A 234,587-nucleotide genomic window follows, 5' to 3' on the forward strand; every position below is an offset into this window, starting at 1 on the left:
TAAAGTGTACTACTTTTTCACAAGGGTTATGATGCAATCATTTCTGCTTTGTCTGTACTGAAGACATTTTTCACTGTTGTTGTTGTTGTAGATGATCTGGCAGTCTGATGCATCACGTAGCACAGCTGCCTAGCTCCAGCTCCTCAGTCACTGGTGATTTTTTTCTTTTTGGAAACGAGGTAAGGAGGTAAATCTTAAAGTGATAGATAAGAGGAACAGGAAGATGCAATTGAAATGGCTTCTCTCACTACAATGATTACATTTGCAAAGTTGCATTGTTGAATGTCTAGTGTTTTAATATTTATACAAACTGAAACTGATCCTTTGGTCCACTGTAGCAAAGTCCTATAAGGCAAGTCCGTCATCTTGGGGGCCAAAATGATTTTTCAAAGTTGTAAATAAAAGTGAAACTGCATTGTTATTTTTCTCCACTGAAAGTTCTAAATGGGAATTGTATTCAAAACTAACAGTATGTTATTCTTATATTTGCTTTATTAAAATCAGTGAAGATTTCACACATGTATATACCATAATGAAACAATTGGCTCTTTTACTTGAAAGTCTTGACATCCATTCTTACAGCCGCTATAATGAGTGTTGTGATTTATCCCATTCATATTTCAACAAGTGGTCCATCTCCTACAGGAAACTGTCTCTCAGCACTGGAATGGATGTTGTGGCCAGTGTTGAGTACTCGAGACTCGGACTCGGTCTCGAGACCGTATTTTAATGGTCTCGGTCTTGTCATGGACTCGTGTGCATTTTGACTCGGTATTGACTCGGACTCGAACATATTAGGAATCGGACTTATGCCCGAGTCCACTCGAGTCCCAATCAAAATATTTCATGATTATTACTGTATGTTAATGTTTATTTAAATTGATGTATGATTGACACATCCAATGACTGGTGATTTTCTTTTGACGTGAGACGTTAGGCCAGCGACACACTGGATGTGTGGCGCAAGCGTCTCAGCTGCGTGGCGTGTCTGTTTTTAATTCGGCTCCCATGTTAACAGGTTAGATCTTGCAGACTGCCTGCGTGAGACACGCGGAAAACCTGTGCACCCTCAGATTCCAGATTTTCAAATAGTTCAAATAGTATCTTGGCCAAATATTGTCCGATCATAATAAACCTAATGTTATTCATATTTGTCAGTCATACACAAATGAAATGAAATACACACTATAACCAGGTTTATATACAATATATATATATATATATATATATGATAAACCCATACCATGTTCAAACTTTTTAGCTCAATAAATTTAATTGATTTCACAATGAACATTTATAGTGATTGTAAGTAATAAGTAGATTTATTGTGAAAATATGATTTTTTAAATAAGATGCAAAATATATGCAATATATTGTACCATGAGTGCAGAAACCATTTCTTGTCCATTTCATCCATGTCTGACTAGCAAACATAAAATGTTTTAACTAGTCTAGTCTTGTTTCTCTCTGCAGAGATGTGTTTATGTTTGCTGTTCTGTTTCACTGTTATTCATGTGATATACTCTGCTGTCACGTGTTAAAACTGAAACATAACGTAAGCAAACTAAGACAGCATTGGAGATTAAACGGGGTTCTGGTTAGCAGAATCTCCTGTTATTATTCTATAGCAGTAAAATACGCAGGCAGTAAAATTGAACGACGTTGTTGCTGAAAACACCACAACCCTGCTATTTAAACCTCATTAGGGAAAAGGGGATTTCCTCCCAAGTTCTCGTACAAAAACATTCTCTTTGTATATTTTTAAGACAATACAGGTTTTTTATAGCTCAATGTGAGAGAGCTATAAGTGTGAGCATGGTTTCCATTGTTTTTTCCTTAATGCATTGTTGGGGACATATGCCTATTCACACCAAGACCTTATGTTTATTGCAAATGCTTTCTGTTTGTTTTTACAGAGGGCAGCATTTTTTTTTTTCTTTCAGCTGATGAAAACTGACTGATTAATGAGCTTTCAGTCATGTTTTCTAAGCCACTTTTGCCACACAATCCAGCACACTAGAGGAAACAACCAGCAAAAAAAATGCTAATGGATGCAGACTGTTGTTATATTTGCACAGTCCTGAAAAATGACACCAGCTGCTTAAAATGTAACCATTTATGAGCCCTTTGTGGTACAGACTTAACCTCAGTCTGTTCCACAGCATTTTTAAGCAGTAAATCAGCATATAGTTTCTGCAGGATCATGACAATGAAGACTGAAGTAATGATGCTGAAAATTCAGTTTTACATGAAAGGAATAAATTACATTTGACATTATAGAAAAGTTATGTCAAATTTAAAGAATGTTTTACAATATTACTGTATTTTTTTATAAGTTGAATCCTTCCATCCAAGATGAATATATTCAGAACAGAACAAAAACAAAGCTTAGGCAATCCAAAGCATCTCTAAGCTGTGTTCTGACTATAAAGATGTACTGACCCAAGAAACCTGAGCCTAGTTTAATCCGGCAATCAATCATGCATGTATGCATTCAAATATAAAATGATTATTGCTGCAGTTCAGATATAATTGTGCATTACTTTATTGCATTCATATAAAAAATAAAAAAAATAAATAAATGATAAGAATCTGTACTGATATGGTCCAAAACCTTCTAAAGTAGTTTAATGTATGGCATTTCTTAACTTTGGAGTGCACTTGGTCCTGTTCCCTTCCCATTCCTCTCTCTCTCTCTCTCCTTGGTTTCTACTACTGTGTCTAATCAATACAATGTTGCAAAATGGCCCAAAAAACTAGAACTGTACACTTATGATGGTATTCCAGTCAACAGCTGTCACAAATTCTCATGCCACACAGTCAAAAGCACCCTCAGTTAAAACTGTAAATAATAGATCGTTTGCTGAACAGATTTGGTAAAGGATCCAATGCTATGTGCTACACTGTGCATTGCTATTCTTGTTGTGGTGAAAAGTTATTCATTTTGCAGCACTGCAACAGTTACGTCATTTTATGACAAAAACAGTACAAGTCATCATGACGTTAACTACAATGCATGTCCAGATGTTAGACAAAACTGATTTTTGTTTTTTATTATTTATAGCAAAACATGCTTATTAATAATAAGTTGTATGCCCTATTATGCCATGATCTCTTGCTCCCTTTTATGCACCAGCTGCAGTTGTTAAAAAAATATATAATTGATTAAAAAGCACTATACTGTCATAAACTTAAATACAAAGGTAGACACTTTTGGGTCTTCAAAAATGTACTATAAGTGCTGGGCAAGCTACAGAAAAAAATGTATTCACCAGTCAACAACAACAAGTGTGACAGCAATGGATGAAGCAACATACTATTCATATTTCTATATTACAAATAATTAGCTGTAAGTTGTCAATTAAATTAAAACTGGAAAATAAACCACCAATGCTGTGTGTGCACTAAATGATAATCATAAACAGTTGTATTTACAAGGTATAGGCCTACTTCAAAAATACTACAGTGTTGCACACACACACAGACACAGAAACATCTTTCTACTTTAAGTGCTTGTACTATTAATATTTTGTTATAATATGAGAGCTCAATACTAACTATTTAAACATATGTTTACTTAAAAACTGTATGGTATAAAATTAGGCAAAGCTATCTTTATCAGGGCTGCCAACTGTCATACTGTACATTCAGTATGCAATAGGATATCAATGCACATGTGATCCAGTGCATATTTTTGTATGCCCTCTGGAAAGCATTAAAAGTTTCTATTTACAATAATTTTTTTCCAGCATTGAGCTACGCTACAGTATATAGCCAATCACAGACATATCTGCTGATTTCTTGAACAACTTTTAACTGGCCATTGCATTTAAGTCTGTCAACATTCATGCATCTCTTCATATTTCTTTTGTAAATAAGAGCTTGAAAGAGCATGAAATTGTGATAAAGTGAAGTGAGTGAAAGCTTTTTCATGCTTTTTTGGAGTGCACTGAGGTCACCTATTCAAATGAGTTACATTAACAGAGTAATCACACGCCATGTGTATGTGCATCTGTGGATAAAGAAAAAGGTATTTCCTGGCAACAAATCTGTTGATCGTCTGGCTGACTTGGAGATACTGGAGAATATGAAATGAATGAACTTTTCACAAAAGCCATGTCACAGACACATCCACAGCTCAGTCTCCAGCTCACAAGTGACTTCAGCTGGTAATTCAATTCTGGAGCTGTAATGGAAATCTGTGAAGTGTGTCAGAGCTGTGATTGCTCACAAGACCCAATCTGCAGAGATAAGGGTAGAGCTGGCTTTGACTTTCACAACATTGAGCCAGGGAAAACCCACACCGGGTACATCTGATCCAACCTCAACCTGCTCCAACATGGAGAATATCTCTGGCTGATTTCTCCTGTTTGTGTTTGGTTGTTTCCTTTAAAGGTCTCCCTTGATGCTCTTTAAGTCTTACTGGCACAGCCCAGATTATTTTAATCGCACAGTTTAAAGAGTTTGCACAGAGCACAGAGTTTGCTTTTCATAACCCAAGAGACTTTGTTGAACTCAAGTGTCAACTTCCTCAAATTTATTAGGAGACTTTAAAGCTAGACAGAAATGTGAGTACAAAGCTATAAAATGGATGTGAACAGCAGCTAATGTCATTCAGTGAATTGAAATACCTGCAGATTTTGGTTACCTTGGCAATTCTTTTCAGAAAGATCTTTCCTTGTTTAGAAAACTTTTCTAAAACTCAAGAGGAAAAACATCAGATGAAGTTCAAGAGAAGCAGGATACTGTATCTATATCTAGGAGAAACAATACAGATATAAACAGAACAAGAAATTATGTTTTTTCCTGGAATGGGAGTCTCCTGGTTATGTAGATAATGACCAACAATCAAGAATGAATGAGTAGCTGATGTTTGCTTGGATGTATTAGGTTGATTTTAGGTGAACTGGCCTTATAGAAAGAGAACTGCTGTAACGGCTTGTCCTGACTCTCATGCAGCTCTCTTGAGTGAAAAACATAAATGCTCACTGCTTCTTACCAGAGTGTTTTTCGAAACCGTTCAGCTGGCAGAAATTTACGCTGTACATATTCCTGTTAAATGAAGTCATCTCAGAAATTTTTTTTGGATACTTCAATGCTCTCAAGTAGTTTTAGCTGTATAAGAAAATCCATTAACATAACAGGCTGAATAGGAAAAGTGATCATTTTGTAAATGCATAAACAGCAGCCGAAGCATGATCTCCAGCAGTGGTTCCCAAACTTTTTCAATTCGTGCCCCCACACAACCAAAAATATGTGTTTGTGCGGCCCACTGTAAAAAAATTAACTGCCCCCTTTATTGTTGGGTTAATAACTTAGTCCTCAGAAGCTAGATTGTTAACTGTCTTTATTGAATGATCTGGCAATTAACAGAAAATGACTCAGGCTGGCACCGCTTGGCACAACTGTTGTTGTTCCGCAGCATATGCAGCAAAAATATGATAAATTGACTGTTTATTCTTAAAACCAATCAGCGAGCTCGAATAGTGGAAGCATAGTTACAGTTAATATTTATTTGTAGTTATTTAATTATATATGAAATGATGTTATTATGTTATGACTTAGACATGGCGGCCCACCTGCAAAACCATCATGACCCATTGGGGGGCCGCAGCCCACAGGTTTAAAACCACTCATCTACAGTACCAGCCGGACACATGGAAAAAGGACTTGGCTAAATATTGTGCTAGTTTTAGGCGTATTACCACATGACACACGATTTTTTTCAAAATACCGTGATTTGATTCGACTCCTTTGACGTCAACAGCATCTCTTCCCTTTTAGAAGCTGATATTCCCTTAACCATCACAGAACTGAGCGTGACAAATTGTGGGAGTGGTTATTTTGTGATAATGTTTATCACTATTTCATTCATTGTAATTTCGGGAATGACGTTTCCAAACTTATCCTGTCTAATCAACCATACTACTTGTCCACTTGATCCGATCCCCACTTCTTCAGTCATACCTTCACTTACTCACATTATCAACTCCTCTCTTCACTCTGGAACATCTCCCTCAGCATTTTAGCAGGCTCGGTAAGCCCACTGCTTAAGAAACCATCTCTAAATCCAGGACTTCTAGAAAACTACAGACCGGTCTCCCTTCTTCCATTCATTGCAAAGACACTTGAGTGAGCAGTGTTCAACCAGCTCTCTATGTTCCTTGTACAGAACAACCTCCTGGACAGCAACCAATCTGACTTCAAAAGTGGCCACTCAACTGAGACTGCCCTGCTCTCGGTTACTGAAGCCCTGCGACTGGCAAGAGCAGCTTCCAAATCATCAGTACTCATCTTGCTGGATCTGTCTGCTGCTTTTGACACCGTTAATCACCAGATTCTACTGTCCACCCTTAGAAAGATGGGCATCTCTGGATCCGCAGTCCTGTGGGTTAAGTCCTTCCTCTCGTATAGATCCTTCAGGGTGTCTTGGAGGGGTGAGGTTCCTAAGTCACAACAACTTGCTACTGGCGTTCCTCAAGGCTCAGTACTTGGACCACTTCTCTTCTCCATCTACATGACGTCATTCGGATCTGTCATTCACAAGCATGGCTTTTCTTATCACTGCTACGCTGATGACACTCAACTCTACTTCTCATTCCAACCAGATCATTCCAACGTTACTCCTCTCCTCATCAGGTTAGCCACTCGCATCAAATTCAAGGTACTGATGCTTGCCTACAAGACAACCACTGGCACGGCACCTGCATACCTAAACTCACTACATTTACATTTACATTTAATCATTTAGCAGACGCTTTTATCCAAAGCGGCTTACAAATGAGAACAATAGAAGCAGTCAGGTCAACAAGAGAACAACAACAGAATACAAGTGCCATGACAAGTCTCAGTTAGTCTAGTATAGAACGCATAGCCAGGTGTATATAATTTTTTTTTTTTTTTTTTTTTTTTTTTTTTTTTATTAAATGAAAAAGGCAAGAAGAGGAAAAGTACTGGTGTTAGTAGGTTAAGTGCAGGCGAAAAAGATGAGTCTTTAGATGTTTCTTGAAAGTGAGTAAAGACTCCGCTGTACGAATTGAGATTGGGAGGTCATTCCACCAGCTGGGCACAGTCCAGGAAAAGGTCCGTGAGAGTGATTTTGAATTTCTTTGGGATGGCACCACAAGGCGTTGTTCACTTGCAGAGCGCAAGCTTCTGGAAGGCACATAGGATTTAACCAGTGAGTTTAGGTAAGCTGGTGCCGTGCCAGTGGTTGTCTTGTAGGCAAGCATCAGTACCTTGAATTTGATGCGAGCAGCTACTGGTAGCCAGTGTAACCTGATGAGGAGGGGAGTAACATGAGCTTTTTTTGGCTCATTGAAGACAACCCTCGCTGCTGCATTCTGGATCATTTGCAGAGGCTTGACAGTACATGCAGGAAGGCCCGCCAGGAGAGCATTACAATAGTCCAGTCTGGAGAGAACAAGAGCTTGGACAAGAAGTTGGGTTGCTTGCTCTGACAGGAAGGGTCTAATCTTCCTAATGTTGTATAAGGAGTTCAATCTTATGTGCCCTCCAGAAGTTTGAGCTCTGCAAGTGAACAACGCCTTGTGGTGCCATCCCAAAGAAGTTCAAAATCACTCTCACAGACCTTTTCCTGCACTGTGCCCAGCTGGAACAGTCTTAACTCATTTTCAAAAAACGTCATCTTTTTCGCCAGCACTTAACCAACTAATACTAGCACTTACCTCTTCTTTTCTTGTCTTTCATATTCTTATAAAAATAAAAAACCTGGCTATGTGTTCTGTACTAGACTAACTGAGACTTCTCATGGCACTTGTATACTGCTGTTGTTCTCTTGTTGATCTGATTGCTTCTATTGTTCTCATTTGTAAATCGCTTCTGATAAAACCGTCTGCTAAATGATTAAATGTAAATGTAAATGTACAAAGAGCGCTCCCCTTGTAATCGCTGAATAGCTATCACCCTATCACTCACCTTAGTTTATCACAATTTTATTCTGTCATAATTTATTAATTAAACTCTACACAGTTATTATTTTATTTACACTGTGTTTACTTTGTTATAAAGAGAGGATTTGTGAGCATGCAGAACCTTTGTGCAGTGAGTGGATTCTCACTAATTTAAACACCTCTGATTGGCCATTGTGTTCGAGAAATCAACAGACGTCTGTGATTGGCTATATTACTCAACGCTGCAAAAAAAAAATAGAAAAATAGAAACCTTTGACCAGATATGAAAAGCTCAGTTTGGGGGATTGATTAAATGTTTGTGAAATAGAAAACAGTATTACAGTTATGTAAATAACATTGAAAACATGATTTTTACCATGGGGGGCGGGGGTGGGGGGTTGGGACTTTAAAATTAATATGAAGTTTCCAAATTAATATGAACTATTTTCAATTATATGGTGCTTTTTTTGCAGCAATCTTGAAAGGCCTCTCCCAAACAAAGGCAGCATTGTTTCAGGACGGATTTCTTTTTTTCACTGAACTCTCCCAATAGCTCTTCATGTGGCGCAGTCTTCCGGTGGAACAGATTTCCACTTTCCTGGATAAAGCAGTAAAAACAACATGCACTAATGATATTAGTCATAGAGATATTTTTCTGTCGCCATGGGAGCAATTAACAGTCTGTAATGTTTCAGCCTTAATTTTTCAGCTTAATTGTAAATTAATTTTTGTATAGGTCTGTAGCGAATATGCAGGCGGGAGGCTGATATGCACTTTATACAGCATAAAAGGGCTTTGCATGCATAATTATAGAAAATTACAGTATTTGCCTCTGTGGTACAAATGTGATGCAGGTAACTGTGATAAGTGATTATAACCAATTAGCATTTTATGCCCAGCTGCACACATACTTTGCTCATTATGAGCAATCACAGGGGCAAAATATAATAGCTAATCTGTTAGGCATCAGTTAATACAGGCAATAGCTCTTCCTATCAGAGACTGACGGGGCATTAAGAGCAATATAATAACCAAAAGTATCCGATCGACAGTTCTCTGTCTTGTATCACAGGAAAAAAAGTCAATTTACTAAGGAATCACCAGTTTTATGGTCATGAAACAGGTTACTGTTTAATAGCATGGTTAAATATGTAATATTTGGTTTCCTGGATAGATGCTAGATTCACTAGAACATTGTAAATTACTAGCTATTATCAGGTGTAAGTGTATTTTAATGCATTTTACAACCTGTGAAACAATGGAAATAGTGAATGTAACACTCGTGCTTTGCTAGCTGTATTCTGGCCTCTTGTGGCCAGACCAAGGCATTAATTACATTGTTGTATTTATTTTTTCTCTCCATCTCTTTATTTTAAAGCGATAGTTCAAGGGCTGTTTTATTTTTTATAAATAAAAACCTTCAATTTAAAAAAAATGATAATTCTGCCCTCATTTACTAAAGAATGCTGACATTGTTCTTTCCCATACAGTATAAGCAAACAGTGACCAGGGAACGTCAAGCTCCAGAAAGAACGCAAAAAGCATTGAAGCATTGCAAGTAATATTCATTTTAGAGAGAATTAATCATTTAGATCCCAAGTCTTCAACCCTTTCCTGAAGAGTTCAGCTCCAGCCCTAATCAAACACACTTGAACCAGCTAATCAAGGTCTTCAGGGTCACTTGAAAAGCCAGAGGCTAGGAGCCCATTCTTCATCCATCGATAACTCAGCTGGATTCGATGGATGGATGGAAGGATAGATGGATGGATGGATGGATAGACAGAGAGACAGACAGATAGACAGACAGACAGACAGACAGACAGACAGACTAAAGATTCCTGAAAAATGCTTTACAAACACACCCACTCTACCAACATGTTTGTGCCTGTCACCTTCACGGCAGTCACTCTCTAGTCCACCTTAGCTTAGTCTTACCAGAGTCAGAGGATCATTAACCAGCAGCATTCAGCAGCTTATACTGCAGACCCGCATCATGAGAGACAACAGCTGTAAAGAACGCATAGACAAAATCATGCAAGAGGCTCCGACTGCAAGAAAAGCACTTCTAGACAACCACAGCAATCTGCACAAGGTGGCTGATTACTGCCAGAACAAAAACCTCAATGTGAGCCGTTTTTCTATTTTTACCCTATATATTGAATTTGCAGTAATACGGATTGATTCTAATAAAAAGAGTATTTTAGAGATCATGTTGAATATTATGTGATCTTTACTGTATGTCTAGATTAGGCCTGAACATATATAATATGTACTGATTAAAAATAAAACATTACAAAGTACTACATTTTAAGCAATCTAGTAGTGTAGTGATGAAATTCTTTTTAAAATAATTTTAACTGGCTTTAATAACTGTATTTTATCACATTTGCTAAACTTATATATGTATCTCATTAAAATTTGAATTCATTTTACAGCGCCATACATTATGTACTGTATGATTGCTGGAAACACCTTTCATTAGGCTGCACTCTTTTTTTTTGTCAGCTTTGTGCTGTCTGTACTGACATGCTTAGACTGTGGTATGTGTTCCAAAGACTCTATGAAAACCTTTCTTAACATGTTTATCTTGGAATCCACATCTGTATCCTGGAAGACTGTTATTCTAACTGAATGCAGCACATTTGTCACATGTTAGTTTCATATCCCTATAAATCTGTAGATCTTTATTATAATGATAATATTCAGTAGTATATTCAGCATTATATTTATATACTATCATTTAAAAGTTAGGGGTTAGTCTTTTTTTTACAGACATTAATACTTATACTTATGTGACAGCAAAATTCATCAAAGAATCCTAAAATGCATCACTGTATCCACAAAAATATTAAAGAGCACAACTGTTTTTAACAGTTGTGACATCTTAAAATATATTCAAATAGAAAATGGTTATAAAAATATTTCAGAGTTTGAATACTGAAAATCATGATTTTTTTTTTTTACTTTAGGTGCAGGATTCTGGAAGTGTCATTGAAGAGTCCAAAGCTCTCACCACGCAGGCTCTGGCCAGTGTCACATACCAGATAAACTCTCTGGCCACGTCTATGCTGAAGCTCTTAGATGCTCAAATGGTTCAGCTAAAGCAGGTGGAGTTCTCCGTCAACTTGCTGACTCTGGTGAGCTCCACTTATCAATTAGCGGAAAGCACTAGAATCTTTTGAAACACAATGCTGGACATTACTGATATAATAATGGTTGATGCTCTTGAATAAAGGAATAAATCACTCAAAAATGAACATTTACTCACCCTCGGGCGCCATCCAAGATGTAGATGAGTTTGTTTCTTCAAATATTTTTAGAAATGTAGCATTACATCGCTTGCTCACCAATGCAGTGAATGGGTGCCGTCAGAATGACAGTCCCAACAGCTGATATAAACTTCACAGTAATCCACACCACTGCAGTCCATCAATTAATATCTCAGAGTTTATAATAAACATACATCACCAAGACCTTTTTACTTTCAAACCTTTGCTTTCTGCTAAAATACGAGCCCTCTATCCATATTATTATTTATCTCTAGTAAAAAAAAAAGTATTGTCTGAGAAATATAAACGGATCAAGCACTATTTACAAGCAAGTCTAAAATCGTTTTAAACAAATATGTTAGTGATTTCGAAATGAGAGGAAGATTGTATTTTGGCCAGAAATAACAATTTATAGTTACATAAAACATCTATTGATGGATTTGTTTCTTTTAAACACAGCTTTTCCCTTCACTATATGTTAACTGATGGACTGGAGTGGTGTGGATTTCTTATAGATCCGTTTGTAATGGTACATTTGAAACATTTTCAGCACATTAGGTAAACTACTTCCTTAATAGACATATACTCTTGGCAAAGTTGTAAATGGGTGAAATAACCTCCTAATGTCACTATTCACATTCAGACAGTTGGCATGTACAAGGAGAAAATATCCCGGAAAGAGATTGGAGTGCTGACCAAACAGTCAAAAGTTGCCTGGACTGAAAAGATGGTTCTCCCAGCAAGTGGCCTGGAGCCGATTCGTGTGTATAGACGGGTTCCCATTTCCTACACCCGCTTAGACAAACTGGGCCACGGTCACTGGGAAGGCAGAAAAACTGTGAGCAAATATATCTAAAAAAATAATAATAACACATAAATAATATGTGATAATAGAAATTTATAGCATTATGTATTTTATATAATATTATATTGTTTATTATATATTATATACAACCGTTCAAAAGTTTTTTTATGCAGTTATTGAATGACTGAATGAAAGAAATTAGTATTTTTATTCAGCAAAGATGTATTCAACTGAACAAAAGAGAGTTTTACATGGTTACAAAAATGATGTAAAATAAATACTGTTCTTTTGGACTTTCTATTCATCAAAGAGTCCTGAAAAAAAATATAACATGGATTCTACAAAAAAATTAAGCAGCTGTTTTCAACATTGATAATAAGAAATGTTTCTTGAGCATCAAATCAGCATATTAGAAGGATTTCTGAAGGATCATGTGACACTGAAAATGATGCTGAAAATTCAGCTTTGATCACAGGAATAAATTGCATTTTAAAAGATATTACATATATTACATAGAATTGTTATAATATTACAATATTACTGTTTTTACAACATATCTTGATCAAATAAATCCAGCCTTGCTGAGCATAAGACTTATCTGATAAATATTACAGATGCTGGTCCCAAATATTATTTAATTTATTTAATAAATAGTATTAACTAATATAAAAAATATTTTAAATAATACATGTCATTTTAAATTATACGTATGCACTAATAAAAAGTGTTTTTTTTTTAATAAGAGACAACATTACTACAATAGGCTTCATCAGAGGTTCCCAATTCCAGTCCATGTTCTAAAATGAAGTAAACCCCTGCTCAGGGAGTAGGGAGCATTGAACACGGTGTAGGGATCATATCGATTGGAACACAGTTCATTCACGTAGCTCGAGTTGGTCATCTCAATCGGGTTTGTTAACTAAGCAAGGCATCTAAAATATGTGCGCGAGCACTAGAATTGGGAACCGTTTGGCTACATCACTGCGTCTACACAGCGTGCGTGAAAGCGCTAATGACGGATTCTGTTTGCGCGAACAGGGTGCGCAGAGGTATGCAGATACATGCGTTGACAGACAGGTAGGGAAGCTATTTCTAACGCTCGAACCGAGCATTTTGATTGGACGTGCATTTCGCGGTCATACGCCTTCCACAGAATATATAAATACAGATAAATACTTTGAAACCACTTAACTTAATGATTGCTATCAGGATGTGAGGAGACTTTCAACCAGTAAAACAAAAAAAAAATTCTGAAGACAATCACCTGTTGCACCTTTAACTAATTTAAATGATTTGCACAATATTTTCGACCAAAACCGAAAAGTTTAATTTTGTATATTTATTTCCATTTATTATGTTGTGACACTGAAGGAAGAGCCAAAAACAGACAATGAGGAGTCTGTGTCGGTACAACCTGGCACACAGGAGCCCAGCACCTTCAACTGGTTTGTAATAAAAAGGCTTTTGCTACTGTATATTCGAATAGCTTTAGGTAAAAAAAAAAAAAAAAAAAAAAAAAAAAATTTTTTTTAGATTAACTCATTTGTCGTTGCTGTGGTTTCAGGTCTTTTTTGGGTATAGCAGTTCCTCCTCCATCAGTGCCTGGTTGTGTGGGTTCTAGCGTCTCAGCTCCTCCTGATCTCTCTTCAGCTTCACCACCTCCTTCACTCACGTCTGACCGTTCCCCTTCTCTACCTGCCCATCCCGACCTGTCCATGCTGCCTCCTCCACCTTTCGCAGATGATGAGATGGGAGTTGCTCCTCCTCCACCAAGTTCTGTGTATGGAGGATCTTGGGTTCCCCCTCAACCTCCTCCACCTGGCCAAAATACCTCATTAACTTCAGCAAACCATCCTCCTCCTCCACCTTTCACAGATGATGAGATGGGAGATGCTCCACCTCCACCTTTTTCTCCTCCTCCACCGAGTTCTGTGTATGGAGGCTCTTGGGTTTCCCCTTCACAACCTCCACCAGGCCAAAATACTTCATTAACTTCAGCAAACCCTCCTCCTCCACCTTTCACAGATGATGAGATGGGAGATCCTCCACCTCCCTCTCCTCCTCCACCGAGTTCTGTGAATGGAGGTTCTTGGGTTCCCCCTCCACTTGGCCAAAATACCTCATTAACTTCAGCAAACCTTCCACCTCCTCCTCCACCTTTCACAGATGATGAGATGGGAGATGCTCCACCTCCACCTCCCTCTCCTCCTCCATGGAGTTCTGTGTATGGAGGTTCTTGGGTTCCCCCTTCACCACCTCCACCTGGCCAAAATATCTCATTAACTTCAGCAAAAAGCTCTGCCTACAGTAGGACTCCACAAAATGCCTCTATAGTGCCACCGCCGCCGCCTCCTATTACTGGAGGTAAATTTGTTCCACCACCTCCTCCTCCACCTCCCCCATTTTGAATGTTGATATTCATTGTTATTTTTATGGAAAAGACTATATGATTTTTGATGAAATTATATATATTTTTAATGCTTTTTCATTAAATAATGTTTTTTTTTTTTCTTATTAATGTTTATGGTATGAAACATTAATGAAAATAATGTTTTGTATAAAGCATAATAAAGTATGTAATATCAGACATGTTTTATATTTTTTATGATGTACTCATAATTGAAGGAATACATTTGCATGCTTTAGTGTGCGGTTAAAATTGAAATAGTTATTATTTAATGGATTGATACTTCATTTTTTAAAGCTGTAGTTGTCAGTTTTACAATTATGGAAGTAAAACAAAACAGGTACTGCACCGCAGATGGCAGCATCGAGTTCTTACTCACTTGAGTGTATTCGGTGTTCAGTAATATTTGCGTAGATCACATTCATTGTGATGGAAGTTATGACATCTGTTATAGTTTTTCCGTGTGCTATATTTGTCATAGCACTAAATGCGAGGAGTTCACTCATACATATAGTATAGTTTGTCTGACATTGCGTAACGTGAGATCTATGCTGTATCTCAAACCAAGTGAGCTGCCTTCCTAAATATTATTTTTGGGAATCATATTCACACGCTGATCTCCCTCTAGGGGACGCACGTGGGCTCAGACAAGCGAGTACCTTCTTTTACTGTCTATGGCGAGTACACAACACTGTATAAAATCTTTGTACGTTGTTTGTGTAACTACATATGTTTATGCACTTAAAAATAGATAGATATTTAAATCTAATTGTTTAAATGCATGAATGATTTGATGAAAAATGGACATGCGTTTTAGTAATCGTAATTAAAATATTTAATCAAACGTTACAGTCACAACTACAGTGATCGATCAGTCTTGACCAACGCTGAGAAAAGTAACACCTATCATGTGACAATGTCGTCTCGTCTCTTTGAAGCAGCATGGACAATCATTTTATATCTGAACAATAACGCTGAGAGCGGGCATTGATTAAATACGCTGTTGAGAGTGAAACAATATTGCAGAATATGTTGAAATATATACTTATTTATTTTTCAGTTATTATATATATAGATTTGTATATATATATATATATATATATATATATATATATATATATATATATATATATATATATATACAAATCTATATATATAATTACTGAAAAATAAATAAGTATATATTACAACATATTCTGCAATATTGTTTCGCTCTCAACAAAAGCCCCGCCCATTCCAGGACTTCGTGCATTAGAATCGACGTTCCATCCGTTTAATTGATTTCTGTGTTTTGAGACACAGCTGGACTGACATCTCTGTACAGTAACAGCCAGAGACACTCGAACTGAATCAGTACTACTCTTCAGCCGGAGATCTACGCCTCTTTCCGGCCTTCATGTCAAGCCTTTGGGATCGTGTGTGTCCCGCAGTTCCCTCTATCTGCCCGTAGCTTGTCCATGTCACTCCGGCGCTTCTCGGGGCTCATGGAGAGCTCCGGGTCCGCCTAGCCCAGGGAGGGAGCTGTTCGAGGCCTGCAGGAGCGGAGACCTGGAGCGGGTGGAGAGGCTCGTGTGCCCGGAGAATGTGAACAGGGGGGACACCGCAGGGAGGAAGTCCACCCCGCTGCACTTAGCTGTGGGTGAGTAGGGGAGAGCAGGGGTGAAAGTACCATTTTTCAGAAAAACATCATTTTAAAAGATAATTTTGTATACAGAGATATATTTCTGCTGTGGCCAGTAACTCAGAAGTGTGGTCTAACAATACCAGGTGGTATTTTGTAGAAATGTAAAGAATTCAGTATAATTTCACTTTGAACATAATTTGAACATTGTTACTTTAGACCCCATCGGTTGGGACGAAAGTAACACACAGGTGGGTCAAAAGTAACACAACAATATATATTTTTTCTGTTACTCTTATTTTTCTTAAGTATACCTTGTTAAGTGTGACCTTGTTAATAAGTAACTGCAAACATATTTTATCCTTTACCTTTGCAAAAAAATAATTAAATTACCTTTTCATATTTTCATTTTAAATTTAAGTTTAAGTTTCATCAGATGTCTTAAAACCTGACTGTATTTTTTTATTGTAAATTTCAATGTGTTTTTATATAATAAAAAAATTCTACAGAATGCACAATATAAACATTTAATCACATTAGCATAATAAAAACTCTAAACATAATGTAACAGTAGGCCTATTTATGTTTCCATCCAGTTGTTTTTATGCATGAATTAAAAATGTGCATTAAAACATCTGGAAACACTGCAAATTCACAGGTGGAGGTGTAAGGCTAAGATATGGCTAAAACCTAAATATAAATGTGACGTAGCAGCTGCCCAGAGAGAGATGTTCCTCTATGTCCTGAAACACCCTCTCAAAAACATCTGGATAAAACCAGACCTCTGTCTGTCTTTCTGACCCTCGCTAAGACATATTATTTTGGTATAATATAACATAAAAATTTGTAAGAAATGATGCAAGACACAGAAATTCACAATATAGCTTGCACTGGAACAAAATAAATACTTTTTGTGACTGTAGCGGAACAAAAGTAACAACTGTTACTTTCGTCCCGACAGGAACTCCTAACATTTAAACTCCATTTAATTTTATATTAAAAAAAAAAATGAAAATGCAAACTTTGGGATGTGTTAAAGCACTAAATAACATGTAAATTGATCATTACTGTGACACATAAAACAAGAAAAACAACACGACTAATAAAAAAAAAGACTGCTTCAACAATTTACTTTTTGTACTCGAAAACAGTTTTACGGACCTAACTTCCGGAAACGATGAGGAAATCACATGATATTTCTCAGCTCTGTCAAGGATTGCATGCTGAATATACTGTCATAGCTGGGAATGCAAATGCAGAAAGAGGCCCAGAAAAAATCACTTTGTTACTTTCGTCCCACATTACTTTCGACCCCGCTCTCCCCTAGTCTCTTCCTATTCCATTCTAGTCGTTTTGTTTTCTAAACCAAGATTCTAATTTATTCAAAAATGTCATTACATTCTATTTTTTTTCTAATAGTTTTTGTTCTATCCTTTGATCTATATCATCATCAGTATTCATGAATTACACTGTGTTTGCATAGCATTAATAATCAAATCAATTACAAATGACAAAAGCTTAGCTTAATTCTGAATATATATTGGGTCTCTTATATGAATTAATTGCACTTTTTGTTTGTTACATTAAGTATATAATTAAGTAAACTGCTGAGAATACCATGTGCTTTTATGTGTAATATGTTATAGCTTTCTGATACACTTGAAATCACATATTGACATTGTAATTAATATATTTGCAGCATAGACACATTGTTTTTTTATACTAACCTACAAATACTAATATGGTTTATATAGTCATATACAGTAACATATAACTTAACTTAAATAATCAACGTCTGCATTGGTAATGCCTCCTAGTAATAAAGTTTACAGAATTGATTTGCATTTTGAATGTATAATGCAGCAGTATAAATCATGTTTGTCATTTGTAGTTTGCTGCAACATGGTGCTGAGCCAACCATCCGAAACACTGATGGAAGGACAGCGCTTGACCTGGCTGAACCCTCCACCAAAGCTGTGCTGACCGGTGAGCTCTCGATCCTCATGCTTGCTTCTCTGGTAATGTTTGGAATCAAGATCTAGTTCTAATCCAGAGATGGTTGCAACATTCAGTTTTAAACCCTTCAAGCACATGAAGAGGTGCGCACACACTCCGAGAGCCACATTTCAGACATTCATGTAAATTCATGAATTGATTCCTCTTTTGCGTGTACTTGCACTTGAACGAACACATGCACAGAAAATGACCTCAAAAGAACAGTTTCGTCAAGTATTCTCGTAAACGCAGTGAGTTATGTCTTCAATGAACGTAAGAAATGGCAAAAGAAATTGCATGTGCATCATTATATTGGATCCATGTATTTGGTCTTAAAGGTCTTGAATGCCTTTAAATAGCTGCTGTTCCATAAGCGCCACCTGCTGTCAGAGAGTGACATTTACATCTCATCTAGCTGCACAAGTTTTATTTGTATTATTTATTTAGTTGTTGCCCTATTTATTTGCCACACATCCTTTTGAAACACTTGCTTGTGATTGCCATAATTCCCATTTCCCTTTTCTTAATTTGTTTATAAGCCTAGTAATTAATTGCCCATTTACTCCAGACTAACATGTTCTCCTGGTGAGGCTCAAATGAGATTTCCATTTATGTTAATATACTTAATTCTTTCTTAAATCTAGGTGACTATAGAAAGGATGAACTCCTCGAGAGCGCAAAGTAATAACAATTTAAGCTCAATAATGTTCAGGATACCTGAGGAGAGATGAAAATTGCTGAGCTAAATTGCTGTCGTGACTCGCATTGTTCCTTTAATTGACTTGCCGCTCAATGCGTTTAAACAAAAGTGGAAATGAAGAAAACCTGATGAGCCTCCTCACACCATTAAATGTCAACTGTCACGCTGGTGATGGAAGGAAGGTGATTTATTGAATTAAATATTCTAATGTTATCTCCATACCCGTATGACAGTGCTATTGTTAAAGTACAGGTCCTTCTGAAAAAATTAGCATATTGTGATAAAAGTTCATTATTTTCCATAATGTAATGATAAAAATTTAACTTTCATATATTTTAGATTCATTGCACACCAACTGAAATATTTCAGGTCTTTTATTGTTTTAATACTGATGATTTTGGCATACAGCTCATGAAAACCCAAAATTCCTATCTCAAAAAATTAGCATATCATGAAAAGGTTCTCTAAACGAGCTATTAACCTAATCATCTGAATCAACTAATTAACTCTAAACATCTGCAAAAGATTCCTGAGGCTTTTAAAAACTCCCAGCCTGGTTCATTACTCAAAACCGCAATCATGGGTAAGACTGCCGACCTGACTGCTGTCCAGAAGGCCATCATTGACACCCTCAAGCGAGAGGGTGAGACTCAGAAAGAAATTTCTGAACTAATAGGCTGTTCCCAGAGTGCTGTATCAAGGCACCTCAGTGAGAAGTCTGTGGAAAGGAAAAAGTGTGGCAAAAAACGCTGCACAACGAGAAGAGGTGACCGGACCCTGAGGAAGATTGTGGAGAAGGACCAATTCCAGACCTTGGGGGACCTGCGGAAGTCTGGAGTAGAAACATCCAGAGCCACCGTGCACAGGCGTGTGCAGGAAATGGGCTACAGAGAAGCAGCACTGGACTGTTGCTCAGTGGTCCGAAGTACTTTTTCCGGATGAAAGCAAATTTTGCATGTCATTCGGAAATCAAGGTGCCAGAGTCTGGAGGAAGACTGGGGAGAAGGAAATGCCCAAATGCCTCAAGTCCAGTGTCAAGTACCCACAGTCAGTGATGGTCTGGGGTGCCATGTCAGCTGCTGGTGTTGGTCAACTGTGTTTTATCAAGGGCAGGGTCAATGCAGCTAGCTATCAGGAGATTTTGGAGCACTTCATGCTTCCATCTGCTGAAAAGCTTTATGGAGATGAAGATTTCGTTTTTCAGCACGACCTGGCACCTGCTCACAGTACCAAAACCACTGGTAAATGGTTTACTGACCATGGTATTACTGTGCTCAATTGGCCTGCCAACTCTCCTGACCTGAACCCCATAGAGAATCTGTGGGATATTGTGAAGAGAAAGTTGAGAGACGCAAGACCCAACACTCTGGATGAGCTTAAGGTGGCTATCGAAGCATCCTGGGCCTCCATAACACCTCAGCAGTGCCACAGGCTGATTGCCTCCATGCCACGCCGCATTGAAGCAGTCATTTCTGCAAAAGGATTCCCGAGCAAGTATTGAGTGCATAACTGAACATAATTATTTGAAGGTTGACTTTTTTTGTATTAAAAACACTGGACGGATTAAATAAGCTAATTTTTTAAGATAGGAATTTTGGGTTTTCATGAGCTGTATGCCAAAATCATCAGTATTAAAACAATAAAAGACCTGAAATATTTCAGTTGGTATGCAATGAATCTAAAATATATGAAAGTTTAATTTTTATCATTACATTATGGAAAATAATGAACTTTTATCGCAATATGCTAATTTTTTGAGAAGGACCTGTATGTTGTGTTTGTTTGCCACGTTTGTTTTTCTGCATCTTTTAGTTTTACAAATTGGGATCGTTTTTGGTCATCACATTAAAAAGAATATTTAAAGTGGTATTGCGTCCTTCATATCTCCAAAGAGTCTTACTTTTATCAGATTTATAAAAGACAGATACAGCTGTACCTCTTCTCTCCAAAAACAACCGAGTTGCTTTCTGCCTTCGAGTCCTACTCGTGACCAGGATCTTCTATCTCTGGGACTGCTCCATCTTTCAGTATCAAACAATGTGCAAATCCAGTGTCGAACTGGGCCTTGTTTATAAAAAATGATGTCCTGAAGAAACATACTTTACAAACTTTCTTAAACTTATTTGAACCTGTAAGGAATGCATTTGTCATACGTCCAACACATTTTTTGAAACTTTGGCCACGTTTAACATGAGAAATCCAACTCTTTAACTGTGTAAATACGTCAGAATGCATGAAATAGAATAGAGTATACCTGTTCGGACTCGGGAGAGTGTGTGATGTTCTGTCATGTAGTGTGAACACAACAACAACTAGATACCCCAGACAGTCGTGTAGTGTGAGAAGAGCAGCGATCATGTGAACTCATTATAGATGTTGTTAGAGATCGCACTGGTGTGATCACCACATTTGGCCAACTGATAAAATCTGACATTTCTGTTGCATATAAGAAACCTCAAACAAAACGAAAGAGGAATGAAACTGTGCTATTCGTTTGAGCCAAGCTGCATGGACTATTTGTCAGCTTGGACAAACATGGTCTGCACGTCGAATTTCCACTAGAAATAGTAAACCATCCGGGAACCTTTTGGATACTCATTACTCAAATCATGATATGATCTGGGACACAATAATTCTAATTTTAAATACTACTTAGGATGGCTACTGTAGTATGTTATCTGTGCACTACTGTAGTATGTTTTCTGTGCACGCACACAACAGCCATAATTATGTTCAAAAACAATGTCAAAGTGAATTTTGCATAATAGGTCCCCTGTAAACGGACGGCAGCCTAATAAACTTCCTTCTGTCTACAACCCCCTTATGGACACCTTGCCAATTAAATCGCCATTGGCTAGTAATTTTTTCAGTTTACTTGCCAGACAGCATTATGTTAAGGTTAATGTACATCTAACCGGTTGTTCTCTCAGAAAAATTTAACCGACTTTCCAATGCTACATACTGTATATGAGAAAGATAACCATTTATCAACCAATTCACTAGAAAAAAGAAAAAAAAAGATTTTCCAGTGCCGCATATGTGAGAGAACCATTTAGGATAAACCAATTCAAAAGAATGAATCTGGCTTTCCAATAACACACGTGAGAATGATTGTGACAAACCAGTTCACTAGAAGGAAGCAGGCAATGCTACATACATTAGAGAGAACCATGTAGCATGAACCGGTTCACTAGAATAAGGCCCAATCCCAATTCTACCCCTTAGCCCTTCCCCTTTCCCCTACCCCTACCCGTGTCTCGGTTCTCTTTTGGTTGCAGGGGAAGGAGTAAGGGGAAGGGCCAGATAGCCCTTCAAACTAAGATCTTTCGCGACCACACTTCAAAAGAAGGGGTATGAATTATCTCGGAAACATAGCTGCTACAGTGAACAAAAAGACGCATAAATTGTAAGCCTTTTTTGGCATAAATAAAGATTTTAATGAAAAGGAATCATTTGTTTTATGTTACATTCAATTGTGAGTTCATATTAATGGTCATGTTACTCAAAGACATGTTTGCCAAAAATCGCTAATATTTGCTAACGTGATATCATTACAGACTGCATGATAGTGCCACAGCATATGTCTGATCAGGGCGATGTCTGATCTCCTGGATGTGTGAGCTGTGCAATTTCCAATCTATGTGTCATGTCATATGTGTCAGTAAGCAGCTCATTAATACAGAACGATAATTAAAGGCTCTAATGCACACCAACACACCAGTATATGTGTGTATTGTAAGAGCGAGACGACGAATGATGACGTGTGACGTCATGGTAGTGGTGTCCCAATCCTCCCTACCCCTTGACACTCTGTTTTAAGTGACAAGGGGAAGGGGAAGGGGTATAAAATAGAATTGGGATTGGGCCTAAATCAGACTGTCCTGTACAACCTGTAGCAGCTTAGAAACAAATATTTGTAATGTGCAAATCTTTGTTTAATTTCACACAAAAATGTTTGGAGGGCTGACTGAAGTGTTGAGATTTACTAGAGGAACACTTTGTAAAGTGATTACTGATCAGTGTGAGTAATACAGTAGTCATGTGCCCAGAGGTGTGAAATGAATACGAGTCTGCGTCATTAGATAACTCTGGACGTCCTGGTGGAAATGGGCCACACAGAGCTGAAGGAGACAAGGAGACACACACAAGATCATCAGAGGGGTGGAGAGACTTATTAGTGGACCTCAGAGTAAGAGCTGCTTCTCCTTTCATCCAGAAGAGTTCATTTGAGAGAATCCTTAATTAGAAACAGGGTTTAAGAATCACTTTGATCTCATTTCCTCTAATATCTCGGCTTAACATTGGAGGTTTTTCTCTGGACAAGGTCTACTTATTATGGAAGCCCGTTTCCGCCACTGAATAAAACATTTTAAAAAGTTAATTGTGACTTTTTTTCCTCTTAATTCTGACTTTTTTCTAAGAACTGTGTGATATAAACTCATAGTTCTGACTGCAGTTCTGTGAAAAAAGTAATGTGAGACTCGCAATTCTGACTTTTTTCTCTCGCAATTCTGACTTCTCTTCTCCGAATTGTGAGATATTAAAGAAGTCAAATTCTGAAGAGAAAAAATAATTATTTTCTTGCAATTGCATGTTTATATTTGGCAATATTTACTTTTTTTCTCAGAATTGCAAGTTTAAATGTCAATTTTGATTTTTTTTTTTTCTCATTTTTACATCTCAAAATAGTCATTGTGAGATATAAACTTGCTTTCCACAACTAAAAACTCTCAATTATCTTCTTTTTTTTCCAATTGCAGAAACGGGCTTCCATAACTTTTTTCATCAACATAAGTCATAAACTTCAAAAGTATTCTACCCTCTCTCCGAGATTTCAAGATAAATGTGCTGGTTTATTTTTATGCTGCACATTTAAAGCATCTTTCTCTGCATTCCCTTTTTTAGCTAATATCAGTGTATGTGATTTATTTGCAGCCAGTTTAATTAAGTAATCGGCATATCATGTTGATGAACAAATGACAAATGTAGATGACAAAACAAACTGTACAATAATTTAGTTTTTATTCTTTTATTCATAATATGTCCTCTTTAAGAATCAAGCTGAAGCTTTTGTTCTGCAGATTTGTTTGCACTTATTTCCCCATCACAGGTTTCCCTTATGAAACAAAAATATATTGCAGTATATTGGAAAATATCATGTAATATATTAGGCATATATTCTTATATATATTTATTTTTTCCAATATATTGCAATATATTGAAAGCGGCAATCATTTGTATATTTTGCAATATATTATATAATATATGTATCATCAATATATTATAAAATGCATTCAAATATATAAAATATTAGAAAATAAAAAGGGAAAATAATATATCACAATATATTTTAAGAAATATATTGGTAAATATATTTTCCTTTCGTAAGGGTTAAACCCTTACTTGACCCTGAACACAAGCAACAGTGGAACAATTCTGATAGATCTGTCTCCAGACGACAAGGAGTTTCAGTCGGTTGAGGAGGAGGTAGAGTTTCTTATTGAAATGATGTTGTGCTGATTTTTTTCATGTTTAGCATTTTTCTCCTCATGTGTCATCATCTGACTGAGCCCTGAGAGATTTTGTTAAAAATAATCACAATCTTGTTATCTAAAAGTGTACTAGGAGAATCCAGTAGTGGTTGAACATGTTCAGGTGGTTTTCAGAAGCCATACAGAGCAAGTAGCTAATTATTAAAACACCAGGGACGTGCTTTGTTTACTAGGGATCTCTTGTGTCTTCTGTTTCGTGTCTCTGAACAGATGCAAAGTACGATAAGGGAACACAGAGATGGCGGTCATGCAGGTGGGGTTTTCAACAGATACAGCATTATGAAGGTAAGTGATCTGAATGCCTTCATAAATTAACATTAATCTGCAGTAGATTAACCAATGCAGAATTTTGGTACAAAGTGGTAAAATCATTTATTTCGGGTCAGATCCAGAAGGTGTGCAACAAGAAGCTGTGGGAGAGATACAGCCATCGCAGGAAGGAAGTTTCTGAGAGGAACCACAACCATGCCAATGAACGCATGCTCTTCCACGGTGTGTGAACCAAAGCCTGGCTTCAAACCACTCCTTCTGATTAGGGCTGCAACAGCTAATAGATAAATTCAAGAAAATAATCAACAACTAATTTGATTATCCATTCATCACGTCTTTCAACTTTGCACAGAAAACTTCCACCAGTCATGTCACTCTACAGCAGCAAAAAGCTCATATATGTGCACAAAATGCATCTGGAAAACAAGGATGCAAAGTGAGCTGCTGCAGGAAAAGTGCATGACCCAAGTTATTCAGAATATGAGAATTTATCATATCAAGTGATTCAAACATAAGCCATGCATTTTATGGGTGTATCCTTTCATGCAAACATTTAAAAATCACAGAGTTGTTTCCATTTTTCATAAAGGCTCGTCCTGACAGCAAACGAGTATCTGATAGAATTCACTAATTATTTTTCTTCATTTTTTTTCTTTTTTATGGTGAGCAATCATTTTAATTTGTACACCTTTTTCCCCCACGTAATGTTTAATATTTTAATTGCTTTCAAATTGCACATGGTTTCGGGCTGGATGTGGCATTTAAAGTCGAATTGGATTTTTCATCCAATTAAGTGAAGAAATATTCATTGTTAGATTAATGGATTATTAAAATAATCACTAGTTGCAGCCCAATCCTGATCAACAGAACCTCAAGGAAATGCTTTATTTCTGCTTCCCCAGGCTCACCGTTCGTAAATGCCATCATTCACAAGGGCTTCGATGAAAGGCATGCGTACATAGGAGGTATGTTCGGGGCCAGGATCTACTTTGCGTAAAACTCTTCCAAAAGCAACCAGTATGTTTACGGAATAGGCAGAGGAACAGGGTGCTCTCTTCACAAGGACAGGTCGTGCTACATGTGTCAGAGGTGAGATCAGATCCCCTTACAGCACAATGTGTTTAGTCAGCAAAGTGTTCCCTTGTGGACCTATTTTCCAAAGGGAAATAGATTTCCTATTTCCTTTCTGAAGTGCTCATGCGTCTCTGTCTGCTCCTCCCAGACATCTTCTGTTCTGCCGTGTGACTTTGGGGAAGTCTTTCCTCCAGGACATCACTCAGTCACTGGCCGGCCCAGTGTCAACGGTCTCGCTCTGGCGGAGTAAGTCATCTACAGAGGAGAGCAGGTGCTCTGACCTTTACCTGAAATAAAATAGTGTCAAGGCAACATTTCTAATTTTTCATTTAGTTTAGTTTAGTTTATCCAATTTTCAGCATCATTACTCCAGTCTTCAGTGTCACATGATCCTTCAGAAATCATTCTAATATACTGATTTATGCTCAAAATTAATTATTGTACTTTTTGTTATTGATGTTGAAAACAAATGCTCTGCTTAATATTTTGAGGAACGTGATATTTTTTCAGGTTTCATTGATGAGTAAAAAGTTAAAAAGTAGAGCATTTATTTAAACATAAATAAAAGTTGAATAAACAGAATAAAAAAAAAGTGTACATTTCTTTAAAAAAAAAAAAATCCTTCAATGATATATTCTGTGAAGTGGCACTAATTTTTTTTTTTTTTTTTTTTGTCATTTTTCATCCCAAGGCTTTTCCTGAATATCTGATCACATACCAGATCATCAAACCGGACAGTTCTACAGATTAACACATGGCTCTTTCCATCTCAAGGGAGAGAAACTGCTTGATATTGCATGCATTTATTTATACAATGTATAATTCTTTTCTCTTCCTACAGCTGTCTGCTTTTATGTCATTTACAGCAACTTATTAATCAGATTTTAGACACAACAAGCCTCATCGGTCCAGTCAATTACACTGATTACAAAACTTCCATTTCCTATTAGTTTAATTTATTTTACAAAGACAATTGTATATTTTGTACTTATTTATTTATTGATGTTTGTATCATAGGGGTTGTAAATGTTGGCCACTGTCATGCAGTTTTCAGTGGGAACACCGGGTCTATTGGAGGTTATTTGTTGGCATGGTTTTTTTTTTTTTTGTCCAGGAGCACCTGTATCCTGTTGTTCACGAACATGTCGAGTTTTCCTCTTGCAGTGTCATGTTAAAGATGTATTTAGTTTGTCCTACAACAACAGCGTCGCTAACATTATTAACAATTAAAGAGACACTTTTTGTAAATCTTTGGTGTTGTTTCTGTCATTATCGCACAAAGTTACACTTCCAGCATCTCAATGGATGCATTTGTGAAACTAACAAATGTCCAACAGGGTGCACTATTGTGCTTGGCTGAAACTGAAAAGCCAAAACTTTCAACCTTAGCAAGAGTACTGTGATGTAATATTAACAAATCCATCAAGGCTTTTTAACTTTAAACAGTCCATGAGACGTAACACTTCCTCCAGTGAAAAGGATTATTGTCTCTTTTTTCTCTTACATTAAAGTCCAAAGACATTTGTTTTCGCTTATAAATTGTTCTCGAGACCTGACCTGTCATTTCTTAAGAAATTCAAATAACATTTTGTGGCTCTTTTAATGTGTCGTGACAAATCTTCATAAGCCACGCCCATTCCCAAGACAAGCCCGCCCACATCAAAGCCACGCCCCTGTCCGATAAATCGCTTTTGATTCCCCTCGGTGCGGGAAACCTGAAAGTATGTTGAAGCAATTTACGGCAGTTTCTGGAATTTAAATAGAATAATGTTACCTTTCGTTTTACTAATACATGTTTTCAGATTTTTGTAACGGATGTCTAGGCTAAAACGAGACAACTTAAATCTAATATATTAGATATGTCTAATATCCTGAGCTTTTGTCATCAAAACAGCCTATAAAACTCTTGCATTGGATGATTAAATTAGGCTAATTGTTACAAAAACCTATACACCTTATCTTATGTAATGAGATAAATTCACATTTATAACGATCAATTTTGACCTTCCTAAATGTATCAAATTTAAAGGGGTCATGAATTGAGATATCAACTTTTACTTGAGCTTTTGATATATAAGAGGTCATCGTACTAAAAGAATATCATGTAAGTTTTAGAACTGAAAACGTCCTAATTACTGAAATAAAAGCTTTTATTGAAACCAGGCCTAGCAAATGCCAAATCCTGGAATGTGCCTAATTTATCCGGTTAAACACCGCCTCCACAGAAGAACATCCACGTCTAATTGTGTAGCCCCGCCCACTGATTCCTACATGACATAGTGGGGAAATAACATGAGTGGTGCTAAACCGGATCGAGCAACCAAGCAAACATGCCAAGATGACAAAATATTGTGCAGTGCCTTGATGTGGAAGAACACAGTTGATGATATAATATGAATGATATGATTGACATTCTATATAAGTAGTCTATATTTAGGCTAAATAGAGAGATTGCTTGCTTTGATAGATTATACAATAACATTGCATTGACCTTCAGGCCTTGCTCATCAATATGAATTGTGTCCAGGTCCTCCACATAATGTCCACCCCCTGAAATTAATAAGAATTCGCAACCATTTCACCAAATTGTCTAAACTACTAAACTGTGTGCCTGTCAAAAATGCCTTGCTTTAAAAAGTATTGCTTATTCCACATTCATGGATTTTCAATGAGCTTTGGAAAACACATGATGATCCCTGTGAATATCCATAAAACATTTAAGAAGACCTCTCAAACTCTCTGTGATGCTTGTCTGACCTTCAAAATATACAATTCAAGGTGTTACCTTTGTTCTGCAGATATTTTTGTAAAAGTCGAATGCTTCTTGAAAGAAACAGCCTGTCATAGTAACCACAGAAACGTCAGAAGAAGCTTTGTCTGCACTTGAATCTCAAATCTCTCACAGGAGTGAACTAAAGCTATGCACAATGCAATGCTTTTCAGTAAATCTCCATTCCCTGCTCGCCCAAACTTCAGATCATATCTGCAACATTTCTGATAAACCCACAAATCAAGAGCCACCGGTGAACTTTATACCATCAAATAACAAAGTCTATTATCTAACAGAGCTCACAACACAAATCCTGTACTGTATAGAATGTACCACTTATTGCAATGCCATTTTTATTAAGCTGTCTGTCACATAATATCATGGACTGTAATAACTGGATTGTGTACAATGTGCATGTGTTAAAAAATATTCTGTTCAAAAGTTTTCAGAAGCTGACTATGTCCCAATTCAGCACGCTGAACTACCACTAAAAAACACATTCTTTATTGCTCCTAGAAAACTGATACAGACACAGACAAACACACACACACACACATGATGAACATGAAACTGAGAATCCAGCAAAACTATTCTTTTGCTGTCGTTTCCCATCATGCACGATTGAGAGCGATTCCACTGAACGGCAAAGCGTGAAGCAGAACGCTGTCATTTCATACGTGACCACCAGGTGTGTGTGTGTGTGTGCGTGTGTGTGTGTGTGTGTGTGTGTGTGTTTCTCTCTCTCTGTCTTTGTCATTCCAGTCGAACGCTTCTGACAACACACCAGATTCATACTGTCGATGGATGGATATGTCCCTACTGCTAATGGAATCTTTTATTCGGTTCACTGAAATAAACATCCAATATTGCAAGCTTGATTTATTTCTTTATAGGCATAATGAGTGTATGACTGCACATGCATATGCTAGTCAGACAGACAGCCCGTGTTTTTGATAGCTATTAGAGTGGAAGTTACACAGACAAATGACATCCTCTAGTGTCCACACCTCTTCAGATAGCATACAAAGAAGTCTATTGAAGTCACGTCTCTCTCTGTCTCTGTGTTTATCTTCTTCTCTCAGTCCAGCTTTCTCTTTTGTTTGGTGATCAAAAGACTGCAAGCTTCAGTCTCAGGTTAATTGTTCCTTGCAAATGACATTTTGTTTTCTTTATCATAGTATTTACTGCATCTGGTAGTCTGTGTGTGTTCTTTGGATTGGAAACACTTGGTAAAACAAATGAAACAGGTTTAGGAAATATTAGCGCTGAAACAAACAGAAGGTAAAATATACTCTAGGTATGCAACGAGTTCAGATCAATGAGTTTCAAGTCGAGGTTTGGCTTATTGCCGTTACTGAGATGCCACAGTGTGGGCATTCAGTTATGTAGACAATATGTCAATATGAGATGAACGCTGGCCAAAAAATCGTATTCCTTTCTTTTCTATTTTGTCTTTTCCAGTACAAATATCTAAAAGTTATTAAACATTTTAAAAAAGTAAAGTTTCTACTTAAAACAAGAAAAAAATTGCCAATAAGGTAAGAAAAGGTTGTAATTAAAAACTTAATTCAGAAGCAAAGCAAGATTATTTTACTTAGCCCATTAAGCGATGTTTCTTGTTTTAAGACTTCTATAAAATAATTATAATAAATGTATTACTTTTAATAAATAAAGAAATATATATATTGTTCTCAAGTAAATTAATCTTCATACTTAAAGGAATTGGTCACCAAAAAATTATTTCTCACCCTCATGCCATTCAAAATGTAGATATGGGGGGGATTAGCATTGAATCACTTACTCACCAATGGATCCTCTGCAGTTTCTCCTGCATCAGATGTGTTGATTACGAGAACTGATTGTCTGATTAACATTTAATCTTCCCGGACCTTAATACGTGGTCTTGTTAGGAGATGATTAACGCTATCGCTTCTCCTGTGACTGGTCATAATATTTTGACTCATCAGTGGCACATCAAATACGGTATACAGAAGCACAAACTTGTTTGCTTGACACTCACTACAAATGATTCAGTGAACCAAATGAATCAAACTGAATTTCAGTTTATTTCAGATCAGTTTGATGGATTAGATGAAAACAGTGATTCATTCCAAATCTGGCATCGCTAGTTCTGTAAACAGAAGATAAAAAAAACAGCATTTTTACCAGACTGTCCAGCTGTGACATTTTTCATTGGCATTTTCAGCTGTAAAATTTGATTTCAATTGTTCAATGCTCTCATATAATCAGAAATATTTCAGGAAATGTTGGGTAGAAGGATGTATCTAATTGGGATGTGGGTTGCCGCGTGGCCCACAAGGGATTGGCAAGCATCTGTGAGTGTGGTTTCATCACCGTTATCAGTCCTTCCCAACGGATCCCGAGTCCCCTTCCTGTGAACTGCTTCTGGGGAGTCCTGTTGACATGCAAATTTAAGAGGTATGAAATTCTGATTTACTGATGAGACGAGGGAATGCTGCTGCTGTCTTCTCGCTGTCCCTTTTATTATTTGTATTAATGTGCAAGTTTCTACCAGGCTAGGTTACAAAACACATCTCAAAAGTATAGGAATAGAAGATGTTAGAGTATCATAGACTATTATTCACTCACTGTCATGTTTTCTCATGCTCATCTTTTTTTTTTCTCTCCTGTGGAACACAAGGGAATTTTCAAGCAATCTTCATGCAAATGTTTTAATGATAGTTCATCGTGGCTGTCAAAACCCAAAAAAACACATTAAAAGTATGCAATATGACTATGTTCTTTATCTTCTGAGGCCTTGTTTATTTCCTTGAAAATCTCCTCGTGGTAATTTTATCCCGTGAAATAAATACTGTAAGGAACATTTAAAGAAATAGTTTTACCAGAAAATAAATAAATAAAAAATACTGAAAATGACCAAATGACCCTCAGACCAAACAAGATGTAGATGAGTTTATTTCTTCATCAGAACAGAGAATTTACCACATTTATGCATTTAGCAGACACTTTTATCCAAAGCAACTTACAGTGCATTCAGGCTAAACAATATATAAAAAAATTTTTTTTTACATTTTTTACCATTACATCACTTGGACACGAATGGATCTTCTGTAGTGAATGGGTGCCGTCAGAATGAGAGTCCAAACAGCTGATAAAAACATCATTATAATCTACATTTGTCCAAATCTGTTCTGATGAAGAAACTAACTCATCAATTTTCATACATTTTCATTTGTGGGTGTTCTATTCCTGTAAGATTCTAATTTATGAACTGGTATTAACTTCAGTAACAATAGCTTGCTCAAATGCACAAAGGTAATATGTTTCAGAAATAAAAATAATGCACCGCAGCTGTAAGATTAAAGTCTTTTAGAGTCATCATAAAAATGATGTGATGAAGTCATGCTGTGACATTCCCAGCTGCTTCAAGTCTGAAAGAAACCTTTGATATAAACTCCAATAATAATAGACTAGAATCAAACAATAATTTGAATTCAGGTAGCAACACCTGAGGTTCATTTGCATGAGAATAAATGCAGCGTGTTTGGGGAAAAGAAAGACAGACAGGGTAGAAGACAATCCTGACCAGAATGAAATAAAAATGCATCCCAGTGTGCATCAGATGTGCTCTGGTGTCCAGAAAGAAAGTGCTCAGCATCAGATTGGAGTGGGTGGGTGAATAACAATAAAACATGTGCAGGTCATATTTCACCATACTTAAATTTTTGCAATGTGGTAATTGCACATATATACAAACATAAATATATATATATATATATATATATATATATATATATATATATATATACACACACACACGCACACACACACACACACACACACAGTATCTTTCTTTGGCTTTATTTAATTATGTATTTGTCGTTTTTTATGACTTTGGACGTGATCTTGAGTGTCACCCTGGTTTTCATTGGGACAGTTGTGTGTTTTGCTCTGTGCATACAGCTCCAGCTCTTCTTGACCTTTGAGAGGAAGAAGTGACATGTTTTCTTTAACAAGAAGCCTTCTCTACAGTGTGGGAATGAATTCTAAGCGTATTTTCACTGCTCAGTTTGCTGCATTCATTTCCACTGACGGCTGTAAACATTTGTTCCTTTCTGCAGTGTTAAAATCTTTCATCTACAACACACATTGTCCATTGAACTGACCTTTGATTTACACTTTCATTTACATATCTTCTGACATTTAATCGAGGAGATATCATGTTTTGGGTAAATAAGTCACAAGGCTCAGAAAAAAAGCATGTAAAGGTTTTTTTTTTTTTTTCATTATATATTAGTTTAATAATATGTCAAGGATGGTCATAGCCTATTTTATTAAATGACATATGGAATAAGAGTTCAAGTCTGCTCTTATTAGGGCTCCAGCACAGAAGATTTGCACTGCTTATTTTGCATGTCTGTATTGGAATCTACAGTATTTAGGGAATATGGTTCACTAAGTTCACTTGTTGGTGAGTGTTTCCATAACTCTAGCTGCTAGCTCACGGTTTTATTTAGCATATATTCAGGGCCCAAGCCCCTAGGAGCCTATTGTGTTCCTAGTATTATTTTTATAAAAAATAAATTCAGCATGGTTTTCGGGGCTTTTGGGGCACTTAAAATGCAAAAAAATTGGCACACACCTTGGAATCCGCAGCCATTAGAGCCGTCAGAAACTGGTACACAGGGTGGCAATGCAGAGGGCCATATATCATACATACTTGCACATATACATAATGAAACTTGGTGCACATAAACACCATTTCAATAGCAACAACATGAACAATTGTTTCTGTGCATGCGCGTTTTGTGGCCCAAAATTAACTTCCAGTAAAAAAAAACTTCGGCAAAAAAATCAATAACAGAGTCCCTCCTATTTCTCATAACAGGCAAAATAAATAACAAGTAAATTACATTAACTAGCAAATTAATACTATAGGTGTGTTTGAATTAAAGTGGCACTGGGCAGACCAATCGGTGTGTGATATCAAAGTACAGTGAACTACAATAGTCAACATTTGAAATGGATCAAAAAAGTTTGGAACGGTTTTGATTTTAGGCCAACTTTGATGAAAGGTTTTGATCCACTTCAAATGTTGACTACTGTATAGAGAGCAGATGGCTCTATATTATTTTGAACCACTTTTGCTGTACTTTGTTACACACCGATCGGTTTGCACAGGACTGTTTCAGGTCAAACACACCTTATGTCCTGCCTGGCTGCGAGGCTCGCCATCTCCCCTCGTCTTTAGGAAACCAAAACATTTTTACTTTTGACAAGGTTTTTGTTCTAAAGGCCAGGTTGCATACCACAGCACAACAGCATTAGCCCAATTTCAGTCTACTCATTACCTTAACTTTAACTGAGTTTGTAGTCTGCATCATATTACTAGCCACTAGCCACATGATAAACAAACACAGACTGGGAGTTAACTTCAAGCCAGGCGTGTGGGTCCAATGAAACAGTCTATAGATTTCATCAAACCAACTTTCACAGTGCATGTCATTAGCTCCACCCAACAGGAAGACATCTATTCTGGGTTTTGTGAAAAATGCATGCTTTGTAATTTGATATACTCCTTTTATTGCTTTCATCCAATCACCACCAAATTCGGTCAACATCATCTCAAGACATTGGGGATGCTAAATTGTGAAGGGATTTTTGATATCTCGAATGTTTTGGCCGTGACAAGGTGACCAATTATGGCGAGAAATTAGAAACATGCGAGAAACAGGAAACATGCTTACTTTTGTACATTTATAAAGGTCAGTGTCCAACAGAAAATGTTAAAATATCAGACATTTCAGCTGAGAGATGCAGGCTGTAATACTAAGGTTGAATAAGAAATATGTTAGCTTTGTTTCCTTAGGTTAGAATGATAAATACCTACAATAAGTTAATATGTACTGTACTGATTGTTTAATGTAATTTTCACAAATGCATATAGATCATTTTTAAAAATGTTTATAGATCATTACAATTTTTGGTAACACTTTACAATAAGGTCTTAATGTTAATGTTCATAAAAATATTAATGTTCAAATTAGTTCACAGTTCATTAACTATCAGATAAAACTTAAAATTTTCATAGGATAATAAATATTTTAAGCCTAATCATAACCTACTCTGCTTCCATTAATTAGAATGGCAAATCAATAGATAGAATAAGTTAATATGGACTGTACTAGTAATATATTTTTATATAATTATTTCACAAATGCTTAAAGATCATTAAAATAATTTAAAACAAAATTATTGATCATTAGAAGTTTTGATAACACTTTGCCATTTGTAATGTATTAACATTAGTTAATGCAACTAACATGAACTAAATGAACAATATATTTCTACAGTTTTTTTTATCTTTGTTAATGTTCATAAAAATATTAATGTTCATGTTAGTTCACAGTACATTAACTAATGTTAACAGACAGAACTTTACATTTTTATTAATAATGTGTTAACTAAGATTATAAATATGTTAAATAGAGTTAATGTTAAAAAATGAAAGTTTGATTGTGTGTGTGTGTGTGTGTGTGTGTTTCATACTATAGATTTTGTAGTTTATCCCTTTCATTGCTGTAACCCTTAAAAGCACATTATGTAATTTTCCACCGCTATAGGACCAATGCAAACTCCAGCAGAAGTCATGTTCATGGATGCGCTAATGATTTATTAATGCAGTAGAATGTTTTATGAGTGACAAAGTGTGTCTGTTGGTTGACAAGCTTTGCTGGTGTTTTAATTTGAGTGACTTGATTTGAGACACCTGTGAAGTGTTTCGTAGTTTTAGTGCATTTTAGATGATACATTTATTTCTGCCAAGCTGAGAGTTGGTAAGGACAGTTATGTAAGGAGTTTTGAGAACATTTTTTGAGTCGTGTTTATTACAATGATATGGTGGTTTAAATTTCCACTCGACTTCCTACTTTGAATTCTATTGAAAACATCCTTTTTTTTAAACTCTTCCTCTAATTTTTGAACCAGTTTATATATTAAAAAAGTTATTAACCTTTTGAATACCAAATTGTTCTAATGTAATAACTACAAAATAGATTCCATAATTTGTCCACTCTTAGAATGTTTGCACAATATAATTGGCCCAGATCACTGACAGATCAAGCCACATAAAAGTTGCACAAGAGATTGTTGATGTGTGACATCTTGACAAATTTTAATTACTGAAGTAAAATGCTGTCTGTATCTTTGCCACATTGTCCTGAGAATGTCACATAAATACTGGTAAAAATACCTAAATAATTGTCTGAACTGACGTTCCCTTTCCTATGATTTGTGTCATGTGGTGTTTGTGTCAGGATATGAATGCCTTTGCTGCTGCTGAGATTTCCTGAGCACTTCTTCATTTGGCAAAGAGCTTCATGATATGAGAGTTTAATAACCTTTTATATTCTGATATATTGTGTTTACACCATTCATAAGAACAATAACTTTGAGGGTAAATATTAAGTGCCTGTTGACGGCAGATGCATCAGTTCTCACAAAGGCTTTCTCTTCCAATTTTACCCCTATATTGGGGATCGTGATGCACTTCCAAATCCATTACAGTGGAGAGCTGTCTGAAAGAGGCTTTCTTCACATTTAACTGTCTCAAATTCTGACACAGTGCACTACATTTAAATGTGGTTTATTTCTTAAAATAACCTGTTTGTGCAATTTAAAGGCATTCTTTACAAACATGATTGATTTGTTTTTTATCATTTGAATAACATAGTCATAACACGGGGCTAATTCATAAACATTGAGGTACAGTAGTTGATCTAACAAAATTGTAAGATTAGATTAGAATCTAAGATATCAATATAATATTAATGGTAACAATTTACAATGAGGTTTTTTTTTTGTGTGTGTGTGTGTGTGTGTGTGTGTGTGAGGTAAATCAATACTTCCATCATTGTTTTAATGTTTACCAGATGTTTAATTCAAAACAGGCTAGTTTTGTCTTTTTATATACAAATTGTGTTGGAAGACTGAAAAGTAAGTCTTTTTTTTTTCTCTCGATTACTTGTTTTGGTGTTCACACTGTTTCAACTCAGCAATTTCAGCCAACCACAGATGCTTTCAGGCACTTGCTCTTCCAGCCCCGAACAAGATAAATAATAGCTTTCAAAGCTGTGTGTGTTGACACAAAATATGTTTTGTGACAGATTTGCCTTACAGAACATCACTCAAGTTAGCGTGAAGTGCACATCAAAACAGATTATATATATATATATATATATATATATATATATATATATATATATATATATATATATATATATATATATAATGACACACCTTCTCATTCAAAGAGTTTTCTTTATTTTCATGACTATGAAAATTGTAGAGTCACACTGAAGGCATCAAGGGCTATTTGATCAAGAAGGAGAGTGATGGGGTTCTGCGCCAGATGACCTGGTCTCCACAGTCACCGGACCTGAACCCAATCCAGATGGTTTAGGGGTGAGCTGGACCTCAGACTGAAGGCAAAAGGGCCAACAAGTGCTAAGCATCTCTCGGGGAACTCCTTCAAGACTGTGTGAAGACCATTTCAGGTGACTAGCTCTTGAAGCTCATCAAGAGAATGCCAAGAGTGTGCAAAGCAGTAATCAAAGCAAAAGGTGGCTACTTTGAAGAACCTAGAATATGACATGTTTTCAGTTGTTTCACACTTTTTTGTTATGTATATAATTCCATATGAGTTAATTCATTGTTTTGATAGTCATGGTCATGAAAATAAAGAAAACTCTTTGGATGAGAAGGTGTGTCCAAACTTTTGGTCTGCACTGTATATATATATAATAAATATATAAATAAATATATACACAAATATATAAATATATAAATATATATTGGGGGGCATTAAACTGCATACATGTTTAAGAAAATATTTAACAACATAGTATCTGGATGTGCCATAAATAATGTGGCTTGAAAGAATTCTTCAACCAATGATAAACATTTGCCGAAAATGCGCTCACCCTCAGACCATCAGTTGTAGATGAGTTTTTTTTTTTGTCTGTATGTACTTTTGAACAGATTAGGAGAGATGTAGCTTGCCGTTACTTGCTCACAAATGGATCCTCTGCAGTGAATGGGTGCCATCAGAATGACATCACAATAATCCACGCCCCTCCAGTCCATCATTTAATGTCTTCTGAAGTGAAAAGCTGCATTTTTGTAAGAAACAAATCCATCATTAAAGGTCCCCTTCTTCGTGATCCCATGTTTTAAACTTTAGTTAGTGTGTAATGTTGTTGTTAGAGTATAACTAATATATCTGTACAATTCTAAAGCTCAAAGTTCAATGCCAAGCGAGATATTTTATTTAACAGAATCCGCCTACAACGAATGACCCGTTTGGACTACATCCCTCTAGTTCCTGCAGTAATGTTGTCGCTAAAACCGTTTTTTGACTAACCTCCGCCCACATGAATACACAAAAAGGGGGGCGTGGTCTTGTTGCACTCCGACGGAGAAGAAGGAAGAGTTGCGTTTGTGTTTTTCGCCGTGTCTTCGAAACGCTGTTATTTTCATCTCGGAGACCAATCATCTTTGTTTGGCTTTCCCAGGGACGCCCAGGGCCTTCCGTTTTCATGCGCATCTCATCAGTAAAAACGCTCCTGTGATTATAAGTACATCTCCAGCACATGCGTTCTTTTACTGTCTATGGTTCAGATCAGGATTGCCAGGTTTTCAAAACAAATCCTTCCCACTTGCTAGTCCAATCACGTTTCCAGGAGGGCCACGTGCTCAGCTGCTGTCGAATCACAACACAGGAACCGCTGGCCCAATCAGAACTCGTTACTTATTTATGACAGTAAAAAAACAGCGGTATACAGATAGGTGAATTGTGTGAAAAATACTGTGTTTTTTTACACGCCAAACATGAACACGTTATATTGCACACTGTAAACACAATCAAAGCTTAAAAAAAACAACACAAAAAACGGGACCTTTAAGGTGTTTTAACTGGAGTGGTGTTTGTATTCATTTTGACGGCACCCATTCACTGCAGAGGATCCATTGGTCAGCAAGTGATATTATGCTAAATTTATCCTAACTCATTTATTGCTTAGAGAGTAAATGTTCAGTAAATTTGAATTTTTAGAAGAAATACTCCTTCCATTTGGAGTGATTGCTCAAAGTGTGTTTACTTGTATTTTGAAGGATTACTGTAATCTGAAACACACTCTCAGCAAATAGCCATTTCTACTGTGTGAAGGTAAATTTAGCATCCAATTACTTTTGTTCCAGCTTCTTTTCTCCATGTGCTTGCTCCTAAACCTTTCCTCGTCACAAGCAGCCATTACCTTGAAAAAAAATGGAACTGCAACATGAATAATTTGTCGAACTAATAGCTTTCTGTCTAAGTTCAAGAGTTTACACGGAGCACTGTGCCCTCAAAGTTTCCACGAATATTACTCAGAGTGTGTGTGTGTGTGTGTACGCAGGTTTCATTGATTAGAAGCTTGAAATTTCCTTTATCTTCTTTTTTGCTCCCAAGTGGCACCTATTACAGCATACTTCATCTCTTAATAACTGTGGTAATTAAATGAGCAATTATCTCTAACAAGCCTCTTCAGTTTTGCATCTAAACACAACAAAGACCCACTCAAAGCTTTTTTCCCCGTTTTGTTTTATCAAATCTTTTAATATGGCAGAAATGTATTTTCTGATAAGGGTTTTATAGTAGTATTTATAGCAGTACACAGCATTGTGATGATACAGTACTGGATGTGATCTGTTTGAAAAACATGAATGACCGAATAATGTGGTCAGTTAATTTCAGACAATGTTGCGAAATGACTTCATCATGTGTTGTTTAGTCTCAAAGAGACACAGATTATTAGACATTTTTATTAATTGTTGTTTTTGTAATGATACGGCTCTTGTGAGTATTTGGGGAAGAGCATTTCTTATTTTACTTCTAAAGCATATTCATAATACATTGTGATACACTATGTGTGTTCCCTGGAAATTGAACCCACAACCTTTCACGCTGCAGTGCTCTACCACTGAGCCACAGGTACACACATATGATTTCAATAATTAACTGAATGTATTTTAGATACACAGCCAGGTTTATGTATAATAAATCATTTCTTGCAATTTCATAGATTTTGACTAACTCTGTATTTTCCACATTTTAAACATGCTCATGTATTTTATTTTAATGTTTAAATTAAACTGATTAATTAAACTGATACTGAAGCGATTTCAACACATATATTAAAATATGAATATTTAAATAAAGTCAAATGGAAGCAAATAGTTAATAATAAGATTTGGACTGAAATAAGTCTTAGACCACACGTTTCATTAATTACATTAGTTACATTTATTAGTTTGTTTCAAGTTCAAACTGCGTAATCCAAATGGAAGGGATTTTATATGCAATTTAAATGCTTATTTCTTCAATTTAGGCTTAAATATTTTTGAGTGGTATATGAAAATAAAATGAGGTCAACTCCTGTGCATATTAATTCTGAAGCTATAAACAAGTGAGAATGAAATTAAATGAGGTCAACACTCTTCAATTTGACCTGGGATCCCACAGCAGTCGCTCAGTGTTGTGGAGGTGAAGGGCATCATGTCCAGGGAGATCTCCATCTCTCCCTCCTGCTGCTGTAAGGCCGGAAGCAGCGCGCTCCGCTGGATACGAGACGAATCAGACACGACCGAGACCTTGTCAAAGGGTAAGTCCACGTGCTCCCCGTGACCGGGGACCAGAACCAGGCACTGGGTGTCGGAAGCGCCCTGCGCGTCCTTGTGGAGCAGAGTGGTGTCGTGATGGTAGGACACCAGCTCGTTGGAAAAGTTCACCGTCTCCACCGCAGAAGATGCGCAGAGTCGGTTGCAACCCAGAATAGTGGTGAAGGCTTTGCGGAAATCAGCGTTGAATGCGTAGATGACCGGGTTGAGCGATGAATTGGCCCATCCGAACCAGACGAAGATGTCAAAAGTGCTGCTGCTCACGCACAAAGAGTCTCCAAGAGTGTCCAGGTCACAGAACGGCACGATGCAGTTGAGGACGAAAAATGGCAGCCAGCAGAACACGAACACCCCCATGATGATAGAAAGCGTTTTTAACACCTTGGTTTCTTTCTTAAACGTGGTTTTCAGCGACTGCTCGCTCGAGCATGTTTCGTGCATGTGGCCAGCCGCCCTCTCCAAAGTGGAGATCCTCCGGATCTGCGTTTGCGCGATCCGGTAGATCCGCGTATATGTTCCTATCATGATTATAACAGGGATGTAAAAGCTTATAAGTGAAGATGCAATAGCATACGTCCTGTTTAAAGTCGCAGTGCAGTCCTCCGAGCTCACGGTGAGGTTCAAGGGCGCGCTGTGATCCTCAGCCCTGTGCCAGTTCAGTCTGACCGGAATGAAAGAGATCAGCACGGAAAGTGTCCACGCCATCCCGATCATTATAAACGCCATCCTCTGGGTCATTTTACGCTCGTAACGGAACGGGCTTGAGATGGCCCAGTATCTGTCCAAACTGATGATGCACAGGTTGAGGATAGACGCCGTTGAGCACATGATATCAAAAGCTATCCAAGTGTCACAAAAGCTCCCGAAGAGCCAGCAGCCGGCCACCTCAGAGACGGCTTTCCACGGCATGACCAGAACAGCCACGAAGAGATCCGAGACTGCTAGGGATATGACGAAGAAATTGGTGACTTTGGATCGGAGGTGTCTGAATTTGATGACGGCGGCGCACACGAGCGTGTTCCCCAGCAGCGTGGAGAGGATGAGCGCGCAGAGAGCGCAGCCCGTCAGCGCGCGGACACCCACACCGGAGCTGTCCCTTTCAGCACCATCGTTCTCCATGGGGCTTCCTCTCCACCCAGATCTGAGAGATCATATTCAAATTGCTCCTCACGTCACACTTTCTCCGCTTTCCAGTGAAGCTCTTTTCCGAAAGGTCTCGAGAGTGCCACCGTGCTCCTGCTGAACAGCAGCGCGTCAGAGAGAATAAAGGGGCAGCGCTCTCTCTGCTGAAAACATTGAGTCTGCCACAGAGAGAGAGAAGCTTAACTGATAGTGAGTGCGCTCACTGAAAGAAAATTACAAAATAAATAGAAAGCATCTCTACCTCAATTACAACATCTATTCTTCCTCCATCCATCCATCCATCTATCCCAGTTAAATATAAATGGCTTGTTTTAGCTAAGTCGCTCTGGATAAAAGCATCTGCCAAATTAATAAAATCTATCTATAAATCAATCTAAAATTATGTTCTCCAAACTTAAATTGATCATTGCATGTTTGTAGTTGTAGTGTGAACAAATGAACACATTGAGATCACATTAGGAGACATCCAGTGAAAGTAGATTGTATAAATATCAAGCAAACGTTTTATATTGTCAATAATAGTTATAATTGTTAATTTGTGTATTTTAGCTTTTACAAGTTTAGCTTTTACAAGTTTGCATAAACAATGTACAGTAAGTTTTTCCTATTTATAATTTTATAATAAATACATTTTTATGCATTAACTTTTTTTGTGGTAAATGAAAAATTACTAGTTTCGGTCAGATGCATTTATATGTGAATTTAAAGTTGTGCAGCAAAATTTATTTAATAATTTAGCAGTTGTGCAATGTGCAATCATTTTATGTGTCTTTACTCTACAGTACGTACATTATTTATATGTGCGGCCTGCGTCATCTAAATGCATGTTGTTGAATATGTCCAGCAGGGGGCGCGTGGACTCTCCTGTTATTAAAGCGTTGAATGACGTCACTGGAATTTCAAGATGGCTTCGGATCACGGTCAGGATATGATGATCATCCGCCGGTATGAGACGGGAAAGCTTTGATGTTTTAAAGGGCATGTCTGTTTAAACTAAAGATATTCGCGTACCATTAATATTTACCCTGTTAATATGTTAGAGGACGGTCTGAATGTGTGTCAGGGTGAAAGACGAGCCGAGTGACGTTACAACAGTGAACCACAGCAGCTCCTCGGCTGTCAAACCACAAGAGGATTTTGAATGAGATGGAAAAGACTCAGGATATCCCTGAACATATATTTTCCTTCATATGAGAGATAGAATCATTCTTCACTGGATAGTTTAAAAGAGGAATACAGTAGAGGTCATTTGTGCTGCTCTCGGGAATTGGGCTGCGGCCGATGGGTATGTTACAGGTACTTGTTGTTATATTATAATGCGTTTTGACAGTGCTAGTGCATAATATGTGTCTTAAACTTTGAGCTGTCTACTAAGACAGAATTTATATGGTTCTTACACCCGTTGAATGTTCTGAATTGTATTTTCATCCAGACGCGCCTGTCATGTCATGCCTTAAAATGCTGAATCGTTCTGAACTTGATGCTCATTTCATCTAAACTGAATCGAACGTTCGATTCAAACCCTACAAACGTGAATATGACGCCCAGAAATAAGTAATCGATTGTTTGATAATGTTCCCAAAGCGATTATGATGCCAAAAAAGTAATAGAATATTCTAAAAGTTATGATAAAAAAAACAAACAAAAAAAAACAACCCTCAGTGAACATTCAGGTCCAGTGATGCCCTAAAATACACGCACACCTTAAATTACTAAACAGGGCCCTCTAAACAAATATCATAATGTTTAACAAAGCTGAATTCAATGTCCTAATAATAAAAAAAATGCTGATATGGTGTTCCATAAAATCTGAATTGGACATTCCAATTCAATGTTTGAATAAATGCAACAAAATGTTGAATTATATGTTCCAAATGTAATTAATTATTGATGCTCAGCTAGACTGCATGATGCGTGATTATGATGCGTTCGAGTACAATAATGGCCAAAGTACTGAATGGAATACTCGCATATTGAACTCTTTATCATCCCAAAGTACTGAAGTGAACTTTCTGAAAGTATGCATGTTGTTCAAAAAAGCTGAATCAGAGGTTCCAAATTCAGTGTTCCAGATAGAATTATGATGTAACGGAGTACCTAGTTGAACATTTCATGCTTAATTCTGATGCTCAGCTAAACTGAATCGAACGTTTGAATCAGAGTACTGAATACTGAATAGTATGATGTAAAAAAAAAACTCAATTGAATATTAGAGTTATATATATACAGTATTGTTCAAAATAATAGCAGTACAATGTGACTAACCAGAATAATCAAGGTTTTTCGTATATTTTTTTATTGCTACGTGGCAAACAAGTTACCAGTAGGTTCAGTAGATTCTCAGAAAACAAATGAGACCCAGCATTCATGATATGCACGCTCTTAAGGCTGTGCAATTGGGCAATTAGTTGAATTAGTTGAAAGGGGTGTGTTCAAAAAAATAGCAGTGTGGCATTCAATCACTGAGGTCATCAATTTTGTGAAGAAACAGGTGTGAATCAGGTGGCCCCTATTTAAGGATGAAGCCAACACTTGTTGAACATGCATTTGAAAGCTGAGGAAAATGGGTCGTTCAAGACATTGTTCAGAAGAACAGCGTACTTTGATTAAAAAGTTGATTAGAGAGGGGAAAACCTATAAAGAGGTGCAAAAAATGATAGGCTGTTCAGCTAAAATGATCTCCAATGCCTTAAAATGGAGAGCAAAACCAGAGAGACGTGGAAGAAAACGGAAGACAACCATCAAAATGGATAGAAGAATAACCAGAATGGCAAAGGCTCAGCCAATGATCACCTCCAGGATGATCAAAGACAGTCTGGAGTTACCTGTAAGTACTGTGACAGTTAGAAGACGTCTGTGTGAAGCTAATCTATTTTCAAGAATCCCCCGCAAAGTCCCTCTGTTAAAAAAAAGGCATGTGCAGAAGAGGTTACAATTTGCCAATATCGCATACCAGGGATCATGGATCAGTTTGCATATGTTAAAATACTTGAAGAGGTCATGTTGCCCTATGCTGAAGAGGACATGCCCTTGAAATGGTTGTTTCAACAAGACAATGACCCAAAACACACTAGTAAACGGGCAAAGTCTTGGTTCCAAACCAACAAAATTAATGTTATGGAGTGGCCAGCCCAATCTCCAGACCTTAATCCAATTGAGAACTTGTGGGGTGATATCAAAAATGCTGTTTCTGAAGCAAAACCAAGAAATGTGAATGAATTATGGAATGTTGTTAAAGAATCATGGAGTGGAATAACAGCTGAGAGGTGCCACAAGTTGGTTGACTCCATGCCACACAGATGTCAAGCAGTTTTAAAAAACTGTGGTCATACAACTAAATATTAGTTTAGTGATTCACAGGATTGCTAAATCCCAGAAAAAAAAATGTTTGTACAAAATAGTTTTGAGTTTGTACAGTCAAAGGTAGACACTGCTATTTTTTTGAACACACCCCTTTCAACTAATTGCCCAATTGCACAGCCTTAAGAGCGTGCATATCATGAATGCTGGGTCTTGTTTGTTTTCTGACAATCTACTGAACCTACTGGTAACTTGTTTGCCACGTAGCAATAAAAAATATACTAAAAACCTTGATTATTCTGGTTAGTCACATTGTACTGCTATTATTTTGAACAATACTGTATATACTGAATCAATGCCTGAATGGAATGTTCTGTCATGCCCCAAAATCCTGACTCAAATGTATATGACCATAACATCTATGACCTTTATGCCTAAAACAATGAATCAAACTTCCAAACGATGATCCAAAACACTGAATCGAATGTTTTAAACATGTTTGTCCTGCCCTAAAGTGTTGTCTTCTACACTAGGTACTGTAGCAATATATTTCACTGTGATTTATTTTTAGGTTATCCTCTCAGCGGGGTCCAGAAGAGCAGTGTCATCTCCGAGCATCACCTGTGAAGCTGATGGTGGAGTCATCTTCCTCTGGAGGCAGGGGTGCTGAGGCAGGCATACCACCTCCACGCATCGCAGATGTTATAGACAGGCAGGAGAACATAATGCAAGGCATGTTCTCCAGTACTGGAACATCACAGGGAGAGAAAAGCCAACTGCAGAGCAGCCAGGATCACGAGGTGCCAGAGTCATGTGATAAGACAAGTACCCAGCCATGTGGCACTAAGCTCCCAAACGGACATGGAGGCCACAGTGCACATAAAGTGACTGAGTGGGACGATTCTAACTCCTCTCATCCTGCAGGAAGCTACTTGAATCCAGAGGGTGATCATGTGATTGCAAATGGAGAGCTCTCCAGAGGTGGAGCTTTAGATGCTATTTCGTCTGTGCAAGCACCTCGAGATGTAAACACCAGCTCGGACGACTGTTTAAATGTCCAAAATTCAGTGTTTAATGACACCAGACGTTGTTCTGAAGGCGACCCGTCTTTGGATAGGAACTCTTCAGCCAGACCATCAGCTCCGAAACACTCTCTCAGGACGTTTTCCTCTAGCACTTTCCTCAACACTGACTCCACTCCTCTCAGTCTGGATAATGACGAGACCTTGTCCACATCAGATAGACCCGAGGACTCAACCTTCACGGACGTGAGTCTGAAACCCAGGAACACTTATGAGATCAGTCGACGTCAGAGCGCTCCAGACAACATCCCTGGTGTGTTGAGTGTTGCTGTCGCAGATCTGACTCTCAGTCAGAGGAAACACGGCATCTCTGACACCCTGAACAGGTATTATCATGCTATACAATTTTGCGTTATATAGTGTAAAATATTGCTTTAGCTAAACATGACATCCACAGTTCACAGGTACATATTATATTGTGCCTATCAGAAGATTAGAATTAGATGATGTAGGAGTTAATAACAAGTTTATGATAAAGAAACAAACCTTAAAAAATGTGCATACCTGTGTATTAATGTCATTGTAAATGGTTTATAAAACTTGATATCAAGAAAAGTTAAAAAGTGTTAAAAAAAATTGTTACACCATGAATACACAGCAAAATAGTTATGCAATTTTTAAGGCTTCTAGTTTATGAGTCTCCTACACAAGGTTTACATGCATGCAAGCTCAAAAAACGCTTTCATTTGACCAAAATAAAATTTTTATAACAGCTAATTTTCAAATGATTCGTTCAAAGCAGTACTAAGATTCAGTCTCTCTAAAATCTTCCTTTCCTTGAGCATGCTCTGCTGTGATTGGTCTACTGTGTACAACATTACACACATTGCCATAGTTCCATATTTTGAACGCATAGAAAACACAAACATCTGTAAACATCATTCATCATCCTTTTCGTTCAGTGGAGCTAGCTGATCCAAAGAAACTTGGTACTGAGCTCATCTTTCAAGCGTTTTGTGAATCCCGATTATTCTGTTATTATAACAGAATCAATTATCATAAGTTAATAATAACTATAATTTAAGCTAATATTTATTTAATTAATGTTTGTACTGTTCATTTAAAGGGATATTGCTCAAAAATGTACATTTTGTGAGATACTATTTGTAATATTATTCTAATTATTTTCTTTTATTAATTTCTTTTTTCCACATGAAATGGAAAAAGAGATTGTAATAACATTTTTAATAAGCAAAATGTTTGATAATTTATATTTCCAAACTGTAAAAGGACACAAAACTGCCAGACTTTTGGAATGAATCAACATCCACTTTCACATTCTGCTAAGTATTTTCTTTCAAAATTATATTACATGGGGTATGTAAATGAGGATGATAATATTTCATTATTTTTATTTGGGTAATGCCTTTAAATTGTCAGTATATTATGGTTCAACAAAGACATTTCTCTAAAGATATATCATCTCGTTTGTCAACACGTAAACAGGTTTTGACAGAGATTCTGTCTCCTTCCGGTAAATGAGCTGACTGGAATTTCCTCATATTTGACAATGCTTGTTAGTTACAGCTCAGTCGCAAATCTGATCTCATTCTTAACAGCTGTGTTTCTAGCAACACCTGCAAAAGGAACATTTCTTCAAATTTCATGCTTCACGGTTTTCATAATTCTTTAGGAGTCCGTTTGTGCTTTATCTCAGTTCACAGGCTGTATTAGCGTTCTTCAAGTCAGTGACTTATACTATCAGGTAGGGCTGCACGGTATATATCGACTGATGATTAATGTGCATTTCATCAGTAAAGACATTATCTAATCAGTGGTAAATTCCATCAGGTGCGTGATTTCACATAGAGCAGCTGTTGCTACACGGAGCCGTTGTTAACTGACATTATCAGCTTGGATTTGCGCATTATTATGCTTTTAAGTCAAAAGAACTGGCTTGTGCACTTGCAGTTATTTTTGTGCATTGTCAGTGCTGTGTTTCAAGGCTTTGACAGATGCTCTGTGATGATATCTTTGGCAGAAGTCTGTTCCCCAGAAAGCAGAGGGAGGCCCAGAGTGCACCAGGATGGAAACTGTTTGGGAAGGTCCCACTGAGAGAGAGTCCCCCCAAAGACTCCAAAACCATTCAGCAGGTCTGTTCACACCTGATTCAGATTGAGAATGTCTATAAATTGGTTTTATCAGTGTTTTAAATAGCTGTTTGTTTTAATCTTTCCTCTTTTTCGCTTCTGTGAGCATGAAATCAAAATTTACCCTCTTGATAATTTTGCAATTACATGAAAATATCTTAAATTTATATTAAATTAATTTAGCTGATCTTTACAGTGCTTTTTTTAGGACTTAAGTGCATCTTTTTATATCATTTCATAATTCTATTTTTATTTAAAAAAAATAGTGAATAACGTATACTGCTGGAAATGCCATTATTTGTAATTACCGTGATGATAAAGTTGCAATTTAGTTCATTTATTAAAATAACTTTTAAACGTAATATTAAATAACACACTACAGTTAAATGTATAGCATGTTAGTCAACACATCAAGAGAAAAGACTATTAACACAATGACTTACAATGTACTTCAAAGTATACTAGTATACTTAAGTGTGTTCAGAACAATCTAAATTGGAAAGTGTATTGTCTTTAATTACGCTTAAGTGCCCTTTTATTTAAATAATACAATTAAACACACTAGTTTTTCATAAGGGCTGTCATATATTAATATGAACAATATTTAACTGGAAATAATGTATCAAATGGAATTTGATGATCCAAAAGGAACGATTCAAATCAAACCACATCCTGAAGAAAACACATCTTCACCTCAGTGGAGAATTTACCATCGAAAGATTATCTTGCTTATTATTAGAAGTGTATAGAATTTAGGCTTTTTTTTTGACTCCACAAACTCCACTGGGTGGAGAATCTGGTAAATGATTGAATTTTCATTGAGAAACATATATTTTATTTATTTATAAAACATTTTTTTTTGTGTAATAAATGTGTTTTTAAGAGTAAAATAAGAAAAAAATAGTTTCCATGGTAAGAAATAGCAATAATAATAATGTTTTATTTGCTCAAGGTCACTGTGCAAAATAGTAGTAGTAGCCCTTTATTGTCACTAGTCACAAGTACCAACGAAATTAGCCATCACCCTGTCCATACATACTCATACACAACATACATACAATATGACAGGGGTAGACAGGACAGGAAGAATACAGCATAACAAGAGGAAGGGAGGAGAAAAAAAACAACTCCCAGACTATGCTCTTTTGGGAGTACAGCGTCAGAACAGGAAAAACACCAAAAATAGTATGAAGACATAAGTTAAAAATGTTCATACATATACATCTACAACATAATACAAATAACAAACTAAATAAAAAACACTAGATATGTTGGTGAGCTGAGAAATCTGTGAGAATAGATTTTCTAAATTCATCCCCCTTTGAATTTTTTTGGGGGGGAAGTTAGTTACCAGTTAAACAGTTCTGCTTTTGGTTCTGTCTAACCAGAAACAATTCAGTTCATCTCCTCAGACCCCTTTATACAAGTTTCACTTCTGTGGTTTAGTCAAACTACAACACAGTATCTTCAAGTTCTCTGAGAGACTGTGGGTCCGTGTGCTGAGGCCTAGTCTTCTGTTTGGGAGGGAGCTAGAGTAGGACCCGGGCTGGATGGAGCTCAGCTGGCTTCACTTTCATTCAGGATATCAGTCCGTCTGTGTTTTTAGGAGAAAGCCAGAGAAGGTCATTGACAGGTTAGCACGTGCTTTAGGGAGTACAAACGCACATATCCAATGTGTGTATTTTGTCTGTTTCTTTAATGCACGGCCTCACTTTATCTCAGCCCTGCTTATCTTCTGTCACGCACACACGGTTCTCTACATGTTTTCATAGATCATTACATCAATAACAGCCAAACTCCTCATTTCCTTCTGTAAGAAGAAAAAAAAACAGATCCAGTTAGAATAAACCCCATGCAGTAAACAGCTAATCTTGCTGTGACGACTTATCCACCACTAAATCACGTCAGCATAAACTCTTCAAGCACTTTTACCAATGAAACCAGTCAGCGTCAGCACAGTTTTGAAGGCCAGGCCATTATTTCTTATCCCCTTATGTACTTTATTTCTCTCATTTTGCTCTCTCTGTCTTCAGGAAAGTAACCCAGGCAATCTCACCTCTGTATCTACACCCAATCTCTTAAGTTCGGGGGTATGATGTTTGGTTTCTAAATGAGCTCTCTCTCCTTCATGTCTGCTCTGTGCTCCGAGCCGTACGCCTTCACTTCCCATCGGTCATTTCAACCACTCTCACGTCACGTGACATGCCTGCTTGACTAGCGCTGTAACATTTGCTCTGTTGAAAGGATAGGGAAATGATTTACTCATCCTTATGAAGGGGTGTGCGATATTGACAAAAAATAATATCACAATATTTTCTTTTGTGTCGATTGCGATAAAGCTGAGTGTGTTGCGCTGGTACATTAAGGACTGCGGTGGACTCCTAAAGTTTTTGATATTCTTCATATTCTGTGTGGTGATCAGTTCACAGCAGTGAGAGAAATTAATCTTGTCCAATACATTTAAATTGATCTGTACCCTTTATGGGCATTTTTACCTTTATAAAGCCTTTTTTCTCTAAAAGTGTGCATTAACTTTTGGGTCAGATCCTTACATTTAAACAATGAAGTAAAATACAATAATACGACATTTTGGTTGTTACAGTGTCAACAAAATTAATTTTTGCAATGCAGAGGAAACATAGAAGTTAATGCAGCTTACAGGGACATGAATGCATTTAACTTGCAGTTACAAATGCATAAATAATGTTTTGATACTTTAAACATAAAACACTGAATACTGACATTTGATATCGGTGAAGGTGAGCATGCACGCGCGGCCGGGGCTCTCTCTCTCTGCTTGTTCTTATATGCGCCCAGTTAAACTTACAAGACTTAAAAACACATGCAAATGATAAACTTTCACTCTATGATGGTTAAGCTGTGCAATTAATCTGCGAATCATATTCATGAAGGGCCGGGGAGCAGCTGGCCCATACGGTTAATGAATAACGGATCAACTACGACAGCCTACATCGCACATCCTGCGATGTGACTATCGTGGATTCATACATCGCGATATCGATGCTTAAAAGACACATCGTGCAGCCCTGGTAGCAAGTCACTGTTAATAAGTGAGTCATTGCGATTGAAACGATTCATTCAAATGAGGAAAGAAACACTGTAATGTTGTTTAGAGATGCAAAACAGTGCTGTGGCTTTGACTGAATCACACAGTGAAGAATGCACTGCAATGCACACGTGCGCCAGTCTTACCTATCAGACTACAACATGTATAGTTTATGCGTTCCTCTGTAGGTGTTTTGTCTTTGGTTTTTGCTATTATACTTGATCGTACATTGTTAAAACATCAATTACGATATCATCGAAGACGACACATATCGCACACCCCTAACCTTATGCTGTTTCTAACCTGTATGTTCTTCCTGTCAAAGGCAATATAAGATATTCTGAAGAATGTTCATGCTGCACTTTTCCATATAATTAAATCATATATCATCCTGTCAGTGAATTCCATATGACTTGTGTGCTCTAATATGTGTCTTATGAAGTGGTAAAATAGTTTTGTGTAGGGAAAAGACTTAAATTTAAGTACATCTTTCATGTAGCTCTTAAATTGAATTTGCACTTCTGCAAAGTTGAAGTTTTGTAATTCGTAGCAAGTTTCATTGAACTAACAAGGAACAGTATATTTACAGAATTTATTCATATAAATGAACAGTTTCTACATATACCCAAACATTTGTAAAATTTTAAGTTCTGTTAGATAATGTATTATGGAGAAACATGAATTAACAATTAACAACATTTAGATATTGTATGCATTTAATATATAAAAAATATATAAAAGTATAAAGTGACGGCATTCACTGAATATGTTATTTATAAATTAATATATTGTTTATAATATGGAAATACGTAAATCATTATTTAAAAAATGTTTTTTATAATTAGAAATAAGTAAAATTATTGAACCAGATTGTAAAGTCTCTTTAACCTACTGTAAGACATTGTAGATTCTGCTGTTTTTCTTCTGTTAAGACTTTGGAGAGAATGCAAGTTATGATAGCAGCATTAAGAATTTGTCAAATTATATAAATGCTTTTTTTTTTCTTTTTTTAAGGAAAATGTAAAAAAAAAATACAAAAAATAAATAGTGAATAGTTTTTTTTTTGGTCACACTTTATTTTAGGGTCCTATTCTCACTATTAACTAACCATTAACTATGACTTTTGCCTCAATTAACTCCTTATTTGCTCTTTATTAATAGTTTATAAGGTAGTTGTTAAGTTTACGGTATTGGGTAAGATTATGGATGTCATGCAATATATGTACTTTATAAGCACTAATAAACAGCTAATATGTTAATAATAGACATGCTAATAAGCAACTAGTTATTAGTGTGAATTGGACCCTATACTAAAGTGTTACCTTAATGAAAATATTATTGTTTTGGGGTGGGGAAAAAATGATCTTTTTGTAAAGAAATTAATATAAAGAAATATTTTGGGGGGGGGGGGGGGGGGTCTTGATATATTATGAAAACATTTTAATCAATATATTTTGCTTAAAATAATCATCAAAATTGTATTTATCCCTAAATCTGGATATGCAAATATGCAGCTTACTATGAATCCTCAATGGCCAATCTTCTAATATCAATCCGCTAAACTGCATGATAAACACCAGTTGATCTTTTGCTCTCTCCTCTCTGTCTAGTTGATCCTCAAATCTGGCTCGCGAGATCCACTTTCCTGCGAAGTTTAGCTCTAACCCTAATCAAACACGCATGAGTTTGCTAATCAGTGTCTTCAGGATCATAAGAAAATCACAGGCAAGTGTGTTTAATTAGAGTCGGAGCTAAACTCTGCAGGAAACTGGATCTCGCGAGCCAGATTTGAGGATCACTGGTCTAGTTCTTTTCTTCGCCTACATTTCTTAGAACAGGGTTCCCATTCACAATATGCCCATTGACATCTGTAGAAGCTTCTGCAACAGATGAAGAAGAGTCTTTGTGCTCCTGTTCAGTCTGTAATAATAAATGTGGTTGAGCTTGTGCTGTAGATGGCACATTAAGAGGAACCGTACCAGCCAAACTGACGGTTCACGGGGAAAACCGCTCTGCAGCTAGATGTGGTTTTTACACAACTCCTGAGAACAGCACGAGGGTTTGAAACGTTCAGGTGTCCTCACACTTCCTCACATGAACAAACATGCTGTAAACATCACACGCAGTGCACCATGCGCTTCACACCAGCCTCAGCATGCCCTGATCTTCACACGTCTGCCAGCTGCCTCCATACTCTCATGTTCAACTCTGCTCACAGCACATTCAGACCAGTCAACAGTGGACGCACACATCTGAACCTGACCTGTTGGTCTTCTCACAGGAGTACGAGGCCAGGGTGTCTAGACCGGACCAGGTCGCTCAGGGCCGACGGAAGAACCTGGAATTCGAGCCCCTCTCCACCACGGCGCTCATATTAGAGGACCGTCCCGCGTGAGTATCTCCATCGAACTCTTAACTAACCAGGGACAGCACAAGATAAAACACAGCTGCAGTTTGAGAATCAAATATAAAATGCGGAAATATTTTTTAGCCGTACATATACAGTATTGTTCAAAATAATAGCAGTACAATGTGACTAACCAGAATAATCAAGGTTTTTAGAATATTTTTTATTGCTACGTGGCAAACAAGTTACCAGTAGGTTCAGTAGATTGTCAGAAAACAAACAAGACCCAGCATTCATGATATGCACGCTCTTAAGGCTGTGCAATTGGGCAATTAGTTGAAAGGGGTGTGTTCAAAAAAATAGCAGTGTCTACCTTTGACTGTACAAACTCAAAACTATTTTGTACAAACATTTTTTTTTCTGGGATTTAGCAATCCTGTGAATCACTAAACTAATATTTAGTTGTATGACCACAGTTTTTTAAAACTGCTTGACATCTGTGTGGCATGGAGTCAACCAACTTGTGGCACCTCTCAGCTGTTATTCCACTCCATGATTCTTTAACAACATTCCACAATTCATTCACATTTCTTGGTTTTGCTTCAGAAACAGCATTTTTGATATCACCCCACAAGTTCTCAATTGGATTAAGGTCTGGAGATTGGGCTGGCCACTCCATAACATTAATTTTGTTGGTTTGGAACCAAGACTTTGCCCGTTTACTAGTGTGTTTTGGCTCATTGTCTTGTTGAAACAACCATTTCAAGGGCATGTCCTCTTCAGCATAGGGCAACATGACCTCTTCAAGTATTTTAACATATGCAAACTGATCCATGATCCCTGGTATGCGATAAATAGGCCCAACACCATAGTAGGAGAAACATGCCCATATCATGATGCTTGCACCTCCATGCTTCACTGTCTTCACTGTGTACTGTGGCTTGAATTCAGAGTTTGGGGGTCGTCTCACAAACTGCCTGTGGCCCTTGGACCCAAAAAGAACAATTTTACTCTCATCAGTCCACAAAATGTTCCTCCATTTCTCTTTAGGCCAGTTGATGTGTTCTTTGGCAAATTGTAACCTCTTCTGCACATGCCTTTTTTTTAACAGAGGGACTTTGCGGGGGATTCTTGAAAATAGATTAGCTTCACACAGACGTCTTCTAACTGTCACAGTACTTACAGGTAACTCCAGACTGTCTTTGATCATCCTGGAGGTGATCATTGGCTGAGCCTTTGCCATTCTGGTTATTCTTCTATCCATTTTGATGGTTGTCTTCCGTTTTCTTCCACGTCTCTCTGGTTTTGCTCTCCATTTTAAGGCATTGGAGATCATTTTAGCTGAACAGCCTATCATTTTTTGCACCTCTTTATAGGTTTTCCCCTCTCTAATCAACTTTTTAATCAAAGTATGCTGTTCTTCTGAACAATGTCTTGAACGACCCATTTTCCTCAGCTTTCAAATGCATGTTCAACAAGTGTTGGCTTCATCCTTAAATAGGGGCCACCTGATTCACACCTGTTTCTTCACAAAATTGATGACCTCAGTGATTGAATGCCACACTGCTATTTTTTTGAACACACCCCTTTCAACTAATTCAACTAATTGCCCAATTGCACAGCCTTAAGAGCGTGCATATCATGAATGCTGGGTCTCATTTGTTTTCTGAGAATCTACTGAACCTACTGGTAACTTGTTTGCCACGTAGCAATAAAAAAATATACTAAAAACCTTGATTATTCTGGTTAGTCACATTGTACTGCTATTATTTTGAACAATACTGTATATATTTTTTTAAATCTACACATTATTCATGTTTCAAAGCAGCTTTACAGAAAAACATGATGTCAGTGTTTTTAAATATATATTTGTGCCTTTATAGTTGTGTTATGCAGATAAGAGATGGATGATAATATAGTTTATAAAACTATATAATCACATAACTGAGATTTGCTATATAGTATGTTTACTTGATTACACGGCATATATGCAGATAAAGATAGACGTGCTATATGTCAAATTTACATCTTTGAGTCATAATATAGTTTGCATTTTGTGATGATATAAACAGTCAAGCAGTGAGTATGGACTGAAAACCAGGTACAGTACAATATAAAGCTATTTCTTTGATGTTAAGAGATTTTGTTTGTCCTAATCAGCTGTAGTTTGTAAAACTATTTATTTATTTTTTCACATTGATCTTAAAAGTCTTCAAATACATATCTATTAATGTTTGGATAATTGTTTTTTTTGTTTTGTTTTTTTTTTGTGCGGAGATCTAACATTGGTCGAAAAAAATATCATAGACTTGCGGAATAGAAAATGCTCAGTATAGTTTAGTTTGCAGTCTGTAGCACAACCAATACATTGTCAAGTACATTTTAGTTGTATAGCACTTTTCACAATTTGTTTCATATAAGCTTTACAAAAAATCATGAAGTTACTGTATTTTTTTCGGACTATAAGTCGCACCTGAGTATAAGTTGCATCAGTCCAAAAATACGTCATGGTGAGGAAAAAAAACGCACTGGACTATAAGTCGCATTTATTTAGAACCAAGAACCAAGAGAAAACATTACCGTCTACAGCCACGAGAGGGCGCTCTATGTTTTTAGTGTAGACTACAGGAGCATTGAGCAGCACAGAGCGCCCTCTGGCGGCTGTAGACGGTAATGTCTTCTCTTGCTTCATTTATCTTAGTTCATTTTCTCTTGGTTCATGTTAAATTAATTTTGATAAATAAGTCGCACCTGACTATAAGTCGCAGGACCAGCCAAACTATGAAAAAAAGTGCGACTTATAGTCTGGAAAATACGGTATATGTCTTTATATATTCAAATCTTATATTACTTATGCAACGACATAATCAATCAACCAGTGGAATTTTGCTGGATATTATATATTACTTTATGTGAGTATACTTTGTGAGATTATCTAAATAAAGTTGGATATAGAGCTGTTTCCATTTATCATTTAAACAATCACGCAACTGAGATGTGCTATGTTTATATCACTTAACAAGAGTCTATAAATAGGGTAAAGTTGGATATTAATTTGTTCTGCATCAGATTCTGAGGATTATGAAGCCTGTAAGGTTGATTACCATTTAGTGATTAGCTGTCACAGGTTAATGCTGCTTAGAAATGACAGGGCTAATACTGCGATCACATCGTCCATCACAAAGCAGTTTAGATGAGTTAACTGAAAGTCATGGCATAATACTTACATATACAGTAACGTAATGTAATATGGTGCATTTTATATTTAGTCCCCTTGTGTGCAACCCAAAGGCAAGTGTGCCAATAAATTAAAAACGCAGATTGATGTTGGATAACGAAGACTCTCCTCTGGCAATTCAATCCAAATGTCATATCACCTCAGCATACATTCTTGGGAGCATGCTCCAGAAAGTGTAGAAACAATTTACATAAAGACATACAGACTTATACGGTTGACAATGTGCAATATACACATACATATACACTCAGTACACACAGTGTACTATTAGACATATTTACAGTTAGCAATTCACATTATACACAGTATGGACACATTCTGCATTATGTAGACATAGATTTGTATAATATATGTGAAGGTGCAACAGATGAAGAAGAACTGTTTTTTTTACATTGATTCAGCTGTAAGATGAAGTTGTGGCGGTTCTTCCAGGAGAGTGCAGGTATAGATGCATTGACCTGCGATACATATATCCTCACAATCCTTGAGAGGCTCATCTTTCCCAAACAAAGGCCTATAGATAAGACTTAGCACAGACTGGGTTGTATTTCGCCACGCAAGTCTCTTTAGTGCCCGAGTCCTTATTAAGAATAAATGAGCAGTGAAATGTGAGATAAACCAGCGATGGGGTCTTTTCCAGAAACTTCTCTGTGTATCCGTCAGGTGTTTCTGAAACATGTCAGTGCTAACAGGTTGTGCTACAAGGCTGTGCATTTGAGACGTTTAATTATCTGTTTGTTGTGATAACTGAAATCATTGGCTTCCTTCCCCAGGAACCTCCCTGCTAAATCAGAGGAGGAAGCACAGCGCCACCGCCAGGAGTATGATGAAATGGTGGCAGAGGCCAAGAAAAGAGGTGCTTTAAAAAAGGTTTTTGTAAATAAAATGGAATTGAAGTTTACAAAAAATATTATTTCAGTCTTTCCACTTCAGAAATTCATGTTTAATTTAATGTTACACACAAAATAAAATACCAAATAAATCTGAATTTCATGTACAAATAGCTACATTTTAAGTAATTAAAAAGATTTACACATGAGATGAGAGAGCTTGTGTAAATAACCTTGTTGAACTGCATTCATATTCAATGTTGAAAATTGTAAAAAAAAAAAAAAAAAAAAAAAAAAAATTATTCTAGTAAATTCTACACCGGTTTTTTTTTTTTTTTTTTTTTTTAAGTGTACCAGGTTTTTTTATTGTGTTTATTTGGCTTATATATGGCTCATTAAACATGTCAAGAACACGCCTGGGTCATATTTTGTTCCAAAATCACATGTCTTTATGTACTGTCAATAAGGAGTATCACGGGTGATTTCTAACAGAAAACATAACAGATTTTGCAGTACAACAGTGCCAAGTTTCAGAAGGAAGATTGAAAAGTTCTTCTCATTACCATAATGCCAAAAAGAAGAAGAAAATATATTGCTTACTTATTCAAATTTGAATTACATTTGAATTATTTGAATTAGAACTTTATTTACCTAAATACAGTAGAAATTTAAAGAAATTAGTGTTCACCACTGACAATAATGGGAATTAAAGCCTTAAAAAAAAAAAAAAAAAATATATATATATATATATATATATATATATATATATATAAAATGAAAAAAAGAAAAAAAATAGAATGTCTGGAATCAATATTGTAATGACAGTTTTGAGGAAATATGATTAATTATCATAAAAAATATGCACAATAGCCTTTATTTATTTATAGCATCCCAGATGTGTTTTTGAGAGATTCACTCAAACAAAAGTGACGTCTTTCCCTTTTTAACACCAGAGGTCATTAAATGAATGATGTTCCTGGCACACTCTGCCTTGTTACACTTGAATATGTGCCTGTTGTTCTCAGAGCTGAAGGAGGCTCAGAAGAAGAAAAGGCAGATGAAGGAAAGATTTAAACAGGAGGAAAGCATCGCTAACGCCATGGTGGTTTGGAACAACGAAATCCTTCCCAACTGGGAGAGCATGTGAGACCTCATCACACGTTATTTCTGATGCTAAAACTACAGCTGCTATTGTTATTAACTATGCTATTAACGTTTGACGTGATGTACGGTTTCTTACACTGCTGTCTGTCGTGCGTGTCTCTTCAGGCGAGGGACGCGGCGTGTGAGGGATCTGTGGTGGCAGGGTCTTCCGCCCAACGTGAGGGGTAAAGTCTGGAGTCTGGCCATTGGGAACGAGCTGAACATAACCTCAGGTTTCTTTCTGTTTTACTCTCTCGTCTCTTTCATGTGTCAGTGAAGAGCCAACTTTGAAGATGCGCTTAAGCCTAGGATTAACTAAACCTTTTGGGCAAACATTCTGTCTGAAGCGTGTCATTATGACCGTGCCGGTTCGCCTGAGGCCATTTTTAAACCTCCTTTGTAATGAAATTCGGATGAGATTATTTCTGACACTCCCAAAAGAGAATGATTTATGCATTTAGGACCTTCAGAAGTCAAAGTCAAAGCTAAATCCAACATGCAGACCAGTCTTTTTTTAAGGTTTTATGATTAAAGCTGTGATCTGCTGTCTGAGAGTCGTAACCCTTTTTTTGGCCCGTTCCTCTCAGATTTGTACGAGATCTTTCTGTCGCGGGCCAAGGAGCGCTGGAAGAGCTTCAGAGACACAGGAAGTGAGATGGAGTCAGATGGTATGTCTGTCATCATTTGGACTTGCCAGTCATTTGATTCAGTCCACAATTCAATCTGAATGATTTGTTAGCAAAACGGTCTGAATTCCTCCTCTCCAATACTTGTTAAAACACAGTACACATGATTATTCTGTGCATTTTAACTCTTTTTGTGTGAAATCATATTTATTTGGTCCATCAAAAGTGTGCTGTGACTTTAAGCGAGCGTGAGCAGCGCAGCAAAAACAGACCAAAACCATCGCTCGTTTAGCATGTGCAGAGTTTAACATGCACTTTCAGCTTTGCTTCAGTCACATCCAGCAACATTACACACAATATTCAGAATGGCATAGTAGGGGCATTTTATTCTGAAAGTACATGATATTTTCCAGTAATGCTGAAATCAGAGAAATGTGACGTAAGCTTATGAGCAGATCCTCATGTCTGAATTGTGCGTGTCATAGCGGACAGTGCCGACCGTGAGTCCAGTCTGGATCTGATCAAACTGGACATCTCACGCACGTTTCCGCCGCTCTTCATCTTCCAGAAGGTGCTTCAAACTCTTCCTCTCGCTGTTACAGTATCATTATAACTGTAGATCTGATTCATGACTAACGCTGGTCTCTCTCGTGTTAGGGTGGGCCGTACCACGATCTCCTGCACAGCGTTCTGGGCGCTTACACCTGCTACAGACCTGACGTGGGATATGTAAGAGAATATGATTATTATTTCATCTCTTTAGCTCAATTGTGTGTGTTAGCAATAACTGTAAAAATGGACAGGATAGCTGGATTTAATCATGATTATCTTACAAGCATTTGGGGTTGGTAAGATTTTAGTTTTTGTGTTTTTGAAAGAAGTCACTTATGTTCATCAAGGCTGTTTTTTTTTTTTTTTGCGAAATTGTGAAATATTTTTACAATACCAGAACTGTTTTCTATTGTGATATGTTTTCAAATGTGATTTATTCCTGTGTTCAAAGCTGAATCTTCAGCATCATTCCTCCAGTCAGATGAACAGCGTTTATTTGAAACAGAAATTATTTGTAGCATTATAATTGTCTTTACTGTCAATTTAATGCCTCCTTGCTAAATAAAAGTATTAAAATGACTTCAAGCTAGAGTAAAAAAGCAACACTGTGAATGTGAGTTAAACATAGCATCGATGTTTTTACACTTGTGTAATGAAGATCTTGGAGTATGATCCAGCCGCTCTGAATGTCTTTATTTCGGCGGCAGGTTCAGGGAATGTCCTTCATAGCTGCGGTGCTGATTCTCAACCTGGAGGAGGCCGACGCTTTCATCGCCTTCGCCAATCTCCTCAACAGACCCTGTCAGATGGCTTTCTTCAGAGTGGACCACGAGCTGGTACACACAACCGTTTATAGCAATCCGATTATTTACATCATTTTACAGGAGTGATTCATGTTCAAAGCGTCAAACTCTGTCCTCTGTGTCTTTTTTTTGCTTACAGTTATTTCTTTACAGACTTTAAACTGAGGGACAAGACATAACTCTGTCATGCATCATATTTGCTGAATGAAACCCACCGCTTGTTTCTCACTAATATGCTGCTTACTGCTTTTATTTGTGTAGCGCTTGATACAATACTGATTGTGTAAAAGCAGCTTTCCAGTGTTAAACAGTTTGTCAGTAGTGCAAGAGGACAATAACAAAGAGGCTTTTCAGCTGAAGTCAGTTCACTGATGATTCAGTGTCATCATACTTTTTCACAAAATATGATGCATTTCATAGAAAACTGCATCATATATACATATATATCAAATTCAAATATCAAATCAAAATAAATAAATGTAATACATTTTAATTAATATTTAATAAATGTAATTTTAATAAAAAATTTTATACTGTGTATATATATATATATATATATATATATATATATATATATATATATATATATATACACACATATACATATATATATATATATATATATATATATATATATATATATATATATATATATACACACATATACATATATATATATATATATATATATATATATTAAATTAAAATAAATACATTTAATACATTTTAATTAATACATTTAAATTAATATTTAATAAATTTAATTTTAATTTAATTTTTTATACTGTATATATATATATATATATATATATATATATATATATATATATATATATAAATTCTTATTTTGTGAAAAACTGTACGCAATGGAAAGTTTTTATAGATTTTTGAAGACTTCATCAAATTAGCTAATATTAGGGCTTTGTAAATGCCAGACTTTGTAAATGATTTCACTTCAGTTATAGTTTAGTTCTCTGAGATTTTATTGATGGGATTGTTAACACATGGCGCGTTTCCACGAATTCGAAAGCTGTTTTGACTGTGTGTCTCTTTCTCATTAGATGCTGAAGTACTTTGCGGCGTTTGAGGTGTTTTTTGAGGAAAACCTCCCCAGACTGTGGAATCACTTCAGGAGTTCTAACCTCACGCCTGACCTGTATCTGATCGACTGGTGAGTCTGATGAAGGAAAACACTTAGTTTTCATTTGAAATCTGATCAGATGAGGCCGAAAACTGAGCTTGATGTGTAAATGCACGTGTTTAAGTAAGCGTATGACATTTAAATCTAGATTTCCAAGCTGCTTTCCATTCCAAATCAGATTTCTGACCATGAAGACTAAACAGAACACCCTGATGCACTGCTGTCGTTTCAGGATCTTCACCCTCTACACGAAGTCGCTGCCGCTGGATGTGGCGTGTCGGGTGTGGGACGTGTTCTGCAGAGACGGGGAGGAGTTCCTGTTCCGCACGGGGCTCGGGATCCTGCGGCTCTATGAGGACGTGCTCCTGCAGATGGACTTCATCCACATCGCTCAGTTCCTGACCAGACTCCCGGAGGACACGCCGTCTGAACGCCTCTTCAGCTGCATCGCCAACACTCAGATGATCAGCGGCAACAGGAAGTGGACCCAGGTCAGTTCCTGTCGCAGCGTTTACAGTGATCAGCCTGTGGAGTTTGTTTGTGAGGCAGGAAATGCAGACAGGAAATCAAATGCAAATAAACTTCCTGCTACATTCTGTTCCTTTGCATAACTTCTATTAATAGATACCTAGTAAACTGAATCTGAGTTGTGGAAATGGCAGCATTTTCATATTTTCGGCAAACTAAGCCTCTATTATGAGTATAGCAAACTACAGGGAGCTTTATTCTTCTACAGTGCCTTGTGGTTTGCATGGCGTTCCTTAAAGGAGCGGTTCACCAAAAAAATGGCCATCCAAAATCTTCATCAGATTCAACAGATTTGGAGAAATGCAGCATTTCATCACATGCTCTCCAGTGGATCCTCTGCAGTGAATGGGTGCCGTCAGAATGAGAGTCCAAACAGCTGATAAAAACATCACAATGTTTGACAAGTAATCCACTCCAGTCCATCAGTTAATGTCCTGTGAAGTGAAAAGCTGCATGTTTTTAGGAAACAAATCCATACGAGTCAATAATAACGCTTCCTCCAGTGGAAAAGGCTTCACAAGTGGAGTGGTGTGGATTATTGTGACGTTTTTAACACCTGTTTGGTCTCTCATTCTAACGGCACCCATTCATTACAGAGCATCCATCGAAGAACTCTTCCTTTAATATATCTTTTAATGATTTCTTTTGTCTCTTTCTCCCTGTCAGGTGTTCAATGCCCTCATAAAGGATAAAGAAATGGAAAAAGCAGCAGCCCTACAGTAAATAACTCTTGAACTCTCGGCAGTTTTATATTTCCAGTTGACTTCAACTCTCGATTGAAGAGGGGATTGTATAAAACAGGCTTAGAGAAATGAAATGAAGAAAAAGCTCAACTCGATACCTTTGTAACCATGTCAGTGTTACTGAAGTTACACATTTGTATGAATTCAAAAATATAAGCGTTTTATGAGATAATATTCCAGCAGCTAAGTCATGTACTGTAGCAGATACCAGCATCTCAATCTTCCTCCTCATGGAGAGGACTGGTGCATGTGAAGAAACACAGTACGTACCACAGACTTCATTCAGAGCCTGTTTAATGCACTTGAGCCTTTATTCATAGAATATCCCGGTTCTGTGATTTTAAATGTGATGTTTTAAGTGGTTTTGTTTTGTAGAACAAGACCTTAATGAAGTGCAATAGAAATTGTCAAAATAAGTCTGATGCAGTTAATAATGCAGGAATAATGCATAAGGTGTGTTGAGGTGTTTGAAAGCTCTCTGACGCTTCTTGCCTTAGAATTATTGCATTTTTTGCAGTCCTATTGTGCTGCTTTATTCAGTTCTTTTAAAACACTAATATATAGCTTGATTTTTCAACTGAGTCTTATTACTGTCAGTAAGACAGTGAAGAATGCATTTAGAGATTTTTGCATTTTGCAAACTGACCGTTAAAGAATAAGAATGTGTGGCGTAATATTAACATTTGTGTGGTTTGTCTGTCTGAATTTTGCTCAGTTATTTGACCAAATACATTGTTTGTCATGCATTTTAACCTAATAACCTGGATCTCAAAACAATTTTCGATTTGGTAATGTTGCATTTTGATGAAAAATGTAAATTGTAATCCTTGGTTTGTTTTCTACATATTCCTGGTTTTATTGTACAGTTTTCATACTCCAGTGAAGATAAATTGTAAATAGGTGAAATGTTTTGACACCAAAAAATGTGGAAATAAATCTAAAACTACCATCATAGCTGTTGTTGTCGTTTCTTATAGTTTAATTAATTATGAATTAAAAATATATCTTGTTATTTTTAGAAATACCTCATAGAACTGATAATAGTTGTCATTTTTAACAATTTAAAGTATTGCACCCTATCAAATAGCAATTTGTAATTGATAGAGATTTAAGGCATCCATTATTTCAGCTGATTTAGAAATGTAAATAAATGACTTGGAGCAACTATCTGATGGAAAACAGTCATGAAAACCCCATTTCGGCAGCCAGTCAGCCTCTGGATTTTTATTTTGCTTCATCTGTCATATGCATAAACACATTATGTCTTAAACATACTTTAGCATGCTTTATTTCGCTGTGCTTTTATGCGTCTTTCACACAAGGCTTCCAAAAGGTAAAAAAAAAATAAAAAAAACCTAGCTTCAGAAAATGAATGAAAACCAGCAATCTGAAGATAGAAAACAAACTGAAGAATGGTCAGCTAAGAGTTCAGCTAAGAAGCAAAGAAAGCAGAGGAGAAGCTGCAGAAAGAACTTCTAGAAGCTGAGGCTTCAGAGAGCTAGGAGAAGAAAATGAAACTGGTGCGTCTTCCTGCAGTAGACGAAGAGTCTGTTGTTATTTCAGGAGCAGTAGTGAATATAGACCATCGTTTGATTCCAGCATCATGTTCCTCATCTACTTCAGAATACTGAAGAAAGCTCAGAAGTCCATCTCATTCCCCTCCGTTTTAGAAGGGCTTGCGAAGAACCACTTGAATCAGTGAATAACTGCTTTAATATAGTGTTATTACACCGTAATAAAGCTCTGTGTTCTTGATTAACATGGTTGAAACTGTTTCCTGAAGATTTGCTCGTTTGATGAACTTGGGAGTTCTTCAATGATTTGTACGGTCTCATCACTTGTGGTGTATTTCAACCAGAGCACCTGCTTCATGTCACGTTTCATTCATTAACATGTAAGCGTTTCCTTCTCTCAGGATCTGACGTATCGCGAGAGCCTTTACTACATCCTCTCAGGACAAGGTCAGAGCTCCGCCACAGCTCTGGTTTCACAGACATCTCATCCTCGCTGAGGATGAAATCAGAGAAGAGTCTTCAATTCATGAAAGTGACGTGTGGCCAAGTAGAGTGTCCCGTACCTGGAATTTGTGCTCTGTATTTAATCCATCCATGTACACACACACACACACACATGGAGCATAATCATGGCATTGCAAAAAGTATCTATTTTTAATTTCTACTTTAAGATATATTCACTTGAGATGCAAAGTGAAGATATGAAGTCTAGTTTTCTGAGAAACTGAACAAACTGAAGTGAGTCTGTGTTTAAAACAAGTGGGCGATGAAAACTTGTATTCCTTTTGTATCTGTTCTTCTAACCATAAACTCACTTCATTTTGATGCATTTTTCTTAAAACATGGCTTCTTACGTCATTTTGCTTCTCAAGTAAATGATTTAAGGCTCTGTCGCTCTCGTCTGCATGAGGAACGAAAGAGGAAACAGTGATCGTGCTGCAGTGTCTGGACGTCATGCTGACCAAACGCAGGAAGCAGGTGTCTCTGCAGAGGACACAGGGCTTCCTGAAGAGCACGTCTGCTGCCCGACTCCTGTGTGGGGCATCCCGGTGGCATTCCTCCTTTCATTCAGCTAACGGAGGACTTCATGGTTTCTGAGCTGAATGTACGAGTTCTCTGTGTTAGTGTAGATGTTCCCTAAGCGTGACATCCTGCTGGACGATGAAATGCAGGGCAGACTACAGTGAGAAAGACATGAGCTTCAATCCTCCTGTCGCAGGGCCTCCCTCAAAGAAAAAGCTCTCTTAACAATGCTTTAAGCAGTTCTGTGTTAGTTTTATTTTCTAAATATTTTGTCCTCTTGTGTTGCAGGAACATTTCACAATCGGTGATATATTTTTAGACTTTTTCAGACTTTAGACTGCTCTTCAAAACGCGAGCGAGTAGACGAGTCTAGACTTCACATCACAGCAGGAAATGAACCAATGAACCAATCAGTGAACTCATGTAATTTTAAGAGATGAAATGCTGTTTTGTGTCCGTTTGTGTATAATAAATGCTCCGAGATACCAGCAGTGTCTTTACTGACAATTTAACTCGGCCAGTGATCTATTAAATCTGTTTCACCAAACAAGGATTTCTCAACCGTTTATTGATGAATTTGGTTGAATCGATGGTTTCAAGTTAACAACCCAAGATTGATGATACATTCCTAGAGTTTTCCGTGTGCTGAAAACCATCACTAATAGAGAGTTAGACAGAACATTTTCTTGTTCAAAACAAGGCAATGGTGAATCCACTGTGAAAAGATATTAAAGGACATAATGCTGTAGTGAACCACACAAATAAAATACACTTCACTGGTGCCTACATTCACTTCAATGTCAAAATATTTAATCTCTCTCAATACAAACATCATACATTAATACAGTACAAACAGGCTGGAGGAAGATTCATGCCCTCACAAATAAATTAATGCAGATTTCAGAATTATGTACACATCTGGAAATGTACAGCCAACCTGGGCTATAATGTTCAATAAATTAGGAAATATTTCACTTCAAGATAATAAACGGACCACTTAAAGTTAAAAACAAAAGAAATGCAGGTTTGCTTTAGGTGAGTTAGAAATCGCGTGTGTGTGTGTCTATATATGTATATATATATATATATATATATATATATATATATATATATATATAAAATAATTAACATTTAACCTAGCACAACAAGAACTGGCATTCAATTACAAAGGTCAAATGGGATATAAACCTCAAAATTGTATTGATTTTAAATAAAAAATATTCCAAAACTAGCAGTACAGTGGCAGTGAAGATCTTCAGATCTTCATAAATGCAAGCAACAAAATTGAAATAAATATTTCAACTGCAGCTGCAAAGGGAAGGAAGTCAAAAACAAATTCTAGCTGTAATAAAATAAAGATATAAATCAGTAACAAATACATTAAAAAAAACATTTAAAGTGAGGTTTCTTCAAATGCTTATTTCTGTAATACTGTAACTAGATTTGTGGCAGTTTATAGAAAGGTAGCCCTCAACATCTAGCATTTTGTGCTGTTGGTCATTAAAACGCAGTGCAGGACGTGTGCAACGAAAGCAATCAAATACAATTAGCTGCTAAAATATGCAGAACAAATCTGTCTTGCATCTTCTCAACATCTTGTGCACATTCCCCCTGAACTCTAAATATATCACGCCATATTTACATTCAGAAAAGAAGATCTTGTTACACTAATGTGCTGGGAGCATTTTAATGCTTGATTTAACTTCAGCAATCCAAAAACATGATGGAAATAAAGTATTAAAAAAGCTTTCAAAATACCTGGAATAATGTGCAAAACCACAAACCAGAAATGAAACGCATATAAATGCATTCATCACTTACAGTACTCTTTAGAAAGGAGAAGTATAGAAGTGAGGAGAAACGTCCTTCTTCTGACCTTCAGTAACATGCTGGACTGACTGAACCCATCCTGAACACTGTTCTGCACGGGACGAGCTCAAACGCCGTCCGCTCTCCATCAGGCTGGACTGTATCTCTCAGGTCAGAGTAGTGAACTCTGGCGGTGCTGCTCTGGGTCTGGACGAGGGTCACACACAGTCTCTGAGAACCCAAGCCATCCAGGCCTTCAGCCCCTTCGACACAGACCCTGAAAGAGAGCCACAGGAACATTCATTCTTCATAATGAGCCTGAATATTCAGCTTTTTCAATGAAAAGCATAATGCATTATCAGAATATTTCCAACACAGAGTGAAGGTCTCTGTAGAGATGTTTTGTTCCATATACAGTTGATAAAAAAAAAAAAAAAAAGTCTTCAATATACAGTATTTATTACATGGTAACTACCATATTTTTCGGACTATAAGTCGCACCTGGGTATAAGTCACATCAGTCCAAAAATACATCATGATGAGGAAAAAAACATATAGAAGTCGCACTGGACTATAAGTCACATTTATTTAGAACCAACAACCAAGAGAAAACATTACCATCTATAGCTGCGAGAGGGCGCTCTATGCTGCTTAGTGTAGACTACAGGAGACTCTGGCGGCTGTAGGCGGTAATGTTTTCTCTTAGTTCATTTCTCTTGGTTCATGTCAAATTAATTTTGATAAATAAGTCGCACCTGACTATAAGTCTCAGGACCAGCCAAACTATGAAAGAAAGTGTGACTTATAGTCCGGAAAATAGAGTATTTATTTTTACACTACTGTTTAAAGGGGGGGGGGTGAAATGCTATTTCGTGCATACTGAGTTTTTTACACTGTTAAAGAGTTGGATTCCCATGCTAAACATGGACAAAGTTTCAAAAATTAAGTTGTAGGTTTGAAGGAGTATTTTTGTTCCCAAAATACTCCTTCTGGTTTGTCACAAGTTTCGGAAAGTTTTTTTCGAGTATGGCTCTGTGTGATGTTAGATGGAGCGGAATTTCCTTATATGGGTCCTTAGGGCACTTCTGCCGGAAGAGCGCGCGCTCCCGTATAGCAGAGCACTGAGAGCACAACAGACTTCACTGATCAGAGCGAGAGCACCGCGAAATGTCACAAAAGGAGTGTGTTTTTGGTTGCCAGGGCAAGACAACCCTGCACAGATTACCAAAAAAAACAGCATTAAGGGACCATGCGATGGAGTTTATTTTTACAGAGCATCAACGGAGTTGTGCAAGTGTTTGTGTTTGTTCCCTGCATTTCGAAGATGCTTGTTCACAAGGCCCAGTTTGACGACGGATTTGCACATCGTTTATTTTTTAAGGATGATGCAATCCCAAGGAAAAAGGGTCACGATTGTGTGTTGGAACCACAGGCGGTGAGTAAAACTGCTTCAAATATCTCTGCCTCCTTGTTAGTGCGTCCCCTCCCCTCCCAGAGACCCGGGTTCGAGCCCCGCTCGGAGCGAGTCGTTGCTGCTGCTGCTCTCGTTCAGTTTCAGCCTCTGGATCTGATTCTGGATCATAAATAAACGGCTGAATCTGGCTGTAAGCCATGGTTTGTTTTGGATGATGGGTTTTCCCTCACGATAATGTCACTGCTTCCACATGCTCTCAACGCAAAAGCCTACTGGGGCTCGTGATTCTTTAGCTCCGCCCACACATCACGCCTCCAGTCGCTCGTGTTTTTCCGGGAAAAATCGGTACAGATTATCTTTCTCTTATGAATATAATAAAACTAAAGACTTTTTGGATTTATGAAGGATGCAGTACTACTCTATATGTACTCAAGATTAACAGGATATTGAGTGAAAACGAGCATTTCACCCCCCCTTTAAAGGTTTGAGGTTTGGAAGATTTTGAAATGACTTTGAAAAGTCTCTCATGCTCAGCAAGGCGGCACTTATTTGCTCAAAAACAGTAATATTGTAAAATAGTATTACAATTTAAATGAACTGTTTTCTATTTTAATACATTTTGAAATGTAATTTATTCCTGTGATGTGAAGCTGTATTTTTGGATCATTCCTCCAGTCTTCAGTGACAGCTGACATGAATGAAAGCGAGGCTGTGAGGAACACGCACGCATGTCTTTTTTGCAGGTTATCTCTAATATTCATAAGCCATAAGTTTGCAAAACAAAACAAGAAACACCTTTTTTTCTTTCTGACTGAATGACAAACACCATAGTCCTTAACAGGTTCATATTCATTTGCAACAAATTGTGTTTGGTGTGGACTCTGATAGAGGTCTATTAACTATTACATGCCATTAATCATGTTTTCATTGCTAGTAAACACAGGACACTCAGTTCAATAATAGCATTAGTTAATAACACTGTCAAAGAACAGAAAACTCTTTACATTAAACATCAGGTAGCTCTGCTCAACTAGCATTTGGGATACTATACAAAAATCTAACCTATCCTTCATCCTAACAGATTTTTGCATCACTTGTTCCCCAATGGATCCTCTGCACTGAATGGGTGCCGTCAGAATGAGAGTCTAAACAGCTGATAAAAACATCACAGTAATCCACACCACTCCAGTCCATCAGTTAACATCTTGTGAAGCCACAAGCGTCATGTTTGTAAAAAAAACAAGTCCATCATTATTTTAGCTTTAAACAATCACTTCTGGACAAAATACAAGGCCATGCCCTTATCAAAATCCAGAGGCATATTTTCTTAATGATGGATTTGTTTCTTACAAACATGCATCTTTGTGGATTATTGTGATGTTTTTATCAGCTGTTTGGACTCTAATTCTGACGGCACCCATTCACTGCAGAGGGTCCTTTGGTGAACAAGTGATGCGATGCTACATTTCTCCAAATCTGTTCTGATTAATAAAATCACATTGTATGGATAAGCACAGTTTGATCAAATGTTGGAGTTCAGTCTGACTGTGTAATATTGAAGTGTGCTGTGTGTTAGTGTCTAGTACCTTGTGGGAGCTCTATGCACTGCACACACACACTGCAGAGCGTCCCTTCACTGCGAGGCCTCCACGCTGGGACATGCAGCCTTGTCTTCCTTACTGTGTGTCTGCTCCTGAGCCGCCGGACCGTTCGTGTTCACAGTCAAGCTCCGGCTCCGACCCGTCAGCTTCCACAGCTCACTGGCAAAAGAAACGCCCTTCCGCTTGTCCTCACGAGCGATCTGAGGGACAGAAACAAATATATTAACATACTTAAACATCTATAATGTTAAAAAAGAATTACACTTAAAGAAATTCATTAAAGAATTATGAAAAATCGCTCGTTTCAACAAATGTTTATCAACACAACATTAGTAATAAATGTTTCCAGAGCAGCATATGAGAATGATTTCTGAAGGATCATGTGACACTGAAGACTGGAGTCAGCTTTGCATCACAGGAATAAATGACATTTTAAACTATATTCAAAGAGAAAACGGTTCTAATAGGTTGCAACCATTTTTCACTATATTCCTGTATTTTTGATCAAATTAATGTAGCCTCTGTAGTGTATACTTTAGGTTTAAGATGATGCATTAATAAAAATGCAACAGAATGAATCTTTTTTTGTGTGTATGTTTTGTTGTGTGCCGGCCTTCAGTCTCACATGAACAAGTGTTTACCTGCTCCTTGAGTTTGAGTGTGAACTTCCCAGCTCCCTTCCAGCGGCTCTGAGCCTGGAACACACACTCGTGGTCCTGCAGCACACGCTGGCACGGTTTAGCCGAGGACGATCTCTTTCCAGCCGCGTCTTTAGTGAGCTCCTCCATCAGGACGTAGTCACATGGGTTAGGGTTGCTCAGGATGCTCAGAGAGTACTTTGCTTTGCTCAGAGTCTACGACAGACAACAGCAGCTTCGATATTTTGATATTAACACGACAGAGAAGAAATCTTTGAGTGGGGTTGCGGTGATCTTCTGACCTGCTGGATGATGTCCTGGGCAGTGCTGTAACGCAGGGCTTTGATGACAGTGTGAGGCTGCTCAGGAGAAACATCATGAACCTGCACCAGGAACGTGTGGTCCTCTCCGCTGCTCACCTCCTCCACCCCCTCCATCACTGTATTCTTCTCACTGATGTTCTGCTATCAGCCAGCAGGGGGAGCAACACATCAAGAATCAAATGATGCACGAATAAATAAATAAAAGCAATGGGTGTGGATATCTGATGAAATCTGTATGGGTCATTGCTGTTGTGGGGTACGTTTATGTTGCCAAAATATATTGGAAATCCTTCAGGGTTATTTTTTTGGTTTTGTTTTAATCCCAAAATCTTATACATCATGTCGCTGAAGAAACTAATAGATTCTTAAAATTTTCTTTAATCTAAATATTTCCAACAACAAAGACATTTTTTATTTGGTAACCAGTTAAGAGTTTTTAGTTTTTAGTTTAGTTGGCAGTCTTTATATCCTATTGAAATCGCCAACATTTAATAATAATAATAATAATAATAATAATAATAATATCAATACATGAGTCTTGAGCATATTAGTATGATTTCTGAAGGATCATGTGACACTAAAGTAATGTGGAGTAATGGCTGTTGTTAAGCTTTGCATCACAGGGATACATTTGACTTTAAAACATTTTCAAATAGACACTTTATTTAAATTGTTAAAAACATTTCACAATATGGCTGTTCATGCTGCGTTTTTATTATCAAATAAATGCAGCCTTGGTGTGCTTAAGAGACAAAAAAAAATGTAATTAAACTTTTTGACGATAGTTTATTCCTTTTTCAAAAGTTATGACGTTGAAAAGGTACTGCGTAACAGGAATGACCCTTAGCAATGTAACTGAATGAAAGCAAGCACAATCTTGCGCAAGGGTTATACCTCCTCCTTGGTTTTGAGGTATATTCTGCCCACATATCCGTCCTGCGGCTGCCAGCTGTGAATAACTCTCAGGAGCCGCTCGTCGTTCGCCAGGGGGCGCTGCTGAGGGGCTCTCTTTGACTCACACTTCTCCTTGGACAGAGGCATTTTCTCCTCCATCAGGAAGTAGTTGAAGGAGGTCGTCGGAAATAACTGGCAAGAAAGACACTACTTAAACGTGTTTATGTGCTGAGGAATGAAGCAAATGTGAAGCAGTCCAGTAAACACTGGAGTGAACACTACTTCAAGTAGTAACTTGTTCCTAATGACAGAATGGATGACAATCATCCTCCACGAGGAGGATGCACGCTTTGGCAACTGGATGAACTTCCAGAGAATCTTCCCTGATGGCACCACACACTACTTCATCTACATTTGCACCCTCTGAACCGTGTTCTGGTGTGTGCTAACCGGTCTAAACTGGCTGGGTTCTGTTGCGCTGACACTTACAGAGTCCAGGAGCTTCTTGGCCGTGGTGTATTCATCAACACACATTACGGTGAAGGGTTCAGGGCCTGGAACTCCATGCACTGTCACTTTGTGCTGTTGGGAGGCGCGTCTTTCCTCCGTGCTGAACAGCTGAGAGAAAAAACGACAGCAGAGCTCATATTTTTTACACATTCCAAAACAGGTTATTAATATTGTTTCAGAGCTATTAAACAACTCCTGACAGTTTAACTAAATAGTATGATTCAATCACAATGTGTTTACAGTCTGGGTCATGAATCTACTGTATTTTTGCGCTGAAAACATGCAAGACAAGAAAAAAAAAACCCTCTACCCAAGTTTGAGTTAGTAATTTACACACTTGTTTACCTACGATCCTTAAAATACTTTTGTAACACGCAAATACAATAAATATGTTTTTTAAGTATATTTGACAAGAAAACTATATTTCAGTCTTTCTGCTTCAAAATGTCATGTTTAATTCAATGTTACTGGCTGGGTTTATTTTTTTATTATTATTTGTACAATTTCTGAGAGAGACCCTTCCTTTATTCAGTATGTTACCAGTGGCATGGCACTTCTGTATATAGTAGCATATCTATGTCTTTATGATTTCCTGTTTTTAGTGAAACCAGGCTGCACTGGGATGACAGGGACCGAGGGAGAGGAACGCAGCACAATCCAGAGTTTTTAAAACCTCAGAAATATTTGCACAATGTTTTCTCAAGCACGCTGTCCACTTCACTGTGGGACTGTAAGGCACATATAGAGGAATCGTGAATGTAAACGGTGTTCTTCCTGCTGTCTAGATCCACTATATTAACACAAATATCCTGACAGCCGTGTGGTTTATCTCACCACAGACACAGACAGAGGTCCTCCGGTGGAACTCTCCTCCGTCCTACGGCTGAAGATGAACAGACCAGAGATCTCCAGAGACTCGTTGTGCAGGTTCTTCAACTGCAGGTGTCTGTAGCCTGGAATAATCAACAGAAAGACAATGTTTGACGCATCAGTAAGTGCCATGGTCAAATGGAGTAATCGCAAGCTAAATTAATTACATAATGTATATTTTCTGTACAATATACAACCTATTTATATATAAAATGGTTTTAATTAAGTCACTTCTGCTCTCCAAGAGTGCAGTTATGAGCTCGAAAAAAAAAAAAAAACACTGGTACAACCTGAAATATTGTGAAATAGCATTAGAGTTTAAAATAACTTTTCTATTTTAATATATTTTAAAATGTAATTTATTCCTGTGATCCAAGCTGTATTTTCAGCATCATTCCTCCAGTCTTCAGTGTCACGTGATCTTCAGAAATCAGAATAATATGATGATTTGCTGCTCAAGAAACATTTCTGATTATCAATGTTGAAAACGGTTGTGCCACTTAATATCAATGCAGAAACATTCTAAAATATATTCAAATAAAAAAACAATTATTTTCAATTATAATTCTTTTCAAAATACTGTTTTTATTGCTCAAATAAATGCAGCCTTCATGAGTATTAGAGGCTTCTTTCAAACATTTTTTTTTTTGTGACTACAGTGTGTAAAATGCATATTTTGACCACCGTCTATAAAGCAGGCTGCAGTCATGAATCAATAATCAGCACTGCAGTAATTACACTATGCTCCTGTTAGGAGTTCTTTACCTGGTTTGAGGTTTTTGAGGGGCAGTATCCGCTGAGCGGTGACCTGCGAGCTGTTGTTCTCCACGACAGTGATGCGCAGAAACGCCATATCCTCGAAGTGCACATGAAACTGGAAGTGCTCGTTCCACATGGGATTGAGTGTGTTACGGTGTATAGGCTTGGTGCGGAAATGGCAGCTGTCTGCCGGCATGCCCAACACCTCCACTTCCACACAGGGACTGCCGCTTGAGTTCCCCGGACACACGTTCTGGCCCGACACAATCTGTGTGCACATGAATTAATGAAGGTCTGTTAGATTAGCTAAGAGTAGTTTTGATACTAAATAATGTGGCTAAAATACAGTAGCATACACTTACAGTGAGAGTGTACAGCGTGGGGGTCATGTTGTCAAGGTCTCGATCCAGAGGGTAAAACTGCTGATAGAGAGGGCAGCTTCGCTCCCACAGGACCGGGGGCTTCAGCACATAACCACAGTGACCATTAGCCTCGAACAGAGCTGCGTTCAGCTGCATGGGCAGATCTACAGCAAAATATACCAGCCACAAACTAATTATTTTCTCCAGAAAGACCGGCTCAATTCTGGAAATAATCTTTAGAATAATGCTTTTCACCATATCTGAATATTTATTTTTAGTCCTATTTAGTGAAATGGTACATGAAATCAATTCAAAATAAAAAACTGCTGTTTTCCTGGAACACTACAAAACAAATGATTGTATTTAATAACTGATGTATTATTTATTGGTTTAAATTTAAATAAAATAGTACATTTAATTAATAATATCTTAAGGCAAGACACTCCAGGTGAATAAGGTAAAAAAGTAACCGATATTGCCATACTTCCTCAGTTGATTAAGAATTGTAATTGTTTTTTGTATAAGTTCTCTTAAATGTTGTTTAAATGTGAAAATAAGGCATTATCTAATTACAGTATATATGTACACTTTTAAAAATCAGATAAAGTCGGGGACAAAGTTCATGTTTCATTTTGTTGACATATAAGTGTCAAATGTTTTTACCAAGGGTATTTCAGGTGTCTTTTTTTATTTTTTAATCGCACCATAAATTAGAATGGATACAGTTAGTAGCCAGAAAAAAATAATAAAAAAATAATAAAATAAAAAACCTTTACCATGTACGTAGGAATAAATGCTATATAAATTAGTCAAATGATATATGCACAAACCCCTCTTCAGAATATAGATAGGAATAAAATGGTAAAGTTAAATAATTTTGAGAAAACAGCTTTTAAAAATACAAACCCGATTCCAAAAAAGTTGGTACACTATACAAATTGTGAGTAAAAAATGAATGGAATAATTTACAAATCTCATAAACTTATATGTTATTCACAATAGAATATAGATAATATATCAAATGTTGAAAGTGAGACATTTTGAAATGTCATGCCAAATATTGGCTCATTTTGGATTTCAAGAGAGCTACACATTCCAAAAAAGTTGGGACAGGTAGCAATAAGAGACCGGAAAGAGGAGCAGCTGGAGGACTAATTTGCAACTTATTAGCTCAATTGGCAACCTGACTGGGTATAAAAAGAGCCTCTCAGATTGGCAGTGTCTCTCAGAAGTAAAGATGGGGAGAGGATCACCAATTCCCCCAATGCTGCGGCAAAAAATAGTGGAGCAATATCAGAAAGGAGTTTCTCAGAGAAAAATTGCAAAGAGTTTGAAGTTATCATCATCTACAGTGCATAATATCATCCAAAGATTCAGATAATTTGGAACAATCTCTGTACGTAAGGGTCAAGGCTGGAAAACCACACTGGATGCCCGTGATCATTGAGCCCTTAGACGGCACTGCATCACATACAGGAATGATACTGTAATGGAAATCACAACATGGGCTCAGGAATACTTCCAAAAAACATTGTCACTCAACACAATCCACAATGCCATTCGATGTTGCCGGCTAAAAATCTATAGGTCAAAAAAGAAGCCATATCTAAACATGATCCAGAAGCGCAGGCGTTGAAGACCTTGCATTTTCCAACCTGACAATGCCTGACCACATACTGCATCAATTACACCATCATGGCTGTGTAGAAGAAGGATCCGGGTACTGAAATGGCCAGCCTGCAGTCCAGATCTTTCACCCACAGAAAACATTTGGCACATCGTAAAGAAGAAGATGCGACAAAGAAGACCTAAGACAGTTGAGCAACTAGAAGCCTGTATTAGATAAGAATGAAACAACATTACTATTCCTAAACTTGAGCAACTCGTCTCCTCAGCCCCCAGACGTTTGCAGACTGTTATAAAAAGAAGAGGAGATGCCACACAGTAGTAAACATGGCCCTGTCCCAGCTTTTTTCAGATGTGTTGATGCCATGAAATTTAAAATCAACTTATTTTTCCCTTAAAATTATACATTTTCTCAGTTTAAACATTTTATATTTGATAACTTTTTTGGAATCGAGTTTATACAGTATAAATCATCAGTGATGGATGATTGGATGTTTTCTTTCCACTAATCTGACAACTTCCGGAAAACTCACTATAAAAATAACCTGACTGATCTATAAGCATGGTCAATATATAAGTCTATCATTATCATTTCCACTGATTTCTTTAATTCCTGTCCTGATGAATCTCAGCTGATCAGATGATCTCACTCTTTACCATCAGTCTGATAGTTGAGGGCGACCAGCTGGATCCCGTGCAGCCAGAAGATGAGAGGATTGGGGTTGGCGGAGTCGATGCGTGTGGCTGCAGGGTACGTGCGGAGCAGCTGGCAGCTGGTGTGCTGGATGAGTTTCTGGGAGTAGCGGCGACACAGGCGCTTTGCAGCGTTCTCATTGACAGAGGAGATGTGGTAGCATCTGGGTGTGCGGATGATGGAGCTGAGAGAGGTGCTCGGGCTCAGAGTTAGTGATGTTTGTTCCTCCCAGTTCATACGAATGCCCTCCAGACTGGCTGCAGAACCAAAAACACTAATTTGACTCGAAAGAACCTATTAATTTCTTTCACAAAAACTGTTTAAAAGTCAAACTAAGCACTATGAGATAAATATCCTAGGTGTGACATCTACGATTTGACAAAGAAACAAAAGCAGAATCAGAGGGGAAAGCCTGCAACTACAAACATGTCCAGCAGGCTTTGGGTTTTGCATATGGTTGTTTAAAGAACAGTTAATAAAAACTTGAATGACTGACCTTGCTGAAAATGAAAAAAAAAAAAAAATATATATATATATATATATATATATATATATATATATGTTTTCTAATTTTACAGTTGAACCGTCTGAATGAATCAAACTGAACTGTAAACAATTCAGATCTTTTTGACTGAATTGTTGAATCGAGTGATTCATTCATTAATCTGACATCACTAGTTCTTATTCTAAATAGCTGATGGAAAAAACAACAGATGATTGCTAAAATATTATCAGGGAAAATGGTTCTCAGGTTGGTATATTGTATTCTCTATTATGTGTAATTATCTGTAATATTTTCCCACACAGCAGTATTCTGTGCCACAGTAAAAAGAGTCTATTGATGGCCCTGTGACTGAGGCTTTCAAGCTGCATAAAGCAATATAAAAGAATCATAAAGCTGACCTATAGCATTCAAGATAGTTTTCTATCTTTCATTGCAAATACATGAAAGAGCAAAGTTCTTCAAAATTTCAAGATTTGGAATGTTATGAGTACGAGTAAATGCTGACAGGATTTTCAATTTAGAGTGAACTATCCCTTTGATAAAAATAAACTGCTGAAAAAAATAGATGAACTTCTCTTAAGATGGTAGGAAGTTATTAGTTTAAGATTCAATTCAAAGAACCACTTGCCTTCTAAAAGTGCTTCTACTCAAAAAGCATGTGCTTGTTTTCTCATACAGTCAGTCACTGGAAATATTCTGCAGAAAGGCATTTTTATGTGCTTTTGAGGGACTTCAGTATAATGGAAAACTTGCCCTTTTCCCATGGGTGCTTTAAGTGGGTGTTCTATTTCCTGCGTGCCCTGTGCACAGTTCCGTGCAAAACCGAGGCGGCCGTACCTTTCCCTGGAGCTCGGACCAACGTCACGGGCTCCCCGGGGCTTCCGCGAACAGGAGCGCTGCCAAAGATGGATTTCCGGCTTTTTCTGTCTTTTCCCCTTCCAGGGCCTGATGGGGAGAGGGTGGAGAGACCTAGTTCCCATGCACACAAACAAACACATATGTAAGGTCACGGCTGCAGGGTATGTGCTCCTCCAAAACTCAAGAGCTCGATGCTGTTTGTTTGTTCAAGGCTCGCCTCTGGGACCATTACAGTTTCCAGTAAAGCCAAACACCTGAATCTAATTTACCCACCCCTTCTGACCAATTCAGCAAAATCTGCAGCAGTTTACATTAGCCTTGTAGCACAAATAAGCAAAGGATGAAGTATTGCTTATTGTAAATTTAAACTGCTACTTAGAATTGAGCTTGATAGACTACATTTGTGAAGAAGTAGCTTCCCCAACACATTAGGTCTTTGTCAGTCAGTTGTGGACTGCATGTACAAATCACTTTATAAGGGAACCACAGTAATCATATGAAATGGCACACCAAAATTATTTTCTCTCAAAAATTGGAAATGTATGTTATTTAAAAATTAACTAATCAATTATATTCAACAATGAACACTCAAAATAATAACTGACTTGTATATAAACATTTACATTGAACGTGAGGTAATTTTTATATTAACTTTTTAATGAATATGATTATGATTCTACTGCAATTCAGAATCAGAATCATGTTTATTTCCAAGTACTGTATGTAAATTGGTAAATTGGTGCATGACAAATACAAAAGAAAAAAAACAAGAATAAATAACAATGAGACAAGCAATTTTAAAGGAGTCATATGATGTTGCTAAAAAGAACATTATTTTATGTATTTGGTGTAATGAAATGTGTTTATGCAGTTTAAGAAAAAAAAAAAATTTCCATGAAAAGAATTTGCAAATCTTCCCACATAGTGATGTAGAGATGTGGAGACATGTTTGAATGAGCCATTTTAGGGGGTGTGGATGAGTCTTAACTTTTATAAAGAATCTCTCTTTGGATTTGAGACTTTAGTTTATGCAAATTTACAGATCTTCTTTATGCACCAGAGCTTGTAACACTCCAAAGAAAAAGTAATAATTTTAATCGCATCTTATGACCCTTTTAAAATAAGACAAGTAAAAGATATACAATAAGAGCATAGAGAGAAATAAAAATCAGGAAGATAAAATATATAATACAAAATAAATATGAACATTAACTCTACATTTGTGCAGAAGTGGGAAAGTGCAAATGTTCACAGTTAAACTTAAATTCTATATTCCTGAACATTGTGCAAAATTTGTTGCTGAAATATAAACATTTAATTTATTAACAGATTGCTATGGACATTGAATGGCTTTCCAGTAGTGCTGTCATACAATTAATCACAATTAATCCAAAATAAAAAAGTTTGTTTCCATAATAAAAGTATGTACTGTGTTTATTTATTATGTGTATATATGTGTATATATATATATATATATATATATATATATATATATATATATATATATATATATATATATATATATATATATATATATATATATATACATACATATATATATATATATATATATATATATATATGTATATATATATATATATATATGTATAGATATATATATATATATATATATATATATATATATATATATATATATATATATATATATATATATATATATATGTATAGATATATATATATATATATATATATATATATATATATATATATATATATATATATATATATATATATATATTTAATATATATATACACACACACACACACACACACACACACACACACATAAAAAACTTTTTACTTTGGATGTGATCAATCATGATTAGTCGTTTGACAGCACTACTTTCCAGATAAATGAAATGTTATGTGACACTGTTTTGAAGCTCTTTTACTGACATCTTTATGTTTATTAATGACATTATAGATTTCAGCACGTTGCATTTTCTTTCTTTCAAGAAGCTGTACCTTCTGATATTCATGTATGTTTTCTGCAATAACTAAGAGTAGGTTATTGTGATTATTGGATGGGAAGCATGCTATAATAAATACTGTTTAGTGAAGTTTTGGTCATGTGTCAACTGAAAACAGTATATTGTTTGCACTAGACACTGATAAAGTTAAAATGCACCAAACATTTGGCCAAAACTGAAATAATTTCAGGCAAACCCAAAAAAATAATTTTGCCCAGGTATCTCAGGGTGTCTCAGAGGCAAACAGAACGTCATTTCTCACTGTGCTCGTGTAATAACAAGATGAGATGTAAACCTGGGAATTTGATAGCCTGACAGTAGATGACCAGATCAGAGAGCTCTTGAGCGATCTGTCTGCTCTCCTTCTCATTCTGGGGCAGGTAAAACTCCTCTCCTAGTTCCATGTCAAACATCTGCAAGGACACAGAAGAACATCCATCACAGAAGTATTCAGGTAGAAAGAAACTCAAATGTTCATCGCTACAGTTCTTTACAGACCTTTCCTTTGCTTCCTGCTTTCTTAAACCGCTTGGGCATCTCATCATTGGACTCATACTGAAGTTTCTCAGTGGATGACTTGCCTTCAGATTTGTCGTCCAGAATATTGTCTGCAGAAAAGAAAAAGATTAAGAAACATCTCTAGATAAACCCAAAGAGAAATTTCTTCAGCCAAAACATGTGATTTACAAAAAAAGAGAGAACAATTCCATCTAAATATAAAAATGAACAAAAACGTTGCAAAGCACATAAAGGTGAAGCAGTCACACATAAAAGTCAGTCACACTGACTGAGTTTGCTGTTTAGGGTGAATTATCCCTTTCAAATCTGTTTTATAGTTTTTTTTCTCTGTTGTGATGTATATCCAAATAACATGTAAAGTGGTACTTGATTTTGTCCATGGGGAATTTATTTGACTCACTTGATCATGTGAAGTGAGAAGAGATGTCATTGTGAAGGGTAGAGGATGTTAATGTTTTTGATTAAATATTATGTGGACACATGAATTGAAAAAAAAAAGTGCATGGATAAAAAAATTCTAACTACTACAATATGCCATAAAAATTGAAATGATAACTTTTAATTATGATTTCATGGTAGATGCCCAGTCAGTTTTTTCAATAATGAGCAATATTCTGACTTCCTCACATCTCATAATCCCATCTAGTGGGCCTTTATTTGATTGACATCACAGGAGCATTCATTCTGTAGGTGTGCAACCCACAGACAGTCAGGACGCCATTGGAGTCCAAGGTTTATCACAAAGCTGAAGATCTGTATTTTACCTTATGATGAAACAAATCTCATTTGATTTTTGAAATCCGTCTCCGATGGTAAAATCATGGCAAACGCATACTTAAGGAAACAGGTTGACTGAATGCCCAGCATTCCCCTGACTACACAAACTCATAGCTGAGTCTCTGGGGAAAGCCGTATGGGAAAGAACAAAGTCTCTTTTAACAGAGAGCAGCCCAGGGCCTGAGAAACCAGATGGCTTTGTTTTTCCCCCACCGTTGAGCCAGTGCCGCAAGCAAGGTCGAGCCATTTTCAAAACACCAAGGACATGGAAGCAAACGTTGAAGCAAGCTTGGGTGGTTTTGTTTATACACTGTACCACCCACCTTTGTACTCAGAAAACACTGATTTATTCATGGCAGAAGCAAACAGCACAGACCTGATGGATCTCAGACATAGGCACAATTCTTCTGCTTTGAGTTTCTCAGCTGTGCATCCAAGCAATAACATCAGAGTCAACACACCAGCAGAAAATAGCAGTAAGAGCGACACACAGCATCTCAGCACACATTTACATAGGCAGTTGACATGACATGTACATCTACTGTCCTAAATTTGTATAGTTTGGCTGGACAGAAGAGAATACAAATTTTGTCCACAAACATACAGTCATCTACCAAAATTTTACTTTTCCGCCACATTTTAAGCAAGTAAAATGTAAAAATGTCACTGTGGTGACCAATGCACTGGTATATACGCATTATCTAATTGGAGTCTCCCAATTGTCACAAATGACTGGTTTAATTTTCTTACAAATTTGAGTTTTAAACCATATTTTAAACCATGTCCATTTGTCAACTACCCATGTACAATCACACACGATACATTTACCTTCCTGGCCATAAGAAGCAGTGGAAGCATTGAGGACATCGGCTAAAAAAAAGAGGGATAGAATGAAAGAAAGGAGGGGGAAAGGAAAAGGTCAGCATGCTACAAAGTGAAGGTGACATCGTGAGAACGGTAAAAGATCATGAGGGTTAGTGAACAGAACAAAAAATTCCACACAGTGTTCCAATAATTGCTGTCCATTCGAGTTGAAATAAAGGACACAAACTGTCTTGAGTAATGCAAAGCATGCTTACCATCAGACAACGACTCATAATCATAGTCATACTCGTCTTCCTCCTCTTCTTCTTCATCATTGTTTCCCAGGGATGTTCCAATGACTGTGCCATTGTTTGCCTGGGCCTGCATGTGAGCCAGCTGATGTGCCTTTAGAAAAAGAAACAATTTACAAAAAAAACTTTTCAACTATACATTCTTGATTTGTTAGATGGAAGCTTCATGGACTCAATAAAATGTGTTGATACTGAAAATGTTTAACAGATAGTCAAGACCACAATAAAGCTGTGCAGATTTCCATAGAATTGGAAAGTCTGTCATTCACACAATTCCACACATTCCCTACCCCTTTGCATGTTGGTTTATTAAATATTTTGGGTTAATTTTTGTTCTTTCCAATATGAGTGTAGTACTTCCAGCTCAGTTAAGGACATTTTAAAATATTTAAACTCATTCATATAGAGAAAAAAACAATGGATTATATAATAATGGAATTAGAATTAGTTATATTATATTTACTTTGTATAGCAGATATATCAGTGTCTCTGGCACACAGGCCTTTTTATAAACATCTCTCATCTACCTTTTGTTTGAGAATGTCCACTGGAGCCTGGTGAGCTTTCAGCTTCTTATTTTTCAGTAGGATCTTCCCTCGGAGCTGCAGGGGAGACGGAAGCAAAGGCTCATCCGCAAAATCGCTCTCAAACAGGAACTTGGTCACCAGCTTCTCACCAAACACCATCTGAAGAGCAAAACAAACAATGTTCACTTTCCACAAGAACTGGGATCCATTGGATTCATCTGATGGATTCAAAGTATTAGTGTAAAAATTCAAGTACCTTAAAAATCTCAGCCATTTTGCGCTGCTGTGGTAAAGAGCAGTGGTTTTCTATAGACAGAATCACGGGCATCTCTGAGTTCACAAACGCTGAACGATTGATGGCCTCGACAACATCCTACAGGCCACAAGAACATTCCCGTCAATGGAAAACACACATACTGTAAAATCAACAGAAGTCTCTCATGTGCTGATTTATAACAGACCTTGAAGGGAATCTTAGTAGTAAGAGTATGTCCATGGTAAATAACAGGCATGCCGTCGTCCCCATCCCAGCAGTCCAACTCAACACTACGACAGCCCTGCAGCAACACCTGCAGCAGAACCAATAAATCAAACATCAACTAAAGACACACTTGCTATGGTTTCAGCTACATTCACTTGCAGGTGACTTCTACAGGACCCATATTTATGGAGTGCATTGTGAAATGTGTTTTGCCTGGATCAGGTTCAGGATGAACAGAGAAGCTCTGCTGAAGATGTACCTGGCTGTAGAGCTCCACTGAAGACTCTCCTTTCAGCTGATGGCCCGTGAGATACGTGTTATGAGAGGATTCGATGTAATAGTAGGAGAGCGGATACTGGAGCTCATCCAGATTCACTTGAGATTCCTCGTTTTTAGAGGCAAAGCTGTCCTTGTCCATTAGAAACCTGCGAGAGGTAGATTCACTTTTGGTCATGTAGCAGAGATTATATGAGTAATGCAGATTATCCAAATATTCCAAAGTATTGTGTTTCCGAAACTGCTGGTCCACATTATTTTGTCAAAAAAGTTGAATAAAACCAAACCTGGCAAATCCTTCAAAGGACATCCACCCCATCTGACGCATGTTTGAAGAAGGCTCAAATTTCTAAAGAAACAAAAAAACTAATTAAATATTATTACATTGGCATTCGTATCATTAGATGTCTCAAAGTGATTTATGAGCTGGTTAGACATTAATATTGAGCTGTCAGTCAACAACTCTTATTCTTAATAAAGGAAGAATCAATTGAACATGTTGTTAACGGTAAATGATGGCCCACCGTTGAGATTTTTCAGACCATGCCAAAGCCTTGACAGCACTCTGACAGAAATTTGAAGCAACTTTTTATTCTGACAATAAGACTTCACATGTTGGTCAAGACAAAGTTTGAAGTTTGAATGTTGGCTTGAAAATGTATTTTCAAGGTTTAAAACCACTTCAACAAGTTTGAAGATCAGACGATAGATTGATGGTGCCAAGTTTAGTGGATATATTAAGAAAGGACAGAAAAATTATTTAATATGTTTTTCCTGTAGTCTTCTGCAATACAATACACATATTATAGTCCCTCCAGAAAAACGCGATTATGCGATCGCCTGATTTAATGCATAATCAGCTAAAGGCCGCATATTTATGCGGGGTCGCAGTTTTTCAAATACGCCGCTCTTTTGCCGCATAAATTGCCGATTTCAGAAAGCAAAATATGTGGGGCTAGCATGATTTCATAATCCCTGTATTTTTGTTGCAAAAAACTCACATATATATTAGCAGAAAGTTGAAAAATGTTGCGTTTACTTCACAAATGTAAAGCGCCATTTTCCCCCTATTGCCATGGGAACCTTATGAAGTGACGTAATTATGTGACGTGAACATCATCTGCAAACGCGGTGAAACCAGGGTGAAACTTGAAGCGCGCAAATCATTCTTATTTGCCAACAAAAATAAGCGCTAAAGAACGTGCAAAGCAGTTTCCTGATTTATTACATGACAGTGGAGCCAAATTATAATGCGAGAACTTGCGAAAACTGCGGTTTGATGAAATAGAGAAAAAGGTGATTCCCCCAACACCCCCTTCTCACTAGGCTACTAACACTGTTGTAGTTTCATTTAGAAGTTGATGCAACTTTACAGTTGTAAGATTACACTTTTTTTTGTTACAGAACAGTACCAAAAACTTACAGTTGTAATTATATTAGTAGTATGTAAAATAATTTACGTTGCAGTAAGAGATTGCAACTTAAATATTCTGTGATTTATTATGCTCGCTTATCATAGGAAGTAATAAGAAATTACTCTTTACATTAAGGTAGTAGCCTAGTGAGAAAAAGGTGTTGGGGGAATCACCTTTTTTTATTTTTCATCAAACCACAGTTTTTGTAAGTTCACGCAATTTCATCACATAAAACTGCAAAAATATCCCGCATATTACATCGCATTTTTTAAGAAAACATGCCGCAAAATCAAGGATTTTCAATCACCAAAAAAAACAGTGTTTTTCCGGAGGGACTGATATTAATGTGCTTTATAACAGGAATAACCTTTGTCATATTCAAATCCAAAACATTTATAGGTCTGATCAGTAAAGTCTAGATCAGCTTTCAGAGAGTTCTTCCACACACCTGTATGATGCTGAGGATCTCATCATAGCTCAGATGTTCTCCCTGACAGTTGACCAGGAAGTCATTGAGTTGAGAGATGGCCAATCCCAGCACACCCAGCGATGAATTCTCCACTCCAGTGCCATTGCTCACGATGCTAGCAGCTGCGATGGCGTCTGAAATCTGCTTCTGGTTGTCAGACATTTGCTGACGTGTGCGGATAAAAAGGCCCAGGTCAGAGCCGTTGCGAGTCAACAGATCTGAGGAGAAAAAACTTCTTCTCATCTACACTGAAAAAAATAAAAATAAAATACAAATAAATAAATCACACTTATTATTCACACATGCCCACCGAGATCTGGTTGCAGTCCTGTAAGTTTGTCATCAATCCTCAGTGTGGTGTAGAGTGGGACAGAGTCAGGACCTGAGCGACTACAAGGCACGGCGTATGTGTCGAACAGTTCCTTCAGATCCTTACGACTGCGAATGCTAGACACATAGCAGACAAACGGGAAACTTTCAACAATCATACAAATTCAAAACACATGCAGAGTATTTTTTGGAGGGAAAGGTGTGCTCCACCTAAAAGACTTGAAGAGTTCTACAAATTCAACAAAGCTCATGATGCTGTCGGAGATCATGAGGTCCTGGAAGCCCCTGAAGCAGCCTTTCCCTCGACCATGCCAGCTCCTACTGCTCCAAGCCCTAAAAACACCAAACATAGTCAGCTCTGAAGCAAAACTGCTTTTTCTACATGCTTCAAGACAAGTTATACAATTTATTCTACACTTTGCAAGAAACTGCTGAGATTAGTTTTTTCACCTCACACATGCATTTTGAGCTTAAAATCTTAAAAAGTGCATAATGGGGCACTTTAAAAATATCTTATTTCATGACAAAAACAAACAAAAAGCTTCATGGGTTTGGAACAACACAGTGATTATAAATTATGAAAAATTTCTTTATAGAGTGAACTCGGGCTGCACGATATTGGGAAAAAATGACATCGCAATATTTTATTTTTCTGCGTTATATATTGCGATATGAAATCTAATCTATTTTTTTCTTACAAACAAAAATGAGGTGAGCACACTTACATTCTCATTTTAAATGAGTTAAACATCGAAACCATCATGTCAATTGATTAATATGCGCGAGGGAGAGAGAGCAAGACAGCGCTCGTGTTATTTGAAGACGGTGAGTGTGCGGCCAGGGTGCTCTCTCGCTCTTTCTCTCTCTCTCCCACTGTTTCTCTCTCTCTCGCGTGTGCTCTCTCTCTCTCTCTCTCTCTCTCTCGCGCGCTTTCTCTCGCGCTCTCTCTCTCTCTGTGTGTCTCTCTCCCGCGCTCTCTCTCTCTCTGCCCTATTAAACTGACAGGACCTAAAAACATGCAAATTATAAACTTTCAATCTATGATGGTTAAAGGTGCCATCTGTAATGTTTGGCAAAAAAAAAATCAAGTCATACTCCACATTCCATAACAGATGGGGGCAGTATGCCTCAATAAAGTGAATTGGTCTACTCTAGAGTAACAAACGAGAAACGGCATAGTCTCTATGCTCCGCCCCTACTTTCACAACAACACTACAGCCATAGCCAAAGCCTAACTGTGCGTTCACACCGCCGGCGTATAGAGCGTCAAAAATCGCTCTTACCTCTCTGCTCACAACACTGCAGAAAGATTTGTGAGCGCTCAGACGCTCTAACGTAGATCGAATGCTTATTTTGTATTTAAAGCGCCCGCAAACAAACAAGCTTGTTGATCTCGTGCAGACTAACCACAAGGAATTATAACCTCATTAAATATTGTTGTGGATGAAATATTATGATCCTTTACTTAAAATGAACAATCTCAGACACCTTGGTCCACGTATCACTTTTAATTTATTTTTTTATGTCCCTGTAGGCAAACAGGGACACATCATAGATTAATACAAACGCTAAATGACAATAATCAACCTGTCCTTTATTCTGCTTGAGAACTAATGTGCCAACTCTCAAGCATTCACCGTGAGACACACGCAATTGACTCTTCTCACACGCTTTCACGCCACACATCAATTTTTTTCACGCACAGAAAAACCACAAAGCAAAGAGGACACGGAGACCAACAGACTAGACAGAGCAGGTTAGTTATGATTCATAGGACTGTGCAAAAAAATCGAATGCGATTTTCATGCACCTCTCATCAGTAAAGACGCTCCTGTAATTAGAAGTATATCTCCAGCCTGTGCATTCAGATCAGGGTTGCCAGGTTTTCACAACAAATCCTGCCCAGTTGCTTCTTAAAACTAGTCCAAAACTAGCCCAATCGCATTTCCGGGAGGTTCCCCGATAAAAATTGCTTCCCGGGGTTAAAATATAAATTTTTGGGAAGGGTTTGTTTTGCCAAGTCTGTGGTGGTTGTTTTTTATGTCCGCTGGTCACAGCAACCCCAATACAAATAACGTGATATTTAGCCCCTAAAATGCGAATTATACCAAGGCAACCCTGCTAAAAAAACTATATTTTAACCCCGGGAAGCAATGTTTTATCGGGGAACCTTCTGGAAGCGAGATTGGGCTAGTTTTGAGAAGCAACTGGGCAGGATTTGTTGTGAAAACCTGGCAATCCTGATCTGAACACACGTGCTGGAGATATACTTCTAATTACAGGAGCGTCTTTACTGATGAGATGTACATGAGTAAAGACATGCACAACCCTATATAATAAAATGGGTAACGTTAAGCTATAGCTAGCTAATTATCAAACGCAGCTACGGTTAGCCATCGCTAACATTAGCACGTTTACCGAACAGCCTTCGATACATTTCTATGTTATAACTTCCCAAAAACAAATACACAAACATATAAAACAAACTTCTAGCAAAATACTAACAGCATCTAACTTGCAAGTTCGGAGTCAAACCTCATTTCTTTCAGGTCCATCAGTTGTCTCCAGCGATTAAAAGCAGTGCCGATGTTTACTCTGGTATTCTTATCGGATTTGATTTGTGATTCCGAGCGCGGTTGTTTCCCTGTAGTGGGTGTTGGTCTTTTGCCAAGGGCTTCAGCTATCCTTCCGCTCTCTTCTCTGAACTGAAAGGAGTGGGCTGTACTTTCCACACGATTGACATCAGGTCCAGGTACGCCCTGCGAGTTATTTGTGTATTCGTTGCAGGTTGGCTGGTGGTTATGTTGCCCGCATACCGCCTCTCACGGCCGAAACTGGTATTACAACACCTGTCGGGCCGGAGCTATTAATGCTAATGCTAATTAAGGTTGATATCTCTGCAGCACTATAACTTGACATTTTTTTAATGACATCATCGCCTTTATTTCTTCTCATTCTTTTCATTGCGTGTAGGTCATGTTATGGATATTTTTACTTCAATTTCTGCATATGGCACCTTTAAGCTGTGCAATTAATCCGAGAATCACATTCGTAAAGCCTGTACAGTTAATGAATAATGGATCAACTACAAGCCTACATCGCACATCCTGCAATGTGACTATCGTGGATTCGTACATCACAAAATATTGATGCTTAAACGACATATCGTGCAGCCCTAGAGTGAACCATCTCTTAAAATCCTTGGAAGCATTTGGAATCATCTTTCAAGATTTTTTTTTTTTTTTACAAAAAGTGAAAAAAATTATAATAATAGTAATTTTCACTTGTTTATCCTATTTTACTAAAAATGTTCATATTATGGAAGTAACATACATTGTGAACAAGGTTTAATGTTGCTTTATTTACATATTTTTTATGTTGCATCCATCTTGTATCGAAATGTCTGAAAATATCTTTAAAAGAACAGAATCCTGTGTGTTCTGGATTTCTATTTCTAAAGAGGGAGGGGCCTTACCCTGGCTGACTTTTGGAGATGCCGGGGAGAATGGGGGAGGAATGTGGACGTGTAGGGGTGGAGGTGTTTGTGTTAAAGGAAACAGAGGAAGATGAGGAGGAGGATAAGGAAGATCCAGGAGACTGGCCTTTGCTGTTGGGTAAGGAAACGGGTCCAGGGTGGCCAAAGGTACTGCAGTCCTCTATGGAAACATTCAAATATGCCACAATGTATCTGATCTGTTAGCATCACAAAACTAGCATCTTCAGTGTATAAATTAAAAAAGTATTGGTAAACCAGCTGAAATGAATACCATCCCTCAACATTCTTCAACAATTATGTCTAACCAAAGTCAGAGTAGCTGTCAACACAACGTTCAGTAACTCTCACCAGCGTTTTCCTGCTCAACACTTTCCAAAGACTCTCTCCTCCCTAAAGTCTCTTTACAGCTCCTGGTCTTGCGTGAGATCATTTCATCATCTGTTCCATCACCACTGTCCCCCTGTGAACAGAATAGTGCATTATTTAATCATATAGCTAAGCTAGGACAGCCATTGTTGGCTCAAGTTTTTCACTCCTTACCCTGACTAAGGCTTTCTTCTTCTTCTTGACGTTGGCATTAACGCCCAGGGGGCTGTTTTTCTGGGCTGAGTTCTTCTCTGCACTCTTGTTGGCCGATCCAGGGCCGCTAGTACCCATATTCCAGCGTCTTCCACCAAACAGCTCGATAGCATGGGCCAGTGTGGGCCCCTCAAATCTGCCGTCCTCCTAGAAAAGGGAGTTTTACAGCAATATGAAACCCACCGATAATAAAACTGGAAAACAATCAATGGAATTTAGAAAAAAAAGAAAGCTGTGTCTTAGCTGACCTAAAGTTAGCAGAGTTATGCCAAAAATAAATTTACAAGAGTCAAAACTGGAATGTGTTTGGAGGTATGAAAACTTCAATACCGCCAAAGTACTCCATTGTGAACTTCTATAATTCAGAAGTTCATTGAGAACACAAAATGTGTGCAAAAATCTTTATTTAAATGCAGACTAAATTGGTTTGCCAGGTCTACCAGCTGGTTGGCCAGTTGACCTGCCAGCTAACAAGTGCCGTAAACCCTTCTAAAACTATCAAACTGAACCAGCATGACCAATGGAAATAAGCTTGGTGGCTAGCTACTGTAAGACCAGCAGACCTTTTTATAGAAGGGTGGTTGTTGTAATTGTTGCAGTCTTTACCATGTTTAAGGGATGCTGTAATGTTTTACATCAAATTCAAATATTTGAAAAACATTAGTAAAATCCTCACATTAAAAACAACAAAATCTGGTATTGAAGGTCTACTTGTACTGTGTTCTCACTTGTATTTGATAAATGCACTTGAATAAATGAAAGTGTACCTGGTACAAACTAACATACTGCTTTCGCAGCCATTGTAGTCTCTGGTCAGGAAACTTCCTGATCTTCCTGATGGCACTGAGCAGCTCCTGGAGGCCCTCATGCAGCATTTGTGCCGTGTGCTTGGGGGCCACAAAGTGCAGGAGCCTGTTGTCTGTAGTGTGATGTCCATATAACAGCGTGACACCATTTTCACCAGGGTTCATGTTACATAGTTTGTGCTGCAGGCACACATAGTTAACATCCACTCCAGGGTGACCCATAAACACAGCTTTCACCATGTTAAGGTCTAGGAGTCCATCGGTCAGTCCACAGTGCACAGCTTGGCCCAGAGGTAAGTGGTCTGGAGATGATGGATGTCCCATGAAACCCCGGGCTTTTCCACCTGTGCCACAGCTACTGTGGGGCTTGGACCAGGTAAGGAAGCAGTTATCGGGCTGTAGACGGAGGCAGCAGCGGGAGGTGAGATGGGTCTCAGGGTCATAGTGGATAACAGTTGCTCCCTGGAGCAGGAACTGGTGGATATCCGGCTGAAGAGATAGCACGTACCAAGGGATGAGCTCTGTACCGTGGCTAAATGGCCCACGTACCTCTTCTGTGGCCTGGAGGTCTACGTCCTTAATCAGCTCAAGTGGATCCCCTTCAGAATCTAAGAGTTCCCCTACTAAAAACCTACAAAAATAACATGAAGCAGGTGAAGTAGAAATAAAGAATCAAGTGATTGAATAAACAGAACTCTGCCTGGAAAACTGCTCACTGTCTTGGAAGATGTAATGCCATATTAGTCAAGTAAAAGGAGTTGACAGGAGTTTAGATTATTGAAGAGCACAATCTACCATTAAGACACAAATTTAGGGGCCGTTATGGAACATAATACAATGCTCCGTGTTAAATTACTTCAAATCGTGCACTGTGGCAGAGCTTGCATCTTAAGCTTAAATGTGGTTGTGGTTGTGGTCTGCATCTCATTTACTCTGTGTCTTGGTCTGGATATGAGTCTAGGTTTGTGGTCTCAGACAAGACTACAGTCTGTTTCCAGAGAGTAATGAGGATGATAATTACCTCAACCACAGGTTTGCACTGTATGGCTCTTAACGACTACTAGTTTCTGAAATGAATGGTGAAATAAATTCTGCATTATCCCTATTTAATTAAAATGTACTACTGTCTGGTTCTTGGACCAGCAGTTTTTGACTGGGTTCTGGGATAAGGTCTTGGTCTGGATCTGGACTTAAAGCATTGATCTAGGTTATAGGGGATGCGGTATTGGTCTGGTCCTTGGAATTCCAGTACTGGTCTGGGTTTTGTGGATTTGTTTGGGTATTGGTCTTATGCTGGTTATTGAGGGGTCTAGTCTTGGTTTGGTGTTGTAGATTTTGGCACTGGTCCGTCTCTGTCTCAAAGGATTGGGCTTTGGAGAATCTGGTCTTGACTTAAACTCTGCACTGTGGATTCAAAGGAAGGAATTCCATGCACTTCTAAGTGATAACACACCAAACCCATACAGCCGAAACACTGCATGTCACGTAGAAACCAATGCAGTTAGTGCAACCATTGAAGCACAATCTGCAACTTACAGTACACGCTCTGACCCAGGTTCTTTTCTTGCAAGTGGACAGTAAGGGAGAGTTGAATTGAAGGAAGGTTGATTTGAATGGAAGAAAAGGACAGAAGGTAGGTGTTTGAGAAATGAGAATAGGTTGGATCTGTACCCAAAAACAGCAAGCTCAACTTTGATACATTTGTGGTATGAAGTCAGTCCTGCAACTGGAAGAGTTACTGGGAGAGAAGTTAAGATAAATAAAGTAGTACATCAAAGCAAAGCTGCTCAAGGTTCAGTCTCTGGAAAGATGAAAATGCTTGGGATGGAGTCTACAATGAGATTCTCCAGAGCCAAAGTATTAACAACCGATATGAGCACCTTCCTGCATACAACAAAACTGCGTCAGTGTTGAGGACAAACAGAACTACAAACTCACAGCTTTCAGTCCGGGAAAACATGGGATTTGCAGTGCTGCTCTGTAGATAGGTTAACATGCATAAACTCATGAGAACAATATGTTCATGTTCCACTGAGAAACATTTAAGTCAAAATGAAGGTCTTTGAAAATCTTTTCATAACTTGATAAGATGTTTAAAGGGTCATAATATACTGAGCACTCACATGCTACAGTAGTTCTTTCAGTTCTTTCAAGTGATCTAAAGGTTGTCAAGAAAGAAAAAATAGTAGTAAACCATATACTCTGAGTGAGTTGTTTATGATGAATAGAATTTCACAGCAACCCAGCCATAATCTTCATAAAAAAACATATAAAGACTCATTTGAGTACCACATCCAGTAAGGGAGAGACTTTTTGTCAGATATTATTTAGTTAAGATAAAGTGGGGAGTTAAAAAAAAATATTGATTTAGATTTTTATAGATGCTTTTGGGTTTAGAATTTTGTGCGTTCTTGTGGTGACATTAACTTGAGGTTTTTTATTTAAAAGTTTAAGTGATTTACTCAAATAAACCTTTAAACTTAAACATGTCCATGAGCAACCGTGGCAGATGTCACATAACACACATCTAGTGGTTCCTCCACCAGTCAAGAAACTCCCATTGAGATTAATGTGAATGCTAGGTATTATATATCTCCTTGGTTAACACAGGTAAGTGCAAAAAATAACCCAAACCTCTGTGTAGAGAGCCTATTAAAGGTATTAAAACAAACAGAAAATGCCTAAGCATATATGGATAAGACTAAACACATCATCTATTTGCAAACGGGCTCCAAAGTTAACTCACTGGCTTCTGCTCTTGTCTTTGAAATAGTTTTTGGGGCAAACTGGGATCTCTTGTGCCTTCTCCTCTGGCTCCTCAGCCTCCAGGCTTCGGTTGCAGCTGCGAATCGTCTGCAGAATGTTACTGACAGTCGCCTCCTTGTCCGAGCTGTGGAGCCCATCGCTCCCAAGCCTCTGCAGGAAGTGCTGCTGGCCACTGTAGTCGGTGACAAACTGTGTAAGGTAAAGAGCACTTCACCACAGAGATTCCACATTAAAATAAAAAAACACAATTATGTACAATACGAGCAGATTTGTGGGCTTTAAAAGCTTTCATGGGTGATTTAATAGTAACCAAAGTGACAAAATGTATTTTTCCTGGTTGAACCACTCTAATGTGTTTCTTGTAAAGCCAGGAAGCAATTCAGCAGGCATATTAAATGTTGGATGAAAAGGTAATTGCTCCAGCTAGCCAAAATGGTCTCAAGATTATTATTGTAACTGTAAAAGGCGATTAAATTCAACCGTGGTGATACAATTTCCTGTGTTAGTCACCATCTCTCTTTGGAAGCACCTAATCCTCACCTCAACAGGATCTTCTTGAGAATCAAATGACGGATGGAGTCCAATAATGCTGGCCGCACCATCAAGAGCCTCACTAAGTTCCTTAAGGAACACGCCACAGAAGGGCACCACTTTGCATCCTGGGATGTTGAGAGCACGGTTTACCACTTTCTTGTACTCAGATGATGATTCATGCTGGGCCATGGCGTCCTTCAGACCACGCATGGTCTCAATATCTGCCTGGTCCATGAACTGCCACATCTTCAGCACTTTGCGAGACCTGGGGAATAATAAGCAGTGAGCAAGGCTGTAGGGACGTAATTCTGGGCGCCCTGTTTTGTTGCTCAAGGCCTCTGAACATTTCTGTTTTCAAGTGTGATTTTAAAGTTAATTCAGGGATGCAGTCTTGTGGATAGCGTACATGCTTTGAACTCAAAGATGATTATGTGCCTCCAGAGTTAGATTTTGGTTTATGTAATATTTTTGCATAATAACTATATAGTAAACTGTATTTTTGTCTCTCTTTTCATACCAAGTGGGAAAAAAGCTATCTGACTTCACTGCAAACTCCAAGAGGTTGTTACATTTTCTGAATGTAGTGAAAATGGCCTTGGGAGACTTAAGTATTAATTTTTAATCTGTATGGTATAAAGCATAAAACCTTTGATAGATGACTAAAATCTTCAGCAAGAAAACAAAAATTCCCTTTGGAAGTGGTAAAAGACATCAAGAGCAAGATGTAAGTGAACATTGTAGATGTAGTGAACTGTAGATAACTAGTCCAATAAGAAAGTTACTTGAGTTGCAGAATAGCAGTAATTCTAGCAGAGAGACTCGTCTTTCCACATGTTACAAATGTGCTGTTAAAAACAAATCAATGACCCAAGAATGTTCCTCACTTTGCTGGATTACACAATACAAACAGAGAGGACCATTTATTCTCAAAGGATTATTTCTTTTCTAACCAAGCAATTCAAGGCATCATGCCATACCTGAGACCGGCCAAGAATTCCATGACCGCATTGTAGTTGCCCATGTTCCAGGAGCACTTTGCCACATGGACGAGGTATGAGAAGACTTCTCTCTTCTCCTCCATGGACCCAGCAGTCAGGATAAGCCAGGTCACCCATGAGCTCACCTAAATACACAACACTCACTTTAGTTTGAGGCTAAATCTTAAGAAAATACTGATCTCCACACCTTTCTCCTTTACTCCCTCTCTCACTTTATTGGTGTATATTCACATATATTTGGAAGAAACACTGCATACTGTGTAACATAAATCTCTAGCTAGTAGTTCAAACATGATTTCATTTACATTTCGAAAGAAAAATGAAGATTTGAGACGAGTGCACAAATGTAGATTTGAGCTCATTGGAGCCTATAACACTAACACAGATAACAAGACCATATAACTGCTGTGTTACTGTATATTCCAAGTTTTCTGAAGTCATACAATGGGTTTGTGTAAGACACATTCGGAATTTAACACATTACTTATTCACAGTGGACAAGACAGCTGGGTCACAATCTGTGTTAAAATTTTGTGTAATCTTGGTAAAACCTTTTGTAAAGGCTTGGAACAACATGAGGGCGAGTAAATAATGAACTTTTACTTTACAACAAAACAACTACAAAAGAAATCCCATCTCCAGTGTTACTTTCTCATATGTGAGCGTATTATGCAGAGAATTAAGTCTTGTGTGTGTTGTTTCACTTTGAAAACTGTTTTACTGTGTGGTGATACCAAAGCATTGCTCTATTAGAACATCCCGATCAACTGCATCCTAGCAATTGCATTGTAACATGCTAAAACCACTCAGCAACTGGACAGCAATGCAGTGTCAACCTCCCAGGACATCCTAGTAACTGCATAGAAGCATTCTAAATGTCATTTGGAATTTAGAAGACCTTAGCAATTGCATAGCAGCATGCTGAAGACAGTAAATGCATAGCCACACACTGGCAGCCATCCAGGACATCTTATAAACCACAAACCACTCAAATCACTGTACACTCAAAGAAAAAAAAAAAAAGGATTTTATTATAATTATTATTTATTATTTTGCGTATTGATTTTTTAAAGGTGTTTTACACATATTTTGAAATTTGCACTGCATTGCATTGCGTTTTAGAGTTAACAGAAATGTATGGATAATATCCTAACAGAAAATCACCAGAACATTATTACTATTATTATTATTATTATTATTATTATTATATTTTTTTATCAGTGTGAAAACTGCATAGCAACGCCCTGGCAACCACCCAGAACACCCCAGTCTCATGGTTCCGAGTCTTTTTACGGTCAATCAACACTCACATCTTCTTTAAACACCAAGTCACAGAATCCAACCATCTCTAGTCCTGAGTGCTTATAACAGCAATCAGTTTAAACACAAATATTTATGCGATGGTGTGTTGCAGCTAAAAACACCTCACAGAAAGTCTGAGGGGACGGGAGCTCATGCCATTTTGCCAGGATTCCACCGGACAGACTGCTGCTCTTGAGGTACTGCACAGGCTGGCCAGCTAGCAGTGAACAGACTGCAGATTTGACACATTAAAAACTTACGTAAGAGTTGCCAGAAACACTGCACCCTGGTAGGGGCTTCAAAGGCGACTGCCGGTCAAGTGTCTGAATAAGACCTTAAACAACTGACCCCCCACAACAAAGACAACAGACTACAAACTCTAGGTTGTGCATGGACACCCAGTGGCAACACTTCAGGGACGTATTATGTGGGCTACAGCATAACTAAAATAACAATACATTTTTGATGCACTGGAAGGTTAAGCAGGAACTTTCAAGGAACTGCATTCAACAATTAAAGATGACTCCTTAGAGCATTACGCTACTTGACAAGATATAAAATTGATTTCAAAGACTGTCAAAATATGAAAGCCATGTGAAGGTCACGTTCATGTTATGAGTCTTACATTACAAAAACTGACTGTCAAGGCTGTAAGCATCTGCAAATCTTTTCCCAAGTTATTCCCAATCATAACCTGTCTAGATACTGTACCTACTATTACATAAAACATAACCAGCTTTGATGATTCAATATTTGAAGTTTTCATGTTTAAAGTCTAACATCTGTTAGAATATGTAAGTACATAAAAGATCCAAGTAAAACAGACACTTGTGATGGCAACAAACAAATCAACCATGACAAATATCCTCCAGTGTCCAACCCAATTTTTCCTTCAAAGCCAAAACCACCCTTACATTCCCTTTGGAATGAATCTGCACCATTAATGAATGCTCACCTCATTGAATCTTGTGACGAGGTCTTCTACTGTATTGTGGTGGTCATTCTGAGTGGGCATGATGGGGGTGGACAGGGAGGCTTTCAGGTGCGGGTGTCGTTTGTGGCACCCAGGGCTTCCCAGGTCTCGGGTGAAAAAGTTGAGGTAGTCAAGGGGAAATACGCGGCGGTAGAGCTGCTGCTCCTGTTCTGTCAGGATAGTGGCGATTTCCTCAGGGAACTGGATGAGGTGCCTCAGATCGGCTAGTTCCTTACTGATGCCCGTCACAGCTGACGGGAGGATGCTGGAGTTGGCCATAGAGCTGCACAGCTGCCGTTCTGAGAAAGACAAGCACAGTGGAGTATACTGAATAACATATGTATGGACAGGTAGCCGTTTATTCCCTTCTCCCAATGTCCTTCTCCGACCACACTATGTCCCAATTTTCTGCTATTTTCTTAACATGATCTTCCTCCTTTATGGCATCATAGAAGCTGGCCGGCACAAAGCTTGTTCCAAATGGTGAGAGGGAAAAAGATGCCATCCATCTATCTTATTAATACGATTTTTGGCTATATTGTAAGGTAGCTTTACATGCACCCTTCATGGAGAATTTCAGAATGCATGGCAACATCCTCTAAAAAAAATGGTGGTGGATGACAATGGAGAGTAATCAACCAAATTTAGTTTAAATGTAATTTAAAATAAAATTTAAACAAATAACTTTGAGCACACAAAATTTCCTATGAAGATGATAGTCACATATGAAGGTCCATTCCATTTAGGAAGCAAGGAAGTTGCCTATAAAGCCAGCATCTAGGTTATGGAACAGAGCCATTATATAGGCTAATTATTACATGCCCCTAAAATGGTATTTACAAATTCAAGAAACCATTTTCACATCGACATATGAATCAATATTCTTTATTGCCTCACGAAAAACAGACATAGATAAACCAATCGTAATACAATAAAGCACAGTATTTACATGGTAATTAAAGAGAAGCAGAGCGTACCGCAAGAGACAAAACAAATAACTTTGATAATGTATACTGTGTGACACTGCGGTCTCATCAGTGCAGTCTAGTAAAAGTGAAAGACGCCATCGCAGGACAGAGTTGTAAAAATTCCCAATAGCCCATACACTGTGGCAATGATGAATCATTTCTTCAGAATCACCGGACATAGTATTTTTTCATTAAGTCTCGGTACATTTACATATCTCCACTGTTTCCTCCACTCTCGCCTGAGATTGCGATTGGAACACAGTTATGCTGGTATGACGGTCAAGCTAAAATAATATAAATACTGTGAATCATGCTTGTCTGGATAGCATCAGCTGTCAAAAACAGTGTTTGCAGACTCCTTCAGCCGGAACAGGAGGAGCGGAGTGAGAGTGCCGTTTGATTGGTGGATTCAGTCTAGTCTTCTGATAGAACATGTGGGTGTGTTTCTTAGCACACACTAAGACTCTAAGTATCATATCAAAACCTCAGTTCAAAAGTTAAAACCTCAAAACCTAAGTTAATGACAATACTTCAATAAAAAGGCACAAATAATATATTAAATATTATGAATAAGGAATATAGGTATCAAGCCATTTAGTTGAGCAGCTCACTTGCATATGAACAAATTCTTTGCAGTATAGCTCGGAAATGCAGCTACATTTAGAAGATTACAAGGAATCAAACTTAAAAAATATCAAAACTTTAATATGTTTTAATACACCCAATCTGTGCTCTCTTTGTATTGCTTCAAACTAAACCTTTCATGCTTCTGAGGTGAGTTTTAGGCACATCATCTCTGCAATATGCGGTCTCGTATCCATTTGCATTTCATTAGCAATCACGTGTGTTCTTTTCTCTTTGCACATAGAATCTTTGAAGCAAAATGCAGGGAAATGAATGCACCACATTAGGCTGTGAATGAGCTGCCCTGATCTTTATTCAGGGGCCACTCATGGTGCAGGTCTAAACAGACAGTGCTTTTGGGACACGCAGAGCAGAGGAGGTGCACCTCCTGCACATGTGTATATACTAGAGCACAACAACTTGGAAAAAATTATTGTGATCCCACTTACAACTGCTGCAATAAACAAATAGTGAAAAGTGTTGATTAAATCACTGCTTTTGGGAGCAATCCCATTTTTGTCCTAATCAAGCAGCCTTAGTATGCGCTTATGTTCACACTCTGTAATGTGCTTTAACAGGGATAGCAAATATCTAAGGATTTATTTAGAACAAAATCATTACTCTGATGGTCTTGAACATGTAAGGGAGACTGGGGCAACTGTCACACAAAAAAAGTGATGTCACACACCTAAATGAACACAGTGAAGTTTCCTCTCAGGTGATTTAGTCTGTTAATGGACATTATAGTGTAAATGCTTCATGTACCAAACATTAGCAGATAGATTTGAAGTATTCAATGAGTTATGTAGGTAAATGACAAAAGACTCTTATACAACCTCCAGAAAAAAAAAAATGAAATGAAGCTACAAGAAAAAACTAGAAATAGACTGTCTTTCAAAATAACCTTGAGCAGCATTTTTCATTTTGTGTAACAAAAGAGTGAAAGCCTGCAGAACATCTTTTTCAAAATCACTAGTGGATGTACCATTAAACTACATACACATTTGAATTAATCAGTTGTGAAGTTTAGTATTAAGCTTGATTTATTATTTCGCTTTAGGTTCAAGTCAGTTTAAAAGGACCCAATCTACCTAGCCGAATTTATTACTGAAGAAAGGGCTATACTGCGAAGAAAGTATACAATAAAATAAAATACAAAATTAGATCATTTCCTTTTTCTTCCATTTGTTGTTTACAGTTTTTTTTCTTCAACTGCTGTTTATACAAACAGTGAATTTGTTCCATCCTTTAAAGGGACAATCCCTAATTCCTGTTGTCATACCAAACCTGTCCGACTTTCTGACAACGGCTGCCAGCTCTCAACACAAACAAATGATGCAACCTGAATCAAACATTAAGGCGTATTCCCTGTTGATTATTACATACCTCGAATAAACTATTAAAATTGATATCATAACATTGTTTTTAGAGACTAGTGTTATACTAGTTTTTTCTAGTCTGATATACCAGAAATCTTAAGCTGTCAAGTACCATACATGTCTAACTCTCTATACAGCAAAACATTTAAATTAAAACACAACACTTTAGTCCTTGACACCAAGCACTGGCCACAGGAACAGAAGCGTGACTTACGGAGCAGCCTGTAGTCCATCCTCTGTGAGTGGGAGTGTTTCATGGTTGTGGCCGTTGTGACAGGCTCGCTGACTCCCTGCTTCACGCCGCAGCGACGAGAGGCGCTCAGCCACATTTAAACTCAGCCTGACTGCAGCCGCCAGCTCTTTACTGCCACAAATCTGACTCGCTGCATATCTCACTCGTTCACACACACACACACACAACTGTTTGGTCACTCGTGCTCCCCTCCCTCTCTCTTGCTCTCTCTCTCACACACACTTACTCTCTTCACTTACTCTCTCCGTTGGCTGCTCCTTCCCGTCAGGTCAAGTTACTCATAGATGAAAGCAACAGTGTTAAGTGCAGGGCGAGGAAATCAAGCACCCAAACATGCTCTGATCACCAGTAAAGAGCTCACCAGTTGACTTGGGTAAGAGTCCAAGGAGAACCTGATAGGCAAACAATGACTTTATAGCCTAAGACTTTGGGGATGTACTTTAGCATGCTTGTTTCCGTCATTAACTTTCCCAGTACATCCTGAGAGAGACTGATCGAAGAAAAGAACTGATCCAACAGCTTTATGGTCCATATGCATCGCATGCAAGCTCCATTAAGCACAGAGAAAGATACAGGAATTTAATTTATTAAAGGGGGGGTGAAATGCTATTTCATGCATACGGAGTTTTTTACACTGTTAAAGAGTTGGATTCCCATGCTAAACATGGACAAAGTTTCAAAGTTTCAAGTTGTACGTTTGAATCCGGTTTGTCACATGTTTCGGAAAGTTTTTTTTGAGTATGGCTCTGTGTGATGTTAGATGGAGCAGAATTTCCTTATATGGGTCCTGAGGCACGTCTGCCGGAAGAGCGCGCTCCCGTATAGCAGAGCACTGAGAGCACAACAGACTTCACTGATCAGAGCGAGAGCGTCGCGAAATGTCACAAAAGGAGTGTGTTTTTGGTTGCCAGGGCAAGACAACTGCACAGATTACCAAAAAAAAAAACAGCATTAAGGGACCAGTGGATGGAGTTTATTTTTACAGAGCATCAACGGAGTTGTGCAAGTGTTTTTCTTTGTTCCCTACATTTCGAAGATGCTTGTTTTACAAACAAGGCCCAGTTTGACGCCGGATTTGCACATCGTTTATTTCTTAAGGATAATGCAGTCCCAACGAAAAAGGGTCACGATTGTGTGTTGGAACCGCAGGCGGTGAGTAAAACTGCTTCAAATATCTCTGTGTTATTAACTTAGCTATCGCGTGTAAGCACATGAAGTAAACAACATGCAATGTTGTCATCAAACTGCACTTTCCACATGTACAGCTTAAAAAATAAATAAATAAATAAATAAATAAGAAAAAAAAAAAGACGACATAAAGTGGAACTTAGTCATTTTCCAAAACCGCTAAGCAAATATATACAGTTTCAGTACATACCACATAGAGACGTCGTTGCTGATGCTGCTCTTGTTAAATTTCAGCCTCTGGATCTGATTCTGGATCATAAATATACGCTGAATCTGACTGTTAGCCATGGTTTGTTTTGGATGGTTTTGTCCTCACGGTAATGTCACAGCTTCCAAACGCTCTACTACTCTATAGGTACTCAAGATTAACAGGATATTGAGTGAAAATGAGCATTTCACCCCCCCCTCCCCCCTTTAAGCCATTAGAGACATCTCAAAGTCATTGTTTCTGAATATGTTAACTTCAGTAACTGTTGTGAATATCAACACAGTCAATCTGGCCCAGGGCTGGGTGATATGGTTGAATTACTACTATACAGTAGGACAATATCTCAGTATTTTCTAAATTTTTCTATTTGGATAAAAAAAAAATAAACGAAAATAATCTGTCTTTATTTAAAAAATACATATTTCACATCCTGCCAAATGTTGTTCAACGAAAAAATACATATTACAGGCTATGAAAACAAATAAAGTGAATGTAATCATGTAGGCTATCCTATATATAATGTGCAAAAATTTTTTTAAATCACATTACATTGTAAAATGATAATTTTCAAACTGAAATAATAATTTTAAACCATATGTTTAAATCACTAAACAAAAAATGAAAAAAAAAGTAATAATAATAATAATTGGGGCTGTGGCTAAAGAGTCAGACTTGTAACCCAAAGGCTGTGAGTTCGAGTCTCTGTACCAGCAGGGATTGTACAGGGATTGTGTGATTGAACTCTCTTTGAGGTGAGACCCTTTAACAAGTCACCGAACCCTCACTGCTCTGGGTGTGTGAGTGTCTGTGTGTGTGTGTGCGCGCACTTAGATGGATTAAATGCAGAGTGCAAATTCCAAGTATGGGAAACCATACTTGGCTACAAGTCACTCATTTAGTAAAAATAAAAGCACAGAATAATTGTGTTAGAATATTGTGATTATCCCACTTTACAGTTAGTGCTATCATAAAAGTGCACTTTATGGTTGGTTTAAAAATATACATTTGTCACATTTATTGTCCAACTACATATATTTCAGCAAAATGTAAGCTATACTTTAGTTAGAATTATTGCACTCCTATTTCATCGCATGCCGTCTGTTTGGTGCGCATGCATGCGGCGGCGCTTGTTCAGTAAAGTCTGTGAAGTTTAGCACAGAATTGCAATGCAGAAGGCTCATGCACCTGTGAAATGTAAGTTCACACTGAGAAAAACACATTAAAAAGTGTGAGTAGTGTATCTGTCAGCAGCACGGGTCAGTCAGAGCATCTGACGGGGCGAGCAGCTTTAAACTATACTTGTTAACTATTTTTAACAAGTTCTAAACCTCATTCTAAACGTGTATAACTTCCCTACTTATGACACAAATGGAGAAATTCTGAAGAATGTTCAGGCTGCACATTTCTATACAACAAAAGCAAACAGTGAAAGGGGATGAAAAACTCCAAAGGGGACAAAAAGTTTCATTAAAGTACCATTAAATTAGCCCATACATATCATGCAAGCTTTAGATATTGCAAAAATCAAAGATTTTTAAAATTGGGCTGTCGAGAGGCACTATGCCAGGTTGACACCAAATGTGTTTTTTTGTTTTTTTTTTCATTACCAAAGTTTAAATATGCATTGTGGATGAGTTATCTATACCAAATGTGAAAATTTCCTACGAACATCAACTTAAATTTTGGTAGTTTTCACCAAAACGTATTGTACTGTTTAGAAGACTTGGAATTAAGGGCACAAGTCAAAAATGGACACATTTTATGGCAGTTTTCCCAAGTTTAAAAGCCTCTGGACACTTCATAATTATTCATTATTTAAGCAGCGTGAACTTTCTGTAAAATATATTTTAATACTAATCTCAGTTCCAGAAAGTTCAACAGACAAAATAAATTCATAGTTTTGAAACAACATGAATTAGAAAATGATGACAATATTCGGTAACACGTTATTTTAAAGTGTCCTACATGTACTATAGTACTAACAGTAAATTATGTATAATTACAAGCAACTTATCCTAAACCAAAGTTTCTCATAATATTTTCACATCTCAATATACAAAAGTTTCATTTGATTTAGAAAAAGGTTTGCAATTTCCTGCACATGCACTCATAACACAAAACACTAAAGCACTAGAGTTCAAATAGAACAAACTTAATGAGCACAGTCATTCCACTGCTGGAGCATCATTATGTTGGAAAAGGGGTGTATGCAGGGTCGCAATCACCACAGTTTTTTTTTTTTTTTTTTTTATGTGCTAGTAATATGCGTTCTAAAATTTGGGGTCAGTATTATTTTCAAGAAAGCAATACTTTATTATTATTATTATTATTATTATTTTATCTTTGCTAAAGAAAATATGCAAGCAAGCTGTAAATTATACAGCTATAGTGTAAATAATGTAAAAGTAAATTTTTCTATTTCAACGTAACCTAAAATCTATGTTAGCCAGTTAAATAATAATATATTAGTGGCAAATCGGCAGAATTTACAACAATGTTGACTACATCACAAAAAGCCAACTGGGTCATTCTGTGTCAACTCAACCAGAGGTCCCCAGCTCACATTTTTTATTTTGTCAAACATGTTTGGTGATACAAGAAAATATTAAATCTCATGGATGTATATCTACAGAGTAGAGGAGGGTCAAAAGATCCATAAAAGATACATTTATAGTTTCAACGAGATTTATTCTTCAGACATTCCTCTTTAAAAGAAAATAAGTATTATCTGTATGTAAGATGACCCACATTAGGTTTTTGACTACTACAAATTTATACAATTTAACAATTTACTCTTGACGCCATGCTTAAACTCCAATATTGCTGGAATGGAACCACATAAAGCATTAAAAATGAAGATGGCAAAAAGGGAAAGTTTCTTAGGACCCAAAATCTAAAAGGGCATTAAGATATCTTTAATACTTCTTGTGTTACAGGCATGAAAACTTTGAAGAAGAAACATGAAAAGTGTTTTTTTACATTTTTAATAATGCATACATAATGCAACAAAGATGGCTAAAAAGATTTTACTAATAGACCTACCAATCTCTGTGTAAAAATAACAATGATGATGCCATCTTTCTGAACTCATTTTTACCCCCCCAATTTGGATGAGAATCTCAAGGGGAAAATTGTCATTTTAACCACCTTCTATAAAACAGTGGACTACTCAGTAATTATACATCTGTGACATTTAATATTTTGGCTTTCATCACCATACATGTTAATCTTTCTTTAGAAAAAAATATTGACAAAATCAAAAATTAGAGCCAGGGAAGTTTCTGAAATTTGGTTGATTTGACACGGAATGACACAATTGTGCAAAGCAAACAATGGATGTCCAAGATCAATAAATGTAAAATTATCACCTTGAAAATCGAAGTGACTGTTCTGGCTGGCCTGAAATACCCCTGTTTGGCAGGCCATCCGTATTGTTCAGCCATGATGCTAATTTGTTTCATTCATACCTGAATCATGTGGAAATTCTTCAGTCAGATAAACTGAAATGTAGACTGTTTTTAAAGGGAGTTACTTGAATTTAAGTGGAAAAGCTCCTCTTTAGGCAGGATTTAAATATATTTTTCATCATCAAGTTCAGTCTTTACTAGCTGTTTGCATTTGAATGGTGACAAACAAATAATCATTTTAAAAGGAAAATGGGACGCAACATTTAAAACAGATTTCAGGTGCACAATACTGCCATGTGCTCAAATAAACATGAGACTTCTGTATGGGGTAAAAAATTAACCGTAGGTTAATTTCACAAAACCAAAAACAATTCACTGATGACCCAACAAAACATTCTAAAACTACAGATTATAACTAACTTTGCTGCAATAAAGCTCAGCACACAATGAGATTTTTGGTGTCACTTAATTTGCAGAAAATCTTTAATTCTCGCTATGTTTGAAAAGCCCAAAATGGTGTCCATTGAGAGGGGCCAGACTGCATTTTGGCCCAGATGCCTGAACTACCCACAGCTTGCAAGAGAAAAATAATTCTTGTGTATTTAATTATGATCCCGCGAATACCAGGATCACTGACTCATGGTCCCACACAGACGTCATGTCACCTGGAATTAGTCCAGAGCGCCGTGTGTTCCAATCAATGAGGATCGTTTTACACCGACATGTCTCACGGAGGGCTTGAAGGTTACACACCAAATGGATGAGCGCCAGGTGATAAGCTAATGCGGCCAGAATCAAATTAAAGGGAGAGCACTTTCTGACTTTGTGTGAATCAAAGCAGGCATTTGAAGTGCACTGCTCGAATCGTTAGACGAGCCAGAGTGAGAGAACCAAGGGTCGCTTTTCCCCCGCATCGGTCACGTTACACAGCCCTCGACGGAGGAGAAGAGATGATTTTCATTAGTTCATAACCTGCTTCTGCGGCGCCTGTAAGAGGCCTCTTCATAAATCATCTTTCAGCCAGAAGAACTGCTATTTTCTCTTCAGAATGAAAGAAAACAAACACACAATAAAAGTCATTATTATGCACAAAAGAAGACTGTGTTAAAAAAAGAAGCAATTATTCTTATGCAGAAAATATTATCTCACTATTTTTGGCTTATCTATTACTCTACTCTGTAATTGTGGTGCTTTGCGACAAAGACTAGCTTCTGAAATCAATGTGGAAAATCATTCCAGAACACTTAGAAGTATGAATGCATTACTTGGACGCAGAATACTTCTTTAAAAATATGAAGTAGTATCTGAATGATAAGAAAATAAATGCTCTAAATATTCCATTATTTTGAACCTTTCTTTAAAAATGCTGATGAAAAATCTCATCTTCTTCCAGTGTCCCAAGTCAACACTAATGGGCTTGATGTGGAAAATTCTGTCCAGAGGATCCACAAAGACACTGAAGATACAGCCATAAAGCTTGTATCCCAACGTGAAGACAAAGACCCTTTAAGTTTTATTTTTTTTTATCTGTTCAACCTGAATAGAAAGTATTGTTCCATGTTTGCTGTGGTTGTGTAGCATGCAGCAATCAGTGACGCCACAATGAGCACTTCTGAAGAAGATCTGGCTGCTGAAACTGTCAGGTTTCTTCTGAAAGTTACTGAAATACATCTTATCACACTGAGGAAATTTGAGGGACTCAAACACAACTATTTAAAAAGATTCAAACATTCACTGATGCTCCAGAAGGAAACAAGATGCATTAAGAGCTGGGGGGTGAAAACTTTTGAACACAATGAAGATGGCCAAATTTGTTTTATTTTGTTGAAATATAATTTTTTCCCATTTAGTTCTGCCCTTCGTAAGCAACAGAAGATACTTGTATGTTTCCCGGTACACAAATTAAGTACAATTTACCTTGATCTTCAAATTCCAAAAGTTTTCACCCCCCAGCTCTTAATGCATCTTGTTTCCTTCCGGAGCATCTGTGAATGTTTGAATCTTTTTAAATAGTTGTGTTTGAGTCCCTCAAATGTCCTCAGTGTGATAAGATGTATCTCAAAATCATACAGTCACTGCTGGAAAGAGTTCAAATATGCAAAGATGCTGGAAAACCGAAGAATCTGCAGGACCTTAAAGATTTCTCTGAAGAACGCTGCTCAGTTTAACTGTTCAGAACAAACAAGGGACTCATGCACAACCATCACAAAACAGAAAGACAGTCGAGGATCATCAGGTAACAGAACACAGTATTAAGAACCAAGGGTTCCCAAACTTTTGAGTGGGGTTATTTTAATAATTTCAGCATTTTTTTTGTCTTGTGGAATAAATGTTAAAATATTTTATGTACAATATCTTACTCAGGACAGTACTAAATAAAATATAACATGCATTTAGTATGATCTCTCTTATTTTTTGAAAATTACTCATATTTTCACAGATTCTGCAAGTGGTGCCCAAACTTTCGATCCCCACTGTATATATATATATATATATATATATATATATATATATATATATATAAAATAACAATGATACATCGTTTCCTTGTTTACCACAATAAACACTGCTTTAATATCCATTATGCAGAGATTAGATGAAAAGAAAATACCATCTACACTTTTCTGAAGAATGCTGTTTACAGACTTCATAATCTTTCCACAATAATGAGATTCTGACATTTTGGAAAACTATTGTTCAAGAAAGAGAGAGAAAATAAGAGATAGAGATGGTTCAACTCCTTTGGTCATCCTACACACAGGTGACTGACTGCTTGCCCCAGCAGGAGGGGAAGGGGTCGTACACTTTCAGTCTTTGACGAGACATAAAAAACTGTGCATACCCCAGGAACGGTATGACAGCTCATTTTAGTGGTTTTGAAACCATGACATTTTCAAACCAACAGTATACCTTCAGCCCATGCAAAGTTCCATCTGTAGTTTTAACAAAAGCACTGTAGCTATCAAAAGACAAAACTTTTGTCAAAACAGATTGAACTTCCACATTTTTATATTCCTGCCCACAGACAAGAGTGGTGGCGGCCAAATCAAAAATGCTTAATCGGTGTTGAAATTAAAAATAACTTCATTTTCTGTAGTTATGTAGCCAAGAAGAAAAAAAAAACATTGTTTTTAACAGCATAGACAACTAAGTTTTATTAAAAGCCCATCGTGTCAGTTGTGAATTTCCCCTTTAATCTTAAAAACTTCAGCATGAAGCATCAACAGAACTTTACCTTTCAGCATCGCTCGACCTGTGGAGTCAACAGTGAAGCTGGGGAGAGAACTTCGGGCCCCGAGAGCAGCTGTGGCTTCCAGCAGGGCCCCGCTCAGATGAGCTGCAATGTTGGTTCTAGGAAGACAGACCCTGAACCTAATTTGCAACAGGGAGACCTGCAGCCATGACACAGCCTGGGCAAGCAGCTTTCTGGACGGGTGCAGGAGACAGACCTCGGGACTCAGGGTAGCATCAACATGGTCCAGCTGTAGAGAAGAGAGACAATGGCAATGCATGTTTGATGATGTTTTTGTATTGTTAAACCAAGAACATGTTGTCTGAGGTTGTCAAAATCAGGGGTATCTCCACAAGACACATATGAATGCTTTCCTATTAACTTGTAACAACATCCATATTACCGATTACACTGCACATTTGACAAGATATTTGTCAGGGTCTAAATTTCTTATTTTGATCTTTAACATTAGATCTTTACAATGTAAATTTTCTTTGAAAAAAAAAATGCTTGAAAATGGTAAATTCATTATTCAATAATCTACTATAATTGCACACCCACTTATATTAAACCTGTAGAACTTTTCAGGAGCACAAGCATGTCTGTTAGGTAGAAGTCAAGAATTCCCTTCAAATTCCAAGAAGCCCATCTTCTTCAAATATTATTAAACTGTGCTCTTAAATGTATACTTCTATCCTGGATAATATAATCAATTCTCTCAATTTCTTAGTGGAAAATAACAGCTAAAGTTATTATTCTCTATGAACCTACTGCATAAAATGACAAGGCTTTTAAGTTTTACAAGATATGAGACCCTTTCTCACTGGAACAAACACATTTATTAACCTTGGGAATACAGTATTGAAAGATTGCCCCATTGTGATGCACCATTACTTCATTTTTATACTGATTTTTCATCAGTCTTCTTTCTCCTTTGTTTTTTTTTTGTTTGTTTTTTTTTTGCTTAATCTTTTTATTAGGGCTGTCAAAAATATCGCGTTAATGGCGTTAATTAGTTGTTTGATGTTAATTACGTCAAATTTTTTAACGCATTTCACGCATGCGCAGTGTGACAAATTATTCAGGTCAGGAAAGTGTCTTTGCTCTCTGAATTCTCAAGATAGTAAAAAACTGCGGCGAGCGCCACGACGTAAACACCGAAGAAGCTTAAGGTTTTACCCCAGTTACTCTCAAATACATTCATGCCAAGCTCGATAAACAGAGACGACTTTGGTAGTTGATACGCTGGAGCTTCTTCCTGTTATAGCGTCCTGTGTTTCACACACGCCTACATGCAATGCAGCGAAAATTACAGCTGTTTGGGAAAGCATATGCATTTTTACTTGGTTTTACTGGCACTTGAAGCCTTCAGAACATGAAAATATCGATCCTAAAGTATTGTGGCAGAGCAAATGAACACCTCCCAAAAACAAGAGTGCCCAGAGTGCTGCTTATGTGATGGTGCATGTTTGTGTTTCTGAGTTCATTCTTTCGAGTTTCTCTATGCATAATTTCATAGATATGTGGCTATATTTAACCACTGGTTCACCTAAAACTCTTACACTATGTGTAGTTAAATGGCATGGTTTGATATAGTGCTCAGGTAAATTTGATCTAAGCAAATGTTGAACTTTTGAAAAAAAGAACCACATATTGATGAATCAATACATGAAAATTATGTATCTGTGTCCTGTTATTTATCTTTTGGTATGCATTTCAGAAAAAAAAATGGTTAGGATTCAGGTGTAATTGCAAATAGTGATTAATCCTGATTAATCCACTGAATATTCTGATTAATTTGATTAAAAATTGTAATCATTTGACAGTCCTACTTATATATATATATGCATGTGTTTATATGTATACATACTGTGTATTTTTTATATTCATATTATTTATTAATCCTGCTGAAAAACTATTATTTGTATTTATGTTTTTGATGTTGTGTAACCCATACTATAAAAGTAGAATTATAGTACAGTTGTTTAAGTAAGTGTTGTATTTGAAGCCCTGTACATGACATGCAGACAAAAATATATTAAATTTGGCCACGAAGCATGAATTATTTCCTATGACTTAATTCCATTGTTTTATTAATCACAGCAATGTTGTACTAATTCATTCCCTAATTTTGATTTAATTAGAATCAATTAGAACAAATTACTACAATGTGGCCAATTTTTTCATTTTATATCTTAATTCATTTTTACATCATGATTTTTAGTGATTTACTTAAATATTTGTTTTAAGATTTTTTTAAATCATTTTAATTAAGACTATGCTGATATAACTAAGTTTAAATAATTAATGATATATTGGGACCCCTGGAAGTTTGCAGGGGTCATTTGATTGAGAACCACTGGTCTAACTAAATAAGCCCAACTAGTGGCAGTACTAATCAACTGGCTGACTAGTCGATGCAACCCTTAATAGACATCTACGCTTCTTTAATAATCCCTGAATAGGTGATTTAATCCCTGCCAATGTGAATAGCCCAAGGAACCAACATCTGGCTCCCTAATAATGATAACAACAGGAAGCTATAAGAGTAAAAAAAAAGACCTCTCTTCTGAACTAGTAACTGCTGAATGATCAGCCCAATAAGAGCAGAAATGGAGAACACCAATCCCAGGTTTGTTATTGAGAAAGAGCACCGATTTGGTGGTTTTACTCCTATCTTTGACGTAATGCCAATCTCCTCACTCTGCAGTGAGCAGCCATTATTTCACCATTAGTGATCCCAGACAGCATTTCTGCCAGCTGCTTCCAGGAAAGTCATTACAGCTGTTGTCTGTGCCCTTCCTCTGAAACAATTGACCCAGCTTTTTTGCCACCTCTCTCCCCAAACGGCACAGTCTCTGATGAGACTTAAACCACTCTCATTGGAAAAATTGATTCAGCGTCGATGCAACGTGACAAAGAAAAATAGCAGGTGCTCTGAGCTATATCATTTTTTTTTTTTTTTTAAACAAGCAAAGCACAGGACCTTGAAGACTTTTCACTTTGATTGTTTATATTTAAGAGCAAAAACAGAAAGCATGTGTAAATTACAGTAAGGTGTACTGTAACATTTTGACTATATATTCCCTAGAAAAACAATCAACAGATGCAGTATTTCAAGGGCGAGGTGAGTAACGTCTTTAATTGGACACACAGAGTGTATTACCATAGCAACCAGGATGAAAGATTCTTGATAGTGCTTAGCAAGTCAATTGCTCCGTTTCTCATTTTTCTCACTTCAAACAGAGAAACAAAAAAGAAATTCAATCAAGATGAGGGATTACGAAATGAGGCAACACTCCTTTGAAACTGTGTTTATGAGGTTTTAATCTAGAAGAGAAAACCTTCTTTAGTGTACTTTAGTAAAAACATGTCATCACTGTATGCTTGAAAGGCAAATGCAAACACACATTTGAGTAGCTGCCAACAAAGTATGGCATTTGATCTCTAAATATTTCATGTTACTTTGATAAGTCAATACATGAGTCAACATTAAGACCCCAGATAATCATTGGACTTACATGGTCATAACACATTATCATAAATTATATTTTATACTTGATAACGTGTACAAACTTATATACTGGTGCATCTCTATAGACGCATGGTCGACATTCATTTCCAATACTGCATTGATCCGCCATCACTTATTCTTAACATATTATTTGCATTAGAAACTGGATAATACACCTATAATGTGCATGAAAGAATACTGTACTAAGGCTGTTATCCATTACTGATTGATGTAGAAACTGTGCAAACATGCAGTACTTCAAGTACTGCAGCTGTAAAATGGGCCTCACGGTTTCCAAATGTTAAACTACTGCACTAAGCAAACCGTCTCCTTATCTGAAAAATTATTTTGTGTATTGGCAGTCATCAGAAGCCCCTCCCTGAGCCGTGGCCATGGTCCTTTATAATTACTCTTTAATGGGATGGGTTTCCTGCTCTGCTCATGATAAAAGCAAAGTCTGCTTTTGTCAGATCTTAAACTGGACATTAGGGACTAAAATCTGCACGTTCACCAGCCGCCTGAAGTCTGACACTCATTCTTTTTGGTTTCAAAATCAACAGCACAGATGCAAACTAGATGTGGTTCTCAACACATCATGGTTCTTAAAGGGATCATATGATGTTGCTAAAAAAAAAAAACATTATTTTGTGTATTTGGTGTAATGAAATTTTCCAAATAATGTACATATTTGTTTCTCCTCTATGCCCTGCCTTCTGAAACATGTCTATTTTTACAAGGCTCGTCGGTCTGAAAGGCAAGGTGTGCTTTGATTGTCCAGCAATCCAGTGCGTTGTGATTGGCCGAATGTTTCAAGCGTCTGACGGAAATGTTACGCACCTCAATATATACTGTTATGGCGTGTCCCGGTCAGAACACCGGCATGACAGGACAAAACCAATAAAACCCATTACAAACAAAGCAGTTGTTGCATCCAGTGGAAGCATAATTACTGATGATAATGACTTATACTGTCTTTTTACGCTTTGTGTTGCATATCACAGAAAAAAAAACACCTGATGGAGAATTAATAGCTCTAATCCCACTAGGGTTGGGTATCGTTTGAATTTGAACTATTCGGTTTCCGATTTCGATTCCTTGTTTCGATTCCGGTTCCTAAAGATTCTCGATTCCGATTCTTTTAAGAGGCAGGGTCAAAAATAAGTTTAGGATATTTTAAATGATCTAGCTAACCAACGGTCTTTCTGAAGGAAATAGTCTGACCTTTTTCATCAATTTTAAATCTATAAACTTTTTACTTTTTTTTTTTTTTTTACTTATTTAGAGTGACGACAGACTCTGAAACTTCCGTGTGTGTGATGAATGAAGACACGCTTCTGCGCCATTCATTAATACAGACACGCAGAACATGCAGGATTCATATTTAAATACACTTTTCCGGCGTAATATTTACAGATACTAGTCCATATCGCTATTTGATGTAAGTGCAATGACCAACTTTTGATTAATTCATTCAAAATTTGGCCAATTCTGTGACATTCCGCGTTAAACTGTAAAATCAGTTTTTATGACTGGATTCCACAATTCTGTCCGCGTTTTCTACATCGCGGAAATCATAGGGTCCTACAATAAGAAACAACTTGTAAAACCCAGTATAGATTAGCAGCAGGTACAGTATAAAATCAGAAACAGTTCTTGTTTAGGAAAATGATCATATCGGCCTTCTCAGGCAGGATGCGTGAGCGTTCTGGACAGATAACTTTATTATCTTCTGCTGTGGAGAAAACACATTCGCTGGGTGTAGAAGAAGCTTAAACGCATAAATAGGAGAAAAAAGAGGCAGCGGAGGACGTAAGTCTTGTTTTCTGAGAAACATATCAAAATGAAATGAGTTTATGATAAAAATGGGAACAAATATTAACTTAATTAAAAAGGCAAAACAAGTTTTCATAGCCCGTATATTTGTTATTGTTTTAAGCATAATCTCAGTTTTATTCTGTTAAATTCAGGTACAAACTTCATATCTTCATTTTGCCCCTCAAGTAAATGTTTCCTGACTTAAGGATGTTTAGATATTTGAATTGGAAAACAAGACAAAAATACTGAGGGAGATATGTATTTTTTTTAAGTGCATGCAACAATTATGCCAAGACTTTATGAATTTAATACTTTCTGTATCCATTTAAAACCCTGTTCTTTTTTTTCACCAGAAAGACCCTTTTGTCCAATGAAAACGTTCTTCATGGAACTACAGACACAAATAAAGAACCAATCTTTTGAAGTACACAGGTTGTAAGTTTACTATTTTGCTATATTTTCAGGGGGTGACAAGTCATGCTTCAGTGATACAGAACGTGTCTGTTTCTAGAAACCCTCACAGCGTATGACATGTTTCCCAATCCTTTCATTGACATAAATGCTCAAGCATTGACTCTCTCTCTCACTGGCATGTCCCCATCTGACCAAAGCGCTAGCAGGTGTGTGAATGTGAAAATGGAGGTGGTGATAGTCTCTGGGCAGAACTTAGCTTTCGTTTTTTGTAACATTTTTGTAACGTAATATAACACCGGTTTCAAACAAACCATCAATGTGTCAAATTAAAGTGTATTATTACCATGTTACATGGGACCTAAATGAAATCACTTCAGTGTCTGATGTCATTGTGTCATGATTATCCAAATCAGATTTCATTGAAGAAACATGAAACATTCATCATGGAAGGCATGAGCATCCTGCTGGCTCAGTTTGGGCCCCTTGTTTCTCAGTCTGTCAAAGCTTCATCGTTGACCCTGTCTTGGTGTTCTGGCTCTCTATAGCCACTATTCTATCAGGTGCTTTGTAGAGAGAGTTAATGCAGCACAAGGGCTGAAACTGTAGCTGGCACGGTCAGAATGTCTCAGTCTTGCTCTGAGGCTGCAGAAACACAGGAATGGTTAGGATACCTTGAGAATGACTGACACACAGTAGCGGAGTCCAATACTCAACACGTCCAGTCCCTGCTGCCTTCAAACACATGCCAAACTGAAGGGTGCACAACAACTATGCAAAATATTATTGCACAATATTTTCATTTTATCAGATTAGTATGAAAGCCAGTTTTAAAAGAAATAATATATCTCTCCTTTTTTTCCCAACAGGATAACTCTCAATTGTGACTTACAGATTACAGTATGACTGTTTACCTCTCATTATCAGCAGTATATCTCACAAAGTGACTATTTCTTATGGAAGCCTGTTTGTGAATAAAAAAAAAATGTTATGGCCAGAAATCATAAAGTAAAAATCAAGGAAAACTCCCACTATACAACAACAGCTTGATAATACATACAAGGAACAGTAATAACCATAAACTGTCCTTTAATGAAAAAGCTGCATTTAGATTCCTTAAAATGTCTCAAAAAAAGAACAAAAACACACAAACAAAAAAAGACACAACAAAACAACAATCACAAAGTAAAACATATAAAAACAACAACACAATAACAACAAAACATTAAACAAAACAAAGACAACACAATAAAACAGCACATTGAAAACACAAAAGTAAAACAAAGCACCACAATAACACGAGAATAAAAAAAAAAATCCAAAATACAACAAACAAGCGAAAAAGGCTACAAAACAAAACAGCAGGACGCCAAAACAAAGTAAAACAAAACACCATACACCACTATAACCTAACATAAGGCATAAAAACTAAACTTGTTTGGAGCTACATGCGAGTAAATAACGACAGAATTTTAATTTGTGGATGAACTAGCAATGTATTGAACAAAGAACTACAAACAATTAAGCACAATGTGGTCTCCTTTCAGCCCATCTAACAATTCAGCAAATGTAAAATTTCATTTGCATGATTAAGCTGAATTTGCACATTAATCGAGCCCTCTTTTTATTTGTTCTGTACCCACTCTGGAAAAAGCCCCTGACAAGTGTGACACAGCCCACCTGGCACACATCTGAAGAGTGTATTTACTTCACAGCCCGTCATATACCAATCTTGCCTGCAATGTTGTGCATTAATATACAACTAATGCAGCACAAACTGTCAGTACTGCTATTAACTAGAAGTGGGCTTGATTTATTCACCAAGAGCGCTTGCTGTCAGAGCTGCTCTTGGACATAATGACTCAGCACGGATCCTCTGGGTTGTTATGGGGTGACCTGAGGATCCTTCTAGCACACTGAGAGCAAGGTCTCATGTGACCCAATAGCTGCAGCTGTCACAGACAGGCTAGGTGAAAAGGTTTAGCTAGAGTGAGTTTGTATCTTTTTGAAGCAGCACCAGTAGGGTAGTCTAGGGTTAGAGTGAAGAGGGGCCTAATCGGGACCAATGTGTATGTGAGATATGCATGTATTTGTTGGGAGATATGAATCGCACAAATGTTTTTATTTTTTATTTTATGCAGATGCTTATACTGTTATTTAATTTTTAAATGTTATTCAGTTTTGTGTATCTCTCAATTGGGTTGGCCTATGTAGGATTTTCCATTTATAATTAATATTTTAATTAAAACCTAACTGTGTCCAAAAAAATAAATAAAAACAAACTAATTTTATGCCAGAGAAAACAATAGCTGACTATAATAGCCAAAAGAAGGTACAAGTAGGGAAAAAAATGTTTACTGATAAGTTGAAGAAAATTCTTTCTAGCAAAGAAAGAAAGGAAGGAAGAACATAGAGAGAGAAAATAAGGCAAAACTTAAAAAAATAAATAAATAAAAAAAATAATCTTACACAAAGTTGATACTCTTATATATTATATTAAGAGCACTAAAGGGTCATGAACTGAGATGTTAAAATTCCCTTGATCTTTTGACATGTAAGAGGTTATTGTACTTTAAAAACATCCTGTAAGTTTCAGAACTCAAAACCTTCTCGTTAGTCTAAGTTTACACTATTGAGTTTTCATTTTAAAACAGCATTTTAAAATGAAAACAAACATCATTTATACTGGTGCTTTCAACGCGTTTCAAACTAAAATGGGGTCTTGCAGTTTTATTGAGGGTAAAAAAAAAGTAGTGTAAAACGATAGCAAAATGCATTTTAAAATGAAAACACAGCAGTGTGAGCATAGCCTAAAAATAGCTTATATTGAATACAATCTGCTTAAATGACAGGTTGTGGAATGTGACACTTTTTGAAGTAATAGTGTGACTAAACCCAGCCTCCATAGAAGATGATCAATTCATGCTTCTACATCACTGCCAGTTTAGCCCCGCCCACCGATTTGTGCATGTATTGAGAGACAGTGTCCTTTGTTCACTTCATTTTACCACTGATTCATTTACAAACAAAGCACAATTTGAAGTAGGATTTTCAGAAAGAATTAAATTAAAGACGATGCTGTGCTGACTTTATTGGATCCAACCGTTTTTATTACGTGGTCACTATTGCTTTCTCAGTTATTATAGATCGTTTGATATGTACTTTACTTTTATGCGTTTTTAACTGTAATCACAGCAGCGTTCATCTGTGAAGGCTGTACCAGGGTTTCTGCAGGATTTTTAAGATCAAATTTAAGACTTAAGACCTTTAAGACCTGAACACATAAAATTAATACCATATGAGCGGGGTAGGGCAATGTCTATAGTACCATACAAAGTATCATAAAATACCATAAAATTACTGTAAAAAGCATAATTTACAGTTCGGATACAAGTTTTCACAAAAGTTTCACAAGTTTTTTAAAGTAATTCTTTTTCTAAAAGTGTGCATCGTCTTTTAAGTCAGATTCTTCCATTTGGGTTGTTACCAAGCAAATTAAATCAGCATCAACAGAATTGATCTTTGCAATGCAGAGGAAACACAGAAGCTGCATAAGAAGTGTCATTTACATACATTTAAACACTGTTTAATGCAGCTCAGAGGGACATGGTATACCTTAACCTGCAGTAACAAATGCATGAATAATGTTTTGATATTTGAAACATAAATATTGAAAACTGATGCTTGAAATTATTTAAAATATGAAAAAGATACCTTAAATGTAAAATTAAAACAGTAAGTCACTGTTAATAAGTGAGTCATTATGATTGAACCGAATCATTGAAACAGTTGATTAATTCGGGAACAAAACAGCGTCCTGGTGTTCAGAGATGCAAAACATCTGTGGCTGTGTTTGAAATTATTTAAGTGCTCCCACACAGCTGAGGTCTTCTGCATTTTTGTATTCTCTTCCAGATGAACTGAATCATGTTGTTTACTCATGGGCGATTCATAAGCCACTTTTCCAGTATAAGGCCGAATGGTCCTCTTTGCTTAACCGTTCCATTCCATGCCGATCCGAGCCAGGAGCCAGTCAGCACAGATACAGTTTCATTTTCCACTGTGGTGCTTATAACAGAGCTCTTTGGAATGCAATACAAATGTGTCAGCTGCTGCCTTGGTTTTGTAATATTAACAGCAATATTGATGATGGTCAGATATTTCTGTTTTTGGTACTCCTTTTTTATCTGATATTTACTTCATTCAATAACAGAAAAAAAGGCTCAGCTCTTGACGTGAGAAATAAAATAAACAGAAGGCTACGACGGTATAATAAGCACAAATGTTTCCTCCAGAGGCCAAACTATCTCAGACATTTTTTCTTTTTTATATTGAATGTAGCATACTGTAGCTGTTTAGTTGGCTGTTTGATCAAACTATGGTAAAAAATGCTACCAACCAGCTATGGAGAAACTGGTAGCAAGGCAACAGAGTGGTGACATCACACACGCACTCTTACTGCCGCACCGTACCAGGCTCACGTGCAAATACAACTGTAACCATACCTGACAGTCCTGTGGCTATAGTCAAGCGTGAATGAAGACATTCGCAGGGGACAGTTTCGCAGGGGATGCCAGGTGTTCCAAAAAAAAACGATTATTCGAATCTCTAAATTTTAAATCGAATGCCTACCCGTCAAATATTCAAATATTCTGGTCCAGCCATACTGTATAAACAAACAAACCAGAAGCTATACAAACAATGAATGATTAGAATAGAATAGAATAGAATAGAATAGAATAGAATAGAAATATCAAATATTGATATGTTACAAGAGCATTAAGGTTCCAATGTACTTCAAGCAAAATTGAAGAATGAACTGGTATGATGTTATTTCAAACTAAATTGGGCCAAAACAACATTCATTTGGAGTAATTCTAACTTAAAGACAACTGACAAACTAACAGTTTGTTTTTATTTTTAATACTGTAAAGATGCTTGCTTTAAAGGGACAGTAAGTAGGAATTACTCCCATCTAGTGGTGAAGTTGTATTTTGCATTCAAACAAATTTTGCTCTCCAGCGCCTCGCTTTTCAAATGCGCGTTGCATCTACGGTAGGCGATATGTACCAAAAAGCTTTGACAGGATGTCTTCTAATAGCACTTCGTCGAGTTTTCCTTCAGGTGAACAGGTGTGTTATTTCAAACAAACTGCAAAATGACAACTAACAAACGAATGTTACAGTATGAATTACTGACTGTGGAAAACATGAAATATTGTAATTAGTAGTTATGTCTTCTTTATTCGTTATATTTTCTGAATTATATGCATTGTTAGATATAAAAAAAAATATTATAATATAGATTGTAACACTGACTTATCTGTCGAGAAGAAAACTGGCCACTTCAGCGTCTCTTTTGAAATCTTTATCAAGCATTAGCTCTTTCCACCTAGAAAAAGCTTCCCCGACATTAACTCTTGTTTTCTGTAATCTACGGTCACGTTTCCTTTTACGTTCTATTTTTGACTGTTTTGGTGACTATGTTTTCTTCTCCTGTGGCGCGGCATATGTATGTTTCATAATAAGAATGCAATCCAGACTTTTAAACTTGCCGGTGCAGTTTCAAGCGCCTCTCACTGCTCTGCACCTGCGTTTCTGGCTCTGACCGAAAACGCGCTGTGGAAACGCGTTGGCTTAGTACTTTTTGTCCCTCTCTGCTATTATAGTTTTGCAAGATGGCGGAACTACATGGAAGCCTCCGTCGACCTACCCGTCCCATGTATATAAAGATAATAAATTCTTCATTTACAAGGATTAGTTTAAACATTGGCATAGGTATTTGTACACCATTGAGGGCATATTTATGAATAAAAATATTGATTTTAGATAATAAAATACCTAAAAAGTTACTTATTGTCCCTTTAAAGCAATCTATTGCACAAAGCACTATATAAATAAAATTTGAATTGACTGGAGTGCCAAATTGCAGAGTTGGGGCAAACATACCCACATTGCTAAAAACGGATTCTATCTTAACCCCTCTTTCATTTTTGTTGCGTTTATTTTATTATTGATAAAACACACAACGCATATTTACATATTAATCTAAATGTTGCTCTCAGCATTATGGATGGCGTTGGGATGTTCATTAACAGTTTTTCTAACTTCTTTTTACCCCTGGGTGAAAAACGAGTGTATCAGGGCCTTTGCTTTGCCTAATAACTTCCTCAAAGCATTAATAAAACGTGACACACATTCTGCCAAGAACAATCATGTGTTGAGGTTAGAGTTATGCCAGCAACTCTTTGATAAAGTTTCCACAAGAACAAGCCAAAATATGAAGAACTGCACAGGACTTTCTGAAATAATAAAAACGAAAGAATAAGCAAACCTGACAAATTCCTTCAGGACTGTTGCACAGGTAATGTTGATCCTTTTTATTGTCTGGAAAACTGAAAGAGTTTTTAAAACAGATTTTAATTTCTTCATCATGACATGCCTTTCATCCAGGCAAAACCTTGTCCTGATATGAAGTCTAATATGACCCCAGAGAGGATATAGGGTGGATTGTCTCAAACAATTTGTTTGATGAGGGTCATAAAAGCCATCTATTTTGGACACCTGTTTGTACACCCCATCCCCTCCCTGTACACCCCAGTGACCTAAATATGAACTTATGAACCTAAGAAGGAATTTCGGTGGGAGGGAAAATGTGTTGGGATCTGTGTGCTTTTTTTAAACTCTGAAAAGGGTGAAATCATGAAAATGGTATAAGGGAAGATTTTATTAAGGTTTTAAGTACACAGTGCATATCAAGAAAAAGGTTATAAACACATACGAAATGGAAACAATGTAATGATCATTTTTGTCCTACTTGGAAAAGTGTAAAAACGTTACAAATGAAATAAAAAGAAAACTAGGTTGTTGGTTATTTATCTAAAACAACTAAACAAGTCAAAAAACTATCAGATACGTTTCGTTAAGCAACACATGAAAAAGATGTGAGAGCTTGTAGCATTACAATTTAAAAAGGTGTAAAAACGTTGTTAAAGTTGTTACAAATTAAATGAAAAGAAAACTAGGTTACTGGTTATTTATCTAAAACAACTAAACAAGTCAAAAACTATCAGAAAAAGGTTATAAACATAGACGAAACAGAAACAATGTAATGATCTTTTTTTTCCTACTTGGAAAAGTGTAAAAATGGAGTTAAAGTTGTTTCAAATTAAATAAAAAGAAAACTATACTATCAGAAAAAGGTTCTAAACAGACGAAACAGAAAAATGTAATGATCTATTTTTTCTTACTTGGAAAAGTGTAAAAATGGAGTTAAAGTTGTTACAAATTAAATAAAAAGAAAACTTGGTTACTGGATATTTATCTCAAACAACAAACAAGCCAAAAACTAACAGATACGTATCGTTAAGAAACACGTGAAAAAGATGTGAGAGCTTGTAAAAATTTAAAAAGCTGTTTTTTTACCAGTTAAAAACTAGATAACAGAGTTTTAGCATTTGTACCTTACCTCATACAAAAAAAAGAAGCAAATGTAAAGCAGCGATACAAACAAACCAGAAAAGTTGGCATTTGTCACGTCGGGATGAAAAATGTAAACAACAGAAAAAAAGATGGTAGGCATTTACGCGGATATAAAATAAAATACATCAGACAAGATACTTGTCAAATCTATGCAGTACTTTACCACTAACTACAATTTTAAAAATCGAGACTGTTACTGACAGAGAGTTAAACAAAAGAAAAAAAGATCTCACAGCAAAGTGTTACGACATCTCCTGTAACATTAAATCGACTCAAACTAAAATAAGAAAAGAAGCGAATGTAAAGAAACGATACAAACCAGAAAAGTTGGTGTTTGTCACGATGTTAGAAAAAAAGTTAAAACAAAAGAAAAAAGATGGTAGGCATTTACGCTGATCTCAAAGAAAATACATCAGACCTCATCTTTAAAACACCAGCACAAGATACTTGTCAAAACTATGTTGTACTCTACCACTAACTACAACTTTAAAAATCTAGACTATTACTGACAGAGAGTTAGACGAAAGAGAAAAAGATCCTCCGGCAGAGTTTGCAGAGCCTTCGGTAAAACAACCTCACAGCACAGCCGACACACTCAGAATGCTTACGTCCGGTCCCACTCAAACCACTTCTTCTTCGTTTTGACGCAAAGCTTTAGGTGCATTTACCGCCACCTACAGGGCAGGAGTGGTGAGCATTGACCTTAATGAAAACAAACTCAAACATAAGAGATAAAAAAAAAAAAAAAAAAAATGATTGATAATAATAAACTTAGTAGTGATTCTTTAAATCCTGTTTATCAACTCTTTGAGATAGTTAATCATTGAAACATTTCTATAGTCACATCTTTATTTAGCATTTTCTAAAATGATATCTGGTTTATTTCTATATTAAGTGTAAGGTAGTTGTATTCTTTCGTTGTCATATCTTTTACATTTTATTAAAATAGGTTCAACTGTTTCAGGAAGATCACATTTAACACAAAGTCCAGACACGTTTTTTCCTCTTATAAATAATGACTGTGAATGAATGTGGCCAATTCTATGGCGAGATCTTCTTTTCTATCACCAAAATTCTCCTTTCATTTTCAACTGTTCTTTGAATATTATATTTATTCTCACCACCCCATTTAATTTACCACATATCTTTTTATGTTTTTTTATTATTTTTTTATTACCCCTTTTAGTAATTTATCTAATTTACTCATTGGAGTATTAAATTTGATGTCTGACATTTTAATGTTTTTATCTGATCCACTACTTTCATTACCTATATGTGCGGGTATCCATACAAAATAAATATTTGTTTTTGCTTGTATTCTGAACAAACTCTGTAAAATGACTGACAAATTGTCTTGTCTAGTTGAAGATTCACCACACTTTAAACTTGAAAGTGCTGAAAATGAGTCTGAACATATAACTACTATAGGTATATTAACGTGTTCACCCCACTGAAAAGCCAAAAATATGGCAATCTGATGGATGATTAGATGTTCTTTTTGCTATTCTATACCTAACCCCTTGGAACATATGTGTCCTGTTTCAGGGGCTTTAGATCCAACTGTGTATATGAGTTACTTTAAAACTAGGTTAGCCTATATGATCTTTATTTTTCATCTAAACAGTCCTTGTTGTTGTTTTTTTATTTATTTTAATAAGCCACTCACACTTACTTTAGTAGGCTAAACTAAATCCTTTGTCTTTTATTTTGTCAATATCAACTTCTGGCACAAAATTCTACATTCATAAATGTATGTTTTTCAAAACTCCCCACGCTTAGTGGCATTTAAAGACGAATTTGTGATGTATTTGTAGACGTTAAAAGGATTGAAAAGTCCCAAAGCAAGATTTTTGTATTCTTCATTAGTGGACTTTGGTTGGTTAATTTAACTTAATTTCGTTTTTGTTAATTTTCTATTTTTAATTTTTCAAGGCTATTCCTGAATTCAGTATTATTCTGGGGGGCTGGATTTGACGGGCCGGATTTGGCCCGCGGGTCGCAAGTTGACGTAGCATGCTTTATCTGTATGCATGAGACTGTCTGAATACCGGCAGAATTCACATTTCTGTTGTAAAAAGAGAAACAGTGTGCAGAAGTATTATTTGCTTTTATGCGCTTTTGTCCGAAGCTGCAGTTGCTGTGTGACGCCTGTAAAAAAAAAAAAAAAGAAAAAAACCTGGACGCGCTCCGAGAGAAGGTCGTTAAAATCAATTTCTTATTTTCGTTTTCTAAACTTGTGTTGGTTGATTCGTGCTTGATTCGTGCAATAGATTTTTGAACATGAAGTGACAGTCGACACGGTCACGGTTTTAGACTAGAGAGGAGAAGGGATGGGAAAAGATCTGGGCACAGTTTTTCCAGAACTTCGTGCCAAGTTAAAGCGGTGTCGAGCTGTTTTAATGAATTTTTTTAGATGTATTATGGTGCCCGAACCCATATGACTTTGAACAGTGACCGCGAACATTTTGTTTACTGCAGCCGCACCCATCATTACCAAGAGCGAACCGTTGACTCATGCAGACTGAGAGTATGAAATGAAGCGAACGCACAGGCCACAGTGTGACATCCATGTAAACACAGATGACGTCAAGGGTTTTTTTTTAATTAAAGAAGATTGCCTTCATTTGTATGTAGGCCAAGGCAATTTATATATTTACAATACTTAAATATAATTAATAGTATTTTATTGCGTTTGTATTAGTTGTTTGTAGTTAAAAAAAATTGGTCAGTCTTAACGCAAATTTACAATCGGCAAGTCGGTCGGACTAAAAGCAAAAAAAATAAATAAAATGAGTCGGTGGTAAATTGACAGGGTCGGTCGGGTTACGTCAAACAAGAATATTTTTAAGGATGGCCTAACTGATAACATTTTATTACATGTTTTAAGACTTGCAATGTTTTCAACCGTTAATCTTCTGAAACTGTGGTTCAGTTGAACAAATAAATAATCATCCGCCAAATAAGAAATAAGCATACGTCCTTAACTCTTGAAACATCTGACTCATATTTTAGAGTAGTTAAGGTGGCTTATGAAATATATCAATTAAATCTGTACGTGTGTGCGCAATTATTTTTTCTCAGTGACTGTAACTGATTACATTTATTTTTGTAAACAAATGATATAATTTAGCTATATGTAACTAGTTGATCCCTAACACTGATTATGCATTCTAACAATAATAGATGGTGAAAGAATTCATTAACCTCTTTAACTTAAAAAATGCATACAATGTCCGCAAACAAGGGTTTGTTCATAAAACAACCCAGTCCCCTGACTTGAAAGCACCGTAACAAGTATAGCCATTGCAGAAATTTATTATAGAGATGCATTAAGATAAACTTTGGATGTACGATTGACCGACTTATCACATGTTTACCATATTATTACAATGCCCTGCTTACCTAGTTTTATGATGAAATATGTCTGTAAAATAAACAAACATAAACACAATCTCCAGAATGGGGGACTGATGATGGGCTCATCATTTCATGATGAAGACAGACTGGATATTCAGACCACAGCAGTAGGACACGATTGTCTTTTTCTAAAGATAAAGACAATTATTTGGTTTCAGGACACACAAATCCTAACGGTTCACAAGATAACATAACAACGGTTGCTCCATTACAGCATAGCCAAACCTATTTTAGACTGTTTTAGCACATGTATATTGTATTATTGTTGAATATAGTCGTTTAGTCTAAATATGTGTTAACAGTTATTTTATTGTTGTCATATGTATTATATGTTTTTGTTTTACAAAGGGGTTAAATTTAATACATTTAACTAATACCTCATTCAAGCTATATAGATCTTTATGTCAGGGAACTACAATACCCATCACACACCTCAGCCTTCAAACATGGCCGTCGTGGATACGTACTCATATTGTATGTGGCAACGCTCTAAATCATTGGACATCTGATTAAACGCATACGCAGATAACCTAAATAAAAAGAGGCACATTTCTACGCTGTATGTGAAGTATATGCTCCTTCCATGTTGTGATGTTACAAACCCTCTTTTCTGTGATCTGTTTTAGTGATGCATAGTTCGATTCACTTCTGAAAAATTATTTATTTGGACAGTTTGGTTCAATGAACCGATTCATAGGGACCTTTAGTCATTTTCGCAGTTACGTCAGTACACGTTTTTTTTTTTTTTTCTTCTAACAACTGAAGAGTCATTTTTATTTCCGTTAATCATCTATAATGTTAGCTACTCAAACGAAGATAAATTGTGTAAGTGTTCATTAAGATGCCGAAATGAAAATAAGCGTACAAATATTCATAATGACAATAAGTACAATATACCCTAAAAACACAATACCCCCCTGCTCAGTACAGCTAAAATTTGCTAGAGTGGTGAGATATTTATTGATTTAACAGACGCTTTTATCCGAAGCGAGTTACAGATGAGGACGGTGGAAGCAATCAAAAACAACAAAAAGAGCAATGATATATAAGTGTTATAACATGTCTCAGTTAGGTTAACACCGTACACGTAGCATGGGATTTTAAATAAAATAATAAAAAGAAAACAGATTGAATAAAAAAAGAATAGAGCAAGCTTGTGTTAGAGGTCTTTACACACACACATATAAATATATATAAACCGCAATGTTTTTCATAGCCTTACACTTTGAAACCAGAACGAAAAGTTTCCATGATTTTGTTAGCTCTTTCTGTTTGAATCTGTTTACCGCAGTTTTCACCATCCTAATTGCAATTCTTTGGTCTTACGCTTAGGGCCTAGTTTTTGCTCTCGTGTTAGTGGGTCTCTTTGTTCATAAAAAGCAATATTTCTGTGAATTTGGGTATTAAAATATTGCTTTAATCATTGTCTTCATTCGAGACGTTTATAAGATATGTTGATTATTAATTATTATCCAACCTATAAACCAAAATATCATGACTGACTTGAGTGATCATTTTGGGTGATTATCTTGATCATCTTGGGCGGAGCCATCTTGGGCGTGACCAATGTTTATGACTTCCTGATGACAATCCCCCATCGTGTATACCATATACAAGGGTTGAGGGTGGGTCCGATCACTAAAACCAACAAAGACCGGTTGATAAACGCTAAAGTTGCCTGCTGTGAACAATAAACAATACAATTAATCAATAAACTGGAAATTCATCGTGACTTAAAACAGTACATCCGCATTCGGCACCAAAGTTCTATATCGATTAGGGGCAAAGTTTATGCCTTGGAAAGAATCGAATTCTGAAAAAGTCGTCTGACGCTGCGCAAACGACCCATGGAGAGTAAATGGAGCGGCGCTGATGAGGCCGAAAAATTGTTTTGTAAAAGACATTATCGACCCTGTTTTTACACTACACTACAGAGGACAGATGATCGGTCTGATGCAAAAGATCATCACGGCGGAATGCGACCCAAATCACAACTGTACGGGCAATAGCAAGCAGGAAAAAAATATCAGTAACCTAATGAAACTTGTAAAAAGTCTGAAATATACATGACCTGATTTGACGAGCATATTTTTAACTGGGAGAGACCCGGTGCATGTAAAATTCTGGAAGTGATGTCTGAATGTGAAGATGAGATGGACGTTAATGATGTTCTCTATCTGTGTACATCTGTAACAGATCAATGTGTGCTGTTGGCTTCCAAAAATATGATTCTATGACCTGTGAAATGATTGTATCGTTGGTTGATTTTATGTTGGAGCAAAACATGTAAATCTGCAAAGATTTTCTATTCTGGTTAGATTGCCTGTAATGTCAGTACTATTTGTTTTTTGATGACAATTTGAGCATTTTTTTCACTACATCGATGTATATTCAACAATATAGTGTTGAAATAAAAGATTGATCCACATCACTCACTATTCTGTTCTCGGAGTTCAGAAACTTTTTTTTGGTTTGTTAACAATTCAATAATAATTAATAAGCAACGATCTTGTATCTTATATCTGATATAAACTAGGATAATTGGGTAGCTAACGTTACTCGACGGTCACATTTAAGTTTTCACCGCTTACACTCACCAAAAACAACCGAAACCTGTAACTCTGTCGTAATTAGGCTAGTTAAAAATACAAAAACTTAATGCCTGACACTTTTGTAACTGACTAAAAACTGATGTTTAAGCTAATCAAACGACATAGGCAATGTGCATAAAACTGCGAACACAAACATCACTAACTTAAATGAACAAAAGATAATAACCACCAATATGTGTTCACACAATTAAATTTATTTAGATGATTCACTGAAATAAAACTTGATGATTCACTGAAATAAAGACTCTTGAGTTGTTAGAAGAAAAAAAAATGTGTACTGACGTAACTGCGAAAATGACTTAAGGTCCCTATGAATCAGTTCATTGAACAAAACTGTCCAAATGAATAAATTTTCAGAAGTGAATCAAACTTTGCATCACTAAAACAGATCATAGAAAAGAGGGTTTGTAACATCACAACAGTTCCCTGACCTAAAGATCTATATAGCTTGAATGAAGTATTATTTAAATGTATTAAATTTAACCCCTTTGTAAAACAAAAACATATAATACATATAACAACAATAAAATAACTGTTAACACATATTTAGACTAAACGACTATATTCAACAATAATACGATATACATGTGCTAAAACAGTCTAAAATAGGTTTGGCTATACTGTTACGGAGCAACCGTTGTTATGTTATCTTGTGAACCGTTAGGATTTGTGTGTCCTGAAACCAAATAATTGTCTTTATCTTTAGAAAAAGACAATCGTGTCCTGCTGCTGTGGTCTAAATATCCAGTCTGTCTTCATCATGAAATGATAAGCCCATCATCAGTCCCCCATTCTGGAGATTGTGTTTATGTTTGTTTATTTTTACAGACATATTTCATCATAAAACTAGGTAAGCAGGGCATTGTAATAATATGGTAAACATGTGATAAGTCGGTCAATCGTACATCAAAAGTTTATCTTACTGCATCTCTATAATAAATTTCTGCAATGGTTATACTTGTTACGGTGCTTTCCAGTCGGGTGACTGGGTTGTTTTATGAACAAACGCTTGTTTGCGGACATTGTACGCATTTTTTAAGTTAAAGAGGTTAATGAACTCTTTCACCATCTATTATTGTTAGAATGCATAATCAGTTTTTTCACACACGTACAGATTTAATTGATATATTTCATAAGCCACCTTAACTACTCTAAAATATGAGTCAGATGTTTCAGGAGTTAAGGACGTATGCTTACTTCTTATTTGGCGGATGTATATTTATTTGTTCAACTGAACCACAGTTTCAAAAGATTAACGGTTGAAAACAATACAAGTCTTAAAACATGTAATAAAATTATCAGTTACATTATTTTTTTTTGAGAAATTGACATAGTTGCACAACCTTAGTATGACATAGTTGCCCCCCCCCCCCTCAGTATGGCTCTGTGTGACGTTAGATGGAGAGGAATTTCGTTATATGGGTCCTAAGGGCACTTCTTCCGGAAGAGCAGAGCAGAGCACTGAGAGCACAGACATTCACTGATCAGAGTGAGAGCGTCGCGAAATGTCACAAAAGAAGTGTGTTTTTGGTTGCCAGGGCAAGACAACCCTGCAGAGATTACCAAAAAAAAAAAACTGCATTAAGGGACCAGTGGATGGAGTTTATTTTTACAGAGCATCAACGGAGTTGTGCAAGTGTTTTTGTTTGTTCCCTGCATTTCGAAGATGCTTGTTTTACAAACAAGGCCCAGTTTGACGCCGGATTTGCCTCCAGCCGGTCGTGTTTTTCCGGGAAAAATCGGTACAGACTATCTTTCTCTTATGAATATAATAAAACTAAAGACTTTTTGGAGTTATGAAGGATGCAGTACTACTCTATAGGTACTCAAGATTAACAGGATATTGAGTGAAAACGAGCATTTCACCCCCTCTTTAACAACCTCTTACATTTTTTATTCTTCACGCATCTATTTTCATCTGTCTCTGGACTAAATGCTAAAAACATTTGAGTGCTGACATGAATCCTGCATGAAAGCTAAAAAATAATACTTTTTTAAAACTATTTTAAACATCATGGTTAACAACACCATTTGGAAAGTGAGAAAGGACGTCTAATCTATTGTATAAAGTTCTGTGAGACATTTGTAGCAACAAACACTTTTGGTTTCAAAGAAAACTTATGACAACTCATTTTCAATCTAATATAGGTATTTTCGTGTTTGTGACCTATTTTGTTTGTTTGTGTATTTATGTACTTGTTTGAGTGTATATTTATATTTGTCTGGTTATGTGTTCATGTTTTCTGTATGTTTACATTAGTGTGTGTGTGTGTGTGTGTGTGTGTGTGTGTTTATGATTGTATGGTTGTGTTTGTGTACTTGTTTGCATCCTCAGTACGTCTATGTTGATGTTAACAATATTTTGTTAAAACATTTTTCTATGGTCTGACTTGTTAAAAGATTTCACATCCTTTTGACCAGTAAATGAACTTTCAGCTAAACTCGCGATCACAGGCCTAAGCCATAAAGTTGAAATTGTCACCCTTTGATCACGGAATACACAAAACATTTTTTTTTCTTTTTTTTTTTTTTTTTTTTTCTTTAGCTGACCTGCAGCACACCATTTACAACACCAGAACCCCCGGAAAACTAATTAGATTACAGTTGAGTTGCAACCCCAAAAACCTTTAGATGTTTTACAATCTTCGATGACATGGCCGTAACAGTAAACACAAAGACATCAGATGCGAGACACCAGACGTGTTTCTACACACTACTTGAGATGAAATATTTAGCCTTTCCTGTAATGTTGTTAAAGTTTCTTTTGCAAGAAAAGCCCATCTTGAATTCATTCCTATTTAATATCTGTATGTGTCTTCAGGGTTTAAACTGATATAGCAACAATATAGCAATTCCAGAAAATAAAACAAGAACTTTTGTTGAGATGGAAATAAAATCGTATAGGTTAACCTATATTTTTAAAGTAAAAACATCGGTCTAATATTAAAACCAGGAAGAATGTTTTCATCAAATAAGAACTGATGTGTTTTTATTAAAAACTTTACTTTGTTTAATTATTTTAACATACATTTAAACCTTTGCGACCAACGTTATTAGGGAGGTTTTAGGAGGAGGTGTTAGTGGGCGTTTTTTTTTTTTTTATTCAATGCTTTAAACATTAAAAACATAAAGGCGTACATTACTGGTAGATTTACAAATATGGTCTGAGATTACACTCAATTTTCATTCATACTCTGTACATCATAAAACAAAATAAATGTAAAATAAATAAAACATTTAATAAAAATAAAGATAAAGATAAAGTAGGGGTGTAAGAGATTTTCACATTAAGAAACCAAAGTCCACTAATGAAGAATACAAAAATCTTGCTTTGGGACAAATACATCACAAATTCCTCTTTAAATGCCACTAAACGTGGGGAGTTTTGAAAAACATACATTTAGGAATGTACAATTTCTTGCCAGAAGTTGATATTGACAAAATAAAAGACAAAGGATTTAGTTTAGCCTACTAAAGTAAGTGTGAGTGGCTTATTAAAATAAAAAAATAAAAAACAACAAGGACTGTTTAGATGAAAAATAAAGATCATATAGGCTAACCTAGTTTTAAAGTAACTCATATACACAGTTGGATCTAACGCCCCTGAAACAGGACACATATGTTCCAATGGGTTAGGTATAGAATAGCAAAAAGAACATCTAATCATTCATCAGATTGCCATATTTTTGGCTCTTCAGTGGGGTGAACACGTTAATATACCTATAGTAGTTATATGTTCAGACTCATTTTCAGCACTTCCAAGTTTAAAGTGTGGCAAATTTGTCAGTCATTTTACAGAGTTTGTTCGGAATACAAGCAAAACAAATATTTTGTATGGATACCCGCACATATAGGTTATGAAAGTAGTGGATCAGATAAAAACATTAAAATGTCAGACATCAAATTTAATACTCCAATGAGTAAATTAGAACTAAAAGGGGTAATAAAAAAATAATAAAAAAACATAAAAAGATATGTGGTAAATTAAATGGGGTGGTGAGTTGGAAATGAAAGGAGAATTTGGGTGATAGAAAAAAAGATCTCGCCATAGAATTGGCCACATTGCACTTAATCAGTCATTATTTATAAGAGGAAAAAACGTGTCTGGACTTTGTGTTAAATATGATCTTCCTGAAACAGTTGAACCTATTTTAATAAAATGTAAAAGATATGACAACGAAAGAATACAACTACCTTACACTTAATTGAAAATCAATTGACTGGAGAGGTTTGAGAGCTTGTTTTAGTGATATCTGCTGCTGTAAATGTGACTGTTTACGGTTTGGTTTCATTCACAAGATTCCAGCTGTCAAACATCAATGATTCTGTCCGAGCATTACGCACCTGACAGGAGCAACTAGGTGCAACATGTGACCCTAAGCACTTCACATGAAAAGGTTAAACTGTTACTTTAAATGTTTTTTCAACAAATGATTGACATATGCATCACACGTTAGCGGTGTAATCCATTTGGATGGAATTTGTATTTGTATAGCCTTTTTACCTAATTAACAGGATTGAATGCTTGAGCATGATGAAAGTAGTGAATTAAGGCTGGGACAACGCGTCGAGGTCATCGATGACGTCGACGCAAAAAATACGTTAATGCAAAATATGCGCATCGATTTGTTGACCTGTTTTTATTTCTCTAAAAAACGTTTTCAAAATGTTTACTTTTGGTGCACTGAATATACGCGATGGTCGGATCAACATTCTGTCCAACGTTATATAACCAATTTTTTCTGCATTGATCTTTTCTTTTGGCGGCTGTCAAAGCCTTATTTGATCATTGTGAGTGATGTAGAATAAAATGACTGCTGCGCCTGACAGGGCGCATACGAGAGAGAGCCCCGGCTGCGTGCGCAAACTCACAGTCTTCAAACAACACAAGCGCTTTCTCGCTCGCTCTCTCTCTCTCTCTCTCTCTCTCCCTTGTGCATATTAACCAAAATCATTAGACACGATAGAAAACGGGGGAGAACGCCAAAGTTTAACGTGGAGCATCGGGGATTTTTTTTTTCTCCATGACAGGCTGCTGGCTCCCACTGTTCATTTTTATTATTATTTTTTTTTTGGAAAATCACTCTCTGTATTAACTTAAAGCCCTCAAGTTTACATTGGTTACTGTATTCTTTCAATTGCTCTAAACCAGTATTTTGGGTGACCTTTTTTATTGATGCTAGACATCAAGTTGTTGTTATTTTCATCTGAAAGTAGAACTTCTTTTCAGTAAGCTTGTTTCAGTAAGCTATGTGTTTTCAAGGTTTTATTGAATGCTATCTCTATACAAGTGCAAAGTAATGCATTCCTAGTCAGTCTTTTATTTTGTAATTTTAAGAGCAATAAACATATATTGCAATGTTAAGGAATTCATGTTTTTTTTCATTCAGCTATGTAAATCAACATGTATAAATTGTTAGTAGTCAATTAATGGGGAGATAATCGAAATCGAATCGGTCTGAAAAAATTAATCGTTAGATTAATCGATGCATCGAAAAAATAATCGCTAGATTAATCGTTTAAAAAATAATCGTTTATCCCAGCCCTATAGTGAACAAATATAGAAAAAATGCAATGTGATTGCTTGTCTTTTAAAGAAAGTTTACAAATTATTTTACTTTACAATTTCAAGTTATGTAGTAATGGACTCTGACAAAATATGCTACAAATATTTTAGTTTTGTTTAGTTGAAACTATAATTAATTTGAATGAGTGTATCTGCCAAATTAATAAATGTAAATGTACCAATTATGCCACAATTTTCTGATGGCTGAAATGATTTTATCTGCTACAGACAAGAAGGTTGAGACATAAACATTTCATTTAAACTAATGACTTTCATGCTACTGTAATTTTATGTTAGACAATAGTTTAATCAAACACTTCTAATATCACAACACAAAGTTTTTGGAATGTTAAAGTTAGATTTGTTACACCCATCTGTAAGCAATGAAAAATGGGATCTTCAGTTCTTAACCTCTGATAAGGAATGCTTATAAGACCACCCTTGACTTCACCGCTGTTGCTGAATTGAGAAACAATGCCCACCATACTAGAGCAGCTTACATCTGACACACAGAAGACCCCCAAAAATACTTCGATATTGTCAGACACACACAGACAGTAAATGGCTCTGAGCAGCACCACTGTGTGACAATAGAGACGCCAGTTTCCCGGGGACCTTAAATGTGCTCAGGAAACTGCACACTTAACAATGATTGCTGATAGTCTTCCTCTTATAATACCTATACCATTCTGATGTATAGTTGACATTTGAGGCTAATATTATAGAAAAGCACTAAAAGTTTTTCAGTTAGTGTGTTTTCAGCTAGTTTATTTTCATATAGAAACACGGCAGGCGGGTGCATTAAACAATGGTATAAACATCACTGAATGTAAATTATGATACTCATAATTAATAATCGCAATTACAATATCAAGGGAATAATTAACAATTATGATTTTTGTCATAGTCGTGCAGCCCTAGCTTGAGTCTAATCATATCTCAAGACTCACATTATTGAAAAATGATGACATAAATCTCAGAGATATGTTAACTGATTCACATTTGACACATTTCATTATTGAATCACATTTCAATAGTGAACCTTCAACAATACATGTCACATTCATAATCAGCCAATGGTTAATAATAAACTCTGACTGAAAGAATTAAGCACAGTAGAGATTTGAACAAAATATGCAAAATGTAACACTTAATATCAAACAGAAAATGAAAATACCTTACTCACTAAACTCCTTGCAAATCCATCTCAGAGCCTTCGATTGATCCCTGGGCCCCTAAAAGCTAAGTCCACAGCAGCTTTTCTTGTGTAAGAGTCACATGCGAGATTTAGCGAGCGTGGATGTGGCCACTGGAGGCAGGTTCAGGCCATTAAGGAGCGCTCAGTGACCCTGATGTCTTAGGAGGACTTGAGGCTGTTCTGGCACACAGCAGAGAGAGGAGGGGCCTGAGCGCTTCATAATCTCCTGTTGAATTTCACATGGGGATGTCTCAACAGACCCCAGCCAGGACGCACTCTACGATCACTCATTGCAGTTCCCTGGCATGTGCATCTGTGTGTTTGGCTGTGCTTGCAGCACGTGTACACAAAGGCTGTGCATGAGGCGAACACTAGAAGAGAGAGCCAGAGATCACACACTGTTTGTACAGTATGTTTATACTCCAGCTGAAAAGACCCGTCTTAACCATCATGTTCTGTTGAGACTGACTTTTAAAGAGAAAGTTAACCCTAAAATGACAATTCTGTTATCATTTACGATCCCTATGCCATTCCTAAGCCGTATGACTTACTTTCTTCTGCAGAACATAAAAATGTCTGCCTCGTAACATACTGTGTTTTGTACTCCCTGTTTTTGCACTCAAATGCCTTATTGCTATAGTGTCTCCACAATCTAAGCAGCTGACCAGGTTTAAATTTCTTTGCAAATTGTATCCTGTAAATCACTCTGTATGTATCAAAAAAAAAAAAAAAAAACACTGGGAACCAAAAGTAAAAATTTTAATTGGAGCTCAATGATTGGTAAATGGTGCAGTACTTAGATTTTTGGCTGTACTATCCATTTTAAGTTTAATAATGATAGCAGTTTTGAAATTAACCTCTAATTTGCTCTTTCAGTTATTTTACCTCTGAACCATTTAAAACCTTTTAGACATATCTTTACAGTTTCATGCCTCTAGTTTATCACAAATTAGTCAAGCACATTTACACAGACTGATACTGTATACATTACATAAATCAAATGTAATATCTATCATGAGTGAATTGGCTACAGAACCCAAAAATATTTTGTAAAAAAAATTATATAATTATATTATATTATATTATATTATAGCATGGGTCTCTAGGACTCCAAGTACAATATAACATGTTCTGCAGATGTGTGATTAATGTTATCAACTTGACATTTTGCTATGAGCCGTTCTTGTAAGATTAGGGAATGTCATACAGCATCATCCTGATGCTTCAAATGTTAAGTATGCTTTTTGAGATATTAAAAGGGCCTCTATAAAGCTGCAAGGGCACAGTGACAGAGTAAAGCTGGATCTTATTAAGGAGAAATGAGGTTCTCCGTGGGATACTGTTATCTCATCCTGTTTCTCATGATGTCACACGTTCAATCCAAACCCTGTTCTACAGCCTCAGATCATGTTACTAACATTGCAGCAAAGCACAAGCAGAAGTGTGATGCTTAACTCTAAACTAGACATTTAAAACAAAGCACTAGTGTGATCAGAGAAAAATCCATACTATTCGTCTGAAAGGTGCTCAAAACATATTCAGTATGTCAAGAGTACTTGTCAAAAGTTTGGAAATAATATGATTTTTAAATAGTTTTAATGAAGTATCTTATGCTCACCAAGGCTGCATTTATGTGCTCAAAAATAAATACATTATATTTTTAGTATAATACTGTAAAAACACTATAATATTTTGAAACAGTATTGCAATATAAAATAACTGTTTTCTATTGTAATTTTTTTTTTAATGTTATTCCTGTGATCTAAGCTGAATTTTTAGCATCATTTCTCCAGTCTTCAGTGTCACATGATCCTTCAGAAATCATTCTGATATGCTGATTTGTTGCTCAAGAAACATTTCTTTTTATTGTCAATGTTGAAAACAGTTATTTTATATTTATGCAGAAACCATGACATACTACAACATGATATACTACAAATGTTCAAAACTGACAGTAAAAACATTTCTGTTACAAAAGATAACATTTCAAATAAATGCATCAAAGAATTCTGAAACAAATGTTTCCACAAAATATTAAGCAGCAAAAATATTTTTAACATTGATAATATTAGATTGACTTTTAAAGGATCATGTAAAATGGTCATGACTGATGCTGAAAATTCAGATTTGATCACAGGAATAAAGTTCATCTTAAAATCTGTTCCAACAGAAAATAGTGATTTCAAATTGTAAGAATATTTCACAAGATTACAATTTCCACTTTATATCTGATCAATTAAATGCAGCCTCAATGAGAAGAGCCTTCACTAAAAACATTTAAAAATCAAATTGTTTCCAAGCTTTTGACTAGTACTGTATATTTAAGAAAAAATATCATTGACCAACTTACTGAAAAAAACTTCCCATTCGAGCCAGATGATGCATCATCAACCATGTCCCAAATAATGTGTCTTTACATTCTTCCTGAATACAGAAGCCAAAGAGCAAGAGAGAGAGAGAGAGAGAGAGAGAGAGAGGAACAGAGGGCGATCTAGTAGCAGCTTAAGGAAGACTTAGGGGATAATGTCTTGGATCGGGTTCGAGTCACCTTATTTGGGTATGAGGCAAATGGGCCATGGTAATGGAGGTAATGAAGCAGATACAATCTTATATGTCTTCAAACGGACTGTCCCGATGACAAATGACAACTACACTGACTTCATATTTACATTCCTGTTTATTTGCTTGGCAGGCATCTCTTGCTGAAGTGAACTCTATTCCCGTTGTCATTCTTAAGGCATTTGTAGCATGTAATCAGATCGTGTGTGTAAATGCATGAATGCAGCAGCCAAACGAGAACTCATGAAACATAACAATGCACTTACGTTTCGAGTAAGAGCAATCAAAAGCAGCCAAGTGTCATGGGCCAATACGAAATGATCAAATATACTCAAAAGCCATGCAAATTAGCAGCTGCCCACATAAATTCACTAGTGCTATACAACTAAAGATGTTGAAGGTACTTAGATGTTGAAGTCGACTGAAAAATAAAGAAAAGCAGTGTTTCAAGCTGTAATGACTAAGTGTTTAAGCCAGCTGTAACAAAAGCATGGGTTGAAATGAAAATTACAATGTGTGTGTGTGTGTGTGTGTGTGTGTGTGTATATATATATATACACACATACATACATACACACACACACATATATTTGGACAAGCTAATCTAAAGACAAAAAACATTATTTGCTTTATCCCACATGGTTTTATTGGCAGCATAAAACCAATTAGAGTTTGAGCAATGACAGTACTGGAAACATTAATAATTTTATTACACACACACACACATATATTTACACATCTTATTTTAATTAAAAATTATACTTAAATATATTAAAAATTTCATTAGATTTTATATTTTCATTATAAAAAAATTCAACTAGTCATATAATATTTAAGTTACATTTACCTTTTTCAATAAATGATGGGTGCACTAGCATCATGACAACATTATTTTTATCTTACCTATTATCTGCCTGAAAAGATTGGCTGACTCCAATTCTTGTTAGTTTAAATATCAACGGCAGAACCTGTGCATTTCATCCAGGGATTGTCATTAACAAACGCTGCCTGCCGTTGCCATATCAACCTCAGAGCAGAGACCTCAAGTGAATTTCCCCGCCAGACAGCAGGTTACAAACATAATATAGAATAAAAGAGTAAAGCGAGACAGAAATGACATACTGTAACCTTACAGTTCTGCTAAACACATGTCATTAATGCTGCTGTTCCTGTTGGATCCTAATAGGAGAAGGGACCTACACGGCCTCTGAGAACATGGCATTAATACATGTTGATTAGGTAACATGGTAACTCATCAGCAGAAGGATGTCAAGTAGCACACTGAACTCCTTCAGGGGAACTAGAATTAAAATGAATGGCAAACCAGCAATCATGATTTCCTGTGCGTTTGGTGAGTAAGTGTTCATTTCACAAGTGGTAGCTGTCTCACAATAAATGAATAAAGCAGAAAGACCTGGAATATTCTCTGTAGGTTCAGAGTAATGCCAGTTACTGAAGCTGTGTAACACTGCCTCCAAGTGGCACAACTACAGGACAAATGCATGAAGATCAGTCATCTATACAACCCAGAGTTTAGTTAGCATATTAGCATTTCCAGTTCTATCATCCAGTCAGTTGGGTTTTTGAATGTTTAAATGTCTAAACTAGGGTCTTTGTGTTTTAGGTATTTAAAATAATGTAGACATTCATTATTAGACATTTTAAGTTATTTTAAAAGTCATCACACTAAACAGGTAAACTCATCTACTCACTAGTTGCTTTCACAGCCTCAAATGTTCATAATTATGCTCTTGCAAACTCAAATGTTAATAGGACAGAGTTGTCCTGCAACTGTGGTGTGGTTCATTTACAGCCTACAGCCTTCTAATTCTGTCGATTGTATTTAGGCTTCAAAACTCATAAAAGTGGTGTTCATTTGTGAAGATCATCAAGATGTACAAAACATGAAAGAATCATTAACTTTTGTCGGACACAGTTTATTTTCTGCAATTGTTTTTTGCAGAGGGAACCAGAAAATACGTGAAAAATGTCATCGTTACAGCACTTCATTACTGTAAAATGCATAAGTAATTAAAAATGAGTGGATGTGTCCAGACTGTTTACTGGTAGTAAATGAATGGTATGGAAAACATGCGAAGTGCAAACTTTCATGTGCGTCAGAATGTTGTGTTGACTTTGGAAGAGTTGTGTAACTGTTCTGTGTCAATGAACATGACAGGAATGCTGAGAGAAAACACTGGTGAGACACTCCGTCGGATACATCCAAGTACAGAAATAACATGTTGCAAAATATCTTTTTTAATATATATATATATATTTTTTTTACCAAATACCACACATAAATGTGTTTTTCAGGAATCATGTTACCACAGGTGCACACTAGGGGGCGGAAATCAACAACCACAACTGAAAGATTCAGTCTGATGAATGTGCTAAGGTCAGAAGTTGACAGTAATGAATTAAGTCAGTAATGAACACAAAGATAAACTCAATTTACATACAAACAAAACAATTCCTGGTCCTAAATCAGTGCTCAGATTTACGCAAAAAAAAAAATAATAATAATAATACATTGCATAAACCATTGTTTTCATGTCAATTATCACTCATCTTTTCATTTTGGAGTTTAGATTCTCAATACCCAAAAATGTTAACTACATTACACTGGATATATTACGAATTTAAATTTTACATAAAAAATGTTTTTAGTTTAAATCAAATTAATGAAAATATATATTATATAATATACATAATTCTATTTTCAAATTCATTTAAATTATATTTCATTACATTATACTTTTTTCACTGAACAGATCTGATGACTTTGTTTTTATAAATGGCAGAAACTCTCCTAATCTTAAATGGAACATTAAATTATTTTATAAAATATTTTATCACTGTGGCAATATACATACTCTTTCACATTCCAGAGACAGAATGAGATAAAAACTCCTCACATACACTCAGGTCTGCTGAAAGGGAATGTACTCTCCCTGCTGTGGAAAGCATGCACCTTTAGCCTTTCTGGGTGTTTGTTTTTCATGACACACAGAGAGTTCACCGCTGGGATCGCTTACCCTCCAGAGAACATGACAACAACATGTTAAACTTGATTTCCATCTATTTTCCCACCCTGCTTGAGGATTTCATGAATCCTAGGTTTCAACTATTACACACAATAAATTGGTTCTTCAATAATGTATTGGTACTATCATTTGACAGTGTTTGACACATTCATCTGCCTCTGAGTAAATACACATGAAAAACAGATTGGACAGCACAAAGCATGACGGAAGCTTGAAAAGACACACTACTATCTTTCAGTGGAGCAACAGTCTGTGTTTTAGCAGCCTAAAATCAGGGCTGTTGGTCCTATTTGAGTAAAAGCAGCCTGCCATGTATATTTCTGGCAGCTCTGAATCACAGAGACAACAGCAAACCTCACCTTCCCAGAGTTACACCCTCAACTGCCAGCAAACCCCTGAGGACATTACAAATAACAGGTTAAGACAAGACACTTAGGAGGGAAAGATCGGACAACCTGAATCAATCAAGATTAGAGTTGTTCAGTCTGAACACCATCAATAGAGAAACTTGTTTACTTGTAGTTTAGAGTGAACTAGCTGTGTCATAAGATGAGTGACTAGCTTGCCTTCAGGTATTTCATTGAAATCCAAATGACCTGATTTAATAACTATAGCACGAATTATGGAGAAGCAAAACTGGATGTCATTTTAATTTTATCTGCCATCATCTCCTTTTTGTTGCTGGCTTACCGATATAACAGCCAGGCCACTATAAAGATTTCACTAAATAAGCTGCCTTGCATTTTGACCTAAAAGCTAGGTATGTGTGTGTGTGTGTTTATATATATATATATATATATATATAAAGGGCCACTATCTGCTAACAAAAAGAATGTAATGTTATATTAATAATGGAATAGATTCAATGAGATATCAGAAACATTAAGTAATTAAGTTATGTCAACTTCTGCAGCTATTCAGCTACACATTTGTATCACGCATAGTATAATTCAGTCCATGTCGAGGTGTACTGTACAGTATGTTATGCCCAGAATCCCTTCCTCTTCCACTAGAGCTAATCAAACATTGAGTTTGACCACAGTCCACCAAAGAGTATTCCTGAGAGCTCTTCTCAAGAGCACCTGCTTCCCTGATGACTGTTCTGTCCATTTCTGTTTCAATAGACTAGATTTATCACAAAAGTTATTTGATTTAAGAAATTCAGACTGTTAAAAACATAACCACTTTGAACTCCCGGCTTCTTCGCTAAAACACAGTTCAAGGTCCAAAATAGCAATACATCAAAACATCTGCCTGACAGATAATCCATTATTGCCTGATAACAGTTCTACAAATGAGCGATTAGACAAGGTTTTAAGAATTTTGAGTAAATATTGACCCGTATCAAACAGTGCACCTGATCTGAACTTGTGGCTTTGCTATGGTTGCTGTGCGTGAAGTCCACAAGACAGTATAGTGTCTAATTTCTCATTTTAGGTTTCAGAGTTGAGATTTAATGCTAGAGGTCGACCGATTTATCGTCACCGATAGTTGATCGCTGGAACAATCGGTTATCAGCAAAAATCCACCCCGATAGTGGACTTAATGGACTTAATTTAAAAAGGTTAACTTAAAATGATTGTGTTTTCTAGTTACCAGCATGCTTTGCATCAGAAAACAAGGAAAATAAATGTGGCAATGAAGTGTTATTTTGTGTGTTTTTACACAAGATTAACATAGAGGGACATAAGTTAGTACTTAAATGTTGTGTTATATTAGAATCTACAAAGGTTTCCGTTATGTTGGTTTTGTAATGTTACCATTGTGGTAAAGAGTACAGCCTGTGGTTAGGCTGAAGATGGTAAATTAATGGTAAATTAAGTAATTAAAAGTAGGGATGCACCGGTTGACTGGCCATAAATCGGAACAGAGCAATTAAATTACTACTACTATTACTAGTATGGTTCAGTACTGTTTTTTTGTTTGTTTGTTTTTTTGTATCCATTTTAAAAACTATCAGTTAATTAATCGGTATAGGCAAGTGTGGTCCAAACTTGCTACCGGTATCGGCAAAATCCAATATCAGTCGATCTTTAACGCACCCTTGGTTTTATGATGGTTTTTATAAATGGCTGATTCGCTGCATTTCCACTGTCGGGCCAAAAGCGATCGTGGTATTGATCGTGCCTCGTCGGTGCTTCCTCAAATAAAGAAATCAGAAGACAGTTTATTCTCTCTGACAATCATGTATTCATTAACGTTTTATCTGTCATACAGGGTTCCCACACCTTGGTTAACTTCAAATTCATGGACCTTTCAAGGACTTTCCAGGTCCAATACCCTCAAATTCAAGGACTTAAAGGCCATGTTGCAGGTTAAACACCACTTTCGATTAATGGGTACATAAATCACTCAAGATATGTATATCATTTTTAAAATGTCTCAAAAATGGGCTTAAAGACCTATTTTTTAAGTTTTTGGTATAAACGTTTTTTTTACGCAACTCGGTGATGACGTCATGTTGGGGAGAAGTCGAGGAAAGGTAGCCTCAGTCTAGTATGATGCAGCGTTCCAGGCAACCCGTAACCCGTGTTTTTCCAACCTTAAACCAGTGAAAGTGCGCTGGAACGGCAATCAAACCCGTGACTTCCCACCTGTGAACTCGTGTCTCATACTAGATCGATGCACTCCGAGTTCCGAGGTCACACAGCACGCGAAACAACGGTGACAGCCCATACGAATAATACTGCCTGCGGATGCAGTGTTTATGCAAGTAGTACACGTTGAAAAAACGATTTTAGGTCAATGCAACATTGCAATAAAATAAATAATCTAGTTACAATTCCTTGCGCTCAGAAAGTTTGGCGTAACTTGCCTGGAACGGTACAAAGTCATTAGTAGTGGTATGAAATAGTGATTACGAGCTCAAAAACCTGCCTGGAACGCAGCATCAGAACTATAGCGACTGACTGGGATGAGGAAGAGGTGGCGAGAGCAAACATGTATGATGATCCGCAGCTGTGTAATTTCGATCGAGCCAGCCGTGAGAGGGCAAATGAGGAATTGCCAAGAACTGATGTCCGTCAAAGCCTATGCATGGTCCGAGGAGAATGAGTGGAGAGTTGGTGAAGTGTCCTGGTGAGTTGCTATCATTTAGCATCGCAGCAATGACCGCTGGAGCTAGTTTACGAGCAGCAGTGCACAATAACGACACACACACACACACACACACACACACATTATTTATCTCGTCCTCCGGTGAAAATGTTGTTGCAAACGTAGCTGCGTGTGTGTCGCTGTGTTTGACAGGTGCTTGTGTGGGTGCTGTCCCATGGAAACTGCGCTGAAAAGCTTGTAGGGAAGTGAGTGCGTTTGGGTCGCTATCTCTCTATCTATCTGTCTGTCTATCTATCTATATACTGTATCTAGTCTATTTATCTATCTATCTATCTATCTATCTATCTATATATATATATATATATATATATATATATATATATATATATATATTTACTTATCTATTTATCTATAATCTGCGTCCTGCGTCACTCTCAATGCTCTCAAGGTGGCTTTGGTAAATTCTCTCCCCAACGTGACGTGATGCAATGCATTGTGGGGGAAAGGAGACCGCTGTAAGATAGTACCTACTTTTTTCGTATTATATTCCGTTTTGTGATACCCAACAACATAAAATACAATGGATAACAGTTTAAATGTTTATTACCAACAAGCAAATTACACATATTCATTAAAAAATTAACCTTGCAACACGGCCTTTAATGTGGGGACACATTTCAAGTGAAAGCGAGGTTCCATTGTGTTATATTGTAAGATACATTGTTACAGTGTTCATGTGTCAAACACAACTTTGCAAAAAATATTTTTTTTGTATTAATTTTTGGCAATATGACAGAGATCTGATATTCTACTCCTTGTATTTCTGTTTTGCATAAAACTGAAGAATATTCGGTACATCCTATACTGTATTCTAAAATGATCTGATATGAACTTTTGCATTGATTTTATTGAAAAGAGCTTAGGCTCATATAACCAGAAGTTTTAAGATACAAGAATATGCTTTTCAGTTTTTAGAGTTTACCATCCTAGTAGTTCTTGCATGCATGCATGAACGCCATGTAGGGTGACAATATTTTAGTTTTCCAAAAAGAGGACTGTGGGGGTGGGGGATGTTGCGATGTGGTTGGTTGGTGGTTAAAGTAGTGCCCAAAGTAGTGCAATGACCAAATCCAAAATATCAAAACTTAAAATGTCATTTCCATACCTAAAATAGATATTTTAAAGTAACTGTTATGCATATTGATCATAAACACAGCTAAAAAGCTTCCTATCGGTTGCCCTCCTTCACAAAACTTAACATGCAAAATATTTAAATCCAAGCATTTTAGTCAAATGTAATTAAGCAACATTTCAAACCTTTAACCCACGGGGAAAATCAAACCATTCACAGTTTAAAAGTAGCCATAGGAGAAAAAAAATTAATGCGGACTTGGCAACCCTGCATTCAACACAAGCTACAGGAGTCAGATTTAACTGATCAGGGGTTGAGGAGAGAGAGATGGCTGATTCAAAAGAGATTTAAATAATCTGCATATTGATAGCAGCTCTATGACAGGTGAGATTTATGCAATATTAGAATGTTTGCAGGGAGTGGGCAGGATTGGACACAAGCGGGCAATAATGGTCAGAAATTCAGCGGGAGCGGGATTAAGACAACAATCCCTCGCAGCGCTCGAATACAAAAACGCAATGGTGACTGTAGAGAGCAAAAGCGTATTCTCATCATTTTGGGCGATTCAGAAATCCCGGCCAGACGCATTTTTTAAGTCCAAAAACAGGACATGTCTGGGGAAAAAGAGAAAAATGTGATCACTCTAATATCATGGTAAAATACAACACAAAGTACCTCACGCACGAAACATTTAACGTAACGCATAAATGTGCCTAACTAATGTAAATCAAGCAAGCTTCTATGCATAGGCCACGAATTGTTGGCGAAATAACACATTAGCAGACCAGAGGGAATATTATGGATTTTTTACAGAAAATAAATAATACATTTAAATAAACCTGCATCAATGTATGTTTATTTTCAAAAACTTTTCAGGGCCTTGAAAGAAAATGTTGAAAAAAAGGGTGGGTTTTAGAGAAGCACAGCGGAGCTTCTGGCACAATGGTGGAAACGCAGAGTTATTTTGGCCTCTGTGCTGCAGATCCAAGGCTATTAGCCCCGCCTGGCCTGTTTAAAGCACTGGCTCGCACTGGCCCAACAGTGGAAAAGCGGCTATTGTGCATCCTGAGTTCTTAGAAACACAAGGCATACTTTGTGTGCAGTATCATGGTCCCCGTGTCCCTTCCCCCAGCCTCGTCCAGTGTTTTGTTTGGCATGTAGATGGGTGCTCTGCTCACTGACACAGTGTGTTAGTGAGAGTCAGACAGGTCTTATCTGTACCTGCCAGTCTCTCCAAGGTCTCAGTCAGGATATGATGTGGCTTGGGCTGTTGATGGCGAGACACTCTAGGTGGTCTCGGTCCATGAGGGAAATAATTATGGGGCTGATTTGCTTTACAAGAATGAGAGGAATGAGTTGAAGTGTATTGTTTTGTCATTTCAGTGGTTGTTAACCATATCAATGTCTTTCTTATGGGTTTATTGAAATCTGGGGGAAATGTAGCGATGCTTACTACATGATGGAAGCTCCATTGCTTTAATAGAGTCATTTTTCCAGCAATATGCCATTTCTTTTTTTTCCAATGAGTAGTGGTGTAACGTGGCCAAATGCTGTTTTTTTTTTCTTTTGTGACATCGTAATGCAAACGCATCTTTACAGCTAATTAAGCTGAGTGAGGCAATAAGGAAATGTGCTCTCATCAATTGTGATCTCAAAGCCAAGCAGCACTGGAAAGTTTGATTTTATTGTTCTTTCAGACAATTAAAAACGAACTGGTAAAAAATTATCAACAGTATGGGTGGGCGATATAGCCTTAAAATTATATAACGATATTTCAAGAATATTTGCGATAGCGTTATGACGATATATAAAAAAAAAACATGGAACAATGTTTTATGAGTGATTGCAGCTGGCAAGAAGCAGCATTTATTAGTGCAAACAAAATAAAGGGCATTTTCCAATGAGCTACTGTCATTGATGACAGACTACCTAATTTGAAGTGTAAATCTATTGTCATAAGGTGGCAGCAGCAGCAGCTGTGTGCTCGACTAGAAGCAGACCGATCGGTTTACAGGGCCGTAGTTGGGCTTTGCAGGGCTCCAGTGAAGAATGTACTACTGGGCCCTGTTTGAAATTGTCTAAATTGCACAAATAAACAAATATACTAATTAAACAATGTTTAAGTTTTTTTTTCAAGTTTGTAGGTGTCCAGGTTCAAATGTAAAAAATCATTGCTTAAATCTTCACTGAATAAATTAAATAGAGATTAATTCTTGTTAAAACTACTAAGTAATTCAGTAAAGAGCAGTGAGTGATTTTCTCCTATTTAATTTATTGTATTAACATTAAGGACACTGACAGCAGATAGTAAATATATATTAGGTGCGATCATTTTAAGAGATTATACATACAAAATATAATGATACACATTCCATTTATTTCCCAACTGATTACTTTCACTTAAGACATAACCAACCATTTTTTTCAAGGATACTTGCAAAGACAGATATTGTGACAATTTTGTATGCATTTGTCAATTCAAGAGCAAGAAGAGACCAAACCAGTGGTGTATAAAGTACCTGAAAGTCATACTCCAGTAAAAGTACAGACTTCTTACCAGAAAATGTTACTTGAGTAAAAGTTTTAAAGTACTTGATATTTATTGTAATCAAGTACAAAAAGTACTTGTCACCCAAAATACTTGTTTAGAGCAATTGAAAGAATACAGTAACCAATGTAAACTTGAGGGCTTTAAGCTAATACAGAGAGTGCTTAAAAAAAATAAAAAAAAATTAACAGTGGGAGCCAGCAGCCTGTCATGGATTAAAAAAAAAAATCTCAGAATGCTCCACGTGAAACTTTGGCGTTCTGCCCTTTTTCTATCGTGTCTAATGATTTTGGTTAATATGAGAGAGAGAGAGAGAGAGAGAGAGAGAGAGAGAGAGAGAGAGAGAGAGAGAGAGAGCTCGTGTAGTTTGAAGACTGAGTGCGCGCGTGAAACTTTGGTGTTTCGCCCTTTTTATATCGTGTTTAATGATTTTGATTAATATGCACAAGGGAGAGAGAGAGCAAGAAGCACTCGTGTTGTTTGAAGACTGTGAGTGTGCGCGCGCAGCCGGGGCTCTCTCTCGTATGCATCCTGTCAGGCACAGCGATCAAATAAGGCTTTGACAGCCGCCAAAAAAAAAAAGATAAATGCAGAAAAAACCCTGGGTTGGTTATATAACGTTGTACAGAATGTTGATGCGGCCATCGCGTATATTCAGCGCGCATAAGGTAAACGTTTTGCAAACGTTTTTTAGAGAAAAAAAACAGGTCGACGAATCGATGCTCATATTTTGCGTCGACATATTTTTTCATCGATGACCTCAACGCGTTGTCCCAGCCCTAGTTTGAATGCTTAAAATTTTAAGGCTTTAAATGTGCAATTAATAAACTTTCATAACGATGCTCTGGCCGTCTATTTATTCTGGCCTCATGCAGTCAGTTGAAATCGCCGGAGGCACCCCCTCTCTTTCCCTGTCGCAATGCTAGCACCTCACCTATTTTTGAAGGTAAGAGTGTACGCTAGAACATTGGTTATCGGGAGCGCTTATGCTTTGAGGTGAATAAAGATGCATAAAATGTTCTACTAATAATTTTATATAAAAATATTTTTTCAAAATTTGTAAAAAATCATATGCTAACAATGCCAATTTCAATTACAATTTCGTTATTTCAAATGTAGGCGCAACGCGTGGCAAGCGCGCTCATAATGTAAGAGACGCCGACGCAACCACAACAGTGCCCAACATCAAATGGCAAACATAATGCAAGCGGAACGAAACTACTCGTTATTGTGTGGTTGACGGACCGTTTATCAGTTTGGACCAGTGCAGCGCGAGCCGACCGTGATCATGCGACGCTGTTACTACACAGCGCTAATAAGAGATCCAGTAATCTTTAATACCAAATAATACCAAAGATGGCTGTAGTAAATTACATTTTCATCATATTCTCTCTTTTCACACCAAACCAAATACAATATTTAATTAATAGTTCATGCAAGGTGAAAATATGTCATTATTCAAAGGTCATTCCAATCCCTTGCGACTTTCTTTCTTTTGTGGGAACTATTAAGTTCCATTTAAACATTCATCTGAAATTGGAGCATAAGCCATGTATAATCTCTTGGCTGCTGTATAAACCACAGACAACACTGTGGTTACAGTCCCCTACTTGCAATCTCATAAGCTCCTTTGAATCCTCTGTGGTGTCCACTGAGACAACAAACCCAGGGGTCAAGGCCGGGGGAGGTCAGAGTTTCAACTCTGCACTTCCTCCCTACTGCTGCTAGAATCACAAATGGAGACGATTAGCAGATGCCTCTTGAATGCCATATAAAGAGCTGCCTTAAAAACACTCCTGAGTGGGTAGCTCTTTGCTCTGAGTGTCAACATCTGAGTCCATGCACAAACACCAGTAAAAGCTTAAGAACACATTAAAAGAACAAGCTCAGCTTAATCAGAATGAGCAGTCTGTCATTTCATTTAAAGTCCAGATGGAAAGGCAAATATGCCATGGGAAACTTTCTGATTTACACACTCACCAGTTGACCCCAGCAGACTCAAGAGTTACATGTTTTTCAAAACTTTTGAGTCCTGCCTTTCTTAGTTTGGTAAGTGGTCATAATCACATGCTCATTGTGGCGGTACATTTTATTTCTATGCATTTTGTGTACTGTTGATAAAGAAGAGCTATAAACACTGCTCCTTTAACCTGTTTATGAGGCGACAGGCTTGTACAACAAAATTATATTTCCCGACATTCTTTGTGGAAGTCATTTAAAAGGAAAATCCACAGATAAATCTTCATTACAAACTAAAGAAATTAATATAACAAGCAAAAGCATGTATATAAAAACGGTGTGGTAGTTCTAGTTAACGGTCCTATCATTATCACTTCTAAATATTCTGCAACATCACTTACAGCCGCTAATGCATTGCTATATTAGATTAGCCACAAAGCTAATACCATGTTTATCAGTGGAAGAGCGCGAACGTTAATAAGAGGTCAAACTATAACGTTAGCATTTAACTTATTCTTATACTATTGTGGTGTGTTTCCCACATAATGACCGCGTAATGGTCCTTTCACACAGGACGCGGTATTCACGGCGCTTGCCCGCTGGGTTTAGCGTTGCCCTTCAGATACAACGCGATTTGCGCTGCGCTATGGCGTTGGCAGAGTTTTAAAAACTTTTAGCGGGAGCTCTTTCATAGTCTGTTGTTCCTCCTTTCGGTCAGCAGCAAACATGTATCTGTCCCGTTGTAAGAAGCGAGCGATAGCGCTAGTCCTGCTGATGAGAATTAAGAGAGAAGCAAGGAAGAAGAGGCTACCCTCAGGTCCAGAGAACAATTTGGTGAATTCAGGCTGGTTACTTTCGGAATCAACTTCGAATTGATTCCGTAATCTTCCGGTAACAGTAGGCTAACTTTACGTTGGGCAGCGCATGACGATGTTTTGATTCAGACTGCACAGAGAGAAGAGAAGAGAAGAATATATACGGGTCCATTGTGAATGTGTCTGTGAGAGCAAATATAGTGTAGTTACAGTAGGTGCGTCAGAAATGATTAAACCAGAGGGGACATGTAAATAAATGTGAGCTGAACTCGCGCTTTTTTCTTTTTTTTTTACATATTGTTTCAAAGCAGCTTTAAAGACATAACAGGAAAATGTTGAAATAATATAGTTAAATATAAGTAGGTAATACCTATTGCTTGACAAATAAAAATATATATATATATATTTCTCATTTTTGCCTATGTAGGAGATCCCTGTTTATTATTATTATAATTCTAATGATGACATGAGTAATGATACATGGTGATATTATTAATGCACATACTTATTCTTTCTCTGTCTCTCTTTCTGCCTACAGATGGCTGAAAAAGGTGAATGCTGTAGCAGCAAAGTGTGGGACTACTTCTGTAAATACTTAAACTTTAGTATTATAATTTATGTACAGTACACACACAGACTGTTAAAACCAGCTTCAACTGGAAGAAAGTAAAAGTGTTAAATGTTTAAAATCAGTTTTTTGATCATTAAAAAATATATACTTTTGATGTGCAATTGTTTAGTCATTGAGACCGTAATCTAAGGCTTTTTTTTTTTTTACATAAATCCCTTCTGGAAAATGGTTTATACAGCCCACATACATAGAACAGGCAGATATTTTGCTATTGAATGTTGTGTAAGTGCAGTTTATAGGAAATGGGTCTAATATCCAGTTTATTTTCAAAATCAAAGTATTGGCTTATAAATCGGCTCTTTTCGAGTTAATATCGGCATCGGCCCCCAAAAATCCATATCGGTCGGGCTCTAATACATATATATATAATATATATATATATATATATATATATATATATATTACACGGACACGCACACACACACAATATATAATACTTTTTAGGTCAAATAAAAAAATTACTTCCGTCAAATAACTTCCAGAGAAGGTTTCAAAGAACTTTAAAAATGTAAATTTCTATCCAAATTTGGACAATAAAGTAACCTCACTAACACTAAAGACTAAAGTGTTATGAAAAGAGTGGAGTAATAAAGCAATCCTTAAATTATGGCTGAATGAAACCACAGTACATGCTTCATGTCACCACCAGCATAAGCTCTCATATATTAGACTACAGTTCTCCAGAGAATCCTGATGTAATATAATGGAACCACTAAAAGGGATACGGGCTGTTTTTCTCTATCCACTTTAACCTCGTTTTAACCCTTTCCTATTTCCATATATGAGACAATACTTGGCCGCTCTCCAAAATGAATCAGTTCAAATCCATTTTACCATTGAAACCAGAACAGAACCCCAATAACAAATCAGTGGAACACCAAACTTAATGTGAATACAAAATGGTTTATGGAGTAGCAATGGCTTCAGCACACTTATTTGTACATGCTTAGACACAGTGAACTAATTTTTTACCTATAAGGGATGAATAAAAAGGAGGCAGAGGTTTAGTGCCTCAAAGGGGCAATAAAGTCTTCATCCAGTGTAGCGAGAACCACTGTACGCTCTGAAACAGAGGGTTCCACTGTCTCACTGAGAAACCAGACAGCACTGGAGCAACCCTTAACACAACAAGCAGTGCTTTTTACAACTCTGCTAGTAAAATGTATGCCTAAGCTCAGACATAGTATGCTACATAACAGATCTGAAGTTCTGCTGAAACAGACAGCAGTCGCCCACTAAATCACTTAATCAGTCAAAAAAACCTCAAGATGGATGCGTCATATCTGTATCTTGCACCAGCTTGAGTTTTGTGAGCTCCAGGATAAGGAATTTAATTAAAAAGAAAGATATCTTTCTACTTTGCCCATACTTCATCAATTTATGGGCACAATTAAGTGCTGGCCAGTGTCCATCTATAAAACAGACTCAAACCATTACCACAATAACCAGATGACTAAAAACTGCTAAACTGCTTTGGTTTACTCTTACAATTTGGTATTGTAGCATTGCTAATATCATTAACCCTGTACAATAAATCGCTATTTCTCATTTGTAAGTTACTGTGGATAAAACCATCTATTAATACAAAAAAGAAATGACATGTTGTTGAAATATTTCATGGTCTAGTTTAAAATGCAGATCCTGTTGTAAATAATAGTGAAAAATAACTACTTTTAAAATGGTTGTTCAGTAATTCTAATAGGCTCATATAGGAAATGACAGATGTAGCTAATTTATTAAACAATGAAAGGGTTTGTAATACAGTTTTGAAGGTGTTTTAATGGCAGCTGTAATGTTTTTTGAAAGAATTGCAGCAAAACCCTAAAACCACCAATATCACATAATTGGTGTTCTGGGTAATTTCTACTATGGAATTGTCTGAGTGTTCAAGTTGTTTGCTAGATGGTTGCATAGATATTAGGGGTGTGACGAGACGCTTATCCCACGAGACGAGACTGGGTTCAAGAGAAAGAGAAGTTTTTTTTTTAGTTTTTTTTTTCTCAAATCCTCATTGATGAATTATATACATTATATACATTATATATATATATTATCAGCTGAAAAACACAAAATGTAAAAAAAAAATGTAGGTGCACCTTGAAATCAACTTGTACTTTATGAAATTTTATGCAGTAATAAACAATATGTAAACACTGCAGAAGGTTTTTTTCACAAACTAAACTGACAGGCAATTAATTGCACAAAAATTATAAATAGTATAAATAAAAATAAACTACACAAATATCCCTTTAAAGTGAAAGTGAAGTCAGAAAAAAAAATTAAACTCCTTTTTAATAGTTAAATTACATTTTATCAATTAAAAAGCATGCCTAATTAATTAAAATCATGAAGTGTATACATCAATTTATGAAAGGTTTAACAAAAATGTTGTTTAGGACCCTATGAAATGTTTTATTTTTTCTCATTATATTATTTATATTTTTTATTGTTACCAAGTTCTGTGTTTAAGCATGTCTAATTATTTGAATGTATAAACAACTTAATTTATTAATTACATTTGTTCTTAAAGTAGCATTATTATTATTATTATTCCCTCGGAAATTCTATATTGTGTATTTAAATTTCTCTGGTTATCAAAGGCATAAAACATTAATTTAATGTATCTTTTAATTATTGAAAATTAAGAAAACTTTTTTTGGCAAACAAAGGGTATTTACTATTAAAATTAAAACATGGAAGAAATGTTGTGTGATTAATCTTAATAAATTCATTTTAGTAGTATAGGACATGTGTTCAAGTCCTCATTTGGTAAAACGGCAGCTGCTGAAATCACACTTCAGTATACATGTAGTAAATGTAACCGAGCATCTGTGCCATTCATTAACAGAGACATGCAGAACATGCAGGATTCATATTTTAAATTGACTTTTGTAGCTTTATATTAACAGATAACGTACATATCGTGATTTTATTTAAGTTTAATGACCTACTTTTGATTGATTAATTCAAAGTCTGACAAATTCCATGTAATTCCCCGTTAAACTGAATTCTCTTTTTATGACTAGATAAAGACTACACTGCATAATTTTCCCACTTATGCGTCTTGTCTGATGTGAATATAAAATATCTTACACCACCACTGGTGAAAGGGCCAGTGTCATGGAAATATATTTGAAAGGTCTGGGTGAGGATATGGTCACGTTCTCGCGAGACATATCAGATCCCTGATAGAAGTGCACAGATACGGTCACGACTAGATATGCACCTAGCAAACAACCCTTAACACTTTAGAAGAACTGTCCCTTCTTGAGTCTAGGGTACCTTTCAGCCGGTTTAGACAACCAGGAAAAAAAACACAAGCCTGATCACCTAGTAAATAATATCATAACTCTCCTCAACAAGCCACATGATTTGAGGTATCATTCATGACTGTATCACAAATGGTTTAAAAGTTATGAGTTTTGAAAATGCAGAAAGATTGCAGAACTATACATACAAGCAACTGAAATAGCAAGATCCACTAATTATGCACCCAATAATCAAGCTTAGAATGTAGGGTTCAATTGTAATAATTTGTTCATTTATTTTAAAAAAAGCAAATTCTCCAGAAACGATTTTTCTTACTGAAAATACCTATGTACTACCATTGGTCCGTGATGACTGCATCATAGAAGGTGTGTGCTGCTGACTTTCACATTGAACTCTTCTCTGGATTTATTTTGTCTGTCCTTGGAGATGAGATCAAGTCACCTTAATTTATTTAGCACTTTAAACAATAAAGATTGCGTCATTGTGTCAATAATGCAAAATGACAGTTAAAGGCAGTTCATCATTGAATTCAGTGATGTCATCATCTCAGTTCAGTTTAAAACTGAGATGTCCACAAGTTAAAACAAGAACGCAGTGGAGAAGCACTTTATAGTACCAAATTAAGTTTTGCTTTTGATGAACTGAGACACTGGCACTGTTTTTCATATTTAATACTGCTCCATAGGAATATATTGAATAAAGTGCCATGTAAATACACGTGACGTGACTTCACGAGAGTGCTAATTTGCAGAGCTCATGCAGACATACCCATGTTGCTATGAACATATGCTTTTTAGAGCAAATCTCACAGCACATATTTTCATATTCATATAAACGTTGCCCTCAGCAGTGTGGGTGGCATCGGGGATGTTTAATAACAGTATACCTGTACTCACAGTATACCTCTAAATGTAAACTCCATTTACCTCTAAAAGGAGAATGAAAAAGAACTTAATTTTGAGTATATCGGGGCTTTAACGTAACACCTGAACAACCACCAGTTCATAAAGGAAGCATTCATACTATGTAGAGCTTTAGTGAGAAAAGAAATTGACCTTACCTCTGCAAACCTGACCCCTGGGTATGTGAGAAGGGCCCTGGAAACCTGCAGCTGGATGGCCTGAAGCACTCTGCTGTATCCTTTCGCCTTAACACCAAGGTGGCACGTTTTCCCACAAACAGACTCCCAGACTCTGTCAGAGATGCAGCCGGTGGGTAGAGTCCTCACTATAGCTCTGGTGCCGGTGCACACTGTCTTTCTGATTTTCTGATTGTTCTTGAGGTACCTCCTGACAAGGACAGTAGAGCGCTCTTTCTTGTTTCGCACAAACTCGCTGTCAGACACAGTGCCCTCGCTGTCACTACAGACAGGTACAGACAACCTGAGGGGTGTGGACCTCTTGAGGCATCTGCCCTGAGAACAAATGGGTTTGGTTTTCCTGTTAATCCTTTCAAAACTAGAGAATACATTTTTATGGCACACTGCGCATACAAAGTCTGTTCTGTCATGCAATTTGTTATACATGGCAGTACCGCAGCCATTGGTGCATTTAGGCCCTTGTGGTGAGGATATTGGCACACTGTTTCGCCTCAAATCCAACCCACAGAATGGCTGGATCTCCATGTTTTGGCCGATTACGAGTTCCATCTGGCACAGTTCACCATCCGAGCCACTCAACATTGGCTGTTCTCCAGCAAGGCAAGTAACATCAGAAGAGAGCCCTTCTGCTTTCCTCAGCTGGGGCACCATTCCCCAGTTTCTAGGAGGAAAGATATTCTCCGGGCAGCCTTCTTTGCTTTCCACTGGATCACAAAACCCACACATCTGGCAAACGTACAACCCTTCTTCCCCGTGCCTTGCAGCCCCACAGCTGCAGTTTTTGGACATGTAGGTCTCATCTAAGCAATCCAGACTCTTAGACCTAGTGTCCAAAGACTTCAGTATTCTGCCCTCTGTACCCAGTAAGTCCCCTTCCAAAGTCTCGTATGAATAATGGACCAGAGCCTGAGGGGATACACTCACAGGCAAGCCGTAGTTCATGGATATGAGAGCATCACCGTTACTAGCCGAAGTCTCCTTTCCGAGACTCTTCACTCCCAGCACAGCGGATGTCTTCTCGGAGGCCATTGAGCTCATGAGGCCAATATACGCTTGTCTCTCCACACAAACCCTCATATCACTTGGCACCTGATGTCAGATCCTCCTTACACCAAAGACAAAGTTCTGGCAAACGACCCCTGGAGAAGATGGCCTTGGGATGAGAGAGTATCTCAGCGGGTCTGTCTGAAGCGGAAGCTGTAAAATGACTGCTGCAGAAAGTGACGGCTGCGTCTTCTCAGTTTTTCCGCCTTTTCTCCCAAGACCTCAGGGGTTCAGAACACTAGACGAAAGGGGAAGCAAAACAAATTCAATAAACAACATCTCTTGCCACACAGTATTGAAAATGAACTGAAAATGTTCCCTGAATAAAATGAAGAAATATGACAATGCAAGAGCAAGAATATAAACATACTGTAACAAACTGGATTTACGCGGCGTGGGCAAGGCCAGAAAATTTCTCAATCCTTATCAGAGCCAAGCTGTTTTGTGTCTTGTTAGGTGATATCTGGATAAGTTCACCCACAAACACTGTTTAAAACACTGAAGATATATTTCAAGGACAGGATGTAGATTTTGACAGCATGAAATGAAAATTCACATCCACTCATTAATATCTCCCTCTCAGGATATTACATAACTGTCCAAAATCATACTACAGGCTGCAGCCCCACCCAACCCCCCAACAAAGTCCCATACAAACCCACAGGTCTCTGGAATGTAAAGCCTTGCTTGGAGGGGGCAGGATGAATGAGATTAAAGGGGGGCATTCGCTGCATTGATTCAGGGTTAATTCAGCTAGTCAGAGTCTTCAAACATGGCTCGGTTCCCACACACACACAGTCAACAATAAATCACTGCGCTAACACAGTGAGGAGATCTTCTTTCATAACTCAGCACTTGAGTGCTTGTAATCAGACATGGACTTGGTGAAAGGGAAGAGTGTCAAAGACACTACAACACTGCTAAAATTGTAATCTATTTATCAGTCTGAATAAAACAATTAATGCCAACAAGAGTCAACAAACTACATTTTAAAATTTGGGAACAGTTCACTATAATGGAAAATTCTGTCATTATTTACTCAGGAGCCATGCAATTGCCAATCACAGACATCATCAAAACACTTTCAAACCTGAAGGCAGATTTTTCAGAGCTTCAGTCAAGAGAATTTGTATCTGTGAATAATTTCCCATTCTTCTGTTCTCCACTCAAAACTCTTGCATGATTTGGAATAAGGTATACAATACCAGTGAAGCCTCTTGAGTTTTGTCCTTATGTGAACCCAGAATTCATTCTCCAACATTACTAAAAAACATTAAATAAGCATTCGTGCTGTAGAATGAGATCACAGGACAAATAAACCTGACACGCCTTTGTCTTTAGAACAAATTGTCCTTAAGACTTCGTGTGGTAGTCTGACTATGAAGCAATGGCAAAATATAGGTTTTTCATTTCACTTTCATTCTGGCCAGTTATTAGCTTATTGTTTAGTGCCTGCTGTTCTGGAGGGTTATATACTGGTTAAAAAACCCAGCCCCCAAGTCTGTATGAACTGCTAGTTTCTGAGCTCAGGTCCCATTGTCAATGTATAATATAGGGCTGTTCTAATAGTGCATCTGACATTTGGGGTTTAAAGAGCAACAATAATCGCTTGCCTTAGCAAACACAACTAATTACAGTTCTTTCAACAGCTGTGAAAGCTTAGAAGTACTGCAAGCCTTTATTTGTATATATTACATTATGTGAGATTGTATCCAATCTGTCACGGTCATTTCCTGTGGTCATTTGCCAGCGACTGACTTGTCTGATTATGTCAGCCTGCCTGCAGTGGGTGTAATGTGCATTTGTGCCCTAAAAACCTGAACTTGTCAAAGACACCTTTACTTATCTAAACTATGAACTGCAGCCATAAAGAGGCTGCATAACGTGACTCCAGTGAGGAGGGTGGGGATGAGTGTCTGTTGAGGCAAGAGGCCATCGTAACGCTTGGAAATTACGGGAATTCCCACCTCCCCAAATCCACCTCCGCACCCCCTCCTTCTCTCCGTCTTTTCTAAAGCCAGCACAAACTAATTATCTGTGCGCGCTTGATTCTGTTCTCATGCAACAGGCGGCTACTGGAGCAAAGCCTCATCCAGACTTGAAACAGTTCATCTTAATAAAACAAAGTTTATATGTGGGTAAACAACATACATGCAGGTTTAATTAAGATAAAGGTAATCATAAATGATAACAGTCCATCATAAATTAAACTAGGTCAGCTGTTGTTGATCTCAGTGTTACTGCAGTTAAGGCTGGAATAGACTACAACTTTAACAAACTCAGCAAGTATGACACGACACCTGATGTTTTAAAATCTGTTCATACGCTAAAATATTAGGCATCTTACATTTGCTGACTTTGTAAATGATTGCAGAGAAAATAAGGAAGAAAAATAATGACTAATGTCTTTGAAACAAAAAAAATCATGCTATTGCATTAAAGAATTAGTTCACTTATAAATTAAAATGTCCTGATAATTTACACAACCCAATGAAAACATTCCAGGATTATTCTCCTTATAGTGGACTTCAACAGCTACCAAATGGTTGAAGGTCAAAATTACAGTTTCAGTGCAGCTTCAAATGGATCTACATGATGCCAGAGGAGGAGTAAGAGTCTTATCTAGTGAAACGATCAGTTATTTTCTAAAAAAAAAAAAAATAAATGTATATGCTTTATAAAAAGAAATGCTCGCCTTGTACTGCCCTGCAATGCATAGTGAGCAAAAGACGGGCAATTTTGTCTCTAAAATTATTTGACTGTAAACTGCTTTCATTTGGAGCAAGAGATACAAGCTAGTGGCATTATAGCATCAGATATATGTCATTTAGATCACGGCTGACTGGTCCAGTTTGGGTTTGTGATCTCTAACTCAGAATAAAACCTGCTCCAGAGCAGGGTAGCCATGTAGCGCAAATTATCATGGCAATAAAACCCAGAGCATGTGGCTCGAGGTTAGGAAATTAACCAGATTTCTGTTAATCTGGTTTAAAGGGACATTTTAGTCTAGGACTAGGCTTAATCTCTGTCCGGGAAACCGCCCCATAAACTGTGAAATGAAAATTATAAATGCTGACTGGCAAACACCTGGAATAAATATAGGTTAATGTACTAAAAAATAAATTATATGTAAAAAATAAAGTAAATAAAAATAAATGAAAGCCAAGTAGAAATATAGAAAATAAATACTAAAAAGGGCAAAAGCACATTAAAAAATTACAAAAACTTTTACAAAACACGAAACATTACAAATATAAGCTATTTAAAAAATATTAAAATAATATAATAGTAAATAATGTAAATAATGCTAAAATAACAGTCTCAGTCTGACTGTACTTTTCTTGAGGCCTCACAATTGAAATATATATCAGATATCATGCAAAAAAGATAAAAGAAAATATGAGCTCCAAACATCCAGTGGCAAAATATTATATTCTACAGATACAAGCTGATCCAGACACAGACACCGATTCAAGCTGACCATTTGTAAAAATCAAAGAAAAGATCACTGCAGGTATGTCCAAACACTTCTTGACACTAAATCAGTATTTGATATAGCATAAATCTACAGTTACAATTTGTGGGGGTGTCATGTTTTCTGACACAGAGATTCTTGTTTAGCTACACAAAGCTCAGGTGTGTCAACCCAGATTCAGTTTCACAACACATGAAAACAGTCTGTTCTGCTTACTCGCAATGACACCATTTTACACAAAAGTGTCCAAATTCTGAGTATGAGTATTGGCATAACTGATCAAAGGTCTATGATAGGCTTGTTTACAGCAAAGCAAAAGTTCCCAGCTGATCTCAGAACAGTAACCAAGTACTACTCGCCTCAAACTCTTTCTCCATCGAGTTTTAATAAAATTGATGTGGCATGTGAACTGAATCAGACAAGTTTTCCATCTATTCACATTTTCCAGGCTGGTAAATGAAAATGGATTGTATGAGTTTGAGCCTAAAGAGCCCAAACCCCAGGATCACTGGTGAAAGATCAGATTACAGAGCTGGTCAGCTCAGTCACAGCACAGAGACTTTACTAGAACAACATGAGATTTCCATTAGAAACCGATTTCACCAACCTAGACTAAGGGGAGCCTGTGGAGGCAGAAAGGGGGGACAGAGAAGTCTCAGTGTGCTTTTTGAAGAAAGTACCTTTTACTAAGATATGTCCTCATATGCATGCAATTTTGATCATCGTGATGTCACACACGATTTAAAAACATCACCACATGTCTTTTATAGAAACATCCGCTCTGTCACAGTAAAACATTTAACACCTGCCTGATGACAGACTGAGAATAATTTAACGTTACTAGGAAAAATTATATTATTGTAAAAAAAAAAAAAAAAAAATACAAGTTCTATAGCAACAATGTTTTTGATAATGTCCAAACCTTCTGTCATGCTAGTTCCATGGTATCACTGGACGTAAATATTATGACAAAGTATACATATAGGCTACACGAAATGAAACAACTGATGTGAATGAATATGTGGGAGAAGTAAAAAGACTCCATTATTTTCCGACTGTAGTAAACAGAGACAACACAACTGATCAACTGAAGACGCTACATCAAACGTCATTTTGACGCACAGCTGTAGTATATTCGCATAAACACAAGATTTATCACTACAAACAGATCATAACACGTGCCAAGGACAGGAGAAACAACTCACCGTTGCAGAGTCACACCAGAAAAACCCGTCTCACGTGAAACTTCATCATGGTTTCATGAAATGACGGTTAGGTTTGCAGAGCCCCGCAACAACCGTAGTGAAACAAAGTTGCGTTTGAGTTTGAAGAGGCGGGAAACTTAGTCATTCAAGTCAGCAGCAGCGGAGCCGCTCTCGAGCACAATAGCTGAACTGACTGCATAGGAATGTGTGAGGACTTGAACACAGTCAAGAGACAGACACACATCTTTACTGTAGCAGACACATGCTTGCATGTCTTCATAAATACCGAAAATGTTATATTTTGTATAACTTCTGTATTTATTCATCCTGCTTAGAGTTTTGGGACCATTTTTATTGGGGCAAAACACACTATGGTACTAATATGATAAAATAAAATATGAATATTTCGACAGCACTTGGGGCACAATGCCCTAATTACTACTAAACTACTTCAAAACTACTATTTTGTTCAGATATGGGCAACTAGTTTCAACTGTTTTCATTGATGATTGATCAACCAGTGATCCTGTTTCAGCTTTTCATTGGTGTAGCAAAAGATTGACAAATTACATGATGTGGTAGTCAAGTGTATTAGATATCACATAAAATTATTAATAGTTTTACTGCACTTAATTTCGTCCTCAAATTCAATTAGCCGAAGAGTTTTCCAAGAGTTCTGATATGAAGAGGGAATTTTCATCGATTCTTTCTGCCGGTTACAACGTTATGCCAGTAGGTGGCGACAAGTGACTGTATTTCTGAATGAGTCACTGAATCATTTATTCAACTGATCTATGTAAAACACAGATTTATACAGTAATGCTGCTACTATTTTGTTCAGAGACGTAATGGTTGATCCCGTTTAGACTTCACTGTTTTCATTGTTGTAGCAAAAACAGACAAAATACACCAGCAGGTGGCGACAAGTGACTGTATTTATGAGTGAGTATTCATTCAAAACACTTCTTGCAATAACTCCACTATAGTGTATTGTTCTAGAGACATGCAAAGATGATTTTACTTTGACGTCTGGCATTATTTTAATTGGTGGAGAGAAAACCGACAAAGCAACAGGCAATGTTTTGTCTAATTTCTAAGTTACTCAATACTAAGCCATATGCGACACAATATTGTGTTAATACCAAATTGTTTGACATTACATTACATTATATATATATATATATATATATATATATATATATATATATATATATATATATATATATATATACATACATACATTTATTTATTTATTTAATTTTTTACAAGTGTACATTCTTTAAAGCACTGTAGACTACAATTAGTCAAGTCCCATGCCACTAGTGGGAATGCTGCATGGGCATTATCTGGTTTTGACTACATCTGAAGGTTACTTCCTTTGGCTGGATTGATAACGTTGTTTGATTTCCTGTTGTGCCAAACTAAAGTAATTATACAATTGTTTTATTGGATGAAACTTAGATCACAAAGTGGTGCCAGATGTTTCATGTAGTGAACACATGTTCAAGTTTTTGTATTGTGATAGTTTATTCTTTTTTCTGATTGTTTGTTACGCTTTGTTTATGCATGCAGTGGTAATCCACACCTATACAGCCCAAACAGAGGGGTTTGTATCCTCCCAGCATTCATTACTCGATCTAAATAAAAATGACTCCAGAGAATATAAAATGGTCTATTAGGCACAAGATCATATATAAATATGCCAATATATATTCACTCTAGCTATGTGTTTGTATTCTTGGCAGAATAGCAATGATTTTTCCGATTCTCAGTCCACAAGGAGGGAACTCTTATGCCATCTAAAAAGAATGTGCAGTTCTTCTACTCCCAGTCAGTCTGTCACATGTAATCCTGAAGCCCATGGAACTGTTGCTTTCCAGTTGCAATTCATTTACAAAAGCACACAAGAAAGCCTTTGTTTGTTGCAGTTCACTATGACAGTTTATGTGCTTTTATGATCCGTTTTTTTATTCCATGCAATGATTGCACGACTAAAGCTTGTGGCACAACATTGCAGACATGATTTTGTGTTTTTAGCTCAGGTTTTTGATCATTGTTTTTTGGTTATTGTACAATAAGATTATTAAACCATGCATCATGCAATTGTAAATATTCAAATAAGGCTGTCCCGTGTTTGAACCAAAGTGTTTGCTATTCTGGTGGAACTAGTAACTTTATAATCTGTCGCTCTGTGGGCTTTTTGTTTTGTCTTTCCATCAAACACCGGGAAGTGAATGTTTTCATGAACTGAAGTCTCAACAATTAAAATTGGTGTTGATCTAATCTTGTTTTTGTCCCGTCCTGATATGTGTTACACTGCCTCCCTCTACTGGATAGTAACGTCGATGGATGACTTGAAAATTAATGCATGCTGACGAAACAGTATTGAAGATCCTCACTCAGAGTGACTAAGCACTTTTATGCAATCACATCTAAGCGATTAGCTTGTTTGTTTATTCACATTGAAATCATTTGCTTATATCTGTAACATCAGTTATGTTCTTTTGCACAAATGTTTTGACAATGTTTTCAATGGTAGTTTAGACTACTTTTTGCTTGAGGTGGCAAAATACAAACAAAAGATAAATAATTTGACCAAAGAAAATTAGACAAAATATTCTGAAACATTATGTTATATTCTCTCAAATAATTCCAGATTAAGATTTTAAAAAGTAATAACTATACAGCTATGAAAAAATATTTTATATAAAAATATCACATTTAAATCTGTATTTAATATACTGAGCTATAACAGCACAAATGTACTTATAATAAGCTTCAGAAAATGTCAAATTTATTCAAAAAACAATAAAATAATATTTAAAAAATATATATATTTTATGAGTACATTTAACATTTTTGTAATTTCACTTTTAATGCAATGTGTTCCTTGTCGTTTCTTTTAAATTATTTGTGAAATTTACAAGCAATTTCTGAGTAAAAATTGTTTGTCTTTTTTTTCAATGCACAGATGAGATACTATAACGATTATGAAAATAACAAAATTAAAATGTACAATATACATTACAATGAACGACATTTTGTGAGGACACTATATGCTTTTAACATTGGCATGAAGATATCTCTTTTTTTTCTCATTTAAATGCTGATGTCTTTCGTGTATTGCATTCTAATCCTGCATCATTGATATGTAATTCAAATTAATTTAAATTTTAAATGCATGCACAATTCAATTCTGAACATTTTGTCCAAACCCTATAAAATTCCATCTGGTGTACATCTAAAAGTACACATCTGGTGTACATCTGTTTGCTTTTACATGCAAAATTTGTATTCATTTATAGCAGACACTTTTATCCAAAGCAATCTACAGATCCAGGACTATTACAACAATATGAAATTATTTGAATAAACTTAGTATGTTTTTTGGAAATAGATTTACATTAATCCAAAGTAAATCATAAGTAAGGACAAATGCAATAAATGTTTGAATGAGTAGTATAACTGTATTTTAGATTGAAGGGTGATAGATTAAAGGTTGAAATAGCCAAAGCCTTAAGGGGATGTTCCATGTGTGTTTATTGAATCTGTGTCTATCTATCATTGAAGCCTGCTGCTGTTATCTGTTGACAATGTAAATGTACTGCATTGGAACAGGTTGTTCATATCTAGAGTTACTTAACAGTCTGCGACCATTTGTTTGAGAATAGAGGACGAAACAGCTTGTTCTTTTTAGAGGGCAGAAGGCAAACAGCCCTGGAAGATGGACAGAAAACTGCTAAAATTTAATCTTAAAGGAATAGTTCACCCAAAAAGGATAATTTGCTTAACATTTACTCACCCTCAGGCCATCCAAGAAGCACATTTGTAAGTGCCTTTCCTAATCAGAACAGATTTGGAGAAATTAAGCATGAAATCACTTCCTCACCGATGGATCCTCTCCAGTGAATGGGTGCCGTCAGAATGAGAGTCCAAACAGCTGATAAAATTACAGCGGAATAAAGTTAAAATGCCTTGTTGGATTTGTTTCTAAAAAAACACACAATACACTGGGGTGCGGATTGTGTTGGTGTTTGTCATTCTGACGGCACCCATTCACTGCAGAGCATCCATCGTTGAGCAAGTGATGTAATTCTACACTTTTCCAAATCGGTTGTTAAGAAAAACAAACTGATCTACATCTTGGACGGCCTGAATGCGCAGCAGATTTCCATTTTTAGCTGAAATAAGCTATGATGTCTGCTGTGTATTGCATTTAACAGTGCATCCTTAAATATATACACAAAACATTATGTGATTATAATGAAAGAACAGAAAATCCACAAGAATGCAGCAATAATCCTTCTTTACCTCTTGGCAAAGATGAGAATCACATGATTACCACGTTGTAGTCTACAAGTTTAAATTCTCGGTTAGAATTTTCTAGAAAAAAAGACACTGTACTCAGCGAGGTATAAGAATCTTTCATTTATTTCAACTACTAAAGTTCAGATGTCATATAAATATGCCAGATGAAATCTACAGCAGGTCTCAATAAATAATATAGAGGCATCTATTCTTACATAAATGGGTTAAGAAAAATATCATCAGATAAAAGAAAAAATCTTAAGGCAGCATGTCCATAAATTGCTGGTGAAGCATCAGTAAACCGGTAATAGTGCTTTCAATTAGGATAAACTGACAAAAGTCAGTGTAAAGTGCTTTTAGGTCAGTTTAAACAAACAGATTTAAATTAAATGATCAAATTAAATAAATGTAAAGTTAAAGCAAACTGAAGAGCTCACAATAACTCAATAAATCTTTGTGCCAAGGCACATGTCCGATAAATAAACAGGTCTGACTCATTCTATATCAGGCCAATATTTGTACAGCAAACCTGTGCATTAATCTAGTTTAAGTGTTTCATCAAGGTTCAGAACTTATTACTTATTGCATATTCAGCTTTAAGCACATATAATTCAGAACTTAACAGAACAAACCTACATTTGAGCATGCAAAAATATTCAGACAAACTGTTGACCCTGAGTCTTCCTTTCAAAAGTAATGCCAGTTAACAGTACGTCGTCAAGGACAAAGTGCAAAGGGTTTTTTAAAGGGACAGTTTGATAGATATTTCAAAAGACAATAAATCATGGAATACACAGGGGACGTATGGAATAGTGACTTTGAGGATCAAAAAAATCTCCTTTTAAAGGGTGAGAAAATGATGGAACGGACATTTTTGGTGTTTTTTTACACATCAAGCTCATCTCCTGACCAGCAGTCTATTATTACGTTGTCTACTATACTCTCTATATGATAAAGCAATACTGTCTCAACAGTAGTATCTTGATTAAAAAAAATATTTTGCCTTCATGAAAGAATAAGAAAGTACAAAACCACTAAAAACACTGTCATATACTGTACTGTACATACTGCATACAGTAAGCTTCTAAAATCAAAGATTTTCGATGTACATTATTACAGTAAAACAGCTTCTTTGGTATCTAATGCAGCAGTTATTTGTAGCAAACATATAAAATCTCTTTTCATCTCACTATAATATGCAATCAGCTCTTATTTTTTGTGCTGTTATACCACTTCCTTAGGGCCACCCCACTAGTGCTGCTAATCACACACAGAGCTCCTCCCAGACTCCACCATGTCGGTTTGCGACTGAGGAATAGGAACTGCAGAATGAACGCCAGGACCACATCCATAGTCCTCATCAGTGCAACAGGTCCTGCTTTCTCAATCTGTAGTGCTTTGGTAAGGAACGTCTGGCCGGCTATCCCGAGCACCCCGATGGCCATGAGCATCCACCTGTCCCAGCCGCAGGACGGAATGGTCCATTCATCCAAGATGAACAAAACAACGACACACTCGATGAGTCCCATAACTGCATAGTACCACACAGAGAGGTAGTAATGAACACTTTTCCCTATTTTTCTCAGGATGACCATAGTGCAAGCCGCTCCGATCGCCCCCATGAAGGCAGCCACCGTGCCTTTGATGTGATTGGTGTAGTCTCCTTCGATCCCAGACAGCTTGCCACCAAAGAGGAAAGGAGGTCTGGCTATCAGTATGACGCCGGTGAGTGTAAACACTGTAAAAATTAAGTCCCATATGGTGCACCTCTCCTTGAGAAAAATCCAAGCCAGCAAGGCTGTGAAGACTGGATTACTGAACATTATGACTGTGGCATCAGCTAGAGGCATCTGTAGAACAGCATAATACAACAAGATCATGGCATTGGAGCCCAGGAACCCTCTGAGGAACAGGTAGATTCGCATATTTCTTGGTCCCAAAAAGCCAGTACTGACAAAATAAAAGGATATAGGTTATTGCCACATTGTGGATTCAAATGAATATTGAATCCAATTACAGGGTCAAGAGATTGATAGTTTAGTACAGGCATTCTCAAAGAGTGGGCCTTAGAGCGCTGTCTGGTGGGCCATGTAAACATTGGTAAATTACCCCCAAATAGTCAAATTTAAATTGACATATCTTGTTATTTTCTAATTCTCTAATTGTTCTTTTGAATTTATATGATAAAAAAACACTAAAGTCAAGATGCATTATCTACAAGCTAATTTATGTTTAAATATCACACAAAGTCAGATTGAACATTTGTTCACTCAGATACAGTGATTACATTACTGTAATATGGATCGTACTGAGAATAAGTCAAAGGCGCAGTGTGTTGAATTTTTGAGAAATTTTGTCAAATGAGGTGCTAAAACATTTGAACTCAAGCAGTATTTTAGTGTGATACTTGGAAATGTATATGATTCATACTTGTTTTATGGATTCTTTTAATATATCAGATTCATACTTGTATTATAAAGGTCTTATGATATCAGATTCATACTTGTATTATAAAGACTTACTTATATCATATCAGATAGATATAGATTATTGTATTACATCATATTTATATCTCAATTATAGATTCAAACTGTAACATCAGATTCATACTTGTATTATAGTATCTTACTTGTAATATTTCAGATTCATACTTGTATTATACATTCATAATTTTATTATAGATTCTTACTTGTAATTATACTTTCATACTATAGATTCTTACTTGTAATATATCAGATTCATACTTGTATTATACATTCTTACTTTTATTATAGATTCTTGTAATATATCAGATTCATACTTGTATTATACTTTCATACTATAGATTCTTACTTGTAATATATCAGATTCATACTTGTATTATCCTTTCATACTTTTATTATATATTCTTGTAGTTTATCCGATTCATTCTTGTATTATACATTAAAACTTGTAATGTATCAGATTCATACTTGCGTTATACATTCATACTTGTATTATATATTCTTACTTGTAATATATCCAATTTGTATTCGTATTATACATTCATACTTTTATTATATATTCTTGTAGTTTATCAGATTCATACTTGTATTATACTTTCATACTTTTATTATATATTCTTGTAGTTTATCAGATTCATACTTGTATTATACTTTCATACTTTTATTATATATTCTTGTAGTTTATCAGATTCATACTTGTATTATACTTTCATACTTTTATTATATATTCTTGTAGTTTATCAGATTCATACTTGTATTATACTTTCATACTTTTATAATATATTCTTGTAGTTTATCCGATTCATTCTTGTATTATACATTAAAACTTGTAATGTATCAGATTCATACTTGCGTTATACATTCATACTTGTATTATATATTCTTACTTGTAATATATCCAATTTGTATTCGTATTATACATTCATACTTTTAATATATATATATATATATATATATATATATATATATATATATATATATTCTTGTAATTTATCAGATGCATACTTGCATTATAGATTCTTACTTTTTATATATCATATTTATACTTGTGTTATAGATTCATACTCGTATGATAGATTCATACTTATAATATATCATGGCTGGCATGACGAACAGCATCTGGAAGAAGCATCGAATCGCACTGATTTCGATAGCATGCATCCCCTCAATTTTCTTCACAAGAAGAGCCGCAGCGGAGAAGAAGACAGATGCTAACAAGGTGTACAGGAGGCCCAGCCCTGGACACGCTGGTTTTTTTTCTGTGGATGAACATAACAAAACAGCTTATTAACATCACACCTGTTAAGTCAATTACACATAAATCGGATGGTATGCTGATTAATTAATAGTTTTGACTGCCCTTTTTTTTTTTTTTTTTTTTGCTAAATGCAGATAATTAAAATACATTATCCTTGTGACCCAGGTTGAGGAAAACTCGGATTTACAGAACTTGTTCCTTTTCAATTCCTATGTGTGAATTTAAATTTGGCCACCAACCACAGTAAGTAAAATCAGAATGACAGAAATTGATATGATTTGTGAAATTACAGATTTGCTGAATTGCAAAACTGGAGTTTGAATTTCTGTAAGTAAATTTAAACCTTTGTCTTTTTACTGACAGCAGAATTCACAACAATATTATTTGCATTTAGGTACTTCAAGCTTAAATTGCTCCAATGGGAAAATTCTTTAACACAAATTTAAATCAAGTTCAAGAGATATTTTTGCATTGTTTTTTAAATGATTTTTATATATAAAAGTACTAAATTACCATGTTAAATGGACTTTTTAGTCACAGGAGCACAATATGAAAGCACTTTAGCACCATAGTTTTTTGCACAAATGATGGAAATGATACATGAGAAGTCCACAGCATGAATTGGCTTTGTGGGGAGTGATCTGAATTTTGATCTTGGTGTGGAATGAGATGGAGGGAGCAAAACAGCATGAATCTCAACACACTGTTGGCGATTCTGTTTAACTTAGTCACTGAAGTGATATGAAATGTGGCAGAAATGATTACGCAACCAAACGCAACTTTACTACCTGCTGGTGAGCTGAGCACGTGCTCAGTCAGGTTGTGTGGTTGCCAACATTGGATTAAATGCCAAATTGTATCAAATGTCCCTTGAGGACCTGGCCTCACACAAAGATCATGAGCCCTGAAACAAAACACATACTCAAAAATACAGGTTTGAGTTAAAACAAAGAACTTCACCTGACTGTTTAGAGAGAACACAATGGAAAGAAAAAAGATACTGTTTCCTTTTGTGATTCACAAGTGGTAATCCCACAAAGCCAGTACTTTTCATAATGGCAAGGATTTCTGGTTAACCTCTCCCTGTGAAAATATGTAATCTGCTATTTTCTTTTTGTCAGATGACAAAATGACAACTTAAAATTACAAAGGCACTTTAAGAAATACAATGGAAATACCATGTACATGACACTTGAATATGGTAATCATTTAGTACCATGGTGTACAATACTGTATATCAAAGTATCATGGCAATACAACGGGTTTAAACACTGTAGCAAGCTTCTATAGTGGTTTGTAAGGATGTACTTGCCTGGTGGTCATACAGTATGAAAAGCAGCCAAGTCTGATACAGTGTAACATGTTCCCCCTTCAAAAGTTACCATGGTCTCCAATAACAGAGTGTTACAGTTGGGTTCCGGAAGTAGAAATCCCATTCATTTCTCCATTGGGGAACCAATTTTGAACGACTCTACTTGTAAACCACTAAAGACTGATTTCTTAAACTTCTGAAATCCAGACTACTGAAAAGTGGACGGGACATGTTGTACTTTATTTTACTACAGTACACACAACTGTGGTTAATTAGCCACCAGTCATCAAAAATACATAAATAAATTCCATAATAACTTTTTAGAATTGAACAGTAGAAATAATAACTGAATTAACATTATTTTTGGTTGACAGGCGGCTATAAGTAACCACAGTTTTTTTTAAGGTGGAAACTATGGTTAATGTGGTAACTGTGTGTAAGGGGCTTGACACAATGTAACTGTTCTGTCAGCTTTTATAAAAAGTAGTTACCAAGTTAACTCATCTAAGTTACTACATTAAATTGATAAGCGATTACATTCAAACAGATTAAGAAATAATCAGAAATATGTTGTGTTGGTAAAATCTGATTTACTGAGGTTTCATTTTAAGGGAATATTACTAATACAAAGTGTCCGCAGATTTACTGTAGTATCTAAAGTATTCTTAAAAAGATACAAAGGGTACCAGGTTAAATGTGTGTTAGGGGTTTGTGGAATTTTAAAGAAGAAACTATGGTATGTAAAGGGTTTGATACAACTTAACTGTTCTAGTCAGATTTACAGAATAAACTCTTGAAAGATACCATGGCCACCTGCCATCACTTAAATGGTTTTATCTAACTTACATAACCACGGTTTTACTTCAAATACATGGTTTTTATAGTTAAACGATGGTAACCACAAATTAATCATGGTTTTGCTACAGTAACCACAGTTTAACCATAGATTTTTTTTAGGAAAACTGTGGTTATACAAACGATAATCAATATGCCAAAAAATAAATAAACAAATACAAAAAAAAAATCGTTTAATTTGCCATGGTTCATAGCTACTACAGCTTTTATTAAAACTGTCAAGTCATTGTGGTTTCCTTGTTTAAGAAAAGTTTGAGGAAAATATCAAAATTAATTTAATTATTTATTTATGGCAGGTATATTTATTATAGTAGTATCAAGTAATTATTAATCAAGTTTTTTAAAATTCGTGAACCGCGATTACTGTGGTTATTGTAACACTGTAAGACTAAAAGTGTCATAGAGGTCAAACACAGCTGCAGAAACAGAAACAGAGAAGAAATAGATGGATCGGAGGTCTTTAATGAATGACACCGGGTAAGAGTTAAGCTCAGTTTACCTTTTTGAACCGTGTTTGCCCCCGTGTCCTCCTCACCATCATCATCCTCCTCCTCATCGCGGTCAGGGTCGTTTCTCTTACAGCAAACCGGGACACAAACCCGGTAAAACCCCGTGACATTGACCCACCGACGATCTTCTGCGTCAGCATCCGCGTCCACTGGCACTTCTGATCGAGTTTGCAAATCAATTTCCTCCCCAACGTCCCCATCGTCAACTTTATGATAAAGCACCCTGATGTTATCCGCTCTATAAGGGACGACAGATAAATCTGTGTCATTATTACTCAAAGAGCCATTGCGCTGTCTAATATCACCCATGACAGAGGACAACAGCTGCTTGGCATACCTTGACCACGCGTCTTGACACACGGTTGCCTTGGGGTAGAAATGGTACCGAGCAACAAGTTAAATAATTAACCTGAATCAAAGAAAGAGTGGGTTGCGTTCCTCTGCCGCTAGAGGAAGACAAAACGCGTTTGAAGAGCTGTTGGACGACAATGACGTTTCACAGAGAATAAAGAAACACACACGTGGGCTACTTCAGTGTCGATGGCATGAGAACACGGTCACATATTCTCTTGAGTCGCCAAATAATATTTAGCTTAATGAAAACAAAGCGTTTAGGAACGTTTTTGACAGGTTGCATACCTGAGATTCACACTTTAACGCAATTCATGCATCACGACAAAGCAGGCTCGTATTTCTTAAGGTTTTATTGGTTCTAGCCAAACAAACAAAAACAAAACAAGTACCATTAAACGACTAAGCTTCCTTCCCACATTTACTTTACCTCAATATCTGAGCTAAATCTAAGTTTATTGCATTCTGATTATTGAAAAAAAAAAAAATGCTGAGTCAAAACTTGTCACACACAATGTGGAACAACAGGACGGTTTTGTTTAAAAAAGTTAAAAAATGGCTATTTACATCACTGTAAAAATGTAAACAGTTTATTTGGCAGGTTGTTATTAAGTCAACAGTTAACTGATTTGACCTTTTTTGTTTCCTTATTATACCTCTTTAGTGACTGCATGGCAAGAAAGAGAATATGTTAACAATAGCTTTTGTTAAAAGGGACAAAAAAAAACAGGAAAAATGAAAAGTGCGGAACACATGGTGACAACAGAGAAAGACACAAAGGGCGTTTCTAGAGAGGCATTCATCTGGAATTATTATTTTTAGCACTAGGCTAGATCATGCATGTAGTTTCACAATAGGCTCATCTGTGTCAGGGTCTGGTTCTCTGTGCTTTCAACCGGCATCCTAACTGCTTAGGTCGATCATCAAGTGCTCGTAGATCTGCGTCTTCCCTTTAAAGCTGGACGCCAGCAGGAACTCTCGGTTGTCAATGGACATCAGTGAGAATGCTCTTGGCGCCTGGACGTTGAGCTCCTGGAGGTGCACGAACTGGCCCTTCTTGGTGTCCCACTGATAGACCTGCGTTAGCGAGTAGTCGCTGCCTAGGATGGCATACTGCCAGTTGCTGATGGAGATGGGCTGGAAGACCATGGATCCCCTCGAAGGCATTGTCTGTATCTCTGTGAACATAGAGCCGTCCCACTTCATCACCTTGGAGTCGCCAATGAAGCGCGTCAGACAGATGAACAGCTCCCCCTTCACCTTGAAGTGCTTTATGGCGTAGACGTCCTCCATCTCTGGAATGTCTGTCCGTCTGTCGAACTGCTTCTTGGCTCTGCTCCACTGGTAGATAACGGGCCGCTGCGAGCTGCTAGACAAAATAAGGTGGGGCTTGCCTGCGATATCCAGATACTCGACGTCTGTGTCACGGTACCAGGGATGGAGAGATTGGTGAGAGTAGAAGCCATTGCCATTCCACTTGTACACTGTGGTGGAGCCGGCCTTCGAGCTGTCCGCTATCACAAAGAAGAACTCACCATCCACACGGAAAGTCTCGATGTCGTTGGGTTTTCTGATTTTCAAGATGTCGATGTCCTGGATTTTGATGAATTTATTGGCAGAGCTGTCCATTTTGTAAATATGAGAGCCGCCGAAAAGTTGGGCGACTACGATGAAGAGGTGGTTATCGATGACCATTGGCTTGCACACCACTGTAGAAGTGCCTGTAATGAAATTTAAGGAAATCTAATTAATCAAACAATCTCTGCATTAAAATTGACCTTTTTAATTCATTTTGTGGCTGTGCAATTTTTGGGGGATTCAGTCCAGAGTGGAATTGCACTCTGGTAGGAGGTGTGATGGGTGATGCTCACTCTCTATGGTGTCATAAGCTCTGAACTCCATGTTGACGTGGTCCCATTCCATAAAGCTGCATCTTCCAGAGAACGGCTGGGCATATACAACATACTGATCATCCCCAAACGTAAAGGCCTCCACAGATATGGACTCAAATACAAGGGTTTTCTTCAAAGCAAACTCTGCAGCAAACAAAGATTCGGTTATTAGAGCCTTTCTCACAGATTACCATATCACCAAAAATATAAAACTTGCCTCTACTATAAATATATCAGTGCTATCCACATACAAGCAGTGCACTCACATAGGCAATCTCAACAGTTTGATTGCTTATATTGTTGCCACACAGAGTTATGTTTCCCAGTTCTAAACCACTAAATGTGGACAGTTAGGAATTGAGATATTATAAAAAATTAACAACATCGAGTTTTTTGTAAATTGGCTTTGAAACAATCTGTATTGTAAAATGCTATACCAATACAATTGACTTTACTTGACATGTTTTTTTAGATTTGAGGCTGATGGAAAATATATTAGCCAATTTATCATTTCTTTTTAAAAATTTTGGATTATTGCCTATAACTGTGTCAAATGGCATATTGTGTGTGTGTGCAATTAATGTTTGTGGTTTAAATTTGGCCATTTAGCATATTTTTTTTAATCATAAGATTAAATTAAATTTCTAATTTTTTTTTTTAATTCATCAGCCATTGTGCTCTCTGGCAGTGTTATTTTAGTATCATTGATAATACTATTATATTTTTTGTTAACATTTTTAATTAGATTTTGTTTTAATATTTTCTGTTTTTATTTAAATTTTAGTTAAAGTTTTAGTAATTTAGCTTAATAGTAATTTAAAATGTATCTATATAGTTTTTAATTAAATTAAAAACTATATATCTATATTTATTATAGATATTATGGATATAGATATTTTAATAGTTTTAACATGAGAAATATTGCTTTGGCAACTAGCTGAAATAAAAAATAAAAATAAAATTTTTATTTTAGTTAATTTGTATTTTATTTTATTTCAAGTAACAAAAAATGTAGTTTTGGTTTTAATTAATAAATGTTAATTTTAATTATTTTTATCTTTATTACCAATGGGCCATTAGAAACATCAGCCTGATACTTTACAGGTGTAAAATGTAATAACATTATCTTTTGGGGGAATTGATCATAAATATGAATGTCGTGTGATGTAAACAAATTTTAAAGGGAACTATCTAATGCCTTTTATTTATACACAATGCATTTCTAAGCATTTCAGCAGACGTGTAGGATCATCTTCTTTCAAAGCCAGAATCTGTTTGATTCGTGCACATTTACCTGCTGTAATGCAGTCAAAAGACTGAGGCACCAGGTCATTCATCTTCCTCCCTTGATAGGATGGAGGCCCACTGCAGTATAACTGATCCACCGTTGCATTAGTGCTATACATCCATTCCACCAGCCACTTCAACTTACAGTCACAACTCAACATGTTTCCTCTGAGATCCCTGCTCAGTGCATTTACAGATTATATTTAAATCACGGTTTCTTGTATATAACAAGAAAGTTAGACAAGAGCAGTAAAATAGCTACATACACTTTTGTTAAGGCATCCATTCCTTTGAAAATATCTTTGGGCAACGTCTCAAGATTATTGTAGGCAAGACTCCTGACAAACAAAAATGACAAGGTAACACTTTACAAAAAGGTTTTTTATTGTTAACATCAGTTAACAAACTAAGAAAGAACAATATTTGTACAACATTTATTTATTTTAGATAATGCTAATCTCACCATTTACTACTACAGAACTTGTAACATCAGATGTGAACTAACATGAGCATACATTTTCTAACATTTACAAAACAAAATGCATATTAATATACAATGATAATTAATTAAATCAAATATTATAATAATGTATATGTATTTTATAGTTCAAAAACGATATACTCACAGGTGAATGAGAGATTTCAAACCTCTAAAAGCATGGGGCGAAATCGACTCAATTTTGTTGTTTTCAATAAATCTAAAACAGAGTGTTGCATTTATATTTAAACTGAGAGATAATCTAAAATGACTGAATGATGACGGTTTCAAACATAGAAAATCAAACTCACAGATATTCCAGATGTGGCAGGCCTTGGAAAGCATCTTCATTGATGGAATCGAAAGAATTGGCTGTAAACAATCTAAGCAGTCATGGGGAAAAACAAAAGCATAGTTTAATATGATTTAGCAGATTTTAAAGGAACATTTCACCCAAAACTGAAAATTTGATGAAAATGTACTCACCCTCAGGTCGTCCAAGATGGAGATGAGTTATGTCATTGGAACAGATTTGGAGAAATGTAGGATTGCATCACTTGCTCACCAATGCAGTGCATTGAATGGGTGCCGTCAGAATGAGAGTCCAAACAGCTGATAAAAAAAACATCAAAGTAATCCACACCACTCCAGTCCATCAGTTGCGTGTTTGTAAGTTAAGAAAATTGAATTGCATGCGAGTCCTCTGTGCATATTGCTTTCTCCGATGAAAATGTCATCGTGTCCGAGTCAGGAGAGAAATATTAACAGATCAAGCAATCTTTACAAGCGAAAAAAGTCTAAACAAAGAACAGTTCTAAACAAATATTACAGTGGATTTTAATGAGAGAGGAGAACAGGAGATGGACCTTTTCACTGGAAGAAGTGTTATTATGGATTATTGTTTAAAGTTAAAACATCTTAATAAGGATTTTTTTTTTTTTTTTTTTTTACAAACATGCAGCTTTTTACTTAGCAATACATTAATTGATGGACTGGAGTCGTGTGGATTCCTTGTGGATTATTGTGATGTTATTATCAGCTCTTATTCTGACGGCACCCATTCACTGCAGAGGATCCATTGTTGAGCAAGTGATGCAATGATACATTTCTCTAAATCTGATGAAGAAACAAACTTATCTTCATCTTGGATGGCATGAGGAGGGTGCGTAATTGTTCTGCATTGTTGAGTAAACTATTCCTTAAAGGAATGTTTCATTTGTTAACACACACACACACACACACAAAAGAAAAAAAAAATAGAACCACAGCTGTGACCACACATATTTTTCCCATCAGAAGTTAAATCAGCCCCAGACATCAGTATATGGCAATGAGTTTCATCCCAATGAGCACAAAATAACATCAGCATTCTTGTTCTCCCCGCATCCCTTTCTGTTTTTAATTATATTGCTGAAAGACCCCTGTCACACATTATTTCTAGCCTCGCTTGTACTCAGCCAGACTGGTATTTTCACATAATCTTCTTATAAATTCTTTCCGTGTGTGCCGATTACATGTTATTACACAATCAGACCAAACACCAGGTAGAAAAGATAAAAGACTCATATTTAGCGGTCAGATTTGCATTTGCTATTGTGTGAATTTACATTTATGTAGAAACAGATTACTTGGTGCTTTCAAGCCTTACCGCTACAGATTTCTAAGGTTTTGTGTTTTATAAATTGGGAGCAAGTCGGTGTGATTTATAATGAGATTTTAGATTGTCTTATTTGTTTAGCAGGAGGACAGGGTCGTGTCCCTCACAGAGCAGCTGCATTGCATAATATTCACACCAATTTAAAGGCTTTGAGAAATTAGACACGCTGAAGAATGTCCCCAAACTGGTCGTTTTAAAGAGGGACAGACTGTAATTGCTTAGAACAAACATTGGACTATGGTGATCACCTCATCTTGATAAAGAAAAAAGCACAGACAGAAACTCACAGGAGCTGAAGGGATGGCGTGTGGAGAAAGCTTCCCCCTGCAATCTCAGTGAACCCAGACTTCACAAATGATCTGTTAGGAAAAGAGTCAGTGTTATTTAGATGTAAACAGTGCATGCAAAACGTGTACGACACATGCATAGTGTTATATTAATCCCTATTGTCCTGAAATATAATGTAAAGTATTATTACAGCAGGACACTTACAGTGAGACGACATCGGGAGGGAAGCTGTGTGGCACAGATCTCACATTTTCACACAAGGCGTTATCTTTGGTGCACGTGCATTCAGAGGGGCATCTGGGCTGTTTGCCTCTTCTGCTCTCCGCTAACAGCAGTAGCGTGGCGACCCAGAGCACAAAAGTGTATCCTCTTCTGCTCCTGTGTGCATGTCCCATTCTGTCCTCAGTCTGCTGTGGTGTTTTCTCCAGTGATGAGTGCTGGTCTGCTGCTCACCTCCCTTTCACTTGTGTCCGTGTGATGAATGTCTATGTCTCGGTGTCAGGCGCTCATCCAAACGATTTGTTCTGCTATGATGATATCCAGCAGGCTCAAATTGCCTTAGTTGTAGGCTGATTTTGTTAATAAACCAATTTTGCCTAAACAACCGAATTTTTTTAAGCTGTGAAAATGAAAGTGAATTTAAAAAAAAATGTTTAAATCAAATATTTTCCTGTTGGCGACGCGGAGTAAAGCATCAAGCAATTTCTTCAGATCCTGGGAGAATCCCTCTTTTGCATCATGATGTACCACCTGGCATCCAATGGTTTTATTATTACTGTGAATGCGCATGAACCATTTCCATGAGTAAGTGATAGTGAGAATATTCATGAGGCTCTGGAGTGATGCACCTGCGCCCCTCAAGCAATTAGAAAGAAATACTATGCTGTTAAATGCTTTATTGTTATTCTTTTATAGTATTGCTTTGAATCAAATATATACCACAATTCAATTACGATATATATATATATATATATATATATATATATATATATATATATATATATATATATATATATAGGGTAGAGTGCATTACAATAAGAAATCATTTTCTATATTATTATTCATTAAATGTACTGTATTAGCTATACATTTAGTATAATGATATTGTAAAGGTAACACTTCACTTTTATACTTTTAGTTCGCTACAGTGATTATTTAGGATCCATAGATCATGCCTATAAAATATTATTTACATTATTCACAAAATTTGTATTAGTCTATTATATTATTATTAAATAGTTTTACGTATGTGATTTTCCTTTTTGGAAGCCCATAAGGATGTTTGGTAAAACTTTAGAATAAGGTTCCATCAGTTAATGTTAGTTAACTACTTTCGTTAACATGAACTAAGCAAGAACAATCCTTCTACAGCATTTATAAGTCTTAGTTCATGTTAATTTCAACATTTACTAATGCATTATTTAAATCAAAAGTTGTGCTTGTTAACATTAGTTAATGCACTGTGAATTACCATGAACTAACAATGAATAACTGTATTTTCATTAACTAACATTAACGAAGATGAATAAATACAGTAATAAATGTATTATTCATTGTTTGTTCATGTTAATTAATACATTAACTAACATTAACTAATGGAACCTTATTCTAAAGTGTTACCGGATGTTTCTTTGTTGCATTGTAGGCTATCTATTTTTCACATAGAGATTTGAGAACAGTAAAGTGCCTGTCCTGATCACTGCAACTCTTTCAATGCTTTAATTTTTAGGATTTTTTTTTCCGAATAAAAGACCAGTTGTTCTATTTTTGAGAAAATTGCTCATCGCCCCCTTACCCCCGATAATTTCCTGCCACTGAATCTTTACCCATTTCCGATGAAAACAAGTCTGAATTATGGTTCGAACCATAAACAAAGAACACAATTAGAAAAATCAAACTCAAGTCCTGGCTATTTGCCCACTTTTATATTTGATCTGAAACACATTCACATTAAGACTTATTGTTTTACATTTAAAGTAGGCAAATAACAATTCTTCCGAATGCACTCTAACATGACATTCACACAAACGAAGACAATAGAATCACCCCTAATAGTTCGCATTAAATGCAGCACACCGTGACCAGACATCAGACAGACGGGAGCCTGGACTAGCTTTGTTTTGGCCACGTGGTTTATACGTCATCACTTCGCGCCCGTATTTTACATTCAGCTGTATACATACACGATGAGCGGCGTGGATAAAACCATAGACATCATATAATATATATGTCTATGGATAAAACTGCTCTAGACCTTGTGAAGGTAGTTCTGAATCACAAGACCAGTCATGCACGGGAATCTGTAGATTTCATTGAACTGATTTAAATCGCTTGCCATGCATTACTTAAAAGTATTTCTTATCTTTGTCTCATATCGCACATTGATCGTCCATGGCGCATTACTTTTCACGAAATTAATTCCAGAATAGATTTGCTCGTGTCAGTTAACACTGTAAAGCCTGACATATATGTTGCATAATATCCAATAAATCAGACCTTTATGGTGCATATAGTATGATATAGTAACAATATGGTGCTTTGGTATTCAGTTTATGTTTATATAAGATGAAATTCTGCTTGTAATGTATATAAATTAGTATAGCAGGCTACTTAAATAAAATCCATGTAAATATTAGATGTCATCCTATCTTTCCCGATAATTTTTCTCAATAAGATTATATTTAATTCTTAGTTTTATGATCAAACCTCTGTAACATAATGCAATCCAATAGTGAGATGAACAAACAAACATTCCTCAAAGCCCTGTTGTATCATATCTGATATTTACACAAAAAAAAAAACTTTTCTAAAAAATGATTTGAGGATAATCAAGTTAACCTAAGTTGCTTTACTCCAGCAAATTGTCAACTTGAAAATTTTATTTATTCTTATGTTTATCAAGAGTTCACAACAAAAAGAGTATGAACTGTCGGTCAGACAACAGAAAGCATGTAGTAGATTGAGAAAAAAACAGGTTTTTCAGTAAAATTTTCATCATTATAGAAGCCTTTGAAATTCTAATATAAATATGATACTGTGAATGATATGTTAATGCATTATACAGAGTGATTATCTATAATAATTAATATAATGTGTATTTGTGTGATTTAACCAGTTTTTAAATGACATTTATTTGATGGTTCCAGTTGTTGTTGTCCTAAAGTCTGAATCTCAGTAGTCAGTGCGAGAGCTGACCTTCACATGATGTGGCCTCCAGTCTTTGACGCTGGGTGTTGTATTTCCTGTGCTGTGCTGAAGCAGCATCATGGCAGCTGACTCAGTATATCACCCATAAAGATGACAAAGTACTTTCCCTCTTAGCTGTGGTCAGCTGCTCACCTTGCATTCACTTTTCCTCCAGTACTGGCATGAAATCACTGTGTTGACATTTGTGCTGTAATTGTGTCAGTGTCCTGTTATTGTAGTAACAAGAAGAAGTGCTCACAATACAAAGTTTAGAACAATATAAGCTAGAACAGGAAGGGTTTGAAGAAATGTGAAATAAGATAATGTTGTGTTGTTGTGTTCTGTTTTAGGTCCATGGAGGAGGAGGGTATGACTCAGATTTCAGTGATGATGATGGCGGTGGAGGGAAGTCCAGATATGGTGGGAATAGGTAAGAGTTTGTTTTATACCATTAACAAAACATACCATGGTTTTTGGTGTCACGTTTTTAGGAGCCATGGTTATAACATTTTTCCAAATATATAGTCCTACATTAAGGAAATAGTTCACCTAAAAATAAAAAATTCTTGCAGAAAATTTTCTCACCTTCAGGCTATCCAATATATATATAGATGAGATCAAATCTACAGAAATGTAGCATTCCGTCACTTGCTTACCAAAGGATCCTCTGTAGTGAATGGGTGCCATCAGAACGAGAGTCCAAACAGCTGATAAAACATCACAATAATCCACACGACTCCAGTCCATCAGTTAAAATCTTGTGAAGCGAAAAGCTGCATGTTTTTAAGAAACAAATCCATCAAGACATTTCATACAGTCCTCTCTCCAATCCATAACATTGCTTTATCCAGTGGAAACTGTCATCATGTCTGGATCAGGAGAGAAATATGCACAGATCAAACACCGTTTACACGAGAAAACAGTTTTAAACAAATATGTTGGTAGATTTTGATATGAGAAGACAACAGGGAATGGATGTTTTTTTTACTGGTGGAAGTGTTATCATGGATCTTGGACTCAAATTTTAGCCAGAAGAGACAGTTTAAGTGCAAAAAACCTTAATGATGCAGCTATTTGCATCACAAGATGTAAATAAATTGACTGGAGTGTTGTGGATTGCTTGTGAATTAATGAGATGTTTTTATAAGCTGATTGGACTCTTATTCTGATGGCACCCATGCAATAAACACTCATTTCAGGTGCTTTCACTTTAAGTGCTGGTCCTCTGGTGTGTGTTTGGTTTTAGGGAAGGCAAAGACGAGCTGTTACAGAAGCCATTCCAGAAAGGAAAACACACCAAAGTGGCCCATAAGAATGTTGCTGCACACGAATGGGACAGGTACAGGTCCCATCCACCAAAAATAGCAAAATAGTCCATAAAGTCCAGTATGTGTGTGTGTGTACTGAAATCAGTGTTGATTTTCTCCTGACAGAGAGGAAGCCAGAAACCGACGACAGCACCTGATATCAATGAACGCTGTATCCAGTCAATGGATATTTTGTGACGGTGGCAGTTTTGGGCTTTTAAATGGCTCTGTATTTCTTTACAGTTCATTTTGCATTCTATGTTTCTCAACCCTAGAGACTGAATGAGACTATGTACTGAATAACACTGATTTGTATTGAGATTAAAATTGAAAGTGCATTTTTTTGACCAAGTTTGACCATTGTAAATGAAATATTAATCATTTCGTTTGAGTGGTAAACCATCCTTAACAGCATTTCGTAAGTTTGAGCGTCATAAGAAGTTTGTCAGGGATTACATTCTGTACTATGGAGGAAAGTTTGAGGACTTCAGACGATCCATGTCAGCAGTTTACATTGTCTGGCTTCTGTAGAAATACTTTCAGTCATTAAATCTAAAGACTATTTGATTGAACTGTGTGTTTCCCTCTGCAGGTCTAAAGATAAGACAGATCTGGATGTGGTGACAGAGAACCACCGTTTCCTGTGGAGAGACGAGGATGAGGAGGATATGACATGGTAATGGCTGCATTTCTCTGTTTGGGCTTCATTTTGATCTTGAATATTGCTCTTGACCTCTGCACAGTCAGTCACCTTAAGATAAAGCTTCTGAAATCTTTAGGGAGAAAGAGCTCGCAAAGAAATACTACGAAAAGCTTTTTAAGGAGTACTGTATTGCTGACCTCAGCAGATACAAAGAAAATAAGGTTTGTGTTGTCTTTTTAACCTTGTAAAGCCTGACATATGAAATAACAGTCTGACTTTAATTTTTCTGAGTCTTTAGACACATTTTTTGCATAATATGTGTTTTGTATTGCATTTGAAACATCACGCTTTGCCTATAGTATAGAATAGTTCTGATCATGTTGATCATTTAGAAGCCTTAGAAATTCACACATCAAATGTGTCCCTGGAACACAAAACAAGGTTTAAATGTCAATTTTTCAAATTCATCTGCAAGCTGAAAAATAATCTTGTGTATGGCTTATTAGGATTGGACAATATTTGGCCGAGATACAACTATTTGAATTTCTGGAATCTGAGGGTGCAAAAAAAAAAAAAAAATCGAAATATTGAGAAAATCACCTTTAAATTTCTCCAAATAAAGTTCTCAGCAATGCATATTTCTAAACAGAAATTAGATTTGAATATCTTTATGGTAGGAAATGTACAAAATATCTTCATGGAACATAATCTTTACTTAATATCCTAATGTTTTTTGGCCTAAAAGACAAATCAATAATTTTGACCCATACAAAGTTTTTTTGGTTATTGCTCAAAATATACCCCAGCGATTTAAGACCAAGGTCCAGGGTCACAAATATGATACAGTAGGCTCTATAGGATTGCATGCTTCTTATGCTAAACTTGATATTTGTTTAGTATTTGAAACGCTCTTATCATTTGAGATTTACTGAATTTGAACTTTTCTGTTACTAGTTTGGATTTAGGTGGCGCATTGAAAATGAAGTAATATCTGGAAAAGGTCATTCAAGAACATTTCTATTGTTCTATACTTGTATAATAAAAATAAGGTCACACTTTAGTTGGGGGACCAATTTTCACCATTAATTAAATATTAACTGTGACTTTTGCCTTAATAAACTGCTTATTTGCTGCTTATTAATAGTTAGTAAGGAGTTCAGTTTAGGTATGGGCCTCATGCAGAATAAGGCATAAATATGTGCTTTATAAGTACCAATAAACAGGAAATAGATTAGTAATATGCGTGCTAATATGCAACTTTTTAATAGTGAGAACTGGTCCCTTAACAAAGTTTTACCATCAACATTAACATGTTCACATACTTCAAGTTTTCTGCCTGCATAATGAAATTCAGAGCAATACCAAAACAGTAACATCCTCAGTCACTAGGTGGTGATGAAGTTTTACCAAACCAGGGTCTGACAGGGACTGAAAGAACAGTTTTAGCAGCCCATCTCAGCCAGATATAACTGAGAAAGAGACGTTCTTGCATTACAAAATCAGCAGTTAATTTGCATAGTAAATATTCAACATATAACTGAACTGATCAGTTAGTTGACCGTTAACAGTGTTCACAGCTGAATGCACTTGTTTTCCATTTAAAATAGATATTGGGGATATCTAATAGATATATAATTTAATCACTTTTCTTCAAAATGTATGAAAGTATGAAGTTTATTTGTTTAGTCTTAGCCGACTAATTGAATGCAGATGATTATAGATCATATTATGAGAGTGAACTAATTGCGAAGTGGTGAGTTTGCCTGTGTCATGAAGAAAATCGATGATTTTGAATGCTGTTGTCTCTGGGTCGTGGTTCACGGTTAAGCTATCTTGGTAAGCAAACAAGGGTACGTGTATCAATCAGTGAAATTACACAAACAAATCAATGAAGAGGCCTTTAAATGATTGATGAAATGATCGTACACTGTCAAAAGCTTTTCCTGAGCGAGTCACAGCCCATCTGCCGTCACACCCTGCAGATTAACCACCACGAGCTGGTGGCGTGATGCAACATCACACACACACACACACACACACACACACAATTAGACAAAAACATATTCTGGATCAGAGTTTTTTTAGAAGGACTGTATGTATTTACTATTATAGTTTTTATTTATTTATTCTATTTCATTTATATAACATCATCATTTAATCATTTAAATTTTAATAGCATTTAATATGATCACTTTTTCTTTTATGTGTTGTAATGAGTACAGGTCAGAATAAGTATTTTTACATAATTATAGCTGTTATTTATTAAAATGTGTAAGTGAACAAACTAAATGTCATTACATTTTAAATGCTGCTATTTGTGAGTAAAAAAATTATAATAATAAGCAGGGGTCCAACATATTGTTGTAAATATTTTAGCTGTTTTAACTTATTTGGAAACCTATCATTGTAATGCATATCAAATTGTGCTGAGGCCCACAATATGCATTAAAATGATAGGTTTCCAAATAAGTTAAAACAGCTAAAATATTTACAACATAATTTAAATATAATAATAACAAACATATAAAAATCACATCTTCACAAAACTACTGGGAAATTCAGTTTGTTGAAGATTAGCAAACATCTTTGCACATAGTGGCATGTTTTGCATTGGTAAACACCACTCACAGTTTCTCAAGCAAATGAGAAAATCATATACTGAATGTCAAAGCATGTTTTGTTCTCGCCACTTTCAGTTTCTGCTGCTGTGGGACATTTTAATAGGTCCCTTGGGAGATTGTCATGAGGAGTTCCCATCTGCTGATCAGTTTTTACAGTTTAGCAGAATGAGGGCATCCCTGAGACTCTTAATTAGGGTTAACCCTTATGTGTTTTGTCCTTTCTCCAAACACGCTGTTTGTCAGCTTCACTGGCTTTAACAGCTTCAGTGCTGCTCACGAGAGTTCAATTGGAGAGGATAGACGTGGCATGCACGTCATCAGAGAGATGGGGTAATGGGCGTCTCATTATCCGCATGTGCAACGTGAGGTTGATACCTCAGTCACTCTTTCTGCCGCGAGATCATCTGCAAGCCACGTCAAAGCTCAAGCCTTTCTCCAAGCTGCAACATGACATAATCCTTCACAACACAGTCACTTTGTTTAGGTTTTTCACAGTGTAAGGTGGACACATTTGATCCAAGGTCATGAATAGCAAAAACATGCATGTCCTCATCAATTAAACAAGCTACTACAAAAACAATTTCTAAGAAGCACATTTTTTTAGAAAGGCTTTTTCCACCCAGAACATACCTGGAAGACCTAATAATATCAGTCTTCGAAATTAAAGTTTTGTAAACTTCAATCTGAAGCTTATTTTCACCACAAAATAAAAAAAAAAAGTGAATTGCGACTTTTCCTCTTAAAATTCAGATTTTTTTTTTTTTAGCACAAATCTTTTTTCTCAGAATTGCACTTTTAAATCCTACATTTGCTATAGTTATAAACTAGAAATTATGAGCTTGCATCTCGCAATTTTTTATAAAAAATAAATAAATACTGTAATAAATAATTGTGACTTTTTATCTTTTCTCAGAACTGTGAGTTTATATTTTCGAACTCTGATTTAATATCTCACAATGACTTTTATTTGTTTGTTTTTCTGCCCTGGAATAAATAAATAAGGTCATTAGAACTTCTCATTTTGCTATTTGGACGACAACTTGAGTTTATTTCTCGCAATTGCTAACTATAATTTTGGAATTGGGAGTTTACATCTTGCAATTCAGTTTTTTTTTTCTCACAATTGCATTTTACGAATTTTTATCTCGTAGTTCAAACCTTTTTTTCTCAGATTTGTGAGTTTATATCTCGCAGCTGAGATTCTGTTGTTGTTGTTTTTATTCCACCATTGTATAAAAAAAGGAAATTGCAACTTTTTATCTCGCAATTTGACCTTTCCTGAGCTTGTTACATTTTTTTCCATCACAAAATAAAAATGAAAAAGATACTTTTTAACTCGCAACTCTGACTTTTCTTTGAATTGTACGTTTTATTCTCACTGTTCTGACTTAATGTTTTTACGATTGAGTTTATCTCACAACTTTGTTTCCTCATTATTGTGAGAAAATAGATCAGAATTGAGAATAGAGATCTAAACCCAGAATTGTGAGGAAAAAAGTCTGAATCGTAAGATAAAAAGTCACAATTACATTTTTTTTCATAGCAGAATTATGCTTCCATACATTTAAGCAGTTCACTTTCAGCAGAGGTGTGCTTGGGCTCAGGGCAATGACGGTCCAGACGGCACACTGTCAGAGGTGTGGGAAGCCTGGCAGGAAAACTCCCCGATGACGCACTTTTCCCTCAGCTCCAATCTGGAGCATCCGCTCGTAAGCCTGCTGGAGCTAATGTCAGCCCGCTGATATCTGAGGGGAAATGTTGGCCAGGTCAAGATCATGCGAGGAGAGGCAGCGATTTACAGCCAGTTCTCCATTTATAACATCATAATAAAGTTAGGAATATTTTGTATTCCAAAACACATTTTGTAAGAATATTTGGTAACACTATTCAATTTTAACTAGTTGCTTATTGGGATGGTTATTACTAGCATATTGGCTGTTTATTAGTACTGTAATGCCTTATTCTCCATGACCATATTCTAGATCTCTTAACCCTACCAAAGACCTAAACATAACTTCCTCAACAGCTACCTAACTTTCTATCAACAAGCAAATAATTAGGAGTTTGCTGGGGGTGTTCTCTAATCTAAAGTGTTACCAAATATTCTTAGGTGTATTTTGTTGATTTTCTGTACAAAAACATAATCCTACTTCTAAAAATAACCCTAATCATAATTTACCCCTGAAATCAGAGGCTAATTATAGGTTAATAAGAATGGTGTTGAAGCCATTTACCCTGGGTAAAACTATCCCTAATCTGATTGGTGAATTGGATTGACAGGTGAGTAGGCGGTCCTTAATTGTTGTTTGGGACACATCAAGACACATTATACACTATTAATAAAATAGTAGTTTTCATCATCAAATAGTAGTAAAATGTAGTTATCCAAATGTGGGTTCATGTTTCAGATTACTGGATGAGTTTGATCATATGCTACAGGATCACCAGAGACCACCTGAGATGTTAATACTAGTTGTAAATGTGCCCTAATATACATGAATTGGGACCTGAGAGCATAATCAAACTAGCCTAAATGTATTCACAGGTATGCAGTATTCTGTTAATGGTGAATTTTGCCTATGTGGAGCGAGGGGAGAAGAGGAACGCCCTGGTGAAGCTGCGTAAGTTCATGACCCGCGCCGACCATGTGACTGTCTAAAGCGTGCATGCTGTAAGGGGCGGAGCTAACCTAATTAGTGGCTAATAAGGGAAGCCAGTGTCTGTATTTGTTAGATTCAGTAGTTTTTACTGCTAATAAAGCATGATTACTGCTGATGAAGAAAGAATACTACTTTACCTCAATGGTCTGCAGTGCATTCCATTAGAAAGATTCATATACTATAAGTTTTAACCTGGAAAAACATTTTTAGGATTCTGCTCTGTATGTTTTTTCTTTTTTTTATCGGACACATCATGACATAAAAGCATAAGGAGTATTAAAGAAAGTATAATTCTACATATGTTTTTTTTTTTTTTTTTACTCTGAAGCTATATATATATATATATATATATATATATATATATATATATATATATATATATCAAATGTTTGGTATATACTTAAGTCTCTTATTTAAGGCTGTATTTATTTTATCCATTTAAATAGATTATTTTTTATTTATCATTAATACATTGTTAATGTTTTATTCACTGTGACATAAAAGTTTTTTTTTTAACTCTGATCCAATCAAATGAATATGTTTCAGCCTTTTCAAATATTTAGACGTTTTAGTCATGTTATTTTCCAGGTCTGTGTCCAGAGTGTTCCTTCAAACTAAACTATCATCACAAGTAAGATCCTTCAGCCATTACAAACACAATTACATGTTTAGATATTCATAGACCTGGAGACGTCTTAAACTGTGCTATCTGTTCCAGGAGAAAGGAAGTGACGGTGAAGAAGAAACAGCAGTCAAAAGAGAATATGGACAAGTCAGTCTCAAAGAAATCCAAATCATCCAGAAAGCAGAAGCGCAAAGACAAACGCAAACACAAAAAGAGACGCAAAGGCAAGTAGATTTTCAGTGCAAATCAATCTCCCTAACATTTCCAGGACAATTCATCGTATATCTCTGCTTGACTTGGACTTGTTTTTGTGCTGGTGTTTTATATAAAGAGTTGTTGTCATTTGTAAAATAATAACCATTTGGGAATTAAATGGGAATGAAAACCTGGTTTAAATTAAGAGCTTATTTCGACCAAATATGCTTGTTAAATAAACCACTTTTTTTCTTCTGTACAGAATACTCATCTTCAAGTTCAGAGGAGTCCCAGGGTACAGATAAAGGTATAAATACACCTTTTTTTCATAAAAAATGACTAATATCCATCATCTAGCACCCCCAGGCAGAGAATATACTCAGTATACCTTAATAAATATGTTCAGACCACTGAAACAACTCCAGAAACTCAAATCTGTCGAAGTAGATGGTGGATGAGGATGAAACCTTAAATATTGCATGTGGGCATGTAACTCATACTGAAACCCACACTGATTAGTTCTCTTACTACAATACCTTTACCAGGCTTACATCCTGCTAGTAGTGTGCTTAGATATATGTGAGTCTAATGTGGTGTATTTTCTAGATGCAGAAAGTGATGAAGAAGAAGAGGGTCCTTCAGAATCAGACCACTGGAGGGGCCCAGCACCCACTGTAGAGGAGAAGTCAAAGTGAGATCCCTTTATTTTACCACAACGCAGAGTATATGTGTACATACAAATGTGGGAAAAGTGTCTCGAAAGCTCTTGATCACTGGGAACATGTGTCTTTTTAAATCCCAGTTAACTGACAAACCTGATGAGTCTGATTCTTTTTCAGGGAGGAAGAGTTTGATGAGTGTTTTGAAGACATGTTTCTCTGAGTCGAGGAAAGGAAGATCCAAAACAATCTCATGCCTACTGTTTTCTTTTTATAACGGTTAGTTTTGTTTTTGAGAAGAATAGTTTGATTACAATTTGTTGATTATTATTTAAAAAAAAAAAAAATTCAAATAATTTCTACTGGGTCTCATTCAAGCATAAAAATTAGCATATGAAGAATTGTATATATGTGTTTGTAAAATATAAAACATTAACATAATTTATGTATGTGCATATATATATATACTGTATGTATATATATATATATAAATAAATATATATATATATATATATATATATATATATATATATATATATATATATATATATATATATATATATATATATATATATAATTTCTGTACAAGTCATTTATAAAAGTATTATGTCACTTGTTGCATTGAACAGAATGTGTATAAACACACACACATATAAAAATAAAATTATATATATAAGCATACAAAAATAATTGTGTGTTTGTATATATATATATATATATATATATATGTGTGTGTGTGTGTGTGTGTGTTTACAATTGATGTAATTGCATAAAAATAAATTGTATATATTATATTTGTTCCGTTTATATTTTATATGAATGAGGCCCGCTGTGTTTATCAGTATATTTAAGTGTTTTTTTTTTATTGAAGTATTTACTTTTAAAGTTTGGTGAGCTCAGATATTTACCATGAAGAGAGATTTGGGTTCCTGTGAGCACAGCAGTCCATTACAATATTTTAGGAACCTATAGCATCTATGTTTGGATCATCTGAACCATTAAATGTTGACAGAACGACAGACGTGCTGTAGTCCATTTTGCCTTGAAATCCCAAATGCATTAGCACTGGCATTTTGAAATGGATTTTCTATTTTATTCCCCGCACATGGTCATGGTAGACTTTCAAACTCTCCCGGGCCTCAGCTTACCTGATGGTGGCTGCCAGCCAATCAGTGTGAAGAATCAGTCAGATGGGGTCGGCTCTGTTATTCAGTGTGCCCAATACGTGGAAGTTCCCCTGTGATTGCATTTATGATGCATTTCTGTGTTTCCACAACATTAACAGCGACAGTTGGTGTGGTCTGGTGTTATAAACATTCAAGATGAAGTAATATCGAAAGAACTATAGATAGAGAAGTGGTTTGTCTCCTGTCAGCCCATTACCTGAGCCTCTTTACCTGGGGATGATCCAGCTTTATTAGGTAATCCACTGCATGATAGAAACAGTCAGAAGAGGTTCCTGACATGCCCTCGAAGCATCCCCAACAAAACTGTGTGGTCACAGAGACCTCAAGCTAATAGCGGATATGTTCAAAGACTCCTTGAGAATCCGGAAAATTCAGATAATGTGTTTATTTGTTCACATTACATCATTTACAATATATGTGCTGTAGCATTCAGTAAATAAGATGATTGGATATTAGTCCCATGCACACTCAATCCAAATGACACAGTAGATAATATTATACACAAGCCTAGCAAAATGCACAAACCATCAACCTGAGATGAGATTTACTTACTTTTGGCCTCTTCAATCTGGGATTTAGAGGGTTTGACATTTAAAGTGAAGATATTTAGACTGCCATGGCCCCTGTTATTGGATTAAAGGCCTTAACTGATTTTTCTAACAAGCGGAGATTGCCTAAGATTGTATTTTTTTTTTTTTTCAATGCATTTAAAACATTTCTCTGTAGGTTATTATAGATGCATTTTGTGCATATTGTTGGTGCCTGTTATTTTTTCTAAAGCAGAATGACCTATTTTTGATATCAGGTTCACTAGTACAAATGTTACCTCTTACATCAAATTCTCCAAAGATCAGAACAAGAGACTTTGACCTTACGAATTGGATTTGTGCTTTCTGCCATGGGAGGTATCTGGAGGCTGCTTTAAATAAGCATGGTATTTAAAGATTAAAGCGGAGTGAATCTAAGGAGCTGCTCTCCCATCAAACTCGCTTCAAATCTCCTTATAGGTTTACTTGCTCGAGGACTGACAGTTCCCTCTTGCCTTGTAATGGCATAGTGTACTTTCTTTAAATATCCCCTGACTTGTTTGTGTCTCCATAGAATACCACTAAAAATAATTTAAACATTTGTTATAAATAAATACCTCTATGTTATCAATTGATATTCTATGTAATTCTTACAATAATACATAATGTTTGAAACCAATGTGTGATGCTTAGGTATTATTAAATGATTAAAAGAACAGACATCAAAGTTCTGGTCATAAATGTTCTCCACAACTCCACATATTCTGTTGACACAGAATTAACCATTTCACATTCTCAGCTTTATCTTCTATAAAGAACAAAAAAAAAGTAGAAAAGATGTCTTGTAATGTTTCCATCCAAACACAGCTGCGACCAGAAGATGCAAATGCAACAAGAGGTTAACGCTGCAAGTTACAAGATCTTGAGCCTTGGCAGTGCCATCTTTACTTTTAACAACTCATAATCATTGTGCAAGACTTGTAGCATGAGATCTTTGTACATTTTACAAAGCACTTGCTAAAAGCATTCAGCTTCTGTAAAAGCTATTATTCAAATGAGTTGCTCCTTTAATCCTAAATAAAGCAACTGATATTTATTAAAATAACTTTTCAGTAGTTTAAAGGTGAAGTGTTCTTTCACCCCAGTTTGATATGTAGAGACATCTATAAGAAAGCCATTTGTAAATTGATTTTACCAAAAAGTGTAATGCCGGGTCTGTTAAAACCTTATGTTTGGTCAATTACAGATGAGGGGTGTGTTGAGGAAACATGTTTGAAAACAGTCAGTATTTTTTGCAATTCCCATTTGGTGTAGGAATTGCACACTTCACCAGTGTGATTTAGTGAATTCATCCAAAGAACAATTATCAAATTGGATGCTTTTATGATCAGTTTACAGAGAAGCTAAACCATGTGATTCTGGAATCATTCGAGAAGTTTGATATTTTGAGAAATTAGCAACTGGTAAGAAAGTTGTTCATGCGTATTGCTCTAATTCTTAATGTTTTTGCTGTTAAAATGATATACCACAGTCTTAAACTGTTATGGACTCAAAAGCCATACTCCGAGTCATGTTTCGGCCACCACTGTGTGGCAAATGTAGTAGTTTCATATGTAGTACTTCCTCCACTGTAGTTGTTAAAAGATTCAGTCGAGGTGAAATGACTGATTAGGTACAAGCGTGAAATTGTCTATATAGTGCACTAGGCTGGCACCCCATCAGAAAGAACATCAGACTGGTACAGTTCTTCCATTTCTGGTGAATGCCTACGTGTTCACTTGGAGAAGGTACATCCAAGGAAATGAGAAAACTGGTGAAAATGTAGTGATCCTAGGAGCACGTTTCACCTCCATCTACATACTGGCCCAGACTTTTCTGTGGCTCTGAATTTTTGTCAGATGATGTTTAAAATATGGTGCAGGTTTTGGACTTTCCTCCCTCTACGTCCTCACCACCTTCAGTGAAGAAAAAAAAAATAGAAAAAAGAAAATCAAGTTACTGCAAGGTTATGTAATGTACTGTACATTCCCTAAGGCAATGAAGTTAGATTAGCACAGGGTATCTCATAAACACTCAGAAAAAAAGGTACAAAAGGTGTACCAGCCCACTTATGTATAATTTTCCTGAGTGTTTAGTGGGCATCCCTTGCCATTTTCTGATTCATATCCTTCATTTCCTTTTCTATCTATATCCCGTTCTATAAAAGTGCCAAAAAGAAAGAAAAAAAAACCATTCAGCTAATGGGTCCGACTTACCTTTTTTAGCCTGTTCCTCTTCTAGTCGCTTTCGTTCATTCTCCAAAGCATCTACTTTTGCCTGGTAAATATCAGCCAGTTCCTTCCAGTGGACCCTGTTGTTGTTCAGGCCATCAAACATGGGAGTGATCTCTTTGTGGAACCTTGAAAATTCCTGTAAAAGAAAAGAGGCTTGTTACTGCAAGCATTGGCAAGCCCACCAGTAACTGCCAACCCATCATTTAAGCCAGCGGTTCTCAATTCCAGTCCTTGTGCCCCACTGCTCTGCATATTTTGCACGTTTCTCTTTGTTAACACACCTGATTCAGATAATCAGCTCGTTAGAAGAGAGCACCGTGAATGAACTGTGTTCCCATTGTTCATTGCTCCCTACTCCCTGAGCATGGCGGAATATCCTGTGATGTCCACTTCGCAGGGCACTTACGTTCGAATAGAACAAACGTCTGAAGCACTAAGAGAAATGTACAAAATGTGCTGAGCACTGGAATTGAGAACCGCTGATTTAAGCAATGTTGTTTTGACATTCCAGGAGATGCCATTGTGGACAAATGCCCCATTTTCTGCTTACACGCATGTCTGTGTTGTGTAAAAAGAAAATGTATTGCAATGTGATGGATTTACCTTGTACACAAATGAGCACACAAAGTCAATGAAACCACACTGCATCTTCGGAAGTTCATCTGATTTGTTTCTGTCCATCATGGGCTGAGAAAAGATACAAAGGATATATATTTTTATTCAGGCACTAGTTTTCTCACAATGCAACCAACTGAATGCAACCTTTCAAAAAGCAACACTTGGTAAAATCCATCTCTACAAACTCACAATGGGTTGTTGGTCTAGCACAGTCCTCTCCAGGTCTCCCTGCTCCCAGAATTCAGCTGCCACCATGAGAGCCACCTTTAGAAAAGAGTGTCTTTAGCGGATAATAAACAGTGGAATAGCTTTTAACCCAATGCTGGATAATCCTGACTTTGAATAACCGAAGTTGCACCTACTTTGCTCTGGACCTCCCATGGCTTTGTAATGGCAGACAAGTCACATCCAGTCATCATCATTGCCCTGTTTGGAAGCAAACATCTCTTCAATCTCTATTCAGTATGCTCTCAGGTAGCGGGGTTCTACTGAGAAGTGATGCTTACATAATGATTTCCTTCCTAATGGGATTGTTGGACACATAGGCAATCGCTTCCTTCTCATCAGTCATTGGTTCGGTGGCATCAACAATCTTCTGGAACATGGTCCTTTTTCTGGGTTGGGGAAGAAATAGGACCATCATCGGTACAACATGTTCTAGAGTGACTCTACTTTAATCCAAGACATGCTCTTGAGCAATTACTTGAAATATAAGGCAAGGTCCGTCGCAATGATGCAGACATCATGCAAGTGCTGGACTGTCTCAAACTGTCGTTTCTGCAGACTTTGGAAAATGTTAACATTCTGTAAAAGAGCCAAAAAAGAAAGTTGATCTGGTTATCATGTTAAATTCTGGAACACTTTGTGCTTCGCGACACAACAAACCTCTTCTGCCATCAGTGTCTTGCTGTAATCAAGATGGTGCCTTTCCAATATGGAGGAACCATGGAGCTTGGCCAGTGGTGATGAGCTCCTACATTGGAAATGGATTGTGAGTAAAATGTATTCTGTGCCTTTTCTGAAAAAAATAGTAGTTAAATATATGTATACTACATTACTTTGTCTGGTAGAGATTGTTGGTACCCCTGTGGTCAATATCGTGACAGAATGCAGCTGCTACCATCGCAAACGCATCTAGGTCTGAGTAGTATTTTCTCAGCTTTCCAGTCTTTTGGGCAAGCATACAATATTCAATATTACAACCTCTTTGGCAGTAAATAACATGATGTGTGGGCTGAAAGACTCACTTGCAGAAGACAGAACATGGTCTGGCCCACGTTAAATCCGTGCCTCCAGTTATGGTATGTGATATCTCTGTAACCTTTTCGTACGGTGTACATCCATCTTGTCAGGACCTGGAGTAAGAGTAGACAGCATTAAAATCCCCCAAAAATTTAAACCAGAAACTGAAGGAATGTCATGCTATTTATTCCATAAATAAAATATGAAAGTCCAGTAACAGTTGACATGTAATTCTTTATCTTCAGATTTGTTAAAATGCAATACATGGAAGTTTGTGAATGGTGGACATTTGATTTCTGTGAAAATCTGCTGAGCTTTTGGTTGAGTCTGGTCATTGATAATCACCTGCCAAAAATAAACATAGGCTCTAGTAATAAGATGAGTGCTACTTGGAGAATTAGCCTTAAGGGGTCATTGTGCTACTTCCATTCTATATGCATGTGAATGCTGAAGACTGGCAATACAGACTTCTGAATTAAAAGCACCCAAACTTTAAGGCTGCAAATTTAAAGTTGAAGAAAATTGGAGTAGATTGTATACTTTGGATTCATTAATATTTTGTAATGACATCACATCAGGGCCTTTCCACTGTTCAAATACATTTTTCGAACTCAAAGTATACAGTAGTTTGACCGCTACAGTGTATTATTGTGGAAATGCTCATAAAGTCCAGTCTCACCTCTGCTGGCACTTTGAACTTCTCTACCACTCCGAGTTCAAAGAAACAGCGAATTCCACACTTGATAAGGTCAACCTCAGAGAGAGGAAAGTCGCTAAAACTAAATTCTAGCAGATCGACATCTTTGGCTACTGGAATGTTGGCTCTCTGTGTATTAAAATACAAGTAGATATATTAAACGAAACATCCTTCATGTTAAACATTTTAGATCAATAATATGTTGACTATGAGTATACTGGTTCAGAGTAAAAAATAAATAAAAAAGTCATACCAAGAGTTTGTACATTTCTTTTTGATCACAGTCCTCAGGGTTCATGTCAAACTTCTCCTTCGTGTTCTAACGAGACGAAAAACATTTATTTAACTTAATAAAGACTGCAATTTCTTAAAGCATGAACTTGTATGATGTCTCACCAGAATCTGCTGGACTTCAGCTGGGGTGGCTTTGGTCTGGTAGATGACCATTTCTGCTGCAATCTCTCTTCTCCACTCTGTCCGATTCAGTTTGTCATATGTGTCACAATTCAGTACAGACCATCCTAGGAACTGTGTTAGGGCCTGAAACAAAGTCAGAAGAAGACATTAGTGTTGCAGCACAAGATTAAATAGAGCTAAAAAGATGGCGACCATTTAATGACTCACTTCAGTTATTTGTTCATCCTGCTCATCGAATGGCTTGCCATCTTTCCGGTTGAAGAAAGTGGCAACACCCACAATTTCTTCTTTCTTGTTGACAATGGGAAGGGACAGGACATTTTTGATGAGGAAACCAGACTCGTCCACAGCTTCTTTCTGAAAAGTAAAGCAATTTAAAAAGTGTGATAATTACATTCACCTTGTCGATAAACTAATCAGAATTATGACCAAAACTAATTGTTTTCTGTTTCATTTTGAAGTTTACAGGTTTGTGTGATGTGGATCAGGAACTGTGACCTTTAAAAGGGTTTATCCTGGAATGGCTTACAGTACCTGGAATGTAAAGTAGTCATCTGCAGCAACATTCATCATGTTACAAATCTGCAGAAAGAAAAATAAAGTCAGCATAAGCAATAATACAACAAGGAGTTATTTAACACATTAAGTAGCTCCTTTAACTTTTTAAGTATTTTTTTAGCCTAGGACAACTTTAGGACAAGTGTTTGTTCAAGGGGCACTGGTGTAACCAGATCTGAGCCATTTTGTCACAATAACATTATTAATAATTTTTTTATTTTTTTTCCCAAAATTTCATAGTATTGGACTTTAAGAAAATACTTTTTTACTTACAAAACCATTTTCAGCCACATAGCTAGGGAGGCCGCTAACAAGTGCCCAGTGGTCTACAGGAGGGGTCCTGGAAGCAGAAACATACAAATAAGAGAGGTAGGCTTGCTAGTACGCTATATGGGCAAAAGTGTGGACACCCAAACACTACACCATACACTCACCAGCCGCTTTATTAGCTACAACTGTTCAACTGCTCATTAATGCGAATAGCTAATAAGCCAGTCACATACCAGCAACTCGATACATTTAGGCATGTAGACATGGTCAGGACGATCCACTGCTTTTCCTCATTCATTCTTGTAAGTGTTTACATTCCACCACAAGTGCACGTGAGTTCAACGCTACAACAACTGGTTGATCAAATTACAGTCATAGAGCAAGAATACCTGGAATCTGTTAGAATCATTCCCGGGTACTTTAATAAAGCAGATATATCATGTGAACTACCAAAATACAGATAGCTCGTTATATGTCCTAGCAGAGACAGTAATATACTTGACCATTGTTACACAACAATAAAGGATAAATATCACCCTGTCCCACGGGCAACTGTGAGGCTCTTTGATCACTGTCTGGTTCATCTTATATCAAGCTACAGGCAGAAACTTAAATCAGCTAAAATTGTAACAAGGACAGTTAAAAAATTGACTAATGAAGCGAGCAGGATTTTACAAGCCTGCTTTGACTGTACTGATTGGGGTGTTTTTGAATCTGCAGCCACCAATCTGGACATTCCTGTGCGCATTCCTACAAGCACTCAACTTACAACAACAACAAACCATGGTTCACTGCAAAACTCAGTCAGCTCTGTCAGGCCAAAGAAGATGCCCACAGAAGTGAGGACAGAGTCTTGTATAAACAGGTGGCCAAAAATACACTGCAAAATTAGATCAGGGTGTCTAAGATAAACTAGAGAAATCAGTTTTCCGCCATTGAGCCTGCATCAGTGTGGAGAGGACTGAAAGACATGACCAAATTTGAAGACAGCATCCTCCAGCACTGTAGAGAATCAACAACTGGCTGAAGATTTTAATGAGTTTCACTGAAGGTTTGAAAAACCCTGTCTCACACCCCACACCCATTCTGACCTCCTCTCCTTGGATCTATTAACACCTCCGGCAACCCCCCTCTGCATTTCAGGTCTGTGAAAGGGATGTGTGTTAGGTCACAAATCAGTGTGTAAAATTCGGACGTATTTTAAAGATTCTATGCCATGAACTTCAAATATTTCACATACTTTTGAGAATCCAGTGTTTAGTTGATCCTGATAAGTGCTCGTCATCACAGTTGTAAACACGCCAGCACTCTTCATTCGTGAGGGGGTTTGGTGCCTCATAATCTTTGTTTCCAGGCAGAACATTAAAAAATTCAACTCACAGTCTCCCAGAAATCCTGTATAATTCAACCAATTCAATGATGAATTCGAAACTCCTGAAGTGTTTCCACTTTTGTGTGCCATATGCATCAGACGTAAAGCCAACGGTCCTTGGGTATGACGTCTGAGCCTGAGACTACATGGGACTGCACTACATCCTGCATGGGACTTATGTAAGGATCCTGTTCGTGGACTTCAGCTTGGCCTTCAACACTAATATCCCAAACTTCTTCTTGTCCAAATTTACCAAGCAGCTCCCTGAACCAAAATTCTCATCCAGCCCCCGCACCATCTGCACTGGTGACCCCCAAGGATGTGTTCTCTTCCCACTGATCTTCTCCATTTACACCAATGAGTGCACTACAAACGTTCCTTCTGTCAAGCTCATAAAGTTCACAGATGGCACCAAACTTATTGGCCTTATTTAGGTTGGTGACGAGTCTGCTTATAGATAGAAGGTTAAAGAGCTGTCTGTCTGGTGCTGTTATAACAAGCTGGAGCTGGACATGATTAAGACAATGGAGATGAGAGTGGACTTCAAGAGAGTCCCCCCATCCACTCCCCATCATGAACAGCACTGTGGCAACAGTGGACACATTCAAGTTCCTGGGCACCACCATCTCTCAGGACCTGAAGTGGGACTCCATTGTCAAAAAGGCCCAGCAGAGGTTGTACTTCCTTTGCCAACTGAGGAAGTTCAACGTGACACAGGAGCTGCCAATACAGTTATACTCTGCAGTCATTGAATCCATCCTCTGCACTTTGATAACTGTCTGGTTCAGCTCAGCTACCAAATCAGACCTTAGAAGATTGCAGTGGATAGTCTGGACTGCTGAGCGAATCACTGGTACAACCCTCCCCACTCTCCAAGGATTGCACTAATCCAGAGTGAGTAAAAAGCCTAGCAAAATCATTCTGTACCCCTAACACTCAGGCAACTTTCTCTTTGAGCTGTTGCCATCTGGTCAAAAACTCCAGAGAACTGAGCAGCAGAACAGCCAGGCATAAGAGCAGTTTCTTCCCTCAGGCAATCCGTCTCATGAACAGTTAACTTGAAAATAAATGCATAACACACAACACTATTTATACATTTATCTATTTACACACCATACTTCTAATTCACATTTCCTTGCATTTGTGCATAACATACCTATTCACACAAATGCTATCCATTGTCTATTTGTATATTGTGTAGTTTTTTATCTTTTAATCTTGTCACTGTAATCTGTTTGTGCAGAGGAAGCTTCTGTCACCAAAACAAATTCCTGGTATGTGTAAACATACCTGCCAAAAAAGCTCTTTCTGATTTGGATTCAAGTTCAAACCAAGAATCAGAATAGGGGAGAAAGGTTATTTAAGTGACTTTGAACGTGGTATGGTTGTTGGTGCCAGATGGGCTGGTCTGAAAAATTCAGAAGCTTCTGATCTTTTTCCATACGCAACCATTTCTAGGTTTTACAGAAAAGGATCCAAAAGAGAGAAAATATTCAGTGAGCGGCAGTTCTGTGGGTTAGAATGCTGCCTGGTCTGGTGAGTCTCAATTTCTGCTTCGACATTCAGATAGTAGGGTTAAAATTTGTCGGAAACGACTAACCCTGGCTTGTATCAACAGTCCAGGCTGGTGGTGCAATGGTGTGGGGGATATTTTCTTGGCACATTTTGAGTGCCTTAGCACCAGTTGAAGAACCTTGTGGTGCTATAAAGAACTTTCTGTGCAGTTGAAAAATTTCCATGGAACCATAGATGCCAATAAAGAACCTTCATTTTTTTAAGAGTGAAAGGTGTTCATATGGGTTCAGGTTTGGCTCAGGCCTTGTGTACAGTTCTGTAGATTTGTCTTCACAGACATTTCTGGAATAACCAAAAGCATTAGAAAACTGTGTCCAAATAGGTTTACCTACTGTACTGTATGAGTGGCAGAATAAGTGGTCTTATGACATTAGAATTTTCGTAATATGAGCAAAGAACATTTTTTATAAAATATGCTTACGGTATGACTTTGATCTCTTCTTTGTTTTCTAAGAGATAATCAATGATCTTGTAGAAGTTGATTTCCTGTTGGAAGAAATAATAAGTTATAACAATACTAGACAGCAACACTGACTTGTTTACCAAATAGAAACAAATGTGTTACCCTGCCATCAGGTGTCTTTGGGCCTTTGTATGGCTCCACATCTCCCAATTTAATCGGCCACTCATCGTAGAACTCCTAAACAATCAAATGAAAGTTGAGTGTTTTTATGAACTGCTGATCAATGACCAAATGCAGGATGGTCACCCTATGTCACAAACCTTTTCTTTGGTCATGTCCAGAAGGCCAACAGAGTACCTCTCACACTGGAGGTAGGTCCTGACAGTGTACAGAGCTTTGTGGAACTGTCGCTCAATGTCCGTCAACTCTTCAAACACTTTGCTCGCAGACCATAGAAGAACCTGTGGCAGCGGTATACAGTCAGAATCAAGTTTCAAATCGCAGTCTACCATTAAGTGTAGTAGTCCGTAGCATTACCTGGCTTCTTCTAGATTCCACGTTATACATGTATGAAGTGTAATGCTGTAGGGCAATGACTGTGGCGAAAGTGATGTACTTGGTGAAGAGCTGAAAAACATTTGCTTAATAATTAAAAAATATTGTCACATCTGTTCTTATACTGACACAGTGAAATCTCAGTCTAAAAAGGTCTGTTCAAATTAAGTATAACGGTTGCACTTTATTTTACAGTACGTATACTAACATGCACTAAAAGTGTACTTACAGTCTATTTATCTAAGAAAGTTCTGGTAATACAAGGTAACTACATGGAGTAGGGTTAGGTTTAGGGGTAGGTTCAGGTTTAGTACCTAGTTATTACATAGTTATTTTAATTACTATAATAAGTACATAGTATGTACATGAGAAACATGACTGTAAAATAAAGATAACTGTAACTTGAACTATATTAGCATCCAAACCAATGCTCCATAACTTTCTGTTTATAAGTGCATGCTGCAGTTTTGTTGTCTGTCACTTGAAATGCGTGTGCTCTTTAAAGTCGGATGAATTCTAATTGACTGTCAATGTTTTTATCATTCATCAGCTGGAAAAAAAAAAGTTTTTCGATTTGAACGATATCATTCCTCTGTGTAAATGTCATTACAGTAGTGGTGTGAACTTCCCTTTTCTCATGGTATTAATGTAGTGTGTACGTATTCCGAAAACAGCGAATAATCTGATAACTCCAACTCCAACAAATTTGAGGTCAGTATCACATGCAATGATTTTCACACTGATGTCATTTTTCAAATACTCACATCTTCATCTGCTTTGGAGAACTCATTTCCTCCAACTTTGTTTATTGCCATGACCACACCAAGTGGGTCTTTCCCGTTCATGAGTGGGGCAGCCAGCATGTTTTTAGTAGTGTATCCTGTCTGTTTGTCCACAAAATCACTGAATCTGGGATTCTAAGAAACAAATACATTCTTTAATGTTAAATACCGCCGTTTCATGATCAATTTGTTGACATATAGGTTGGTTAAAAACTACTTGCTACAAAATATCCATTAATTTCGACACATTTTATTTTCAAGTTCGTATTAACTTCCCATGGTTTGAATATCATTATGTTAAGCTAGATGCTTCAGGGTATCATTTGTTTACATTTAATCTCTTAGGCCACATTTTCATTTCATAAATAAAGCCTCTTAATTATGAGTTATATTGTTATATATGAGTTATCAGTGCAGTCGTTGGTTACTGAATGATATCAAGATGCAGCAGGCCACCAGAAGCACAGCAAATAAGCTGCTTTTCTGCAGGGGGTTGACTGACCTCCATCAGCACAGGACAGAAAAAGTTTAATCCTTTGTCAAACTAATAGTCGACTTTCAGGTCCAGACCTGCCTGATAAGCCTAAGAAGATGTTTTGCTTGCAACTTAATGAGTGTCTTTTTATAAATGAACGTATGTAAAGCATATTAAGAGTACTATAAAAACCAAAAACACAGCTCTTTCCCTATGACCTAAAAAGGACTTTTACTTCTGTAACCTAATGTAGTTTGGTTGTTTCAGTCATATTAATATTATAATAATATGTTTGACTATAACAATGCAAGTTATTTTAGAGGTTATCTAATTAAGAACATATTTTGGTTAGCTGACAAAACAGGTTTGTTTAATCTACATAGACTGTCATCTATTAAGAATAAAAAAATAGTTTTAAAAAAAATGTTTCTGCAATTCTGCACACAATTTACACAGCAGATATTTTGCTATATGCATAACAATAATATGTTGATAATGAATAAGTCTTTTTGTGTGTGTGTGTGTGTGCTCCAAGTTTTATGGCATTTAAAATTTTGATCTCAATCCATAAGGTAGCTGAATGTCTTAAAACTCTATTAATTACTATTGATTAACCCCATTAAGTTTAAACATTTGTTACAATTTTTATATATTTTTTATGTTATTTATTTGTAAATTGTTTTGTTTTTAATTTATACATACATACATATATATATATATATATATATATATATATATATATATATATATATATATATATATATATATATATATATATATATATATATATATATATATATATATATATATATATAAATTCAATGTAGTCTTTCAGTGTATACTGCTTGAATTTAATGCGTTTGCATTTGACATATTTAAATTTTACAAAGCTTAAAAGGCAGTGGTAAAAGCAAAAGTAAAAGACAGCTTTACTTCTTTTACCCACCTGTTTGACATCCGGAACATTAGCTGGTTTTTTGGTGGTCATTATTTGGCCAACTATGCCCATGTCAGTAGGAAACACAATTTCAGACTGAGGGTTGACTACATTCGCATCGTATTTTGAGGTAGGGGTGACATCAAAAAGACACGTAGCGAGCTCAGGGATGCCGTTTCTCGCTCGGTTAATGAAATAGCTGCAGCGGTCAGCGTTCACCAGCAAACATATCCTCTGCAGGACCTTGTGCATGGCCTTTTCCATAATAGGCTGCGAATGCATTTCTTTGATCATGTCAAAGATGATGTTGGCCTCCTGGATTTGGCTGACATCCTTGAACGAGACCGGATCTTTGATGTCAAGTTTCTCTGCGAAAGCAGCGGTGATGGCCTCGCATCGGACCTTCTTGTCGAAATACTCTTTGGCGAACTGAGGGTTATTTTCCAAGTATTTTTCAACACTATCCTTGTCTGCCATTTTGAAGTGTACTTCTCTGCTTGCCCTCTCACAGATTCATTACTTGTGGGGTGTCAGGATGAAAAGTGCAGCTTCTCAGTGATACCCTCCTTCAGATAGGTGCATCCTATGGTCTCCTCCGACAGACTGCCAGAGAATAGTGGCTTACAGGCTGAAGAGATCAAAGTGGCCGCTAATTAAAGTGACGTCATGACATTAAACCTCTAAGCTTTCTTAGCCTGCAAATCCCCAGCCTGATCATTTTATGTTAGACAATCGAGTCAGAGTCAAACGCCTCTGTTTTCTTCCGAGGAGAAAGTGTCGACATATGACATAATATTTATCACAGCGGTTTGTTGATTAGACTGATGGAGTTTCTTCACAGGCCCAGTGTTAATAGATAAGTCTGAACATAAAATCAAGTGTAGTTCTAAGTGCTTAAAATGAAAAATGTTTCACCAGAATTCAACAGGTAAAATATATGATCATGCAAAAACTTTGCAAATGGTTATATCCAAACAGTAAATTTAAACTTCATTTAAAACTTTTAATCAGGTTTTGATTTTTTTTTTTTTTTTTTTTTTTTTTTTTTTTTGCTTTCTTTTAAAAAATGGCAAAAAAATCTGACCTTACGAAAACTAGGTTAGGTCAGTTGAAATCTCAAGCAATTTCAGCAGTAATTAATTTAAATAATAATGTAATTGAAAAAAAGTGTATTTTGATTTTTTTTTTTATGATTTTGAAAGAAGTCTCTAAATCTCTTAGTAAGAATAACTATTAATATTATGAAATATAATTAGAATTTAAAATAGCTGTTTTACTGTTTTATATATATATATATAATATATATATATATATGTGTGTGTGTGTGTGTGTGTATGTATGTGTCACACTGTAGGATTAAAAATTTATTAATAAAGGCAGAATTATGAAAATAAAAACGTATAAGTCACAGGATTGTCCTTTATACATGCTTAACTGCTTAAAATCATAATATTTAATACAAAAAAGTTAAAGTGATGTGTCAGTAACCCGAGTGCAAATGTCTTGTCCTTATTAAACTTAGCTCTCAAGCTCTGAAAGTAAAAAGAGAAATTCACCAAATCAGGCTAAGGTTTTTTTTTTTTTTTAGCATTATTGGACTTTCTGGCTCTACAAAAGATGCTGGACACCCAGGATCTATTTCCAGTGATAGGATTAGACCTGATCTGTCAGTTTGCCAGACATAATGTCAGACATACAGAATGTAAAAAAAAAAAAGGACTAGCATCAAATGTATCTGGCTTTGTGAATCCAGGATTAAGTAAAAGTGATTATGAGGATATCCTCTCTTGAAGGGAGAGAGAGTCTGGCATGGCACTTCAGAGTGCTTGCACATTTAATTTCACAGTGAGGAGCTGACAGACACAGCAATGCTAAATTTACCAAGCTCACTATTCATTTAATTGGAGGTTGATGGATAAAATATCACACACACAATGTTTTAAATAGCCAACTGTGTATGCAGGGTCTGATACTACGGAGCCCCGCACATGACATGCAAGAAAAAATAAATAAATTGTGTGCAAGATTTACTAATTCGTTCCCTCAATGTACTAAAATGTGCGCATGATTTAGTAAATTAAGGGAATTAATTAGTAAATTGTGCGTACAATTTATAAATCGAATTAAAGAAATAGTAAATCCAGGGAACGCAATAGTAAACGTGTGCATGGTTAAGTACATTGAGGGAACAAATAAGTAAATCGTGCACACGATTTAGCCTAATATTTTTTTCCTGCATGTCATGTGCGGGGCTCCGTATGATACACCTGTAAACAAAAACAAACAAGTATGTTTTGTATTTTTTAAAGGACTTTAAGCAGACAAGTACATAGAGAAGGATTTGGAGATATTAATAAGCTTATTTTGAGATATCTTTGCCTCAGGCTTGCAGTAAGTAAGACCTTAAATTGTTGACATGTATGTGTGCAGATACATGCAAGACAACATCAGCAGTCCATCAGCATCACCTAGTTTTCTGATATTTATCCGCTCATTCCCAGACAAACAACCAAAAACAATCTCCATTTGTGTGTCAAGGATTGTCTGCTGCACATCAGGCTAAAAGCAAGATCTCATGAGCTGAGAATAGGCTTAGTTAGCTTGATATCAAGATCTGGTTTACTTAACTTGTATTAGTAATGTTTCAAATAAAGCACTGGATGATTTACCAGTATTTGTTTGTACATAGATGTTTACTAAATGAATAAATAAATGCAGTGGTGAACTAATACGTACAAAAATTTGGTAATCTAAGTCAAATAATTTGAAAAATTTAAATATATGTTTTCTTTTTGTTATTATACTTTCAGCATCATCTTTAGTTTTCAGTGTCACATGATCCTTCAGAAATCATTCTGATATGCTGATTTTTAAAAAAAATTTTATTATCAACTTCAAAAATAGTTGTGCTAATGAATATTTTTGCGAAAGCTGTTTCATTTTCTGTTTTGGGATTCTTTACTGAATAGAATTCTGGATGTATTTATAGAATACATTTTAATCAAAGGAGCAGAATTTAATTGAAAAAAATATATATATATTTTAACATTATAAATATAGTTTTTGTCACTTTTGATCAATTTAATGCATCCTAATGAAAAGTATTAATTTATAAAAAATAAAAAACTCACAGACCTTAGACTTTTGAACATTTGTGCCATTTTGTTACAAGTTACATAATTGTTTTTCTTTTTTTTTCTTTTTTTTTCTTTCTTTCTTTAGAGCAGGGGTATTTAGGTTGAGTTGTCCCTTAACCACATAACTTACGTCAGAGCAACTGTTGGCTCCAAAAGAGTCCTGAAAAACTCCACAGAGGTTATATAAGAGACAGCAAATGTACATGTGTATGTGTTAACTGAACAAATAGTAGGCTAGAATGAGAATTGGACTTTAACTTGCACTTAGTTCTCTGTTATGAACACACACAAAACAAAATGCTTTCATTTGTATTCATTTTGTTACTTTCAAAAGAATGAAAACCAGCCTCAAACAGCAGTCAGTTATTTTATACAGATCGATGCATTTATTACAGATTTCTGCTCAATCAAAATCAGATACATATAAAGTAGCATGGATTGTACTTGTGATGGAGCGGTTGTGGAGTGTTCTTGGAGTGAATGAAAACCACGATGCTCTAACTTTTTAAAAATCCACTCCACGCTCCAGTCAAAATCACAAAAGTGAAGCCTAAGGCAAAGAGATTTCAAAAAATCCCAACCCTTCCTGTCCTGTAACAAAGAATGCATGGAATTATTCCTCAGGGGTGTCTGATGCAATCTGTAGATGGTTTTACTGTTATAATTTTCTCTCAGATTGTTGCAATCATGTAAGACTTTAATAAAGTCATTGCTGCTGTGCTGTTGTGAAATGTCTGAACCTATTAAAGCTCTATTTCATGTTAATTTAGCCACTGTATCAAATAAATACCCAGGGTTGTTTGTTTTCTTCTAAAAGATTATAAAAGTAAGCAGATCTAGCAGTTTTGTATAGCATTTCTGTAGGAAGAAACACTATCCTTCCATGCAATATGAAATTCCTCTAGATTTGTTTCCTTCCAGCTGTGCTCCTTTTTTCTCCAGGCTTCTCTTTTTTTAGGGTGTGACTGTGCTCATTACACCATGGCATTGGACTGTTCTTAATCTTCTTTAAAAGCTAAGGAGCAACCGTGTCTAAAGTGCTAGAAAAGAGAGCTGATAGTTTCTGTTGCCACATAGACTTCTTCTGAGCTATCTTTAACTTCCACGGAAACTTTGCATTGTACATAAAGTTATTTATAGTATTAAAAGAGTTATTTATATTATTTAAATATTTTTAACACTAAGAAAAAATGGTTCTTTTAAGAACTGCTCACTGAAAGGTTCTTTGAAAAATGGTTCTTCTATACTATTGCTTTGAAAACCCCCTTTTGAAAAAATTTTCGGGTATATAAAACATTTTCTACATTCACCGAACAGAAATGTTCCCTCTTGAACAGGCTTCAGGAGTTGCAGTGTTTATGCTCTTGTGCAATTCAGCTTCAACCTAGAGAAAAACAATTTTGGTGTAGAGCAAAGGTCAACACTGCCGTGTTCCCTACATGAAACGCATCTGTTATGTAAAAACATTTGTCCAATGACAGAGATGGTGGAGACTGAATTTTGGGTCTTTGAGAGGGATTATGAAATAACCTCAGAAAAGCGTCCCTGTATAAAAGCACCTCACAGGAATCCAGCTGCAGCACTACAGATACACTTCAGATACTCTGATCAAGGTACGCACCTTGAGCATTAGGATTTGTTTAAAGGACACCGAAGTAATGTATTTTTTGGTCTTTTCATAAACTTTGTACTCATCTTTCACAGCTCAAGCACAGAAGCAGCATGCTCAGGCTCTGCATAGCTCTCTGTGTCCTGGCGACATGCTGGGCGCAGGACTATCTGGTGAGCAACAGCACTGTCCAACACGACTGTCTGGTGAGCAACATCACTGTCAAACAGGACTTTGACAGGATGAGGGTAAGTTTTACTAGTATTTTTTTTTCAATCCATATGTTGATTTTTTAGCTTCCTTTCTCATACTTATCTCCACTGACATTGCAGTATCAAGGAACATGGTATGCCGTGGCCAAGAAAGACCCTGTTGGTCTTTTCCTTCTTGATAATATTGTCGCCCATTTCAAAGTGGAGGAGGATGGAACCATGACAGCCACCGCCACTGGTAGAGTCATCATTCTCAAGTGAGTTTAAATGGCATTTTATGCTGTTGTTGTGCAAAAATTGCACTTAGGCAATAGAAATGGTTCTATTTACACCTGCTGTTTTACACTTCAGCAACTGGGAGATGTGCGCCAACATGTTTGGCACTTTTGAAGATACCATTGACCCCGCTAAGTTCAAGATGAAATACTGGGGAGCCGCAGCATATCTCCAGTCTGGATGTAAGTGTAGATTTATCATTATTTTTTTATTTTTTGATATATTATTATGTATATTGTTACATAAAAAGTTATATAATATAATAAAAATATAATCTATCAAAAAACTATGAATTTTTATTTTATTTTTTATTATACTTAATTTTTTATAACATAAATTTTAATACATTTATTTAATATATAATACATTTTTTGACTCCTAAAATGTAATCGGCTTGTAAGCCTGGTTTCTTATTAAATCTAGTTTGTAAAATGTGAGTAAATGGTATGTTGGGTAAAACCTGACAACTCATCTGCTCCTGACCTGTGTCTGACCGTTCCACAGATGATGACCACTGGATCATTGACACTGACTATGATAACTACGCCATCCACTACTCCTGCAGAGAGCTCGATATGGATGGAACCTGCTTGGACGGTTATTCCTTCATCTTCTCCCGATATCGTGAGGGCCTCAGGCCTGAAGACCAGAGGATTGTGACTGAGAAGAAACAGGAGATCTGCTTCCTGGGCAAATACAGACGTGTTGCACACACTGGTAAGATGGTTGAGCCTCGTGAATTATAATTATTAGTTCACTCATAAGTTCTAAATTTGCTGATGTGTTTTTGTTTTTTTGACTGTGCAGGTTTCTGTGACACTGCCTAAACCACCGCTTCACAAAGAGCTTCTGAGGATGTAATCTGACATTATATATTTCTAACTGATATGTAAATACAGACAATATGCCTAATACTTTAAAAAGAGAATGCATAATAATTTTGCACTAAGCAAAGGAAGATGTTTAATAAAAAAATGCATAAAAAGTGCATGGTTTAACCTTTTTTTTTTCAAATAAACTTAAAAAAAATAACAATGAATTCAGTAATCAATGCTTGTAAACTCACTGTCGGCAAAGTTTTATCACAGGTTTGTTCGGACTCTACACTACAAACAGAACTGTGGTAAATCAGTGCTTTTTGTTTACAGAGCTGATAACAAAATTGTTGTGCAACTTGGACCATGATACAGAGTCATGATACAACTGTCAGGACACTTATAGACCAGAATGAGCATGAGGAAATAACCACATTCATGTATTAGAAATAAAGTAAATAGGCTGAGATGCACATAAATCTTAATATATATACAGTACTGTGCAAAAGTCTTAGGTCACAAGTATTTTCACTAACAATCTTTTTAAGTAAGTTATTTTTATTTATTTTGCTGTAGCGTGTCTGTTGGAAATATCAGTTTACATTTCCAAACATTATTTTTGCTATTAATTGTAATAATTCAGTGAGATGTTTGTTTACACAGCCAGTGCTCCACTCAGAGATCTGATCTCACAATCATCAGTCTGTCTGGAATAACACGAAGAAACAGAACAAACTGAGACAGACTCCAAGATGCTTGATTTGCATTCTAATTAGAAATGTCACGACACAGTGATCCATACATGTTTAATATATGTTTTAGGAATTTTTTATGTTAAGATTTATATCACTATAAAATCACACTATAATATTAAATAGGTTAAACAAGTTAGAGAAAAATTACAGCAAATATAATGTATACTATAAATATAAATATGAAATCATATTTAAATATTATTAAAAAAATATATTATAGAATTGTAACATTTAAATGTTTCATATAGATATAAAACACCCTCGACTAATATTGGCACCCTTGATAGATATGAGCAAAGGTGGCTATGAAAATAAATATCCATCGTTTATCCCTTTGATCTTTCATTCAAAAATGACATAAAATTCAAAGTAGTTTAAGTCTTTGGTTCTTTTAATTGTGATGATTTTGGCTCATACGTAACAAAAACCCACCAAATCTCAACAAATTAGAATATGATGACATGCCAATCAGCTAATCAACTCAAAACACCAGCAAAGGTTTCCTGAGCCTTCAGAATAGTCTCTGACAATCATCGGCAATCTTCACAAGGAGTGTAAGTCACAAAAATGCATTGCCAATAAACTGGCTGTTCACAGAGTGCTGTATCCAAGCATATTAACAGAAAGTTGAGTGATACGAAAAAGTGTGGAAGAAAAAGATGCACAACCAACCGAGAGAACCGCAGCCTTATGAGGATTGTCAAGCAAACTGGATTCAAGAATTTTAGAGAACTTCACAAGAAATGGACTGAGGCTGGAGTCAAGGCATCAAGAGCCACCACACACAGACGTGTCGAGGAATTTGCTGAACCATAGACAACGTCAGAAGTTACTTATGGGCTAAGAAGAATAAGAACTGGACGGTTGCCCAGTAGTCCAAAGTAATTTTTTTTTCAGATGAGAGCAAGTTTTGTATTTCATTTGGAAACCAAGGTCCTAGAGTCTGGAGGAAGGGTGGAGAAGCTCATAGCCCAAGTTGCTTGAAGTCCAGTGTTAAGTGTTAAGAGCACTTCATGCTTCTTTCTGCTGAGCAGCTTTCTGAAGATGCTGATTTCATTTTCCAGCAGGATTTGGCACCTGCCCACACTGCCAAAAGCACCAAAAGTTGGTTAAATGACCATGGTGTTGGTGTGCTTGACTGGCCAGTAAACTCACCAGACCTGATCCCCATCGAGAATCTATTGGCTATTGTCAAGAGGCAAATGAGAAACAAGAGACCAGACAATGCAGATGAGCTGAAGGTCACTGTCAAAGAAACCTGGGCTTCCAGACCACCTCAGCAGTGCCACAAACTGATCAACTCCATGCCCCGCTGAATTGAGGCAGTAATTAAAGCAAAAGGAGACCTTACCAAGTATTGAGTACAGTCCCAAGTCCCAAGACTCAACTAATCTTTGGCCACTCAAATTCTCCTCAGTATGCATTAGGACGACATAGGCACACATCTTCTTCCAGGCAGATTTGTAACATCTTAGTTAATTGGATCCTCTTAATTATTGCCCTAGTGGTGGAAATGGAGATTTTCAATGCTTTAGAGCAATTTTCCTTCAGCTACTTTTGATTTTATGACGCACAGCAATCTTGTTCTGCACAGAACTATATTATTTGGTTTTACACTTTGTGATGGATGATTAAAGGAATTTGGACTTTGTGTTCCTCATACTTATAATCCTAATGATAATTTCATGCTCCTAGTCACCTCAGTGTGCTGAAAATAAGAAAATGTAAATATGAATGGGAATATATTTCAGAGATATTTGACTTAGGAGAATTTCTGGGGGCGTGGCCAACATGCATTGGAGAAAAACATTTATTTCTTCACTTTCAAATGTTTTACTTCAATGAATAGTTAGAATGTGAATTGTTTGATCAAACAGATAAATGATGCAGATTTATTTCCACAGTCGCATTTGCTCATATTTACTAAGGATGCCAAAATTAGTGGAGGGCATCTTATATTAAATATTTCATTGCAAATGCAAATGTTCACGATATATCTTAAAAATAAAACAAATATTTATTATGTAGGTTATGTAAATATGTTGACTGAAAGTTTAAATAACCGGAGTAGGATATTAGGCAGAATTCTATACATTTATTTGTACATCTTGTCCAGTTTTTCTTATATTTCTTACCTGGCAGTTAATGCATGGCACTTCCCTGGAATTAGACCCATTCTCCTCCGGCTACGGTGCTTCACCTAATCCCATCTTTAAATAGTTTAATGCAGGATTTACACACAGTCTATTTCAAGACAGATTTGGTTTGCAAAGTCAGGACTGATGGAAGCTAAAGAGTGGCTCCCAGACATCTGATCTAACACTTCAGAGGTACCACGAGGACACAAGGGGAAACTAGGAAACAAACCACAGTCTTTGTCCTTTATTCATATATACGTGGAGTGCACAGTTCAGTGAAAGACTCTGTAAATAATTTTACAACACTGATTGAAAAAAAAAAAAAGTTATATGCTAAATATAGTTTTTTTTTAAATTGCACGTATAAAAAAAAAAGAAAACTGCATATAAAAGATCAACCTTATCACCAAAAGAGAACTAAGAAAATAACATGTACATCTGAGTCCATAAATTAAAATATTTTTAAATTAACCCCACGTAAACTGATACTTTTGTAAAAAAAATTCAAAAGAATATTCCTTTTAAAAAATAAAAATCAAATTTGACACTATTCTTAAAAACAGTCATAAAATCCTTGTGGATATAAAATACTGAAACAATTCTTTGCAATGGTGACTATAATAAAATCCTCCTACATCCTGAGATGTGCGTTTCAGCGGAAGCAGTAGTCGAGGTGGGCGAGCAGCTCTCGGTGCTGGCTGGTGCGGTAGGAAGCTCCACAGTTTGGACACTCCAGCAAACTCTCATCTAGTAAGTTATGGACTTTAGATGGAGACTTGGTTTGATCTTGAATAGTCAGTCTCTCAAAATCCATCCTGTTACAGGAGCTGGGCTCAGAGAAACGAGACTCTCTCTGCTGTTTCTGAGACACAAGGTCAAAAAAGGCACATTATTACGCAAGAATATGACGGACACGTCAACGATCATTTCAGGACACATCTCAGAACTCACGGCAGACTCCAGGCGTGTAATCTGGTCTCTGGCTTTACGAAGCTCTTTCAGAACTTTATGCAGCTGGTGCTGTAGAGTCTGACGGTCCAGTTTTTCATTTTCAGATTCTCTGGCCGACAACTGGATCTAATGACAGTCAGTGGCATACAAAACGGGTGTTAAGGTTTTAGTTTAAAATAAAAAAAATTATTATTGTTTTTTTTTTTTCAGCAAAACCTTAAAAAACAGAAAGGAAAAAAAAGAAAAGGTCATGCAGTGTGGTTGACCATTAATAAAAATAATAATATTTGCTTATACAATAATAAATGCAATTGTATTTTTTTAATAAGTTGGTTGCACCATATGACCTTAATTTGGTGGACAACATTTTCAAATATTTATAATTTTTTTCACTTTTTTTTTTAAGTATATTAATACTATGCTCAAAACAGATTACGGACTGAATTGCATCATTTTTTTTCAGTCACACATACACACTATAAAAATAAAACAAAGTATATCATATCATTTAAGCCAGGAATGAAATCACAAAGCATGCTGGATGTTTCATTGACGGCTCTACTGTTAAAGCTGGTATTGAAGGAGGATTCAGATACCTGTTGTTCCAAAATAGCCATTCTTTTCTGCTCCTCCTGCTGAGTCATCAGGGATTTCTGCAGTAGATTCACCTTTCAAAACAGAAAACTTTTAGCTTTTAAAATAGACTTTTATTTATTTCTTTTTTTGGAAGATATTGTTTATTCACAAATAAGTTGCTTCAAATTAAATGAGTAGTTATAAAACAATATATCAGACAGGGCTGTGTTTCCTGAAAACATTGTAGGCCAGAAAGTGATTCCAACAGAAAAAAAAGTTACACGCATCTACAATCAACTATCAACTCAGATAGTCCATCTGCTATCAGTGGTTCAACCGGAACGCTAGGAAGCAACGAGAACTGTCTCTCCTCACATTAGGGACGGGCGATATATATCGCATGCGATTGTCATGCACATTTCGTCAGTAAAGCCGGTTCCCTGGTAAATTGCCATCACCTGCTTTCAAATGGAGCGCCATTTAATAGACAGAGCAGTAGATGAATCGCCTTCGATAATGAACGCGATATTGCGTAGCTTGTCAGTGATCTACTGCTCTGTCTATTGAATGGCGCTCCATTTGAAAGCAGGTGATGGTGTTTTACCGCTAATCAGGGAACCGGCTTTACTGACGAAATGCGCGTGACAATCGCATGCGATATATCGCCCATCCCTACCCCACATTACTGTAGTGTTTTTATAAAGAATATGAGCTGAACGCAGGCAGCGTACGTTATATTGTCTCTTTCAAAATTGGTGCTACACTGACGCAGAGTGACACAGAAGAGATGAATTGTTGAATAAAGTCGTTTTTTTTTTCTTCTTCGTGAACAAAAAGTATTCTCGCCGCTTCGTAACGTTACAGTTGAACCCCTGATGGCAGATGGACTATTCTGACAATGCTTCTCCAAAATGCATTTTGGGGTGGAGTATCCCTTTAAGTAAATGCATCTTGCTTTCAAAAAATTGAGTTTTTGTATCTGAAAATAAGACAAAAATACAAAAGTAAGAAATTTGCATTAAACAGAGAATGATTCCCATCTGTACCTGCATGAGTAGTTCGGCCACCCTCCTCCTCTCCTCCTCCAGCTCTCTCTGCAGTCGAGCGCTTCGCTCTGATGAACACTTCCTCTCCTCCTGCAGAGCCTCCTGCTCGCGCTTCCTCTCCTCCCGCGCCTGAACCGCTTCCCTGCTCCTCTCCTCATACCTTCCTCTCAGATCCTCCAGTTCTGTCTGGATCTGGGTGACTCGGGCGCGTTCGGCCTCAAGTTCATGCTGAGCCACCTGCCCGGACAGACCTGAAGAGACAAGAAGAGAGAATCTTACTGGATTACACAGACCCTACATGGCCATTTGGAGTATTTTCTCTTCACACTTTACCATCTGAATTGGCTTCTTTGTGCTGTTGCTGGAGTGCTTGATTTGCTTCATTTAACTGCGTCTCTAACTCTTTGGTCCTGGCCAAAACGCCCTGAACGTAGGCCTCTCGCTGCTGGTCATACACAAGCCAGTTATGGTTCTTCTCCAGGGCCTGGGCTCAAAGACAGAGAGAGGAACGACAGACAACACATGAGTCTGGAAGAAAGCACTTCTCTGAACTCTAGAGATGTGAACTCACGTCTCGCAGCTGCTCCTGAAGCACCGCAAGCTCACCAGACGGCACCTGTCAGAGACCAATGACACATACAGGTCAAAAGAAACACTGCATAAATGATCAAACCACTGGATACATTCAATAGCAAAGAAGCATCTCATAAATGAGAAGTAGGAAAGATAAAACCGTTTAGATCTTATTAACATCTTAGTATCATGAGTATAATATTTAAGTAGCAATAAACTGTAGTTCAAATATTATATTCTTAATAATATTATTTCATTATAAAGTATTCCCTCAGCACTAGGTGACTTCAGGTAAGAAGAAACTAGTTGATTGATGAAATAGTGCCATCTAGTGTGAACCTGACCACGTCTTCATTTACCTGGAAAATCCTTATGCTAAATGACAGAAAGTTACATAAGATCTGCTCATATTAATAAGCCCACAAGATGCACATAACAGAATTTAGAGAAGGCAAATCCAAGAATGTATGTGTGTGCATTTGCGTGTGTTTATAGATAAGTGTGTATAGATAGTGTGTAATATTACTCCAATTTAAAAGAACTGTTTTGTATTTTTAAATGATTAAAATATAATGTATTCCTGTGATGGAAAAGTTGATTCTGTGCTTAATTATTAATAATAGGGATGCACCGAAATGAAAATTCTTGGCCGAAACCGAAAACCGAAAAAGAGTAAACCAAGGCCGAAAACCAAAACCGAAACACCGAAAGAAATTATGCCCATTATTATTACCATTGCATTTATTGCTATGACCGTGTACTAACTTTACTAAAATTAAGACATTGCAATTGCATAAATTAATATTAAAGTTTCAAAGATAATTACAATTACATAACTTATTTTAAAAAAAAAACATAAAAATAAATAATTACAAATGATGCAAATATTTATTAAGCACATTGCAACAATGCACAGTATAAAATAAAATTCAAACTAAAAATGTATCCCACTCATGTGTATATTTAATAATAATGTACAGGCCTACTGGCCTGCAGAAAGGTTTTAAAATGAACAGTTCTCTCATAAAAACAAAGTGCATTTAGGTGAAGTGCATTTGAAATTTTTCTATGTAGGACTAGAAAGTGCATTACTTCTCCAGTAGGCAAGACTGTTATCACTTCTGGGGATGGGGACTTCAGACAGATAACCATCTAGCTGTTGAGCAGTTGAGCTTGTCATCTGCCTGACATTTGAGAAATATTTGAGAGAGTGTATTTAAATAGGGCCAGGGTATAAATAAACATTTTTATCAAATTAAAGCAGAAATCTAGCAGAAAATCTAGCATAAATATGGCTACAATCTGATATTATGTATGTATATATGTTTGTGTGTGTGTGTGTGTGTGTATATATAGTAGTATATATATATCTTAGTAGCCTAAGAACAAAAATTTTCGGTGGCCGAAATTTCGGTGCATCCCTAATTAATAATAGTTCTTATTATTATCAATGTTGCTTAATTTATTTTATTTTTTTAGGAAACGTCACTGTTCTGTGATGAACAGAAATCTCAAAACAACAGTATTTATCTGAAATAGAATTTTTTTGTAACTTGTATACAATTGTACAAAAATAAAATTATGTACATGTGTATGTATATATTAATATTTTCTGTTTAATTATACTTACACTGAACTTTTGAATGGTAGCAAATTGTGATTTCCACAAAAATATGAAGCAGCGCAACTCTTTTCAACATTATGTTAATTTTTCTCAAGCTACAAATCCCCATATTAGAATAATTTCTGCAGGATCATGTGACACTGAAAACTGGAGTAATGATGCTGAAAATTCAGCTTTGCATCACAGGAATAAATCCCAAATTTAAATCAATTCAAAAAGAAAACAGTAATAATAACTGTAATAATATTTCAATATATAACTGTATTCTGGATCAAATTAATGCAGCCTTGGTGAACAGAAGAGATTTTTTTTTTTATATTTTAAAAATCACAATTATTCCACCTTAAATTATTCAATACATTGTAAGCTTAACATGTTTCACGGTACATTTGTAAATAAAATGAATGAAATCCACATGAAGCCGGTTCAGAAGTCGACTCCCCTACCTTTTGTTTCTCAAGCATGTCACATCTCTCAGAAACGGCACAGTACTTGTTTTTCAGGTCTTGGGTCTCCTTTGAGAGATCCTGGAGCTGTCTCTCTCTTTGTTCAGCCTCATGTTGTTTCTGCTGCAGCTGGCTGTGCAGTGAAGACACCACGTCTCCGTGATCAGCTCGCAACTGCTGTCTGAGACCTGAGATCTCCTTCTCCTTCTCCAGCAGCTGCTGCGAGCTCCTCTCCCTCAGCGTCTCCAGAGACACGATCCTCTGCCACACCACAGAGTCGAAGAAATTAAAAATAGCTTTATAGTACTAAAACTGCTAGAAAACCCAAAACCAAAATTCTGAACAAGTTATGTTCCAAATATGAGGGTGATATCTCAAAAAATGAGCTTTCAGTGAGATTTTATTGGGTGCAGTACCAAGCTTCTCCACTAGATGGCCCATTAGTGACCATTTAAGGGCGCTTGCATTTGCATAAAATGGTTTGAGTGACGTGAAACATGTTTTTCCATAGTTTTCTCAATATTTATGAAGTATACATCACAAGCAGACGTATTAAGGGTCAGTATGGCAGTATTTGATTTCAATTCAACCCAAATAAACATGCTATGAGAACCCTGGACTTGCGTTGTAGTTCTATTGTTCTAATCTATTGTTTTTCTACATATTCAAAACACTTTTAGACCTTTTTTTCTCAAAAAATACAATGGATGTTATCTTTTGAACACTCTCCATTCAATTGAACAAATATTTTTTTTTACTGATGTTTCATGATTTCAGCTATGCATCACTATTTCAAAGTAAAGGTCAGTGACAGTTAACAGGCTAAACAAAGCCCCTTCAGATTATTGGTATGAGGGCATGACTTCACCTCCAGGAGCTTGGCTTTGTCTGAGTCTGGTTGTGTGTTTTGATGTCTCTTCGTGTCCTCCAGACTCTTCTTCAGCTGCTGGTTCTCTCTCTTCAGTCTCTCGATCTCCATCTCCACTGATTTTGAGCTGCTGCTTTTAAAGCCCAGTTTATTTGCGATAGTCTCCTTGGCCCCCTTCGCCGCCATGTCTGGACTGATGTCTGGGCATAAAAATATTTTTTTTCTTTTTTTGAATAATGGTACAAAACTCACCATTACAAAATCGAAACCAACTTTCATCTAAAAAGCACAGCACGGATATTAGAAATACTAAAAAGCGAACGTCCTGTTTAAGAGTGTTATACAAATTAATCTAAATCAACGATTTACTTACGACAAGAATGCGTGCTTAATTGTAGTAGAAATATATCAGCATCAGTCTGTGGAAACGGTTCTGTTTCACTTCCGTGATAATGAAAACAAGTTTAAATACGGCGCGTCCTGCGTCATATCCGGGACTCGCGTAAAGACAGATTGCGCGCTGAGATTCTGTAACGACTCGAGCGAGAAGAAATCTCTCGCAGGCAAGGTGTGATGATGCTGTCTAAAACTAAACTAATGTGTAATGTAAAACTTTGCATAATAATAAAAATCTGTAATGTAATCCACAGTGTATACAAACAGTAAAAGTAACCATATGCTACTAAATAAGACAACAATAACCCTGCATATGTGCACTACCTGTCAAAAATGTGGAATAATTGTATACGTATGAATTTTATTTTATTTTTTTTGTCTCACCAAGGCTGCATTAATTTGATCAAAACCCTGTAATGTTGTAAAATAGTATTGCAATTTAAAATAACTATATATATAATTTTATTTAATTAATTAATTAATTGATTTATTTATTTTTTTCTGTGATCAAAGCTGAAAGCTTGTGTCATTACTCCAGTCACATTTAGTGTCACATGATCCTTCAGAAATCATTCTAATATACTGATTTGGTGCTCCAGAAACATTTCTTGAAAACATTTGTGCTAAATGCATTAATTTATTCATTCATTATAATAATTTTATTTATTTATTTAGCAGAAAATTTACACTTTGATGAATAGAAAGTAAAAAAAAAGTAAAATAGAAATGTTTAGCATGTTTTAGTGTAATTTCTAATTAATTGAATGCATCCTTGCTGAATACAAGTATTAATATATTTTAAAAAATCACTAGCCACAAACCTTTAAAATGTAGTATTAGTTACATTTTGAAATAGACGACATAAGTCAAGTTTTATATTATACATTTAAAAGCATCATAAAATTAGTTGCAAAATGATTGTTTTTGATGACTCAGTTATATTTGAGGGCATTGGCAGATGCAGTGTTGAATACCTTCTCATCACTCGGAGTCACTGATCTGATGCTGGCAAATGAGAAGAGTGTGAAAGTTTGCAGCAAGGTCAGCGGTGCTGCTGTGCGGGGGATGATGTTTGGGTTTTAGTGCTGCATCTGCACTCAACTGCAGTAATCTACACTAATGACACTGCAGGCTGATGCAGCTGTTTATCACTCACTAGAACACACACACACACACACACACACACACACACATTCGCCCTACAGAAGTACAACATGGGCCTCCTTGTAGGTAAACTGTAGTAGAGGGTTTGTTCGAGATTTGGGTCAGAAATCCTCCACACTCTTGCAGCAGTATTCCTTTGTGCTTAGTAATGCAGCATCCATTCTAGAAATCCAGCTAATCCAGGATTCTGCAAGAGATGATGGAAAGAGCTTGAGTCTGTCAGGACTTCCAGATGAATAAATACTGAATGATGGGAGTCCACACACAGAGTCTTCAGCACAAACACATGTGATCTGTGCATCTTAGTGGATGAAATGAAACTGCAGCTCACACACTTCTGTCAGTCATCATCCAGTTTGGTGTACAGAACATTCGAGCAGCGTAAGATCGTTTGTAATTGTCGCATGCAGCAGATTTAGAGGGTAGACTGCAGTTCCTCATTAAATATCTATTCCCTCCTGGCTGCCTACTGTTCATCTTCCCTGGAGACTTTCTCATTCCACCCCTTCACCGTTCGCTTCACTGGAGAATGGCAGCCATCATTTATTTTTTCTCTTATTCTGACCTTCTGTTTGTTCTTTTATTATATATATGACTCATTCCAATAGTCTAGTTCTCTATCTATCTATAGTCAAAGTCTCTGTGATCTTCTTCTCCCGTCTCTTTCCGCTGTGATCAAGTAACGGAACAGAAATAAACTGTTTTCTCCATGCTGTCTTCAGTATGTCCAGTTTAATTCTCATATCTCACACTCCTGAAGAGGGGTTAGATGGGATCCCTGGCACCAGAAGAATCAAACTTAGTCCCCCTAATAACTGAGGACAAAGAATGATCCAGCAGTCAGACAACGAAGGGAACTCACAGCTGTTTCATATATTTTGAATGCTTTATTCGGTTTCCCTGCGGTGGATACATAGAGGGAAAGAGTGCTGCTTACAAGACTATCAAAATATTAGAGAAAGATGGGTTGCATGCAAAAATAAGTGCACAATGTTTGTATTAGCTAAATATTTAATTCATCTGAGCTCTTCATCATTTTATCAGGATGGATTGAAAAAACAAAAATGCTGACGTATGAGTCAAATGACCCATGAGTCAAAAGATATTAAGAACAATAAAATGTATTATAAACCATTTTAAAAAAAAAGATATAAATAACTACATGGATTTAACCAACTAGACCTACCATAAATATATATTACACATATCACAATTCTCTAGTCTAGCATATGCAATATCATCGAATCTAAACAGAAGTGAAATGCACAAAAGCTTCATCCATTCACAACCAGAGAATGATGACATCACTGCCCCTCGTTACAAACCCAACATCCCAAATCTCATCAATTTACATTCCTCTTTATATACAAGCTCATAGACTCGGTATTAGCAGTCAAATGTCCCGTTTGGATCTACAGGATGGGTTCATATACACAATGGCTGATTAATACAATATTGCAAGATTCGGTTGTGATTTGGCTACATTTAGCTCCAGATATTTCAGATTACACAGTGTATATAAATAACCCACCAACACGGTTCAATACAAAGGTTTGCAGCAGACACAGTGTGTTTTTAGAAAGGCTATTATTTTACCATGTGATGAAAATCCATTTAGCCTGTGAGCGCTTGCATAATTCTTTATCAAAAGGGCTGTGGATTATTTTAGGGTTGTTAGCTACATCTTCTGCAGGCAGAACTTTCAAGAACAGTCACATTTTCTTGAGATAAAGGCAAATGAAAAGAGAGCAAGGAAAATAAAGATTTGATTGGCATTTGACACTTTTAAATGAAAAACAAAGAATAATTATAACAGTATCGTGATATAAAACTCCAGCTGTCTGATGGCAGAAAAGAAATCAAAAATGTTTTTCAAAAGTGTAGAGTATATAAGGACATGAGAATAAATCAAAAATATAACTCTTGTTACTAAGATATCTCTCTTCTTTACTCACAGGTTCTCAGAGGTTTTGAAAGCTGAACGAATCAGGACGTGATCACACTGAGGAGATCCTCTTCATCACATGTGAGCCACTTGACGATCTTCAGAACAACTGGCGGTTGATTTGCACTGGTTGGAGTAATCGGACAAACCCATGTCTGTATTTCTGTTTGGCTCATTTTCTGCTTCTGGAGAAGGAAAAGTACTTTGGCTTGACCTGCAATTCTCCTCAATGCCGGCTTGTTCATGTCCAGGTGTGAGAGACTCCAAGGAAGTGCCGAGGAATGAACGCGAGAATAAAACTCTTACTCTTTTCTCGTTGATGTGTGTGATTTCAGTGAAGCATCTCGTTCCATCTGTTTGAAGGATGTTGCAGATCAAGGTTTCTTTCAGAGAGCGAAGTCTTCTGCTTATCGATCGCGTATCGTCACAGCAGCAGCGGGGCAAAACTAAAGGGCCGTGGTGTTCGGGTCAGTGGTCTGATGTGAAGCTGGATTCCGTGGCACACTCACTGCTCTCAGTATTTGACATGAACTGAAAAACACAGATAAATCACGTTAGTGATGTAAAAAAACACTAGTTTCATTATTATCTTATTTCTTTATCTTGTATATAATTTATCTTACATTTTTGAGTCAGATCTGCTCACTCCGAACATCATGAATTGCATACTGGGATAAACTGTATTAAAGGAATCAATTTCATTTTCTCTGGTCTGTTAAAAAATGTACACTACCATTCAGTCGTTTGGGGTCGGTAAGATTTGTTGAATTTTTTGAAATATGTCTCTTATGCTCACAAAGGCAGCATTTATTTGATTTTTTAAAAATGCTAATATTCAGAAATATTTTTACCATTTAAAATAACTGTTTTCTATTTGAATGCATTTTAATTTATTTAAATTTTAATTTAATCATTCTAATATGCTGATTTGCTGCTCAATTAGCATTTTTTATTATTATCAGTGTTGAAAACAGTTGTGTCTCCTGATGTTTTTGGAAACAGATACATTTTTTCCCAGGATTTTTTGATTAATAGAAATGTAAAAAATTATAGATAGATAGACAAACAGACAGACAAAATCCAGTCCTGTCCTTTTTACTATTAAATGCCCTGTTCACTCTGAAAAGTGTCACATAATGGAAGTAAATGGGTTGCGAGTGCGGTTTCATTGATGTTAAATCAGGGAGAGATTAGACTGGATTCTGTTAGTTACCATCAATGATTTATTTAACAGTGTAAAACATTGGTCTGTCATACACTACATCCATCTAGTGGGTCATTTCTGAGTCATTTGCATTTCATTTATTCAAGTCATTAAATGCAGTCCATCTAAATGTCTTCTAATCAGCCACAGCTTTGAAGAGCATTTTTCTCACAATAAGAAGAAAAGGCTGAATGTCCACTGGGAAAAAGTAGCAGTATTTAAACACTTCAAAAGCACAATCTCCAGCCACAAAGGAATCTCTGCTTCCTGACCTACTTAGATGTCCTATGCATAGAGTAATGATTCAGATCATTTGTTCTGCATAAATATCCAGCATAGTTAGAGATGGCTTACTTGACAGATTGACTGCGCATGCTACGATGATGATGGCTCCTCCCACTAGAGAGACCACAGAGAGCAGCTTGGCCACGCGACCCAGACGCCGCGCTCCGTCGATGTTCCCCTGCTCCAGACTGTTCCTCGACTAACAGAACATGACAGTGAGATCTGAGCTTCCATTAAAGCACTTTACATATTCACCACTGTAACACACAATGAACAATTCAGTCTGGTTTACTGCAGGAAAAAGAATAACTTCTGTTCCTTCACAGACAAAAGAAACATTCTATGAAGCAAGTGATTCTTACTTTTTAAAAGGATTTTAAACATTATATTAAACTTACAATGTGTTAGAATGTAAATCTAATTATTAAAATGTAATATAAAATAGGATATAATTATTCCTCCAGAAAAGTAATAGGGTTGATGGTAACTGGGTTGACACTTGAAGTCTTGTGCTCAAAAAAAAACAAACAAAAAAAAACCATAAATAACTAAATATATATTATTATTATTAGTATATATTTAATAAATAATTATATATTTTTTTATGTCCATATACTGTATTTTTAATTATGTGTATATTTGCTAATTGGATGGGGGGGGGGGTCTAAATATGTTTTTGTATATTAAATACATACAAATACTGGAAGTTATTGGATTTTTATATTTTTAGTCAAATTATATTATCAACACATTTAAGTGTTTAAAAAATATTAACTTTTAAAACAAATATCTAAGAAAAAAACGAAAACAATATAAACACAACGTTGAAATGTAGCATATTAGGGACACAAATCTTGTAAAACTACGTAATGTATGTAACTATTACATACCATGATGGAGTAAACGAATCCCACGATGTTGATTGGCCAGGCAGGGCAGAAGCAGGCGATGATGGCGAGGATGAGGTAGTCTTTGGGTTTGGAGCGGTCCATCGGGGGGTTGGTGGCGATACTGGAGTGACGTGAAATGGAGGGCCGTGGGGAGAACGCTGTGTAGGCGATGGAGCTGGAGCGGCTGCCCGTCCGAGTGCGGCCCACATGTGGATGGTGAGAGTGAGGGAGAGAATGATGCCGGCGAGGAGGAGATGAGACAGTGGGTTTGGAGGTAGAAACATCATTTGGGGAAGAACAAATCCTATCGACTAAAAAAACAAAAAAACAGAGGATGTAAGCAAACTAAATGATGTGACAAAAGTACACATTCTTAAAGAATTCACACAGCACTAGTGAAATGTTTGGATTATTTTTTGGTGTATTTAAAAAAAAAAAACAGTTATATTGTGAAATATTTTTATTATTTAAAATAATTGTTTTCTATTTGAATATATTTTAAAATGTAATTTATTCCTGTGGTCAAAGCTGAATTTTCAGCATCATTACTCCAGTCTTTAGTGTAACATGATCCTTCAGAAATCATTCTAATATACAGATTTCCTGAAACATTTCTTATTACTATCAATGTTAAAAACAGTTGTGATGTATTTTTCTGCTTATTTTTCTGGAAACTGTGATATATATGGGGTTATACCTCTATATTTTGACCACGAACTGAGTTTTGTGGAGAAAATGTTCGTCTAGCAAAGAAGAAAATACGTAATAAAACCAATTTCGCATTTAAATTTTTTTTGGGGGGTGGTTTGCAGACCTTCTCATTTGCATGTGCAAAATTTCACTAGCTTGCTCACCTGATGCCCACCCTCAGTCCTCTCTAAAAGCAGACGGCTCGCTCGCTCAACACAGCCCAGAGTTACAATACGCCATAATTCCAGCCAATCAGAGACAAAGCTGCTAAACTATGGTTGGTTGCTTTGACAACCAATCAAGACATCCCCTGCATTACTGACAATAGCAGAGGAAATGTTAGAGGCATGTTAACTGCAAAAGAATTCGGAATTAAGGTGAAGAATTAGGTGTGAATTCACCAGGAACCATTTAGTCTGCAGCACCACCATTTTCCAGAACTACAAACTTCCTGGAGTCAGGTAAAGAGTCCTAAAAAATGACCCCTATTAATAAGAATCACATACTGAAGCGTATTAAAATACTTAGACTAATTTTTTTTACAGGCTTTATAGAAAGCACCACAAGGTGAAGAATTTTTCTTGTAAGTTTTAGGCGTAAAGTTTTAGTCCATCTCGAAGTTTTTATCTGTAAAAAAAAATAAATCTGCTTAATAATTATACACACCTAAATATAAGGCATTATTCACTTCCAGCCTTGAATGAACAATAATATATACAGGTGCTGGTCATATAATTAGAATATTATCAATTGATTTATTTCACTAATTCCATTCAAAAAGTGAAACTTGTATAGTATATTCATTCATTACACATAGACTGATATATTTCAAATGTTTATTTCTTTTAATTTTGATGATTATAACTGACAACTAAGGAAAATCCCAAATTCAGTATCTCAGAAAATTAGAATATTGTGAAAAGGTTCAATTTTGAAGACACCTGGTGCCAGTGGTGGGTAATACTGCAAAATTTGGTATCGATCCGATACCAAATACATATAGGGTCAGTATTGCCGATACCGATACGATACTTTTTACTTAAAAAGGTCTAGGTGCAGTAGGTCTATGTCATTATTTCTGTGGTGAATGAATTATCAATTATTTATGCAATATTTTTTATTAATGTATTGAAGTCCACAAAATTATTAGTTATTAGACACTGTAGAATGAATTCTTTACAGCCTTTAAAAAAAAAAAAAAAGATAAAAAAAATATCTCCCTTGTTTCTGGTTTTAAAAGCAAATGAAATAAAGTGCACACAATTATTACTGAAGAACAAACAAATAACAAATATACCTGTGCAATTACATTCCCTGAGCCCCCCTTCTGAATGTGCTATCAGCTTCGCTCACTCTGTTCGCTGATCCTCGGCACATTGTGTCAGTGAGTCATGTGACGACACAACAACGAATCACATCAGAGCAGCAGGAGGGGGAGGAGTAGCAAAGTGGGCCAGGATGTGAAAGCAGCGTTTGTTCAGGATTGTAGAGGTAGAAGACACGAGCAAAGTATAATGAACATAGATGAGATATTTAAATTAAAATATTGATTCAATTACAATTGTATTGATCTGATACCAATACCGGTTTTGGCATCGATACTATTGATATTTAGATCGATCCACCCACCCCTACCTGGTGCTACACTCTAATCAGCTAATTAACTCAAAACATCTGCAAAGCCTTTAAATGGTTTCTCAGTCTAGTTCTGTAGGCTACACAATCATGGGGAAGACTGCTGACTTGACAGTCATCCAAAAGACGACCACTGACACCTTGCACAAGGAGGGCAAGACACGAAAGGTCATTGCAAAAGAGGCTGGCTGTTCACAGAGCTCTGTGTCCAAGCACATTAATAGAAGGGCGAAGGGAAGGAAAAGATGTGGTAGAAAAAAGTGTACAAGCAATAGGGATAACTGCACCCTGGAGAGGATTGTGAAACAAAACCCATTCAAAAATGTGGGGGAGTGGACTGCAGCTGGAGTCAATGCTTCAAGAATCACTACACACAGACGTATGCAAGACATGGGTTTCAGCTGTCGCATTCCTTGTGTCAAGCCACTCTTGAACAACAGACAGCGTTAGAAGCATCTAAAGACAAAAAGGACTGGACTGCTGCTGAGTGGTCCAAAGTTATGTTCTCTGATGAAAGTGAATTTAGCATTTCCTTTGGAAATCAGGGTCCCAGAGTCTGGAGGAAGAGAGGAGAGGCACACAATCCACGTTGCTTGAGTTCCAGTGTAAAGTTTCCACAGTCAGTGATGGTTTGGTGTGCCATGTCATCCCAGTGGCACAAAGTGCCAAAGCTACCAGTTCCTGGTTTAAGGACCATGGTATCCCTGTTCCTAATTGGCCAGCAAACTCGCCTGACCTTAACCCCATAGAAAATCTATGGGGTATTGTGAAGAGGAAGATGTGATATGCCAGACCCAACAATGCAGAAGAGCTGAAGGCCACTATCTCATAACACCTGAGCAGTGCTACAGACTGATCGACTCCATGACACGCCGCATAACTGCAGTAATTCAGGCAAAAGGAGCCACAACTAATCATTGAGTGCTGTACATGCTCATACTTTTCACGTTCATACTTTTCAGTTGGCCAAGATTTCTAAAAATCCTTTCTTTGTATTGGTCATAAGTAATATTCAAATTTTCTGAGATACTGAATTTGGGATTTTCCTTAGTTGTCAGTTATAATCATCAAAATTAAAAGAAATAAACATTTGAAATATATCAGTTTTTGTGTAATGAATGAATATAATAGAAAAGTTTCAGTTTTTGAATGGAATTAGTGAAATAAACTTTTTGATAATATTCTAATTATAAGACCAGCACCTGAATATCAGTTATAAATAAGTAAATACAATATGAATAGTTATTAAGACAACTGGTAAATTGTGCTTGGAAAAAGTGTGATCAGAATATCAACTAGAATAATAATTATGCACGCACTGTATTTTTCCTCTGCTGTTGTCAGTAATCCAGGGGATGTTGTTATTGGTTGCCAAAGCAGCCAATCATAATTTAGCAGCTTTGTCTCTGATTGGCTGGAATTATGGCATATTGTAACTCTGGGTTGTGTTAAGCGAGCGAGCCGTCTGCTTTTAGAGAGGACTGAGGGCTGGCATCAGGTGAGCAAGCTAGTGAAATGTTGCACGCGCAAAAGAGAAGATCTGCACAAACCCAAAAACTTATTTTAAATTATTTTCGTGCACTCTAAGTACTTTCTTTTTTGCGATGAATATGATCTTTCACACTCAAAATTGTAGCAGAGATATAACCCCATGGATAAACTACCATTTAACAGTTTGGAAAAGAAAGATAAAAAAACAAAACAAAAAAAAAAACATACTTTTATTTAGCAAGGACACATTCATTTTTTTTTACATTAGACCTTTCTAATGTTAAATACGATTTCAGTTTCAAATAAATGCTGTTCTTTTGAACATTGATGAATAAGATGAGTTCTACAAAAATATAAAGCAACAAAAATAGTTTTTAACATTAATAATAAGAAGCATTATTATAAGCATCAGTGCAGCATAGAATTTCTGAAGGATCATGTGACACTGGAGACTGAAGTAATGATGCTGAAATTCAACTTTGCATCACAGTAATAGATGACATTTTAAAATATATTCAAAAAAGAAAACAAATTGTACTATAATATTTTTAGCTGTCTGCTATCATTGATTGTCTCACCATGTTTTCCTCCAATTGTGATGCTGATAGAAACGCAGGATAGCATGCTCTTTAAAACAACTTTGATTAAATAGCCACCAATGCAATTAATTCACTAATCTCTGCCATGCCTTTCAGCCCCTCCTGCCAGAAAGCCACTTTGGCCATTTAAATCAGGATGCACCACTTTCATTTAATTAAGAGCATTTACAACTCACTCAGCGACTGTAAAAAGAAGAGAAATAAAAATCCCTCTCTTAACCTCAAACGAACTCCTCAGAGCATCACCGAGCACAATAAACACCAAAGTTGTCATGAGCTGCTGTGCTTGTCCAGCTCTCAGTCATTCTGTGGTGAGTAACAAAGAAATGCCCCTCAGAAGAGCCTGTGCATTATTTACAATGATCAGATTTTCTGTGCGGCAAACTATTCCTCTAGCAGTGCTGCTGGGAAGTGCTTTCTAAATTAATCATCTTCACTTTTAGCTTTTATTTTTGCTTTTTTAAACCTATTTGCTTATTCAATCCTGAAAGTATGCATTATATATTTATTATTTTAATATTCTCAATATTTTTGTGTGACCAGGATCAGAAAATAACCAGGGATTTCAGCAATAATAATATATTTCCCAGATATTTAAAATGCGGGGACAGAATGTACCTCTGTAGTGAATTGCTCTTTTTGATTTGGTACCTAGTGTTTGTTTGATTTAATGATATTCTATTCTCGGCCTGTCTATTTCTGGTTTAAGTGGCTCCGCAGTGACTCGCTCCTACAGTGGCTGTAGTTGCCTGTACCTGTCAGATATCTGTATGTTGAATATGTGTCTAATGAAACGGTTTTACTTAAAAAAAAAAAAAAAAACTCTAAAGACTGAACATGAAGAAAACTCCTAGACCTGACACAGGAATTTACAGCTGCTTTTGTGTTTGAAATCAATTTGGGTCAGAGTTGTTATTGTTAATTAAGACTCATTTAAATTGAAATTAAAATATGGATTAAAAACAGTATCGAATTGGTATTTGATATTGAATCTGTTTTGTTATTGTTAACTTACACTATTAAAAATAGCTGAAATAAAGGTGAAGATGAAATGAAAATAAACACAATTTGTCAATTTTTATATTGATTTGGTTCACTATTGTTAAGATTACAAAAAAAATCTACCTTTATTTACCTTTATCGTAAATGAAGGTAGATAAAATAAAATGAAGTTGACAAACGTAAACTTAAAACAATAAAGCAATATTTAGCACCTAACTAAAAAAGTACTATGTCCTAAACCTGAACTGAAAAAATAATACATAAATAATAATAATACACATATATAATAAACAAACAGGTGAAAATATATAAATAAAAGCTTATTCAAATTATTAATAAACAAATACAACTACATTCTATAGACAAGTAATATATAAACATAATATATGTGTGTGTGTGTGTGTGTATATAAGCTAATTCAGATTATTAATAAATTCAATAATAGCATATGAATATTCCTAAAATCATTTTACGTCTATTTTTTTTTTCAGCTGCAGTTTTTGAGCTCTAAAAACACTCACTCTCTCATCATCTCCGTTTAATTACATGTCATTTTTAAAGTCTTTATCCTGATTGCTGTTTGCAAATGACCGGAGTGTGACTGGCACAGCAGGACCTGAAAGTGTTTTCTTCCTGGAGACAGAGCAGACGCTTTCATTTAAATTATTTGTATCCCTTTCCCCTCACACAACCCTCCCAGAATGACATATTATTGATGAAATGATGAACTACCACTCTCAGCTTTCTCCTTGACTGTAACGGTGACCTCTCCCGAGCGCCGCACGTCCTCATTGGACTGCTGGGGGAAAGTGAGGGGGCGCAGACATGGGAAAGAGTCCGATCCGACCCCGGTGGTCCCCGGCTGGTTTGTGACAGGCTCCTCGTCCTGGGTACAAACCAGAGAGCCCAATGATGCCTGACGGTACTTGGTTTCCATAAAGACGGCGGAGGGTGCGAATGTGGCAGTGCAGTGTTGATGTTCAGACGGTGTCCCGTGTGACTACAAACAGGAGAAAAATAGTGAGATTTATGTGCACAGGAGATGAATCTCATTACCATCGGAGATGAGTGCACAGAAATGCATGATGAGATGCAAACTCATGCTCCAGATCATAGTGTCAGCACACACATCATATCCCTCACACTTCGGCATCCCAGAGAGGTATTTTCACACAAAACAACTGCTCCGTTAAAATATATATATATATATATATTTTTTTTTTATCATAGCAATGGTTTGTTCATTAGCCTTATGCATGCTTGTTTAACACGTAGGTCATGAAACTGACCTCAGTTACAGAGATAGATCTTACAACATTCCTTTTCACAGGAGGATAATTCATATAGATTCCAATAATAGATTTTAGTAACGTTAAAACTATATTTATTAAACTATACAAGTCAGTAAAATACGTCCCAATGTGCCGTGACAATACCGGAAAATGTGGTCATTTTCAGCTAGGACATTATTTGATTTTCTTTATTTTCGTTTTTCTAATATAAAGGTTAAAAGAGATAGTTAAACTCACGAATTAACGTAAAATCGTCACAGTAAATACTGTATGTAGGAACATATGTTGAAAACATGAGGGCAAACAGACAAAGCCGTGGGGAAAAGAGGAGACATATGGAGGAGAGAGAGAGAGAGGGAGAGGGGGGGCGGGGTGTTAAACATATTTTAGTCCATAGTTCATATATAAGATACCCTATAACGACGAATATGAAGATTGATTAATAACACAATGTATTTTACACTGTAAGCTCTTCTTTTTTCTCATGCATCCATAACACAGGTAGGATACAATTCACCTATCCAGGTCGGGAAACGTTTTGTTTTCTAATAAAACAAAGGGATGTCTCTCCCACAGACATAAAAAAATAATTCAGACGTTGATTAATAGGGTACACACATATACATATATCACATAAATAAACAGCTACCTTACACCGCGCGATTCCAGTCAGTGTGAGGTCAGAGTCGCACGTACGCCTTTAGTTCATTTGCATGAACGCTCGCTCGGCCGATTCGAAAGAAAATTCTATATTCCAGTGTGACATTCAAATATACATCAAAGGAAAAATGCCGCGTGAATGGCGCGCTGCTGTGGTGTGGTCTGCTGCTGGGATCATCACTGACTGCAGCCTCACACTCACTGACTGACGGGAGGAGAGAGACAACAACAGCGTGACACGAGCACACTACACGCGCTGGAAAACACTGCCATTTATATATACAAAAATACAATTATGAAGGCTGATTATATGCAATAGCCCATGAAAATTAAATAGATACACGGTGCAATTAAAAAGCATTTCGACAAAATAAATGACACATTTAAGCAGAATTACTCAGTAAGAATGTAACATTGCAATGTAAACTCACTAATTTAAGATAGGCTACACTGAAAAAGAAAGAAGCAATTTTTTAAGGGGAAAGTATTAATTACATTATAGTGTTTATAATAAATTATAATTGGAAGCCTTTTGTAATAAACTTTTTTTTTTTTTATGAAAGTATTACAGTTTTTCTCGATTGCTTAAACGCTATAACCAGGCTTTTAAACTAAAATTTCAAAACCATAACGCCATTTATCAAAAAGCACACTTATTTCACTAAACTATAAACACTATTCCCTGTTTTGACACATGAGTCAGATGAGTCACTGCAAAACTCTACACACAAATCCCTTCATTTCTCATTGCCTAGACCATGTGGTCATTTAGAAAGCACTAGCATTCAATATTGTTCACTCAAGTCAGCATAGTTTCAGCTCAATTAGCACACAATTCCCCAGGTGAAAACACTAAGAGTCAAAATTTAGCACACATCAATCAGAACTTTCAAGATACATAAAAGTGCCAGAGTCAGTTAATTTGAGCTTTGGAACAATGGTTCCACAAAGAAATGAAGGAAGAGGTCGTGGTGAAGGAGGAGGAAGAGGAGTAAGAAGAGGAAGAGGAGGATGTGGTGAAGGATGACGAGGAGGAGGAGGAGGAGGAGGAGGAGGAAGGGCAAGGAGACACCAGTCTTGGATGAAATTAGAGCCACTTTAGTTGATCATGTCCTTGTCCCATGGCATGACTATGAGGGAGGCTGGGCAATGAGTACAGCCTAATTTGAGCCGCTTCACCATCGCCTCCATCATTAGAACTTTCAGGGAGGAAAACAGGTAGGTGTACTTAACTTGTGCTGTACTCTGTGCTTTGACATCACATCTACTGTTGCACTATGTAATATGTACTACTGTAATAAAGAAATGCATCAAATGGCCTCGCATACAGATAGTTTCAGTATATTTCCATTTTTTCCTGTAAAAAGGATGTGTGAGTTAGTTATGCTTCCAGTAGTGCTTCTATTTTTTTAGGACACAGAGACGACCACCTGGTGGAGGCAGGCTAAGGCTTTTGACCGAGGAGCAAGAGAGGGAGCTTGTAAACATGGTCATTGCCAATAATGTAATCCGCCTGCGAGAGATTCAAAGGAGAGTGATTGAGGATAATAATCGTTTTCGAGGAATAAATGCCATCAGCCTCTCCACAATGACTGCATCCTCCGAAAGCACCAGTTCCCGATGAAACCGGTATACCGCGTCCCTTTTGAATGAAACTCTGACAGAGTGAAAGACCAACGAGTGGAATATTTTCAGGTATGAATTTTGATATCGCATGAAGTATTGTGTACCATCAGAGTCCATTTGTGCCCTCTTGAACTGTGCTTCAGCATAGTGATTTACTCTACTGTGTTTCATGTGTTTTGCAGAGAATCTTTGAGATTGAAGGCTGGCCTGTTCCCCATGAAATTATCTTTGCAGATGAGGCTGGTTTCAACCGGACCAAAAGCAGGAGAAGGGGGAGGAATATAATTGGTCATCGGGCTATTGTAAATGTCCCTGGTCAGCGCAGAGGGAATGTCACTATGTGCGCAGCCATCAGCCAACGAGGGGTACTCCACCGCCATGCCATTTAAGGACCCTATAACACTATGCTCCTCCTTGCTTTCCTTGACAGTCTAAGAGAGCATATGTTCCAGTTGGACCCCAGGGAACCAGCACAACCAGAGCACCCTCACTACGTTGTTGTTTGGGATAACGTCAGCTTTTTACCAATGGTTTACTGGTTTACCAATAACCCGAGATTTTCAAACATCTTTCTGCCTGCATACTCTCCCTTTCTAAACCCAATTGAGGAGTTTTTTTCGGCATGGCGGTGGAAAGTGTATGATCGAGAACCTTATATGCGTGTTCACCTCGTCCAGGCCATGGAAGAAGCCTGCCAAGATGTGCCAGGGGTGGATCAGGCATGCAAGAGGATTTTACCCCCGCTGCCTGGCTAGGGCTAATATAGCCTGTGATGTGGATGAGATTCTCTGGCCTGACCCAGACCAAAGACGGGAGGCTGAGGTGGAATAATCTTTTTTTTTTTTTTTTTTGCACGGTGTAGTACATGAATGAATAAAAATGTGCCAATGTATCCATTGGTTGTGTCTTTTGTTCATCATGTGAAAAGGTTTGTGAGGAGGGGAACCACAAGTAACATAAGATACCAGTTTTGGAAATGTTGTTTTGAATTTATTGCACCAGTGTGTGAGACTATGTTGTAGTGTCTGAGGGCAAAGTTTGGTTTTTCAGCAAGAGTGAAAGGTTTTGAGTGTAGAGCTTCATTTTGACCTGAAAATAGGTTGCTTGGGGAAACTGGGTGAGACGTTATGGATTTGTGTTTACAGTTTTGAGAATACGGGGCATAGTTTCAAGAAATGTGTTTAACCTGTCACTCATGTGACTCAATTTATGTTTTCAAGTGATATAACTTCTGATGATTTCTAAAATGTGATCGAGAAAAAGGCAATGAGGAAGTCTTTTTTTTTTTTTTTTTTTTAAACAAAGGTCAAAACTCCTTTTGTAATGTAGACTTCTGAGGGTGCACTCTTGTCATAAATTCATCTATTACTTTTCCTACATAATTTTTTACAAAAAATATTGTTAAAATATATATTTGGGAGTCTTAGACCTTTCCAACGATATATACATATAGTTTGTCAAGATTAGATTAGATTGTAATATAGTATAGTCAACGTAGGCGTCCCGTATACGGGACGGGGTGACAATTAACAGGTTAAGCAATCGAGTAAAACTAATTTATACTTTGCTATTGATATATTTTCTTTTTAAATATATTTCCCCATAACTCCACTGGAATACAGCAGACAATGGCACCTTTGGAACTT

General features: G+C 36.6%; 11 protein-coding genes and 1 long non-coding RNA gene across 24 annotated transcripts; 5 read left to right on the plus strand and 7 right to left on the minus strand.

Moving 5' to 3' along the window:
- The first annotated feature begins 9,816 nt into the window (after positions 1–9,816).
- LOC113056346 (formin-like protein 5) lies at positions 9,817–14,572 on the plus strand. The gene is made up of 5 exons (XM_026223083.1): positions 9,817–10,038; positions 10,883–11,050; positions 11,826–12,020; positions 13,359–13,432; positions 13,552–14,572. Exons 1-5 carry the CDS (start codon positions 9,907–9,909, stop codon positions 14,393–14,395), a joined length of 1,413 nt encoding a protein of 470 aa, XP_026078868.1. The 5' UTR covers positions 9,817–9,906; the 3' UTR covers positions 14,396–14,572.
- Positions 14,573–15,626: 1,054 nt separating this feature from the next.
- LOC113056365 (uncharacterized) lies at positions 15,627–26,848 on the plus strand. Of its 3 annotated transcripts, none has more exons than XR_003277686.1 (8): positions 15,627–16,033; positions 17,907–18,001; positions 22,793–22,899; positions 24,473–24,547; positions 24,649–24,754; positions 25,435–25,621; positions 25,755–25,877; positions 26,298–26,848. It is a non-coding gene; the product is annotated as an uncharacterized LOC113056365 (long non-coding RNA). The 3 variants fall into 3 exon arrangements; XR_003277684.1 differs by having other exon boundaries at positions 15,628–16,033; positions 25,755–25,852; XR_003277685.1 differs by lacking the exon at positions 22,793–22,899 and having other exon boundaries at positions 15,629–16,033; positions 25,755–25,852.
- A 13,036-nt stretch (positions 26,849–39,884) lies between these two features.
- Positions 39,885–41,192, minus strand: LOC113056556 (D(5)-like dopamine receptor). Its single transcript, XM_026223327.1, has one exon. It carries the CDS (start codon positions 41,190–41,192, stop codon positions 39,885–39,887), a length of 1,308 nt encoding a protein of 435 aa, XP_026079112.1.
- A 912-nt stretch (positions 41,193–42,104) lies between these two features.
- Positions 42,105–63,658, plus strand: LOC113056369 (TBC1 domain family member 12-like). 5 transcript variants are annotated; one of them, XM_026223117.1, is made up of 15 exons: positions 42,105–42,512; positions 45,088–45,924; positions 47,577–47,691; positions 49,722–49,778; positions 53,037–53,146; positions 57,114–57,196; positions 58,196–58,313; positions 58,440–58,546; positions 58,901–58,981; positions 59,425–59,510; positions 59,597–59,668; positions 60,199–60,327; positions 61,356–61,465; positions 61,668–61,926; positions 62,630–63,658. In XM_026223117.1, the coding sequence occupies exons 2-15, from the start codon at positions 45,149–45,151 to the stop codon at positions 62,684–62,686; spliced, it is 2,160 nt and encodes a 719-aa protein (XP_026078902.1). In that variant the 5' UTR covers positions 42,105–42,512; positions 45,088–45,148; the 3' UTR covers positions 62,687–63,658. The 5 variants fall into 5 exon arrangements, with proteins under 5 accessions (XP_026078902.1, XP_026078904.1, XP_026078903.1 ...); XM_026223119.1 differs by having other exon boundaries at positions 47,580–47,691; XM_026223118.1 differs by having other exon boundaries at positions 42,105–42,501.
- Positions 63,659–66,349: 2,691 nt separating this feature from the next.
- On the minus strand, positions 66,350–160,773 carry LOC113056368 (1-phosphatidylinositol 4,5-bisphosphate phosphodiesterase epsilon-1-like). 6 transcript variants are annotated; one of them, XM_026223113.1, is made up of 34 exons: positions 160,575–160,773; positions 154,812–156,132; positions 108,723–108,969; positions 97,443–97,759; positions 95,165–95,310; positions 94,194–94,452; positions 93,634–93,842; positions 90,849–91,518; positions 90,043–90,228; positions 89,851–89,962; positions 89,482–89,662; positions 86,217–86,339; positions 85,987–86,123; positions 85,656–85,894; positions 84,080–84,141; positions 83,776–83,941; positions 83,497–83,604; positions 83,292–83,408; positions 83,036–83,194; positions 82,473–82,602; positions 82,222–82,263; positions 80,596–80,705; positions 80,393–80,510; positions 78,086–78,217; positions 76,707–77,000; positions 74,424–74,587; positions 74,068–74,329; positions 73,267–73,385; positions 72,412–72,540; positions 71,923–72,114; positions 71,008–71,169; positions 70,709–70,921; positions 70,053–70,267; positions 66,350–67,329 (listed from the first exon to the last, which is right to left on the minus strand). In XM_026223113.1, the coding sequence occupies exons 2-33, from the start codon at positions 155,925–155,927 to the stop codon at positions 70,100–70,102; spliced, it is 6,789 nt and encodes a 2,262-aa protein (XP_026078898.1). In that variant the 5' UTR covers positions 155,928–156,132; positions 160,575–160,773; the 3' UTR covers positions 66,350–67,329; positions 70,053–70,099. The 6 variants fall into 6 exon arrangements, with proteins under 6 accessions (XP_026078898.1, XP_026078897.1, XP_026078896.1 ...); XM_026223112.1 differs by having other exon boundaries at positions 71,008–71,166; positions 72,373–72,540; XM_026223111.1 differs by having other exon boundaries at positions 72,373–72,540.
- Positions 160,774–165,026: 4,253 nt separating this feature from the next.
- On the minus strand, positions 165,027–171,888 carry LOC113056371 (solute carrier family 35 member G1-like). The gene is made up of 3 exons (XM_026223123.1): positions 171,290–171,888; positions 168,450–168,624; positions 165,027–166,832 (listed from the first exon to the last, which is right to left on the minus strand). The coding sequence occupies exons 1-3, from the start codon at positions 171,606–171,608 to the stop codon at positions 166,085–166,087; spliced, it is 1,242 nt and encodes a 413-aa protein (XP_026078908.1). The 5' UTR covers positions 171,609–171,888; the 3' UTR covers positions 165,027–166,084.
- Positions 171,889–171,985: 97 nt separating this feature from the next.
- Positions 171,986–179,355, minus strand: LOC113056370 (leucine-rich glioma-inactivated protein 1-like). The gene is made up of 9 exons (XM_026223122.1): positions 179,299–179,355; positions 177,457–177,871; positions 177,252–177,323; positions 175,619–175,690; positions 175,456–175,527; positions 175,096–175,167; positions 174,837–175,006; positions 173,522–173,686; positions 171,986–173,371 (listed from the first exon to the last, which is right to left on the minus strand). Exons 2-9 carry the CDS (start codon positions 177,645–177,647, stop codon positions 172,554–172,556), a joined length of 1,632 nt encoding a protein of 543 aa, XP_026078907.1. The 5' UTR covers positions 177,648–177,871; positions 179,299–179,355; the 3' UTR covers positions 171,986–172,553.
- Positions 179,356–179,412: 57 nt separating this feature from the next.
- LOC113056511 (protein FRA10AC1-like) lies at positions 179,413–189,470 on the plus strand. Its single transcript, XM_026223291.1, has 14 exons — positions 179,413–179,515; positions 180,789–180,868; positions 181,685–181,777; positions 181,872–181,917; positions 182,169–182,245; positions 182,338–182,421; positions 182,525–182,609; positions 186,596–186,718; positions 187,546–187,630; positions 188,258–188,300; positions 188,388–188,518; positions 188,752–188,796; positions 189,009–189,180; positions 189,329–189,470. The coding sequence occupies exons 1-14, from the start codon at positions 179,480–179,482 to the stop codon at positions 189,369–189,371; spliced, it is 1,143 nt and encodes a 380-aa protein (XP_026079076.1). The 5' UTR covers positions 179,413–179,479; the 3' UTR covers positions 189,372–189,470.
- A 1,235-nt stretch (positions 189,471–190,705) lies between these two features.
- On the minus strand, positions 190,706–203,836 carry LOC113056372 (cone cGMP-specific 3',5'-cyclic phosphodiesterase subunit alpha'-like). Its single transcript, XM_026223124.1, has 22 exons — positions 203,046–203,836; positions 201,607–201,759; positions 200,825–200,914; positions 200,608–200,748; positions 200,450–200,524; positions 200,306–200,370; positions 196,941–197,007; positions 196,644–196,691; positions 196,317–196,466; positions 196,089–196,232; positions 195,946–196,011; positions 195,675–195,821; positions 195,001–195,108; positions 194,812–194,921; positions 194,639–194,726; positions 194,457–194,557; positions 194,260–194,367; positions 194,116–194,179; positions 193,943–194,017; positions 193,739–193,822; positions 193,118–193,271; positions 190,706–192,817 (listed from the first exon to the last, which is right to left on the minus strand). Exons 1-22 carry the CDS (start codon positions 203,511–203,513, stop codon positions 192,768–192,770), a joined length of 2,556 nt encoding a protein of 851 aa, XP_026078909.1. The 5' UTR covers positions 203,514–203,836; the 3' UTR covers positions 190,706–192,767.
- A 3,818-nt stretch (positions 203,837–207,654) lies between these two features.
- LOC113056373 (retinol-binding protein 4-B-like) lies at positions 207,655–209,288 on the plus strand. The gene is made up of 6 exons (XM_026223125.1): positions 207,655–207,786; positions 207,878–208,030; positions 208,115–208,251; positions 208,346–208,452; positions 208,775–208,987; positions 209,078–209,288. Exons 2-6 carry the CDS (start codon positions 207,896–207,898, stop codon positions 209,095–209,097), a joined length of 612 nt encoding a protein of 203 aa, XP_026078910.1. The 5' UTR covers positions 207,655–207,786; positions 207,878–207,895; the 3' UTR covers positions 209,098–209,288.
- A 2,919-nt stretch (positions 209,289–212,207) lies between these two features.
- On the minus strand, positions 212,208–218,584 carry LOC113056374 (centrosomal protein of 55 kDa). Its single transcript, XM_026223126.1, has 9 exons — positions 218,436–218,584; positions 218,063–218,262; positions 217,195–217,455; positions 215,123–215,167; positions 214,885–215,035; positions 214,552–214,802; positions 213,526–213,597; positions 212,930–213,055; positions 212,208–212,840 (listed from the first exon to the last, which is right to left on the minus strand). Exons 2-9 carry the CDS (start codon positions 218,246–218,248, stop codon positions 212,631–212,633), a joined length of 1,302 nt encoding a protein of 433 aa, XP_026078911.1. The 5' UTR covers positions 218,249–218,262; positions 218,436–218,584; the 3' UTR covers positions 212,208–212,630.
- A 1,910-nt stretch (positions 218,585–220,494) lies between these two features.
- Positions 220,495–231,587, minus strand: LOC113056375 (proline-rich transmembrane protein 2-like). 2 transcript variants are annotated; one of them, XM_026223128.1, is made up of 5 exons: positions 231,310–231,587; positions 230,096–230,363; positions 223,947–224,257; positions 223,126–223,255; positions 220,495–222,098 (listed from the first exon to the last, which is right to left on the minus strand). In XM_026223128.1, exons 2-5 carry the CDS (start codon positions 230,298–230,300, stop codon positions 222,082–222,084), a joined length of 663 nt encoding a protein of 220 aa, XP_026078913.1. In that variant the 5' UTR covers positions 230,301–230,363; positions 231,310–231,587; the 3' UTR covers positions 220,495–222,081. The 2 variants fall into 2 exon arrangements, with proteins under 2 accessions (XP_026078913.1, XP_026078912.1); XM_026223127.1 differs by having other exon boundaries at positions 231,305–231,586.
- Positions 231,588–234,587: the final 3,000 nt, after the last annotated feature.

This window comes from Carassius auratus, chromosome 37 (assembly GCF_003368295.1).
Source record: "Carassius auratus strain Wakin chromosome 37, ASM336829v1, whole genome shotgun sequence".
NCBI classification, from domain to species: Eukaryota; Metazoa; Chordata; class Actinopteri; order Cypriniformes; family Cyprinidae; genus Carassius; species Carassius auratus.

Excerpts from the sequence above, each read along its gene's own strand:
- LOC113056346 (XM_026223083.1), top strand. The coding sequence starts at position 9,907 with ATGAGAGACAACAGCTGTAAAGAACGCATAGACAAAATCATGCAAGAG. Across the intron at positions 10,039-10,882 it reads GCCAGAACAAAAACCTCAAT|GTGCAGGATTCTGGAAGTGT; the intron begins GTGAGCCGTTTT and ends TTTTTACTTTAG. Across the intron at positions 11,051-11,825 it reads CCGTCAACTTGCTGACTCTG|ACAGTTGGCATGTACAAGGA; the intron begins GTGAGCTCCACT and ends ATTCACATTCAG.
- LOC113056556 (XM_026223327.1), bottom strand. The coding sequence starts at position 41,192 with ATGGAGAACGATGGTGCTGAAAGGGACAGCTCCGGTGTGGGTGTCCGC.
- LOC113056369 (XM_026223117.1), top strand. The coding sequence starts at position 45,149 with ATGGTGGAGTCATCTTCCTCTGGAGGCAGGGGTGCTGAGGCAGGCATA. Across the intron at positions 45,925-47,576 it reads ATCTCTGACACCCTGAACAG|CAGAAGTCTGTTCCCCAGAA; the intron begins GTATTATCATGC and ends TGATATCTTTGG. Across the intron at positions 58,547-58,900 it reads CGAGCTGAACATAACCTCAG|ATTTGTACGAGATCTTTCTG; the intron begins GTTTCTTTCTGT and ends CGTTCCTCTCAG.
- LOC113056368 (XM_026223111.1), bottom strand. The coding sequence starts at position 155,927 with ATGAGGGTTTGTGTGGAGAGACAAGCGTATATTGGCCTCATGAGCTCA. Across the intron at positions 73,386-74,067 it reads CCTCAAAAACCTCAAACCAG|GCTACAGACACCTGCAGTTG; the intron begins GTAAAGAACTCC and ends TGATTATTCCAG. Across the intron at positions 72,541-73,266 it reads GACCTCTGTCTGTGTCTGTG|CTGTTCAGCACGGAGGAAAG; the intron begins GTGAGATAAACC and ends TTTTTCTCTCAG.
- LOC113056371 (XM_026223123.1), bottom strand. The coding sequence starts at position 171,608 with ATGGGTGATATTAGACAGCGCAATGGCTCTTTGAGTAATAATGACACA. Across the intron at positions 168,625-171,289 it reads GGCAAACACGGTTCAAAAAG|AAAAAAAACCAGCGTGTCCA; the intron begins GTAAACTGAGCT and ends GTTCATCCACAG. Across the intron at positions 166,833-168,449 it reads CCAGCCATGATATATTATAA|TACTGGCTTTTTGGGACCAA; the intron begins GTATGAATCTAT and ends TTATTTTGTCAG.
- LOC113056370 (XM_026223122.1), bottom strand. The coding sequence starts at position 177,647 with ATGGGACATGCACACAGGAGCAGAAGAGGATACACTTTTGTGCTCTGG. Across the intron at positions 175,691-177,251 it reads ACGCCATCCCTTCAGCTCCT|ATTGTTTACAGCCAATTCTT; the intron begins GTGAGTTTCTGT and ends ATGACTGCTTAG. Across the intron at positions 175,007-175,095 it reads ATGGATGCCTTAACAAAAGT|GGATCTCAGAGGAAACATGT; the intron begins GTATGTAGCTAT and ends TGCACTGAGCAG.
- LOC113056511 (XM_026223291.1), top strand. The coding sequence starts at position 179,480 with ATGTCTATGGATAAAACTGCTCTAGACCTTGTGAAG. Across the intron at positions 182,422-182,524 it reads GATGAGGAGGATATGACATG|GGAGAAAGAGCTCGCAAAGA; the intron begins GTAATGGCTGCA and ends TGAAATCTTTAG. Across the intron at positions 188,797-189,008 it reads GTCCCAGGGTACAGATAAAG|TTCTCTTACTACAATACCTT; the intron begins GTATAAATACAC and ends CACACTGATTAG.
- LOC113056372 (XM_026223124.1), bottom strand. The coding sequence starts at position 203,513 with ATGGCAGACAAGGATAGTGTTGAAAAATACTTGGAAAATAACCCTCAG. Across the intron at positions 200,749-200,824 it reads TGGAATCTAGAAGAAGCCAG|GTTCTTCTATGGTCTGCGAG; the intron begins GTAATGCTACGG and ends CCGCTGCCACAG. Across the intron at positions 195,822-195,945 it reads AAGAAATGTACAAACTCTTG|AGAGCCAACATTCCAGTAGC; the intron begins GTATGACTTTTT and ends TTTAATACACAG.
- LOC113056373 (XM_026223125.1), top strand. The coding sequence starts at position 207,896 with ATGCTCAGGCTCTGCATAGCTCTCTGTGTCCTGGCGACATGCTGGGCG. Across the intron at positions 208,031-208,114 it reads AGGACTTTGACAGGATGAGG|TATCAAGGAACATGGTATGC; the intron begins GTAAGTTTTACT and ends CTGACATTGCAG. Across the intron at positions 208,453-208,774 it reads AGCATATCTCCAGTCTGGAT|ATGATGACCACTGGATCATT; the intron begins GTAAGTGTAGAT and ends ACCGTTCCACAG.
- LOC113056374 (XM_026223126.1), bottom strand. The coding sequence starts at position 218,248 with ATGGCGGCGAAGGGGGCCAAGGAGACTATCGCAAATAAACTGGGCTTT. Across the intron at positions 217,456-218,062 it reads ACAAAGCCAAGCTCCTGGAG|AGGATCGTGTCTCTGGAGAC; the intron begins GTGAAGTCATGC and ends GTGGTGTGGCAG. Across the intron at positions 213,598-214,551 it reads TGGCCGAACTACTCATGCAG|GTGAATCTACTGCAGAAATC; the intron begins GTACAGATGGGA and ends CTGTTTTGAAAG.
- LOC113056375 (XM_026223128.1), bottom strand. The coding sequence starts at position 230,300 with ATGGAAACCAAGTACCGTCAGGCATCATTGGGCTCTCTGGTTTGTACC. Across the intron at positions 224,258-230,095 it reads CAAGGAGAAAGCTGAGAGTG|TCGATAGGATTTGTTCTTCC; the intron begins GTAGTTCATCAT and ends TTGTTTTTTTAG. Across the intron at positions 223,256-223,946 it reads GATTCGTTTACTCCATCATG|TCGAGGAACAGTCTGGAGCA; the intron begins GTATGTAATAGT and ends ATGTTCTGTTAG.